The sequence below is a fragment of the Penicillium samsonianum genome (assembly GCF_028829775.1).
Source record: "Penicillium samsonianum strain IBT 33392 chromosome Unknown utg000010l_segment0_segment0, whole genome shotgun sequence".
NCBI lineage: Eukaryota > Fungi > Ascomycota > Eurotiomycetes > Eurotiales > Aspergillaceae > Penicillium > Penicillium samsonianum.
The window spans coordinates 832,363-1,062,106 of record NW_026643268.1 but is presented as its reverse complement, the minus strand read 5'-3'; the positions used below and the strand labels follow the sequence as shown (position 1 = coordinate 1,062,106).

Sequence of the window (229,744 nt, the reverse complement as noted above, 5' to 3'; positions counted from 1 at the left end):
TCCGGGCACATTCGGAAGTACGGTGTTGTAACACGCCGAAGCTTATTTGTATAGACCCCTGAGATCGTTCAGCCGATCTTGAGACCTACAATCAATCATCTGATTCTATTGGACATGTTCAGTACTAGCCAGTACACCAATTCCTCATCCTGACATATTTTACCCTGAATATCATGTGACACATGGTACCAGCCATACCATACAAAAGTGCATATTACAGTTAGTCATCTATGTCCGCCCAGATTGTTGAAAGCGCGGGTTTTGTCATTTTAGTTAGTTAGAGATTCCAATATATCTGATTTTGTCCATACGTTGTAATACAGCCAGATTTCTGTCATAAGCCGATACAATTTTCGGCCAAAAAGGTGTCAAAGCTTCCTCGAGAGTCTGTCACGACACCCTGTCGACCGGCTTCGCTTTCCCCACTTCTTCAAGTCCTATAGAAAACACTTGGATTTGGACGGGGCACCAGACACAGACTACCTTCCTCCATCCCAATCACCTTCGCCAGATCCATCTGACCGAAGTCCTTCCGTCGTCTCAAGTCTGCCTAGTGCCGCATCAAGCCTGGAACTTTTCGGTTTAGAAGCGCGTTCCCTCAGCCCCTCAGACCACGATTCCTCCGTTACTTCCAGTCTGCCCAACGACAGACCAAGTCCAGAAGTTCTCAGTTCAGAGGAGAGTCCACCTACACCATGACTGACATTGCGAAATTTGAGCAGTTTGGACTAAATGCATTCTACAATGGCATTCCAATACTTGATAATGCCAGTGACTGGTTTAAGTGGAATCAGAAGGTCAATGAGTTCATTCGGATATCTGCCGTTGCCGACGATGGAACGACTCCACCGATAGAGGAAGAAGAAGGACGGCAATGGACTCATCGCCAAAAGTTCTACTCTGCGATGATCACGGCAAAGCTGACACACAATGCGGCACAAAGGATCAGCGCCTTTGAGATCTCTCGAGTCCACGCACTCTTAAAGGCAGTTAAAGACAATTTCAAACCAGAGGGCACTGGCACATACGTTAACCTCCAGCGACGGTACATGTCCCTCGCAAGAGAGAAATGTGGAAGCGCTCAAGCCCTCGGAGCCGAGATCAGGAAGATCCATGCTGAGAAACTTCTCCTTGACCCTGACTGCGTGACCTCCGAGATTGAGCGAACATTCTTTTTCGTACACGCATTAGGTCCTGAGTATGAAAGCTTCCGTGATCATATATTTCGGCAAATGGACCTTGTTAATGAAAGAGATGCCAATGGTAACATCACGAAAGCGGCGCCCACGTTCGACTATATTGAGAACAAGGCAATTGAGGAAGAACATAGGAAGGGGCAATCGATACCTCCACGACTCCCTCGGGAGTGGGGACAGTCAATGTTCTGTGCAATGTACGAGGCAGAAGGAAATGGCTTGTGCTTGACAATGTCCTCTACGTCCCATCTGCACATGCAAACCTCATAACGGTGCTCCAGCTTCTCAAACGAGGAGCAAAAGTCGAATTCTCAAGCCAAAGTGCTAGTATTCGCAACAAGTCAAACGGAAAGAACCTATACACTGCCAGCCAATATCATGGAGTCTACGCACTTGATCTATGGACGAATCTCAGCTTTCCCTCCTACCATGTCGGTTCACAAATGGCTCTTTGGCATAATCGGCTGGCTCACCTGAGCGATGCGAACCTACATCGGCTTAAGAAGCAGGCCTTCGGCATCCGGGACATGGAACCACGTCAACCTTGCAACCCATGCCTCCAGGGACGAATGATTGAAAAGCCCCACAAACGCTCGGGACGAAGCAGACGAGGGGAACATGCAATGGAACTTCTCCATATTGATGTCGCAGGGCCATTTGACGAGGGCCTTGACGGCAGTCGCTATTGGCTCACCGTCGTCGACGACTTCACGGGGTGGATAGAGATTGTCACTATACCACGACGACAAGAATTTGTCATAGAGTCACTACGTTCCTTCCTCGATCATAACGAACGCCCTGAACGAAAATGTAGACGAATACGCCTCGACCGGATCCCTGAGCAAGTGGGAGAAGAGATGAAGTTCATACTGTTCTCACGGGCAATCCATGCCGAGGTCACGGGGGTTGATCAACACCAGCAGAATGGGGTTGCCGAGAGAGCCCATAAGACAATTTATGATCGGGTTGGACCCACGCTAGCACATGCGAGACTACCACCTAAATTCTGGCCAGAAATTGCTCGAACCGCAGCCTTCCTCTCCAACCGGTCGCCGTCATCAAAGCTCAACATGACTCCGTATCAAGCTTGGTACGGCGACAAACCTGACCTATCACGACTCAGAGTGATCGGATCCAGAGGGGAATACTTGATCCCACCAAAGCAGAGGAAGAAACTCACGGAGCCAAGAACAAGGCCATGCATCCTACTAGGCTATGAGGGAAATACCAACTACCGTATCTTACTGGAAGACGGACGAATTGTTGGGTCCCCAAACGCTGGATTTCATGAAGTCCTTACAGCTCCTTCCACACAGACTATAGAAGATGTGGGAGCCAGACGAGACGGCTCACCTGAGGCAACGGCTGCTGCCGCAGGGGGGAGTAAGACGGCGGGACTAATAAATCAACCGTCGGTAGGCATACGGCAAGCATCCGTGCCCGCCTCGGGGCGCCAATTGTCGATGGCACCACCAGAGCGAGCCCTACCTAAGTCGAGGAACGATATCTCGCACATACTGCCTCGGTCGAGTAACGATAACTCACGAGTGCTAACCCAGTCGAGTGACGAGGACTCGCAGACACCAGCGTCGTCTCAACCGAGTGACGATGACTCGCAGCCATCTGTTGCTGTACAGGGAGACAGGACCTTGTCGCCTACACGGAGTGACGATACCTTTGGACCATTTCTGGATGATTTCCAAGACGTTGTTCAAGGGAATGACTCACCACCCGGCGGCGACCAGCAACAAGACGACGCTCAACAAGGTCTAGTTCCAGGAGAATGGCAACGATATCCAGAACTCCAAATTGACCGCCCAGTTCACGAAGTGCGACAAGAAGCACTAGAACACCACCCTGAACTTAAAATTCGCGCTCCGCAGGTCACACTAGAGACTTCTAGTGACATCGAGGAAGAGCTTGCGTTAATGAATATACCTGAAGAGAACGTCATCCCAACGTTCTTAACAGTGGCTGCAAAGGAAACAGAACCTTTTGAACCAAAGACTCTGCATCAAGCGAAGAACGATGCAAGCTGGCTCGAATGGGAAAGAGCAATGCTTGATGAAGCGAACTCGCTCAACCAAAACAAAACATGGGAGCTCGTTGATCCTCCCAAAGATCGTCGGATCCCCAGTGGAAAATGGGTCTTCAAACTCAAACGGGGACCGCATGGCGAAGTCATCCGTCACAAAAGTCGATGGGTAGTGAGAGGCTTTACACAAGAAGAGGGTATCGACTATGACGAAACATTTGCCTCAGTTGTCAAACCAATGAGCTACAAAGCTCTATTCGCAATCGCGGCGGCCCTAGATCTAGAGATCGAGCAAATGGATGTCAAAACGGCATTCCTATACGGGTACATAGACTACGAGATCTACGTCGAACAGCCTCACCACATGACCGACGGCACATCTAGGGTCTGCAAACTTCGAAAGGCACTCTATGGCCTAAAACAAGCTCCTCGGATCTGGTACCAGACTCTTACAAATTTCCTACGGAATCTCGGCTTCGAGCCAATCAGCGCTGATCTTGGGATTTTCGTCCGGAGCAATATGTACATCGCGGTGTACGTCGATGACCTCCTGATCGTGGGGCCTAGCATTGCGGAGATAAAGAAGATCAAGCGGAGCCTCAGAAACCGTTTTCAAATGACAGATCTCGGACCGTGCAGCTACTATCTCGGGATGTCCGTCCAGCGAGACCGTCAAAACAGGATACTGTACCTAAGTCAAGAAGCGTATATTGACAAGGTCGCTCACCAGTTCGGAATCAGCAACGGCGCTCCCGTCAGCACACCGATAGAAACTTCACCACTTCCAGAGAATAGTCCAGGATACAGCTGTCCCCCAGATCAAAGGATCATCTACCAACACATTGTCGGATCTCTGATGTACATTATGCTTGGAACCAGGGGGGACGTCGCGTATGCCGTCTCTATGGCGAGCAGGTATCTAGCAAATCCTGGACCCCAACACATGAAACTGGCACGACGCATCCTGCGATATCTTAACGGCACAAAAGGCCTCAGACTCGCGTACAAGGGCCATCCCCAGATGCTGAAAGGCTTTACAGACGCAGACTGGGGTGGATGTCGCGACACTAGACGCTCAACAGCTGGATACCTCTTCAATATCGGAAGTGGAGCAATCAGTTGGCAATCAAAGCGCCAAAGCGTTGTTGCCCTCTCGACCTGTGAAGCTGAATTTCTAGGCCAGACACAAGCAACCAAAGAAGCAATCTGGTTGAGAAGGCTTCTCAATGAGTTGAACATGAGCCAAGGAAAAGCCGCAACGATTATTTGTGGTGACAACCAAGGAGCCATCGCCCTGTCCTCGAACCCGCAATACCATTCCCGCACGAAGCATATGGAAATCCAACGCAAGTGGCAAGGAGAGGTCCAAAACCTTGAAACAGTGGAGCTGAAATACATTTCAACTACTGAGCAAATTGCCGATGGGTTCACGAAGCCTCTTGCGCGAGAACGATTTGAATGCTTTCGCAGAGGGCTTGGCATTGAGTGATACCTCCCAACTGACGGATCTTGGGCAGAAACTAAGCCACACGGGTACCCTTTCCTTCTTTTCCTTTAAAGGTTTTTTGAAGGTTTTAACGGGGCCCTTCACACCCGTGATGAATGGTCGCTGACACCCTCGATGGTGGTTGCCATCGAGTGGGAGTGTTGAGTATCACGGTGGCTGTGTTGGGTATCATGGTGGCTGAACCTTATGGCAGGGATTGGGAACAGATATATATGAGGCACCCCGCCCCTGTAAAATAGAACACAACAAGTCAATCAATTATTTCAACACATATTAGCAAATATTCATGAATATTCATGAACAATCATATTCCTTTCGGATCCCTACCTAGTTATATGATTTGCTCTCGTGCCAAAAATGCAATATAGCAATTGTTCTTGACGATAGCTTTACAGTAACAAAGGAATACTTTTATTAAAGTCAAGTAGGATTTCTGAACCACCTTCTATCATGCGGATTCAAACCAAGCCAAGAATAGTCCATTACACCAAGTGGCGACGAATGGAAAATATTACCGAGATTTAAACTCCTGTCCAGGTAATATAAAATATTCCTGTACCACATCCTTTTGCTTCTACAATGACCCGCATGCATTATTGAGCTCCCGTATTGATTTCTGAAGGATCTACTTCGTCAGGGTATATTAGCCTGTCAACCAGGCAAGGGTATCAGTGCCACGCAGGATTTAAAGAAAAGAGGACGAATCGTTTCTGTAAACCAAGACTAAACCTTGGGGATCCCTTAAGAGGGGGGATCTCCCACGGTCCTAAATACAGTTGCGGATGCCCGCGGAGGTGACTAAGTAGTCATGATAGAGTCTATCTGAAAACGGTGACGGAACCTACTGGTTCCGCTAAGGAAGCTTTCCCTAGATCTGGGGGCCTGAGGCTCCCCGGTCTGATATCAAAACCTGGGCGAATCTGTAACAGATTGAAACAATTGGCAGAAACTAGGTTAAATGTGGCTCATGTGGTGCCCATGCTCACACCCTGGGATTTGGTGGCGAGGCCAGTTGGCGCAATGGTTTTGTGTTTGATCTCAGAGATATCTTGAGTCCCACAAAATGATCAGCTTTGTGCCAAACCCGAATAATAAAAGTAGCATCGACCTATTATCATGTTTCTTGATGTTGGTGGTACGTGAATAGAATAACTATTAAATGTGTCCCGGATATCCTACATCTCTGGGTCCCGGGCTTGTGTAACGCGACAGCTAATCAAGACGTCACCTGCGCAATAATATTCGTTCAGATATAGCTGCTCTCGGAGATTAGAACTTATAACGGGTTCTTACTTTCTAGCTTTGTCTCTATGTCATGGGCTGGGCTGGTCTAGAACTGAGTCTGTGATATCACCAGAAGTACAATGATTAAGTTCTGACGCACTGTATACTTCTGTCAGACAGTGTAGTGCGAAGACGTCAGTGTAATAGTGAGAGATGGGACATGCTGATACGTTATTCAGTGATACACTCCACTTCCGAGGCTTCCTATGGGATAGAGCTGTCATATATTCTCCACATGGATCTATGTATTTAATGGAGCAACCATTTCTATGTATCTCAGCATCTACGACTTCTTGTTGTTCATTTTCGAGACAATATAATACCTTAAGGCGGCCTTTCAGCATATCCCTTGTACTACACAGAACCAGCACAATACATCATGCCCGCTACACGAGGCAGAGATATGAACGGCCCATATGGTGGAATGGGCGGCGGCTACTACGATGAAGTGCATGGAGAACATAAAATCAAGAAGATTGATGCCTGGGGACGGAGCTATATGGGATACGATGTTCTGAACGGATTTCAGTTCACCTGGGATGACAACCATCAGGGCCACCTCATCGGTCACAAGAACGACAACATTTACAAAGGATTTGAGTTTAAGGATGGTGAAAAGATAAACAGCATGATTGCCTATGCTGGAGATGGTGAAGGCTATGTCAACGGCTTCAAATTCGATACAAACAAAGGCCGCCACTATTCGATTGGTGGAAAGGAGGGCAAAGTTAACCATCTTAACCACCTTGGGACTGGTGACTTGATTGGAGCGGAAGGCAGAGATAGTATTCACGGCTCTGGAGAAGTCGTGGATAGTATGGACATCTACTTCAAGACCTGAGGGCCTGTTATCTATTGGTGATGGCTCTGGTTTAACATGCTGTTATATTTTCAGTTTCTCACAGGCATGAAATGCCTTGGTGTGGGTTTTTCCTCGGTGTACACTATTTTCCCCATGCTGTCATGCGAATGCAAAGGCTACTAAATACACACTGTTGAAAATGCCGTAGCCTTCGTCGACCTCTCTGCAATGAAAGCTCCAGACCTGGCTATCAAACCTCCAGCCCCCATCTTATTTACCAACACCCACAACAGCCCAACAATGCCCCGCGACCGCCGCATCCAGGTCAGTGTCGCGCTTGTCTACTACCGTTCCCAAGTATTCCTGAGCCGCCATGCCTCGGGTCCCTATAAGTCGTACAATCCCTCCGAGTTTAATGACGAGGTGGAAGAAGTAGAGGGAGTGGGTAGGACTGATTGTTTGAGAATTTGCGCAGATTGAATTTTTGTCAAAAATCAGGCCTACATTCCTTAGCCGTGTGAACAATCGTGTCATGCTCTAAGACCTAAGAATTTCAGATGTATAAACTTGACAATACGTAGTACATAAAATTGATGGGCGATAAATATCCTAAGGATAGTAAGAAGTATATTTGGCGTGAGCGCTTGGTCAAGAGGATCGTATTCTCCAGGCTTCGTACGGTAGGAACCATGCAAAGGCCCTCATCCCTCATATGAGTGCCGGTGGCTCAATAAATTACTTGCGCTAATGTAGTGGGGCAGAGCAACAAGTGTCGTATGTTTGTTGGTGAAGGCGATTTCGAGAACGACTGTACACAAAGGAAACTAGCTATTCTAGCATCAAATGTCTTTTCACCCATCCACATTACAATTACGCTTCTCAGCCCAATACCGAATATCCCTGACGAATCGGCGGGCAATACCCCATTTCACACCCCGATTCTTGAAGTATTCAGGGTCCCTCAGTTCATCAATCTGGTCCAGGTCTAAACCGTCATCAAGAGCCACATCACACGCTTTTTGAAACTCGACCTTCCATGATGCACGCCCAACTTGTGATTGTTGCCAATCACAGTATGCTTGAACGTTGGCATCACGAAAGCCTGCTATATTTAGTCGCGAGGCACTGGCTGAAGAGGTGGACATTCCTTCCGAGGAGGGTGGCGATGATGGGATAGCCTGCTGCGTGGTCTGTGCGGGAAGGACGTTTGTAATGGTAATTGGTGGGTAGTTTGACTCCGATGCAAGACGATTATGACCCTTTTGCCTTTCAATCCGCCGCCTCTCGGCCCTATATATCTGGTCACGGATCATGCTGGGCACGTCTTCATGGGACTATAATCTCTTCCCACTTTGCACATATCTGACCAGGCTCAAATCTTCATTTCTGTAGAGTTTGTAGTGTTTCTTCCCGTAAGGGATTCATGCAAACATATCAAACAAGTGACAATCCTAGAGCTTCCAGCATGATTGGACAAATGCTTAGTTGCCTACGATCTTTATCAGGCTGCGCATTGAGGCTGCCAAAGATCCCCAGGATTGTACGAACTTTGCAGCCAGCCAGCCGCCTGTGCCATGTGCTATCGCCTTCAGAGTTTGGTAACGAGGTGTCAGTTGTATTAATATTATAGGTGAATACACTCTGCCATATTCTAGTGTTCTTGGTGCACGGAACAATGCAGGTCCCACTCAAAGAGTAAATCAAGAAGAATTCCCAATGTGGACCAGGATATCTCGGCATTAGGGTTCAAGATACAATCGAAGAGTTAGGTGATGACATCACTTTCGGGGCGTACTGTATCTATAAACATAATCTCATCAATTCTCAATGACTAGAGTATTTATCCTTGGAATAGAATCAATTCGTTTGCCAAATGAGCTGCTGCTGTCTATCTTTGAGAAAAGCCAGCCCGAAACAACCGTACCTATACCTACTGCCAACATAATTATACCGCTATAGTGACGAAAGAGCATATTTTCAAAATGGGTTCAATCTCGAGACCGGTGACACTGCCTATATTATTATTCTTAGTCTTACGAACATCTCTATTTCCAGCTGTAGCTTAGTACTGTAGCAGAGATAGCAAACAGTTGGCTCTCTGCATCAGGATTCAATGGTCTGTTCTGTGGCTATCCCGGTGCTACACATTTCCATCCTTTGCTACGCCACTTGGACTGCACAAGATCGAATAGTGTGGACGATCTAAGGGTAAATATAGATCCAGGACTGGCTGGTGTGTCGACTGAATTTTCTATTTTTGTAGAATAGTTTCTATGAAGGTGATATTTTCTTAACTTTACCTTTAATTAAAAAGAGATTTCAATTGTTATTCGCTCAAACAGCGTCAATGACAAAGGCCCTCGCCTCGGGGCTTGTACGCTATTTCTTAATTCCGTTGATTAAACTATCCAGAAGTCGAGGGTTATCACCAATCACATCAATAACGTATGATCGGTCAACATTGTGCTCTTCAAAACATATATCGTCTCCATCGGCGTCACATTGCATCATTTTAAATCTCGTCAAGTGGAATCGATCGCGGATTTCAGCCAGCAGTGTTTCCCACGAGCCTCCTGTCCTGCTGCTAATACCAACGATATCCAAAACAACTTCTCGAAGAGTACTTCGATGGTTGCCAATTATTTTTAACATATCTTCCGGTATACAATCAACACCAGCAAGCTTCAAGATCCGAAGACGGGGTGAATTTATGACTTGGCTGAGGGCATTGAAGCTCGGCTGCTCCACTCGGGTATCGAAATATAAGTCAAGGCATTCTAGTTGCGGAAAAAGCATAATGAAATCTCCGAGTGGCTTCGACCAAATTTGCGGCACATCTTCGTAACCGGGATCCAATATTAGCTGTAACATAGTGAGTGTAGCAGCCCATGGAACGTGTTCTAGGTAGGATGCGGGAAACAAGAGCAATTTGGGGTGCACGTGCGCTCGTTCGTTTCCATTAGTGATAGCAAAGGTTGTGATCGGAATTTCGCTCACAGTCACAGCGGCGAGAACGGTATAAACCGCTTTTATGAAGTAATTTTTACTGTAATTACTTTCTATACTCGAGGATGGATAGTGTCCAGTTTCTCTCTTGATAAAAGCAGCCCCCCAGGGCCGATTCCGATCATCAAGAAAAACACTCCGGCAATTGATCGTATTTCGAAGAATTTGGTTCAGATATGCCGTATCCAGATCCGTCGATTGAAAATGGTTTTGCTCATCAATGCGTATTTGATACTTTTTTCTTTTTTTAGCGCCCTGAGAATCGCTAGCACAATCCCAGTATGGTAAAGAATAGAGTTCATCATCAAGTCGACCTTGTCTTAAATGATCGCCAGATATTACCACAGTGTGGATCAAGGGGCCAAATAATGGATGGCGTGAAATATCTAGCAATGTCAAAAGGCTATGTTGACTTAGAAGATGAACTCTCCTCCGAAAGAAGCGATTGATGAAACTTCTAAGAGAACTGTCCCTCAAATATCGAGTGCTTAGTCGAAAATTGAAAAGATCGTCGCATTCAAGATGCTCGGCTGTGATTGTGACGAGTTCTGGGCTGAGCCAGTCGATACCTGCTGGCATAATCAACGTAGAGGAAGCGTTTCAGCAGCTGGAGTTGTGTTCTGGAGGTAGCCGCCAATGAGGGACCCAGAGGTTTTCAAACAAGCATTTGCCCAATATGGTGGCGGGTGGGAGATTTGAAGTGAACCAGGGGAATTTGGCCTTCACTGTGCTGCAGAACAAACTGTATTCCGGAATAGCTAGGTATTATATTTGCGCACAGGAGAAATTGTGTGCGCAGAAGTTGAAAAGGAGACCGAGATCAATTAAGCTGCGGCCGGGGAAAAATCTCTTTGATCTTTACAAGAGATCGTGCTTGCGAAGAACCAAACCAATAGCGGGGGAGGCAGGGAGAGTTGGAGGGACAAGGCCTGACTAGACACGTGACGTGTTCACTGATGTGGCTGGCCCTAATTGGTCAATATGACTTGTGAGGGATCAGGCTCAGCTTTTGTCCATAATTCATTAACCCCGCCCATTACCCTTCACAGAGGCTATGCAACGACAAAATATATGGGATTGCCCATGGACTGTTGTGAAGCGCTTTCGACAAAAAGAATACCTTGTGTATCAGGAACAGTCTGATGGCCCTTGAACTGCTCCCAAGAGCAGGAGCGCAAGGGGCAGACCCTACGCAATCCCTCAATGCAGCATTGGAGAATTTTCAGAATACATTGACAGAGGAGCAAAAACGAGAGTTCCAAAAAAGCACCACGACACCAGATATTGCGAGCGTCATAGAGTTTGTCGCAGAAATCGATGCTAGAAATAGCAGAATGAGGACGCCCATGGCTCCACGGCTATGTACCTTCTTAGACGCAGCGCAACAGTTCACCGGTATCGTGGACACATTTGTTAGCTCTAATCCGATAATCGCCGCCCTCGTCTGGGGAGGTGTAAAGACTGCTATATTGACGGCGAGCAATGTGGCCTCTTACTTTGACAAAGTCACGAGCATGATTATGCGCATCGGCAAATATTCTCCGACATATCAAAAGTTTGGCCTACTCTATCTCGGCTGTATTGGCCTTCAACGTGCCCTTTGTGATTTCTACGCCATCATCATTAATCTATGTGTCAAGATTATCGAAGTCTCCCGTCGAACCGCCCTCAAACAAATTCTTTCGTCGATACGAGGTCCCTTTGAATCCGAGTTTAAGCCATTCCTAGATCTGCTAGAAGAAGCTACACATAAGATAGACCTGGAGGTATCACTCGCATCAAAGCAAGCAGACCAGGAAGCGAAAAAGCTACTAGAATATGAAAGTCAACAGAATTCAGAATTCCGACCTTTGGCCCGAAAGTTCTACCAAAAATCACTGAAACAACAAGCCGAGGCAAGCGAGTGGCGAATGAAATTAAAAAGAAACGAAATGGCAAAATTGAAGACAAGCATTCGAAACAACCTTTCTCCTATCGACCATGACCGTCCTTGGAAGCAGGCCTTGAATCGACGGGTTCCAACCACGGCTGAGTGGCTTCGCAAGGAGTTGGTCTTTGATAAGTGGAAGGAAGATCCGCAAACCGCAATACTCTGGTGTCTAGGCACTATAGGCATGGGCAAGACAGTGCTTATGTCTAAGGTGGTGGATCAGTTACGGTTACGTGTGGCCCGCAAAAGCAATGAGATCTTATCCTACTACTTCTGTCGCGTCGACAATGAGACATCTTTATCTGCGAGGAGCATTTTTGGAAGTCTTGCTCGTCAAATCCTCAATACTCAGATTGAGCAAAGCGAATTTGAAACTCTACTCTCCTTACAGAAGACCACCCGGGGTCTTGGCACCACTGAGGTCGTTCAGTTCCTGTTATCTCATCTGGAGGCCGGTAAGGGTAAGAAGTACTATGTTATCCTGGACGGACTGGACGAATGTGACGACAAGCAGGTTCAAGCGGTGGCACAGGCTATAGTTGAGCTCTGCAGCAACTATATTGGCTTCAAAGTCCTCTGCGCGGGCCGACCTGGTCTTGAAAAACGGTTCAAATCGACCGTACCGCAGTATAGGATCATGGTGAATGAAAACAAGGTCAAGTCGGACATGTATCACTATATTATCAACACTTTGGATGAGTGTCTGGATGATGGGAGTTTGACTCTTGGGGATCCAACAATTATAACAGAGATACGCAACACTTTAAGGGACAAAGCTGACGGAATGTAAGTGTTAACGCCGCCTGATCGAAGGCTCCTTTGTCAGGATTAGATATACGGCTACGAAACTCTAAATGCATTGCTAACAGACTCAAAAAAACATAGGTTCCTTTGGGCAAGTCTTTGCATTGAAGAGCTTTGCGCACAGAATTGTGATCACGACATCCTGGAAGCACTGAAAAATCTTCCACATAGCTTGGCTGAGCTCTATGATCGAAAACTTCGTCGTGTTCGAGAGGGAAGGGCGGCCGGACAGGCAATGAAACTCCTACAATATTGCGGGGCAGTGAAGCGGCCATTAACAGTTATGGAATATCGAGAAGCCCTTAGTCTTTCCCTCGAGCAAAAGGCCCTTGACCGCGGAAAGGTACCGAACGACATGGATAGGATCATCAATGATTGTTACGGATTCACATTCGTTGATGAAGAGGAAGACACTATACACTATGTTCATCGTAGTGTGAGAGAATGTCTTTTTATCACGAACGGTCCACACACAGCGCAATTCGACACGGCGAGCGTCGACCGGCATCTTGGATTCCTTTGCATGACGTATCTGGATTTCACCAACTTCAAGCATCAGTTAACGAAAGTCAAGAATGGTTCCGGTACTCCTATCCAGCCTCTTCAGCTCGGTACTAGTACTCTACCCATCCGCTCTGCTAGGAGTGCTACCAGCCAGATGGCCCGAAAGCTTCTTTCCGGTCATATCCAGCTACAACATTTCAGCACTCGAGAGGTAGAGAGGACGGCGCAAGCAATATTTGAAGACGGAAGTTCTTCCAAACTGGAGCTGGAACTCCAAAAGAAAGAGTTTCAGTTTCTCAATTACGCCAGGGCTTACTGGCTCAATCATTTGACTGATTTGACTCCGGATATGAACAGTAATATGTGGGGATTGTTTTGCCGGTGCATAGAAGGCGATGATGTTCTTGCATACAGACCATGGGAGTCGGAGCAGCAGACCGACAGCAAGAGAAAGGGTATACCAGAGGCTATGCAATGGTTATTGACCCATGGACATTCCGCATTACTTTCATACTACGCAAAACATCAGTCTCGCCATTTGACGGAGAATGTGAAGGATGAGATCCTTCGCAGCGCTGACATTCACAATCGTTATCGATACACCGAGGCACTCGTCCGCCTTGACAATACCGACAACATCTTGAATCATGCATTGTTATATGCTGCGCTAGATGGATGCACTCGTTCCCTAGCAGTATTGCTCCAAGCAGGGGTTGACATCAAGACTCAAGTAAATAGCAGAACAGCTCTCCAAGCAGCAGCAGGAGAAGGTCACCTTGAAATGGTGCAGGCACTGCTAGCAGCAAAAGCAGATGTCAACGCATCTTCTACTAGTCAAACAGCCCTCCAAGCGGCCGCAAGTGGAGGTCACCTTGATGTGGTGCAAACACTTCTAGTAGCAAAAGCAGATGTCAACGCATCTGTTACTAGAGGTGGCCAGACAGCTCTCCAAGCGGCTGCAGGAGGAGGCCACCTTGACGTGGTGCAAACACTTCTAGCAGCAAAAGCAGATGTCAACGCATCTTCTACTAGTCAAACAGCTCTCCAAGCGGCTGCAGGAGGAGGCCACCTTGATGTGGTGCAAACACTTCTAGCAGCAAAAGCAGACGTCAACGCGCCTGCTAGCTATGATGGCCGGACAGCTCTCCAAGCGGCAGCAGAAGGAGGTCACCTTAAAGTGATACAGGCACTTCTAGCAGAAAAAGAAAATGTCAACGCATATCCCGCGACACATGCTGGTAAAACAGCTCTTCATGCGGCAGCAGGAAGAGGTTACCTTGAAGTGGTGAAGGCACTTCTACTAGCAAAAGCAGATGTCAACGCACTTGCTATTAAATTTGGTGGCCAGACAGCCCTCCAAGTGGCCGCACGAGAAGGCCACCTTGAGGTGGTGCAAACACTTCTAGCAGCAAAAGCAGACGTCAACGCACCTCCTTTTCAATTTGGTGGCCAAACAGCCCTCCAAGCGGCCGCAAGTGGAGGTCACCTTGACGTGGTGCAAACACTTCTAGCAGCAAAAGCAGATGTTAACGCATCTCCCGCTGAACGTGATGGCATAACAGCTCTCGAGGCAGCGCGAAAAGGAGGTCACACTGAGGTGGTGCAGGCGTTGCTAGCGGCAAGGCCGCCGCTGGATAGGATGTTCAAACAGGCCTAAGGAGGCCGCCTTGACGTGGAGACATTGAAATAGTCTGGCACGAAGGGATAACTTTGTATATTGACGGTGATTTGCTCGTGCAATGCAATGTCTCTTTTCCACTTGGTATAATTTCACCGTATAGTTTCAAATTGTCGGTAACGAGGTGTCAGGGATAGAGGATCAATCCAGCTTGCAAATTTGAGGGTTGGATTGAAAGACAGAGAGCTTGATATTATCATTCTGATATGTAGCAGAAATTCTAGTAAAGGCAACATTAATTGGCTGCGAGCAAACACAGGAAAGAAGCACCATTCGAGCAGCGCGGGGCTATGGGATGGACATGATTGATTCTAGCGAGTACAAGGGGTGGCACTTGGCGAAACAAGCCAACCACAGGTACAATCGAGCGTGGCTGTCCGCCACAAAGTCTCCAAAACACCATTTCAACGTCCGTTGAAGCACTTCAACCCTGATTGACGAGACGGTGACCGTGGCGAAAAACGGCTGATGTAGAGTGCAAGCGCGTTGAGCGATTTAATTGCAAATTCGATGATATGTAGGAATCATATCTTTGCGGCATTACCTCTTCTCAACAATCGATAAAAGTGTTTTCACCCCTCAACGTAAGAGTTCAACAGGAATGATTCCGCGAGTACACTCGAGGCTTGCATCTGTCAACCACAAAGTCTCCAAAACACCATTTCAACATCGTTTAAATCACTTCAACGCCTATCAACGAGACAGTGATTCTAAGTAAGTAAGTAAGTAATTTTCATCCGCGGATCTGTCAGGCGGTGAGGCCCGATTTGCCGGCAGGGAACTACAAGATAGCCGGGGCAACTATATCACATGATGATGACTATTTTCTCCACTGTTCCGAGGCTACCCCACACTACTTTTTGTCAGGATGAGGAATTGATGTACTGGCTAGTACTGAACGTGTCCAATAGAATCAGGTGATTGATTGAAGGTCTTAAGATCGGTTGAACGATCTCAGGGGACTATACAAATAAGCTTCGGCGTGTTACAACACCGTACTTCCGAATGTGCCCGGAATACCGTACAAATACTAGGGGGAATTGGGTGAACGATGAATAAGCCTGTCCCGAAGGGTCCTAGTGGTATTTGACCACTCCCTCAGTTCGTCACTTTTCCTCAATCTCAACCTCACCTCTAGCCATGCTCCACATACCACAGCTGATTGTCACATGAACAGCCCGGCGGCGTAGAGATGGCATTTATAGCCAAGGAAACAGGGCGGAAACCGCCATCCCCGTCTTTAGTCAATCGCTTTCATCCCTACGGAACCGAAGCTCGAAATGTCCAGCAAGTCACGCGGCAAGCCGCGAAGGTGGTCAGTGACGCAGGGGGGTAATCACTGTAGTACTGGTGGCCCAAAACTGGGGCAAGCGAGAGGATCTAAGATCCCAGGGTCACGAGTCTACTTTGCTACTGACTCGGTAGGTGGTCGGTAGGCTCCTGAATTGGCCGAGGAGCTTAGTTTGCATCATAAAGTTGACTGCTTTGACTGCTAATGATGGCTTCGAGAGCCATTCTTTCCAGGGGCCGTGGCCACCCTTGGTCCTACCTTCTCAGTCGAGTCCAAGGATTCGGTGACGGAGTTCGGTGAAACGGGGACAGGAGAAGAGGATGTGCTGCGTGTTCATGGTGCCCTGGTCACACGTGCACCGCGATGGGTTATCTTCGAGAGCCTGTTCCCTCCACTGCGGGAGAGTAGCGAGGTAAGCGGGGAGACCAATCTTACCGGTCTGCATATGTATCAGTACTGAGCTGGCTGCACGTCTCAGAGACTCGTGTATCGCGAAGATCTCTTTCGTGGGTTCATGGAAAAGTGCGCGGAGATGAGCGCCGCTGTGGCTTGACGCCCACTCGTCCTTCCACCGTTTCGCAGCTCGCTCGCGGAGCCTAGTGCGGCAGCCGGACAAGAGGATGACCGCCTCAGCGGGCCCGTATGTGCTTGCTGCAAGCTTTGCTAGAACGTCAGCGCGCTCGTTTCCATGTACTCCCATGTGACCGGGGATCCAGTGGATGCGGATGCGCCAGGCCGCTAGCCGTAGGTTCTCTATCTGGATGGTGATGTTGCGGAGAATCTGCTGCCCAGAGCTGCGTCGTGGATGGGAACATGCTTGGATGGCGGCCTGGTTGTCCGTGAATATGGTCATTGTGCGGGCCGGGGCTGTCGCAGTAGCGACGAGCTCTCTCACCAGGTCATCTTTAATCTCGCTGGGTGCGAGTAGGATGCCCTTGGGTTCAGCCGCGTAGACCGTATCCTGATCGTCAAGCCTGGCGGTTGCGTTCCCTTTGGATGTGACTGCCGAGGCGCCGACGCCCCCACCCTCTGTTTTGCTCCCATCTGTGTAGGCGATCGCCGAGTTCGGCCCGTAGAGAGGCGTCGCCAGAAGAATCAGATCATGTTCTTTGATGGCGGTGTCCTTATCTGGAGCTATCCGGGTCTCTGGCGGTTGCCACCACGGGGGAACCGCGAACGGCCGGATCAGCTCCAACCTATTGACTTCGATTCACTTGAACTTAAGATGTGTCTCCAGTCGTTTGAGTGGCGATGTCAGTCCGTATCGTCGTCCTTCGTCGCTTCGTCTAGCGAGTGTGGACATAAGAGGTGATGCGTGTATGCGAAGACAGGCCTCTTCCGCGAGGCGTTGTATGGCGATTGTTGCCGGTGGGACGAAGAGGCATACTTCCAGGGCGGGCCCGGCAGTCGTCCTGAAAGCGCCTGCGATATACTGGAGAACTTGCCGTTGCATCGACCGGAAGGTGCTATTTGCTCGGTCCTCGAACGATTTAGAGCCGTACGCTCCTTGTGTATACCACGCGGAGCAGGCGAATGAGATCTGAGGAAGTAGGACTGCTGTCCACATGCGGCGAAGGTGTAGGGTCGAGACCCCCCATGTCATCCCTACGATTGACCGTAGCGCGGCAATCAGCTGTGCAGCCTTCTTACGACACTGTGCAATTTGGCTTTCTCCTGTGAGGTGCTCATCCAGCATGATGCCGAGGTATTTGAGTGACGAGGTGGGCCTGACTTCAACGCCTTGGAGGGTGATGCTCTCGCCGGACGGCGGTCGACTTACCCTCCGAGCGCTCCAGCCTTTCTTCCACATGTGCATTAATCCGTACTTTGCGGGTGCGAAGCGCGAGGCATGGCGACTGGCCCAGGCATCTGCGACTTGATGCAGCCTCTCCAGGAGCTGACAGTTGTCTAACGCAGATTTACTCCACACCAGGATACAGATATCATCGATGTATCCGGTCACAAGAGCTTTTCCGGCAGCGGCAGCGTGAAGCTCGTCGATGAGGTCTGCATTGTAGAAGAGGTAGAGGATTGGTGATAGGGGTGAGCCCTGTGGGATACCCGTGGCCACCGGGTGTGTGCCCATCGAGCCTTCTTGTAGAACCAGCGTTGTTGAGCGGTCTCTCAGAAAGCTGAGGATCCACCGGACCATCTCCTTCGATTCCTCCGCTTCCTTAGGCAGTGGGCCAACCTCTCATGCGCCACATGATCGAACGCGCCGGTCACGTCAAGTGTGAGCAGTGTAGCGACGTGCTCATCCTGCCTCCAGGACTCGTACACTCGCTCTAAGAGGAAGTGGAGAGCATGATCGCATGACCTTCCGACTCTTCCACCGACGTGAGTATCTGGTAGGAGTGCGTGGGCCTCGACGAGGTAGCCCAGTCGAGTGGCGAGTACTGACTCGAGCGCTTAACCCAGCGTGCTCAGCAGAGTGCTCGGTCTGTAGGCCTTTGGTATGGTATAGTCCGATTTCCCAGGTTTCCTGAGAATGACAGTAGTGGACTCGCGGAAATGACTAGCGCAGTACCCTAGCCGCAGACATTCGTTGAACAGATGTGTCAGAAACATGATGTTTGGTATCTCGATAGCCTTCTTCAATGCAGCATTCGGGATCCCGTCTGGCCCCGGGGCCTTGTACGATGCAGATCTCTGTATAGCGTGCATGACTTCTTCGGAGGTGATTAGTGGTGCATTGACTGCAGCAGGGTAGTCGTATCCCTCGAGGTCTGATAAGTCCGCGGTGGGTGCAGGAGGGAATAGGACGTCGCGGAGGATTTATGCCTTCTCCTCTGCCGTCACATACTCCCTGTCCCCTGCACGCAATGTCGGAGTGTGGGTCGCGTCGCAGTGTGGGTCGCCCGCGGGGTAGTGTTCCTGGCCCATCTCGATAGCTTCCAGAAGTCGTCGATTGACTTGGTCGCTGCTTCTACTCGTTCCCGATGTGCTTCATTGGCGACCTTCGCACTCTGGCGGCCAAGTTCGTGGCGCATCTGTCGGAACCGCTCCTGGTCCTCATCGCTTCCGGTCTCTCTTGCCCATCGTCGTGCACGTTTGACCTGTCGTCTTAGATCTTCTAGCTTCTTCGTGTACGTGGGAAAGGAGTGTAGGGAGATATTCGAAGGAACTCCTTGACTTTCTGGTTCCACTGCGACCAGTCGTTGGCATTATCGAGAATTGGTATGGCATGGTAGAATGAGCTCAAGCCAATTTGTTCGAATTTAGCCGAATCCATCGTGCGAAGATCAGGGCTCTTCGGTGCTAAAGAATTCGGCACTTGACGAGCTACTTGAGCGAATTGAGTGGACAGAAGGAGTGTGGTTTGATGGTTCAGGAGATCGAGGCTCCAGACCAAATAGGTCTAAGCTCGAGGCCTCGCTCGGTTGACTAGAATTGATGGAGTGGGAATACTCCGACGAGCTTGGGGTAGGTGTATGCGATGGAGGGACGTATTCACTGTCGGGTAGGTCGTATGGCTTGAGATGGTTGCTATAAGATTCGAAGAAGTGAGGGAATCGGACGCGGTCAACCATATATCGTGGTTTTCGCTCTGCAAAGATTGTGGGTCTGTTTGGACGGAGATTGTATCGATTTGATTTAATGCCGTTAAAGGTCAAGGTTGCATGTCCAATCTCGGTGTTTGTTGAGTTGAGATGGCTCGGTCGCTGTTCCGGTTTGGAGAATTCAGATTGAGCTTGACGTTGGGAGTTGCGTCCTGTGATATGCCGGGATTTGGCAATGACAGGTGCCACAGCGAGCGCCCTGCGTGAGCGCTCTTTCGGAGGTAAACGCCTGTAGGCCGCACCGATTGCGTGTTGGGAAAGCAATGGAAAGTTCGCCTGTTGGATTTGCGAGAAGTTCCAATGGCGGATGCATCGAAAATAGCATACAAAATTGAGCTCCTCGTTAGTCCATTTATGTCCCTTACACGATCTTTTTGTCATAGATCAGAATGGCAGATTGCCCCTTTTTGGAGAAGATCCGGATTTCTTTTGGGGGAAAACGGGTGGATCAGCATGCTACAGAGGGCAGGTTGTTTTATGTATCTGTGTTGATATGATATGTCTGTAGCGGTGTGGTACGTCTGTGGCGGTGTGGTACGTCTGTTGTCTGTTGTGAAACATAGCTGTAGACTATGATTGGTCTGACGACTGTCTGTAGCGGTCTGGTGACTTCGTCAAATTTGGGAGGCGATTCCGCACAATTTGATTTCCTGTTGATCCTCAGAAAAAATGTCCTCTCCGTTGAATAACTAAATGAACAATTCCAGTTCAGTCAATACATGAAGCTTTCACTTGATGGGGAAACTTAGGAGTAGGAAGTATTGTCCAATTTGAGGTGAGCAGTGCCGGGCTCATAACCTGTTGATTGATAAGTGATGCTTCGGTATTCATGTTATTGAGGGGAGTTGATTGTGTGTTATTGTTGCATGTTGTCTAAGATACAAGTAGGCTGGTGAACAGGTATATATGTATGCACGTGATCCCAGCCTCATTATCATCTCAGTAACCGGGATATTTCAACACCACCACAACACACATCAACACCCTCGTCAACGTTCATCAACGTTCATCAACGACCATCAACGCTCATCAACACCCTCGTCAACACCCTCGCCAACGTTCATCAACGTTCATCAACGACCATCAACGACCATCAACGATCATCAACGCTCATCAACACACACCCTCATCAACACACACCCTCATCAACACACACCCTCATCAACACACACCCTCATCAACACACACCCTCATCAACACACACCCTCATCAACACACACCCTCATCAACACACACCCTCATCAACACACACCCTCATCAACACACACCCTCATCAACACACACCCTCATCAACACACACCCTCATCAACACTCGCGACTCACAAAAACACGCCTCTATTCGCTCTACGCCCTGATGGCAAATGCATCCTATTGCGGCGGGAAGACTAGCCGACCGCAAACCATGAAGACAGGAGGGTTGGGAACACGGCGGGCGATAACGAAGGTTGAATCTTGAACTTACGATTCCGATATTGGTTTGCTTCTATCTAGGGCTCATTTTATTTCTCCAATGATGATCCTTCGAAATACGAAATACATCATCAAGATGTTGCGCAGATCTTGGCTTCTTCGAGTACTCTTGAATACTCGAATACTGGTCCCTAGCACCACGGAGAGGTGCCTGCACATCGCTAGAGGCCTTGTTCACGCAGCAATCCCCTGCGAAGCATATTTGTTGACGCAGAGCTCGTCCTGCGAAGCACCTTTTTACGCTCGCGGGGCTCAGGGCAGCGAGGGAGCACATTTTTACACTCGCGGGGCTCGGGGCAGCGAGGGAGCACATGTCTTACATCGCTGGGCTCGGAGCAGCGACAGCCGTGGCCACGGAGACGCTCAAGCCCGTAAGCAAGAGGGACACCATGACACATCGGAGTGTGAGGACCGAAGTCCTGATTTTTTTTTGGCTGGGAATCCGGCTCCTTTTATAATTTTTCGGCTACGTCTCGACCAAGAAACCAGTTGCGCAGTTGGTAGCGAGAATCACTGTCTCGTTGATAGGCGTTGAAGCGAGTTAAACGTCGTTGCAATGGTCTTTGGAGACTTTGTGGCCTACAGGGTCAAGTTTCAACCTAGATTCATTCCTTTCAAAACCCTGCGTTGAGTGTGATTAACCACTTCATCAACTGTTGAAAAGACAGTGATACCGTAAAAAAATGATTCTCATATCATTGAAATTGCAACTAAATCGCTCAACGCGGTGGCACTCTACATCTGCCCGTTCTAGCCACGTTCACCGTCTCTTTCATGAAGGTTGAGGTGCTTCAACAGATGCCGCAATAATGGGTTAGAGACTCTGGCAGACAGTCACATTCGATTGTACCCGTGGTTGGCCATAAGACGTGCCTCCCATTGATCCCACTACAATCCTCTTTGCCTATTTCTAGCCTCGCGCTACTCGAACGGTACTTTTCTGTGTTGCTCGCAACCAACTGATGTTGCCTCCCCTAATACTTCTGCTAACTGTCGGTACAGACACTATGCACGTACTCCCAAATCCAGGGTATCCGTTGTTTTCCTTTGATAGAGAATCAAATTCTAGACCTTGTTGGAAACCTAGAATAAACCCGAGTCCAGTTTCCAGGACAATAAAGTGAGTTATTTTAGCTACCATGGTTCACGAGCTAGGTCCTCGTGATCGCCACCCACCTCGCGAGATTCCTCGCGAGATTGCAATGTCACATTTACGAGGCCCTGGACAAATAGCACCCAACGGACCAATCAAACACCGCGCGTGAATTTAGACAGACGCAGGTACGGTTCCGCGACGCAGATCCCAGGGACGACCCACGGGACAGTAGATCACGGAGGTTCTATTTGTGGCCCACAGAAGAAATCGGAAGGATCTGCAAGGGTCCAGACACGATCCACAAACCCAAACCCGACGGCCGTCAGTGCCTGATGGAACAGGACTTGTTGCTTAGGAGGTATTGCTGGGGCAGGAGGGTATTTGGAATATCACACAGAGTTTTGGCAACAGAGATCTGATCCGCGGTTCAGTTGCCCTCGCAAGAGAGTGATTGGTCCTCCGTAGAGTGGGAAGCTGCTGCTTTCTCTATCTGGCCTATGGAACGTTCTAGCAGCTATACCTTCTGTCCTGCACCTTCCTCGCAGAAAGTATACTCTCTTTGAGCCCGACCCATCCTCTCCCTATCTGCTCCAACTCGATGGCCAGTCTGCTAATTCTAGCAGATAGTTTTTGAAATCAATGTCAATTGTGTAAGAACAAGATCGTAGATTTAAACAAAGTCTCCGGTTTGTGCACTAGAGACCGAGAAATCGATTGGTCCGGGCCGACCCACAAAGTTTATTTCAAGCACCCAGTGCATCTTGACCATTACTCTGGCGACCGAGAATATTTACGAATAATGTTGTTTCCTTCTACAATATACTATACTTCGCCTGCGTGGGATCTTGGAGAGAGTACCCGATTTTCCCTCTGAATTCTCGGACTCTGGGACAGATTTAATCACGGGAATCCAACACGCCAGTGGAGCAGATGCCTATAGATAAGCTTTCGATTAAGTTCAAGCTTGAATCCTTCTGACAACCGATTTCTCTCACCGAGCGAGCGTTTCCATGGTTTTCAAAACTCTGTTGTCGATTTGATTCGGGATTCGACTACTGATCGACGGTCCCGCTCATGATTCCACGGTCTGTGTGAAACAATTTTTCCCCATGACTTGAATCTGCCAGTCTTGGGCTGACTCGGGAAAACCTTTGCTTCTCGTCAAACATGACTAGGGAGTGGATCGAAGATAAATCGTATGCCTCAGATTCTACTCTACGAGTCACTCTGCTTTCGACCCCGACCTAACCGAATCCATTTGAAAATGGAACCAAAGATATTACCTCGAGCTGACAAGAATTAAGTGAATTTTGTAATTTCCGGAGAGCCCCTTTGCTACCATGACCTGATCTCGTTCCGAGGACACTCATAGGTCTGTGAGTCTTTATACACTGCCCGCAGTATTTTCTAGACCGCATGGGACTCCGATGACATTCTCCTGGATTAGAGACAAGAAGAAAGAACGTGCATGTATAGCTGATCCATAACAGCACTGTAGACGGCTGTGTTTCAAGGGCACGAGAACATTGCTCTATTTCACAACGTTTGACATCTGGGAGGCCTCCAATGGTGTTAAAATTCCGAGGAAGGATGATTTCTCTTGTTTTTATAATTATATGGGGGAATATGTACAGCCACGACGAGATTCTTCATGCTGCCGCTTTCTTGCGGAGTCATCACAGGCGTTTGTTATAGTAATGTGCACCAGGACTAGTTATCGAGGTAGTTGACCACTGTTGCTTCGATCTCACGACGTAAACCCCATGACAACAAACTGCTACTAGCATGAGCGTTCTATTCACTGCTATTTAAGCTTCCTGGCTGCACAAACACGATGCACATAGTCCCACATCCAAGATGACGATCGAGTTTCGTTAGGCCAACACAGAATTGATACTCGCGTCGCGCGACCTGTGACAGAGGATCAGCTTGTAATGAGTAAATGATAACAAGTGATAACAGGAAATGTATTTCGTGCCTAGTCTGGAGCTTTCTGTTCGACTTGATCCATTGCTGTCGGTCTGGCTCGCCTCGGCCGTGAGGGTTGTTTCAAACCATTTGCCAATGTTACTTTTGGCAGAAATTCTGTTTGGGAGGGCCGCCAATGAAGCCCTACGGCCGGTTGATTGAAGAGCGCCTTCTGATTGTTTTTGATTGCCTCTATGATCAGAAGACCTGGCGCCAGTGCGACGGCACTTTCGCAGAACATGATACTTCTTCCCCCGTAGAGACTCAGCGCTTCGGGCCACCCGGTGTTCTTCATAATATGCGTCGGAGCGGGCTTTCCACGACAGCTCTCGATGGGCATCCAGCCAAGAGAGAAGATTTCTCTCCTCCCATTCCGGCCAGTTCATTGCGCTACGTTGGGACATGGTGATGCTCGGGAAGGTAGCAGAAGTGGTAAGAACGGATGAAGAAAACAGTACAAAGTGAACTAGAAAACGTTGGTTTGTTGAGTTTAAAGATCTTTTCAATACTCAGTCAACTACGAACACCCTACTGTGGCATTAAAAAAGACCATTGTTTAATTATGAGCCATGGCTCAGTCTGGTGAGCTGGTCTCAGACCCTCACCATTCGCCAGTCCAAATATGTCCTCATATTATTATTACACCCTTGGAAAGAAGGTGGCTGTTGAGCAGCGACGTTGAAACGAAAAATGCTGGGTGCCTTTCTTTCTTGGCTACACAGCATGGTTCTACCGCTTCGTTGGAACATGTTCTTCTAGGCCGGCTTTTTTCGTACAACATTCGTTGGCCTTCTTATCTATCGTTCAGATGAATTATCTGTCAACGTTGGTTTGACCGACAATGTGGAAGTTATGGGCAAAATATGAGGGTCTCAACGATGAAAGGTCTAAGATCATTTAGTGAGTGATGGCCTAAGATTCATTCTAAATAAAGCTCCGGGTGTGGAAAGTATGGGTGGGAATTGGTTGACCTTGCACCCCCATTGCAAGCAAGCAAGGCACTCAATTCCGGTTCCACGATACAAATATCTATTAAAGCCAGTGTGCCCTCTCCTTTTACTGTACACCCAACCAGAATCAGGAACACTCGCCATCTCCTCGTGACTAAAACGCAAGTATGGGTGGAATTCGAAAAGTGTCGCACACTCATCAACGACAAGACTTTCGGAGCAGATTGCAACGTGCATTGTCCTTGTCGTCCTCCGAGTCTGAGAAAACCAGCACTCTATCGGCATCTGAGGCAGGCGATACAACAGAGGACGAGGATTTGCGGGACGAAAACGACTGCTCTGACGATCAGGAAAACAGCAACTCAGCCGACGAGAGTGACGAGGCTCCACGGGAGCGGAGGAAGAAGTGTAGATATGGAAGGGACTTGGAAAAATCCGAACAGACTCAGCTCCCTGGAGACGGCAATGCGGTAGCTCTTGAATGTGTGGCGGAGTAAGTATCGACCTCATCACAGAATATGATTTCGGATTGCCTGCTGACAACATCCAAACTAAACACCCGAATGAAGTCAGTTGTGGATCGACCTCCGAGTGAAAACATAAAGCGCTAATCTTCTCTATAGGTCCATTGAGAGCTCATCATTTTCTAGCATTTGAATATCAACTAAGTATTAACGTTGTTCCTAATATACAGCCTAGTGCAGCCCTATCTGGAATCATTCACTCGACTAGTGACTCCCTAGTCCATATGGGTAGTTTGATATTGAAACTTCTACGTTCCAAAATTCCAAAAACAACCCTAATTTTAATCTAGGAAAGACCTTTGCCGAGGCACGAGGCCTGCAACACAAGTTGCACAGTCAACTGATGTTTTGAGACTATGCAAAATCGTTCTGGAACTTTCATCTCCTTGAATCTTTGCCAGTAGCTCAAAATTTTGATCAGCTTCTACAGCGGCTTTGCGTGAGGTATAGGCTGCTAGTCATCTTGAACCACAGAGACGTTAAGGTTTTGTCCAGACAAGCCGCAAAGGCAAAGACCACACACTTTTCGATATATCTCATCGAATCCTACAATCTTTTCCAAAATGCAGTGAATGAGACCGGTCATTTGAAATGGCTCTACACGTGGCTATGATAAGTGGTGATCACGAGCTTGTCAGATTCCTGTTGGAATCAAAGTACGTGGATATTTAGACCCGCGATCACAGTGTATGGACTGCATTGCTCTGTGCGGCATTGGGCGGGGATGGAAAAATGTTCAAAATGATGCTTGATCGTGATGCAAGAATTGCAGACAGAACTGTGGTGGAAGTACTGGCGTCTTGGAAGGATTTCCATACGGTCGACGGAGAGGGGCCCCTGGAAATAGCTACTCTCGCCGGAAACTGGGCTGCAGTGAATTTCATAAATGACCAAGTAAATGGGTGCGTCGAGACTCGCTCCGGAAACTCGAATATGGCCGTCGGTGTCGAGTCAGCATACCAGAAGGACTACGAAAGCGATCAGCTTCAGATCATACGGATCGTGGAGGTCACTATGCAATGGTCAGAATCTGGGCTTATATAATATAATAAATCGACTCGGAATGCAGGGAGACTCTAAAGATATATAACCGAAGCGATACATACACAAAGAGAAAAGAGGCTTATGTCAAACCCCTGTTTCCTGGGGCTCTCTGATCATCAATGCGAACTTCTGACTTCCCTCTCCACCACGCTCCGTGTAATCCAGCTGTATTTCCTCAACGATCTTCCACCCGTGCTTCAAATACGCTGGCACTCCTTCCATCGTAGCTTCCAGATATATCCGGGCGTTACTGGCGTCTGCTTTCTGGATACCCCATTTGAGAAACGCACTTCCTATTCCAATTCTTTGGTACTCTGGTAAGACGCATAGTAGTTCAAGGACTAGCAGTATTTTTAGCAGTCAATATCGTAAAATTTTATGTAGAGTGGCAAAATGGGTTGACGAACCAATATCAGTTTCCTTGAGATGTATGTTCCTACTACGCTTTATCATTTCCTCGTAGAACGTGTAGGTACCCTTGTTCAACTTTGGGGCATACGCCCACATATTCTGCATTTGCGCTTGCGCATCGTTGCTCAGACTTGTGTCCACGGCTCTTTCGAACTCGTAAATAGCTGGTATATTCCAGCGGCTGTATGCGATAATATCACCGGCTTCAGAGTCGACACCCGCTAGAATATGGCACTCGGATTTGGCGAAATACTCGAGGGAAGAGACTGTTTTGAATATGTGAACTGCGAATGGATCACATCCCTTGTATGTGCTGCGCATATAATTGGACGAGGGAAAAGAGCGAATTTCAATGCTCACGAGTGCACTCAGGTCAGATGCATTGGCGTACTTTATTTCAAAAGGCACAGATGGATCTGGCGCCATTTTCGATTGCAATTGCCGTGAGTATGAAGGTTCAATTCCAGTGCGATAATTTGAATGTGTACACTCAATGAGTCATTCATCGATTCCATGACGCATTACGGTATGATGACGATGACTCACGGAGCGGTGAAACTTAAATAGATCAGAGCATCCCGGATTTTTTTTTCTCCCCCAGAATCAAGTAGTAAGTGTTTGAGGTACCAACCTGCACGATAAGTCTTCGGACACGGGAATTGATAGGGGCACTCCCGTTTTAGGAAATGTAAGAACGTAAATCCCAAGCGAGCCGCTCCAAGGTCTCACCGCAAGAACGCCGTTCCAGCGTAGGACTCCTGTCAGTCGAAATAGGACTTACACAAGGTTCACCTTTATCACTTATCCTCTTCACGTTTTTCAACTATGATCTGGTCGATTAACCCGTTGGTTCCTATGATGGTTTATTAGCTTTCATGGACAATTATTTCCGCTGGTGGGTCTGCCGGTCGGCCGAAGAGAATCTAGCTAAGATCTAATCTAAAGATATATTGTGTATCGAAACATAGGCCCGGAGGATAGTTTCCAGCTTGGCGACCGAGCTCATTTCTATCACCAGAAACAGGAAAATATATTACAAGGCCAGATTGTTATGAATAGCAATATTACCAAATTATTAATAAGTATTAAACTCTTAGGATTGATCTTCAATCACAAACGGTAATAGAAATACTATATCTAGTAGATTGTCACAAAAGCCACTATGTTAAGGGGCCTATATATCATAGACTGAAGTCTGAGGTCTGGTTGACTAAGCAAGAATTCCGCAAGTTCACTGATTGTTCCAGTAATACCCCCGCGGTCCTCTCAGAAGAGGGGAAGGGATGATGATCTTGGAACGGAAGTAGAAGAAGGCGATGAGGATAGTGATCATGATGCTACTGCTGCTGCTGCTCCTTTTCCTGATAGTGAAGATGGTGATCTTCCTATAGATATAGTTTACTTGGTGAAAGTGGTACACAGCGAGCTTCTAAAAGAGTAAGAACACGCTCAAGACTTTTAGATGGATATGAGGTCCCAAAGCACTTTTAAAATAGTTATTTAATTAACAGATTATCATGATTTAACGATTCAGATCCTATATAGATATGTAAATAAAGCCTCAAGCCAGATTAACTAATATCATATAAAACAGTAGAATAGATTACAAGAAGAATCGTGCAAGTTATGCAAGTCACGAGCATTTCTATAATTGCTTTTTTTACAGCCCATGGGCGGTGAGGAAAATAGCCCGCCCGCCCATGGGCAGGCTAAACAAGCCCATGGCCCTTGCGAGGTCTATGTCGAAGCTGTTATATTGTGACGTCACCGTAGACCTTGCAACTCCCATGGACCCACTCCCATGAGAAAGTCCTTGGCGGTCAAAATCAATGCCAAGACCGAATATCACTACCTGTTTAGGTAAGTCTATTACCTAAATAGGCCTAGCGTAGTTTCATGGGAGTGATGGGACCAGGATATGGGACCAAAATTTTCTTAGTCCCATGGGAGTTGGCAAGGTCTAGTGACGTGGCAAGTAATTCTTGAAAAGAAAAAATCCGATTCTACAAAGTTATCAAAGCTAAAGAAGAGAAAAGGAAAGAACGGGAAACAGAAGAGGAAGACAATATCACCAGTCTTGCCTTAGGCCTTCCAGGCCTATCTTCTTTCCTTAGGCTCCAACTCGCATGACTTATACTAGACTTTATACCTCATCACAGAAATACCCTATATAGGATACTTTGCTTAGAGCCTAAAGGCGACGGAATATTATTTAGTTATGTGCCTATTTCTTGCTCGCGGAGGCCCCAAGTCTAATAGAGATGGAGGGGCTTAATAAGCTAGAAGTAATCAACCTAACTCTGTTACTGCTATAGCAGACCGAGCTAGTCTTAAAGACTGAGATTAAACAGGATAGTATTATTTCAATAGAACGGGCGGAGGCGGTACGGTCTAACTTAGATATTTTGGTATACTCTGATGTATCAGAATGCCAAGGTTGCTTAGCCGTAGTAGCTATGGTACTCTATAACTCGCTAGAAATACCAAGAAACTATAGGTGTAGGTCAGACCTATAGAAACAAGATCTATACCTGCCGCCGAACTAATCAGAATCCTATACAATATTAACATTATTAACAAGATCGCCCTCTAATATTAGAGGTCAACTAGTATATAGGTAAGATCTACCACCATCCTAACCAATAGTATATTGGTATCATAATCAATCTAGAGCTCTAGGAAAGATTCCGGGCAGCAAATCATTTACGCTATTCTATAGGCAGCCAGAAAAACAAGACGCATAGTATTGCAGTCAGGCTATAGTTAATACCTGGATATTGCAGAGCACCAAAGAATAGCACCGCAGACCAAAAAGCCAAATAAGCAGCTATACCTAGTAAATCCCGCCTATTTCCCCCCTCGCTACCACGCAAAAGGACCCACATCAAAAGAAAAATCCATACATAATAGGAGAAAAAATTGAAAGAGTCAAAGGAAGGCGGCCACCTTCGTAAGATCGACAACGCATTGCCGGCAAAATACACAAGGCGGCTCTACGGATCTCTGCCAAAAGAAATCGAGCGTATCTTCTAACACAACTGCGAACGGCACACTGCTAGTCACCAACATATGCAAAGGCCTTCCGCTTCCGCGATGACGACAGGTGCGTCCGCGGGGAACGGGAGAGTGTGATACACGTTCTGCTAGATTGCCCAGCGCTGCGAGAAGGTCGATGAAGCGTTTAGCAGTATATCAAACCGACTAAGGGGATCTGGAGAAGGAGGGAGAATCAAGCCTTGGAATAATGCTTCACGTGCTAAGATGGTGCAGGCTGTCCTGGGCTTCGCAGAGGCGTCCCAGCGATTTCGAAGCCGTGCGCCATGAGGGCAAAACATCAATAGGGGCAAATAGGCCACGGTAGACCCAGACGAGGCTCTAAGTTTGTTTAGGGAGTAGTAGACGACCAATATACGTACGTTGATATATCTAGTTGTGGTAGACTGCATATCGCTTTGCGAGTTGGTTTCTAAACCACAACCCACTAGGCTGGGTACGGATTCGTATTTTGGTTTAGTGGTTAAATCAACTATGCGAGGGGTCAGCGTAAATGAGCCGATCCATTCGTTCATTACTGTACTGTACTTTCGCTTCAGTTCGGGCTGTCGTTCTGGACTGGAGAATTCGAAGCTCACTTTCATTCGGTAAAAGTTCCTTTTGGTGCCCAACCCTGACAGGTATTTCCTTCTAGCTTTATGACATTTCGATATTCCCAGAAGGGAGAGCACATGCATTTGTCACCAGCTGCAGGCTGAGCAGGACAACGCAGTTTGCAAGAGAGTTTTGCAAGGGTCTCTGGGAGCAGGAGTATTGAGACACAGTGCTTATTTGTAGGAGAATTCGTACAGGAGCTGTGATATGGCAGGCACTGCTTGGGCCTATGTGCAGTAAACTGTTGCCCTTACTAATGCCATTGAGGAGAACGTACTCAACGAAGACTGCGTATATAAGGTAGTTCTTGAGAGCGCTTTCCACACCCTGATGGAGCTCATACTTAAGGCGATGCTTGAAGAGGACGACTAAAAATGGCACTATGTAGTTATAACGCCGGTCAGGGAGGGGATTTCCTTTGTTTAAGATGGGATAATTGAATTCCTCTTCATCTACAATTCTAAATTACCCTCCTGTGATGCTTTATGCATTCTTCTAGGAGACTGGGGTGCATTAGTTGGGTTGGACCTGAAGCATGTAAACAGGGGGATCTCGAGAACCCCGCGGACAAGATTGGTAGCCAGTAGGCACCGCGGGCGACATCAAGGCTCATGTGGAGATGGCTAGGAACGTATAGATGTCGCAGATGTAGGATTATGACGCCGATGGTTAGGGTTTTGGACCCGAGAAAGCCGCCCTCGCGAAGGGAGTGGGTCTTGAGGTCGTGCCAGTATCCGAGCAATTGATGTAATGCATTGCCGAGCGTTTAGTTTGCACGTAGAGAGGTGAGGTGGTGGAGATCCCGATATGGAGGGGAAATAGCCGTTCATGGCGTATTTCTAAGCAGTCGCCGAACTGAATGGCGTGGAGGACCGGGTTCAGGCTAAAACGATAGCAGAGATGGTCAGGGAGTCGTTCAAGTATGTTATGGGGTGATCGATATTTCATTGAGAACATGTGTATTGACGAGTCTCTTACGTTTGTTTATCATAAAGAGATGAATCAGGTTAACATGATTTGCGGTCTCCGCAATGAGCAGACCGGTAAAGCGAGATAATAACTCAGATAATAACTCAGAAGATATGTAAATACCGACTTAACTTGAATCCAATGGGGATGCCTGGCAGAAACTCCTCCGCAAGGCTCGATCGAGCATGGCCAATGGCTCACCGAACTAGATGTCGAAATTCAGAAGCGGGCACAATACATTATGAGTCCATATTTGACATTTGGTTAGACTCTTGCCTAAAGCCGAAGACCTGGACAATACGTTGGCCCATTCTGCTTCACATGCTCGACGGCATCTAGAAGATCACCCTCTAACGCGCTCTGCACACTGGGTGCACTTGGCGCATAACCCAAGAGAGATCTCGCCCGATCTGCGCGCACACGCGTGTTACAAGCCCAGGTGTACACTCCCATCGGCTCCCAGCTCGAGCCACCCCGCATCTCTCTCACAGTATCGACAGGCAAACTCTTCGGTTCGCTAGTAGGAATCAGGCCATGTGTGTGGAGGATCTTGCCAGCCTCCCGGGCCAGGTCGAGTTGTGACAGTTCTTGGCTGGTGGCGAAGTAGTACCCCTGTGTGACAATCAATATATCAGTTAAAGTCCCAGTACACTTTTATCTGGAGGACTAAGCTTGTCGCTTACCTCTTTCCCCCACACTGCATTTCCTCCCCCTGCAACAGCAGCTTCCACAAGTTTGAGGTATACGTTGGCAACATCGTCGACATGGATCCAGGACCTCCGATTCGCGCCCGTCAGCGCGTAGAAGGAATACCCCAGCTCGATGATATTCTCGCACATCTCTGGTATGAGCAGGCTGCGGGTGTTGCCGGGTCCCCTTCCCTGCCCGTAGATTCCTGACGGGCAGATGATAGCTGTCTTGAGTCTGTCGCCGTGCTGAGCGGCTGCCGCTTGCAAGATCTTGTCGGCCGGCCGGTGCAGGTAGTCATCGGGAAGACTTGTGATATTGTCGATATCGTCGACGTCGGACCAAACCTTAGGGTTGAGCACGGCGTAAGGTCCGTTTTGCCAGTCGGCGATGATGCCTGTGCCGGCGAGGCGGATTAGGAAACCGGGTCCGGGTTGAGAACGGCGGAGGAGACCAGCGATGTGGGCTTCGAGGCTCGGGAGGTGCTTCGGCTTCCCGCCATCTAAGAATATACATTTAGCGGGAGACATTGATTTTGAGGGAAGCGGGACTGGCCAGGTACTTACGAATGACGATGTCATTCTCAGCCGCGGTGTCGGCGATCAGCTGTGCGTCGTCGAAGGTACCGCGAACGATGCGAACGTTGGGATAGCGCGCGGCAAAATCGTCAGGGACGTTGCGCAGGAGCGCGGTGATGCTGTATTCCGGATGGCGCTTAACCAGAATGTCGAGAACAGTGCCGCCAACGTAGCCCGTGCCGGCAGTGCTGGAACAGTCAGGTCAACAATGCAATTTCATCGAAGGATCGAAAGACTTGAGTGCTTTGGCTTCCCGTACATAAAGATTTTGGCGCCCATTCTGCTGGCAAGATATGCAAGTAATAATAAAATCGGCCGAATTCCGTGCGTCAGTGACTGAGCCTAACGACTTAGAGTGCCTTGGAGTGTACATATATATACATTTTCATCATGCCTTGCACTGCCCACCCAAAACGTCTCGCTTACAGGTTACGTTAGTCTTCTTCCTCTTGCCTCGCTCATTGCCCCCCCTCTCCTTACACAGCCTTCTTTTTCATCCACATGGATGCGCCCTAGTAATGCGGAGCAAGCCGTCTTTTCCCTGGCTCGCTTAGCGCGTGGATGAAGTGAATGTGATACTACCCTGATCATGCATAAGTACAGTGGGATGGTATGATTTTGTATACCCGCCTCTGCAGTGGGCCCTAGTCTAGTAGTAGACAATTTGCATTTCGTAAGGGTTTCCATACCAGTCCAAAATCAATTCATTCGATCTGAACTCCTACTACTGTAATGTACTCCTACTATGTAGTATAATTTTACCCACTGACTCTGGGAATTAAATTTTCTCTCCCAAAAGTGGTTGTAGTCTGCGTTCATATTTAATCCCCTATCAAAATTTATGTATATATACTACCGACCATTCTATATAATTCTCCTATAGGGAAATACGAATTGAATCCTTTTCTTTATGGCATTATTTAAATTTAGGCCGAAGCTCTCCGTTTGTTGTTCAGTTTGTCTAGAAAAAAGCGATTTTTGCACCTGTATGGGTTTCCCATACGAAAAGAAAAATATTAATTGAACGAGACGGATCAGATGATCATTAGACTGAGGGCGGCCTGACTGTTGGGGCGCTGGTACCCTGTACTTTGTATTCTACCGAGTCCGGTTTTCTGCATTACAGTTTACGTGACGGGTCCTCTAGTATATAGTACGTGCTCTAACCTTGCATAATTAGCCTATGAGCAGGTTGCATCCTGAACACCAGTCTGGATTATTCTATATTTGCCTCAAGTGGTAGGACTTTGATTAGTTATACGATTTGCTTGGTGAATGTAGAAGTGGGATTACTACGAGATTAAAATGTGTAGAGGCCATTCTCTTTTGTCCTCTCCTGTGCCCTACTCGATTGTCTTTTTCCTGCTCCTGGAAAAGTTCCTCCATCTCTTTGCTAGCGGCCTTAGACTCTGAACTATTTTCTGTCCACTGCAGATACTCAGCTATGTGTGAAACAGCGAACTCCAGCCTTATCACCCTCAAACTTGCGGAAAGCAAAGGTAATAACTCAAACAAGATGGACCAACCAAGAGAGCTGAAATATTTCTATTGCAGCATCTATTCGATGTCATTGGAGAGTGAATCCAGCCCCAACGGGCACCAAGGCGCCATTCCGAACCTTCGATCTGTTATTGACCACAGAGTCTATTTGGCCGAAGCCCGAAACGCCGGGCGCACTCTTTACAAAGGATCTCGAAATATTCGAAGTATTCCACAGCAATGGAAATGCAACACGTATTCTAGGTGACTGCCTAGCTCAAGAATTTTTGTGCAGGTGTATTATCAATCACGTTGAGAATAAGGGCTCGTCATTGACAGCCCTGAAGCTCCTACTGCCAAACGTGGATGGGTACATTCTTCGCAAGGACCTGATTCAACGACGGTTCCTCGGATGTGATCTTCCATGCGAGATTGCGGAATTTATATCGCCCCGACAGCCCGTTTCGAAATTCGATGGAGCCACAGACGTGTTCTCTGCTGCTCTCCACCAAGCGTTGGGTGGCTTTCTTGCCCGCGATACGGGAGCGAACCAGCAACTTGCTGAATGTGCGTTGATGCAACTTGAGCTGGAAGCAACGCTTAGATTGTCCTTTCCATGGATAGTTGCGAATCCACTGCCACAATACCGTTTGGCCATAGTGGAAGGTCGTCCGCACCCCACTATATCTGCAGCGTCTGAAGGTCCCTATCGGGCTGCTTCCGCCCTAGGCGTGGAGGTGGTTGTTCTCGATTTCGACGGCCATTGGCTTCAAAACGCTAATAATCGGAATCTGTGCGGCGAATTCCTTGTCTGCGACATCGCCCCCGGCGACGAATTGCCGGATAGAATCGTCGCCGCGGTGTCCCGTAGCCGGGGTCCCATACACGGTATCATCACGTACTCCGACCGGCTTCTCGTTTCTACAGCCAAAGCAGCGCGACTTCTGGGTCTTTGGACTAATCACCCTCACTGTATCGAGGCCTGTTGCAATAAGTCCAAGTTACGTGCGCTTTCGCAACCTGACCAGCCTGTCTTATCCGCGAGGGATGTGGCCGACTTGCGGCACAAGCTCAATGCTTTGTCCACTCCACTGAGCTACCCATTGATTATCAAGCCGGATCGGGGCTCTTCATCCGAAGGAGTGATGCTGGTGCAGACTGAGCAGGAGTTGCTGGAAGCGATGCACAAGAACCACATAAATTTCCCGGACCGGGAGCACCTCATTGAGCCATATATTTCAGGACCTGAAGTTGACGCAAACTTTGTCCTGGTTGATGGCAGTATTGCGTTCAGTGAAATCAATGACGATTTTCCGTCTGGTGCTGACCTTGGTGCTGACCTGTCACAATCACCTTCCTTTGCCGAAACTTCGACCATAATGCCCTCAGGCCTTCCTACATCTGAATTAGCTTTGCTCAAATCAAAGTTAGCTGAGCGTCTCAAAAGCCAAGGTCTGAAGACAGGCATGTTCCACGTCGAGGCGCGCATGCAACATAGTCGTATGGCCTATGAGATGCAGGGCCAGGCCATGGAACTTAGTGAGCGACCTCTGTTGGGCTCTCAAGTGCCAAACGTTTTTCTCATTGAGATCAATCCGCGTACACCTGGACATCAGGAAACTTTTGCCGTCGAATACACCTACGGCATCGACTACTACGCACTGTACACTCTTCTTGCGCTGCGTCAGTTGCCTGACAGTCCCAGCAATGGGAATGTTCCGGATCCCGCACTCAATGCCTTGGAAACACTCATTTGTCCTCTTCCCGATGTCATTCAGTATCCCACAAATATCGTCTTTGTCCCCGTCTCGCGAGGTGGTACTTTTGCCGGAGCAAGGCCCATTCCAACTTCGCTCCTGGCACATATTCCACATTACCGGGTCCTGCTAAAGAGAGGAGAAACGATCCCAGACCCCCAACAATCTGGGCGGTGGCCATTTGTGGCATATTTCTTGGTAACAGCCAGTCTCATTGGCCAGCCAGGGCGGGAGCAAGTTCGGGCACTGGGCGAGTGTATTAGGCATGAGTTTCACTATGAAGTTCTCTGAGCTCCGAAATTTGAAAGTTATTCCTTAGTCACTCACCTTTAACCCATCTTTCGGGATTATGACAATCCTATGAAGCCTTTCTACAGTGTATTTGGTTATAATAAGCTCTTGCATCAGAATTGACTGCTATTTCTATGCCCATGTCTCCAAATCCGGACCTATTACAACGTTCGCTAGGGATGTCTGCAACACCCTTGTCAAGATTCGCTTTCCATTGCTAAGACTGCATCTTTCAAATATTCACATCATCAAGGCAATGTGGGGATGAGAGGATTGGTGTGCGAAATCTACCGACGCAATGTAATCGCACGAGGCGCAGCGGACAGCAGGAAGAAACCATATGTATGAAACTTGTCCTCTATGCTGTTTGGCCGCACGACACTGTGACCTCACCGCTAATTGGCTGGAGGAAACTGAAAGCACAGACACTACAAAGTGCATCCTGATGTCATCACCTGCTGTCACAGCGGTCCATGTCTCAGTTCTTGTTTTGTCGTTTCGTTCTCGCCAGCCACCCAACGGCATGGGTACTACCATAGAAAGCTTTACTGGTCTTGGAGATTCTGTTAACATAAAAGTGGACCCGGAGACCGCTGGCAAGGCTACAATTAAGGGGTGCGTTATGAAGCGCTGAATGCCAAAAGCACTATTGACCATGACTCGGGTGCATCGCAATTCATCCAGGTATTGTGCTTACGTCCTGGTAGTTAGGATACGCATTTGATGTAGACTATCTCGTACCAAACATACATTACACTGCTCGTGAATCACGAAACAGGCTTTACCAAGCGTGAGCCGTCGAGAACTTTGAATCTCACAGCCGCGATCACTCCCGACCTTTACCGCTAAATCCAACCAGTATCGAATAGGGTGCCTGACCCTAACCGGAACTTGCTACGTCGTGTTGATCAGCCATGGCTGGTGGCAATTAGTGGTAACTAGGGATACTACAATCGCCTTCGGGAACAAGTTCTATCTACTACGGCCTGTTGCCTTATCCCTACCCCTCACGCTGTGTAATCTGACCATCATGCAATGTAACCTGATCGGCTTTTACAAAAATGAATATCTCTTAGTACCCACATAGTACTAATCACAGCATGATCCTAGAGGAAGACGTGCTGATAACGCCTCCAACCGATTACGTGGCACTTCAGTACATTAACATCATGATCCGAAACGTACGCTACTTGTGCGCGCTCACGGCGGCTACATGGTATACTTTCCGCTAGGCAATGCGGTGCATGGGCATGAATACAGAAGTAACCAGTACAATGTACAACGCCACAGATCTGTATGTCCTTTGGAGGCTTACGGATGAAGTTGATCGATTGTCAGCTTATATTCCAAACCCTGCATCTCTCGCAGATGGAAAAACGTGGTGGGGATATGTTCATAAGAGGCCAATAGTTGCGTAGTATTCTTGACCCACTGCGCAATATCAGGTTTGATGGGGGCTTTACTACATCCAGCCTGAAATAAAATTGCATTGATACACTAATACCTAGCGCTATATCAAAAGCGCTCTAAACTACCCCCGGCGACCAAATACGCAATTCCTTCGCGGGAGAATTCCAAATAACCATGACAGGGCTTGGGGTTGAGTGGTTGGGTATTTCTAATCAAAGCAAGATTTGGTCTTCCATATGAGGAAAATCTGCTCGTTGGGTGATTCCACTGGGTCGTGATCATCTCCTCGGGCCATGTACTTGGTATAAATTCACATCAGTAGACGCATAATTTCTATATTCCTCGTTCGGAAATAGAATCGAAACCAATTAAGCCTCCGACACGATGGTGAATCTCATGTCCGCAGCTCAACTTCTTCCTGCAAGTTACCCTGCAGCTACATCCTACATCCCTTCGAACATGCGGGAACTAGTTGAAACATGGGTCAGCGCTTTCAACTTGTTACTTAGAAATGCGGACTACGGCTCACTCGAGAGTCTCTTTTTCGATGAGTCTTATTGGAGAGATCATCTCTTTCTCTCATGGGAGTTCCGCGCTGTGCGTGGCCCGCAAGGCATTCGCGATTTCCTCGATGAACACATGTTGCGCACGCGGCTCAAGGGGTTTGAGGTTTCCGGTGCTCCCAAATACACAAATATTGACAACAATGGCATGGTTGGCGGGATTGAAGCGGTTACCAAGGTCGCGAGCAACATTGGCCATGGCCAGGGTGTGATACGTCTCATGCAAGACGATCAAACCAAAGAATGGAAATGCTTCACTCTATTCACAACTTTACGAAGACTGCAGGGCTACCAAAGCCCCATTGAAAACGAAGCCGACCTTAATCAGCCACCCACGATGTCGCATGAGAGTCACAATCCGGCAGTACTTATTGTTGGTAAGTGAAGTTTGTCATCCAAGAAAACAGTAACTGAAAGTGCATTAAAAAAATAGGAGCAGGGCATACAGGGCTCATGATATCTGCTCGACTCAAAAGAATTGGCATTTTGTCGCTCATAGTGGAGAGAAATCGTCGGGTGGGCGACAACTGGCGGAATCGGTACCATCGGCTTCTTCTGCACGATCCTGTTTGGTGTACGTCCAAGTGTCTCAACCTGCGACGTCCGGTGGGTATTTCAACAGGCTTTGAATCTTCTAATGCTTTGCAGATAACACCATGCCATTTCTTCCGTTTCCAGATGATTGGCCCACTTTTTCATCTAAAGACGAATTTGGCGACTGGCTCGAATTCTATGCGTCTGAAATAGAACTCAACGTTTGGAACTCGGCGGCCGTGAAGAGTGCCATTTGGAAAGGGACTGGATGGCAAGTCGTCGTCGAGCGAAAATTTCCCGACGGACGGCAAGAACTATGTACGATGTACCCACGACATATCATCCAAGCCACCGGGCTTGCTAGTGAGGCCAGGGTATCTGAAGTTCCGGGAATGGGTTTGTTTGAAGGTCATCTCTGCCATTCATCGCAGTTCGACAGGGCGACACCTCCCGGCAGCGGCGGCGGTCACGCTGTCATTGTAGGGAGCTGTAGTTCTGCGCATGACATTGCGGTCGACTTCTACGAGAAGGGTTACTACGTTACCATGGTGCAGCGTTCCTCGACATGCGTCGATCCATCCGACTACAGCAAAGGAAAGGGGCTGTATACTGCAGATGGTCCGCCGGCCGAAGAGGCAGACTTGCTCACTCAGAGCGTACCTACTGCGGTGCTAAAGCGCAAGGAAATGGAACTGACGCAGAAGCTGCGGGATAGGCATGCGGGGGTGTTTACAGGACTGGAAAAGAGGGGGTTCGCGCTAAACTGGGGACCAGGGTCTTCCGGGTGAGTCAAAGTCGCATTGTGTGAAGAACCTACCAAATGACTCGATTTTGCTAAACGAGGTTGGTCACTAGGAGGAAGCTAATGTTTCTGGAGACCGGTGGGGGCTATTACATTGACTCTGGTGCTTCGCAGCACATCATCGATGGCAACATCGCCGTGAAGCAAGGAAGCGAGCCAGTGCGCATATACGACAAGGGCCTTGTGCTAGCGGACGGCACAGATCTGGCAGCAGATGTGGTTATTTTTGCAACAGGTTACGAGAGCATGAGCAAAACCACGCGTAAGATCTTTGGGGACCTGGTTGCCGATAGGTCAAATGCATTATGGGGCTTGACTCAAGAAGGGGAGTTGAAGTCTGTATGGAGACGATCAGGGCTTCCGGGATTCTGGGTGGCCGCGGGTAACATCGCACTTTCCCGGTATTACTCCGCCCTTCTCGCCCTGCAGATCCAGGCTATTGAGCAATGTATAATGCAATATGGCGACAATTGACCTGATTGGGACGATGTTGCATTGGTAGGAGCTTGTGGCCGTTTCAATATAATTATAGCTGCGGGGAAAACAAGTTTTTACCGTTTTCAGCCCTATTCGCAACCCCGCTTCGCATCCAGACTTTTTAGGCAGGTAGTATTTGATGAATAATTTTCGATGATTTATTTGTGTTTAGACACATAAAAGTGTACGCGCCTTCTCACGATGACAGATCTGCCAGAATATTTGCCACAGGATATATCACGCATTTGTGGTACTCATTTCATATTTCCTGTTGACCTCTACCCAGAATCAAGCATGTCTCAAACTACTCTCAATTTCAGCAGGCACAGCGAAGCCGCTGCACGGTAGGAATCATTTGGCCCCTTCAATGAATTAGATGATCTAACAATACACAAGACTTTATCTTCAACATTGGATGATCTTGGACCAGATTTCGTCACTTCTCGATCCAGCAATTCCCTTGGGAGGATCATTGAAAATAGCAGACATTGCGTGCGGGACTGGGTAAGCATATTTATACAAGCTTTCAAGGTCATGCTTGGCTGACCACGTCCAATCAGTATTTGGCTCTTGGATTTAGCGGAGGTCCTGCCACCAACGGCTGAACTCCATGGCTTCGACATTTCGTCCGCTCATTTCCCAACCAAGAGAGAACTTCCAGCAAATATCTTCCTAGACACGTTGGACGCCCTCGGCTCAGTGCCCGAACACCTCCACGGCCAATATGACGTAGTCCACTGCCGTGGGTTGATGCTCTACATCCAAGAGGGGGATCCTAGCCGACTCATTGCAAACTTGAGGTCAATGCTAAGTATGGCACCGCTCTATGACGCAAAAACACTAAAACTAACTATTGCTGAAGAACCGGGTGGATTCCTCCAGTGGGAAGAACTTGATGTTGTCAACATGTACATGCGGACTGACGATGCAAGCAAGAGATATCCAAACTGCGCGAAATACCTTGAGCATGGAAAGATATGGCTTGAAAGCGTTGGAATAAGAGGCAGGCAAGTGATTTAATTTTACTGTTCAAGGCTGTCAGATCAAGAACCCTAATCTCTAAAATAGCTGGGTCAGTGATATGGGCTCATTTTTGTCCCAACACAACATGGAAGTCGTGAAGGAGCGTCGCCAAGTTATTACGCCCCGTATGGAAAAGCCATGGACTACTATGCAAGTCATGGCGACCGGGGATTTCATCGAGAATGATATAATTCCAACCTGTGCTGTTGGAGATGGTGGGCTCTCCCCTGCAGAATGGTCGGAAATCTTGAGAGAGTTTCCACGAGAATGTCAGGAAGGTGCAAGAATTCTGCTAGATATTGTATGGATTGTAGCTACGAGGGGTCGTAGCCAATTGAAGTAAGGGATGAGAGGCTGTCCTCAAGTTCTGAATTTTCCGGAAAGAAGACTTTCTAGCATCCTCATCACACTCTCCATACCTGCTGTTACAAAATATATGGTTTCATGGTAAAGCGAGCTCAGTAATCCTTAGTTTGATTGTTTTCTTTTTCAACCCTATGGTTGACAACGTTGAAACGGAAGAGGTGCATGGTCAGGCTGAGGGTCTGGCGCATAGGTTAATCACTCCCAACAACTGGAAAGTGGATTCCAGTAGTTTGCGCAAGCAGCTGGCATGTATGAAGTTGCGTCTCCCCTTTCATAGTCTCTAAGCGGGGTTGGGTGAAATTAAGGCACCCAGCCGGCCTCTTCCCCCACCAGGGAAATACTCGATTTAGTGTTCCTTCGGAAGGCCAAATTTAGTAGTAATTATTTTGCAAATGCGCTCTGACCGCCACGGACTAGCGGCTCCACACACTAATCTTGTACAAGTATAGTGCGACAGTGTACGTATGCACTAGGCTAGCATTGCATTAGCCTATGTGCTTGCTACAGCCCTCAACATCATCCTAGACCATTTAGTACTTGCCAGGCCTTGTATTTATAATTGGTGCGTTGCAGTCATCATGATAACGATGATCCGTATATATGGCTGTAGGAGAGGGCCTGTGTGGCCGTCGATCTAATTGGGATAGACAATTTTCAGCGATTCGGACACATAAGCGGCTAGCTCATTGCTGTTATTTGCTAGTTCTGACAGAGCCCAGTATTTATGGAACTTAAACCCTTTCTCCACACTAGCTGTGATGGCATTTGCAGCAAAGCTAACGAGGATAGCACGTAAGTCGTTCCTCGGTTACACCAGTGGTGGTGGCAGTGGGGCCAGCCAGTGTTTCTAGATGACGAGGCGGCCAGTCAGAATGAGGCCCAACCGAGATTTCTACCTTATCATCGGGGATCCGCGGCGCACCAACACGTATTGATGACACGGAGATCAGGGGCGAGGGCCGTGAGCGCCCGAGGCGGCCCCGGCGTAGAGGTTCTGGGTTGACGAGAGTAGGATGTCCTCCTGAGGGACCTGGCCTTTTTCAATTCACGTAAAAGGACGTAATATATCGACCAATGGGATGCGTTCTCAAATCTGTAACAGTCTGTCTCATTGTTCGTCCTGTGTCGAGCTGACGAATAGCTGACCTAAGGGTGGATGACAAAGCTAATTCCATAATTTTATGACAACCTTGCTAGGTCGCATGACGGCAGTATCTTACCGCCTGTCCATTTGGGGACCAGCAACACAATACCCGGTCCTTGCCAAGTAACCCTACCCCCTTCGGGTGTTGGGTTACCACACCGTAATGTAAACTCTTGCTCAATGTAAATTTTACACCACCCACCATTTTTACTACCATTTTACATCCTACCAACGTGCCGGAAAAAAACCCAGATTTGGAGAATACCCTTGCAAATGCTCTCTCTGCATGGCATGCTCGAAAAAAACCAAAAATAAGCCCATTGGCGCGAGAATTCGACGTTCCTTACAATCTGTTGTATAACCGGGTTCACGGTCGGGGTTCTCGTTCGACGCGCCGTCCTACCAATTCGACATTAAATCCGGATCAAGAGCAAGCCCTAATTAGCTGGATCACTATATTAGATGATGCTTGCTCTCCACCAGCTGCTAGAATGGTAGAAGGGTGCGCTAATTCAATGATTCAACGCGCCAATGCGGAAGAAAACACGTCGCGTCCGCCGGTTGATAAAAACTGGGTATACCGGTTTTTAAAACGTATCCCACCTACCCATAACCTTCAGTTTATAAAACAAAAACCAAAGGAAAAGAAGAGGATGGAGGCTGAAAATATTGGCTATCTTACTACTTGGTACCAGCGCTTAAACCAGTATATCGAAAGCAACAAATTAAGCCAGCGGGATATCTACAACTTCGACGAAACTGGCTTCCAAATTGGCCAAGGAAAGCCTCAAAAAGTCGTTTCAAAAAGCCAGACTCTATTTTCACCAAATGGAGGTATTGCTGAGGGTATTACCGGCATTGAATGTATTGCTGCCGATGGCTGGAAGATGGCACCTTGGTTCCTAGTTAGGGGTAAATTCCATATGGAGAATTGGTATAAAGATACCAACCTTCCGGAGGATTATACCCTAGTAACTACACCATGTGGGTATACTACAGATCAAACTGCAGTTCAATGGCTTCGCGCTTTTCATCTAGCAACTAAGGATCGTACTACTCGGGGTAGTAAACGCCTTTTGTTAATGGATAACCATGGATCCCACCGTACTCCAGAATTCATCAATTTTGCAGCGGAGAATAGCATTATCCCCTATTGCTTTATACCCCATACGACGCATATCTGCCAGCCGCTAGATAGCAAGCCTTTTCTTGCTTTAAAGCATTGCTACCAGTCTAATAACAACGCTGTTGTTCAATGGGGTGGATCGGTGGACCGAAAAGCGGATTTTTTTCGAGAAATTGTATCTGTTCGCAATGCTCTCACCACCCGAGTAATTAAGTCGGGATTTGCTAATTGTGGCATTTCCCCATTTAACTATGAAAAGGTGCTTAATCCGCTTGAAAAAGTTATGGATTACGGGGATGATCTAGTTGTCTTTGGTGAAGACGACGGATCAGAGGTTGATTTTCCTAGCTCTATTACCAATTCACCACCCCGTGGAATCTCTCGTACAAACGAGAGTACGCGTAAATTGGAGGCAGATATCGAATTGCTAGATAGCGAGCTTTATGCATCTATTCAGCACCGAGCAAAGCTACTATGCCGGAGTGCGCGAATTTCAGCGGAGCTAGCTACGCAGCTTGCTAAGGACAATACCACCCTGTTACGCCATAAAGTCCACCGAGATGCCCGTATTACCAAGCGCCAGATCAACCTAGGGGGCCCCCTTACTGCTGGTGATGCCAATCGAATTATCCGGGCGCGAGAATCGAAAGAGCAGGTGCAAGAAGAGAGGCGGTTGAAAAAGCGGATTTCGAAGCCATTAACTACGGAGGATACACCAACCCCAGCACCCCGTTTTATTCCATGGATTCCACCAATGGATGATATATCTACTATTTGAGTATTTGTTAGGATTTTTTTTAGATTTTTATAGGCGTTGTACGTTGAGAAAAATACAAAAATATTTCATGCGTTCTTTAAAATTACATTGAGCAAGAGTTTACATTACGGTGTGGTAACCCAACACCCGAAGGGGGTAGGGTTACTTGGCAAGGACCGGGTACCACCCATTTCAGCAAATTTCTCTCCTCATACTGAGTTTCCTTCGTCATAGCTAGTACTAGTAAAAATTGCTATCTATCTTCATTAACTGAGTTTTGTAACATTAAACTCGGTATTGCACTTGCCCAGCCAATAATACAGGAGGAAGTGTGAGCTGCAAGTGAGATGTATTTGTCGGACTACAGAGGTGCATTACGTGGTGGAGACAGGGTAATTTACCCCGAAAATCATGTGATCAGTGGTACTCGACATACCATACAAAAGTGCATATTACAGTTAGTCAGCTATGTCCGCTCAGATTGTTGAAATAGCGGGTTTTGTCATTTTAGAGTTAACAGAGTCTTCCATATCTGCCATTTTTACCATACGTTTTGGTACGCCTGATTTCTGTCAGTATTTACTAAACTATTCATAGCTCTTATTTGTCACACGCCCCTCTAGAAGGTTAAAGGACCAAATCTGCAAGCTGTTCCACAAATGCCTCTGGTGCATATTTTGTGCTGGTACATTCCAAGTCCTGGCGCGACGAAACACCCGACAGAACAAGCAGTGTGCCTAGCATCTGCTCTACGCCGAACCTAATATCTGTGTCAATTCCATCGCCCACCACGCAGGTACGGCTCCTGTCAAGATCTCCGTGCCGCGCCAAGATCGCATCCATCATGTAAGGTCCTGGCTTGCCCATCAGAAGCGGCTGGACATCGGAAGCCCGGGAGACGGCAGCGGCAACAGAGCCGGCGGCAGGGAAGACGGTATCAAAGATAGGGAACGTGGCATCCGTGTTAGTTGCTAGGAATGTTGCGCCGTTGCGGATGTAGGTCACTGCTTGGCAGAGCTTGAGATAGTTCAATTGCAAGTCCACTCCCACCACGACAGCGCACACGCCGCTCGATAGTGTGGAACTAGCAGCAAGATCCTTGAAGTCTTCAAGTGTTATGTTGCGCTGAAATGCTGGGTCGGTTCCCCCAAAGTGCCTGATGCCAGCAGCGCTAAGTTCGTTCTCAATGCCCTCACTGCCGAGGATGAAGACTTCATCCCGAGGTGGGGCAGGCTGCTGAACTTGTGAGAGGTAGATGGCGGTAATATAAGCCGAGGTAAAGACGTCGTCTATGTGAATGGGTATTCCGAACTTTTCGAATCGTCGGCAGAAATTTGCACGCGACTCGGTCGAGTTGTTAGTGATAAAGATGATCATTTTACCTGTATTGAGACGTAAGAATGGCAATGCTTCCCAGAATGGGAGTTGAGCAATATTACCTTGCTTTCGTAAAGACTTTATGGCCTCTGCAGCACCCGGGAGTAGCTCCTCGCCAGACCATATGACACCTAAGGGCAAGTCAGACCGCGCGTGCTTGTTTGATAAACCGCTGATATGGGTCATTACCATCGCAATCTAGGAGAAATATCTGGCTTGATGTTTAACTTGAAATTCCTTTCTAGCTTTTCTTTGGCAGTGGGATAGCAAGGGGGGAGAGATTCTCACATCATATCGGTTAAGAAACGCTTGTAGTTGTATGTTATTTCTGGTTAAACATACAGGACGCATCGTGGCGTGGGTCTAGATCATAGATTGCTAGAGCTAGACTTCAGACTCAGACGAAGCAAAGAGAGGTGATCGTATGGACCTATCTGAAGAGAGTAGAGATAAAGAATCTTACAAGAAAATCAACATATTAGAAGGTCTGGGCGGTCTGGGCTGACTAGGCTGCAGAATCTCCTGCCAGCATAAATTCGTCACTAAAGGATAGTAAGAGAAAACAAGATATTATTAGGAGGTGTTCAAATGCCACTTCGAGTGAGGGGTTAGCCCGGAAAAGAAAGGTTACATCCGTGTCGGGTTGGTGGAATTTCCGCCTTTGAACAAGCTTCCGCATATCAACCTCCCAACACTGTCGAGCGGTATTACCATGCACATACCATGCACACGTGAGACTGCACAATACTCGTTTGAGCCAAGTAATTTATCCATCACCACTTCCCTAGACGGTATCTGAAGGTGTCGGTCAAGAAGGATCAAGCTTGGGAAATGGCCTCAGAACACCGTAACAACGGAACGCCGGGACAGACGAACGGCGAAAAGCATGCACTGGCAGATACGGCTGATGGTGTTGAATTTGACGAGCATGGCGGTATCTCACAAGCCGCCCTCAGCGAGTCGAGCGCTGTAAAAATGCGACGTCTTGTCGTGTTACTAGGTAGCCTCTGGGTCAGTAGCTCTCACCAAGCCTGTCGCAAGCGTACTAACAGCTGAAAGCTCGGGACTCTGCTCATGGCACTCGGTATGTCATCATCGCCATACGCATCGGTAATGAAACCTCTCCCACTGACTCCTAACTGGAAACACTAAGATGAAACCATGATCGCTACAATTGCGACGCCTATTGCCAGCTCTCTATCGGCGACATCAAGCTTTTCATGGATCACAACAGCCTATGTCATCGGCAGCACCGTGTCACAGGCTATTAGTGGTCACCTGGCCAACGAATACGGGCGCCGCAAGGCTCTTGCCGTCAATTATTTTCTCTTTTCTTTGGGTACACTATTCTGCGGTCTAGCGACGACGCATCTGCCGCTGTTCTTGGTGGGCCGCGCCTTACAGGGTATTGGCGGCGGCACCATTGCCTCAATTACATCAGTCGTCGAGACGGATCTTATTCCTGCCCACCAACGCGCCCTCATTGAGGGCCTTGGCTCTATGCTCTATGGCGTTTGTATGGCCATCGGGGGGGTATATGGTGCTGCCATCAATGCCGCTATCGGATGGCGGTGGGCCTTCTTGATCCAGGTCCCTATCATCGTCCTAGATGGTACCGTCGTCTTCTGGTACGTCAAGATTTCAGACCAACGCGCAAACACAAGTGCCCACCGGCGCCTCGACGTCGTTGGCATTACCACCTTGATTGCCACAATTGTGCTGTTGCAGTTCGGACTCAACCACGGAAGCGCCACCTTCTCCTGGGCCGACGTCGGCACCATCGCCCCTTTGTGCTTTGTCGTACCCTTCTTCTCCCTGTTTTTATATAGCGCATACCGTACCGAGAGCCCCGTGGTGCCGATAAGGGCTTTGATGCAACGCAGTGTCGGCTTCATCCAGATTACTACCTTTTTTAGCACAGGCTGTTTCGTTAGTTCTATGTTCTATGTGCCTCTCTACCTTCAGGTCCTTGGCCTCTCTGCTTTTGAGGCTTCCCTTCGACTTATCCCTTTGGCAGTTGCCTTCGGGGCCTGTTCTGGAGCTGCTGGTTATCTTGTTGTTCGTTTACGACGATACTATCACCTGAACATTCTTATGTTATCCATTGCTACAGTGGGCTACGGTCTCCTCTGCTCGCTGGGTCCAGGCTCGTCTTCCTGGAAACCATACCTGTTCCTTGGCATCATCGGTGTTGGCGTTGGAGGAACTTACGTTACAAATCTTATGGGAATTCTGACGTCTGTGTCTGAGGAAAACTTGGCAACAGTTCAGAGCGCTTCTTGGGCAGTTCGATCCATTGGTGTGGTTATTGGTTTGACGGTATCATCGGCCATACTCCAAACTACTTTGCACCAAAAGCTGGAAGCAGTTGGTATGAAGGTCCAACTAGACAACATCACCGGCCTGGATACTGTGCCACTCTCCGAAGAACAGAACGGATTTGTTATTCAAGCGTACATGAGTGCCCTTCGATATGTTTTCTATTTTCTTCTGGCGCAGGGACTGGTGTCCATCCTCCCTAGCCTCTTTATTGAGAATAGGAAGATTCCAAAGATTGAAGACTCCAGCTAAAAGGGGGTATGCCATATTTGCGAGTTCTTTTGACAAACATCTACTGGCGATTTGGAACCGCAAAATACTCTGCAAAAGGAGGAAAAGTCGGTACATTCGAAATCTGAAGTCACACTCTCCTTGAATTGTTTGGTTGTTCTCCCATTTCGTAGATTCATCGGTTGCCAGGTAGTAGATGATAGAAGACAAAGTTCTTTGGCTGAGGTGCTCGTTCTGGCAGATGCGCCGATGGTGATATTGGCAGCCATGAGACGGAGTGATGATCCAGCCTTCGCAAAATAATGTGGGACGAATCACAAGTCTGTATCAATGAAAATCAGTTACAGCTTACGCATTCGAACACAGAAATACTGTGACATACTCAAATAGGCTGAGTTCACAAAAATGGCGTCGGAGAAGCACTCGTCAGCAGTGACGTATACGGAGTGCAAAGGATATGAGCATTTAATCGAAGAACTTACACGAATCGATTCTGAACGCAATTCGAAGACGATTATCCAGCGGTTCGAGCGGTAAATTCGGTGGCAAATTCCACAAAGCTAGAGATTGCGAGGAAAAGCAGGATTATTGGTAGTCACCCCGCTCACTAAACTAGAACCGGAAAAAGGTATACCTTGCCTAGGTAGTATTCAACGAAACTAGCTAGTTATTAATTCCTACCCAGGCGCCGACTCATCGATCTCATCCAGCTAGCCTAACCCCACTCCGGACGACCTCCGGACCGGTCCGGTCCATTGTAGCGCTTCGCCATCAGGCCCCCAGTATAGCCAACACCGACACCAAGCTCGACGATACGTTTGGCGATCACCGCCTATGATCTGCATGGCGCCTTATCTGGTATAATTACGAATTACGCAAGGCGAAATGGAGAGAGTAACGCCCGAGTATAGGCGATCAAGGACTAGAGCCGCATCCAAGGAGAGGAAGCGGCTCGGCCCGTGCAGATCCAATAGTCCACGACGATGCAACCTAACAAACCAACCCACAGAAACAACGGTCCTGATAGGCGGACAGTCACTTCTTATAACAGAAAACAGTAGACTGGTAAAATCATTTGATTGGAGGGATAAGGAGGGAGAGGGGAAAGTGGAGTTGCAGAATACGGACTTATGGTCCGGATTTGCCTCGTCTCACTCTCCCAAATGATGACTAAATACATGTGATTTGTAACCAGCCCGGATCAACCCGTGACGATATGTCGACGAAAGAGGGGCGTCATTTTACTAGTGCGCCCGAGGAATTCAGCACCCCCATCTGCCTGATGATCCTAAGGCTCTCAACCACCTTACTAAGCTCAACCCCTATTTATTCTGCACTTTCTATAGTATATAAAAATCATTTTACAGTGGTCCTCAACTTACTGCGGCCCGCCCAATTAATGATCTGCGCTAAGGTCTTGGCAGTGGGGCCAGAAAAGAGTGATTGATTGTGTATCGATCAAGCCGATTTCGAGAATGACTGTAGCAGAACTAGGACTCAACCTAGAGGTAGCATCGGACTGTACCGCCCTTCGATCACTGTACCGTAGAGTGACTTTGACATGGAACACTTGACGCGCGACATTGATCGAGCGAACATGTCGGGACGGGCCGAGACACGAACCCCTGAACCGCCCGACCGCAACGAACACGAAAATTCTCCACCGCGATTGTTGAGACCGAGACGCTCCACCAGACCGCCTAACAATTATGCCCAGGATCAAGAACTCGATATCGAGCAAAGCAACGCGCGTTCCCAACGGAAGAAGAAGACCCAGGGCAAGCCAGTAGCCCAACGTGAAGTGATAACATCGGAATCATCAACAGAGAGCGAGGACCCGAACGCCTCGGAACTGTTAAAGGAACTCGTCAAACTCAGGAAGGAGACCAGACCTCGAGACGAATTGCACAAGGAAGAACTTCAGAAAGTCAAAGAAGAATTTACCGCCGCCCTCGCAGAAGTTCGACACGAGCTACAAAGCCTGACAGATAGACCCCCGGCGAGCCGTGCAAAAACTCAATCAAAGTTGAAGATACCAAGATAGGCCATCAGAAGCTGAACACTCTCGCCAGGGAGCCGTTTGACTTGTCAACTTTGCAATCTAAGCCCTGTGCTATTACTAAAGAATTCCTCTGCGCGAGGTGGCACCGGCAACGGCAGGCCAACTAAGTTGGCCAGCAGTGGTATGAAGCAGCCGTCCGCAACCAGGCGCGAGTACCATTTGACTCTAGGATCGCCTCTCAATCGATTATTATAAATCCGAGCCAGCGTCAGGCATCGTCAGCTTCCAGGCGACTCCCTGCGGAATCAGACAACAATGACCGATCACCACCTCACGGGCTCAGACAAGGCCCGCCGGTGCCCCTGTCAACCGGCCCCGAGCCAGTGCAATTTTCAGTCCTTGAGGACGCCCATCAGTCGTTCCTGAGACAGATTTAAAGCCTGTTCAAAGAGATGCAGCCGAGATAGCTGCTCACCGGTACGAAGCTGAAGATCGTCTTTCCTGTCGCTCGGATTGATGTTAGCCACCTGGAAGCTTTATTATTTTGACCTAGTTTCTCCTCATCGAGGGGTTTAGGTACGCACGAGGCCCATATGCGTCGATAGAGCCCCGCAGGTCGAGCCGCCTGAAAAAAGCGAGTTTCGGACCATCGCTTTCGAGATCCGCTAGTTTCTCCAAAATTGTTGAAAACGCTCGGTCGCCAGCATATCTTTTTGGCCTGTGGATGGGCTTTATCCCTCTGGATTGAGATTTTACTCGGCTGCTGGTCCGTTGGGTTCTTTGGGGCATCCATCTCTCCACGGGCAAATAACCATTGTTGAACAATTTGCTTTCTACCTGGTGCTGGTCCCTCTTATAGACTACCATTTTGTAAACAGATGATCCCATATCCTTCCAGTGGTGGGACGAATCGTTCAACGCAATCGGAAATGTGACTGGTGTTGACGGCTGTTTGTTTTTAGCGAGCTGTTGGACATCTGTATCCCCATTTTGATTATGATTCTTAAATTGAACCAACCATCCTTGAGTAGCCAGACTTGGCATGCAGGAGTTAAAGGAAGGGTCATTAACGGCTGTTGAAAGTCCGTATAAATGTCGTATCAAGCTCTGGCGCTCATCACGCCATGTTTGAGACTGTGAGTGGCGATAACGCCTTGTCTTGAAGTAAAGCTCGCAGGTGTCTGATCACCGTTTACTCAACGGTTTTCCGTCTATCAACTCCCTATCATTGTCATCAAATCTATCAAGGCGTAATCTAACGTAGAAATTAGCAGGTTTCCGTTATACAACGCTGTCCGTGGGATGGGGAACATTAACTTGGCCACACTTTTCACTCTATAGGATGAAAGCGTGGCCGCAAGTTTGATACCACTGAGTCGATTCTGTTTACCTCGCCTAGCTAGCCAATACTCCGCGAATACTTCTAGCCGACATCCCATGCTTGCACCCAGACTAATTAAGCGTGGCATCCGGACAACACATCTATAGTGCTGTGTAGAACTTGGCGCTTGTACTTTTTTCTTCTGTTTGCAAAAGATGTCTGCAAATATGCTATTTACGGGTGGAAGTCCACACATAGAACAGCAAATCACACTATCCTCGCAAATAGGTGGAGAAAATAATCTGGCATTCTCAAATGGCATACAAATGCCTTGCCATGATCGCGCCGAACAAAGGCAATCGAAGATCCTGACCCTGTCGAGTGGGCTGGCATGGAATTTTACCAAAACCATGGGGGGCTAGCTAGTTGTCAGGCCTTGCCTCACTCGGGGCCAAAGCACCAAGGCGGTTGTGGCGGTCACTATCATGGGCAAACAGGTTGCTCGATTGATCCAGGTTCCATCCATTACGGATCGCGACCTGTGGTTTGTTGGCTCGGATGTCTTCCTACCTCAGTGTCATTCAACCACCTCCTGCTAGGGCCACCTCTTGGCGACTTTGACTATACGCCGAGTTTCTTCAAAACTTGCCTTTTCCCAAGCCAAGTGAACATCAACGCTCCCTACCCACAGCCGCTTGAGGAACTGCGGCACAACAGCCAGAATGATGTTGCTAGACCATGCCAAGCCTTCGGACAGCCTGGCAATGTATTATATAGCTCGCAGGATCCGGCCAATTTGAGCCCTGGAGGTTCCCAAACCAACATCCCTCGACGGCAGTTCGAATGCGACGTTCGGGGATGTGAGAGTCATTTCAAACTTCAAAAGACCCTTAATCGTCACCTGGCAAGCCATTCAGGGGAGAGGCCTCATGTTTGCTGGGTACCTGGCTGCCAACGCCGCTTCTTGCGTCGCGATAACCTCAAAGCCCACTATACAACACACGGGAAACGTAGGGGCCACAATCGATATGTGGCTACCCTGGATAAGACAGCACCTGTCTATAACCCTGAATTCTGTGGGCAGCTAACGCCCGAAGGATGGGCACTGGACTACGTTGGCCAAGATTGACCCTAGTGCTTGAGATGTACGATGGTGCTAAAGTGTCAGCTTTTCTATTATCATGGACGAGAAACAACAGGATAGGCTTGGATACAGTTGAAATTTGTTTCACTCTAGGGCTGTTCTTTTTCGTGCTACGAACCTACGGATCCCTCAACCACAGCATACTAGTAACCCCCTATCCGATTTTCTACGAACCGATTCGACATGTGTAGCATTCAGATGAGCAGAGTCAATACAAATAATGCTTACCGAGTTCAAAGCTATTCACATCGTTTGGTAGTCGCAATATCATATAAATCACCATGGAGACCGAGGCCAGCGTGGTCCAGGGTCTCGGATAAAGAATATAGAGGGGTTAAAGAGCAATACCCCAACAGCTGGGCTACGACGAAGCCGACAATGTAATTGTGGCTGCAGATCGCCCACTATCGGTTGTTATCGTGTAATATATACTAGCCACGAATAGCTTTCTGCGAATGGCGGAGCTAGTGACCAGTTGGAGAGATTCCTGATGTGCAAGACAGAATTTACGAGTAGGTCGTCTGATTCGCCGGCTGAGTCCCAGTCTGACGGTATAGAGCGGCCTTGTATGGCCAATTCACCGATAGGTCACTTCTTCAAGGAATATACCAACTTTCAGGTGGATAGTCCTAGGGTGGTGTAGCAAGCTGGCCCCGTGTGGGCGACCAGGGGACACAGTTCATTGTACAAGCTCGATGCGCTTGGAGGAGCTATGCCAGACACGGCTTAAGCCACTCGGGGATCCAGATGTAGATCTTCTGCGTAGGCAATAATCGTCAATATTTGAGAAGAAATAGGTTATATAGCAGTACAACCAGCTCTAGCACTCATGAGATACTGGAAGAGTACGTTAGGGATCAGCGAGCCCTCTTGAGACCGGTGGCAGGCAAGGCATTCTTTTCGGGGCTTAGCAGTGAATAGACGCTGGGTAAGGCCGCTAAGTCAGCGTGTGTCGGACCGTTCTTTGTACTAAACCTTCCATCGATCGTGACAAAGTTCTGTCCAGTGTACATGTCGGCCCGATGTTTTGGACGGGGATACGGGTACAGATAAGCCCGGTCAGATGGCAAATGCATTTGAGGGTTTACGCTGGAGATGTAGCAGTACGGACCGCTGTGCCCATTGTGTGTGACCCGTGAGGAATATGACTCTCACCATGGTTATCCAGGTCTTGACAGCTTAAAACTGTAAGAGTACCATCTGTTATTTCATACCACATTCTTTTGGCCCGAGGGCTATTATTTCCCTCAATAGAACATCAACTCAAGTCATTTTAATCGCCGTTGACCCCCGGGGAGATGGTGAGGTGGTGAGGTGGTGAGGTGGTGAGGTGGAGAGGTGGTGAAGAGAGAAAGTACCGCCGCAGAGCTCAAGGAGTGCATTGGTTTGAAAAAGGTTATCTGTAATTTTACCGTTAGATACGTAAACGTTTGCGGGCAAGAAGAATAACATTTGGATTTTTCCGATATCTATTTGCGTCGTCTCCTAAAGACCAGCGATGGTCTTAGACGAGGCTCATGCAACCACTAGTGGATTTTCGTTGGGTTTGGTGACGGGGTGCCAACGGTTCACGGCTGTTGATGCATCTAACGCATTCGAGAACTTAGCATCTGGCTATAAATCCCCCCTAGTTCCCCCTAGTTTGTCCTGACCTTTTGTAATCAGAGAGAAATCTGCTCAGCCTCCAGCTTTCCATCCCTCCCAACCCTCGTTAAATCGCTACTTTATACACCTCTGTATTTTTTCTACAGCGGCTTCGACAGCGAGTTTTCGACGGATATGAATGACTCGGCCAAAAATGGTCTGTATCCGTTCCCTCGATAGCTATTTTGTCCTAACATTATTACACTACGTTTTGGATCCGCCCTTTACGCTATCTAGCATGAATGTTCTGGCATACCGATACCGCCTCCCTGTCTCGCAGTGACCCTGATGATCCGCGGCAGGTTCTTAACAAAGTTGACCTTGCAGGGTTTGAAACTCAAGGGTCTTCCACGACCGAATGCGATTTTTACCCCAATCTCGACAGACTGTCCGGCTTCAAGCGGACGGGTCCAAATCCTCTGTCCATCTCTACTCAAGCTAGCGACATTTCCTCTTAATACCAGCGTTAAGTTTTCCCGCAAGAGGCGCACTGGATAGGGTATGTGTTGTGATATGAGGCTGGTGCAGATCAGGAACAAACCTGCACCATCGGAATTAGCTCCCGAGGTGTCTAGATGAAGAAGCAAGTCGATTGGAAATTAACTTGGAGCTTATGCTGTATATATAGCCTCATATATTCCATCTGGAAGATAAATGAATATCATCCCTCTGAACTACAACAGTATGGTTAGCACGGTTTTATCGGACATTTGGCGAGACTATAGGAGAGAAACTGTTCTTCCCGCCTTGGGTTGAAACGGCCTCGGGGAATCTTTGTCAGGCACGCGGGCAGCTACTAGACATAATCCCCTGGCACGATGTTGGTGCAACATAGGGGTTAGCTTCCGCTTGCCCCTTACGGCCTCTTATGGAACCTCTACAATATTCGAGTCAATCGATCCTTCCTCCGCTAGCTACGCTGGAGAAGTCTGTATTCGACTAATATTGTGACAGACAGATGCTGAAGCCCAGCGAAACATGTGACCGACAATCACAATGATGACGGAATCGGCATTACAGATGTCCCGTCTGCGTCCGACGCACTTGGCTGATTATGTCTACCAAAGATGGTAATATGACCTAATGTGAGCCTCGTGAGATCAGTTCGCCATGTTCGGCGAAACACTGTCTATAGCATATTTGACCACAAAGCGGCGCTCATCAATCTCCCACCCGCGCGGTACCTTCGCGGCAACTTGTGCACATGGCAGTAGGTTAGCTGGTTATTGGCTGGGTGGCTCTCCACAGGTGTCCGTCATTAGATATTTTGGATTACAAGCATAAACATTACAGCCATACACATAACTTCAAGTTCGCAGAGCTTCATTGGGAAGCACAAGTGAAACTGACACTAATGCAGAAGGTAGATGTCGGTCTTGACCCCGCCTAATCGAGTAGTTCTCGCGCGCTTTTCCGGTTCTGCTGAATGCCTGCGAGAATGTAAAACTCTGGATTCTGTGTCAATGACGGGTCAGTTGCATTCTGGGTGGTGCTATGTTGTCCTGCCTGGTACGACCTACGAGGATGCCTGATGATCTCTACTGAAGTTAACAGCTGCCAAAGGTGGGCATTAAGGAGCCGAAGTCACAGCTAAACTTGCCTTTGGCTTAGCCACAGCATGCGCAGGGCTCCGTGAGCCTGCCTAATATTTGTATGTTTTTATTCATTAAACGCAGTGTCCTCGTCCCCCTCTCGTAAAACCTTTCATTTCCCTGTCCTTTGTATCAATATGCCGCGATACCGAAAGACCAACGACTGTGATTTTAATCAACGCTATCCTCGCGTGAGCGCGGTAATACGCATTGTTCTGTATTTCTTGCGAGTACGTACGTTTATCCTCGAGGCCCACAATGCAATAGCCAAGAGCTTGACATGGTAATAATTCAGCCTTGCTTCCGTTGGGTGAAATCTGTGTCTATACCAGAGCCATCCGAAGGCGTTTTCGTTCTCGATGTTGTGGTTCAAACAACTTCCTCTTTGATGCTCTCGACTGCCTCTTTTTCAAACCAGGGTTCAGTGCCACGTCATGGAAGTCAATGATGAGAATCCGCTTCAACTCTGAATTCCATAGTAGATTTCCGTCATTGAGGTCGCCATGCACCACCCCGAGGGAGTGGATCTCTTCCCGAGATCGTCGAAGCTCACAATCAAGATCCACGGGAAGCTCCAATCTACTTATTTTCTCGCCGCCCCAAGCCATAAGCAGCATATGTCGAATCTCACCCGCCCCATGGAGGAAATAAGTCATAGCCAGGTCGATTGTTCCCAGGAAAACTGGTACGGCGGACCCTTGCGCTTTTTGGAGGATACGATATATCATTGCTTCATTAGACACCTCTTTCCAGAGTCGGTCGGTTGTCCCCTTTCCAATAACCGTGTAGCCATATCGGACACAAACAATCTTGAAAGGTGCCCCAGACGTCCACGCCCCACAATCTCCCAATGGGGTGCAATAATGATCCAGGTCTTTATTCAATTGTTGATTCAGCTGTTGGACTAAGCCCTCTTTTGTAATGGGATGCCGTTCGTCATTTCCACACTTTCTGTGCAGGTCCACATTTGGGCAATTGTCATCCAACAAGCCGTGCTGTTGAAGCCCAAGTAAGCATCGTTGTGTACAAAATTGCGCGGTATGTTGTCGATGGGCCCCACTTCGATCATTGCCAAAGCCTCTTGGCCTACTTGGCTGGTTAGGAGGGGAAGACGTGACTTTGCTGAGAGTCCGCTTTCGTCTAGCTTCAGGCGCCGTTTGATTTGAATCCGAATCATCGGAAGACTGATCTGGACCAGGGACGGCTTGCGACGGTGCACAACCAGATCGAAGCTGTGCACGGCCTTGTGGTGTGGGCGACGGCATGGGTGACGAAGGTAGCCATTCAGAACCAGTGCCTTCGGTACTAGTATGAGGAGATCCCGTATATTCTGAGCCAGGTGGGGCTTGCTGGAGCTCGTCATCAGGTATTCGGGACCGTACAAGTTCAAGACTAGTCTCCCAAGTATTCAGCTGACCCATTGCACTAGTCCGCCAAGCATGGTCGCGGATGGCTGAAAGAGAACTCATCAAAGAAAGACAAAGCACCCGAGCAACAGCTGTTCTTGGTTGTCGATAGCTGTCATCATCATTCCCATCAATTTCCATATTGGGCTCGCAAAGGAAGTAAAGTAGCGTGCCCGGGTCATCCTCAGGTATTCGGAGAAGGACCAGTGCAAGACCGATGGTCACATAGGAAATCTCAAGGCCCTCCCAAAGCATAACGTGATATTCCTGGGTGAGAACTGACCCAACAATCTGCTCGGCATTATATTTCAACTTCTCAGCTTCATCGGTAGGTATCTCTTTGCGTTGCACCACATCATCCCAGAAATCCAGCCTTGGCTGAAGACCCACGCGCAGATTTTCAACAGTCAGTTTATGAGGGGGCTTGTATTCCACCGTCATAAGCAGAGAATTTTTGTCGTCAGCTCGGTGGATACAGAACTGGTCGGGCCTTGGCCGGCATTGTGTTGACGATCGGTCTTCAACGTAGAGAGTGCCATCATTCTGAGCTGCGTCATCCTCTAGACTATTGGTATGGCTCTCAAACCATACGCCATCGCCAAGACGAAACCGTCGCCGGGCTTCAGGTATTCTGCAGAGTTCAGAAATTATATCTCGCACATGATTTTCAACGGCAAGTCTTTCATAAGTTTCAAGATCCCGTTCACTGCTCAGTGGACGATCCAACGAGTCGGCGACGCCTTCCAGACGCGCAACAGTCGAAAATAATTGGGGAGGGTGGTCACTCGTTGCTTGAAGGTAGCTGCAAACCGAGTCGTATATTTCCTGCTGTGCAGCGGCACAATGTGTCCATGGAAGAAGGCGAGCGGGGCAATACTTCCCTTGAGGGGCTGGGATCTTGCCCTTCGTAGAACGAGACGGAGTTCTAACGTGCAAGGGGCAGGAGAGCAAGTTATGGCAGGTTCGAAGATATTCTAGCAAAGAAGTCTTTCTAGTGAACTGCCTGTTTCGTTCTTCGGCTTGTCGTCTCTCTTCCTCAGCCTGTTGTCGTTCTTCCTCAGCCTGTCGTCGTTCTTCGTCAGCCTGTCGTCGCTCTTCCTCAGCCTGTCGTCGTTCTTCCTCAGCCTGTCTACGTAGCTTTGTTTCTCTTTCGAAAAGTTCTTTGTAATTGGGTGAGCTGCCTCGATCCATTGAGCTTTTCAAACAAAACGTATGGCAGCGTTGTTGCTTTCGGTTCGTTAACGTTGAAGTCGCGAGGGGGTTGGGCCCAGGTTCGGGAATCGGACAAACTGACGGACCGGGGCTTTCAAGTTACGAAATCTTGGCAGTCGAGGTTTACCGTACGCAATGCTGACAAATCCCAGTTAGCACTCGATCGTGGACTGTCTGCACCAAGTGAACAATCCAAAACTAACATACATCTCAGGCGACCTGTCTCACTTGTCTACGGCTGAAGTGACCAGGCAGAGTACTCGCTTTTCACCTGACGTCGCGAGGTTCACATCGTCAGACAGTGGTCATAATAGGCTCCGGAATGGCAGGCCTCGCTTCCGCATACCTTCTCAATGCAGACCCCTGTCGCCGATTTGAGGTGGAAGCATCCGAGAAGGTGAGTTCCTTATATCCGCTAGTTAACGTATTTCACTACCGAGTGGCGCACACTACTGAGAGACGCACCCCATCCAACTTATTAAATTCAAATCCATTTTTCTCAACTAAAACGCCATTAAAATAAATAAACTAAAATCATCATCTATCTGGACATACATATCTCCTATGGCCCTTGTTTTTGCATAGCTCGTATGTTGCTAATGCTCTCGTTCGCGGCTGTAAGTTTCCGTGATTTCGGCCCCACACCCGCGTTTTCTCCTACGCGTCAATTTAACCCACCCTTTTCAACTATCAACCATGGTTCCAAGAACACCTCTACGCCCTATTAATTCTAATAGGGCGCGCGGAACTGAGCTCTCTCCAAATCTACGGGGCAAAATCGTCGGTCAAGCCCAGGTAGGGTGCTCAATTGCATCAATTGCGCGTATCCATAATTTGGCGCATTCCACTATCACCTATACCCTCGAACAAGATGCTCTTCGAACTGAAGGAAAAACGATTTCTCGCCTCGGTCGCCCCCCTATTCTATCGGATAGTGATAAACGCTTGATTCTGCGTATTATTACGCGTGATCCCTTTATTCTCTACTCTGAAATCCGAGAGCAAAGTGGTTTAGCCGCTTCCGACGATACCCTCCTCCGAATACTAAAATCCTCGGGGTACGGACACTGGAAAGCCCGGAAAAGACCTTATTTAAAGCCTAAAGTGGCCGCACTACGTCTAGATTGGGCTTTACGGCACCGGAATTGGACGTGGGAAGAGTGGAAGCGTATTATTTGGTCCGATGAATGTTCGGTAGAGATTGGAAAAGGGAAGCGCGCACGTTGGGTCTTCCACCTAAACCACCGGAACGAAAAATGGAAAGAATACGTGGTCACTTATTCGAAATCAAAACAAATCTCAATTATGATTTGGGGAGCGATATTCGGTGGTAGTTGTTCTGATTTATATCAAATGAATCGCGATCCATTCTCCGCACGACAAGGCTTCTCTTCACAATCATATCTCGAAACCCTCGAAGAAAACCTACCTCAATTTTTTATGAATTCGGGGCGCATTTTTATGCATGACAACGCTCCAATTCATACAGTTAAAATCATTAAAGCGTGGTTGTGGGAGAATGCAATTCCTACTACTGACTGGCCGCCGTATTCGCCGGATTTGAACCCTATTGAACATGCCTGGGCGAAGCTAAAAGAAATGATCGATCGCCTCGATCCTGACCTGGATAAATTTGCAGGAACTAAAGAAGAATTAGTTGAGCATTTTCAACAATTAATTCATAAGGCATGGGGGGAGCTAGGTCAGGATTACTTTGATGGGTTGATTCGAAGCATGAATCGGAGGTGTGAGGCAGTAATTGCCGCTCAGGGGTGGTATACTAGATATTAAAAGCATGTAAATAGTATTACTAGATTCTCTATGGAAATGCGCATTTAAATATACTATTTTTATCGTATTAAATTAATATTAATGTATATAGGAATTAAATGAAATGTATGGGGTGGGAGATATATATTTGAGGTGGGAGCGGGATCACGGAAACTTTTGCGGTGTGGCTGTATAACCTCTTGAATCCCCTCAGAAATAAGCACAATCAATCATTTCTCTGAAATACAACAAGTCTCAGTAAATACCCGTTTAGTTCACAGCCCTTAAAGAAGGGCATCACCCAAGTCGAGCAATAATGCCAATTCATACCTCTCCCACTTCCTCAGTGTCACGGTTGGGACCTCCCTACGTGAAAAAGGTCCATATAGTTCAAAATACTCTCAGTCGTAGACGGCGTGTCACACGTAGAATCTCTTTTTCTGTTTGTTTTCGTAACTTGAATTCAGATTATTATGGCCTGGAGATTGGTTTGGCCATGTTAAGGCTTGAATTATGAAACCGGATAACAGTCTTGTAAATGAGGTTGTCATGGAACGGGGGAGTTCTTGCTCGAACTTGGGCGTCCATTCCACTCCTTAATCATGACGCGAACGCCTGAGCTCCCTTTTCTCGGATGGCCGTTGAACATATCACGCGCAATACGGACATCATCAATTGTAGTTTTGTACAGCTCCATCTCAAATTCTCTGAAAATTGTGGCGACTGCCAAAAGTATTTCAGCCTTCGCGAGACTAATGGACCGATGTTAGTGCACTGTACCATTGGAAGAAGGAACCAAGGAAATCACACATACGGAATGCCGATGCACTGCCTCGACCCTTTGCTAAAGGCGACCAGGTACTTTTCGAGATGTTTCCTTTGCGTTGGATCCATCCATCTTTCAGGGACAAATCTTTGCGAATCAGGGAAAATGTCTTCGTTATGGTGTATAAATAAGCTCGTCATACCGACCGGCACCTAAGCTTCGTGATAAGCGAGAGTTGACTTGAAATAATAAGTAGGAAAACAGAAGCAACTTACCCCAGGAGGAATGACCCAATCTTTATAACTCATAGGCAGATCTGGCGAGCTACGTTGAAGCCGCGTTGCAACAGCGTTTGTGATCCTACAAATCGGAATGAGCAACCAGATGCATCGACTATAGTGAAGGAACAGTTTTCATACCTGAGGCCCTCTAGCATAACAGAAGTCTAGTTCGATCAGCGACCAATTTCCATTGTAAAGTGCAGCTAAGGCATAGAAAACTTACCAGGTAAGGCATTGACTCATATTCCACCAAGGACGCCGTCCCATCGGGATCCAGGCGATTTAGTTCCTCGCGTAGTTTCTGAAGCTTTTTAGGATTATTCAGGAGGTGGAAGGTGATGGTGGCCAAATTCTTGGCAGTCGTTTCTCCACCAGCCACAACAACAGTGAAAACCTCTTGGCTTAAGCGATCAGCTGCTTTCTCTTCTGGTGGGAGCGTGCTTTCCAGAAAAGCATGAAATAATGTGCCTTTGGGCACACTTGCTCTATCGCCTTTGAAAATGCTGTCGGAGGTTTGGCTGTCAATGACCAAGCTAGCTAGGCGCATACTTTCAATTTTCTGGTCGATAACCGGCCCGATGTCGGGGTTGATGCTAACGACGAGCCATCGTGGGAGTAGCTCGAACAGACTTATCATCCAGCGAAATTGTTTGAATTGAATGCCTGCATGCACGATGGCCTGGATTGTTTTGGACCATTGTGGGCTGAAATCAGGGTCATCAAGATAGTGAAATGACTCTCCCATAGTGTATTCCACGACTACGTCTGTGGTGAAAGCATTAAACGCATGGTACACATGTAGTGGAGCATGTCTATCCTTCCAAGCGCGCATACCATTGCATAATTTGTCAACCATGCCCCGAAGCATTGGCTCCAGACGTCGGATTCGTTGCTGGGAAAAGAATGGATTCATTGGTTGACGCCGTATCCGATGAGACCGATAGTCGACTGAGCCGAATGCGGAAGCCGGTGCCCCAAACATCCCTGTCAAATGCAATGACTTATTTCGCGGGGCATCTCGAGAGTACAGTGTTTCATAATATTCAGGATCGTCAATGTGTAGCTCGTAAGGGCTGATTCGCACGATTGGGCCATATTTCCGATGCATCTCGGCGATTCGAAAGGTGTATTGACCTTCTAGGAACGAATCGTAGTAAAATTCATACCACATTGTGAGGGCGGCCAATTTGGGTCCCGGGAAGTGAGCAATAGGTGAAAGCCATAGCCGATATATAGCGAGCCAAAGCGCGTAGGCCGCCCCCGCAACACTTAGGGAGAGTGTTGCGTGCCACCACACCATGGTCAGCAGAGTAGCAAGCGGAAGAAAAGAATCTAGTACAGCCACCGAGGCAAAGAAGGAAAGAGGGAAAGAGGAAATTCATTCTTATTTGGTGGCCAACGCCCTTTTTATACGCTAGAGCTGTTCTCCACCCGGAAAGCTCTAGGACACATGAACGACTAGGACACAATGCATTACTTACCTATGATATTTCTAAAGTCCGCAGCGCATCTAAATAGGTGGATAAGGAACCCAAATCGTCCGAGCGCGGTATTTAGTAATGGAGATGTGTTTAGATCCTCAACTGCGCCAGTTTGGTTATGTTGAAGCTTACTCAAGTGGACTGAATTCACTAGCGCAGCTGCAGCCCGTCGCTTCGGGACGGGTCAACAATATTTCCCGCGACCCGTGAGTCCACATCTCCCATTAGGTTCAACCATAAGAAAAGGCAACTGGAACTAGCCTTAAGGTTGGTATTACTACTCCACTGCAGTTGTTGCCTTCCCCCATCTCATTTACACAATCTAGTTCAACATTAACTTCTTTTCACAGTGGCCTGCTCTTCTGCTCTCTGTGACGCAAGACACAGGTTTCTCCCCGCTTCACCCAGGGAACTTTATTTCGCTCACTAAAAGACCGCAGGCCAAAGCAAAGGATTCGAGCTCCGGCCCTGCTTTAAGTTTGCGCTCTAGCGCGTAAGCCGTATACGTACTTTTGTAGTCGGATCCGTGTTGGTTGGCCCGCGGCTCATTAAAAAAAAAACATCCAGCCTCGGACACTTGCTCTTCCAGGTTGTGACAGCGTAAGCGGCAGCAGCCAGCCGGGTTTAGATCGGCTGACAATCATATATCTGTCGCCCAGGGGAATGTGCTTCTGTTCCGCCAGCTAAGTTCTTATGCGTATTCGATTGGCCTCTCAGATCTGCTTCGTATAGATGATCCTTCGCATCCATCATTCAACTCGTGACCGGGAGTGTATTGTGCTGCATCCAGGAGACTCTCGTCATTGATTGAATGGCGGCAGGAGTCCTTCTGCCCCGCTTTTGACTGGCAAATGTGACGCTCGGGCCATCCCAAAACTGGTACTTTTGTGTCCCGGTTCGCCCGCTTTTCCCTACAACAGCTTTTTGGGGTTATTCGGCCCACATTTGAATTTTGTGTCTTCTACGTTCTCGATACTTATCTCCGCACCAGTAGTTGAAAATCGTGCTTTGACCATGGCCGACCAACCTATTGCTGTAGTTAGTATTGCTAGTTCTTTCTACAACATTAGAACCTGACGGAGTTATTTAAGGATTCGGATTTGTATGCTATTGACTGTACCTATTATCCCGATGATTGGCAATCGTAAGTGGTTCGTGCAGCAACTCTCCCAGGGCAGATATAAAGCTTACCTTTGGTTTCATCCAGGGAAACCACGTCCATCGGATCTTCGATTTACCGAGGTTTGATGGAAAATGGCAGACGGTAGGTATATCAAAAATGGCCAAACCAGAAGACTAATTGCAAACTCCAGGTACCAAACACTCCGGAACAAAAACTACATGTAAGCAGGCGAGTTGAGGACAAGCGTTCCATCGCGCGATCTCACGCATCGTTATAGCCTTCCTTCCGACGAACGACAATTCGAAGCGTACGAAGCTGGGTATGTCTTTGGTCCTCGCAGTGATCTGCATTACAGTATCCTCGCTAATGAACATAAGGCATCTTGTTGCTCTCATCATGGATTCGGAAAGGGAAAACCCATTCTTCCGATCTCCTATTGGTGACTCACCCCAGCATATTCTAGACATAGGAACTGGCCGGGGGACCTGGGCTATGTACGTGTGTTATCTTGTCATGCTTCTTATCGATATTCTTCCTACTGACTACATTAAGTGACGTTGCCGACATGTTTCCTAGCGGTTAGTTTCCACAAGCATTCTTCCACCTTTCATGCTCCTGACGGGCCACAGCAACCGTTCGTGGGGTCGATCTTTTTCCGCCACCGGTTTCCTGGATGCCCCCAAATTGCATTCTGGAGGTCGACGACGTGCAGCGGGATTGGACATGGCAAGGGTCATTTGATTTGATACATATGCGTATCATGATTGGGTCATTTGATGGAACAGAATGGGACAGCCTCTACCAGCAATGCTTTGAGTGAGCAGGAGTGATGACGCTAATTGATATCTGAAATGGCGTCTGACAGTTCGGCACTAGGAAACTTTGCCCGGGTGGGTGGATTGAGCAATTGGAGGTCAGTCCCATCATTGAGACTGATGATGGCAGCCTGCCCCCGGACAACATCCTGAATGACTGGGGTCCTAACATGCTGGGTTGCGGTGAGCGCGCCGGTCGGGGCTGCGACACCTTCGATACTATGGCCGGGAGAATTCGAAACGCGGGATTTGTCGATGTTCATGAGAAACTTTACAAATGGCCCATTGGGCCGTGGCCTAGAGACCAGAAACTGAAGGATGCAGGCACCGTTAATTTCCAGCACTGGGTTAATGGGATAGAGGGTTGGTGTATGTGGTTGCTCACCAAGTTTGGCCACCCGCAACCCTGGGACATAGATGAAGTCTATGTATATGTAGCCAGGCTGCGAAAAGAGCTTAATAATCCACGGTTTCATATATGGCATCAAGGGTAAGTGGTCAATTCTTCTGTCTCTCCCTTTGCATTTCTTCGACTGACGACACAGACGGAGAGTATGGGCGCGGAAGCCGATGCCAAGAGATGCGCCGGATAATCCAAAAATTCGTTCAACGAGACCATCATTCCAACCGTCACCTTGAGCATCGGTGGAGAAAATTCAACGCCATTTAACGCAATAAGTGGGAGGTAGAGAAATCGGGGTGTCATTGTTCCCGTGTTGAGCGGCTATTGCTAGAAGAAAGTGCGGATATCAACCCTCCTGGCCGCAATTAAGGAATGGCTTTTGCAAGGCGCCTCTTGGTAAAGAGAGAACCAAAAAAAAAACACCAAATACATACAAATCTGATCTAATTCTTCGCCACAGGCCCCTGATTCCAGCTACATTGTATCGTAAAATACGAAAGCATTCCTTGACAAGTTTTCACCTCATAATGAAGACTGTCGACGAAGGACTATTGTATTGGCCTATTGGCCTACTGGCTGCAGTGCTGCTCGTGCTGTTGTGCTGAATGACATGTTGATTTATGCCGTTGCGACAATTTGATTCCAGTCTTCAAAGACGAAAGATCGTCCTGTCCATTCTCATTTGTAGGGATTTTCTATTGAATATTAGTTTGCGGATGGAGAGTAGGAGGACTCTTCCGGGGACTTGCATCCCTCGTGTGCAAATTCCTCGTTGGCATCCTTGTCAACATTTCTGGTAGCTGGGATAGGGGAATAAGGGTAAGAGACGCTGTCCCGATGGAGATACACTTATCTGTCCAAATAGCGCGGTTGTCAGTCACTTAATAAGCGGTGGAAAGAGCGAAATCGCCGAAGTCAAAGTATTTCCATTCCTTCCGACTGTAAGGTAGCACACGTCAAGTAATTTACATTTTCTAGACCTTGTAATTTTGACCGAGTAAGCCTCTACGCCGCGGATTTCCGTACTTGCTCGAGAGGTTTCTCAATTCCAGACAATAGCTGGGGGAAGATATCAGTAGCTATTCGAAAGGAATATTATTCGTGAGTGTTTGCGAATATGAGTAAATAAAATGAACATGAACAAGAGGCTTAATTGCTGAAGTCGAGTTCAATCCCTACCTCCGCTAATATAATTGACAGGTAATCTCGAGCAGCCTTCGTCATTGGTCGAAAATAAAATATATTCGCCTTCCACCACTTCAGTACCCATTCTTCGTCTGGATCTCCAATCATATGGTGGGACCAACTCGTTGGTGGTGAGTCCAGCTACCTATCAATGTCCGATAAAAGCGTCCGCTGGGATGGCTATATTTTTCGAGAGATAGAATGAAACCTAGATAGTTCTTCGCCAATTCAACCATCGACAGTATCAGATTCACAAAATGGAACTGTATTCTTTATTGGGTGTCGTATTGCCAATCCTTCTGTCGTGATCATCTTTGAGGTCCGATAGAGTCCCTTCGTCGCAATGTAATGGGGTATCTGCCATTAAGGCGTAAACAGAGATGTGAGTGTTGATGAGTGTTGATGAGTTTTGTGGTGGGGGAATGGTCTGGTGGTGAAGGAGAGTGGTGGTCAACGTCTCACGGACGTAGCGCGGAGGTTTTCTTGCCAACTCACCCACATGATAGATGTACCAAATTGCGTTGTATCAATTCTGTGAGCCATTTCTCCTCCCCAGCCGACCACTTAGTGAAACTAGCATACACTATCAGGACTTTTTGACCGAATTGTTTAGGGAATCCGGGCTTCGGGTGATGATGATACCCAGCATATCATCGCTCTTATTCGGTCGGAATTGATGAAAGTGTAAGCGCTCTTTGGTGATTCAACGTTGGGTCGCTCACAGATGAGATGGTCAAAACAAGAAACATGAGCCTGTGTTGCTGATTGAATATCTCCCAATGAACCACAATACCTCAACTTTAGAGGGCCGTGAATAATTCGACAGTCAGCCAACGTTTTTCAACCGACTCAGCATCACTAATTCTCAACACGACTCTAGTCGTCTCTCTCGGTGGGCATCTAAAATGGCACCAAGAATGTCGCTGCAAATAGTCGCGGTAAAAAGAAGACATGGGTTTCAACAGGTCTCAATTAAGAGGCGTCCTTCAACGCTTGCTACCAAGCAGAGCACGTACGTAACAGAATGAGCCGAGAAGTCTATAAATATGTCCTCTCCCCCCGGTGATTTGCTCTACAATTTATTCACCTGACTCTGCAAAGTCGAGCAGGCTTGTGTCTGAGTCACTTGATAAGTCCTCTCCCCTTTGATCGAGTACTGGATCTCTAATGTACTGACATTTATAGAATACATCGTGGACCAGCAAGCCAGACAGTGCCTGTGAGAGATATGATCCCCACCAGATGCACTGTCATTCACGCCAGCCGATCAAAGAGACAAGACTTAGGCTGGCTGGTCCAAGTGTCTATGCGAAGAGGTCTCCGCCACAGCAGTAGACTCAGCTGATCTACTGTACAGACCCTGTGTGTATTCCCAAGAGAAAGCGCAAATATCCGCGTCGCAGGTATGTGAATCTTAGCCTGACTTGCATACTGATCCTGAAGACGATACGATTCCAATAGAACCGACATACGACCACAATGCACGAGCGCAAGGACCGCAACTCTTTGCCGTTCTTCGTCCCTAGGCTTGGCCACCAGAACATGTGAGTCATGGATTAGCTCGTCGATCTATAAGCTAATGAACGACAGTGAACATTGACATCGCACCAGAGGGCCCCGAGGATACAGCACCCCCACTAGAGTTCTGCACAAAGCCATGGCCTACACACCATTTCTGGTCCCGTTGCTTCAAAGCACACATCATACCTTAGGTGAAGAACGTAAACCAGAGGAGCGGGCCAATAACAGGTGAGGACATTTGATTGTGAGCTTTGCTGCATGGAAGCTTGAGACGTCCATTCTTCCTGATAATGTGAGTGATTTATCGCGCCTTTGGCTGCGCTATATAAGTTATTTGTGTAAAATCTTGTGCTCCAAAACACGAACACCATTACTGATTTCATGCCATTGTACATAGGAGCAGCCCATCGCCACTGTGAAACATCTTTTATAGCCGGATCGGAGATAAGAAGACCAAGGTGGCAGGCACTACGACGCGTGCTCCATCGCGTCTTCCGCCTCAACCTCACCGCCTTCACACCATGATGGTGTTCGCCGTCCCCATCGCGAGGTCTTATCCCATTACGACTGTACAATTTCTTGTTACAGGTGGGTTCGTCGCGCGCCTTTGGGGCTCAGAAGTTGCCCGGTGCATCCGGCGCGGCTTCTTCGAAGTGACAGCCGGAGAGTGCGACGAACTGGATACAACATCATGTCAACATGGCATGAATGGTGACTGCATTGCTGAAGACAATCGTAAGTGATCTCGTCGGTAAGATATGGCCACGAAGCTAATTGATTGTCTTGTCTCAAGCGAACATTCTGCGAACTCTATGAACAGGTAAGTCATAACCCCTCGTCCAAGTAGTTCAATCCTTGCTGACTCGGCTCATCCAACAAGAGGTCCCCTCATATTCCCGTAACTCGACTCGAATGCGAAGCGAGCAATCCTGTCTGCTCGAGCTTCCCTATACCGATGCGATCGCATGCTGTCTATCACTTCCACAGGACTACTGGTGGCATCGATGATGAGTCACTGTAAGGATCAGATCGTCTAACTCGGCGCTTCTCTCAGTCGACTCTGTGCATCAGTCATGTGCTGATGTGTCTACCCGATACAAAGCCCAAGCCACAATGGGCTTATACAACCGTGTGTCTCGGCATTTGAACACCGTGAAAGAATAGCTTCCTTGTGGATTGGGTTACCGGCATCCAATGGGGGTGAGCCATGCCTACGCAGACAGCCAGATGGTTAGCCAAGTCTGTGTGCAAGGAGAAGGTGAGGCAAAGGCCCCGTCATATCGAGCCCATAGATTAACATTGCCATATCAGCTACGAACTGGGAAAGGAGACGGTCTGGTCCCGAGTCACAGCCGAGGGAAATAAAAACCCACGAGCTACGAATCACCGACCTATACTGTCCCTGATCCTACTCCGCGTTGCTGAGCCGTTCGGCGTATTCGAGCGAAAACGGACGAGCGAAAATGAACCAATTGGACATACACGACGCTGCATCAAGGGCGCTGTCACAAAAGTTGTGGTGTCTTTGGACAGATTTTGGTCAACTTGATGCCTAGGAACGCCTCTCCATCCAAGCCGGAGCAACGCGTGCAAAGATCATTCGCCCTGGAAGTCACTGCAGCTGCAGGTCAGTCAAGCCGACGCGTGTACCATTTCTCGCTGAAATCGTCTTCTAACATATCGCGCGCAAGCAGCTTTTTCCAGGAAATGGCCAAATTTTACACGTCCCCTACGTCGACTGTCCTTGAGCATCAATTATTTGTCAGACACTGCGCTTTGAACGACATTTGGCATATCACTGTTCGGACAGGTTCACTGTGAAGGTGGGTTTATGTCTGTAAAAACACCACCCAGAACTATCCGGGTGTGGTACCTCTTTGACCATCTCCTATACCTTCACTGAAATCTCTACTCCTATTCAGCGCTCATGTGATTGCTTTCGGGGGGATAGGTTAGGCGCATGCCTGGTGCGATTACAAGTCAACTAAAGTACCAATTGCGATAATCTCTCCTCACGAAAGTTCGTCGTAAATGATGGCGGAGATGTAGTTACCAGATGTGGTCAAGATGGCGCTTTTTAGACCTCATCGGGCTTCAACCGTGTTCTCTCGGCAGCAGAGCATGCTTGATCGCATGAACTCGGGTACTACGCCCCAAACAATGGCCATTGCTCTGGGTGCAGTAGTGGATGTTGATAATGGGAGAGGACAGGCGATATCAATCGTAGTTGCTTACGGGATTATTCACGGGGTTGCGACGGCTCCCATGTAGAAGCAGCCAATCGGAAATTTTCGAGCCAAGCCCCTCAATTTCTTCGTTGTCTTTATTGGGAATCCACTTTGACTCGCGACTGTTGTGGATGTAGGCATTCTACAGCAGAGTAGGAGTAAGTGACTTGCAAGCCGCCTGAAGCGGCAAATTCGACTACGCGAGGAACAGTCTATCGCATCACCATAATTATCTGAGCAACAAAATGTATTTCGAGCGCTCCCCATTCAATGCTTCTTCTACACCTGGTAGGTCTGATCGTGGGTGTTTTGCCTAATTATAGCTTCACCGAGGGATATTGGTGTTTGCATTGGACCAGCTCGATCGAATTGGAGGCTGTGTGCGAACTTTACTGGGTAAACACCAGGGGACCACCGTAGCAAGTGATGCCAAATGGTGCAGAATGAAACAATGAAACTGTTATCTCTGTCATAGGTAGACTTCCGGACCGGCCCAAAAGCCCAACCCGACCCCAACCCGCAGATGGGCTATGGGCCGAAAACAATACAGACATGCCAATTCTTGGCATTTGCATAAAAAATGCAGATTTTCCCAGTATCAATTATCTGTGGAAACAGACACTCATTGTGAGAAGTTAGCTAGCTTTTGGTATGAAATTGAATCCTATAAACCTACAAATGACGAGTTCCACTGATGAAAGTGTCATACTTGAACGGGAAGATACACCTACTTCTGTCTATATGAAATATATATATCTATGTGCTGACGCTCACTAATCCTCTAAGTGCCAGAATAGTACAAAATCCTGGTCAAATTCGACTTTTTCTTGGTAATTGCTATTCAATCGGGTCTATAGTGTAGCCATTGTTTCCATGACTTTTATTACCAGGTCGTTGCCGTTGAACCTTGATATCTTGCTTCTTGGAGTGGTTGAACCCCCGGATTGGGCCAGGGAAAACGTCGGGCCGAGATCTGGGCTTATAGACTAGAACATGCATAAAAAACAGACATTAATCAGCAGGGTTATGAATGCCAATACCGTAGTTGTGTGCATAGAAATGGGCTTGGTTGGGCTTTGCTGAAGTCTAGTGACCATCACTCAACTTCACCGCCTGGCCATATACCACAATACACACATCAACACCCTCGTCCATACTATCGTCAACGCTCATCAACGTTCATCAACGTTTATCAACACCCATCAACGTTCATCAACATTCATCAACGACCATCAACGTTCATCAACGTTTATCAACACCCATCAACGTTCATCAACGTTCATCAACGACCATCAACGCTCATCAACGCCCGGTCAACACATCCACGACGCACCAAAATACTCACCGTTTTGTTCGCTCCACGCCCTGATGGCAGATACATTCTATTGCGGCGGGAAGACTAGCGGACCGCAAACCATGAAGACAGGAGGGTTGGGAATACGGCATTCGATAACGAAGGTTGAATCTTGAATTTACGATTCTGATATTGATTTGCTTCTATCTAGGGCTCATTTTATTTCTCTAATGATGATTTTGAACTACAAAATACATCATCAAGATGGTGTGCAGATCTTGGCTTCTTCGAGTACTCTTGAATACTCGAATACTGGTCCCTAGCACCACGGAGAGGTGCCTGCACATCGCTAGAGGCCTTGTTCACGCAGCAATCCCCTGCGAAGCATATTTGTTGACGCAGAGCTCGTCCTGCGAAGCACCTTTTTACGCTCGCGGGGCTCAGGGCAGCGAGGGAGCACATTTTTACACTCGCGGGGCTCGGGGCAACGAGGGAGCACATTTTTACACTCGCGGGGCTCGGGGCAGCGAGGGAGCACATTTTTACACTCGCGGGGCTCGGGGCAACGAGGGAGCACATTTTTACATCGCTGGGCTCGTGGCAGCGACAGCCGTGGTCACGGAACCTCCCAAGCCCGCAGGCAAAAGAGGGACACCATGACACATCGGAGTGTGAAGACCGAAGTCCTGATTTCTTTCGGCTGGGAACCTGGACCCTTTTATAATTTTTTGGCTACGTCTCTACCAAGGAACCAATTGCGCAGATGGTAGCGAGAAAAATTACTTCGTTGGTAGGCGTTGAAGCGATCGCAATGACGTTGAACTGATGTCTGGAGACTTTGTGGCCTACAGAGTCAAGTCTAGCCTGGACTCATTCCTCTCAAAATCGTACGTTGAGCGTGGTGAACCATTATCATCACCTGTTGAGAAGAAAGTAACGCCGCAAAAATATGATTCCTACATATCATTGAAATTGCAATCAAATCGCTCAACGCGCTTTACCTCTACACCAGATCATTCTGGTTATGGGCCACCGTCTCGTTGAAGAGGATTGAAATGTTTGACAACGCTGAAATAGTGTACCGGTTGTTGGCCTCAAGGAGTGCCTCCCATTGATCCCACTAGAATTTTGTCTATCTCCTAGCCCCGCACTGCTCGAACGGTACTTATTTTCTGTTGCTCGCGGCCAACTGATGTTGCCTTCACTGGAAGTTCTGCTACCTGGCGCCACAGACACTGCGAACCTACTCCCAAATCCAGGATGTTGGCTGTATTCTTTGACGGAGAATCAAAAAGTCTAGACCTTGTTGGAAAGCCCAGAATAGGAACCCGAGCCCAGTTTCCAGGACAACGAAGTGAATTATTTCAGCTACCATGGCTCACGAGCTAGGTTCTCGTGATCGCCACCCCCTCGCCAGATTGGAACGCTACTGTCACATTGATGAGACCCTGGACACAAATAGCACCCAACGGACCAATCAAACACCGCGCGTGAATTTAGACAGACGCAGGTACGGTTCCGCAATGCAGATCCCAGCGACGACCCACGGGACAGTAGATCAAGGAGGTTCTATTTGTGGCCTGGAGAAGAGATTGGAAGGGTTTGCAAAGGTCCAGACACGACCCACAAGCCTAGACTTGACGGGGCGTCAGCGTACGGATGGAACAGGTCTTTGTTGCTTGGGAGGTCGGTTGAGGCAGATGAGGCATTTGGAATATCACACACTTTTGGCAATAGAGATCCGAACCGCGGTCGTGTTCTCCTAGTTGCCCTCGCAAGAGAGTGATTGGTCCTCCGTCGAATGGCAAGTTGCTGTTTTGTCTATCTAGCCTAACGCGTTCTAGAAGCAATACATATTTTCCTGCATCAACCTTTCCCTTAATCAGTTTAACCTCTTCGAACTCGACACTTCCTCTCCCTATCTGCTCCAATTCGATCGCCAGTCTGACAACTCTAGTAGACAGCGTATGAAAATCTATGCTAATCTTCGACACAATGGCTTACGTAACCGGGTCCCCGCCTTTTGCACTGAAAGCCGAAAACCCGATTGGCTCACGAAAATGACAGGAGCTGGCATTGTGGGCCGGCCCATCTGCGGTCCCGAAAAGTCTATCTTCAAGCACCCGGCGCATCTTTACTATGACTCTAGCGATAGAGAAATTTACAATTTCAAACACGATTCTGGTCCTTTACAATACTGATATCTGAAAAGGTCTATATCGTGGTCAGTGTGCCCCAATATTTTCCTTCAATGCTCTTGAAATTGTGGGCACAGATTTAACCAACGCCAAAAAGTCAATGGAGCAAAAGCTTGTAATTAAGCTTTCCATGAAGATCATTTATAACAACCGCATTCTCTCACCGAGCGAGCGTTTCCATGGTTACTCGAAACTCAGTTGTCGAAATGATTTGGGGTTTTCGCTCCTGATTCCACGGTCTCTGTGAAGCTAGCTTTCTCCTATGACTTGAGTCGAACCTGCTAGTCTTGGGTTGACTCAGAAAAACTTTGCTTCTCGTCAAACCTGACTAGGGTGTGGATCGAAATCAAATCGTATGCCTCAGCCTCTACACTATGTATCATTCTACTTTCGATCCACCTTTCCAATCAAACACAATCAGACCTCTGTAAATTCAACCAGGCATATTTCCTAGGTTGATAAGAATCCAGACACTTCAGAAATTTCCAGGCAGCCCCTTTGCTACCGTGTCCTGATCTTGTCACGAGGACACTCATCCCGGTTCCATGGGTCTTTATATAGCCGTCTTACCAGCCCAACCTTACTCGGCTAATTACTGTACGTTGAAAGGAAACAGCAATGAATTCTCAGACCGAGTCCTACCGGCTATTGAATTATGTTACATCAAACAGACTTAGGTGGCAAATACTTTGTCTTCCGAAGTTCCTTACCCTAGAGTTGAAGGTCTTTCGTCACTGATTGGTCAAAATGTATTCCAAATTGAGCGACAGGTGCGGAAAGTATGGATGGAAGATAATGGACTTCGCAAATCCCGATCGCAAGCTCTGGTTTGGCGAACCTGACCCCACAATGTGGGAGTGGTATGGCTCACACTTTTTTATCATCACTCTAGACTCATATCTTTACAAAAATCAGGAGAAAAAAAATGGTTCGGGCCACATTTGACAACTATAACGGATTTAGGATTCCTTGGGTTGCTGGTTCGTGGCAGCGAGCTCATTACTATGGATGAACGCGAGATCGAACGCAAGGCGCAACGAGGGAGTTGCAAGGTTGTGGAGCACGCACGTTGTTGGTCTGGTGGACAAAGCGATAGCCTGTCAAATAAAACTTCAATTCAAAATATGGGTTACCTAGGCTGGGCATGATACGAAGTTCATGAATTGCGATGTGGAAATTCTGTCATAGAAATAGTAGACAAAGAAAACATGGAGTGAGATACCGTCAATTAACTATGCCCCGCCCTTCACATACTCTTGACCCACAACGTCTGTGAGTTGCAGTACGCCGTCAAGCCATTAAGACCACATTCCGTACCCATACCGCTTGCTTTGTGTCCACCGAATGGGGCTTCAGGCGTCACATCGAAGTGACTGTTGATCCACACGCTCCCGGCTTCGAGCTGATCCGCCATGCGTTTCGCCCGGGATAGGTCTTTACTCCACACTGATGCTCCCAGTCCAGTCTCAGCAGCGTTGGCGCGTGTCAGAACATCTTCCTCGTCGGTCCACTTCAAGATCGGCAGGATAGGAGCGAACGGCTCTTCCTGCACCACGCGCGATGTCTCGGGCGGGTTATCGATGATGGTGGGCGTGACGAAATAGCCACTGGAGTCGGTGATGGTGCCGCCCAGGACGGGCTTGAGGCCATCAGAGGCGATACTGCAGAGTAGATCATTGGCCTTGTCAAACTGCATGCTATTCTGGACTGGACCGAAGAAGACATCTGGCTCGGTACCTTCGCCCACCTTAAGGGCCTGGACGAACTGCACGAGCTTGTCCCGGAACTGGTCGTAGATCTTCTCGTGCACGTAGAGACGCTTGATCATCATGCAGATCTGGCTGGAGCAAAGAAAGGAGAGAATGGCCACCTGTGGAGTTAGTTAAGTGGACTCGGGTAGAGCGGGTTTGTTTACCTTGGGGATGACGGCGTCGATATCTATATCGTCGCAGATGATGGCTGGATCATTGCCACCAAGCTCGAGCGTCACTCGCTTCAGCGTCTTTGCACAGCTAGCCATCACCCGCCGACCAGTGGCTATGGAACCAGTGAAGCTAATCTTGTTGATGCCTGGATGCTCTGTGATCATGGGACCCAGGTCATCCCCACCGCTGAGGACCTGCATCACACCGGGGGGGAAGCAGCGGGCGGCAAGCTCACCCAGCTTGAGGCTGCAGTATGGGGTGTAGGGAGAGGCCTTTACGATGACCGCGTTACCAGTGTAGATCGCAGGGACGATCTTGCCAATCGCCAGAAGAACGGGGAAGTTCCAGGGCACAATGGCACCGGCCACTCCCATCGGGACATAGCGCTGGGTGATCTTCGCCTCTTCATTATCCTGCACCACTGTCTCCGGGATTTTGATGGCACTTAGGGCGAGACACCACTGGACTGCCTTTCCCACTTCCACGTGGGACTGATCCAGGGGCTTGCCTTGCTCCTGGGTCAATAGCGCCGCTAGAGCATCCTTATTCGCTTCGATCTGACCGGCGAAAGCCTTGATCGCAGCCCGACGTTTGTTGAAAGAGGTCTTGGACCACTGACGGAAGGCCTGGCGAGCAGCGGTCACGGCACGATCGAGGTCTTCGGCGGTGGAAACGGGCACCTCAGGGTTGGGCTGCCGGTTTGCAGGATTGGTCCCATGGCGGGTTTTTGCCGTGGAAGTCAACTCATTATTGATGACGTTGTTGAAGGTCTTCTACTGATTAGTGCCATTTTCCGGAGACCGGTTGCACCGACGTACCGTAATATTCAAAGCCATGGTTGCAGTCTGGGGGTGTCTTCGTCCAAAGCATATGAAGATATTGATCTAGTCAGGGTAAATGACCCCGGTAATAAACACTCCAGTGAACCAGGCCAGCCCCCAATTAGATCGACAAGCTGACCAGGATGACCTTGGTTGAAGATACAGTTCGGGGTTTTGCCTATCTCCGGCTCACGGCATACATGCCTTTAAATCCGGGCAAACAGCCACCAAAGTTTATGCGAATTAACTAATTTAGGAATCGCAATTCATTAATATGCCGTATGAGTCATTCTGCGTGGCACGCTTCCTTCCGTTCCGGGCCGGTCAGACTATCTCACTTTTATCCGCTCATCCGGGGCAATGCTAGAGCGACAGCAACCTGAGACAGGATATGCCTCGGCTCCGACTCCCGTGCCTTTCTGGCTAGGCAGTATGGCGGAATTGCAGGCAGCCACTGTTGCTAGACGAGATGCTCAGCCTGTCACAACCTCGGAACAATTACGTGGTACTGGAAGTCCCTTTTTGCCTTTCATGATACCCAGCTGATTAGCCTTTTGCAATAAAAGATAGCATTTACAGGCATGAATCTTTTGTAGTTGTCTGGTGTCTGAAGGGGAACCCAGATGCCAAGCTGGCCACAACAAAGTGGCTCTATGCCATAACTCGGAAGAAATCGCCGAAAGCGAGATCCCTGATAACGAGTGCAGCAAGACTTGAGCCCACCAAAGCTTGTTTTCATGTACTGGATATTTTGTGGGACGAAAAATGCGTGGGGTTAGGAGGATAAAAAGATCTGGGAAGAGTGCAGGGGAAACTAGCAGCTTCATGGATACTCACATTCCGGTGAGCTAAGCCCGAAGCCACGAGAATCGCAAGAGATAAGAGAATCAACTTAATTTGACCGTCTCAGCCGGTGGAGATCAGGTCGTATAGGAATTGGATATATGTGCGAGAAAGGGTTGGCGCTAAGGAGGACCATGTTGAAGGAGAGAGCTTGCGTCAGGACGTTGAGATGGGCGAGTCATTGAGGGTCTCTAACAGATCCCTACCCCGAAGAGCATCCTTCGAGTTTATCGAGCTATGAGTCGAAGTATGCAGTCTAAGCTATAAATAAGACGTCATGGGCAGAATCAATTTGAACTTAAATCGACAGCGATTCAGACTGTACATGTTTTGTATGTGTATATAGCTACGACACCCAAAACGCCAACCAGGTATCAACAGTCTGCACCAAGATTTCAGTTCTCATAATAGTTTATTTTCATAATAGCCAGATAATATCATAAATCAGATTACGCGTTGCATTCAGCCATTTACTTCAACTTTCAGACGACGCATTGTTGAGTCGATAGGTGGCATTGTTGCCGAAAAGATCGTCGAACGATATCCCCAGGTCCATGTTCATGTCCATCGTTTCATCCATGCCCATGCTGAAATCCGACAACCCATTGGGGTTTGGCATTTGTTGTCGCGTCGCGGATTCCGGAGCCATGTTGAAGTTGTTGTTGACTGTGTTGTTCGGGTTCGACTGGAGATTGTATCCGTGCCAAACGTTCTGGTTCGGTATCGAGACCAAGTCCGGAATGCTGAGTGGCTCGGTTGGGGTATGGCCCAGCAAGATTGGGGAGTGAATCCGTGACAAGCTTCGGGGATCAGAGGCGTGGAAATGGCTTGGCACTGATGACTTGATCGCCGAGGGATTTTCGACGGGGAAATACGGGATACTGTTAAAGTACAAGTTTGGGATAGTGACTCCAACGCTGGACAAGTCGCCTGGTGTAGTTGGTCCCATGCCTGTTGGCTGCGGTGTTGAGTCGAAAGGATATCCCGAGGAGGGCATTCCGTGGTCATGTTGGAAGTGGTCATCTTCCAATGTAGACATGAGCTGGGTGGATAAAGCGAATGGGTTGTCGGACGGGAGCATCATTGGCATAAGGTCTTGGAGCTTGGCCGGGTTGGTGAATTGCTTAGTCCATGCCAAGCTCGATGGCTCCTGGTTGGACAGAGACGGGTTCATGGAGCCTACTGAAGAGATCTGTTCTGGAGTCGACATGGTTTCCTTCAGTAGCTCGGGTATGTTTGAAATCCATGTTGGCTGGCTACTAATATCACTGGTCCGGTTGTTGGCGGCCTTTGTCTTGTACAGGCTTTGTTGCCAAGGATTCAAAGGATCGGGTGTGGAAGGCTGGGACATTACGGGCGTTGGGAAGGTGTTTGAACGATGTGGCAATATTTTCTCGAATGAAGCGTGGGTATGCTTAGGATCGGCAGCGCGGTTAGATTGCGCGGGTCGCTTGAGATTGACCGGCGTATTAGAGCTCTGGCTATTCCTCAATATCCCAGGCAAAGTCCTGAAGAGGCACTGCAGTCTAATCAGTCATGGTCATTCAAAATTTATCATGGGAAACACATACGTTTAAGCTCTGCAAACACCGGTCGGCAACCAAACTCTTCTTGGCCAAACCGGCCAAGGTGTTCTTGCCCTCCACGGCATCTTTCAGGGCACCATTTTTGGTCGTCGGTGAATGGGGGTTTTCAATTACAAAGAAGATCAAAGAAAGAATAGCAAAATAGGTCGTATACATGGTGAACCAGAACGGTCCATTAAGCAAGCCTCTCTTTTGCATGCCGGTCGTGATGTGAACGATGTTTCGAGAGACACTGACACAAGCCGCTGCGCAGGCATAGGATCGCTTATCCACGCTACGGGCTTGAGAACCACCGGAGACGTAGCGAAGGAAAGGACGGTACATGGCCATCTGCACATGGGCATAACTGATACGCAATAATTGCCTAACCCTAAGGAATGTTAGTCGAAATTCTTTAGGTACGACACGAGTACCGTTGGGACTGACCGTTCCAATTGGGGCGACACTTCTGTACCCGGCCGCAGAGCCGGAGGCAATTCCTCCATCCAATTTTGCAGATCCCGCTCAATCTCCCGGACTTTAGAATGGCTGACCATATATCGCTGGTCTGACTTGGAGCGATAGCGAGCATTCTTGGCGGGATAGATATATTTAACCACCTTCAGAATGATATTGGAAAGGCGTATGTGCGCATTGCACCCAGCCATTAGCGGTGTGTAGTGAGACGGCGGTTTCGTGATTCCCTCTGTGGTAATGAAATCCCAATCAACCTCCATCGGGTACTCCTGGTCAATGTCGTCGTCACTTAGCATTTGAGGGAGACCCAGGAGGGTGCTCACGTAAACATCCATATTGCGGACGACCCAAAATATGCGCTTCCGAAGTTCACGCTCAACAGGCTTGAAGTCTGCCGTGACGGTGCGATGGAGACCCAATCGCAGTGCTGAACGAAGCGCAATTCTCACGTAGGAATAACATGTGCTCAACTTGGTAGAAGATTGAAGGAAAAGCACCATGAAACAAATTGCTTGGAGAGAAAGCAAGTCACGGCAGTCAGTAACCTCCAGCAATTGTCGCCCAGCCTTGAAAAATTGGAACCTGTAAAAGGGGATGAGTTGTTGGCCATGATCAATGACAGATCAATAAGGAAACATACCCTTGGCCTATTGTGCCCTCGTAGCCAGAACAATCTAGGGTTCCGGCTCCATCATCAGAGAACAAGCACCCAACAGCAATGACGATATACAAAAGCGGCAGGAAGGAGTTCTCCTCGTCTGTGAATTGCTCCGGAGGGGTGTCGTAGATGCGCTCGAGACTTGCGAAAAACGAGGGCTCGTGCACAAATCTCATCAAGGAGCAGGCATGGTCAATCGCATTATGACACAATTGGCGAGCTATCCTTCGAGGAGGCAGTTCATGTGTATGAGGCAAGGTGGTAACCTGGGGCGATTCAGAAATGGACTTCGGGCTATCCAGCATATGCGCCGAAATCGAGGGCCTAATCTCTGCGGTGCCGAGCTGTTTGCGTAATCGACGAACAAAAGTCATTCCCGACGTGTGTCCATGATAATCAAAATGACCCTGGTCATCACGATCTAAGCAACCCGAGTTATCGACCATTGTCTCGAGTAATCCCTCATCTCCGGCTTCTGGCGCTGGGTCCGGTTGTACGCTCAACGGTTTGGCGCTTTCAGTCGCTTGCGTTTCCTTTTGAGCGGGGGTCCATCGCTGTTCTTTCGCGTACACGTCGAGTTGCGGGTCATCATGTTCGGCGTTGGGAAGCACTGTGCGGAGCAGGGCTTCGGCCTTGGATAGGCGATTTTCGAGGGCCGCGACATATTGCGGGGCAGGGTTTCGACGGCGTTTGGAGGGCTGGGCAGAGGAACATTCTACAGAATGACTGTTAGGCCACGAACGATTTCTTGCATTATCAAGCGCACAAAAGAGCCAGGCGTACGATAACTATGAACTGCGCAATGGGTGCACGGCTGCTTGCCGTCGCACTTGATCTTTTTCTGCGACACTCGTCACATGCCCGGCCAACTCGCCGCCTTTTCTGCATGGGCAGTGAATTAGGGCCTCCAGCAGGGGAGCCATCATGGTAAGAGGCGTCATAGGAGTGGTCAGCTTCATCATGCGAATACTTGACGTCATTCGGGGATGCAGGGTCATCCTCATTCTTGCCAGAATATGGCCTCGTTGTAGTCGCCATGATTGTTGATCTGATGGCCGCAGACTGCACGGATTTATGTAAGGAGGAATGTTGGGCTGGGCGGGCGATCCGGACTGAGTGACTATCACGGTTATTTCATGGATCGCCCTCCTTGCCGCGATATTTGTAAACAATACGAGTGAGTCAAAGCCGTTGAGAAGTCAATGACCTCTGCTGAACTGCCAACGGTGCGAAGCCAAAGGTTGACGCCACCGCGGTGCAGTATCAATATTTGTGTATTCATTACCCGACCAGATGGCCCAATATGAAATCTGCTGTTAATATATATTGTATACCTGCTAATAATTAAGTTAAAAAGCATGCCTCGAAACTCTAAATCTGCAGCGATACGGAAAAGGGATGGTATTTCTCATAGCGGTCTGGAATGACTGATTTCGGTTCCATTGAGTTGACGCAGCGATAATCCTGTTTGTCACATGAAATACGGAAATAGCGCGGGCATAGCGCGGAGATCGGGAATGGAATGACTAATTTCAATGCCATTGACTCGAGGATAGCTCTGTGTCTCCACATGGAGTGCGAAAATAGCTCGGAGATAGCGACTGAAATGGCCACTTTAATTCCATTGACTTAGCGAAGATAGCCATGTGTGTCGAAATGGAACAAAGAGATATCGTGCGGATATCGCGTCCTGCTCAGCTTAATAAACCTTCCTCGCCGGGGTGGCAACGTTCGAGAAGGGCCGAACCTTTCTATACGTTCTCCTCCGCTTTGGCGGCGGAGTTGCACCGCGTCCGGAGGCTCCATTCCGAGTAGGTGGCACGGTGGTCTGACCCATAGTTGTCGTGATAAAGATGGCATTTCGTGAGTAGGTAGGGTCTGTTCGTCACGGCTTGGTCCATAGTGGAGTTTCTCCCCGGGTGGCTCAGCGACCAGAAGGTCAGTTCGCTGGCGTCTTCGATATGAATCGAGGCTTCTCAGCAAACAAGGTACCGTGCTCCATGTACTGTCGTAGTTGGTATCCCTGTTGCTGCTCGTTGAGTCTCAGAACCTGGGCTAAACAAACAAGGAACTGCGCTCGAGGTGATTGTCCGTTATAACTGTTCTACTGTTCGAAACTATTATACAGCCAACGAAAGAATTGTGGGGGGGGGGGGTGCACTGAATATAGAACAGAATATCATGATTTAGAAAACGATTATGGAGCATAAACTGCATCAAAGTGGCCGGCGGCCCGTTTGTGACCACTACGCATGAAATGATTTCTATTTATACCACTCATTTATTTGCGTTCCTTTTGAAGTCACACAATAGCAAACTTTGATCTCGCTCTCAACTTCGCGCCGAAGGTCCAGAGGCCAAACATGCCAAAAATCCCAATCACACTTAAGCCACCTAAGACACTGACACCCTTAGCTACACCAAGATTGATGAACAGTGGTCTCGCGAACAAGATACTTCCACAAGCCAGGGCACTCCTCAAGAAGTCATTCGCAGCGAACAAAGACGCAGCGTATTGAGGGTACGAGAGAGGAACGTAGACAAAGATACACTGCATGATGATGAAGACGCTGGCAGCGTAGACAGTGATGCCGATGGTTGGCACGATCCAGTGGATGCTGGCGCGAGCGGTCCAGCCGAAGATGAAGAGCCCGATTGTAGGGCCAAAGCAGGCGAAGAGAGCAGGCACCAGGCGGGACTCCTGCGCGCGCAGACCGTGCGCAATGATATCGGGGATGAGTATGAACTGAAGGTACAGGCAGTAGATAGCAATGCCAATTAGGCAGGCAACGAGTACGCAGGTGAAGACGACACCAATCATGCCGAGCGAGAACCCATAGTAGACGGGATAAACTAGAGGAAACACCTCGAAGAAACTGTAGTAAATGCCGTAAACCAGAGCCATATACAGGTTCACGAATGCGATTGCTGGGTCCTTAATGGTAATCTCCATCGGCTTGATGATAGCATCCAGGAGGATAGCAGAAGGCCGGAGGTTTTCCTGGTCGATTTCACACTGTGCTTGGAGTCGCTTGTCGCCTGTTACTTTTCGCAGTCGGTGGGCACGACGCAGGAGGATGTTAGGGGTAGAGGTTTCAGGAAGGAGCATGAACATGGCGAGGAAGATGGGTCCGGCTACCAAGAGGATTTCCCACAGTGACCACCGCCATCCCATGGCGGGCACTGCAAATCCAGAGAGGAGGGGACCAATAGAGGGCCCACAGTATGCCGCCGAGACCCAAGCAGTACTACTTATCCGTAAGCCAATATTCTTTACTTGCCGAGAATCAATACTCACAGTGCATATGGTAGGTAGAGAAGAGAGTACATATCTTGCATCGTGGCTGGCCCGATTGCCAGGCAAGGACTCCCGAAGAACCCTTGGAGGAACCGCAGAACCAGAAGGCCAGCGAAGTTATCAACAAGCGCGGTGGGAAGGGAAAGGATAGTAAATAGCGCCATTGTTACGGCGTAGACTGGAGATCTCCCGATGACTGGAATCTCCGATAGAGGAGCCCAGAGCAGAGGCCCAATACCGTAGGCTAGGACATAGAGGGAAAGCGGGAGCGATGCGGCTGTTGGTCCAACATTGAACCTTTCCATCACGCCCTGCGCACTCGAGGTGTAGATCGCGGAGCCAGTGTAGACGACGAAGGTGTACAAGCAAATTATTAAGGAGACAATGAATCGTTTTGCGTTGGACCAGTTCTGAGGGTTTGCTGGATCATCAGTGGTATACCAATCCACGAGGACGTTGCCGTCGGCTGTCCTTTGTGGGGCAATTGGTCTCGTCTGTGTCCTTTCAAGGGCAAGAGTCGCTTCGATTTCCAATCGTTCTTCAGAGTAGGGGACAGTTTCTAGTCGACTCCTCGTCCGGCTAAGATGCAAACCTTCTAGATCATGATCGCGTAGGTGTTGTTGCTCGATGTTTTCCTCCTCGCGTTCAAGAGTCTCCGGAGGTGCAAATGTACTTTCGCTACTTGCTGGGTTCGATGGTGGTGTTTGTTCATTGGTGGGTTTCGTGGTAGCAACGGGTTCGCGCTCTTTTTCCGGCAAGTTGAGAACAGCATTGTATGTCGCTGGGAATTTGAAATCAGGAAACTCCTCAGGATAGAGCAGGACTGTATTGCGAGTGACCAATCGAATGAGTTGACCCAAAGGGGCTTCTCTCAAGATATCCCTCATGTCTATTAGATCCTTTCGCTATGTTTTGAAGATGATTGATAGCGAGAAGATGGAAGGATTATGTGAGACACGGAAAAGTCCAAGTCGAAGGAGGAAAATTGTTGAACTGAATGGGTATTATAATTCTTTTATAAGGAGAGGGCATCCTTCATCTCCCAGAGCTTACAAATACGATGTGACCTATAAACAGGATTTTAGTATTGCATTTGTGGGCTCATTTTAAGTCCATTGCTAAGCAAACTGTATGTATTGCAATTATTCTCCATATGGAAATCTAACAAGGCATCGGCTCATACGGCATATTAGTCGGTTGCAGTTAGTAGTTACTTCGTACGGACTTATACTATGGTGGTCGTTTGTCGGATTTAAGGGTATTGATGCCGTGAGCAGGAGATAAAAAAATGCCGAACTACTAAATCAACCATGGTCTTTCAGCGACTAGTAATTGAGTTTATTCCCTCAAAAAGCATGCCTCGAAACTCTAAATCTGCAGCGATACGGAAAAGGGATGGTATTTCTCATAGCGGTCTGGAATGACTGATTTCGGTTCCATTGAGTTGACGCAGCGATAATCCTGTTTGTCACATGAAATACGGAAATAGCGCGGGCATAGCGCGGAGATCGGGAATGGAATGACTAATTTCAATGCCATTGACTCGAGGATAGCTCTGTGTCTCCACATGGAGTGCGAAAATAGCTCGGAGATAGCGACTGAAATGGCCACTTTAATTCCATTGACTTAGCGAAGATAGCCATGTGTGTCGAAATGGAACAAAGAGATATCGTGCGGATATCGCGTCCCGCTCAGCTGAATAAACCTTCCTCGCCCGGGTGGCAACGTTCGAGAAGGGCCGATCATCAGATTGAACCACACTTTCCGTATGTTCTCCTCCCGGGGTGACATTGACTGTCATTACCGGAGTTTACCGGAGCTTAGAGACGAAGCGTCATACACATAATTATGTATAATGGAACTTGCCTAATTTTCAAAATATCTTAGAGCCCTAGAGTCGACCATTTTCAAGTACTTGACCCGCACCGGAAGCAAACATCTTATATCTCTGCTCTCCAACGAATATGTCTAGTTTCATCTCGACCGACCTTATTCTCGTCACCGGCGGGAATGGTTATGTTGCGCAACATGTGGTAGACCAGTTGCTACGCCAGCAAGGACAACCTCGCGTTCGCGCAACCGTGCGTTCCGAAGCATCGGCGAAACAGATCAAAGACTATTTCGCTCCAGATCTATCCTCGGGGCGTCTCTCCGTAGTGTTGGTACCAGACATTGTGGCGGAGGGCGCCTTTGACGAGGCTTTGAAAGGCGTTACCCATGTGGCTCATGTGGCCTCCCCTTTGGCTCTCGGTATTGACAATGTCGAGGCCGATCTGCTGAAGCCAGCCATAGAAGGAACAGTCGGGATTATTCGGGCAGCCGTGAAGTTCCCATCTGTTCGATCAATGGTAATCACTGGCTCGTTTCTATCGGCCTTTGACCCGGCCCATAGCCTCCGCCCCGGCTACACATACACGCCGGATGATTGGAATCCGATATCCTACAGCGAAGCAAGCTCCCAAGAGCTGGACTTGACGCGGTGGGAGCCAATCTGGCGGCCATTGATTACCTACATGGCATCTAAGAAACTTGCGGAGGAGGCTGTTTGGAAAGCGCGAGACACCATCAAGCCTCGGTTTGACATAAGCGTCGTCCTGCCAGCTTACATTGGTGGCCCATCTGTTCTGCCGTTACAACGAGGGACTCAGTCCGGTAGTCTCAGTGTGCAAGTCCTTTGGAAGGCTGTCACCGAAGAGTGCCTACCACCGGTTGACTATCCCTATTGGGTTGACGTGCGAGATGTCGCGAAAGTCCATGTCCAGGCGCTGCTCCATCCGGAGGCTGATGGGAAACGATTCATCCTTGCTACTCGGGGGGTAACATACTCTGACGTGAGTGAAGATCCATATTCGTCCTCTCCTGGTATATTCCGGATGCTGACTATAGATTTTGGTATTGTAGATTGCGGAGATCGCTCGAAAGCATTTTCCTCAGCTCCAACCGTCGACGGAGCAGCAGAGCGATGTAAGCGTAGAATTTACTGGGTCAAATTTATCTTGCTAACTAGCCTTATCTAGGTGCAATATTACCAAGTGGACTCCTCGAAAAGTCTCAGGATCCTGAACCTTGGCCCCTGGATCCCAGTTGAAAAAATGGTGGTTGACACAATAAGCCAGCTTTTGGATACCAGAGACACGAATTGAGTGGGATACGGGCAGAGCAGTGCCGTTTTCTTGGTGGGCATGAAATGTTGGACTACTATAGCGGATCTTAGACTGAAACTTGGGAAAATATTGGTCCTGGAATCTATTGTCAACTAAATTCTTTCAATTCAACTGTTCTCGACATATCCACCCATACTATTACACACAGGGTGAACAGTAAGGATGCTATCATTAGTCGAATGGATTACTTGTGTAGTTTATAACCGAGTATCCGTCCGCCAAGGATTACGAATCACGTGCGTGCCATGCTCCGAAGTCAAATTAAACTTCGGCAATTGCATGCGCTGGCGGGCCTTTCGGATACGCTACCGCATAATGACCTCATCACTTGCCGAACTGTAATCCCGTCGTGTTGCCCACCATAAACGTCATATATGGCAGCCCTGTTGCAGATTTGCTTCATAATTAATTTATATTCTCGTACTGTCCAATCACATCAATGAATATGCCCATAACTCAACGTGCCGTCGTTATCCAAGAGCCTAAATTGGCCAGACTAGTTCATGATCGTCGGATCCCGAAACTCCGTGATGATTATATTCTTGTCAAAACAATAGCTGTGGGTCTGAATCCTACTGATTGGAAGCAAATTGACTTATCGTGAAACAACCTGGGCCGTTACTTGGCTGTGATTATGCAGGAATTGTCGAAGAGGTGGGCTCCAAGGTTACGAAGCCACTCAAGATAGGGGGCAGAATATGTGGTATGGCACATGGTTCCAACGCGTTCCAACACGAAGGCGGTACCTTTGCCGAGCATATTGTGGTGAAGGGAGATATCCAGATCGGAATTTTGACAACATCAATTGCGAGCAGGCGGCTACTCTAGGTATTGGTATCGCGGCGGTCAGCCAGGGCTTGTACGAAGGACTGAGTCTGACGATACCAACCGACTCAGTAAAGACGGCAGAGCCAATATTGGTTTATGGTGGAAGTACTGCAACCGGTGCCTTGGGGATTCAGTTCGCTAATGGCCAGTAATTGGCGCTTTTTCGGATGGCGGGTTTTGTATGTCAAAGTGTGAGACTCCACGCGAAGGACTTTTAGGAACGTACCAAAGGCAAATGATTTTATCCAAATTGCCATGTATAACCTAATGTCTCGATACGTAGGGTTCTTAGTCTCTCAAGCATCCCGAACTTCAAAAGTCCCCTTTTAATTAACTCTCAACCAGTTGATCCACATGCCGATGTGCCGGAGCTCCTAAACAGATATTTTCCTGGTGATCTTCTTATCAGTCTTCGGCCCGGGCATACCTGAGTGCAGAGCTCGTCTACTTCAACGGCAGTTGTTACGTAGAATTCAACTCGCGACATAATCCCCTTAAAATAATGATATATTTGATGGATAAGGAAGTTTTGCAGCATCATCCGCCGTTGGCTTACTTATAGTTAAAATTCCTGGTAAAGATACTCGTGTCATTTGGTACATTCGGATACTGGAGAAAAGGACCAGTGTGTCAAGAGGACACGACAACCTTGCCGGCTGAGATGCCCTTCTTTTGAAGATCGAGGCCCTCTTGTATTTTTTCCAACCCTCCTATAATCACAATAGGATCTGGTTTGGCCTGCAAATGACTAGACAAGAGAGCGTCAGGCACATAATCTTGTCATACTGTCTCGCCAACCTCCACCTCGTCAGTTGAAATTGAAACAGCGAACACTAATCTTCAGTCAATAACGCATTTGGCAAATATTGGATGGATTGTGGTACCATTCTTATTGTGGACATGTTCGGGCAAAGAGATGTCCAAAGGAGGTAATGTACCAACGAGTGCCCCTCCGCCAAGCTTTTAGAGCAGTTGTCCGGCGATCGTGTAGCTTTTCTTGGAAATGACAGCATCAAATATGTCAACCAAGCCACTGCCATTTAGTTCAGCAGCGATGTCGTCAGCAACGCTGTTCTTGGTATGTTGTTGAGGAAATTCGGACTGAAGCAACAAGGGTTTTCACACTAAAAATGTACAAAGGCTAATGCCAAGCCGTACAGCGGATTGTTCATGTGCGACAGACCTAGGACCGAAATTGAGAGGAAGATATGTAAACTTTCGGTTTTCGACGGGACTAACATCTGAGAAGCATTGGATTGAGATCGATTGGCGAAAACATCCATCCGTTGTTCATGGAACTCTGCCTGATTCGATCGAAGAAAGCATATTTCTATCAGCTGGTTAAAAGCGGATCGGGCGGCTGCGGAAGATAATATGTTTTTTGGAGCAACATTTGCAGCTGCATCGTTGGAAAGATTCTCGGAGGCTATTGCACAGTTTGCAAAGGCAATGCGAACTAAATTTGGTCTATAACTTCGCCACCCGTTGGTATTCTGCACCATCGGGACATGGCTATATATACCGAAGGAAACTACTGAATAGGCTTACCAGGACACAGCTAAGCTAAAGAAAATATGAAAATATGTGTGGTCCAATTTCAGACGTCTGGAAGCTAAGACCCCGGAGGTCGACCACGCCAATAATTTCCAATGTATTCTGAATGCATCAACCAGTGGGAGCTTGGAAGCTCTTAAATGATCTTGTGGGTGGACGGGTCTAGGTTTCCATGTCAATCGTATTTTAACAGTCCCAATGTTTTCTTCGCCGCAGACGTATACTTCGTATGTGGCGGTCGTCAACAAATATGCGATATAGCCTGTCTTCTGTTGAAATAATCGGTTATATATTCGTCCTCACCTTCGAATATCGCAACGCAGCCTGAGCTGGGCAATGAGAAAATAACGAGGGTCGAGGGACTGCTATAAGGTGAAGATGTCCCGGTAGGCCGAGATCATGACTTTCGTAATTCAACCTTTCCGGTCTGTCTCCATTGAATGATGACGACGGGATATCTCTTAATTCCAGACATGATGGGCTCTTTGCCGAAGTTTCACAGGTTCCCTACAGAGTGTGTTGAATAATACTTACAAAAGATGTTCCCATTGTGTTGAAGAGTCATTAACAGCAAGAACGTGGCCAAGTCGGCTAAGTAAAGTTTATATACAGTACTGTACTTAATCTCCAACAATACATTCATTTTGCATGGCTTAAACTCCATCCTTCAAAATTATAAACTTGCCCTTCTCAACATTCTCAACATCATTGAACTTGGTGATATCCAATCATCGGACAGTATACCCTCCATCGATGAGGATGTCCGCCCCAGTGGTATAAGAACTGGCATCACTGACGAGGTAAACAAACGCCCCCTTCAACTCCTTAGGGTCCGCTTGTCGGCCCATCGGAATCATGCTATTCCAAGCATCCAGAAGGTCATCCCCAATGCCTCCAGCCAAGCCAGTATCAATGTATCCTGGTGAGATGCTATTGACCCTCGCAAAGCCACGCCACTCGTTAGCCAGAATTTTGGCCAAGTGAACGCAACCTGCCTTAGCAACATTATAGCTTGCGAATTCAACTGGCATAGTGGCGATATGCCCACCGATGCTGGCATTGATGACGAAGGAGCCATAGCCCTGTTCTCGAAAGTAGGGCCCGATGACTTGGGCACAATATGCCGTGCCGTTAAGGTTGATATTGATGATTCTGTCCCAGTCTTCCTTTGAAGCATCAAGCATGGTACTGTGATGGACAGCCCCGGCATTTGCAATGAAAGCGTCGACTTGGCCAAACTCCCGGATCACATCTTTAACGAGCTGCTCGACGCTGCCAAAGTTGGAGATATCGCAGTGGTATGCTTTGGCTTTGACATTGTAGTTGCTCGACAGTTCAATAATATTGGCGTCGGCTTCGTCCTTTCGCGAGGTGTAGGTAATAGCAACGTTGGCGCCCATCTCTGCGCAGCCGCGGGCTGCCTCGATGCCGATTCCCTGAGGGCCTGCGGCGCCGGTGATGATAACAACCCTATCTTTCAGGCTGAGAAGGTCAAGAAGACGGTTGGCGGGGGGAACGTTAAGAGGCATGATGATGGCTTGCTTCTTCTTGCGGTAGGTATCCTAGGTGTCGCAAGGTAGTGCGTTTACTCTTTTATACCTTCCAAAGTATTTATATCCCGGATCAAACGGGGATAACAGCATCTTTGGGTAATTAGATTCCGTTATATCCGGTAACGCCATGTTTAATGCGATGCCGGAGTTTAGACGACGTCACCGCGTAAATCCGAGCTCCAATCAGAGTATATCGTCGACGGATACATAAACCTCGACCTCTTTTGGTAAACTTGAATATGTGGGGCTAAGCATATAGGTGCTGTAGTTAGTGGCGGACAAGGAATGCTGTTAATCTAGCAGTTGGACTGGGAATCTTTGGTAGTGAATTCTGAGTATTCCTTCTGATATCTTCTCACCGCATTGATCACGAGTTGTAAAGACCCCTTTGGATTATTTTCAATTACCAACTGGGGTCCGGAGATAGACATGCCCCATGCCTGCGAGCGGCCACTAGATCTCTTATGCAATAGACCGAATTCTTGCCAGTGCACAATCGACAATCCTGGACTTCTAACATTTCTGACATAGTTCAATGCCGCCGATAATACACTTTACCTTTGAGATTCTGGGGATATTTGTCACGGCTGAAATGATTGAATTTTCCCAGTCTTAGTCGGGCGTGTATAGTCTTGGGGAGGAGGAGGAGATTGGGGTATTTCGGCTTTTTCTGGTTTGCACCTCGGCCCCTAGGATACCAAACGAGGGGCAATGGAACCCGAGAGTGGCCGCATACTTTATTTAACAACGATCCTCACTACGTGAATTGGCAAGCAGTAGTTGGCCTTCAATTTTATTTGGGCGTGGTATCTCTGAAGATTGCCGGCATGGAACCCTTGATTTCAAAACTGTTCTAGTGTTTGACTTTCGGCTAAACCACGATTCAATTTCCTTTCGCCTCAAAGTACCGGTGCTACAGATGCAGTTAATCTCAGTAATGGAGAATAAGGGTGATGATGATGAAAGTCACTTTGGCGATCTTGTTACTCAATTAATTTGGCAGGTAGACCTGAGATTGCATCATGTCTAGCCAATTAATTGTAAGATCTACACTTCTACACCCGGTAACTTAATTTGCAGTAGATACCATTAGGCACACAGTGTATGCACATGTTTTGGCGAATCAATGGAAGACAGTATTAGGATTTTACTGCTGTGGAAAGGGATGAAGGAAGGGAATAGAAGAGACATATGGCCTATGTGGTCAGATCTGGATCAATTAAGGTCGGAACTGTATCTGGCCTCAGATGCCCTCCCTGTTGTTCCAATCTCGTTTGCTGCTCAAATTCATGTTGCGAAGAAGGGAGAAAAAACCCGCCGTTTCGGCTTTTGAATTCTGCGTAAATCGACCACAGTGTGCTGTCGAATTAGGATGGTGCTTCGTTACTCAAACATAGAACGAGTTGCTGATGCAATCAGGTAAAGGGCCAATCCAAGAGGCTCGAAAGGTCTTACTGCGATGCCATTCGCTCAATCAAGATACCCTAGCTCGAGCATTAGGTTTCTAGAGCATTTGAATCTTCCACATTTTCAAAATCAAAAGAAAGAGACACGATCTCTAGATTCTGAAGGAGATTTTCCTCAATGTTGAAGCCTCAAGGTGAAGATCCCTCATATTTTTTTTCCATTTCGCAATCCGGATTTAATTTAAAACAACGTCCCAATAAGAGACCTCAATGGCGTATTCTTGCTCTGGCCGACACCAAATTACCAAGGGGATATTTGTATCTTTCCTATGAGAATAATTTCTATGGTAAACGCATACAGGATTGTTCTCCTTACCGCTAGCTGAGGGCCTGTGATAGTTAACTATTTCGGAGCGGTTGCCCATTAATATTGATATATCTTGGCATTGGGATTGGCTAATCGATAAGAGTGTAGGTGGTGGCTCCAGTTTCGGGACGTACTGTACTTCATTTCCAGGTGGGACAAATGGACCGGTGGTCGGTTCATGTAGCAGAGCTGTTAGACATTTTCCACGCCACCGGTTTAGTGTTCAAGATCGCCAATCACCATCTTAGAACGGTAAACAGTGGAACAACGACCGCAATGATCCTGTGTGACAGCAAATCAGCCTTGCAGGCAGTTCAAAACGCGGGAAACAAATTTGGGCAACGGGTCACTTGCAGTCGGTTTGAAGAGTGTTCGTTAATCTCCCAGGCGCCCCTCCGAATAACTCATCATTGCCAGAGCGGGTTGCGGTGTTATGCATTTTATTCCTCCTCACGTGCTGGCGAATATTTCCAACACAGGAGAACTACCACCAGCTCCCTGAGTGGCTGAAGTCACGTCCGGCACAGCTCCTTCAAGCACATCCAGCTTGGATGGACTGAATCCCTTGGCCGCTCATGCCGGACCGGCTTGCTACATCACTCCAGGAATACCCATTCGAAAGTTGGTGCATTCCCTTAATATTTGGTCTGTCTGTGGTTTGGCCATACGAAGTCACCGACTGTCTACTGTCATACGGGGACTCAGAGTACTCACTCACCAACCCTGTCTTTTTATGAGGAATCTCTCCAACTTGTCTCCAAGCCCGCTATTGGCGTAAAACTATCCGTGGCTGGTAGATAGAACACAACTTCAGCCAGTAACGGGTGAACTGCAACCACAATTACAATGTTGACTGCGTCTTAGCTTAGCTGTTGGGGTATCGCCCTTGAACCTACACGGATTGTTTGTCTGAGTCTCTGGGCCACGCTGACCTCGGCCCTCTTGGAATTGTAATATAGCATTGCGATCATCAAACGATGTGAACAGCGTTCATCCTGGTAAGCACTTGTTTGTATCGACTCTGCTCATCTCGATGTTAGATATCTTTGAATCGGCTCGAAGAGAATGCACTGGACGGTCACGGCGCCCTCAGGGCCCTCGGAATCCACATCTGGGGGTCACAATGGCCTCTGCTAACGGCCGCACTGGAATCCCCTTTAAATACTCGGCCCATTGCGTCCGTCGTAACCACGAGTTGGCCTCGTCAACCTCACCGGCTTGGATGACGGTGGGGTTAGTGCCCTAGGACTCGGTGAAACACCCCTCAAGCTGGCTCACTAAGGATTGAACAACATACTGGGGGCCGCTGGGGGTGCTACGGGGCTCGTACTATGGCCCAGGCCGTTGAATATGGATATAATGCGAATTGGTTCCACAGGAAAATAACCGCTAGCATATGGGACTACTCCTTGGAACGGGACACTGCCCACTGATGTTTCCGGTGCTAGCGGTTCTTAATATTCTGGACGCTCCGACAGATTTACATGTTGAGGCAAGTTTTGGCACCTGGGCTTGAATCTAACCCAATCGAAATTTTCCCAGATAGAGCTGACAGGAGAATTCACGGCCAGATTGTCTCCATTGCTTCTTAATCTCGGAACACTCATGCCCGGCGGCAAGTTGGGCCGCAAAGAGCCCCTGGTTTATTTCCGGGTTAATTCCGGGGCGTCCTCGTGCTCCCGGGATTCGTTCTCAGGGATCCGTTAAGGAGTACCCGGATCCTGTTCACCATTTCTCTTTCCTCTCCAATTTCCCTCTTCATTTTGTAAAGTGGTGCAAGATGTCTAGCGTGATTAACCAGACCGATGGGCGCGAAAGTGCAGGGTACGTGCCCCCCTATAAAATGCTCTGAGACATCACTTCCTACCCCTCCGGCTGCGGAAGTCTACCAGCTACCTGAGGTCATCCCAACCTCAACGTGTCCCATTGCTATTTTGAAGGATATTATCTTATCCAGATAATTGTCACAAATTTCTCCTGGACTCTTCTGCAGAGTTGTGCAAGCTTTTGCAGCTCAGAGAGCTTCCCGCTCAACCCCCAATTGCCGCGTCAAACGCAAATTCTTTCTCGAACGAAGCACTAACAGTGGTCAATGCATCCAGCACCATCAAACTTAAAGATGATACCATTATTGTGGTGCTAGGCGCCTCTGGTGATCTGGCGAAGAAGAAGACCGTTCGTTCCCCGCCTTCTAGGACGCTATCACACGTACTAACTATTTGGCAGTTCCCTGCACTCTTCGGCCTCGTATGTGCTATTTTTACTAATAAACCCAGCTCCAATCTACTGACAATATTCTATAGTTCCGCAGCAAGTTCCTCCCCAAGGATATTCAGATCGTCGGATATGCGCGGACAAAGATGGACCACGAGGAATTCCTCAAGCGCGTTCGCTTTTACATCAAGGTCCCCACAAAGGAGATTGAGAAGCAATTAAATCAATTTTGCAAGATGTGCACCTACGTTTCGGGCCAATACGACCAGGATGACTCCTTCATCAACCTGAACAAGCACCTCGAGGAGATCGAGCAGGTTCGCCAAGGAAAGGAGCAGAACCGTGTGTTCTACATTGCTCTGCCCCCCAGTGTTTTCATTACTGTGTCTGAGCAGCTCAAGCACAACTGCTACCCCAAGAGCGGTCTTGCCCGTATTATTGTGAGTGGAAGTTATGAGTCAAGACGAATTCATACTAATACAATTATCCGCAATAGGTCGAGAAGCCCTTCGGTAAGGACCTTCAGAGCTCACGCGACCTGCAGAAGGCTTTGGACCGCAACTGGAAGGAGGAGGAGATCTTCCGTATCGACCACTACCTCGGCAAGGAGATGGTTAAGAACATTTTGATCCTACGATTTGACAACGAGTTCTTCAACGCTACATGGAACCGTCACCACATCGACAACGTTCAGGTATGTGTGGAATGATTAGGTTTTAGATATGGGCTCTAATATCTGCCACAGATTACATTCAAGGAGCCATTCGGCACCGAGGGCCGTGATGGTTACTTCGATGAGTTCGGCATCATCCGTGATGTCATGCAGAACCGTAAATTTATGCCAATTTTGCCGATTAGATGCAGCAAATACTGACAATATGAAGACCTTTTGCAGGTCCTCACATTACTGGCTATGGAGTGCCCCATCTCCTTCTCTTCCGAAGATATCCGTGACGAGAAGGTCCGTGTTCTCCGCGCTATGGATGCCATCGAGCCCAAGAATGTCATTATCGGCCAGTACGGCCGCTCCCTCGATGGCAGCAAGCCCGGTTACCTGGAGCACAACATTGTGCCTAAGGAGTCCCGCTGCCCGACCTTTTGCGCGCTGGTTGCATATATTAAGAACGAGCGTTGGGACGGCGTTCCCTTCATCCTCAAGGCCGGTAAGGCTCTGAACGAGCAGAAGACCGAGGTCCGCATCCAGTTCAAGGACGTCACCTCCGGTATCTTCAAGGACATTCCCCGCAACGAGCTTGTCATCCGTGTCCAGCCCAACGAGTCCGTCTATATCAAGATGAACTCCAAGCTGCCCGGTCTGTCCATGCAGGCGGTGGTTACCGAGCTGGACTTGACCTACCGCTGCCGGTTCTCCGACCTCAAGATCTCTGAGGCTTATGAGTCTTTGATCCTGGACGCCTTCAAGGGTGACCACTCCAACTTCGTCCGTGACGATGAGTTGGATGCCAGCTGGCGCCTCTTCACTCCTCTCCTGCACTACCTGGATGACAACAAGGAGATCATCCCCATGCAATATCCCTACGGTAAGCCTATCAACGACAATTCAGATTTGAAATAACTAATTATTTTACTAGGCTCCAGTGGACCCGCTGTCCTCGATGATTTCACTGCCTCATACGGCTACAAGTTCAGTGACGCCGCTGGTTACTAGTGGCCCGTCACGACCTCGGGCCCCAACCGGCTGTAATTCTTCAGGGTATAGTTGTTTACGACGATTATGGGAAGCGGATTGGGATACGCAGGAATTAAAATCGAATCGCGGTACCTCATACCCGAGTCGGGTTTTCCATTCCAAAATCTATCTCGTGCGCAATACCCTCAAGCTGGCCGTCTGGTGCCCGGCGCAGCGGACATGGCTGCCAATGTCGATCTGGACAATTCGCATCTGCTGCCAAGAAACGTATGCCAGCGCTGGCAACGGGCTATGTAGATACTTGGTCGCTGGCAGAGGGGAGCATTCTTCGTAGACAAGGCAACGGGCAGGGAAGGGATGTGAGCGGGGGGCGGGACCCCGATCGATCGATTGAGAGAGAAGTAAAGGTAGATCTACCGTTAGTCGAAAAACCATTGCTCTAACAAATTGCTTTGCCTGCAATTTCTGGTCTTACCAGCGAGAGCTGGGTCATATCCGCAGCTGCCTTCGAGCTCCCAGTGAAGCGCCATACTCTTCGTCCGAATCGCTCGTTGCGCTGACGAGTAGCATGAAGGGCAAAGAATGGCTTTTACGGCGCGATAGCTCCAGTCTGCTGCTCGAACGTTTCGATGCCACACATGGTTTTCTCACACGTCGGCGCTGCTTCAGACAGTTATTCGCACGCTTTTCGACATCTGACCACGGGAGATGGTAGCGACGCTTCATGGTCACGAGCTTTTCAGTCTTTGCATTCGTGGGCTACTGGACTGGGCATGTACGCCAATTGTGTCGATACTGCGGCTCAGCGGCATCTCACGAGCCCAGCAAGGCTGGGCGCGACAGGGTCTGTAATCTTTCGGACTGGCGCAGTTGATAATGGTCTGTTGCGGTCCATGTCCCTCAATGGTACTTGAAACTTGAATGGGGTAAGATCACCACAGCCAAGCTCAAGAATTAGTATTACCGTGAGCGTTGGCTCGAAGATGTGGAAGGAGGTAGAACATCTACTGTTGGGTGGGTCAGGGAGGGTGGGTCATTAATGCAAAGTGACAAGTTGAAATGGTTTACAGCCCAGTACAATTGGGATTCTGTCGGGCAAATTAGCATAGTGTAAGGGATATCTCTCGTAAATGGCTCGATTTTCAAAATCGGGCGAAGAGGCAAGTAAAAGATAGTATGTCCTGGACTGAGACGTCCGGGTCGCGTTAGTAACGCGCCTGGTCGGGATTCACGTGAAGGATGTTGCCTCCGCTGACTGACCATATTAGACCAGAGTTCCTTGGTGTTCGGTTGCAACTGGATAGGGCTGGCAATGGCCTTGACCCTGAATCTCAGTCATGTGTCATGATCTACGCGGTCGCATGGACGTGATCCCCGTAGGTTGATATTAGACCAACCTCCTCTGCAAACCGCCCTGGCGTTGTTTTCAAGAAAGAAAACATCACTCCATTATCACGTCGAATGGCCAGAAGTGAAACTAGATATCGTGGAGTGATACCACAGACTTAAATGCAATACCACTGGGATTGGCAGCGGTTCTCTCATTTAGCTTGCCCACGAAAGGTAAAGTTTCTAGGTAAAGCTCGACAGCGTCTGGGGACAGGCCTTGGCTGCTGGTTTGCTACTTGAGAACGCCTCAAATTTTATTTCCCCTAACATTCGCGAAGACTTTCCGCTTCCGTGACGACAACTTGTGCGTCTGCGGCCACCGAGAAAACGTGACTCATGAATTACACACTGTATCTAAACAGTTCCCGACCAGCAATTTGATTTGCTTTTATCGACTCACTGACTAAAGGAGAAGTTTTGCCAAAAAATGTATTTTACCAAGGAAGAACCCGACCATCATACCGACTTGAGCCTCCTTTGGATTCCCATGACGGAACCAAGGCACTGAAGAATTTACCGTTATCAACTTTAGTAACGCTCAAGACTCGATTCAGGAGACACTCAGCAGATTCCTTGGGATCCAAGTCTGCCGCTTCGGAGCCCATCTCGGTTCGAGCCCACTAGAGAGAATCTTGTCAGCATTGTTTTGTCCAGTAGGCTTGCTAGATATCCGTCTTACACCAGCGCAGATACTGAAAACAGTGAAACCATCCTTCTCCAGATAAGCAGCGTATTGTGCGGTCATCATGTTTAACGCAGCTTTGGAAATCTTGTATGCAGGTGTCGGCTGGAACATGTAGTCCTTTAGATGGGTGATAGATGCCATCGCGGAGGACCTGACGGGGAATCTTGTCAATACCCGCAGCTATTTTCGCCGTAGGAATACTACCTACACGTTGACAATCGTCTTTTTCTTTCCCTTGCGTAGAATCGGGAGAAGCGCCCTGGAAACAAGATGTACACTGTTCACGTTGATTTCCCAGTGCTCCTTGAGATTGTTCCTGCGCCACCAATGAATTAGCATGTTCCTTAATCGGCATAACACAGTTACCCGTACATAGCTTCCGCCCCCAATTCAGAGTTTGGAGAGTATTGCATAATGCCGGCGTTGTTGATCAAGACATCCAGGCCGTGCGGGAGGATCTGAGCTACCTCAACAGCAAACTTTTCCACACTCTCTTCCTCGGTGATCTGCACGACCAGGAGTCTCACACGACCTCCGGATTCGGCAATAAGCCTTTCCAGGGCATCGCTGGACTTTCGGACCGCGGCAATGACGACGCTGACCTCGGATGCAGGCTTCGAGGCGAGGATGGTGGCCATCCACAGGCCAAGGCCTCGGTTGGCACCGGTGATCAGGAATGAAGTCATCTTCTTGGGCATATCTGTGTTTCCCAGGGAAAATGTGGCAAGTATTAGATTTTGAAATAGTCGCTTGACTCAATCAGCGGAATTGTAAGCTCCTTTTCGGTTTGGAGGAGGCTTGCTGGAGTCCGCTCTTTCCGTGATAGAATTTAATACCTCCGACCGAAGTGCAACTTCGATGCGATGGTAAGCTGGATGAATTTCTAATCAAGTGCATATCTGACAAATCACTAGAATTTCGTCTCGGAGCGCGATCCTTAAATCCGGTGGTCTACAGTTTCCCTCTGCGCTGGTTGAAGGACGTCTGACAAATCACTGTTGGAGTACCTGTTTTTGATGGTATTATTCTGTCATCCTGATAGGCATTACTCATGCATTAGGGTTGTGACCCACACAACTCCACAATAATATACAATCAATATACACATGCTACAAGACAAAACTAAAGCGAGGGTAGGAAAAAAAGTCCATGATTTCTAGGGATGAAATTGTAGGCGCATTTCAGTGGTTCAACGTTGAGTCGCTCACAGATGAGGTGATCAGAACAAGAAATATGAGCCTGTCATTGCGGATTGAATATATCCCACAAAGCCTCAATTTAAGAGGACCGTGAAGGATTCAGCAGTGAGCCAACGTTTCTTGACCGACTCAGCATCCCTTTTTCTCAACACCATCCTTACTCGTCTCTCTCGCTGAGCATCTAAAGTGTTCAAAAATGTCGCTGCAAATGGTTGCGGTAAAAAGAAGACATGGGTTTCAACAGCCCTCAATAAGGAGAGATGTCCTCAACGCTTCCTACCAAGCTTGTAAGTGACAGAAGCCGAGAAGTCTATAAATACGTCCTCTACCCCCGGCAATTTGCTCTACAATTTGATCACTTGACTACGCAAAGTCGAGTAGGCCTTGTGCCTGACGCACTTGATAAGTTCTCCCCTTTGATCGAGTAGTGGAATTTCTACTGTACTGACATTTATAGGATACATCGTGGACCAGCAAGTCAGACAGTGCATGTGAGAGATGTGATTCCCAGCAGATCCACTGTGTCATTCACGCCAGCCGGTCAAAAATACGAGATTTGGGTTAGCTGGTCAAAGTGTCTATGCGAAGATGTCTCCGCTATAGCAGCCGACTCAGCTGATATACTGTACAGCCCCTGTGTGTATTCCCATGGCAAAAGCGCGAATATCCACGTCGCAGGGATGTGAGTCTTAACATGGCCTGTCTGGTATTCTACTGATCCTGAAAACGATGCGATTCTAATAGAACCGAGGACATTCGACCAGAGCTCTTTGCCGTCTCTTCGTCCCTAGTCTTGGCCACCAGAACACGTGGGTCCCGGATTATCTCGCCGATCTACAAGCTAATGAATGACAATGAATAATTGACATCCCACCAGAGTGGCCCCCGCTGACACAGCATCCCCGTTAGTGCTCTGCACAAAGCCATGGCCTACACACCAGTCCTGGTCCCGTGGCTTCAGACCACGCAGCATACCCTAGGTGAAGTATATAAATCAAAGGAGCGGGCCAATAACAGAATGCGGACATCCGATTGCGAGCTTCGCTGCAAAGAAGATTGAGACGTCCATTCTTCCTGGCAATGTAAGTGATTTATCGCGCCTTCTGCTGCACTATATCCAGTTATTTGTGCAAATTTTTGTGCTCCAAAACACGAACACCATTACTGATTTTCATGCCATTGTACATAGGAGCAGCCCATCGCCATCCGTGAAACATCCTTGTGGGGAGTCCTTCTATCGCCGGATCGGAGATAAGACCAAGGTGGCACTACGACGCGTGCTCCATCGCGTCTGCCCTCGACCCCACCGCCTTCATACCATGAACGGCGGAGTGTATGAACCTCCGGCCGACCGCGTCGCGAAACGGACTTCCATGACGATTGTACAGTCCCTTCTCACAGGTGGGTTCGTCACGCGCCTTTGCCGTGTTCAGAAATTGTCCGGTACACCCAGCCCGGCTTGTTCCAAGCGACAGCCGGAGAGTGCGACGAACCTGGATACAACATGGCATAGACGGTGACTGCATTGCTGAAGAGAACTGTGAGTGAAATCTGGTTGTTAAGCTGATACGGTCAAGAGGCTAATTGATCGGCTCGTCTCCAGCTTACACTTTGCGAACTTTATCGTCAGGTAAGCTAGAACATTTTGTTGTGATATGAAGCTGGTGCAGATCAGGAACCAAGCCGCACCGTCGGAATTAACTCCGAGTTGTCCATATGGACGACCAAGTTGATTGGAAATCAACTTGGCTCATTGTTGTATATATAGGCCCATGTATCCCTCTGAGATAAAACAAGTCAATTCATACCTCTGAACAACAACACATTTCGCACAACTGGATCAAGCCTTGCTGACTCGGATCGTATAACAGCACACTCTCATTCCTGTCAATGGAGTCGTATGCAAAGCGAGCAAATTTCTTGTTTGCTCGAACTCTCCTATATCTATACGGTCGAATGCTCTGTCCCTCCACTATGACTACTGGTGGCATCTATGATGAGTCACCGTACGGTTTATATCGTCTACCTCGCTTCTTTCTCTTAGTCGACTCTGTGCATAAGGTCATGTGCTGATGTGTCTACCTGATACAAGGCCCAATTCCAATGAGCTTATACCCCTGTGTGTCTCTCGCCATTCAAATAGCGTGAAAAGACAGCCTCCTTGTGGCTTGGACTTTTGGCTTCCAGTGGGTGATCTTCATTGTTCTCGGTTGGCATCTGGCGTCGTCTTGCTAGATGGCCAGTGAGCCTTACCTTCTTAGACGGCCAGGTTGTTAGTCCAAGTTTGCGTGTAAGGAGAAGGTGAGGCGAAAGTACCGTCATTTCTAGCAGAACAAGTTAACATGACCATCTCAGCTTCGAATCGAGTGGATAAGACCGAGGATAGCCTAGCTAAAAATAGGGCTCATGACCCAAGAACCACCGTCTGATACAGTCCCACCTGACCCCTCTCCGCGTTACTGAGCTTGTCGACATATACGAGCGAGCTGGAACGAACCATTCACACATACACGGAGCTGCATGCTATCAGGAGTGTTTGTCTCCTCCCTATTGGACCGAAGGTTGGTAGATTTGATTCCTGAGCCTGCTTTTTTTCTGTCCAGGGCCGAGCACTATGTGCAAAGCCATCTACCTTGGATGTCACTGAAGCTGCAGGTTAGTCAAGCTATCGTGTATTCTTTGTCCATTGAGACCGTCTTCTAACATATCGCAATTGGCGGCGCAAGCAGGTTGTCAGCAAATCGCCAAATTCTCTACGTCCCCCGAGCCCACTGTTCTTTGAGCATCGATAATGTTTTTTTTTCAAACTTATCGCGTCCCGGACGATATCTGGCATATCAATGTACCTGAAGGGGAGCCGTGCAGAAGTCCCTAGCCATACTGGGCGGGCGTCCAGTCATCTCACATAATGCAAAATCCAGCAAGTATAACGCCCACCACAACCGACATCGGATCTCTTTGGATACGTGTGAAATGAATTCGCTCTCACTTCTGAGGTTGATTCCCGTGGTTATGGCAGACTGTGTTGCAGTACCACACAACCTCCAAGCTCTGAGAACAATCAGCATTTAAGCCAGTGTCAGGATATGAGCATGTACCTGTTGACATGGCCGATAGAGAAAAGGTAGGGCGAAGCGAGGCCTTCCACTTGCGCCTGTTGCAGGTTCGGATGGTCTAGCAACGCAGTATTCTCCATACTTATCTGCCAATCCCGTGAAAAATACACCATATTCTCGTTCTTATTCCGCCTATGCGGGCACTCTATAAGACAAGAACGCCTCGTAGGGATGGTGAATACCACATTCAACACTGCCATCCATCTTTGCCCGGCCGCGCATTCGGATTTCAGTGGACAGATCGAAACAGCTTCAAGAAAAGGATTTTTCCGATGAAGGGAAAGGAAGCGTGCTGCAGGGGAAGGTGTGTACCGTCGAAGATCGGGCACTGGAAGCCAAGCGGCAACTAATTAAAGCTGTCCATGAAAGTCTGAAGCGCTACAGAGACGAGCAACCAACCTGCGATAGATCTCGAGCGACAGTTGGAAGGGAAATTGGTGGATACTAAGGTGATGTGCACTCTAGAGCATATATTACAGGCTTTTGTAACTCCGGAGTTCATAATGGTCATTGACACCATGCTGACCTTGCCAGATGCCATTGTCGAGGCGGAGTATCAACATCGGATCAATGCGATTAATGCAGTTACTGCTTTCTGCGGGGTTGAATAAGGACGTTCCCACGCCTCGACCGACTAAATCATATCCCCGCCCCGCATCCGACGATATAACTTCTTGACATCCCGCAAAGCGACCTCGGCCCTTTGGAGGAGACATGACTGATAGTATCCTCCACCAAGTGATAGAATCCGTGCGGGCCAAGTCTAGAGAAGACCGACCCAGGATCTGCTTTCTCTGAGTCGGGAATCCTAAAGAATCCTAACCTTTCGTTGAAGAACCGAGTTGCAGAACATGTAATATGTGCGAGAATCAGTCTCTTCAGCAAAAATCAATACTTTTGAATCACGGGGAAAATGCCCACGGGACAGTTGTGCGAGGTCGCGCTCAGGAGAAGCTTGTGTTGCAGTTGAATAGTACGACATTTGTCGCTACAACATGCCCACACTAAAAAGCTTTGTCTGGCTCTGTTAGAGCTCATGGAATCGTCTCACATCTGCCCTTGCTCGCAGTCACATCTAATGTTATTTCTTTCCGCTTCTGATCCTTTATTTCATTGGTCTCCTCTTGGTATTATGTCGGCCGGAATCTGACTGGCATCTTGACTTGTAGGTTGCCATTTCACCTGGGTTTCAAAAAGGCAAAGTTCACAAGCTGTTTTCGGGATTTGGAATCACGTCCTTCCTTCTCGTCCGAATCAAGTAGCATACTTTGGCATATTACACAGACAAAGACCGTCTATTCCTTCACCAATCACGGGGTTATGGACAATTTGCGATCTGCGTTAGAAGTTCACTTCGATCATTGACTTGCAAGTAATTCCAAAGTCTCCCCATTGGACCTTGGTAGATTTTACAAATAGAACATAAGAACCCGTGGAAATTCGAAAATCCAGATGTTCAATTGATACCTTTTATCGTTTAATTATTCCGTTTACGTTCATAACTATCCCACCCTCGGCTTCCAAGGTTCTCCCCGATGGTAGAACAAGGACGGTCTCGAATATCTTGATCCAGAAACCAGTCGAGCAACAGGTTGCATGCGCACTTAAAAGCAGTACTGGTGGCTGTTACAACAGGGGGATTTCCGCCGTGTTGACATAGTCGATATTGTACCGGTGCCCCTCCACCCGAGGAATAGACGTGTTGAACAGCCGATCCCATACCCGGGTTTGTTTGCCGTAATTATGGCTGTTCTTCCAGCCCTTGCGATGATGAAGATCATGGTCCTCAATAACGAGCTCCATGTCGTACAACCTTAGCAGCCACGTCCAGGGATTCACCGCCGTGGCGATCATGCGCAAGCCGCTATGGCCCAGAATCTCCGTGAACATCACGTATTGCTGGCATATCCACCACTCGTAAAAGCCCATGGGAAATCCCATCAGCTTCATTGTGGCGTACGTGATGAGAGGTGTGCCGACAACGTCGATGAACTCTTGCACCGTGTCCGCATACGCGGTTAAGAGAGGGTTAGGGTGCTTGGTCAGGTGGTGGGTGCGGTGGAATTTCCAGAGGTGTTCCGTCTCGTGCGCGGAGCGGTGGAAGATATAGTACCAGAAGTCGAGCACGAGAGCATATATGCCGGTCTCGAAGATGAGCCATCCCCATCGGATCGATGACGGGCCTTCATTGGCGCGATAAGCGAGGATGACGGTGAACATTGGACGGAGCGCGATCACGGATATGAGTGTCTGCGCAGTCTTCCCGACACCCACGTCAGGTACACCGTCGCGAGCATGCTTGTCCCCGTCGAAGAATCCGATCTTGTGGCCGACGCGGCGGAGAACATGGGTTTCATGCACGGCAATGAATTCCAGGGCCAGACTGTAGAGAACAAATACCGCCAACGCCGAAGGGTGACCGAAGTAGCTGATGTAAAGTTGGTGAAGGACGAGTGGAAGACCAGCGTGGATAAGAACCCAACGATGGAACTGCAGCTCTGTCGCATAAGGAACCTTTTCCGTCTTCCGATGAACCGGGACTTCTTGATCAAGATCGAGATGGTGCACGTTCAGGACCTCGAGAAGCCAGTGGGCAGCATTCCACTGCGAGCGATCCCACGAACGCCAGGTGGACGTCATCGAGTCCTTTGGGTTACGCATTGGGGAAGCCATCATAAGTTGCAATATAGAAGAGTTATGGGCAAATGGATGTCAAGCACATCTTCCACCACTCGCACACCACCCGGTGAGTCTTATATCATATTCAAGTTTTGGAACACATGGGAAGGGTGGGTCATCTAGCCAACAAAAAAAAAGCTGGTTGGGAACCGAGGTGTGGGTACGCGGATCACTTCTCTAAACTTCCTTTTCAGTTATGTTGATCAGAGCATCTGATACCGAGGTGTGGTGGATTACGTTATCTGTCTTTTAACCCATCCCCCCCCCGGGGGCATTATTAGGGGCCTTATTACCCCAATGGTTATGCAGCCGCTCAAGGTGGGCTTGACATCTACGTTGTGAATCTGGTCATTTACCCCGCGGCAAAGAGCAACATCTTCGGTCGCTAGAGTTTTACAAAACTTAGCGACTGCTTTTTCAGCACAGGGAAGCAGTCATTAGTTTGCAGTTGAAAAAGGATACTCGGAGACGGAGTCACAATCACTCGACAAAGCTCTGGAAATTACGGACTTGGGACTGCCGAATATTCCGGACCAAGCCATGTTAGACGAGATGGCCGTGTTTACGCAGCGTAGAGGGGTATCACAACCCGCTACAAGGCTCTACTTCAATTTTGCCAGAACCAACATAATATTCTATAAAATTCTGCCACTGCCACCTATTCTGCCACCGTCATTGTCAATGACCTTCTGACCGCGCTGAGGCATCGATTCGGCTATGTCTAGCATCCAATATGGCACAGCTTCTTAGGCCTCTAGAACCATCTCTCGGACCTTCACCTTACGCATATCATAGGTGCCATGGAACTTAGAAATCATATATTTCATCCGATTCTAGATGTTTTCTATAGCAGTCGAGTCCGGCGGATCGGGTAGATAATCAGTAGAAGCCTAGGGCTTCAAAAGGAATAAATGAATGCGAATATGAATAAATCCATTTGTTGAGTATCACGGTGGTCAAATCATATGGCGGAGACTACCAGGAGATATGTAAATAGATGAGTCCCACCTCCGAAAAATGTGTGAACTTAACCCAATACAATCATTTTATCTCAACAAAGAGACTTATTCATATTCATATTATGCAATTCATATTATTCATATTCCTTTCGGAGCTCTAGGGGCCCAACCCATCTTCGTCTCCGTTAACGCGCGCAGAAAAACCATAGTTAAGTTAAACTCCATACGCTAGCACAGAAGCACCCTATTTGGAGTGCTCTGCTCCAAGCCCAAAGACGACGAATCGATCTTAGGTAGTTCGCCCGGTTCTCATTAAGGGAGGCCTTGAAGACATGAGCCTGGAGAGGCTGCGTGCGGGCGGTCTGGCGGTGTGATACTTCACCGCAGCCTCGCTGTTGATTCGCTATTCTATCAGGTAGTGGATATAGCTCAGCGGATCCTCGTTGTAGGCATTGCTCCCCCAAGCAGATAACTAAACTAGTGGAACAGTATGTTTCCACTGTCGGCTTGCGGAATCAGGCCTATCTTCGCGCACGATAAACGAACAGGGACTGCAGATGAATGGCGTAGAATACGGGCTGCCGATGTATCCGGCGATTGGTGCATATTGTAAGCTCTTTTCCTATGGTTCGAGGACTTAAGATCAAGAGATGTAGTTAATGTGATACAGACTGCCGCTCATATCTCGCGCAATCCAAGCCCTGAGAGGTTACCGAAAAGACCCAGAAAGCCTCGTGTGTGAATGGAAATTCAGCTTCCGCAGAGCGCCTGCTCCATCACTGCGCGAAGTCCTGATTGGCTGAGAATATGAGTCATCAAACGTGGGGTCTTGAAGTGTGTTTATAAAAGGCTCACTGGTCTCAAACCAAAAAAAGTTTTTTGCGGTCATTTCCCGGATGTGACTAAACCACAAACCATTCAAAATGCCGGAAAGCCAGGTTTCTTACCGTTATGCCCATATGGGGGACAATAAGGCCATTGCCAACTTAGGGGCGCGTGTTTTTACATCGGCCTTCGCACCACTGCTGCCTCTCAATGACCTGACAACCTATCTCTCCGAAGCATATTCGCCAAAAAGTATTGCTACCGACTTAAGAGACCCTTCTGTTACTTTTGTGGTAGCTATGAAGGACGAATCTCTTGTCGGGTTCCTCCAGCTCAGACGCGGTACGTCCGAGAGATGCATCGACAAGATGGAAAACAAGATTCAGTTGCAGCGGTTGTATGTCAGTGAAAGTTGCCAAGGGCTAGGGATCGGAAAGCGTCTGTTGGTGCGAGCAGAGAAGGAAGCGAGGGGTATGGGAGGCAAGAATATTTGGCTCGCATCATGGAAGCCAAATCTCAAAGCTGAACGCCTATATGAGAGCACTGGATACTTAAAGGCTGGGGAGATGGCATTCACGTTGGGAAATTCTAGGCTGGAAGATTGGGTCATGATCAAATCGATTTAAAGTATAGAAGCGACAATGCCTCAGGAATTGCTGAATATCTGTCATTCTAGAAGCAAGTATATCACTTGATAACTCATGCCTTAGATTGAACCTAGCAAGAATAATGGACACAAACAGAACAGAATTCACCCTTGGATCAATACCAGCTCCTCGTTACTAGCACTAGTTGGCTGCGAATCGTGCATGCACGCACTTGCGCTCAACCCTTCACAACTCGCATGATTAGCGCATCCTTTCAGCCAGACTGTTTGGTTTGTACGAAACTCAAAGCGCAGACGGAATACTCCATCCCCTTAGCAGCGATCAGTTTGATCCTTGTAATGATCCAGGAATAGGCTCCGGAAAATAGCGGACATAAGTATAATCCCCGAGACCCGAAAGAAATCTTTGACCTGAATTTGTCAAACGTTTGCAGCACGAGTAAGAGACTTTTTGCGTGGGAGATTTCCTGGCTGCAACGATTAAAGAAAGAGCGGACAGGTTAGTTATCCCTACGAAATGCATCGCTCGTGCTTTGTGGACTTTTCCATCTAAAAGTGTTGTGTCTGGTCTAGATATTCCGGACGGCAGCCACCATGTTTAAGATCACTCAGTAAGGGGACTTGCTGTTATAATTCGGAGGGATAAGATCCTTTCGCATCTTCCCCATCGTATCCAAATGATTCGGAGGAATGGCAAATCTGATCAGGGCACGCATATGTCTTCCTTTCCTTGAAACATCGGAAGCACCACGACACCTCGAGCGGTCGACCGTGGTCCGTCGGGCGCCACACTTCCTGAAAATCGGCCATATATGCAGATGTCAAACACGCTGATTGCACCGCCCAATCACCCGTCTGGTCTCTTGCCTGTCTTTGTACTTACCCTCGAGCCTGTTGGGCCCGTCGCGCTTGTATCCCTTGTAGCGACAGCGGTCGCTTGGGTTAGGCGAGCAAATCATCTGACGTATTGGACTTGGTATAGTCATCGAAGTCGGTGAATAGATTTCGCATCTGCACCGAGAATTCAGCGAGACTCGGAGTTTGGCTTGCTTCGATCGCTGATTTTTTGACAAAACGCAGGGACGAGGATCCGATGCCGTGGATATCCATTGCCATTGAAGGGTACGTATAGCTGACGGGCAATGGGTGAAAACAACGTGGAGGGAAAGCGAAGAAAGACTCGCGCAGAGAGAGGACTGCCCAGTTGAGTTCGCTAGGTATAAGTCGCTCAGCAGACAAGGTTCGTTTCGCGGGGAGGATGCTGGACGCTCGCTCGGGGTGAGCCGCTTGTCGTAAGGCAAGATGTCACATGGTGTCGATGCTAACTGCCTGCTCACCATGGCCAATCGATTGAAACATCAAGTGATGTCTCCGAGGACGTCCAGGTCGGGATTGGCGGCAAGTCATCCTGAGAGAGAGAACTCGTCTCCAACGGAACACAACCCACAAGGATGCTGTGTATCAGCTGAAAAGCGAATGAGGGATGCCGGATATCGAGCTTGGCGTGCTCACTCAACCCTGGTTGGCAGGATCTTCGACCTCCAATGCGGCTGGCCCAGGCAAGAGATCGATCGCGTCGCGCGGCAAAGGCGGCGAGGGTGTGCAAGACGCGTGCTGTACATGTCCGAGGGTGTGCACGATGTCCAGCAGACTTTGCCGATCTTACATCACTTGACAAGCGGCTCCTCAAAATACGTCAGTATGCTTCGGGGGATATGAGGCTATACTCACGATTCTTCATCTTCGCTTATGTTGACACCTTGCCCACGCACCTCACGGTGGCCAGCAGACTGCTGAGACAACACATAGATATCGCCCTTGGCTTGAATCGGCCAGCGAACCTCGATTACCATCGACCAACGAATGCTCTTCATTGCGACAGTATGCAAGGCCGTTCTAGATTTGTCCACCCTGCACGACAATATCGTGGCCGACGATCGGAGGCAAAGGTCCTGGACTAATGGCACTTGGAGGACGTACCTGATTGCCCACGAATGACCCTCATACGTGATAGCTGCAGCGGTGGCATGGAGATTCAGTTGACAAGCTGTGGTGGAGTTCACCTGTAGTCTTGTTGTTGGCACGCTGCCAGAGTTTCCGACTCATGAGAGACATCGGCGACGTGTGCGTAGATTTGAAAATGGAGGTATCCAGGAAATGGTTTTTGTAACTCGTATCGGGGGCATTCATCATAATCGGCCGCTCAGGGTTTCGCTCTGAGGCACGTTTTGCCAGATATTAGCTACTAGATCCGAGAACGGGTAGCCGGCTCACATGATATGGTGGCTAATAAACGATCTCGGCTAGCAATTGATGTTGGCCTGGTAGGCGATTGTGAATTGCTCGTTGCGCTCATCTGCAGCGGTTTAATGTATACAGACCGGGCTGATCGCGGCATCTGTCATCAGCATAGTATCAGGCCGGGTCAGGCGAAGAACAGACATACCTGCCACACAAACAGTCTCTTGCACTCCAAAAATCAAGAGAGTCAATCTAGTGGGGGTTGACATTGAATCAGCTCAGTTGGGCAATTGAGTAGAGGCGCGTTTTCGCACAGAAGACATGCTGAAGTCACTTAGGCCAGGCAAGAGATTTGCCTTCTTGATTAGCTGGCACGGGGTGACAGAAAAGCAACGCGTCAATCGCCTAATAGGAACTGGCTGACTTGGATGTTCATGGTATGTTCTATTCTCGTCAGTACCGAGAAGAGCACGGAAAAATCAAAGATGGAAGAACTTATCATGGGTCCGCTGGCAGGATATCATCTGATGGCTCGTTGGATTGAGAGGTTTTTCCTCGGTGTGACAAAGTTAGGCAGTGATTTAGTATGACAGGGGACTCGGGTGGCAGGCGGTATTTATAGACATCTCGGCCTGTCTTGTCACCCACCTGCTTCGTTTTGTACTAGTTTGGCCACGTCTGTTCGTGGCAATTGTTGAAAGGCACTGACTGGTGAGGATGCCTGCCCAAAGTGAGGCATGTTGGAACCTCTGCCTCAATAATCTCATGTTGCGCGACAATTCACTGCAGGTTCAGCTTACTCAGTTCTGGTTACTCAACGAGAAATACCTTTTACAGTCATACTAGGATAGTGATATCCAGCCTATGGAAACATCGTCGTTGAAGGAACGTTGATTGTCAGAGAAAATGTGTGCGAATTCATCAAACCTCAGTAAAAAAATACTGTCAACAAAGGCACCTACTGTAAAATTCCAAAGCTTCACCCCTCGCGATGATGCAGAATTTTTCCTTCTATTCTCGCTGAGTCGTCACCGACCGATCAATCAGAATGCAGCATTCTAGCTCTTCCACCGGCCCTTCCAATACGCCTTCTACTCGGCCTTCTATTATTGCCCTCGATACGAAGCTAACCCTACCTAAGCGGCCGAATAAGGGCATATCGGTGGCTCAGCGCAAATATTTACGGGACTTTCCATCCTAAAGCCCTCCACCTACCCATCGTGCATGTGTTGAATGGTTTCGTGATAAACTTGGCCGTATTATAGATCGGACTACTGTTTCGCGAGTCCTTTCATCTCGATATGACTATCTAGATCATGGTACTGCAAGTAATGTGACTCAGCAATCTTCTGCCCGTTGGCCAATATTAGATGAAGCCTTATTCGAATGACAAAACCGTCTTGTAGAACAAGGCCAATCAATCACCTGGCCTCTTATTCGGATGAAGGCTATACAGCTTTGGAAGCAAATCGATGCGTATAAGCACCTTCCACAGCCTATCTTTTCTGATGGCTGGCTTACTGGCTTTAAGAAGCGGTATTCAATATCATGGCATACCTTCCATGGCGAAGCGGCTTCTGTTCCTGAATCAATTCATTCACAGATGAAAGCTATCCAGACTATATGCGACCATTACGAGCCTGATAATATCTATAATATGGATGAAACAGGGCTTTTCTAGCGCCTTACGCCGAATGGTGGCCTTACAACTAAAGGTCAGGCTGGCCAGAAGAAGGATAAGGATAAAACACGTATTACCGTGGTGGCTGCATGTAATGCGACTGGCACAGACCGTCTACCCTTATGGGTAATAGGCAGTGCTCAGACACCGCGCGCATTGCGTGGAGTCAATATGGCCTCAATTGGCTGTGCTTGGAAGTAGAATGATACAGCATGGATGAGATCTGATATCATGGTACAATGGCTTCGTACATTTTACCTACGAATTGGTAGGCAAAGACGTACATTGTTGCTATTAGACAACTTCCCGGTTCATGTTGCAGCCGTACGAATAGCTCCACCCTCGCCCAATATCGAGGTGGTATTTTCTCTGCAAACGCCACGTCTATCTATCAGCCCTTGGATCAAGGTATCATCAATAATCTGAAGCATCATTACCGCAAGAAGTGGATGGTGTGGATGATAAATATGCTGGATAGGGGCATTGACCCACGTGCGCGGATGAATCTAAACCATGCCCTTCGCTGGCTTTGTACGGGCGTGGAAGGCTAGTGTATCAGATGATACTATTCGGAACTGCTTCCGCAAGAGTACGGTGCTTCATGATGGACAAACCCGGTACGATGAAACCCCACCGGCCACGCCGGTATATACGGAAGATTCTGAATTGAGGCCACTTTATAATGAGGTTTCTATAAAGCTGGTGAATCAAGCAGATGCGCAAGTAATCCTTCCGGATGAAGCATTCATCAACCCGCCGGGCGAGAATATAGATACTGGACCACTTGATTTATCTGATAACATTGTCAATGTTGGTGATGATAGCAATCCGTTGGCAGAGGAGGACGATATATATGGGCCACCACTACTTGATATTCCGACCAATACGCTTGTCAAGGGGCATCTAGATGATTTGTCTACATGGGCTTCAAACAGGGAAGGGGTATCAGAAGAGGATATGTCTTATATTGAGGCTTTGATGAAGCTACACGCAAGGCTACAGATAAATTGGAGGAAACAGAAGACACTGGAGGAGATGGGATTCAAACCTAAATAGGAAATCAGGGCTAGGACTAACTAGAAGTGTGAATATTATATAATCAATGCCCCACACATGAGAAGCTGCACACATTGGGGGTATGGATGGCCGGGGAGGGGGGGGGGTTGCTCACGAGAGTCGACTGTATATCGTGTGAGCTCGCAATAGTTACCAAAAATTGGTTAGTGACAACCAAGCCAGCTGCAGAGCCACAATACCCGAATAGGAAATTGGTCCTCTGGCTTTTGGACCAAACTCCTTTCTCCACCTAGGATGCATCGTCGACTTGCTCTTATCTCTCGTGATCGTCGATGCTCATGCACTAGAATCGCTAGTCATGGGCCTTTCTTTTGTAGTTCCTCAAGCGTTGTTGCTTAACGTTTTCTTTGGTATTGAAGCTTGGACAAACTTTCAAATAATATTGCTTGGCATGAACATGTGCATAAACGACTTTCTTGGCAATAATGCAACGAGAGATAATGATGGAAAAAAATCAACGTAAAATCAAATCTGGGTATAATTCGTCTACCTTTAGCAAAAGTAAGCAGGCACCATCAATTACCAGAGCAATTGAACAACACTTACAGTACCTCCTCCTTCGGCGAGGGGTTAGGGTAAATGGAATCATACATACAATACATACATGCATATATACATACACACAAACTCTCCCCCATAATTCCCGCCGCAGGTCTCTCCGATTGAAACAATCCCACAGAGCTTGGGTCACAGTTTTTCGGTCACCGCAGATGCACCGTTCATTGTCTTGAAAGCAGTAGGCCTTCGCATATGTGGATAGCCAGCAATGCCCCGTGCGTAACTGCGTTGCTTTTACATACCACGTGCTCTATAATAACTATTTCGGACCAGCTACTATGCTTGTATAGCCTTCATAACAACATTGATGCTTCGAAGCAGCCGCGAGTTAACTCCTGGCGCTGTAACGGAATCACTGACTGGGGAGTGAGCGCTTCTCCATAAAGTTCGCACAGCTCAACTCCACATGATATCCCGCAATCGTTGCTTCTCCTCCTCACCACCAAATATGGCATCAATTCCCTGTCGTGCGAGGTTGCAAAGCTGCGTTCGGTTGACGTTGAAGTAACGTGCAACAAGGCGGTACTCTTCTGAAAGCGGGCTGCCAAAGACGCCAACATCATCGGTCTGCGCATATGCTCCGTTAGTCTTCTCTACTTTGTCGATTTGCCCTCTGGCTGGAATAAAGAATCTGAAGTTGGTGGTAACTCACGGCTAGCGATATCTTTGGCCCATGGACTCCTATCCAGTGCTTAAAGTGATGCCCTTCGAAGCCGCCACTTACCATACCTGCCTGGACATTGCAGCTGAGACACAGCTCGAGACACAAACCCCTCTGAGCAATCTCCATCTTCGACTCGTCATCCTTCCAGATGACGTGCCCCAATCTACCTGGGTTCCATCCAAGTAAGGTCTTCAGCTCTTCGCGCGAGCTACTTGCCTTTGCCTCGGCAAAATGCACCGTTACACCGAGTCCTTCGCTCGATGCCTTCTCAAATACGGGCGTGAAAAGGGCGACTTCTCCTCCCGGGCGGGCCGAAGGGTCGCCGCAGAGATCCAAACCGACCACACCGTGACCTTCGATACGTAGACGCGTCGCCAGCTCGAGGGTAGCCTCGGCGGATTCCAGAGTCTGCCGTCGGTCAATAGAAAGTACCAGACGTGTGTGCATACTCTCCGCGTGTCCCACCTCAAAGGCGGCGATTGTGTCAAGCAGTAACCTGACATAGGCCTCGGCTGAAAGATGGGCCGTTGCTCGAGGTGTGGTCCGCAGTTCGAGGTAAACGACGCCGTCTGCGAGGAAATGCTCTAACACGGATGCTGTAGCGTAGCGAATGGAGCATTCATCCGTGAGAAGGTTATATATATAGCTGCTGAAGAGCGGGAAAAAGCTATATATGCAATATTACCACTGCCCAGTTGTTGAAGCCACAAATGGATGTCAAAGACTGGAAAGAGGGTGTTTGGAGCTCACCTCTCTACACTAAAATCGTACTTGTCCTGCGGCATAACTGTCAGAGGGTCGTCCAGCAATGTCTCTCCGATTTCCTTTTTCCGATGCCATATCTCATGCAAGACACGGCGAGAGATGCTGCCAGTGAGATGAGCGTGTAGCTGCAATTTCAGTCAGTGCTCGATTACAAAGACAAGTTCCGACAACTGGCTCATGGATATAAATCACAAAGGGGCCATAACTCACCTCAATTTTGGGGAGAGCAACGAAATCCATCATAACATCCTTATCTGTCATATCCTGACGTGTCAAGAATGTACCACGGAGTGAATTGTGAGTGGAACTGTACTGACGGTCTTACCCCGCATTGCTTCTCGTGACACTGTACTTTATCCCTAACCTGAATCTTATTACGTGATTTGATCTTCCAACCACGTGTAATTCGCATATTACTATCTTTAGTCAGCCTGTAAATTCAAGCAAACCTTACCTTGATCGAAGTCAGGGAAAGAATCTGCCACTGGCTGTCTTCGACGCGGTCGCCTGTTTCGGGCGACAATTGCCAAGACCGAGGTTGCGTTTCACTTAATTGTACCGGCAAACGCGGCTGTATTGCGGTACCATAAAAAACGAGAATTCGAATTTCTGATTCTCGAAGAGCACCGATCATCGTTTATACAGCACAGCAGGAATTTTATAGAATGTGCGAAGATTTCTCTGCTCCCCCAGGTAGTCGTATCCTTGCCACTGGAAGCATTGCCACGAACTTTGTGGATACCCCTTTGCAACTTGGATACAATGTTCGCGGAACAGTTCGAACGCCGAAAGATTATCTGGAGAGGCTTTCTAAGGAGAGGTACGGAAAGGAGAGGTTCGAGACTGCTCTAGTACCGGCCATCGAGGATCAACGCATATTCGACCATGTTGTGATATGAGGCTGGTGCAGATCAGGAACCAAGCCGCACCGTCGGAATTAGCTCCGAAGTGTCTATACAGACGACCAAGTTGATTGGAAATCAACTTGGCTAATTGTTGTATATATAGGCTCATGTATCCCTCTGAAATAAAAAGTCAATTCACACCTCTGAACTACAACAGACCAGATCCTCGAGAACGTGTCCGGCATCATCCGCATTGTAGGAAATGAGACCCTTCGGAGCTGACCGTGTGACTGACAGGCATCGGACACGACGATGCGGACTGACCTCAACAGTGTGGTTCCCAAAGTAGTTGCAAGCACCCTGAACCAGCATCAAGCGGGCCGTCTTGACGTTGTCTTCTACGGTCCCGCTGATCCCCACCCCGAACGAAAAACGCCGGATCGACGCTGGTCAGCCTACCTCCCTTTCTCCTTCCACAAGTCTTCATTGAATGTTCATGCGGATATACTGAAATGACCACACTCTGGCTCGAATCAGACACCTGGAATAATTGTGTGCATCCGGATAAAATGCCATTCACTGTATACGCCGCTCTCAAAACGGAAGGTGGAAGGTCTGCGTGGAGGTGGTTTCAGGACAACCAACCCACCGAGGATGGACATTGCACCCAGTGTCGTCGCAAGCTTCGAAACCATTGACCAGCCTCTAGTACCAGCTGAAGAGCGGACACGCAGTGATAGGAACGCATTACCAGACCTGCGCACAAATATGAATCATTCAACGACTCCTGGAAAGGCAAGCTATAGCCCCAGGAACCGCTCCTGAGGTTCCAGGAATTGGTAAGACTGTCAACAGGAACATGACTTTGGTTCCCCGAGGTGGAGGTACAAGACCCCAGAAGCTATTTTGGGCTTCCTGGGCGCTACTTGGCTCCTGGAAGCGGCTTCTTTGCCCCCAGAAACCGCACTGAAGCCCCTGGGAGCTACCTTGCTCCCAGGGCCAAGCCATCATTTCCAGGGCTGATAGAGCTTGATCCTGGAAACCTCAAAAGCATTTATAGGAGCTGTGTATCCCAGGAACCTAATCTACTCCTGGGATCTTCACTCTACGTTCCTGAATGAACACGAAATTGGTTTGGGGAACGCATTGCCTGGATCTGGGAGCTTTTGCACTCCCAGGGCCGTATTTCTGAATCCTAGAAACAATCTTCTGCCTCCCAGAGTACGGTACTAACTTATCTCCAGACCTATGCACAAATCCGAGTCACTTTATTATTCCCAGATGCCTAGCCTATGGTTTTAGGAACCGGACTCACGGCTCCAGGAATTAATAAGCTATCAACAGGAATATGACGTTGATTCCCCGAGGTACAGGGATAAGGTCCCAGAAGCTACGTTGGCTTTCCTAGGGGCTAAGTGGTTTCTGGACGCGGCTTGCATACTCCCAAAAACCGACTCGGAGCCCCCGGGAGCAACAGAGCTCCTAGGGCAAAGAGGTGTGTTCCTAATGCTGTTAGAGCTGTCAACAGGAACGTGAATGCTTTGATTCCAATCAGGAAAATCAATTGGTAAATTATCTTAGCAACTCTACATCAAAGTCCATTACTTTGCATGACCCTACCTGTCGCACCTCTCTCATCTTTTTGGACTCCACCTTTCTCCCTCATTCTTCGAAAATATTCGTAAAAAAGAAATTGTCATTATAGTCAATGTGCTTCCACGTGTACTCATACGTGCTAAGAGCTGTTCCTTCGTTTTGCAGCGATTCCAACAAATCTGTCAATCCGAATAAGCATTCTGCTTCAAGGCCTCATCAATATACCACCTCATTTGAAACGAATCTACGAAGCGTTGGATTATGGTGAGGAATCTCAACGGTGATCCTCAAAGAGACTACTTCTTGACACTACGGCTTTGGTTACACTGGTTAATAGGATCCAGGTTGAAGCTAAAGCAAATGGTTTCAGAGAGATAGACAAAGCCAATGTGTTGACTACGAGTACGATATAAGGCTTGGCTATTGGTCTGCCTACATAATAACTCATCCCACAGTTGGAGCCCCGCACGTCCACAGACATGCAGCACTTTTTGGTCAAAGCAGATCCAACTATTTCCTTTCCCCAGGTCCGACCAAGTTGAGAGCATCTAGTGATTGCCTGCCACCGAAGCAATAGATTTCAGGTCGCAGCGAAGCCTTGGATCCTTCAGGAGCTCGTTTGCGACTTGAAGATGCCCCTTTGAATCAGCGTGCCATATCGCAGTCTTTCCCGACTTGTCCACAGCATTGGGATCCGTTCGCGAATCCTCCAAGATGAGCTTCACGAGGTGTAGATCTCGGTCTCCGGAACCAGCCGCCGCTGACAGGGCAGTTTCACCATCTTTGTTGTTTCGACAGTTGATGTCCACTCGGTTGCCCTGCTGCAGCAGGAGATCAACCACCCTAGTTCTACCACACTTCGTAGCAAGCCAAAGTGGGGAATCTTCGTCCGGGCCCATTGCATTACATCGAAGATCGTCCCTCCGAAGCAGCAGCTTCACCATAGCAACATTGCCGTCGCGTGCAGCGTGGCCAAGGGGTGTCCAGCGGAAATCTCCGGGAATGTTTGGGTCTAACTCGGGGTTTTCGACAAGTCGTTCCACAAGCGAATAGCTCTGTCTGGCCACGGCATGAAAGAGAGGCGTGGTAGATAGATCGCTCTTCCAACCGACAGCATTGAGATCCACACCAGTCTCAGCTAGCAGTCGGAAGGAGATGTCATCATGCCCCAGTCGAGTAGACCACCAGAGGGGTGTGTTCCCGTCCATATCTTTGCAGTTGATATCGATGCCCGGGTTGGCTAAAAGCAAATTCACGACAGAAAGGTGATTTCGCTTGGTAGCAACATGAAGAGCAGTAGACCCTGAAGGATCTTGTGCCTGCAAATCAATGTTCTGCTGTTCAAGAAGCAGTTCCACGGCTGCCAAACGCCCCTGATCTGCCGCCTGATGTAAAGGAGTGTGTCCACACCGGTTGGCGGCAATGACATTCGCACCAAATTCGAGTAGCAGATCTATCAATTGCGAACGTCCATATTCAGCGGCCAGACACAGTGGCAGCTCGGCACCGTTAATATCTATATCGTTCAGAAATGTTGTCGTGGAATAATGTGCTCTCAGATGCTTCAACAGGAGTCGTGTGATCGAAGCATTGTTTCGCATAATTGCACAGTTGAGCGGTGTGACTCGATCGCGATCCGCCGCCAGTGCATCTTGTCCGCTCTTCAGCAGCAACTTGACATCTGCCACATTGCATTTGGAGACGGCATGCCAAAGAGCTGTTCGATTGTAGGAGTCGCGAAGCTCGAATCTCGCTGGAGTTACTAGATTGCTTGTCTAAACATCAATGGGTCAGTCGTTGACTGCAAGACGATTCGATAGAAGGGAGAATGCTACCATGATTGCATTGACAGATTGAAAGACACCTGGGATATGAGGCTCTGATGGCTGTGAAGTACTGAAAGATAGCAAGTAAAATGACGGATATAGCCTTCTTTAAATATGTACTTGGTCATGCCCTCCATGATTTGGACCTCGTCATTGATGCAAGGGATTGCTATCTCCTGGGATAGCCGATCGGAATCCTAGGAGCGAGATTCTTGTATGTGAAGGTCTCACGAATACATAGTGGATAGTGTCTCGGGATGAGCAATCGACATTAAGGACAGCTATAGTTGGCGCTAAATACAAGACGTAGCGCGAGGAATCAATAGAGAGAGGCTTCCTCGCGTTTAGGGGGACCTACATTTTGAACAAAAATGGGACACGCCGTGTCACACGGTCAAACAGCGATATGAGGTGCAAGACTATTCAGGTGCTCGCTCCACACCACATGCACCATGTGGGTCCCGCGCAGATCACATCTCCATCCGTTTCGTATGCTTCATGTATATCTTTGACAGGGGCTAGGTGCCTAGAAGCTGCTTCTTTGTTTCCAGAAACCTTTCCAAGGCCTCCGGGAGCGATAGAACTCCCAGGGCCAAGACCTGTGAGTCTAGCACAGATACTAACGCCGACAGGAACATGACTGATCCTTGATAGTGATAATGGATAGACTGACAAGCTACGTACGATTTGCTGGAGCTATTATACTTCCTCAGCCACCCTTTGGAAATCTTTACAAACACCAAGGTTGATGGATGTCTACACAGAGCAGATAGTTGGTCGACGGCCCCGCAAAACGTGTCCGATGTCTTGGAAGTAAATCGGCTCCTGGAATTACCCTAAGCTCTCAGGAGCTGTTCCTTAATGAAAACTTGCCTCATTTATTGTGGGATCGGATTGGTCGCTGCATATAGCCATATCAGTGCATCCTGTGGAAGAAATTTGACCCGGACGCGAGGTCGCGGGTGTAGAAACACATAAATACAGGTACCCCGTCCTACCCTTTGCATATTTTCTATCCGTAATATCGCCCGACCCATTTCTCCCACTGAGCGGTCTACCAGTCCTTGACACTAGAATCCAACGCCCTGTACCCTCATTTAACAATGTCGTTCGATTTTACTTCAAACAACCAATACGTCCAGGTGGGAGTCAACCACGGTAACATTTATACTTGTACCGACTCGATTTCAGTCACTGATTCGCAAGACACTCTGACATCCAATGTGGGCGGCGAAATCGATTCTGCCACTACAATAGCTCTGTTGCAGGTTCTGGTCAAAGCTCGAAGATTCCTTGGCGTGGTTCAGCACGCAGCGTCTCAGAATACCCAAATTCTTGGAGTTGTGGAGCGCCTGGGCAGCCTTCTTCTGGACATCAAAGAACTCCACCCTGAACAGTGGGGCTCTCTGGAAAACGGGGTTATAACTCCTGTCTTTTCACTCTTGTACTGCTGCATCATGGAATGCTACGAGCTCAGACCTACTCCGCTGGCAATCTCGTCTCTAGGCAATCAACTTGACGCCTGCAACTTGGCTCTTCAATGCGTGTATGGCGCAGCTATTATGTATGATTCAATTCAACTATCTGGTGTTTGCAGTTTGAATATTCTAACAAGATCGGTGTTCTAGGGATCATGATGACAGGAGATGGGTATGCTCACAGCAGCAGAAAGTTATGGAAGCCGTCGAGCAAATGGACAACAAAAGAGCCAAGTATTTGGATGAATTGAAGCAACCTGAGCCGGTCATATACCATTCTCAGGCGATTCTTGAGTTATTAAAGGAAAAACGGGAGCCAAATCGTGCGGCGAGATTTGAGGGCATGCGTGTGAGCTTCAGTGGAGAAAACCGTGGTATCCAAGCCGCTGAGTATCATGGAAGCATGGGACGCTTTACCTTTCCTCTCTAGATTTGAATCACCTTAGTGAGATTTTCATGTTTTGAAATGTATCTGGATGAGTCTATAGATATAAATTTGCTATTTATATGGACGGGCGTAGAAAGCACAAGCCCGACAAAATTTCACTTTCATTATGATCTCCACCTTGAAAGATAGAAATGCCAATAAACATGATATTAGACCCATATAGCCCTAGAAGATTATTGCTTCTAGAGACAGTGGTGGGCCGGCGTCTGTCTGGCACCGATTAGAGGGCGACTGGAGCGAACCACCGAGATAAAACCCCTGCAGGTCAAGCGAACTACGGAGCACGGGGAAGCACAAAATACTAACAACAGATACGTTCAAGCTAAGTAAAAATCTTCCTACTCGTTCACATTAGTAGGACAGTGATTTAATATAGCACCTGCGACCCTAGGAGCTTCAAAGCGGAGACCACGAAGCAGGCCCTAAAGCGCCTCGTAGGCGCAGCTAGGCTAGACGCAATCCGACCATTCCGAACTCACTGTTTATTTACTATAGTGAAGACTGGCAGCTTTCAGCGTCACCTTTTCATTTCTTAGTCTGAGATGGATTATGTACATCGTTTGGCCAAGTGGCACATCCAGGAAATAAAAAGTTGCCCAGCAATAGATGCGGCTCTGGCCCTTAGCGCATTTTGTTGGACTTGCGAGAGTATTCTTTGCTCTGCATCTTGACTAGCTTTCAAAACTTCACAAATCCTAGGAGCTAGCAACCAAGCACAAACAATGGTGGCGAAAACGAAGGCGTGGATTTCAACATGGCTCAATTAGGATAGGTAACCGTGCCCTTCATTTTCTGCTACTAATCAGATCTCCTATGTAACCGGACAAGCTTGGAAAACTCATCATAAATATCTCCAGCCCCTACGTCTTTGCTTGAGTGATAGCTTTCTAACCACCTAACAGTCGAGCAGGCCTTGTGTTCTAGGCAACTTGATATTTTCTTCCTCTTTAATTAAGTCCACTTTTCTAAATTTTGGCGAGCTTTTCATTGATCCTTGACCAAGTCCGTTGGAGGCCTTCTTCACGTCCTCTCGAGCTCTATCCCTCCACGCCCGATTGTCTTGATGAGGATGAAGCCCACTCCTGGCTGTTCAGACATTGACGCCGAGTTTGACCGCCTGAAGGCCGTCAGCGCAATTTCTCTCAATGCAAAACTTGTGGCCTTTGTCGAAAAAGCTCATTCAGCGATTCAGTCACGAGGATGTTTCAAGCAACGGGATTGCTACAAGAGATCTCTCCTTCATTACGCTGCCATGGGGAACTGTACAAACCTGCTTCTTTGCCTCCTGCAAAGCAAGTCAAATGTTGATTCTCGTGACCAGTGGGGGCGGACAGCACTCTCCTGGGCTGCCGAGTACGGCTCATTGGCTGTTGCGAGAATTCTACTGGAGCAAGGAGCCAACGTCAATGCATCGGATTATGAGGGTGGCACACCGTTGACATGGCTGATACACGCCGGCAACCCTGAAATGACAAACCTAGCGGCTACCGAGACTTACCTAAGAGAGAGGGGCGCGAAAGAAGTCAAATTGAGAGGCATCAAGTGGGTCTGGGTTTGCGTTTTGAGTTATTCTCGTTTACTCCGATACATTCGCCCGCGTATCTAAGGCCCCCGATGACATGGAGCAAATTGATTCTATACTATATCAATACGTATATCGGATGAGAGTCATATTTGGGGCAGCTGGAAAGCACTGCAGCGAGAGGTTGGCCATCTAATATCACAGACACTCTTGTTTTCTTTCTTTCGTGTGAATTCAGTCTTGTTGAAGGAGAAATAAAAAGCAAGCAAGTTGATTTGAGCACAATAAATATGCGGATGTAGTTTGTTAGTAAAAGCCCTAGTCTTGCCTGGCGATCCAAGACTGTAGGCTATGGGATACACGTACTCGTTTCCTCTTTAGCCCGTAAAGAGGCTGGTACATTCAACCCCGAAATGTCTACTAGAAGGCTTTGAGTTCAAGATTCTTTCCATTGACCATACTCTTGAGCGTATCAAGTAGCACCAGGTTTTGTAAACTTTTTTAGTATGACAAAGGCCCTGGCCGATGCTTGAAAGCAGGATAAGACGATATATTCGTTGTCTATTCCCTTCAGGCTAACTGGATATGACAGACAGGATGACATATGTCCTGGAGCTGCCTCCATGTACATACCAGAGACTATGCCACACTCTTTTTGAGGCATTCAGTCTATTTTAGAGCCAGTCTATGTTTTCGTGCTGAACCACAATGGTACAGACTCTATAACGCCTCCATCGCTCTTGGCATTCATCAAGTATACACTAGACTTCTCCGATGCGTTTTGAATCGGCTACTGTACAGATTTCAGTCAATACTATGCGCTTCTTGATATTCTACGGTGGCGTGCCTTCGTGGGCTCCGCGGTCCATTAAATTAGCTGCGCGATGTCTCATCACTTCGTCGGTGCTTCTTAGCGTTCTTTATCTTCTTCACCCACAACAGAACAGAGGTTGCTCTCTGCTTGCTAAGTCTGTCTTGTTGCAAGGCGTTCGTGTTTAATGGACTCGAAGAGCAGGGTATTCGACGAGTATTATGGAATATATGCAATGAAACATTTCCTTGTCAACCAGTAGGCAATCTTTCAGAGAGCCCATAGAGTAGCCCAAATTTATAGTAAACAAGGGATGCTTCATTTTATTGTAGCAGAATGCAATATTCTAAAGCTCTACTATAGAAAGCCCGCGGGAAAGACTTGGGTGATCTTCCTCTTGATCGAAGCCCGTGTAGCACCTTTCCTCGTTGCACCATTCCTTCTCAGATAATCTACGGTGGCTGCTTGGTTTGGGCCCCTACCCGCCTCTATCGACCACGACAACGGTGTTGTATACATATCGTCCATGGAATTTATGTCCACTCCGTTGTCCAGCAAAAGCTTGACCGCACGCAATGCACTGTATTGCGCGGCCCAGGAGAGAGGCGTCCGCTTGTTCTGATCGAGGTCATCCTTTGCTGACCCGTCTTGTAGGAGATAAAGAAGGAGCTCGGCACAGTCACCCATTGCAGCATAGTGAATGAGAGACCTTTTGAAAGGTCCTCGCAGGTTGTATATCCCTTTGTATTTGAGCGTTGCCTGTGCGTCCTGAAGAAACGTCATGACGTCTTCATCAAAGCATATCTCTTCGATACTTTCCAGGCGTTGAAATTCACCATCAATAACAGTCATGGAGCGGGGAGGAATTGTCATAGTGATTGTAGGTGCTCCGGGAAGGCCATGAAGAGAGAGAAGAGGGTTCCTTGCTCACCAAATGTGGAAAGATGAAGACTTGTAAAGATGTTGGGATCTTCCTCCTTATATAGTGAGTGTTGAAAGTATACATCCCTCACATGTGGGAGAACATGCTTGTATGGCAACGCTGATTGCATAGGCGATGGATATTGTCAATTTGCATCGTTATTTAATTTGCGTCCGCGAGGTAGGTGTTTGAATATTCAGCGATGGATCAAGTTACTGAGGGTTGGCAGACCGGATTCAAATTCAAAGGTAAAGTAAAAAAGGAGGAGACTAGGAAAACAATAAAATAAGGCTTATCCATCCTTTCGCTCGCTTTTCAGTGTGAGTATCAAGCCCGATGAACAACCTGACTGGTCCAATATCCAAGTTCCAGCATGGTCTGGATTCTGTACATCAGTGTCCGCCTCAACGCGGGTACAAAGTCGCGGACAGTTCTCGCCGCACTGGACATTAGTGGTGCTCAACAGTCGTGCCCGCTATTATTGGATGCTTTTGGACCGCGTATAAATGGTGAAACGTTGTCTAGTTACATCAAATTATGACCATTGGCGCACTGAAGAGTTGAGGCGAGATTTGCCGAATGTCTCTAGCAATAATTAGGCTTCCAGAATCTCATGCATTTTACTGATGGCCATTTGATTCTGAGGGCTGGTAGATTGTCAGAAGCTCAAGCGTTAATCAAATTCAGCGGAACGACTGACAATATATTTGCTCAAGACCCTTCCATAGTCACCTGCGAGGACTGGCAACTATTTTCAGAAGCCTTCCCTGTGGCCTCACCCCCAAGTTATTAGCGATTAAGTACTTTGTGACCATCAAATTGGCTGCGAGATGGCTACCCGCGCACTGCTACCGCCTATGCCAGATACCAAACAGAATCAGATACAGAGCGCTCATGAACCCAATGTTGAAAACCAGCAGAACCTCCAACGCCAGGACCATGGCGAATCTGGGCGACTCCATGGCACTCATTCCCCCGCAAAGATACTTGAACTCCCCACCGAGTTGCTGTATGATGTCCTAGATTATTTATCTACGGAGGATTTGGTCTCATTCGCGTTTTGTCGATGGGATCTGTTTCAGGCTCTGATTGGCTTCCTCGAAAGCAAGGCAAGACCATCACTACGAAACCTTGGTCATGTCGTCACATTGTTCGAGGGAAAATGGCCACAGAAATGGCTTCGAATCATCGTTCCGATCTGCGCCAGATCCGAACAGCCGATATTGAGAGATCTTGGGACACTTGTGGCGTTATTCGAAGATAGCCATTGGCCCAAAAAGCAGCTCCAAGATATCATCCTAGAATCAGCTAGACATGACCAGCCGGCCGTGCACAGTTGTGTTGAGCTTGGATTTGAAGAAGTGGCTTGTCGGTATTTGCGAAAAAGCCCTCACGCACTATTCGATACGAACATTCTCCACATGACAGCTTTACACATCTCTGTCCTCAAACGTGTTCAAAACGTTGTCCAGGAAATTGGAAGTATAGTTCAAAACATGCCTGAGTTTGATCGGGTGGAATTTGTCAATCGGCATGACGACATTCAAAACACTCCACTCGACTATGCTATCACGACCTCGTCTTCGACTATTGCAAATATGCTTATTAGCGCTGGGGCTAGAATCGACGATACAGATCGCCTAGGGTATACTCCGCTCATGAACGCGTGTCATCTTGGACGAGACGAAGTCGTCCACTGCCTGGTTGATCGCGGAGCTGACATACGAGCCACAAACAGCTTCAACCTCTCGGTCTTGGAATGTATAGTGATTGGTGCAAGCCAAACGAAGGAGGCACTGTTGCAGCGTATATGCCCCCATGCTACCCAGGTGCAACTGAACAGAGCACTTTGGCTCGCAGTCAATGACAAGAAAGAGCTTGTGGGTATTCTGCTCAGATTTGGCGCAGACGGCCAATACGCTGGTATCCTAGAAGAGGACGATTGGTACGATGCAGAAAGAAACGGGCATCCAAGATCAACCACACATAGACCGGTTGAAGCAAGCATACCATTGTCCCGACGTCATTTAAACCCAAGTATGGCCAGTGGTTTTATGTCGAGGGAACCGGATTTTCTCGCCGATTTGAACCCTATCATGCATAGTGAAGCCAGTACTGACGATGATGGGATCGTGGACGGCTTTGGGACTTTTCGGCGATCACCGATATTTATCTTCCGGTACGGTCCAGACTTTGCGGCTAAGTTCAGCGCAAAGTATGCAGACGGCCATGATATCAACGATAGAGAAAATGTTTCAAGTTTTGATGTTCGAATCACTCAACTGAGGGATTCCAACGACCGCGGAAGGCATTGGCGGTATTCAAAAGATAATGTTCTCGGAATTTGCGCAGTTGCATTCGAGGAGAGAAAATCCCCAGACAAAGTCTATAAGCTACGAAGAGGCGTCTGGGTTAAAATCAAGTGGAGAAATATCATGACGGTAGATCAGGGATTACTTCAAGGAAATTGTTCCTGGATACCCAGAGATGACTTTACTCGTTTGTGTGGCAGCAAGAATTTGGCAGAAAGCAAACTCAGGGAAGGCTGGAAGAGGCAGGAGGAACGCTACATCAACTGGAAACATAGAGATGAACCTCAAGCGCTCCATGCCAGACGATTGCCTGCCCCGTTTCCCTGGGACTTGACGTGAACGGCAGCTACCTCGGCCCCAGGTTGGTGACCAAAAGCAATACGGAGATTAAGCTTCACGAGTATTCGAACTGACAATTTTGTTATTCGTTGGTCGCGGCCAGGCTTTCAATTGCCCAAGGATCTAAGCGCCAATTATTGGTGGGCTGGTTTCGTTGTGAGGAGCAATCAAATTAGCGAGTCTTACTAGCGCTATGTTTCTAGTATATATGGTGGTAAAGGCAAATGAACATGGTTATACACACTAAGAGAGCTACAAGTAAATCAGAGTCCTTGTCAACCTCCCTACGCCAACGTGCCTGAGACAGTTGCTTTGTCTCGCATATCAGAACCGTAATGTAGGATCTGAATGAGGGCTGCTATAGAGGTCGACTCCCTGCTTGGTTCGGTATTAGGCTATCATTAGTGTGCAACTGTGATGGTCCGTGATGGTCCGTGATGGGGATGGGTGTCGACCAATCGCATCCTAACGCCCCTCTGTCAGAACTCGCAACAAGGCTAGCAGCGCTAAATTTCATAACTATGACTTGAAGGGTCGTCCATATGCGGTTTGCACAGGATCAATTGATCCGACATTTTCTCCTTTAGAGAGGGCGCGGCTTGTTGTAAATTAACGACAATCAATTTCTAACGTGTGCGCTGTTCTCGCAGGCTAGGCAGCTTGATAAATTCTAGCAGATTATTACTGGACAAAATTGATGACGCACGCTACTAGGTCACTATCGCTCCGCCTGAGAATCTTCTTCGGATGCTATTGATGAGCCACGTGACAGGCGGAAGCAGGAATGAGTCTTCGCCTTTATCCGCCAGATCCTGCTCCAGATCATCTGTCGGTGGGCTTTCCAAAATCACTGTGTCTGCCTGGCTGTTTTCGTCGTCCTCAGAGCGCTCGTCAACACTCATCTCGGCTGAACCCCACTCGTCATCGCTGATCGGTTCAGGCCTTTCTGCCTCTACTTCGAACTCCTCCCATTCTTCGTCACTTGCCGTGTCACGTTCCACTTGGCTGATCAGTTGCTTCCCTGATTCGGATCCCTCCGAGTACGCATACATCACCAGGTCTCGCATGGCCGACTCATCCAGAGATCCCCCACGAGTATAATATATATTTTGTGCAACGGTGAAAAGTCGTTCCGCGCCAGCTCCTGTAGCCGGAATGGAGAGTAGATCTCGAGCCAGCCGAGTGAGAACAGGCCATTCGCGTTGATGGTCTTTCCAGTAAGCGCTTGGCGAGATATTGACAACCCCTGTTGTGTGTCAGTAGTCAACGTACAAAATACTGAGCAGTTTTTCAGACCTTCGCGGAGATATTGATCAACTTCATCTTGCCCACTCCTTGAACTACCCACCAGACCAGCTAGTGGGTGCAGAAGCCGGTCGAGTCCCAACAACTGCGGAGAGCAAGACAGTCCATTCACGCAAGACAAGCTCGTGGGCATTTCCGGTCGGTACTGTAGGTGAAAGATCCTCAGGTACTCGATGTAGCGTTCGGAACGGCCCAAGCCTTGCGATGATGTGGCCTCGTCGAACGCGGACACCTTATATTGGGGAGCAACGAAAGTTCCAGGGCCATACATGACCCCAAAGTTTTGAAATGTCTTTTCGTAGACTTCTCCAAATTCCATCTTCATGATAAGCGACGCCTCAAGTAATTCGCGCTTCCACGGAGCTGATTTTCTTCTCAATATCTGGATTGACTCGTCGAGATGCTCCATTAGTATCTTGAACACGAAACAGACCTTGTGGACTGTCACCTCTTTCGAGGCCAGGAGGGCCGTAGTGAAATGGATGAACGGCATTGTCAGCTGCACAAGGTAGTCGACCTTGCGCCAATCCGTATTCGTTAATTTGTACGGACAATTCTCGCTCTCTTGGCAGTATTGGTCGATAAATCTTCGCAGTCTGCCGGCTCGCTTCAACATCAGAAAGACCGAGTTCCATCGGGTGTTCTCATCATCTAACGGCAAAAGACGAATCCGTGCAGGCTGGAGACATAAGAACTCGTCGCGCTTCCGAGGGGTCTCGTTGACAAATTTTGCAAATGATCGAATCTGCAAAATGCAAGGGTCAGATTTTTTTCTAGTCAAGAGGATGGAGAGCATTCACCTTTTCCAAAACATGCGTTATTTCGTTGCCATCTGATCGGTCGGTCCAACCATTGACGTGTGATATTGCTCGCACATTCTCAACCCTTTCCCCTTCTGGGGAGCTTGTGATGTTTTCGATATACCGCCGAAGACAGAGCTGAATGGCCTGCACTGTTCCAGGAACCCCAACAAAGCACTGCCAAGAGCTGATACCACCAGAAGAAGTGAGTTTCTCTTGTAATGATAGCACCAGTTTCTCGTCGACCCTATAGTCGATTGTCACGCTGAATATCCGACTAAGCAGCCCTTTATTCATGATCAGTCCAAGTATTTGATCACCGGGGTCAGTCCCTGTCTCGGGCCTGCAAAGTAGTTCGAATCCAAGCAGCACCTCTCGGTAGCTCCACTTTTTGTCAAAGTAATACGCAGTAATAGCCATGAAATCCTGCCCGAGTGGACTTTTCCAACAGCACAAAGCAAGCGATACTTTGGAATCGCCGGGCAGATCCTGCAGCTGTGACTCTTCGTAGGTGGTTACCATGTCGTGCATATGCTGGCGGAGTTGCTTTGATGAGGGAATATCCAAAACTTGAGGTCCGGCATAGACTAGATCCAACAATTCTCGGAATGTGGGTTCTTCCGTGAGCTCAAAAGAAAGGTTTGCAGACGTGATTGTCCGCAGAAGCTGATATTCGAGCTGTGCCTTGGTAAATCTGCTCCTCGTGGGCGAGAAGCTCGCACGGGCCGCCTGGATTGGGCCTGGTGTAACAGCAGAAAGGGACACCGTCTCCTTGCTTCTGCGACAAGAGTTGGATTTCAGGTGCTTACCCATTGTGCTTGTTCCATGGGATTTGTGATGTGGGTGATGTGGGTGATTAAGCGGCGTGAGGCAAGACCGGCAAACTACCTTGGGTCGACCAGACCTGAGCTCTGCCACCTGGTCAAAGTGCTTCCACACCTTGGAGGAACGCGATTCAACCGACCATCTGAATTTGTATTTTCCATTTTGGGTCAGCTGTTGTCCATAGTCGGTCTCCAGCCACCACGATAAAAATTCGTTCTCTTGGGCGGTGTCGAAGAGCACCCAATCTCGGCGGTCGGGTGCAAACCGCGTGAGTTTCGCCGTGGGGCTTCTGGGCCGGTCTTCCAGCATTACGACGCTTGAGGGGCCAGTGAATGGCTTTGAGTCGTAAATTAGGTTAGAATCCTTGACTGGCTCAGGCGATGACATACCGAAGGCTGCAGACCAGAGTGAAGAGACCACAGTGGCCAGCGAGGTGAGATGAGGCGAGTTGAAAAGAAGATTTACTTTTGCATTATGTTCGAATTTGAGAGGCCGGGCATGGCCTTGAGATGTAGGCGATGCGGTTTTAATAGGTTAATTTGATCTCCATGGGAGACCCGGGTGTGCCAGAAGCACTGCCATTGGGACCTGGTGTTTCGGAGATGTCGACGATCATGTCTTGACCCTCTGGAAGATGGCGGACCACATCATCATCAACTATGACTCGCATGTCTTTCTCATGGGTATGCATGATATTTGAGATTCGCATCGGATCGATGTGATATTTCTCAGAAATTTGCCTCACGAGGTCTCGAACAGTGCGTTCTGTCAAATAAATTGCACGGTAGTAGTCCTCTGAGCGCTTCGAATTTACAGTGAATCGAATATAAAAGCATGCAACTGCGAAGAGAATTAGCAAGGATAATAACGATCGGGTTGTGCTCGAAAAAAGCTTACTCGGCTTGGGAGGGCGTTCCGCCGGAGGTCGGTAGGTTGAGTCTACACCCATGGCCTCTATGAATCCTCTTGAGACCTGGTCGCCAGAAGGAATTCTCTGGATGGTGGTCGGGCGATCTTCTAATCTGAGTGCTTGGGTAGGCGGCGAATTCGAAGAAGAGGTATTGCTGTTGGGCGGCGAAGGCATCATTGACTCCAATTCACGTGTGCTTGAACGGCTCATATTCCCATACTGGGGGGAATCGCCATCACTTGATAGCCGAATGGGATATAGGTCGGGATCATCGATTTTTTCACCGCGCAAGCCGAAATTGCTCACTGCGCGAGTAGATGAGAACATATCTTGCATCATAGACAACTTGGCTTGAAGATCATCCTCCAAGGAGACTTTCTCTGGAGGAGCATCTTCCGAGTCTATCGACCAAGTTCGCTTGTGGCTCGAAGGCTTCATAGGATTGTCGGATCCCTTTGCGGTAGCAGAAACATTGTTTCCACGCTTGCGCTTCGCAAATCCACCACCCATTTCTGCCTGGGAGACTTGCTGCTTAAGTTTATCGATGGTCTTCTTGACATGCGCAACGTCATTGGACAGCTTCCGCTCAGCGCCGTGATCTCGGAAAAGCTTTACTTTGCAGTAAGACAGCTCTGTATCGCGCGATACACCTGTCTCCTCACCTGGAGATAAAAGCTCGGTTTTGGCGCACAGTCTGACAGGAATTCCCTTCACACCTTTTGAGTGGCTGAAATCCGTGGAAAGGAAATTGAACCGAACAGGAATGTTGCAATACGATACGCCGGTCGCTGGGTTGGCGGTCCACGTGACGCAGAAGCCGTCGACTGACATACTCTCGACTTGCACCCGTCGATTCCTGTGTGCATCACTGCCACCTTGTAATGGATCCACATATTCAACAGCTAATAATTTTCCGCCCCGTTGATGGGCTTCTGTGGTACCTCGGCCTTCCTTCCATAGTTGCCAACATGTTGACGGTTTCGTTCGTTGTTCTCGCTCTTCGAAGGAAACGCGGACAAATGTTCTATATCGAATCGGTTCGTGGTTGACCATTGGTGGGCTCATATCGATAACTGAGATATTGTATGCTTGGCCCTTATTGAGATAGGTTACAGGAATTTCACTCAGGTTCTTCACCATGGCGGTTGGTGCCCGTAGAGAAACATTGAAGCGGAATCTAGAATGTGATAGAACGCGGTTAGCATTGAACAGATATTCACTTTTTATCAAATCATTTAACTCACTGTTCGCCCTTGGCATAGGACATGTCACCACCAATTTGAGCCGAAAATTCCGTCGAGGCCGTCACGTTGGATGCTGTTTCGACATTTACATCATTTAGAGCAGAGTCATCGGGAGTATCATCCATGGCGTCATATCCGGTGTTGCGGTGCATGAATGCGCTTAGTGCATATGACGGTTGCTGTGTGTATTGGTTCACGTCATGGACTGGATTTATGAACTGCGGGTGGATGGGCTCAAAGCCATTGCTATGGTGGTTTTGTATAGCTGGCATGTCCGCCAGCGGGGTCATCAAGTGCATCCCTGTTGGAGTATGCAAATTGCCAGCCTTATTATGGAACACTGCACCCATTCCAGAAGAAGTTGCAGTATAAAAGCCTGAATGCTGGTTGACAAGAGGCATCATTGAATATGAAGCGGATTCCATCCATGAGGGCGTCAACCCCAGGTCTTGCATATTTCGGGGAGTGCGGACGTTGGTGATGGGGAACTTGAGATCATGATTCTCCATTTTCACATCGTTGTTCTCGGCCATTCTATGAGCAAGAAATGTTTTATCAGTTCTAATCCCTGCCTTTCCCCTGGATACATGATGTACATACCTTGGGGCTATCGAAGGTTCACCCCTCACATTGCGCGGGCTCTCGCTGCGCCGAGGGACAATATCTGAGAATGCTTGCTGGAAGCGACTGATGAACTCACCATCCGGCTTCTGGGCGTTGTTCCTGTTGAGCAGAAAGAATATAAAGTTAGAGATCAAACCATTATACTATTGATGGATTAAGCGTAAAAAACTCACCGGCTGTTGAACATTATTTATTTTATCAATGCTTCGCTTGACCCGGGAGAGTGAAGGCAAGAAACAAAATTTGGCCGGTAACACTGCCAGTAGGGTTGGATGGGATGTGCTGTCTGGTATTCGTTTCGAAACGTGGATTATCGAAATTGGGGAGCGTTCGGATCTCGTACTACGCAGTCTTGGAAAGTTTGAGATTGTGCGAAGCCTCAAGTGAAAGGGTCTATAAGGAATTTCCTGAAGGAATGCGCAAATAACTAGATCGGTGTTGAAATGAAGTACGCCAGAAACGGAAGATCGGACTAGTCAAAAGGGTGAAGGTAGATAAAGTATAAGTCCAAGACAATTTGCAAAAATAATAAAGGAGTATATTTCCTTCCAAGGTTTTTATAAGGGATTAGGAGAAACTATGTATAATTGTAGAGACGAGGGGTGAAAGGAGGGGAGATGACGATGTTATAAGGGAGGGGAGAATGGGAAGTAATAGTAAGGATGGCACGGTCAATGAAGCCCTCCAATGAAAGACATAAAAGAGATGCCCACAAAACCGTCACTGAGCCACAGTGGACTTTTAGCAAAAAAAGGGGGGCCATTGAATGTGGATGATATTAAGAGTCGTGATCAGGAGGAAAGCTTGTTGCCACCTGGGAGAAACTGATAAGGACAGGAAGAACAGGGGGGCCACTTTTGTGGTAAGAGGCGTTTTCTTTTTTCTTTTTTCTCTTTCTTTTTTCTTCAAAAAAATCTCCCGATATGGTCGAACTACGAATAAATTCTTCAAATATATTGGCCGAATAACTTGATTGGTAAACAAGCGAAATGAATTATGGAGAAAGATTTGAAAAAGGCAATTCCCGTGTTACCGAGAACCGTGCAGGTATAGTGGGGAAAACAAAAGCGAAAGCGAAATGTAAATTTACATACAATGTATGGAGAATTGTATCAGATTTCGATCCCTTGCGCTTTATTTTATATAACTCAACATAAGACGGAGTATACAACATACATATATATACATATGTTTATCTTGTTCTTCTTTTCATTCCGTTCAACCAGGGAACATTTCATATTCAGCATCGTGTCCATGCTATATGATATATAAGTTTTTCCAATGGAATCCATTGGCTGGACCGCGGGGATCTGTCACTTGAATCAGTTGGGTGTTGCCTAAAACATTTAATTTTATGTTGATGATCTCATCTTCGGTCTCTTGCGGCTCAAGGGGACCGACCCATGTATGGATGCTGTGGCTTAGTTGGTAAGTGGTTACTCTCATAGTGCATCGAAACTACGGCTACTAGTGTCTATTATATATTCCAATTATATAGTCCAAAGTTATAACTAAATTTACTTATCAACATGATTCAAACAGCCATCACTTGTGTGATTTATACTGGGGCGGTATGGAATGTAAGGCATGATGTGACGCCGACACAATAAAATACAGCCGCATACCATGTAAAAACAATGCCATTCAAACACAGCTCATTGCTGGAAGGACCACCCGCCAGTAATATTGCTCAATTTACCCTTGAATGATCGGCAGAGCACGTGCTGTAAATATATTTACCATAACTGGCTGGTAGGTACTTTATACATGGATACATGTACATTGAGCACAAGGGGTCTAAAGTTCAGATCGCCGACCTTGGCCCTTCTCTCAGTCGACTCTGTGCATCAGGTCATGTGCTGATGTGTCTACCCGATACAAAGCCCAAGCCACAATGGGCTTATACCACCGTGTGTCTCGGCATTCGAACACCGTGAAAGAATAGCCTCCTTGTGGATTGAATTTCTGGGGTCCAAGGGGTGATTCTCACTGTCCTCGGTTCGCATCTCGCGTCCTTTCAGTCCTGGAACTCCAAAAGACCCGAGGAATGCTGGTGGTTTTGTCTTGCTTCATGACAGGTGAGCCATAAATTCGCAGACGGCCAGATTGTTAGTCCAGGTCTGCGGGCAAGGAGAAGGTGAGGCAATAACGTTGGCCATATCAGCTACGAACCGAGAAAAGGGGACGGTCTGGTCCCGAGGCACAGCCAAGCCAACTAAAAACCCACAAGCTAAGAATCACCGACCGATACGGTCCTACCTGATCCTGACGAACTGAGGGAGTGGTCAAATACGACTAGGACCCTTTGGGACAGGCTTATTCATCGTTCACCCAATTCCCCTAGTATTTGTACGGTATTCCGGGCAGATTCGGAAGTACGGTGTTGTAACACGCCGAAGCTTATTTGTATAGACCCCTGAGATCGTTCAACCGACCTTGAACACACAATCAATCATCTGATTCTATTGGACATGTTCAGTACTAGCCAGTACATCAATTCCTCATCCTGACAGATCCTACTCCGCGCTGCTGAGCCGTTCGACGTATACGAGCGAGCGGGAAGGGACCAATCGGACATACCCGACGCTTCATCGAGGGCGGTGTCATAAATGCTGTGGTGTCTTTGGACAGATTCTGGTAGACTTGATGCCTAAGCACGCTTTTTTCTATCCAAGCCCGAGCAACATGTGCAAAGACCATTTGCCCCAGATGTCACTGCATCTGCAGGTTAGTCAAGCCGAACGCGTGTATCATTTTCTCACTGAAATCGTTTTCTAACATATCGCGCGCAAGCAGCTCCTTGCCAGGAAATTGCCGAGTTCTCTACATCCCCTACGTCGACTGTCCTTGAGCATCAAGTATATATTTGTCAAACTCACCGCGCCCTGGGCGACATTTGGCATATCACTGTTTAAGCAGATCCTTTGTGAAGGTGGCATTGATGTACGTAACAGCCCCACCAAGAGCCATCCTGCTGTGCGACCTCTTTGACTATCTACGACAACCTATACTGAAATTTCTACCCCTAATCAGCGCTCATGCCATGTTTGCCTTTGGAGGAATGGTTTAGGGCCATGCCTGCTGCGATTACAGGCCAACTAAAGTACCACTTGCGCGGATATGACCCCGCGACGGTCCGTCGTAAATGATGGCGGAGATTTCTTTACCAGGTCTGTTCAAGATGGCGCTTGCTAGACCCCGATCGGCTTTAACGGTGTGTTCTCGGTAGCACAGCATGCTTGATCGCATGAAGTCGGGTACTAGCCCCAAAAAACAATGGCCGTTGCTTTGAGCGCAATAGTGGATGCTGATAAATGGGAGATGGGCAGGCGATATAGATCGTAGTTACCGACGGGATTATTCACAAGGTTGCGGCGGCTCCCATATGTAGAAAAATCCGATCGGAGACCCTTGATTGCATGCCTGCATTCTGTCCAAGGCTCGCAATAACCTGGTTGTTTTGGTGGCAAAGCTACTTTCACTTGCGATCGCTCTAGAATGTAGGTATCCTAATGTAGAATGGGTTTGGGTGCATTGCAATCGCCGACTGAAGCGATAGATTTGACTGCGCAAGGAGCAGAGTCTATCGCATCAAGATGTTTATAGAGCCAACAAATTGTATTTCGAGCGGCTCCTCATCAAATGCTTCTACACCTGGTAGGTCTGAAGTTGAGGGTATTGCCTGATTATAGCTGAACCAATGGAGAGAAATCCGGTGTTTGCATTTGACCAGCTCAATCGAAATGGAGGCTGTATGCAAACTTCACTGAGTGATTAACAGGGGACAAGAAATGACGCAGAATTGAAACAATGAAATTGATACATCTGTCATGTGGGTGGGACTGCAAAGAAAGGGCTCGCGCTACGTCCGTGAGACGTTGCCCACCACGCACCCAGTATTTCAAAGGAGCTGGCTGGAAATCTGAAGAAACCATCCGGAACTTGATAGAAAGCGACGACCTTTGTAAAGAAAGTCCAACTGTAGCACGTCATTCCATTGGTATTAATTTCCCACCGTGTCTAGTGCCACTAGTTGACATGCATATCCGACCGTGTAATCGTCGTGGGAGAGAGGAGTCAGTCCTACTTGCTCGATGCTGTTCCATAATGAACTTTGTAACAATTGGATTATTGATGCAAAATGGCTGGTTGGTTAACTCGCAGGGAGTACAGGGAAAACAAAAATGTCATAAACCGCAGTTTGTGGAATGGAATGCCAGAGTTTGGTTAGGAGTGGGTGGGGGCTGAGAGGGGGAGGATGGACACAGATGAGTCATGAGTCAAGGCTAGTGAAGGCCCGTGCAGGACTGAGGGTTCCCGCAAAACAGAGAAGGCAGGCAAGAGGTTTTTTTTTACGTGACTTCTCCGTAATTTTCTTCTGATACAGCATCTAAATCGTTCATGAAGCCTCGATAAATGGAATGGCAAGATAAACTTTTCTCAGGATACCCAGCAAGGGCACAATTCTAACGAAGGGAGCCCATTTTCCCCTTAATTTGGCTTGATTGCATGATAACAACCTAATAGTGTCAACGCATTCAGAGCGCGAACATGAACGACCAAAATTCAATAGCCAGTTTCCATGAATGGGTATAGAGTGAATGTTGATAGGTAGCGTTCATTTATGGGCCACCTTAAGCCTTATTTGTCAAACCATTAGCCAGATGTATGACAACACACAGTTCCAAAACTACTGGTAGATTTGAAACCACAACAGTAAGAAAACTATTGGCAGGTTCTCTAGACACAGTTTCAAAACTACCTGCGATGGCCTACCTACAGCTTCCGTCAGAAATTCCTATTGGATGCTCTCCTGCACAGTCCTTTTGTAGCACGTAGCCCCATTGAAATATTTCAACACTAGGCTGAACGAGGATAGGGTTCAGGGGGTCATGGGCGACGTGAAAGGCGCCTAAAAACAATTATACCATCCCCCAACGCTTGTCAAACCCCAAAAAATATCAGGCCAACGTCTATCTGTTATTATTGCCAAAATGCTGGACAGACTCCCCCTAGAAATTTTGCAAATGGTTGTGCACCATGTAAGATCTTGAAACCCTTCGCAAGGTCTGACATATCTGACAGTTAACAGGTGCCAAGCACCAAGGACCTCGTGCTTTTGTCTGAGGTATCTAAACAGCTGCATCGGATCATTTTGCCCTTTCTCTGCGCCAAAGTGGTCATTTCAGTACCCGAGCATCACTTAGACCAGGTGACGATTAGTCCCATGAAAACCTATTTCAAGGAAGACGGATCCAGAGATACCTTCAATAGCCTTGAATTCTTGAAAAATGTGCAACTGGTCGCTCCATTAAATGACCTCAGAAGGAACAGGTGCTACCGGGGCGAAGTCCCACTCCTACCAGTCGAATATGATGACTCTCTCGGCGACGAGGAAGAATTTGACGTGTGGGAAGAAGAGAAAAACAGACGACGTCCTCATGACGTGATGATGACTAATCTTGCCAATGTCGTGAAAGAACTTCTCTCTCATATCCCAAAAAATACTTTGAGAGGCTTTTCGTATGCTCTTTGTCACCACTCGTTCAACACAATAACTGTCGTGCTAATAATCCATAGTTGGAATCTGGGATGCTGCGTTCCTGACCAAATCTTTGGTGAAGAAGGTTTTCTGAATTTCGACCAGAATGCAATCCAAGATCTGTCACTGACTACTGACGGGTCATGTCCAAGTCCGGAATGGGAGCATCTCGAGGGTCTCTCTGACCTCCGGCACCTGCGACGTTTGTCGTGGAAAGGTCTAAATCCCAATCATAGCCAAATACTTCTTCGTCACACCCTGATGGCGAATTGTGCACATCTCGAATGTCTAGAACTGGAGCCGATCGGGTGTGGAGAAGCTTACGTGCACGTTGAAGAAATCATTGGCGACACTGATGTACTTAGGGATGCATTCCATTTCAATAATCTCCGACATCTGTCTTTGACTAAAGTTGCGCTCGCTGCGCCATGTGCACGAATGGCAACTACATTTTGCATAGAGCAATTGCAGTCATTGAGATTGCGTGATTGTGACCAAACACTGGAGTTTCTTGAGGGACTTACGGAATCGTCTCTCATCATCAAACTACGGTCGTTTGAGGTTGCCATCGACGAGGAAGCGTATCTTCAAACTTATTACGAAGACAACAAACCACATCCGATCGAATCGTTCCTGCTGTCTTTTCAGGGCCTTGAAGAACTGTCGATTTCAATTTCAAACACGTTCCACCCGGTAAACCCTATCACTGACCCTATCTGCCACCATCGAGACACACTAAGACGGTTGGTATATCACGAAGAGGGGAATGAGGTTCACAGGGAAAGTGAAGGCCCGCTTGCATGGAAACTTTTCATCAACCGCATAGTTGAGGGAATGGATTTGGAGTGCATTGGATTCTTCTTGTCTCCTTCTCTTTTGGTACGGCTTGCTTTCCCTAGGTTACATTATATTGTTTGTCTATTCTAACACAGCCTTCTTTTCAGATACCGAGGCCTGAAAGAAGCATCGCGGCTCAAACAATTAAGCTTTTCCATTTTAGGGAACCTGGATGTGTGCCATACACCAACGCTCTGTTTGAGTTTGCGAACTGGGCATTTGGTCCACATGGTCTTCATAATCTCTTGGTCATTGCACATGGTGACTTTTCGCATGGTACTCGGTTTGAGCGGACTCAGATCCTTATGGGCCGTAATTGTGAGCAATCCAGCGGACATTTTCGGGTCATATCTCGCGATCAGCGCGACGAATGGCTCAATCGGATTGATGGCGCACATGAGATGTTGTGTGTCTGTCCACAGGAGGTTACCTTGGGCGTCGGGCGTAATTTGTGGGACATGGACATGGAGGTGAATTCGGACACGGAGGAGGATTCGGACATGGAGGAGGATTCAGACATGGAGGAGGATTCAGACATGGAGGAGGATTCAGACATGGAGGAGGATTCAGACATGGAGGTAGATTATGTCGAGATAGATACCGATAGTTCAAACTCGGATTAATAAAAAACAGTATTGTGTTTTTTTTGTTTGCCTTTGACTATAATACCGAACCTCAACATACGGCGATGTCGGAAATAATATTTTGCAACTCATCGCCTTCCCAGGCTGAATGGTCGTACCGGACTCAGTGGTCCTCTCGATGAGGACATGCGTTATGAGTGGACCCAACGATTACATTGCACCAGAGACACCTGCCACCTTGGGACTGAGAATGCTCAAAGATCAACAATCACATTATACCTCATATCTGTTGATTGATTTTAGCCTAATGCTCGCTAATTTTAGGATTTTATAGGAATTTTTAATTCCCAATCTGGCGACTAACTCTCCCGGAATCCAGAGCCCTTCAAGACGTCCGTTCTTCAAATTTTTACCTCCTGAAATTTGAGGTATGCTTGTGCTGTCGGAACGTGGTCGTTAGTTAGGACTAGTACGGGCATAGCCAATTGAGTACTTAAGAGAGTGTTTTCTATATGTCGAATACTAATATTGAATACATGGTGGAAACAAGGTATAATACCCATAAAATCATGTGACAACTGGTACCAAGCATACCATACAAAAGCCATGGCTCGTTTCATTTCTCAAGCATCCAGCCTCCCGACGTCAATCCCCTTCATAATCGGATGGTATGCCATGGTTACCGGCCAAGCCGTCGTACTCTACTCGCGTCTGAATCTCGTTGTCTCCGACGTGAGAAAGGTACGATGGGCCTATGGATGATCATTACCAACGCTTGCGTGCTACATATTCCGATGACCGTCCTTTTTTTCGGCCTCAGCAACGGCGACGCACGCTTCGCTCGCCCTGCCGCGATCTTCGACCGAATCCAATTGACGGGCTTCTGCATACAAGATTTCGTCATCTGCGGCATTTACATATACGAAGCAGTGCGTACATTGAAGTCTATCATTGAAGTCCGCGGTCGCGACGGCCGCAACGCGATCATCCATCTACTTTGTATCAATACCATTGTCGTCATCCTGAACGTTCTGCTCCTCCTCACGGAGTACAAGCTGCACTACATTCAAGTGAGCTTCAAGACGGTGGTGTACAGCATAAAGCTGAAATTGGAGGTCTCCGTGCTCAACCGCTTCCAGTCGCTGGTGAACGGTCCCCTCTCCCTCCGTCCGTATGGAACCGAGGAGCAGCGTCAGTCAAGCGATAAGAATCTCGTGGACATCAGTTTTCCAAGTTCAGTTGTTGCACCGGAGGTGACAGTGCAACCTGTAGTTGCCCAAACGGAGATACCACATCTTTCCTTGCGGCCAAGCTGCACCCACGGATACCACGGACCGCTACGCGAGTCGTCAAGCGAAAACATCAAATCGCCTGGAGACGCTTCTCCTACGCGATCACTCTCCGAGGGTCACCCAAGCACCTCTTCAACTGAATCCTCCGATTCCCTGCCTACGCTAGACCTGAGTCTATCGAGATTCTCGCTAAAGTTCGATGTCTAAGTAACGCGCCAAGGAAGAGCTGCTCGGCAGCGGAGCAGCGGGCTTGCGGCTTCATGGCGGGCAGCTATGATCGGGTACCGCTGGGCTAGCTAGCGACTGCTCGGCCACGACGCTTGACTTGGCAATAGTCTAGATGGTGTAATTGGTGAATATTCTTGGAGGGAATGCGACTCTGCGCTTTCTAACTGAATATGGTCGACATCGATATGTCGGCGCGATAGGTCAATGAAAGACTCGGAGACTAGGATATAATAAAAGGTAAATATAAAGGATAGTCAAAAAGGTACAAGGAATATGTCATTAAACAAGTCTTGTACTATTAGCACCAATATTTGCCGTCAAACAATGTTTGGCACAATCCCTTCCTGTTTCAGCCTACTGGAGGTATCCTGGTCAAGCAGCCAGGCCACGGCCCTGCAATTCTGTCTACTACGGGTACCCTGGGATATGGGAATGGGTACCAATAGGTTAAATAAAGACAGTTTTATATGGTTAGGCGTAGCGAATACCAAAATCTGAGGAGTACATACCACTGATTCCTAGAGCGTTTTTTTCTTTGAGACGGCGAATCCATTGCATGTCCCTTTAGTCAACATGATTTTCATATAAAACAATGCGATGGACTAATTTTACCATAAATCTTTGCAGCACATGTACATGAAGCATCAGAACTTGGTCGACGGAGGAATTGTAGCTGAGATGTCTAGAGAAACATGCGCTATCATGAGACCCATCCCGGCTCTCAGTCACTTCCCAAGTGAAGCTAGAGCACGACAGAAGTCCGTGAGAGTTTAAGCCTTTCCTCGGAGAGATAACAGAAAAACAGCTTTGGAAGCCGTCGAGGTTGCAAGGTTGTCGACGAAAACTTTCAGGAGGCGCCTTGTACGTAGAATCATCCAATTGAAGGTGAAACTTGTTGACAGAGTTCTACGGCTTGGACTCTGGGTCATCTAAAGACCTTTGGATTGGTGTAGGATGACAAGACCTCTTGGAATCAAGTTAATACCTTGCTTGCGGCGAAATGGATAATCCAGAGGAACTTACTAATTGGTTTTGGGAAAGAGGCCAATCTTTTGAGTTTGAAGTCAGAACGAAGATCTTCCCGGATTTTTTCATCCGAAGAACGAGATGGATGTCGGCATCGCATTCAGAGCAATACTCAGAGGCCTTTTTAAAAGGGTGTTTCTTCTCCTGCGCGCTTTTTGATTGACTGCGTCGGCTAGGTTAGTTTTCAGCCTTGGCTGAACGACCATATTGAGATTCTTTGCTGGTTCTGACCGACAGCGGACAAGCAGTAGGAGGATCAAATCAAGGAGGAATCGAACGGACAACTAATTTTTGAGATTGGTAGTAAGTTAGTGACTTGATAGATAAATGGTAGTCCATAGCGAGCCCTGCATTTGTGACAAAGGGAACTCAACACAATGGCAGTAGGTGGGTAGCGTTGGCATTGTTAGAGAAAGCCAGAGCATAAAATCCATCGTTGAACTCATGGCAGATCATACAAGAACTGGTGAATCGTCGCAACTCAGTTGAACGGGGACCTCCACTTCACTTTAGGCAATGTGAGAACCTTTTATTACAATGATGGGCTCACCACTTGTTCCAGTCAACCGGTACAACCACGCGTCTCAAAAACCAAATGTCGCCTTCTTATCTGCTGCGGCGCACTTTGAGCCGAAAGGACAGCAGAACTAGGCTGCACTGTGCTTTTGTGATGGACTCAAATATCCGCGGCAGGCTCATCAGTTCAGGCGTCCTTCCAATTCATGTGCGCAGCGGAGATATATAAAGGTGCTGCCAATCCTAATATACCCTTCAGCTACATGATACTGAAACCACCTTTCATCACAGAAGACTATCTCGCCTCCTGCTATGATACTCGCGAAATGGTGGCTGCTTGCAGGCAGCTGCATTTTCGCCAATCTATGCGCACTTGAGAATGACTTCTCCCGAGCCCTACAGACCTAGTAGGAAAAGACTTGATAACTTGCCACTTGCCTTGTCACTTGCCTCGCCACTTGCCTCGCCACTTGCTACAGATGGTAGTGACTTTCCTTGCAAAATATCACCAGGTGACTTTCACGTTCCAACAGAAGAAACCATTTATTGGACTGGGCACAACAATACCATCAAGCTCCTGGGCAGCAGGACCCATGGTGGAGGGTCTTGCCAGGTGAGCCTCACCAGTGATCGCGAGCTGACAAAGAGTTCGGAATGGAAAGTCATCAAGTCCTACGAAGGGGGATGCCCTGCAAAAGTACCCGGGAATCTTGATGGGAGTGCCGAGTCGGACCATTCTCTCCAACTCCACTTCGCGATCCCTAAGGGTATTGCACCCGGGAAATACACCTTGGCGTGGACATGGTTCAATCGTGTCGGCAATCGTGAGATGTATATGAACTGCGCACCCATCAGTGTGGCTAATGACTCAATGTCAAAATCGTCCGAAAACACGCCCAAACAATCGCTGGCTTTTCCTCCTATGTTCATCGCCAACGTGAATGGTTGCATTACCCGAGAAAATGTAGACATTCGCTTCCCCTGGCCTGGAAGCGTTGTTGAATATAATGGCGACAGCAAATATCGTCCGCAAGAAGGCGAACCGGTATGCACCGGAAATCCTACATTTGGTCCCATTCCAGTCACCGATACAGTCGACACCAGGGAGAATGATTCCACTACTGGAAGTTCCAACTCGATGTCCTGTTCGTGTGGCTGCCAGGGTGATTAAACTCGTATACATATCTGAACGTGAAATGGGGTCCTGCAGCCCTAAGGTACATATAATGGAGCGTTCAGACTCATCTGGCTCAATCAAGATTCCCTGCAAAGCGACAATCCCCACAAGTAACTACCGTCGTAATCCTAATCTACATTGTTCCACTTATCTTTATTGATTATTGAAAGTTGGTCTTGATATTCTAGTTCCAGCAAGGGACCGTGCGAAATTATGACAGTATTTTGCCCAGCTGGTATGTATGATCATGTCCAAAAAAGAAACAGAAGCACCGCAGTCCTTGTGTTACATACAGTAAAGTCTAATCCCAATAGGCGAAAAACGAACGTAACGAAACTGAAAATACTGGTGGCTCATATAAGTATCAATTGATTATAACAACAGGTCACAAGTTGAGTGTAGTCGAGGAGCTAGCCCGAATCTACTATAAGGGTTTCGGTTGAAAAAGCGTTTGTGAACTACCACCGGCGGAACCATGCTTCTTCATATATCAAACTACCGCTTCTGGCTTTCCTTATATACCAATCATATAGTGTCCGAACAGCAAAGATGAAATATAGGATCGCGAGATCTTTCTCGACTTGGTAGGCATCCAAGCAAAGAGCCAAGTGAAAACCAATGAGTTGGACCTTCAGCAACGAGCATAGTAAGATTTGATACCATGATAGGCAGTCTTGTTGGCTACCCTGACCAACAATTTCAACTCTCCTTCACATGAACCTCGTGTAAACATCTCATTCTGTCACATTAGCCGAGAACATGATGAGACGGAATGAACTTACCTGCAATATTTCCTCGACGGAGATACTTTCCAGTTGGCAAGGCAAGTTTTGAATCTCCGTTTCCCACTCGTAGGTACGATTCTTCAACATCAATTTGGTGACAACATCAGCTAGAGCGCATAATTTCATCGTCGCAGGATTCATTTCCGACTCTTTAATGTCGCAGCTATTCTCGACGCCCACTATTGAATGTTAGTTTTTTATCTATTTTCACCATATCAGCGGATACCTCACTAATCTTGACATCACCAGACTGCGTAAGCAGGATTGTTTCCTGGCCTAGGGTAGCGAGTGCTCTGCCGAGCCCGCGCAGATATTGGACTCCTTCTAATACCTATTCTAATTTAGTTTCGAGTGCACCTGCAAGGTGATTATATTTGACTCACCGGCTTGACAATTCCAACGAGTTCGTCGGTGGTGATCGAGCAGCTGGAGGCTAAAATGTGGCTGACTGACACCTCTGTTGGCTCCCAGATCAACGTGCACGATGCGTCATGATGGTAAACTTCGAGCAAGTTCAAGAAGCTTGGATGAGAAATTCCTTCCATCAGTTCTTAGAAACCTGTGGTGGGAGAGAACTGTTGTTCAAGTCGTTGGATATGCACCAATATTCCTCTTTTCGTCTTGTGTCGGGCAAATATCAAAGAGCGATCTTGCGATGATCCAGCAGCAGGCTCGAAAATATCCCATGGGTTCTGGTTCAGTTGTGGGATGCTTGCATTTGGGCCACCCGGGCGTGGCTTCGTTGAACCGGGGGCGATTGCGGCGGTGGTCATTGTCTGGATCGTCGAAGGTTGGATACCCGGAGAGGCAGTTGATTTTGAACTCAGCTGCTCATGACAGAAAGCCGATTCATCCAGCCACATAGTAGGGGGTCGGCTGGGTTTGACCTGATTGCCTTTCATAATGCTGTATGGGCTTTGCGGTGTCAAAAGGCACAGTGACGATTCTCAAGGGGACTAAGACTTTTTATAACTCCAAGGATTTCTTCAACGCATACTTTTCGTCCTCGCAACGACAGTCTCTCAATAGCGACATAATAACATTAGATCTTCGCGACTATGATGGTGAAATGCCGCAATTATAGCAGGTTACGGTGAACACCCTTTGATTTGGGCCTCCGTTACCGTTGGTTGATGCTTGAGAGATGCGGTACCGTCATCTTACATCAGAAGGTAGTCCATGATGTCCAATCTATCTCGACACGCCTACTTTCAGCATGTTATGAGGTTCTCTCCTTGAATCTCCATTTTTTCTTTTGCTAGGGGTTGCCTTAATTGAGGTCAAATCAACCAGAAATTGATCTGTCTCTTAGGGATATAGACGGATATCTTGAGCCGGCCCTATTTTGCTCTTTCTACACTATTTGCGGGGACATGCTGTAACACTTCCACTAGCTTCACGCTACAAGCCCCTTTATGCCTCATTCCGAAATCACTCACAGTTCTTCACTTCCTCGCACGGAGCAGCGCTCTGAACAAACACGAAAATCACCACGATAAAAAATGGGAATCAAAAAAAGGTTAATGGACTTGACTAGTCGCGGAGAAATTCGACGCACTCGGGCAATAAAGTGACTCAGTGGAGCCACCATAGCAAAGACCACACTGGCAATTCTAGGATCGATGCGACATGGGAGTTTCTTGGCTGTCAGTCAAATTCTTTCGTCCTCACCTACATAGTATGGGGAGGTAGATCTTCCATTTTAGAAAAGTCACCGATGATAGTATTGAATTTCAATGTTTTGAGGTGTAGACTACTCTGTGATGAAAATCCAGTAATATGGCATAAAGACTGGCAGTATGTTCCCAATTAGAAGCTGAGATTTAGCGACGAGAGCCTCATTGACTCTGAGCTCATGCGGAACCAATTCAGGATGAAAAGATTGATTGATTGATTGAAGAGAATAACCATGCGATCCAGGGTAGGTTGAAATACCCCTCAAATGTGCTGATTCTCGGTGGTTAGAACACCGGGATTGCCAATCTGACTTTATTTACCATACAACATTCAAAGAATATAGTGGGTTCTGGTGTAACCAATCCTTTTTTCAGATTATGTGACAAGGTATCCGTTTCTTCAATCGCAGCAACGATACTCACCGCTACGGCTCTATTCTGCAGAGGATGTTGAACAACTGAACATGCATCATAAACTTTCATCAGTCATTTTGATTGCTAGTAGGAGCAGATAGCATAAAGCCAGCCATCGAGTGGTCGATGACCATGCCACATTTCCAGATCCTTCAACCGGTATGGTAGGTTCGAGTCGTGTAGGGGCAGGAATGTGAGCTGCTGTGACAGCCTCCACCGTACTCCCAGTTGGCAGCGTGAATGTTGGAATTATCAAAGTTAACGGCACGGCGGCATTGTTCCAGGCGAGCGTTGCGGTTGTCTTCACGCTTTGAGCGGTCGCCATTTTGTCTCCGACACATGGGCCGGTAATAGTGTGGCTCGTAATCATATCACATGCAAAGCCCTCGATACTTGAAATCATCAGCTTATAAACATAGCAATGTAGTAGATTTGATCAAGCTAACTTACTGGTTTCGTGCCTGAGGCACTGGTCTCGAAGTCTCGATAGCTGTTAAAACTTTAGTAGGCATGACATTGAACCAGGTTAGATTTTATCCACCTATCCGAAGACACGGGCTTCCTGGCTATGTCCTGCCCACACTATTAGAGATGTCGCGAGGGAATGTGGTTTGTGTAGTATCAAGCTCTTACCGTAACCACAGGCAAAACCAGACTAGTATCCAAAGGGTAGCGTGTTTCGGGTGACCAGTGTGAAGGATGTAGGACTCCAAGGTATTCGAACAGAAAGGAGGGGCTCACAAAGGTGGTTGGCTTCATATATATGTTTTTTTTATAAGTCACTGTTATAATGATGCCCTAGCCTCTATACTAAATTGCGGGAGGCACTAGGATCACCAAATTACTCGAAAACATCAACCTTAGCTGATAAGTAGCTTCAACTGTATTCACATCATGCGCCATAGTATCAACGGTTAGCCAAATCGTTTAGCCGCATAAGTTTTCTCACCAATGTCATTTCGGTTAGACCTCGTCGAGGGCTTCTAGGGGTTACAGGATTTGTTGCGCTCATTAAGTACTATTGTTTAGAGCTTAGTCTGCTCGCACCATACCACTCTGTCAGAACAAGCTAAAACTGTATGGACTAGTATGCGTTTAGGACGAATGAGATCAAGCGGAACCAATTCAGGATAAAAAGAATGATTGATTAATTAGAAAACATGCGGTCGAGGGCAGGTTGAAATACCCTCGGAAAGTGACCATACTCGGTGGTTATTATACCGAGATTGCCATTTGAAATAGTTTACCATACAAAACATAAGGAAATGTGGGTTCCTGGGTAACCAATCGCTTGCTAGTGGTAAGATACCACTCCATGCTCTTGTAGCATGTGTATGATAGTTGTATTGTTATAGAGTTCTGTGGGTCATGACCCAGTATTATAGATACAGGTCTAACCCTAATGCATGAGTAGTGCGTATCAGGGTGACAGGACAATACCATCAGTACAGGGGATCCAACACTCCCACTCAGCCTGACTACGCGCTACTCGTCAAATAGACAGGATCTCCCACTCGTAGTCTGGCTTCCCTTGCGAGCCTCATTAAAAACCTTGATCGTGTGAAAAACATCTCTCATCGAGAGTAAAATCACCGGTCTCAGGACAAAAAGAGTGCTCGCCCTCAGGCAAATCCTTTCCGTAGGCCCATTGATGAAATATGTTTCTCATGCAGTTCACGAGGAAGGGCCTTGGTCAGAATATCTGCCGTCATTTCACTTGTACGAATGTATTCAAGTCGAAGAATGCCGTTGGAAAGTGCTTCTCGTGTGATATGGTATCTGATGTCGATGTGTTTTGATCGAGGGGAAATGTCTTGGCCTGACTGTGCTGTTGTGATCGCACTTTGGTTGTCGGCATAAAGGGTCGTTGGATGAGTCGGATGGCAGTCCGGATGAATATCTGCAATCAAGCGACGAAGATAGCTTGTTTCATAGGTCGCATTTGCCATTGCGATGTATTCGGCTTGATGAGTGGATCGAGCAATAAGTGATTGTTGTTTCGATTGCCAATGAACGCAGGCGCCGTTGAGGAGGAACACATATCCACTTGTCGATCTTCGATTGTCCACGTCCGCAGCGAAGTCGGAATCGGTGTAACCGTACAGCTCGGTGTCTCTTCCGCCGTAGACTAGACCCATTTCGCTTGTGTATTTAACATATCGCAGAGCATGCTTTGCAGCTTCCATGTGCTTGGTAGTTGGCTTTGCATTGAATTTAGAGAGACGTGACAGCGTGAATGCAAGATCTGGACGAGTTGCCGTCATGAGATACATGAGACCTCCCACTATGGCTTGGTACTGTTTTGTGTCGTCGTGTTCTAGAAGCTTGTCGTGGTCCCGAGCTTCATGAAGATCGGTTTTGATGGAGAGTGGTGTCATGATGCCGTGACTGCTTGACATGTTGAAACGCTCCAATAGCTTGTCAATATAACGCTTTTGATGAATTCGAATTCGATGAGGATCTCGTTCGATCTGCATGCCCAGAAAGAGGGACACTTTTCCAAGGTCTTTCATGTGATACAGTTTCATGAGATCCTGTTTGATCTGCGAGACGTGTTCTTGTGGACCAGCAAGAAGAATGTCATCAACGTAGAGAAGTAAAATGCACTGAACGTGCGTGGAAACATAAATGTTGGGATCCTCGGTCGACCGACGGAATCCAAGAGTCATCAGCTTCTTGTGTATATCAGAGTACCATTCATAAGGGGATTGTTTCAAACCGTAGAGCGTCCGACGCAGACGCAGAGCTTTTTCAGCTTCAATTTCCATGCCTTCTGGCGGCTCCATGTATATCTCCTCTGACAAGTGAGGATTCAAGAAAGCAGTGATCACGTCAAGCTGCTCTATCTCCCACTGAAACCAGGCAGCGAGGGCCAACAGGAGCCTCACGGATGTCAACCTTGCAACAGGTGCGTATGTCTCTCGATAATGTATTCCATATTCTTGCTCAAAGCCTTTTGCAACCAGGCGAGCTTTATAATGCATGTCCCCTTGCGCATTGTACTTTGTCTTGAACACCCATTTGCAGCCAATCGCAGTCTTATCCAAGGGCAAGGGGATAATTTCATATGTTTGATTCTTTTGGTGCGCGGAAAACTCATCGCGTATGGCACGAGACCAATTGACGGGATCCACCTGCATCGCAGTGTGAAAATCCAGTGGATCGCCTGCTACGTCCACTCGGAGCCTACCAGCTGGCTTTTTCACTGAGCGCGGCTCCGCGCCGCCCTTAGATAGATCCTCCCTACTCCGCTGAGCGGCAAGAGCAGTTGCGCGTGGAGGTATGATGGGGTCATTTAAATGATAGTCATGTGGTGGCTCAATCCCACAGATCCTGAAATTCAGCAGTTCCGGTTCTTGTTCAATGACGTCAATGTGAAGGTTTCGGAAACTGGCTTGCACAATATTGGCCACAGCACGTGGACTTTCAACTTGCCAGGATGGATGGCATTGCAGGGTTTGAGATTCAACAGGGATTCCTGGAAATTGTTCTTCATCAAATATCACTTGACCAGAATTAAACGTTCGCTTTATTTCAATGTCATATACCTTCCAAACCTTTGTGGTGTTATGAATGTAGCCCATGAACAGGGATCTTCTTGTACGTGATTGCCACGTTGAACGCTTCGCGGGTGGAACAAGAACGTAGGCCAAGCAGCCAAAGGGCTTGAGATGATCATACCTAGGGGTCAAATTTGGGTAAAGGCCAATCAGCGGTACCTTACCATTGAATGCATGGGAGGGGGATAAATTGCGTGTGTACGTGGCAGTCGCCACCGCTTCGCCCCAGAATTCTTCGCGATTTTGCAGGTTCGCTCCTGCAAGCATAGTCCTCGCCATCTCTTTGAGTGTTCGAATTGTTCTTTCGCTCACGCCGTTCATGTGTGGAGTATTTGGAGGGCTGAATTCGTGTTGAATGCCTTCGCTGATCATATAGTCGTGCCAATACTGATTGGCAAATTCTCCAGTGCCGTTGTCAGTGCGGATTCTGCGCACGGTCGCACCGAACTGAGTCTTGATCCAGGTGTGATAGGCACGAAAGGCTTCAATGGTTTCGGTCATGCTTTTGCCCTTCAGAAAGTAGGTGTGGGTGTATCGTGAGAAATCGTCCACAAAAACAAGAAAGTATCGATATCCGCCTAAAGATGTAGGCAGCAAACCACTGAGGTCAGAGTGGATGAATTCAAATGGCTTCGTGGCTCTTTCTTGAGGGTTTCGGTTAAACACGGCGTGCTGCTTTCCAGCTATGCACGAGGCACATCGAGATGATTGTTTTGGCAGTTGGATTCGGGTAATCTTTGACACGTCTTTAAGGTTGAGGTGTCCAAGCCGTTGGTGCCAGATTGTGATCGGATGGTAATTGTTGAATTTGGCATTGAAAGCAGATGCGGGTAGGTTAAGTTGATAGAGATTCGATCGAATTTGGCTTGCGGTGGCAAGAAGCCTTCCGTCGCGTCGTATCTTGCATTGGCCACCAGCAAAGATGACTTCTAGTCCCATGTCGTCCAAGGCACGCACGGATATCAGGTTGGTGTTGAGCTGAGGTACCCACCAGACTTCCTTCAGATCAATGGAAGCCAAGTTTGTCCGAACGTGAAGGATGCCACTTCCGAGTGCTTTCACGTACGATCCGTCGCCAATCGTGACCTGACGTGGTTGGTGAAATCGTTTGAAGTGCGTGAGGTTCGACTTTGTGTGAGTCATTGTATGACTGGCTCCAGAATCGAGTATCCATTCATTTGTGGATGATGTACCATGGCTTGCCATATGAGCAAACCCGTCTTCCATATAGTTCGTATCGGATCGGGATGGTGGTTGAGTTGGGTTTGCTGATGTAGTCGCTCCATCCTCTGCCGTGTAATTTGTGCCGCGAGGTATTCGGGATAGCCGTGCTTGGTTTTGTTTGTCTTCCTCTTCACGTCGTTGAAGTTCCCAGCACTTTGACTTAGTGTGACCTCTTCGTCCACAGTGGTAGCAGTATACCGTCTGCCGAGGATTTTCGACTCGATGTTCTCGACGGTATGACTCAGAGGGTCTGTATCGATAACCTCTTCCTCGTCGTAATTGGAATGGTCTTCGAGGCCGGGTTTGAGTAATTAGGGCTGATCCAGAGCCATTCGCAGCTCCGACCGGTAATTGATTTTCAAAGTCGAGGAGTTGCTGTAGAGCAGTCTGGTAGTCGAGATTGGGAATTCGTTGAATGTGAGAGACTGTGATTTCGAAACGTTTGGGAAGTGTACTGAGCAATTTGGCAATTCTCTCTAGATCGGACAGCTCTGATCCAGTTCCGATCAGGCGTTGGTTGTAGGTATCGAGACGAGCGGACCATGTTTGAATCGTGTCGTTTTCTTTGAATGTTTCGCTCCCAAGTTGTTGCCGTACAGCCCAGATATTGTAGTTGTTTCTTCCTCCTAGTCGCCGTTCCAGTTCCAGCCACATGGCTCGGGGGTCTCGACGGACAGCTGCGACGATGCTGTGGAAGTCGCTGTGGACATGATTCCAGATCCATTGTATCGCCTTTTCTCGAGCTTGTCGGTAGTCTTTGACATTCTGGCTATAGTTTGTGACTTCGGCTGCTCGTGTTGTGGAGGGGACTTCTGGAACAGGCTCGGTGCCTTCGACGATGCCTAGTGCGCCCAGGCCGGTGAGTTGAACTTCGGCGTCCAATCTCCAAGAATGATAGTTCGTTCGAATGAGTTTTGGATGTCCTGATTCACTATCCATGATGAGCAAAGAGGGCTCATAACCTCTTGTAGCATGTGTATGATAGTTGTATTGTTATAGAGTTCTGTGGGTCATGACCCAGTATTATAGATACAGGTCTAACCCTAATGCATGAGTAGTGCGTATCAGGGTGACAGGACAATACCATCAGTACAGGGGATCCAACACATGCTCTGACATGAATCAATACATACACGACGCTGAAACAGCGGCGCTGTCACAAAATTTGTGGTGTCTTTAGACAGTTTTGGTGTTCTTGATTCCTTAGCACGCTTTTTTCTATCCAAGCCGGAGCAACACGTGCAAAGGCCATTGATCCTGGATGTCGCTTGCAGGTTAGTGAAGCCGAACGTCTGGATCACTTTCTGACTGATCTCCTCGTCTAAGATATCACGCGCAAGCGGCTTTTTCCAGGAAATGGCCGAGCTCTCTACGTCTCCTACGTCGCCTGAAATTTCTATGGCGCAGAATTGAAACAATGAAACTGATATCTCTGTCATGTAGACTTCCGCACCGGCCCAAAAGCTCAAGGCCCAACCCGACCCCAACCCGCAGATGGGCATGATTTTGGGCCCGGTCCTCGAGCCTACCGATAGGCCATGGGCCGAAAACAATACAAACATGCCAATTCTTGGCATTTGCATAAGTAACGCAGATTTTCCAGTATCTTTAAGTATTCCAATCACCACTTAACCCCCCATTGACTTGATGCGTGTCAGAGCGGAATCGCAATATGAGAAATTGCACCCTTGTGTGAAGCTTGAGCGAGACCCTACACCAACCAACCTTGAACTGGTTCTCTGACAATTGACTAAATCGACTGATTGATGAGACTGATGGGATTCACTAATAAGATCGATTGATAAGATATCAAGTGAGGTTAAACTATCTACAAGCTAATATTGCTGTCTCTTTATAGTAGTCGCGTAATTTCGCATGGCTAGCCTCGAGAGAGCTAAAGCACCTGTTTCTTCCAACTAATACGCTTCCGTTGTAACTGTATCTTTGATCGTTCAATATGTTCAAAGAGTCTGTTATAGATTAGGAAGACAAGATGCGATGTCACGTCTCGAGTCTTGGAAAGGTCGAGAGTATATGATGGTTAGCCACAATATTTAATGTGTCATTGCACTCAGTTTACTAGTGGTGGTTTAAGATCGGATTTGGCATGTGGATGGGCTTTATCCCTCTGGATTGAGATTTCACTCGGCTGCTGGTCCGTTGAGTTCTTTGGGGCATCCATCTATCCACGGGCAAATAACCATTGTTGAACAATTTGCTTTCTACCTGGTGCTGGTCCCTCTTATATACTACCATTTTGTAAACAGATGATTCCATATCCTTCCGGTGGTGGGACGAATCGTTCAACGCAATCGGAAATGTGACTGGTGTTGACGGCTGTTTGTTTTTGGCGAACTGTTGGACATCCCTATCTCCATTTTGATAATAATTCTTGTATTGATTCAACCATATTTGAGTAGCCAGACTTGGTATGCAGGAGTTGAAGGAAGGGTCATTAACGGTTGTTGAAAGTCCGTATAAATGTCGTTTCAAGTTCTGGCGCTCGTCACGCCTTGTTTGAGATTGTGGGCGGCGATAACGCCCCGTGTTGAACTAAACCTCGCAGATGCCTGGTCACTGTTTAATCAATGGGCTTTCCGTCTATCAACTCCCTATATTTGTCAACAAATCTATCAAGGAGTAATCTAACGCAAAAATAGCAGGTTTCCGTTATTCAACGCTGTCCGTGGGATGGGGAACATTAACTTGGCGACACTATTCACTCTATGGGATGAAAGCGTGGCCGCAAGTTTGATACCACTGAGTCGATTATGTTTACCTCGCCTAGCTAGCCAATACTCCTCGAATACTTCTAGCCGACATCCCATGCTTGCACCCAGACTGATTAAGCGTGGCATCCGGACAACACATCTATAGTGCTGTGTAGAACTTGCCGCTTGTTACTTTCTTCTTCTGTTGCAAAAAAATGTCTGCAAATATGGTATTTACGGGTGGAAGTCCACACATAGAACAGCAAATCACACTATCCTCGCAAATAGGTGGAGAAAATAATCTGGCATTCTCAAATGGCATACAAATACCTTGCCATGATCGCGCCGAACAAAAGGCAATCGAAGATCCTGACCCTGTCGAGTGGGCTGGCATGGAATTTTACCAAAACCATGGGGGGCTAGCTAGTTGTCAGGCCTTGCCTCACTCGGGGCCAAAGCACCAAGGCGGTTGTGGCGGTCACTATCATGGGCAAACAGGTTGCTCGATTGATCCAGGTTCCATCCATTACGGATCGCGACCTGTGGTTTGTTGGCTCGGATGTCTTCCTACCTCAGTGTCATTCAACCACCTCCTGCTAGGGCCACCTCTTGGCGACTTTGACTATACGCCGAGTTTCTTCAAAACTTGCCTTTTCCCAAGCCAAGTGAACATCAACGCTCCCTACCCACAGCCGCTTGAGGAACTGCGGCACAACAGCCAGAATGATGTTGCTGGACCATGCCAAGCCTTCGGACAGCCTGGCAATCTATTGTATAGCTCGCAGGATCGTCCAATTTGAGCCTTGGAGGTTCCCAAACCAACATCCCTCAACGACAGTTCAAATGCGACGTTCGGGGATGTGAGAGTCATTTCAAACTTCAGAAGACCCTTAATCGTCACCTGGCAAGCCATTCAGGGGAGAGGCCTCATGTTTGCTGGGTACCTAGCTGCCAACGCGGCTTCTTGCGTCGCGATAACCTCAAAGCCCACTATACAACACACGGGAAACGTAGGGGCCGCAATCGATATGTGGCTACCCTGGATAAGACAGCACCTGTCTATAACCCTGAATTCTGTGGGCAGCTAACGCCTGAAGGATGGCCACTGGACTACGTTGGCCAAGATTGACCCTAGTGTTTGAGATGTATGATGGTGCTAAAGTGTCAACTTTTCTATTATCATGGACGAGAAACAACAGGATAGGCTTGGATACAGTTGAAATTTGTTTCACTCTAGGGCTGTTCTTTTTCGTGCTACGAACCTACGGATCCCTCAACCACAGCATACTAGTAACCCCCTATCCGATTTTCTACGAACCGATTCGACATGTGTAGCATTCAGATGAGCAGAGCCAATACAAATAATGCTTACCGAGTTCAAAGCTATTCACATCGTTTGGTAGTCGCAATATCATATGAATCACCATGGAGAACGAGGCCAGCGTGGTCCAGGGTCTCGGATAAAGAATATAGAGGTTAAAGAGCAATACCCAACAGCTGGGCTACGACGAAGCCGACAATGTAATTGTGGCTGCAGGTCACCCACTATCGGTTGTTATCGTGTAATATATACTAGCCACGAATAGCTTTCTGCGAATGGCGGAGCTAGTGACCAGTTGGAGAGATTCCTGATGTGCAAGACAGAATTTACGAGTAGGTCGTCTGATTCGCCGGCTGAGTCCCAGTCTGACGGTATAGAGCGGCCTTGTATGGCCAATTCACCGATAGGTCACTTCTTCAAGGAATATACCAACTTTCAGGTAGATAGTCCTAGGGTGGTGTAGCAAGCTGGCCCCGTGTGGGCGACCAGGGGACACAGTTCATTGTACAAGCTCGATGCGCTTGGAGGAGCTATGCCAGACACGGCTTAAGCCACTCGGGGATCTAGATGTAGATCTTCTGCGTAGGCAATAATCGTCAATATTTGAGAAGAAATAGGTTATATAGCAGTACAACCAGCTCTAGCACTCATGAGATACTGGAAGAGTACGTTAGGAATCAGCGAGCCCTCTTGAGACCGGTGGCAGGCAAGGCATTCTTTTCGGGGCTTAGCAGTGAATAGACGCTGGGTAAGGCCGCTAAGTCAGCGTGTGTCGGACCGTTCTTTGTACTAAACCTTCCATCGATCGTGACAAAGTTCTGTCCAGTGTACATGTCGGCCCGATGTTTTGGACGGGGATACGGGGTACAGATGGGCCCGGTCAGATGGCAAATGCATTTGAGGGTTTACCCTGGAGATGTAGCAGTACGGACCGCTGTGCCCATTGTGTGTGACCCGTGAGGAATATGACTCTCACCATGGTTATCCAGGTCTTGACAGCTTAAAACTGTAAGAGTACCATCTGTTATTTCATACCACATTCTTTTGGCTAACAAAACTACACCCTAATAAAAGCGAAAGAAGCGACAATCTCCCCAGGCTGGAGGCCAGTAGATTCCCTAATGATTTATAGCAATCTCGATTAATCTTCCCCACATCCTGAAACGAAGGCCATCCAAACGTCCGGATTGTCATGAACAGCGGGAAGAGGAAGAATTGCCCCTGTTAGAAAGAATCCTGAGCATTTTAGGTACTTTCAACTGCTTTTGTCTTTTTTGAATGAGAGGGCCGTCGTGTCTGAGAATGTTTATCTCAGTGGGTCAGATCATGACTACGGTGCGGTTCAGAGTCTCCAGGTAGGGGAAAGCCCCTGCCTGTAATCAAGGGTTTAGCAAATAAACGCTAAACCATAGGTGTCAGATTATACTCACTCCGACAAGAGCGACATGGGCAATATTGATCTGCGCATCCCCAGCAGGAATCAAGTTGGGAACTGTGATAGTGAAGTTCTGATAGGGAGGCTGGCTAGCCTCGTAGTACTGAGGATCGAAGTCCCCATGGTAAAGAATAGCACCCATAACCTCACCTGCAGGTCGACAAGCAGTGGATACGCAGGACGAAATTCCAATCATAACAGCAATCTCGGTAGAGCCTGTTAAGGAGTTCTAGTCGACATGTTAGAATAGTTAGACATTTGCAGTTTGAGTCTGTATTAGAGGCAACATACAGGACGCTTAACCTGGATGACCACGTTGCTGCCTTTGGTGAGGTTCTGACCAGCGGTAGGAAGGCCGATGATGGAATTCTGTGCTAAAGAGACACCAGCGAATGCGGCTAGGGAAACAATGGACTTCATGGTGGGAATAGAGTGTAAGACAATGTAGACGGAGTAATATATTGATCAGGGCTGGAGATGGGCAAAACTGCGATAAGAAGAGGCGAATCTACAGGGGGCACCTGTAAGATGCTTATCTCAGGAGGGCTTCAAAGACGGAGCGTGATTTTGCGAGCGTTGAATGTTATACCCGTACTGTGTTCATGATGAGTGTTGTCGTGATTCGCTAAAACTCCGTAAGACTTTTTGGAAGTGAGGGGCGTAAAACTGACCAGGTCATGTTCCCTAATAGTATTGTTATCTCAACGGCTAGAGCCCACAGCACGGGATTCACTAGGTTCCATTTCCTCGCCAAATTTTCCATAGATTTTCTTTTCGGCCGAGGGCTATTATTTCCCTCAATAGAACATCAACTCAAGTCATTTTAATCGCCGTTGACCCCCGGGGAGATGGTGAGGTGGTGAGGTGGTGAGGTGGTGAAGAGAGAAAGTACCGCCGCAGAGCTCAAGGAGTGCATTGGTTTGAAAAAGGTTATCTGTAATTTTACCGTTAGATACGTAAACGTTTGCGGGCAAGAAGAATAACATTTGGATTTTTCCGATATCTATTTGCGTCGTCTCCTAAAGACCAGCGATGGTCTTAGACGAGGCTCATGCAACCACTAGTGGATTTTCGTTGGGTTTGGTGACGGGGTGCCAACGGTTCACGGCCGTTGATGCATCTAACGCATTCGAGAACTTAGCATCTGGCTATAAATCCCCCCTAGTTTGTCCTGACCTTTTGTAATCAGAGAGAAATCTGCTCAGCCTCCAGCTTTCCATCCCTCCCAACCCTCGTTAAATCGCTACTTTATACACCTCTGTATTTTTTCTACAGCGGCTTCGACAGCGAGTTTTCGACGGATATGAATGACTCGGCCAAAAATGGTCTGTATCCGTTCCCTCGATAGCTATTTTGTCCTAACATTATTACACTACGTTTTGGATCCGCCCTTTACGCTATCTAGCATGAATGTTCTGGCATACCGATACCGCCTCCCTGTCTCGCAGTGACCCTGATGATCCGCGGCAGGTTCTTAACAAAGTTGACCTTGCAGGGTTTGAAACTCAAGGGTCTTCCACGACCGAATGCGATTTTTACCCCAATCTCGACAGACTGTCCGGCTTCAAGCGGACGGGTCCAAATCTTCTGTCCATCTCTACTCAAGCTAGCGACATTTCCTCTAGATACCAGCGTTAAGTTTTCCCGCAAGAGGCGCACTGGATAGGGTATGTGTTGTGATATGAGGCTGGTGCAGATCAGGAACAAACCTGCACCATCGGAATTAGCTCCCGATGTGTCTAGATGAAGAAGCAAGTCGATTGGAAATTAACTTGGAGCTTATGCTGTATATATAGCCTCATATATTCCATCTGGAAGATAAATGAATATCATCCCTCTGAACTACAACAGTATGGTTAGCACGGTTTTATCGGACATTTGGCGAGACTATAGGAGAGAAACTGTTCTTCCCGCCTTGGGTTGAAACGGCCTCAGGAATCTTTGTCAGGCACGCGGGCAGCTACTAGACATAATCCCCTGGCACGATGTTGGTGCAATATAGGGGTTAGCTTCCGCTTGCCCCTTACGGCCTCTTATGGAACCTCTACAATATTCGAGTCAATCGATCCTTCCTCCGCTAGCTACGCTGGAGAAGTCTGTATTCGACTAATATTGTGACAGACAGATGCTGAAGCCCAGCAAAACATGTGACCGACAATCACAATGATGACGGAATCGGCATTACAGATGTCCCGTCTGCGTCCGACGCACTTGGCTGATTCTGTCTACCAAAGATGGTAATATGACCTAATGTGAGCCTCGTGAGATCAGTTCGCCATGTTCGGCGAAACACTGTCTATAGCATATTTGACCACAAAGCGGCGCTCATCAATCTCCCACCCGCGCGGTACCTTCGCGGCAACTTGTGCACATGGCAGTAGGTTAGCTGGTTATTGGCTGGGTGGCTCTCCACAGGTGCCCGTCATTAGATATTTTGGATTATAAGCATAAACATTACAGCCATACACATAACTTCAAGTTCGCAGAGCTTCATTGGGAAGCACAAGTGAAACTGACACTAATGCAGAAGGTAGATGTCGGTCTTGACCCCGCCTAATCGAGTAGTTCTCGCGCGCTTTTCCGGTTCTGCTGAATGCCTGCGAGAATGTAAAACTCTGGATTCTGTGTCAATGACGGGTCAGTTGCATTCTGGGTGGTGCTATGTTGTCCTGCCTAGTACGACCTACGAGGATGCCTGATGATCTCTACTGAAGTTAACAGCTGCCAAAGGTGGGCATTAAGGAGCCGAAGTCACAGCTAAACTTGCCTTTGGCTTAGCCACAGCATGCGCAGGGCTCCGTGAGCCTGCCTAATATTTGTATGTTTTTATTCATTAAACGCAGTGTCCTCGTCCCCCTCTCGTAAAACCTTTCGTGATCTTTTCTGTTCAGGTGTTAAGTAACGGGAAGCGAGGTTTTCCATATATATCGATCCTCAACAGCGTAGGTCTCCCCAGCCCACTAGTATTAGGGATAAGTTGCCCTTACCTTCTAGATGATGCTCCAGAAATATATATCTGCTGCATCCCACACTCGATGGAGAAGTACGGGCGCACTAATTCTAGCGAAACAAAGATAACTATAAATTGCTTCCTTCCGACCGCACTAAATCGATGTATGGGAGTTTTGATCTTATGGCCTGAGCATTATGGACCAAAGTGGTTTCGGAAGCCACTGCAGACCAGTCACCAGAGGTCAAATGATTGCCGAACATAGCCGTGGACTTTATAACGTCGAGCAGTAATTTGGATGTAATTAAAGTTGTGTCGGGCGTCATTAGCGGGTGCATGTCCCGTGCCTCGTGGTACATGAGCTCCAGCCCAGAACGTATGACGTACTTGACACGTCCGCTTAGCTCCCTATTGCTTTTAAGAGCATCAAATACATAATTGCTCTCCCCTTGGCCCATGAAATTATAAGGTTTGTGGGACTTTTCGAGCTTGCCAGGTGATTGGGGTTCTGGATCGAGGCGCAGTTGAGGTTTATCGCCACTTGAAAACATGGCGACAAACACTAACAAACACACTCACTCTGAGGCTGGGATCATGAATGCCTTTTCAATTTTCTGTTTCGATATGATTTTATCAATCGGACTGAACAAATCAAAAGACAAAGTTTGATTTACAGAGGAAACAACGCTACATTCCAGCAAGTCCCAAGAGCGCCAGTGTGCCGGTATCAACGCTCACCTGTGTATTAACGTTTGGCCAATTCGGTATGTTCTCGTTTAGTTCTGCTAGCGCTTGGCTTACGTAGTAAATGTTTGTGGTCTTCCATATTGTAGCCTTGCTTCTACATGGGGCTCCCTGAGCATGAAATCCGGGATCGGGAAGATCATAATCGTGGCACCGCCTTTTACCACCACCTACCCGGTGTTGGTGGCCCCCACCGGATCCCATATTCTCACCGGATCCCAGATTTTCAATTTTGTATCAACTTCCTACCCATTTTATACCACCCCACGATGTCAGATCAAATTGAAGATATTGAAATGAGAACTCTACAGGCCGCAGAAGCCTATAAGAAAAGCAATAAGCCCAATTTAGCTAAATTGGCGCGGGAATTTGCGGTTCCAATTGATCGACTACGCGGTCGCGTTCACGGTCGGAAGTCCAATTCGACTATTGCTAGCCAAGGCAAGGCATTGAGTTTAATTCAAGAAAAAGCATTGATTTCTTGGATCCAAACCCTACGCCATTCATATACTACAAATAGCCCAGAGCGTATTGAGCGATCTGCAAACCAGCTTTTAAAGACTGCTGGTTCCGACCGGCAGGTTGGCCACAACTGGGTATACCGTTTCATCAAGCGCCTCCCACCAGACATCCCATATATTAGCCTAAAACCTACTGAAAAAGTAAGGTTTGAAAGCGAGAACTATGGTGAATTACTCCTTTGGTTTAATAGTCTTCGAAAGGTTATAGATCAATATGGTTTTCAAAAGAATGAGATCTTCAATTGGGATGAAACTGGCTACCAAATTGGCCAAGGAAAGCGTCAAAAGGTTATTGCTCCATGCGGTGCATATGCAAATCCTACCGGCGGTCAAAATGAGTCTATTACCGGCATTGAATGTATTGCTGCCGATGGTTGGGTTATGCTACCATGGTTCCTACCTAAGGGTAGTAACCATATAGCAGAGTGGTATAAAAATATCACTATCCCAGATTTTCGAATTAAGCCTACACCAAATGGCTGGATCAATAACGAAACTGCATTTCAATGGCTTTGTTCATTTCACGAAGCGTCAATTTCTCGTGTTAATAAAGGCAGGCCAAGGCTTCTTCTTATGGATAATCATGGTTCTCATACTACCATTGAATTTACTACCTTTTGTAAGGAGAAATTCATTATTCCATTTTACTTTCTACCCCATACAACACATCTCTGCCAGCCGCTAGATGGTCAAGCTTTTCAATGCTTAAAACATTACTTTCGTTCCGCCAATAACGAAGTTATGATGTGGGGTGGAAGTGTTACTAGAAAGGAAGACTTTTTCAGGATGATCCACGATATTCGGAAGAAAGCATTTACCAACCGGGTAATTCGATCTTCATTTGAATCTAGGGGTATTTACCCTTTCAATCCAGAGATTGTTCTTACTCCTTTACGCCGGGAAGATGAAGCAGAGGGTGGTATAATACGCATTATTACCCCCTCCCCCCCGCCTGAGATCCTAAGCTCAGTCACCAATTCGCCCCCAGATACCATTCCTCGGGTTAATAAGCTTAATGCTAAGCTTATTAAGCATCTCAAATCTCAAAATCAGCAAGCGAGACGGCATATCCAGCGTAGTATGGATGCAAATACACTTCTATCCCAACAGCTGGATCTAGTAAAGGCATCTTTAAAGAAGTCTCAATCCCACCAGAAAGCTAGAAATCAACCGAGAAGTAGGAAATCGATTCTTGGAGCTTCTAATTCAGTCCTATCTCCTATATCTGCAAATAGGATGATAGCAAAAAGGGATGAGGCTGATACTAAGAAGCTCCAGAGGAAGCATGCCAAGCAAGCCAAGGAATTGGAAGATGAACAGCAGGCCCAAAAGGCAAGGGATTTAGCTGAGGCTGAGCATGAAGCATCAATGGCGGCAAGAGATAGTAATAGTGGAAATTGGTATATAGATAGTCATGGTGGTTATTTGTAAATAGTGTGTTGAATGCATTTTTAATTGAAAATCTGGGATCCGGTGAGAATATGGGATCCGGTGGGGCCCACCAACACCGGGTAGGTGGTGGTAAAAGGCGGTGCCACGATTACTGGATATCCTGTCCAAATTCTCTTGGCATTTGTGCTGGCCTGCAAGCCTGTGAAGGCTGGCCCATGGACGACAGTTTTCTCAACCCTGAAAGGCTTCCTGGGCACAATTGCACAGCCCCCTACTAGAAGCATTATAAGTGAACAATAGCTTGATACATGAAACGGCTCCCTCTCATGGGAGGTGAATCATCTCTATTGATCAATCTACTAGAGGCATAACGGTCCTGCAAAATACAATTATGGTTTCTTCTCGTGACAATACGTATCAGCAGCCCTCAACCGATCTATCCTCTTTGGGGACAGACTCCGTTGATGAAGGAGCTATCGAGCCTAAAAATGCATCAGCACAAGGTGATCTGATACCAGTTCCCTGTCAGCGGTCGTCCTTATCGGCTTTATCACCTGCAGCGCCAACGGCACGTCTAGAACAAATCAATCCAAACCATGCCCCGTCTTCATCTCACTCACTTGATGATGCGAGCGAAAAGCATGATACACTCCTACCGGTGCTCCCTCAAGCCTTACATCGGTCTTCGCCATCGATTGATGACGATACCCTGCGTCCGCGCTCGCAGTCGATCGCATCTACTGAGCGTTCAATGGCCCATTCCATGACTCTTTCGGATTTATATTCAGCTCAGACTTCCAAATTTTACTGTGATGACGTGTCGCTGTTAGAAGCGGTGACGCTGGATTCTCAGGATGATGCCGGTTTCCATGTTGACGAATGCCCTTTTGCTTTTTCACCTGGACAGCTCAACAAATTGCAAAATCCGAAGTCACTCGCAGCATTCTTCGTTGTTGGTGGGTTGGAAGGGCTAAGAAAAGGACTACGAACGGACCTTGATGCCGGTCTATCCGTCGACGAGGGTCGATTGGATGGTTTCATAGACCTTCAGCAAGCAATTTCACACATGTACGATGGGCCAACCTGTCTCGTTGAATCAAAACTAGACGGTAACCCAACAGGGGGAGTGGCTGCAACAACCAACAATACATCGAGTTTCGAGGACCGCATACGCATTTTTTCTGAGAACAAATTACCAGCTCGAAAGTCAGTTGGGGTTTTCAAGCTATTTTGGATAGCATATAACGATAAAATCATCATTCTCTTGACCATAGCCGCTGTCATCTCATTATCTTTAGGGATCTACGAATCGGTAGATGCCGGCACGGGCGTGGAGTGGGTGGAAGGGGTTGCCATTTGCGTGGCAATCTTAATTGTGACTGTCGTCACAGCTGCTAATGACTGGCAAAAGGAGAAACAGTTTGCAAAACTCAATAAACGAGTAAGTTAATTGGCTTGTCTTTAGGTTATGTTGGTTATCTGATTTTCCAATCAGAACAACGACCGCGATGTCAAAGCTATTCGCTCCGGAAAGTCGGTAATGATATCGATATATGATATTATGGTGGGCGACGTGCTACACCTTGAGCCTGGTGACTCTATTCCAGCTGACGGGGTCTTGATATCGGGGTATGCTGTTAAATGCGACGAATCGTCAGTCACCGGCGAATCAGATCAGGTAAAGAAGACGAATGGACATAGGGTATGGCGGTGTATCACTGAAGGCCGTGCCAATAAAACGCTTGACCCATTTTTGGTTTCTGGCAGCAAAGTACTGGAAGGCGTGGGGACCTATCTGGTGACTGGTGTTGGACCCTTCTCCACGTACGGTCGACTCATGCTATCTTTACAAGTCTCGAACGATCCAACACCGCTCCAGGTCAAACTCGGCCATCTGGCCAATTGGATCGGATATTTGGGATCAGCGTAAGGATTGAACTTTCTGTATATGAAAGGAAGGTGCTCACAATGAACCATAGTGCCGCTATCATTCTCTTTCTTGTCCTAGTGTTTCAGTTCATCGCCGATCTTCCCAATCACCCTGATCAGACCTCAACTGTCAAGGGTCAGCATTTTGTCGACATTTTAATCGTGGCGGTCACCGTTATTGTTGTCGCAGTACCAGGCAAGTACCTAGTCACGGAATTTAAGCTTTCCTTGTTTCTCATATCTTTTTAATTCTCATAGAGGGCCTTCCCCTCGCCGTGACACTCGCTTTGGCTTTTGCCACGACTCGCATGGTCAAGGAGAACAATCTGGTTCGCGTTTTACGAGCCTGCGAAACAATGGGAAATGCTACGGTGATATGCTCTGACAAGACAGGAACCTTGACCCAAAACAAGATGACCGTTGTCGCCGGTGTGTGGGGTTTAGATCACAGCTTCAGCCGAATGCCGGAGGATGAGGCTAACTCGGTGAATATCGCATCCGCTTTTCAACAAATTACAGATCCGGCTCGAGATCTTATACTGAAGAGTATTGCCCTCAATTCTACCGCCTTCGAGGAAGGAGCGGGCGGGCAGCAAGAGTTCATCGGAAGCAAGACTGAAGTTGCCCTTCTCCAGTTAGCCTATGACTATTTGGGTATGGACCTTACACTAGAGCGTGAATCCGCCAAGACTACTACTGTCCAACTTTTTCCATTCGACTCGACCCGAAAATTCATGGGTCTCGTTTACCGGCTTCCTGGAGGAGAGTACCGTTTTCTTGTGAAGGGGGCCCCTGAGCTCATGATCGATGCGTGTTCTACGCAAATTACAGGAATAGCTTCTGCTAGCAACGGACTCCAAACGGAATCCCTCTCCGACGCTAAGCGAGATCAAATCCTTCAGATCATCAATCAATTCGCTACTGCGTCCCTTCGAACCATCGGGTTCGTATATAAGGACTACTTTGCCTGGCCTCCCACAGGGGCGGAGAAGATGGAAGATGATCCCTCTTTAGCCGGTTTTGACGATGCCTTCCGAGACATGACATGGGTTGGGGTGGTGGGTATTCAGGATCCCCTCCGGCCTGAGGTTCCTCCAGCGATTCGCAGATGCCATTCTGCGGGTGTCCAAGTAAAAATGGTGACTGGTGACAACATTGCAACTGCTGTCGCCATTGCGTCATCTTGCGGTATCAAAACGGACGGCCTAGTCATGGAAGGTCACCAATTTCGACATCTATCGGTTGAGCAACTAGATCGGGTGATTCCACGCCTACAGGTCCTAGCCCGTTCTTCGCCAGAGGATAAGCGTCTCTTGGTAGAACGTCTCAAGAATCTTGGCGAAACAGTCGCTGTAACGGGCGACGGCACAAATGACGGGCCTGCATTGCGAACCGCGGACGTCGGATTTTCTATGGGTATTGCCGGTACTGAGGTAGCTAAAGAAGCTAGCTCAATCATTCTCCTCGATGATAATTTTCGATCCATTGTTACGGCGATCGCCTGGGGACGGACGGTCAATGACGCCGTCGCCAAGTTTCTTCAATTCCAAATCACTGTTAACATCACGGCCGTTATTCTGACATTCGTGTCGTCAATCTACAGCGATTCGAACAACCCCGTGCTGAATGCGGTGCAGTTGCTCTGGGTCAATCTCATCATGGATACGTTTGCTGCTCTAGCCTTGTAAATATTAGGCCCTTCTACGATGGCATATCTACTATCCTGCTAACGAATCATGGAATCTAGAGCCACCGACGGCCCCACACCAGAAATTCTAGATCGAAAACCCGTGCCGAAAAGTGCCCCACTCTTCACGATGAACATGTGGAAGATGATTCTCGGGCAAACAGTCTATAAACTTGCCGTAATCTTTATGCTATACTTTGCTGGGGATCAAATTTTGAGCCCACAGCTTGACAGCAACAACCTAGAGCTTCGGGCCAAGCAACTTTCGACCGTTGTTTTTAACACATTCGTTTGGATGCAGATTTTCAATGAATTCAATTGCCGCCGCCTCGACAATAAGTTCAATGTCTTCGAGGGTATGTTGAAGAATTATTGGTTTCTAGGTATCAACGCCGTCATTGTGGGCGGACAAATTATGATTATATTCATTGGCGGTCAGGCATTTCGCGTTACTCGTATCAATGGCGTTTTGTGGGTTGTCTGTCTCATTTGTGCCGTGGGCTGTATGCCGTGGGCTATGATTCTTCGCCTGATTCCCGACGACCACTTTGCTCTCGTTTTCAATGCTGTCACCAGTAGCTTTGCTTTCCTCTTGCGGCCATTTGTCAAAATATTTCAAGCTTTTGGCAGAAGCTTCAAAGCTTGCATTTGGGCTCTTACCCGTTTTACTCGGCGGGTTTTGTCTCGACGAGTTTCAAAGCATGGTGATGATCAAAGGGCTGGGGATTCAACAACTCACCAGCCCCAGGAAAAACAAAGCCCTCATTCGATGCAGCAGAGGCAACAGAATACCCCTGCTCACACTCAGACGCAACTACAAAGATCGGTACCCTCGATTACAATAACGACTTGCCCTTAACTCTCCGGGGGTCTAGCACGGCGCTGAAGTTATCCAGAATCTTTCAATAGTCAGCGTTGTTATTCAAATAAATTGTGAACTGTCTACTACAACGTGTTCATTGGTCAGGTGACCCTGTAGGTAACATGAGAGAATTACATTTGACTGAATTTGAACTTGGATACATACAAATACTCATTGGGAACATGTATATATACACATACATCGACTGATAATACTCAAAATCGCCATCTCGTCTTACAGACCTCATTCTCTAGGGGTCAGATTGAGGCAGTGGGAGCTTGCATTCCGAAGCCTGTGCTAAATGTATCCCCAGCTATCCCTGTTTTAGACTTGACACTAAGAGCCCCGCTTAATTTAGGTTCTACGCTAGGGGGTTTACTTTGAATAAATTTACGACAATCATCCCACAAGCCTTAAGTATCTATCTACATCGTTGCTACCGTTGAATACCAGCCAACAGCAGAATGCAGCTTTCTTCTTTTTTTTCCTTTCTATTTCTTTTTTTTAAGCAGGGGTTTTACGGTCATGGTATTAATTCTTTAGATGTATACCCTGTATGGTACGTTCTGACTCGGTAAGTCTTGGTATTCAATTTAGTATATCTGATCTGATCGTGTGACTGGAGGACACCATTGAGGTATTAACTGTGCATAAGCCACATGCTGGCAGGTTACCACCAGCGAATCCCTACTTTTTTATTGTTTTTGCTTACATATTCCCGAATCATAGATAGATAGATAGATAGATACTCGGTCCTTGCCAAGTAACCCCACCCCCTTCGGGTGTTGGGTTACCACACCGTAATATAAACTCTTGCTCAATGTAAATTTTAAAGAACGCATAAAATATTTTTGTATTTTTCTCAACGTACAACGCCTATAAAAATCCCAAAAAAATCCCAACAAATACTCAAATAGTAGACACATCATCTATTGGTGGAATCCATGGATTAAAACGGGGTGCTGGAGTTGGTGTATCCTCCGTATTTAATGGCTTCGAAATCCGCTTTTTCAACCGCCTCTCTTCTTGCACCTGCTCTTTCGATTCCCGCGCCCGGATAATTCGATTGGCATCACCATCAGTAAGGGGGCCCCTAGGTTGATCTGGCGCTTGATAATACGGGCATCTCGGTGGACTTTATGGCGTAAAAGGGTGGTATTGTCCTTAGCAAGCTGCGTAGCTAGCTCCGCTGAAATTCGCGTACTCCGGCATAGTAGCTTTTCTCGGTGTTGAATAGCTGCATAAAGCTCGCTATCTAGCAATTCGATATCTGCCTCCGATTTACGCGTACTCTCGTTTGTACGAGAGATTCCACGGGGTGGTGAATTGGTAATAGAGCTGGGAAAATCAACCTCTGATCCGTCATCTTTACTAAAGATAACTAGATCATCCCCGTAATCCACGTATTTTTCAAGCGGACTAAGCACCTTTTTATAGTTAAATGGGGAAATGCCACAATTAGCAAATCCCGACTTAATTACTCGGGTGGTGAGAGCATTGCGAACAGATACAATTTCTCGAAAAAAATCCGCTTTTCGATCCACCGATCCACCCCATTGAACAACAGCGTTGTTATGAGACTGGTAGTAATGCTTTAAAGCAAGAAAAGGCTTGCTATCTAGCGGCTGGCAGATATGCGTCGTATGGGGTATAAAGCAATAGGGGATAATGCTATTCTCCGCTGCAAAATTGATAAATTCTGGGGTACGGTGGGATCCATGGTTATCCATTAACAAAAGGCGTTTACTACCCCGAGTAGTACGATCCTTAGTTGCTAGATGAAAAGCGCGAAGCTATTGAACTGCAGTTTGATCTGTAGTATACCTATATGGTGTAGTTACTAGGGTATAATCCTCCGGAAGGTTGGTATCTTTATACCAATTCTCCATATGGAATTACCCCTAACTAGGAACCAAGGTGCTATCTTCCAACCATCGGCAGCAATACATTCAATGCCGGTAATACCCTCAGCAATACCTCCATTTGGTGAAAATAGAGTCTGGCTTTTTGAAACGACTTTTTGAGGCTTTCCTTGGCCAATTTGGAAGCCAGTTTCGTCGAAGTTATAGATATCCCGCGGGTATAATTTGTTGCTTTCGATATACTGGTTTAAGCGCTGGTACCAAGCAGTAAGATAACCAATATTTTTAGCCTCCATTCTCTTCTTTTCCTTTGGTTTTTGTTTTGTAAAATGAAGGTTATGGGTAGGTGGGATACGTTTTAAAAACCGGTATACCCAGTTTTTGTCAACCGGCGGACGCGACGTGTTTTCTTCCGCATTGGCGCGTAGAATCATTGAATTAGCACACCCTTCTACCATTCTAGCAGTTGGTGGAGAGCAAGCATCATCTAATATAGTGATCCAGCTAATTAGGGCTCGCTCTTGATCCAGATTTAATGTCGAATTGGTAGGACGGCGCGTCGAACGAGAACCCCGACCGTGAACCCGGTCATACAACAGATTGTAAGGAACGCCGAATTCTCGCGCCAATGGGGCCATTTTTGGTTTTTTTTGGAGCATACCATGCAGAGAGAGCATTTGCAAGGGGATTCTCCAAATCTGGGGTTTTTTCTGGCATGTTGGTAGGATGTAAAATGATAGTAAAAATGGTGGGTGGTATAAATTTTACATTGAGCAAGAGTTTATATTACGGTGTGGTAACCCAACACCCAAAGGGGGTGGGGTTACTTGGCAAGGACCGGGGTAACTAGTTAGTTATCGCTTGTCCTTTAACTAATCAAATGACATTACCTAATCTTCTCTTCAGGTGTGGCTGTCGCAGGGTGCGAGGAACCGTTCGATGCTTTGCATCCTACGACAGACCACGATTTCTCCCAATAGACTTACAACCCTAGGACCCGACAAATCGTGGTCTTCCCACGATAGACGTGATCCGACGATTATAGCATTAATGTCCCGGTGAATACCCGCACAGTTTTGAGGGGCAGTCTCAGCTACGTGCGCCGTTTTAGTGTCCACTCATCATTTAAGTACACTCCATTCTACCATTACCAGTACCACTTCCTCCACTAGGCTTGGTGCAAACGTTGAGAATTCCAATCAAAAACTGAACCCGGTTCGTTAGCTTCGGGTTACCGACGCAACATTCTCGGTATCGCAGCACAGTGTTTGGTCCTTGCATGAGCTTCCCACTATAGAGCTGGTCAAAGGCGTTGAAATAAAGAACTTGATGCAGGAACGTGACGAAATTGCGTACAGTTTGCACATCCAACTCCATTATCAACGGTCTTCCCCAGGACTTTGACAGGAATTAGAAACTGGAAGCCTTTCAGCGTCTGGTTGTGGGGTTTGAAGCTGCAAAATTGTTGATTATATACTGAATGTCAACCGGGTTGAACAGCTAACTTACATCCGGATCTAGCCTGCAGGGTTTGGCAAATACTCAGCTACATCTCTCGCCGACAGAAATTTGGGGAAAGTCAGCTGATCGATAAAAAAGAGGTTAGTATAGAACTAATCGTGTATCGCCCCTGTTCTGAAAATTTGAGAGACCAGGTTCTCAAAGCTAGCTTCATCTCCGTTGACTGGGTTTCCTCTGCCTCGAAGATACTCCTCCAAATTCCGCCAAGACTTGATAGCCCCAAGTGGTCGCTCGTATATGGGACCACATTTTGTATAGACTCTGGGCCTCTATATGAGGGATTTTAAGAGGCGCTGCGACGAAATTCACGCTTCTGGAACCCAAAAGAAGTGGGGCACTACGTACTGAAGCGTGGTTCAACTGTGGAGAAGAACACCATTAAAGACGCATGTCTGCGGGCAGCGAGTCTAGGAAGACTGGAGAATTCCTGTAAATGACCAGAGTAAGGGGGTACTAGCTGTGAAGGATGATTCAGAATTCTAAGCCACGCTATATGTTGAAGTCGACCAAAAATGTTGCATATCGCAGGAAAACGTTATCGCACGCAAAGTGATGACGCCACAGATTATTCCGCAGAATTGCGGGGACATAGGCGAAATCGTACCGTGTAAGTTTCTCTCTTATGAACTAAAAAATGTTCTGACACTAGTAGGCTCACCTAGACAATGATAGCACCATGTGACTGAGTGCCTATCCTGCCCGTCGAAGCAATAATTATCTAGTGAGGTATGGTTATGAGAGTATGTCCAATAGGGGCAATCCCTAAGATCCACCGGATTGACCCACTTCAAAGTAAGTTCAACCAATCAACTATATAGGTGGAATTAAAGTTGCTAGTGGGTGGTACGTACTGATTAGGCTTGGGCCAGAGCCAAGCGAATGTATATTCGGCAAGATTCGCCACTATCGCGTAGAACCTACCATTGTCTCCCGGCCATTTCTTGAACGGGGGATCTTGTAAGGCATAGACACAGTTTAAAAATACGGAGAATCCCCCTTCTAAGTAGGTTCCTGTCTCATACATACCATATTGTCAGCTTGTCAGTTTGTCAGCTTGTTATGCCTTAATACTTGGTTTCGGCTGCACTTTCAACTACTTCGTTCTTAGAGAGTGATCTCTAGAACCGGGGTCAATTGTCAACTGCATGGCACTATATCGCTCTACCATCCTTCGGGAGATGGATACAGAATTAGTCTATAACCTTCTTGCACGAGACGAGGCTGAATCTCCTCCGCCCTGTACCACAGGGAACGAATACGATGGCCGGATGGGACTGCGTATTTCATCTATATTTGTGATATTGGTTGGTTCGATTTTCGGCGCGATCTTCCCCGTTGTTGCAAAACGATTTGGAGGTTCAAAATGGGTCTTTTTTATCACTAAATACTTCGGATCTGGTGTTATTATGGCTACCGCCTTTATTCACCTCCTTGGTCCAGCTGAGGAGGCTTTAAGAAACACCTGTTTGACTGGTCCTATCACAGAATATGGCTGGGTTGAAGGCATAATTCTTATGACTATTCTCGTCATGTTTTTTGTGGAGCTGATGGTCATGCGATACGCACGGTTTGGCCAAAACGATCAGCTCGATGCTGAGAATCCCATACATTCACACTTTGATAACGATGAGGATGCCACTACTAATGAGAGAAATCGAGTGGTACCGGGATATGATAACTTAGAACGATCCCGGCGGCATCAAGATCCTAAAATGTCCGAAAAAATGGAAGTGTACATGGCTCAGCTGACTTCTATCTTCATTTTGGAATTCGGTATTGTCTTTCACTCTGTGTTTATCGGTTTGACTCTCGCCGTATCTGGCGAGGAGTTCACAATCCTCTACATCGTCATCGTCTTCCACCAAACTTTTGAAGGGCTAGGTTTGGGTTCCCGCCTTGCTACCCTTCCTTGGCCGCGATCAAAAACCCTGACACCGTATATTCTGGGGGCCATTTATGGGGTTTCCACTCCTATTGCTATTGCCATTGGCTTGGGTGTGCGTAAAACTTATCCACCAAACGGCCGAACAACGCTGATCGTCAATGGTGTTTTCGACTCAATATCTGGAGGAATCCTCATTTACGTCAGTCTTGTCGAGCTTATGGCACATGAGTTCATGTTCACCCCTTCTATGCGAAGAGCTCCTATTCAAACGGTTCTGTCAGCACTTCTTTTGCTCTCCAGCGGAGCGGCGCTCATGGCATTGCTTGGAAAGTGGGCATAGGTCGTGCTCCAAGCTCCTAGTTCAGGTCAGAATACTAGGTAACACCGCTAATATTTAAGTTGTATGTGTTAACTGCACGCAATGTTATCAAGTTCCTGCATCAAACTCTTTTATTTTGGCGGTGCTAACTGCGCTATAATAGGTAGCATGTGGAACACTCAAACCCTATGCTGCGATATCGAGAGTGTGATTCGCGAACATTGCGCCGGTGAAGTGAAGCTAACCGGGGTTCAGTTTTTGATTGACATCCTTAACGATTGCTCCAAGCCTAGTGGAGGAAGTGGCGGTGGTGGATGGTCATAACGAAGTTGGGAATAGATTATTTTGAAATACCCCAGAAACTGTGGCGATGAATCTCTCATTACCGTGATAACTGCAGTATACTTCTTCTATACTTAGGCCTGCGTGCCAAAAATGGCCTCTGGCGCTCTCTTCTTTTCTTCCAACCACATTGATACACCATTCGAGGAAAAGTATGGAATCCTTGATCGGGATCCTTTTCATAATAGCCCCAGCTACGTTTGATAAAGCCTTTTAGCTCAGCGAAAAAATCTTCAATAGGGTTCAAGTCCGGTTAGTAGGGTGGCAGATAAACCAACTTTACTCCCGCGTCGGCACACATCTGTGCAAGATTCTCAGAATGATGAAACGACGCATTGTCCATTACTAGAACGGATCTAGGCTCTGGCCATCTTCCGCAGTGCCGAAGAAGCCCAGCGATAAAGTCCTCAAATATAGTGGCGTCAATTGAGCCGCGAAAAACACGAGAGAGGACAATTCCATCTTGGGCATACGCGGGCAGTATCTGGTATCTTTGGTCGCGGTGAAACTGGGACACTTGTACGGGAGCCTTGCCAATTGGTGACCAGCCTGTCCATCTAAACTCGGCCCGTTTGTCACAGCCTGATTCATCGACGTATCCTAGATGATACGACTGAAAGTCCGATAAATTGTGCGAATAATATTCTCGCAATTCAGCGTTTTGTTCTCGAGCTATTTGTCGAGCTTTCTTTTTGGACCAACCGTTGGAGACAAGAGACCTCCGAATACTGAGGTTGTTGCTAGCGTCTGGAATTCATCCCAGAGAAAGACGGCCATGTCATCTAGATAAAGGCCGGGTTTTTCGAGCAAGTGGTTGCCCAGTGCTTCTAACATTGATGGCGTCAAAGTCGGTCTCCAGCCGATCCTATTTGCGGGAGCGTGGACGCTTCCAAATTGACGCAAGTTTTTGCAAATGTTTTTGATCGTTCGCTCGCTGCATTCAGCTTCTTCGGCAATCCGAGACGTGGTAAGCAACTGGCTCTGTATCATATCACGAATAAATTGGAGCTTTGAAGGGGGTAGGTATAACCGGGTTGTGACAAAGGATACGGAACAAAACTTGGCTCTGCCACCCAGTTCGTATTGGGAAAAGATAAACGAGAAAGCCGGAAGTCTTTTACGTCGGAAAATAGTCCGCGACCGACGCGTGAGACCAGACGATACTACTGTTGTCGTATCTGTAAAGGACCGTTCCCAACGAGATCTGACCAAGCGTTTTGAGAGCACTGATATTGATTGGACAACGGTGGAGCAGCAGCAGCTGGCGTGGGCCCACTTGTACCATCGTGGCAAGAAGCTTTTACTCCAGATATCTATTAACTACATTGAGGATAGTGGGGCTTTTTCGTCTGGGAGCGATAAATGAGGAAAGTCATCGACCACTAAGAGGAGGCTAGCGGACCGAGACGCTTGGATTGACGCCGAGCAATCATCTGGCCAATATCCTGTATGGCGGGATGTGTATCGTGTCATAGATGTCCCGGACCCCCATGTCGCCACGAAGGGCAATACTGCTGGTAAGATCCGGAAGGAAAAAAACACTACAGACTGAAAACACACCATATGAACGCCCTTATCAAATATGTGGAGCAAGGGGGAGACCTCGAGACCCATGACGACATCCCCGACAGTGTTCGCGGCCAGCTTTATGCCGAGGAAAATCAGCGACTTGAAAAAAAGAAGAAAACCTCGGACAATTCTTCGATCGGCTCAATGTGTCCTCCGATCAATATCAACAATTTCCTCCCAGCTGGATCGTCTCAACAGTCGATGCCTTCTCCTCTTGCTAATGAAGCTTCGCGTGCTAAGTCTGCCTGTGCTGAACCAATCATCGTTCACGGGCAACTTGATGTAGCCGTGGAGGAATATACCGAATGGCAGCAGTCACGGGTGAGCAATGAGAGTTTCAAAGATAATATCAGCAAAGCACGCGATGTGACCCTCGAGAACTGCCTCGATCTCATGCAGATTTATGAGGATCAAGACCCGGAATTCTTCGTCAAGCGTGGTGTGAAAGTAGGTGCTGCTCGGCGGTTCGTACGCGACATCGGCCATTAGGCGAATCGACGTGGAGAAAACACTCGCCAAGAAACGATGATAATTTAGTTTATACAAGATACAATGAATAGAGAAGAGCCCACACTGGCATACAGCAGTGTTCGAAATCAGTTTCACCACTTTGATCGCCTTGATCCTTTTCCGAACCCTTCTTCGAAACACGCTAGTGCATTTGGCTTGTATCATGATGCCGAAATGTTTTGTATGGTGATATCACATGAACGGTAGTTTGGTTAAATACTCAAAATACCCATACGGTCGTTATGAGACTTGATAGCGATACCTCTTTGCCTGTCCCTTCTCGCTACCCAGATTGACTCTACCGTCATCAGCACCTTGACTCCAACCTTACGTCCCCAAACTCGCGCCGTAGCTCTTTCCTATTAAGCTTGGTATGATCCACTGGATCGTCTTCGAAGCCGCTGAATGTATTATGCGCCGCCAGTCAGCATTATTCCCAGAGCCGCCCCAGAACAATTGGCATTGGTGGGGATCATGACGGACAGAAACCACATATAGGCTCAGTTTTAGACCAAAACTTCACCGACAATGATCTACAGAGACGAAAAAACGACTCATAATATTTAAGAGATCTACCAGGAGATCTTAGGGTCAATAATGACCTCATTAAACATAAGGATAGGATCCAGATTCTTCAGCTTGCCTTTCGAACGCTAATCACATGACCTGATTTTTTATGGTTATCCCGGTAATTGCAGGTCTGTTCCGGGATCGAATGGTACAGATACAAACACGTAAACTGCTGGAGAATCCGTGCTCACATGTACTTCTACATCTCCAAAAATAGACCACTCCCACGATCTCCTTGCACTCACGCTTGCCAACTCAAGCGCCAGCGAAAAGTAACCGCATATCTGCTCTTTATCCATCTTACGGTCCTACTGACAGACAATTTTCTGATGCTGATAATTTGTGCGGCTTGGGGTTACAAGAGGGTGTTGAAAAGCATTGCTGCCGAGCAAATGTAATAATGTCTGGATCTTGGCTAGGGAAATTTGCCGCAGATCCCAAACCAATCATGCATGGGAGCTATAGAAATACTTCTTCATCGGTGAGAATGTAGATGATAAATCCCGTGAACCCTTCACATGGTCTTCTCTGCGACTGCTTCCACCAGCAAGTCGTGATTGGTATCAAGTCAGCCGTTGTCACTCGTGAAATGACGGTGCTCTTTGCCTAGATCTTCGACCAGCGCAAAAGCACCGCAGCAGCAATGACTGGCAACACGCTCACCAACTCTCCCAGCCCCGCAAATTCTGGAGGAATTCTCGCATTGACAAAAGCACCCGCAGCGAGAAGGACTGCAAAGGTGTTATATACGAAGCTCCATGCAAAATTGAACCTGATGCGGTTGACGGACTTCCGACTGGCATTCATCATAATGGGGATGCCAGCCAGAGAAGGTCGCATGAGAACCACATCCACGGCGGATTGCGCGACATCCGTCCCTTCGTTCATGTGAACGCCGATCGTAGCCTGCGCGAGAGCAACGGCATCGTTCGTGCCGTCACCGCAGAAAACAACAACCGGTTCCTTGCGATCTGTGCCAGTACCGAGGAGCTTCTGGATGTAGTCCTTCTTGTCAGCGGGAGAGCTTCGAGAACGCACATTATCGCCAGGAATACCAAGCTTGGACGCTGAAATCTGAACAGCTCCGTCATCGTCGCCAGAAACCACATGTGTTGTGATACAAGGCAAGTGCACATCAGGAATAAAAGCCGCAACATCGGAAATAATTCCTGCACTGTCTATATGAAGAACCAAATTGATTTATAATCAATTTGGACATCACGCTGTATATATATATCCTCTTGTATCTCATCAGAAAGCATAATGAATCAACTTTCCTCTGAATCACAACAGTTACACGATAACAACCGATAGTGAGTGATCTGCAGCCACAATTACATTGTTGGCTTCGTCGTAGCCCAGCTGTTGGGGTATTGCTCTTTAACCTCTATATTCTTTATCCGAGACCCTGGACCACGCTGGCCTCGGTCTCCATGGTGATTTATATGATATTGCGACTACCAAACGATGTGAATAGCTTTGAACTCGGTAAGCATTATTTGTATTGACTCTGCTCATCTGAATGTTACACATGTCGAATCAGTTCGTAGAAAATCGGAAATCGGATAAGGGGTTACTAGTATGCTGTAGTTGAGGGATTCTTAGGTTCGTAGCACGAAAAAGAACAGCCCTAGAGTGAAACAAATTTCAACTGTATCCAAGCCTATCCTGTTGTTTCTCGTCCATGATAATAGAAAAGTTGACACTTTAGCGCCATCGTACATCTCAAGCACTAGGGTCAATCTTGGCCAACATAGTCCAGTGGCCATCCTTCGGGCGTTAGCTGCCCACAGAATTCAGGGTTATAGACAGGTGCTGTCTTATCCAGGGTAGCAACATATCGATTGCGGCCCCTACGTTTCCCGTGTGTTGTATAGTGGGCTTTGAGGTTATCGCGACGCAAGAAGCCGCGTTGGCAGCCAGGTACCCAGCAAACATGAGGCCTCTCCCCTGAATGGCTTGCCAGGTGACAATTAAGGGTCTTTTGAAGTTTGAAATGACTCTAACATCCCCGAACGTCGCATTTGAACTGCTGCCGAGGGATGTTGGTTTGGGAACCTCCGTATTAAATTTAACGGATCTTGCGAGCTATATAATACAATGCCAGGCTGTCTGAAGGCTTGGCATGGTCCAGCAACATCTTTCTGGCTGTCGTGCCGCAGTTCCTCAAGCGGCTGTGGGTAGGGAGAGTTGATGTTCACTTGGTTTGGGAAAAGGCAAGTTTTGAAGAAACTCGGCGTATAGTCAAAGTCGCCAGGAGGTGGCCCTAGCAGGAGGTGGTTGAATGACACTGAGGTAGGCAGACATCCGAGCCAACAGACCACAGGTCGCGATCCGTAATGGATGGAACCTGGATCAATCGAGCAACCTGTTTGCCCATGATAGTGACCGCCACAACCGCCTTGGTGCTTTGGCACCGAGTGACGCAACGCCTGACAACTAGCTAGCCCCCCATGGTTTTGGTAAAATTCCATGCCAGCCCACTCGACAGGGCCAGGATCTTCGATTGCCTTTTGTTCGGCGCGGTCATGGCAAGGCATTTGGATGCCATTTGAGAATGCCAGATTATTTTCTCCACCTATTTGCGAGGATAGTGTGATTTGCTGTTCTATGTGTGTGGACTTCCACCCGTAAATACCATTTTTCGCAAACAGAAGAAGAAAGTAACAAATGGCAAGTTCTACACAGCACTATAGATGTGTTGTGCCGATGCCACGCTTAATTAGTCTGGGTGCAAGCATAGGATGCCGGCTAGAAGTATTCGCGGAGTATTGGCTAGCTAGGTGAGGTAAACAGAATCGACTCAGTGGTAGCAAATTTTGCGGCCACGCTTTCATCCTATAGAGTGAAAAGTGTCGCCAAGTTAATGTTCCCCATCCCACGGACAGCGTTGAATAACGGAAACCTGCTATTTTTTGCGTTATATTACGGCTTGATAGATTTGTTGACAAAGATAGGGAGTTGATATACGGAAAGCCGTTGATTAAACAGTGATCAGACATCTGCGAGGTTTAGTTCAACACGGGGCGTTATCGCCGCCCACAATCTCAAAAAAGGCGTGACGAGTGCCAGAACTTGATACGACATTTATACGGACTTTCAACAACCGTTAATGACCCTTCCTTCAACTCCTGCATACCATGTCTGGCTACTTAAGGATGGTTGATTTAATACAAGAATTATTATCAAAATGGAGATAGGGATGTCCAACAGTTCGCCAAAAACAAACAGCCGTCAACACCAGTCACATTTCCGATTGCGTTGAACGATTCGTCCCACCACCGTAAGGATCTGGAATTATCTGTTCACAAAAGGGTAGTCTATAAGAGAGACCAGCACTAGATAGGAAAGCAAATTGTTTAACATTGGTTATTTACCCGTGGAGAAGATGGATGCCTCAAAGAACCTAACGGACCAGCAGCCGAGTGGAATCTCAATTCAGAGGGATAAAGCCCATCCACAGGCCACATCCGATCTTGAACCACCACTGGTAAGCTGAGTGCAATGACACATTAAATATTGTGGCTGACCATCACCATTCTCTCGCGCGGCAGGAAGCAAACCAGAAAGATGTGCTGGCGACCGAGCGCTTTCAACCCATTTCGGAGAAACTAGCGTATCTCGAACGCGATGATCCGAAACTCGCCTTTCAGGCGGCTCGACCTGCGGGGCTGTATCGACGCATATGGGCCTCTTTCGTGCCTAAACATCTCGATGAGGAGAAACTAGGTCAAAATAGTAAAGCTTCCAGGGGGGCTAGCATCAATCCGAGCGACGGGAAAGACGGTCTTCAGCTTCGTCCCGATGAGCAGCTATCTTGACTGCATCTCTTTGAACAGGCTTCAAAACTGTCTCAGGAATGACTGATGGGCGTTCTCAAGGACTGGAATCAGTGCTCGAAAGGTTTACAACCACTTTCAAACTAGTTGGGCTGCATTCACTTGTAATTTGACTGGAGATTAAGTACAAAAGATGACGGATCCAGGTATAGCGTCGGGGGCAGCACAGCTAGCGGAGAAAGTGTCGAGTGACTCGAATATGACAGTGCTTCCAGACGAGGCAACAATGACAATTGGAAGCAGGGTGCCATCGCTCCAACAGCAGCTCGGGAGATCACCCAGGTTCAAGTTCCACCTGGGTTCAAGTGCCACCCGGGTTGTGAGGGTCTCACGTATACATAGAGGTGGATAGTGTTTCAAGATTAACAATCAATATTAAGAACAACTATAGTTGACTCTAGATACAAGACGTAGCGCGAGGAAGCAGAAGGAACAGGCTTCCTCGCGTTCAGGGGAACCCATATGCACCATGTGGGTCCCGCAGATCATTTCTCCAAACATCCTGTATGCTTCATGTATATCCCTGACACTCCCGGGGGCGTCCGAGTCGGTTTTTGGGAGTATGCAGCAAGCCGCGTCCAGAAACCACTTAGCCCCTAGGAAACCCAACGTAGCTTCTGGGACCTTATCCCTGTACCTCGGGGAATCAACGTCATATTCCTGTTGATAGCTTATTAATTCCTGGAGCCTTGATTCCGGTTCCTAAAACCATAGGCTAGGCATCTGGGAATAATAAAGTGACTCAGATTTGTGCATAGGTCTGGAGAAGGTGTTTTGTGAGTTAGTACCCTACGCTGGGAGGCAGAAGATTGATTCTAGGATTCAGAAATACGGCCCTGGGAGTGCAAAAGCTCCCAGATCCAGGCAATGCGTTCCCCAAACCAATTTCGTGTTCATTCAGGAACGTAGAGTGAAGATCCCAGGAGTAGATTAGTTTCCTGGGATACACAGCTCCTATAAATGCTTTTGAGGTTTCCAGGATCAAGCTCTATCAGCCCTGGAAATGATGGCTTGGCCCTGGGAGCAAGGTAGCTCCCAGGGGCTTCAGTGCGGTTTCTGGGGGCAAAGAAGCCGCTTTCAGGAGCCAAGTAGCCCCCAGGAAGCCCAAAATAGCTTCTGGGGTCTTGTACCTCCACCTCGGGGAACCAAAGTCATGTTCCTGTTGACAGTCTTATCAACTCCCGGAACCTCAGGTGCGGTTCCTGGGGCTATAGCTTGCCTTTCCAGGAGTCGTTGAATGACTCATATTTGTGCGCAGGTCTGGTAAGGGTATCTTGTGAGGGCTTTCCGCCACCTCAGAAAGCAGAATAATGAGTCCAGGATCCAAAAGTAAGGGCCCCAGGAGCACGGCAGCTCCCAGATCTAGCCATTGTATTCCCAGAGCCAGTTTGTAACCAGTCAGGATCGTAGAGTGGATTCCCAGGGGTAGACCTCAAATTCCTAGAAACAGGAACTGGTGCTAGGAGCTAAAGAGAAGTTCCTAGGGAATAAACAGCTTCTATAATATCCCTTGGCGTCTCCAGGATCAGTGTTGTAATTCCCAGAGTCGAATTAACAATGATTGACGATTAAATAGATGAGCTGGTTCTAATACGTCGCGAGACAGTATGGATAGAATTGTCGAGGCTCGCCGACGCGTGAGCTGTGTTTTCTGCCAACAACGTCCGTCTTTGCGCTCCACAAGGCTCAGCTGAACTCGCTGCCGGCATTTACTTTAGCCGCCGCCGTTAGGTATGTGCGCTTTTATCTACCGGCGCTCGGTTTTCGAGCTAAAAAATATTTGAAATGAAGCAGGCTTCGAATAGCATTTCAAGGTACATTGACATCTAGCACTTGCAAATATGAACTGATCGCGTAGTGTTCTGTGGGGTTTGACGTTCAGAATTTAATTTATTTGGTTGCTAAGCTTGCTCCAAAACTCCATATCACCAGGATATGGAGTCACGTGTGATTGACAGCCGCTTCGCTAATTTCCCATTTCCGTCGCGCGTTTGCTGTAAATTGTAATCACCTACGCTGATTGGAATTCAGTCGTGCCGACCGGCGAAGCGATGCAGAGGTAGAAGAATCTCGCGGTAGGTGAACCCCTGCTAGTCTGGCTGAGCGACGGGGCCCACTCTGCTCGATTGATACCCCTAGGGATTCCACTGACCCCCGATGCGGTTGACTCTGACTCGGGTGGTTTCGTGCTGGACTCCTGACGATGACAGGCTCTCTATCGGTTGATGATTCGCTTGCCGAGTGGACAGACTTTGTTTCGGTATCTGCCAAGGGGACTCGGAGTGGACGAATCAATGCGTCTAGAGTTCCTTCGTTTCGGCTGCATTCATTAGTATCCCGGCATTATAGAATTGAGATCATCCATACTTACCACGCGCAGCATGATATGCCAAATCCTGTACGTCGGTTTTCCAACCACTCTTCCGCGCAGGACAGATGGGAAAGCGCTCGGCACTGGTCGCAGCGTAGGATCACGCACTCGTGGGCTTGTTCCTCATCTTCGGCCAAACAAAACACACAGTGGATGTTTTCGAGCTCTTCACTCAAGCTGAGACTCCGGAGCGTCAAGTCTTGGACACCCGCCCAGATATTAGTGACCGACGTCAGGATAGCTGGTCGAGCTGGCGAAACGTGCCATGGAACACTGTTGGTCCGCAGCATTTCGGCAGTGACAAAGGGATTGATTGATTGCACCGGCTCGGAGCTGGCTGAGAGGGGCACCGGCAGGTCTTGTCTGAGCCCGTGAGTTGGTGAACGGTCAGTGTTGTCTGATGCCGGGCGTCGCCTGGAGGCTGGCGATGTCTGACGCTGGCCCGGATTTATAACAACCGATTGAGAGGCAATTCTAGAGTCATATGGTACTCGCGCCTGGTTGCGGACGGCTGCTTCATACCACTGCTGGCCAACCTCATCGGCCTGTCGTTGCCTATGCCACCTTGCACAGAGGAATTATTTGGCAATAGCACAGAGCTTCGATTGCAAATTTGACAGGTCAAACGGCTCTCTGGCGACAGTGTTCAGCTTTTGATGGCCTATCTTGGTGTCTTCAAGTTTGATCGAGTTTTTGCATGGAGCGCCTTTTTTCGTCATCCCGCAACAGAAGCCAGGACCGCCATTGGGGCTGACTTCTATCTCACAAATAAGAAACGGATTCCAAGGCAGCATGGCGGACATCGAGGTGGTGTACAAAGGCAGAAAATGCTTCGGATGGGAATTGGTGTTGGACAATCTCCGCAGCGTTCCCTCGCCAGCTTTATATGCCATCATCATGGGATCTGTACTTACATCACGTCATGGCTGCTGACGTGGAACTTCTCTCTTGGAACAATCGAAACGTCGAAGAATGCACTGTGATGCAGTATGTACCGCTATACCGCTATACCGCTGATCAGTGGGCTGCAAGAAGGATGTCTCATTCTGAATCACTCTTTGCATTCGGTGGGCTGTGCATTTGGACCATGAATTTGCGGAATGGCATGGCTGGCAAATTGCAAGTTGCCTAGGGGCATTTCAAGGGCGTGTTGGGTCATAAGCTTCAAGACCGAAGGCTCTGGATACGACATGTGGTATGTTCGCGCTTAAAGTGGGTCTCCTAGGCTCTATTGCTACACTGCTATATGAATTATTTGCCGGTTTCTCGGATCTTGAGGCCCAGTTGTAAGGGCAAAGTCGCGTATACATCCCAGTGAACCCAGATGCCATGTGAGTCCCGCATATCGTATCTCCACTCATTGTGTATGCCTTGCGTGTATCCCTAACAAATGTGACTAGAGCTCCCAGGAAACAATCACCGCTTTCCAGGAACAAGATGAGAAGTGTTGGGAACTAGCTAAGTCAAACCTCTTCTGCGCGAGCATGTAATGGCGAAAGAGCAAGATGAAAAGCCCACTATGTGCTTTCTGAAGCGTATATATATTGTGCTCTCCCTACATGATCACAGATACCAGGTCAACAATCTATATCTTCTCCAGCAGATTACATGCAAACCTCGCGATTGACCCGAGACGCTTTTACATTTACATCTTCATCATGTCCTGGAATCCTGCTCATCTCCAATGGGAATTGGGCCAAGTATTGGGCGATCCCTTGCACCGTGAGCGGTGCATATGGGTAGGAGATGACGGGAATCACTGTCAAAATACTGTGCCGCTTGACTCCCGGATAAATGGAGTATTGTGCTTTCAGCTGTCCCTGAACCCCCCTTTCGCGTATCCATCAGCGCAGGGATTTTCATTGGCTGCAAAGCAATTATTTTGCTTTGAGTGCAGGCGCCACCGCTGTCGGCCAAAAGTGTGGGCCAGCCGATTTTTGAATTTGTTGGATGTGCGCCGAGATCAAGCCAAAGATGTCACGATTTACTCGGAATCTCATGATTCGGCTTTATTGGTACATCAATGGCCAACCAGCATGTCCTACAATGTCGCCACAGCCGTGCGCCCCAAAGAGGGCGTATCAGAAACCGAAAGGGACCGCCTGGCAAAGAAGCAAAACTAGTGACAAACTCCTAGGTGCATTTAGGTTGGCCCGAGCCGTGAAAATCGAGGATCCGGACTTCTCCAGACCACAAGCGGCTTCAATTGTGCTGTCTGTTACATGCCTCCAGCACAAACCATGGAATTCACGAATAACGCAAGTTGGTTACTCATCCAGGCAGTGTGTGATCCCTCAACTTCCCTCACGAGTTTCGCACGGAATGGCTACCCGAAGGCTCTGTGTTCTTGCACGACCGACCCGACCAGCCCGTTGCTCGCATTTCAGGTTGTGGAACTGGAAATGAGTTTAGTTCCAGTCTGCTTTGTGAATGTTCACGGTAGTGGATCGAAACTGATCGAGGTGCCTTTCGTCTCATTTTTATGATCTATTATCTTCATTGGAGACACCTCTGGGGACGGGGCGGCAGATCGTCGTGTGCGTTCCAATTCAGAAGCGGCGGCAGGTACATGTATCTCTGGGAGAGACTTTGATCGACTGATACTGAGAAAGGCATCTTTGAATTCATGAAGCTTTCGCTTAAGCCTTTGAAATCTCGAAAAGGAAGATTATCTCATATCTCAAAGTCAACGTGCTCGTGGTACGTGGAAGGAGGACGGCAGGTTTGAGGAGATCGGTGGGATCTAGGAAATAACAATAATATCCGGAGGCCTATTCAAAACAAAATGATATGATAACACTCATCAAACGTTTTTGGTGCAGTCACTAAGAAGAAAGATTGGTAGCCTAGAAGAGCTAGTGAAATCTACTTCTGGTAGGTCCGTATCAAAATGCGAGATTGGCTGTTACCAACGTCAATGGGTATCAATATTATGCTCAAACGCAATATATCTGGTTTTCTTGGCTTCAAATGTTTTGCAGTCAAGTTAATGTCACGGTTAAGTTTCAACGAGCTCTACTTGATGTCTAGCATTCAATGCGTCAGAAGTACACTTGCAAACTACCTTCCGTTAGGAAATAGGTTCGGTAACGATATTTTTCAACGTTTAAAGTTTTGTTCATTTTCGTATATCGGTGAGTAATTCGGGGTGAGCAGCTGGGGAGATCGAGCATCAGCAGTTGAGCTAACTGTTCACTGGCTTTTCAAAAGTGCGGTCGATCCTAGGCGAGGAAGCATTGGTAGAAATGACAGCAGCCTCGGCGTGACTTGTCAGCTATAAATGACCCTCGAGCACAATTTCTGATCCAATCCATCTTGATGACCAAAATGGACCATCCCACTTCGCCTTCCCCAATTGATCGGCCAGCCAAGAGACAGTGCCGAGTATCCCAAGCTCCAGAGGATGAACCCAAGTTGGAAAACCATCCAGAGCAAGCCTCAAACGGCACAACCATCGAACCCGAGGTCGGTCATACCCCCTCGGCAGGAAATGAAAAAAAGCCACTAATACTGAATAGATTCCAGTGAGAACACGAGATACCCTTACAGCGGAGTTCATGAAAGTAGTAAACCTCAATGACTCCCTCGCTACACCAGTCCTCAAATTGCTCGACTTGTACTTTTGCCTATGGGAATGCTACGTCGTTAAATCGGCCCAGAAAATACGACTCGAGGAGGAGCAGCGACAGCTTCAAGCGTCAAATGAGTGGCTAGCAAGCGACAGCGACAACCTTCTACAGCTCTGTGATGAAAAAGCATCAGTATTGTGGGACCGCAGACGAGCGGTTCAGGCTCTTTGTAATGGTGTTGTTTCAGCCTTGGAAGCGGCGATCTTCAAGCCTACTCTGTCGATGAGCCTGAGCCTTGATAAAGTCTCCATGTGGTAGAGCGTTTATGGGCATGAAGAATGACATTTGGATTTTCCTCTATCTATTTGCGCTATCTCCTTAGGATTAGCGCTAATTTTAGATAAGGTCTATACTGTTGGTGAACGTTAGTTGGGTTTGGTGACGGGTGCCAACGATGCACGGCTGTTGATACATCCAACGCATTCGATAACTTAGCATCTGGCTATGAATTCCCCCTGGTTTGTCCTGACCTTGTGTAATCAGAGTGAAGTAAAATATCTGCTCAGCCTCCAGCTTTCCATCTCTCTCAACCCTCGTTAAACTTCTATTTTATACACTTCTGTATTTCTTTCCTACAGCAGCTTCGACAGCGAGCTTTCGACGGATATGAATGACTCGGGCAAAGATGGTCTGTACCCGTTACCTCAATGGTGTTTTGTGCTTACAATAGTAGACTACGATTTGGATCTCGACCTTCACGCTATCTGGCATGAATCCTCTGGCATACCGACACCGCCTCCCTGTCTCGCCACTGATCCCGATGATCCGCGGCAGATTCTTAACAAAGTCGACCCCGCAGGAGATGAAGCTCAGGGGTCTTCCTTGATCGAATGCCATCTTTACCCCAATCGCGACAGTCTGTCCGGCTTCAAGTGGATGGGTCCAGATCCTTTATTCATCTCTACTCAGGCTGGCGACATTTTCCTCTACATGTCAGCGCTCCTTTTCCCTAAAGACGTGCACTGGATAGAATTTCGATTTGTGCAATTTGACCGGGTATCTGGTGAGACTATAGGAGAGGATCTGTTCTTCCTGCCGCGGGTTGAAACGGCCCTGGGGAATCTCTGTCGGGTACGCAGGCAGTTGCTAGAAACAATCACCTGGCATGCTGTTGGTTCAACAGGCACTAGCTTCCGACTGTCCCTTTGGCCTCGTATGAAATCCCTACCATATTCGAGTCTCTCGACATATTCTCCGCTGACTGCGCTGCCCCCAACGCTATCCCTGGATCCAACGTTTTTTGTGCATAATATATCGCGTAATTACAGGTGATACCAGAACATGCAGAATAGTTCGTGAACACTTTTCAATGAATAAGTGGGAAACAAATCGGCAGGTGTTCTATACGCTTCTATTATGAATACTCAGTCATAAACATAGAACCTGCTTCCTATGCGGTAATTCCCCTTGATTTGCAACGTCTATTGTAATATCTCTGTGTCTAAAAATGGGACAAGACAGTCCTGAATAAACAATCCCTCACCCTCCTCTTGCGCTGTCCGGTAACCCTGTCAGATTCAGTCTCGAAGGGTAGTTCCAGTCATCAAGTATGCTAGTCAGTCGTTCCCGAGAATATTCCAGTGCCTGCTCGAAAAAGCGCAGCCGGGACAGCTGCTTGTCGTGGCGAATCTGAAGACCGTTCATCTCTTTTCTCAGGTGCGTACCAGCCTCCTTTAAGTTCTGAATGCTCTGCTCTAGTCTCTCGCCATCTATGTGCTTGGACACGCACGACTCCCATAGGCGTCGATAGAGTCCGACAAGTCGAGCCGCAGGAAAGGCGAACTTAGGATCGTCACGTTCGAGGTCTGCTAGCACCTTCAAGATGGGTTGAAAGGGCTCAGCCGCCAGCGTGTGTCTTGTGTCTGCTTCCTGTTGCAAAGGGGAGGGCTGCAATGGTCAGCAAAAGCGTTTGAAGCCGAATCGTTTCACTTACCAATGGGACATAGTCAGAACTTTCCTGTGATACATCTTTCTTACTCAGGGTTGGCAACTCGCTGTGCTGCTGATCTCCAATTTCCTGGTCTGTCGAGCTGTATTGTGCATCCATGTTGTCCGCAGGAGAAAGTCACGGGTCTGAAAAATACCATTTCCATCGATATTTGTGTCTCTTATAGACTATGCAAACGCCGGTGACTATGTACGGGTTTCTATACTGTTAATTGATGCGGTCGGACTTTAACTAGGACTTGGTTGCTTTTCGGCGGGCTGTTGACAGTGTATTCAGATAGGGATAGCGATCAACCAGTCGGTCGGGGAGACCGATCAAGTCTCACGATGTTGAGGGTCAGATATGATACCTATGAACGCTCATTGAGGAGATATATATTTCAATCAGACACCTCTTTCACTTTCGTTGAAAGTCTAAGAAATCTGACAAATAGAACATTGTAGAACTTATCATCATCAAAAAAAGAAGTTCAGAAGAGAAAACTAAAAAAATAAAAGTTCAATGTATCTATGTCATGATCACAAGTTCGAAAATTGAATTTTGACAACTATGGCCAGACTTCAACGGGTTGACCGACCGTGACCTCGCTTTCCGTAGTCGGGACGGACATATCCACAGCTCAACACAACCAACACAGCACTAAAGTCATGATTTCTGGGGATGAAATTGAAGGCGCTTTTCGGTGATTTGACGTTGAGTCACACACAGATGAGGTGATCAGAACACGAAATATGAGCCTGTCATTGCGGATTGCATATCTCCCACAAAGCCTCGATTTAAGAGGGCCGCGAAGGATTCGGCAGTGAGCCAACGTTTCTTGACCGACTCAGCATCCCTTTTTCTCAACACCACTCTCACTCGTCTCTCTCGCTGAGCATCTGGGGGCATCAAAGATGTCGCTGCAAATAGTTGCGGTAAAAAGAAGACGTGGGTTTGTTTCAACAGGCTTCCATTAAAAGAGGTGTTCCTCAACGCTTTCTACCAAGCAGAGCACTTACGCAAAAGAAGGAGCCGAGAAGTCTATAAATACGTCCTCTACCCCAGCAATTTGCTCTACAATTCAATCACTTGACTATGCAAGGTCGAGCAGGCTTGTGTCTGAGTCACTTGATAAGTCCTCCCCCATTGACCCAGTACTGAAATTTCCACTGTACTGACATTTATAGAATACATCGTGGACCGGCAAGTCAGACAGTGTCTGTGAGAGATGTGATTCTCAGCAGATCCACTGTACCATCCATGCCCGACCAAAGAGACGTGATTTGGGTTAGCTGGTCAAAGCATATGTTCTTCGCGCACATCTCTCTCCACCATAGCAGCCAATCGAGGTGATCCACTGTCCCGCCCCTGGATGCCTCTCCGATCCAAAAGAGCGACTCTTCAAGCAGGAATGTGAATTTCAGCCCGATCTTGTCTGAAACTGGACTAACATCAAAGATGATGCCCAACACCCAGATCCGTACATTCCGAATACTATACACGAGGGCAAGAACCACGGATCTCTTTTACGTTTCTTCGTCCCTGGTCTTGACCATCAGAACGTGTGACTCATAGGATGCCTCTCCAACCTACAAGCTAATAATGAGCAGGAAACCGTTGGGAGGGCACCAGAGTGAGTCCGAACCAGCACCACCAAGAGGGGTGCAGGCGTTAGTGAGCATGATGGTCGGCATATCTCTCGTATAAAGAAGAAGTCCTGGGAATGGAAACTGGGCACTGTGATCTGGCTGGAGCAACAAGTCATGAGCTTGAAGTCGGAGGTTTACGGGGCCAGTTGATTTAGTCCGGGAGTGAATCGCGGCAAAGACATAAATCCGCTGAGATCTTCCCAGAGCAAAATTCTCGATACGGATCCGGTTGATCGGGTGTCGGATGGCGTTTAATTTGACAGTGACAGTGGCATTTTCCAAGATTGGATCTACAAGTGAGGGGATGGATTTGGAATTCAGGAGGGTAATATCGTCCTCGGTCAATGCTACTTGCCTCATGCGCGTCAAGAACTCATGAAACGAAGGATCTTCGCATTGTCTTATTTGCTCATCGAGAATGATGACATGTTCAAACCTACGCAGATCTGCCGGCCGGCGGCGTCCTCATCAACTCCATGCCTTGGTTCTTTCCATAATGGTGGGCCGCGAACAGGAGAGAACTGGAAGAAATCGCCCATAAGAATCACGATAGGAAGGCCGCCAAAGAGGTCGGGAGAGGATCTCGGCAGTGACCGAGCGACTTTGCATTGATTGTTGATCACGCTTAGCATTCTTAAATCCATCATGCTCATTTCGTCAATAACCAAGATAGTCTTTTGCGCCCGTAGCCTTCTAACGCGGGTGCCGATGGCTGCTTTATAGGAAATATTGATGCCAAGAGAAGTATGATAGGTGTTACCTCCTAAATTGTCTGCTGCAGCCCCCGTGGGGGCGGTCGGGATGATCTCGTGCTTCCGACCAAGAATATCCAGAGCGGCTTCGATGGCCTTAGGTATCTGGGTCTTACCCGTGCCACCTTCTCCCGTAATGCAGAGGAGAAGTTGCTTGCGCCTTGATGGATCACAGTAATGATCAGCCCACATGATAATTTCGGTTAGTAACTTCCGCACCACGAGCGATTGCTTCATATTCAGTAGGATATCTGTGCAGATCAGCGTCAACACTGAATCTGGCGTTGGATTTTCGAGGAGAGCAAGCCGTGCTGGTGTATCACCAGACATGCTTGCGTTTGTCAATACGGGTTGTAGCATGCCATCTTCATCTGCTAGATCAAAGTCATGCAGTTGCGCGGTAGCAGGTTCAGACGGGCCGCCGTCCTGAAATGGTTTCTTATGGTTGGCAAGGCGGCTTTCTCAGTCCCGTAGGAATGTGGGTGGGACAAACTTTAAATCCAAGGAGTGATCGGATCGGAGAGAATGAGTACTGGCAGGAAGCGGGTTTATCCGTGCGGAGTTGTGTGCTCGGCAGAAAGTTGCCAGGATCGCTGTTCTCTTCGCAGCTATAAAACAGTCTCGGCCTCAGGTCTTGCTTACAGTATTATAGGCGGCAATCAAAGTCTCCGCCGTGAATCTTTCATCCTCAGGAGGTACGAAACAATCGTTATCCTGTGCGTCTATCCGCTCAAGGTCGGCCGAATCTATGTGATCAACATGGCGGTCGAACAGCTCGGCGGGGTTGTTCATAGAGTGTCGTAATCTAGCGTCTATCTGGCAATCGTCCTTTGATTTCCGGAGAAGCTCGATATTTGCGGCAAATTCTTGGATATGTGGCGCAAGCGTGGGTTTGACCGACGACCAGATGTGTGACAAAACATTGGTTTCGGGAGGCTCAAAAAGACACATATCGCGTAGTTTGTCCCAGGGAACAAAAAGGCCGAGAAGTATCTCCGCAAGATCATTCGCAATGGCATCGGTCATCGGATGCCCTCCACGGATGGAGTCTTCTGCCGTTTGATACTGTGTGAGTTGGCCACTGAATGGGACTATGGCTATCTGGGACGGTAAGCGGGCGACATGCTGGACACAGGCACTACGTCTCGGGTGGCGCGGGTGAAAGTCAAAGTGATCAGGATGATTCCTTCGCTTGCTTCCTATTTGGACCAGCATGCAGTACTCAAAGAATGAGAAGGCGGCAAGGTCGGCTCCACGCCATTTATAATTGTCGAACAAACTTACTGGAGCTGTATCCCCAGCTTGGAATGTACAGGGCTCGTCGGCAGTTCCAGCGGAATCATCAGCATCTGTACTGGAACCACGTCGAAGATCACGTACGTACTGCCACATGTTGACACGGACGAATCTGGTGTTGACAGTGTAGTAGTTAGGAAGATGGAGCAGGGTACTGGCGACCTGAACACCGCTCACTTTCCGGTCGTGCGCCAGACTATCGAAGCAACGGAGCGCGAAATTATCCATATTCCTTTCCCGAAGCCGCAGATCAGTGGCGGTTGATGGGTCAGCGACTTTTGCCTTTTCGATTGCTTGCTTCAAGAATACTCCTTTCGCTACCATCTGCCATGGAGACACATCGTCTTTAGTGGCGTAGTTGGCGATGTAGTAGACTAGAGCCAACGATTTCGAGACGGTCGGGATCCAAGAGATGTCGTGATTTGGACGGAGACAGCTGGCAATGGTGGGATTCCACGGATTTATCTAGGGATGATTCCGAGCTAAGTGAATCACCCCGAGATCGTCGATTTTGGACGATGGAACGATTTCACGGGGCATCCCAAAGCGACACGTGCTTTTAGACCGGTCTGTCGGGCGGTACTTGAAACACGTGGCGAAGTGCCTTTTGGAGTGCAATTGTTTAGACCGAGCAATGTTGCTATCATTAAATAGTCCAAGGTGGAAATCATGATCTGATTCTGGGTCGGAAGCAGAGGGGCCCATTGGCGCAAGATTGACTTTCGGATCAACGGGAGTACTCTCATCTACGCTCTGGATGATGACACTTTCGAGGCAGTGGAGAACGCGCGTAGCAAAGTCGGCGTCGGCAAGGACGCCGCTTCGCAGATTAGCAAATGAGAGGTTGCCTTTGAGCCACACCATTGCGTGTAAATGCAACATCCCTCTGCCATTGATCTCAACCACGCCATAATGATTTGAAACATCTCCGAGAATTCCAGTGCGATCGCGCCCGCTAGCGAACAAACCCTCCAAAACAGCGGTACAAACACTATGGAAAAATGAGGCAACCGCCCCTGGGTTGGACGTAGCGGTCGCATCTCGAATAACGGAATTCGAGGCGGACAAGATATCGTCGGAATACTCAATACCAGCCAAGATGATGACAAGTGGACTTCGTAAATCTGAGGGATTGATGGTAATCCAAAAGCAGGCATTCCAAAACAGACGATGAGACCTCGGATTTCAGAACGCATTCTCAATTTCTGAGCGAAAGACCCAGGAACCCACATGGCAATTGCTTTCATAACATGTAGCAGACGGGAAACCGGTGGATCTTTGACTTCATGAAGGTTTTCTAGATCGCGAAGCGCAGCACGAAGCCGATCCTCTGTAAGAGAAGAAATATCGCCAGTGGTTGATGACCAGTGCCGACGTTGAAGAACCAACTTATTCCCGAGTGAAGATTTTCGAATCTGTAGCACATCGTATATCAGATACATAAAGGTTCTGTGGCGCGCGAATCTGCTCTAGTCAGAAACGAAAGCTCACAAATGAGTAGCAGCCAGTGACTCATACCTCCTGCTGTGGTGCTTCAGTGCCCACTCCGCAAATGAAGATAAAAAGACGTCCAAAGGGCGTTCGTCCAGATGACCTCCAATGCCCAGCGAAAACAAAGTTGGAAAGGCACCAGTAAAGTACGCTGCATCATGCCAATGGTCTACAAGGGTTGCCTGGCCCCGGATTCTGTAAGAAAGGCTAGGTATTTGCTGCTGGCCATGTGTAAGTGTATGTTGGATGGATGATGCGGGAGGGTTTGCAACTATGTCCAACAAGGCTTTCAAGAGGCGCCTCTCGGGGCTCTGACGTTCACCGTTAATACCGGTGGAAACAGACCCAGTCACCAGTGGCGCATTTATACCCATCTCCCAGTCAGTATCTTGTGCGGCCTGGAAATCATTTTCGTGGTTACTAGCATCCAAATGAACCGAGTAGCCCTCTCGTTCCAGGCTATCTGGCACATCCACAGAAATGATCTTCTCTTCAAGTTCGGCTGGAATGAAGTCGTCATCCCACGTGTCGATCACTTGAGGGTTGACGATAACATTGTGATAAACATGATTATGTCGTGTTAGATATTGGAGAGCCCTAAGTACCCTATGCTTTCGTACCAGCAAAAATGGAGATAAATCCGCGTAGGTGGCGGGCTGTTTTCCCAACCAAAACACCCTAATCACATAATGCAACATTAATGCTGGGCTCGGAAGAATTTCAAGAAGTGGCTCTGGGTCCTGCGGGATGACGATGAAGTGGCCGCGCAGAGCACGATGGGATACCGGTGACGTGTGGCCCCCAGGGCGCAACTTCAAAATTATTCCGAGGGGATGGCACCTAGCAATAAGACACTCCTCGACTGGGGTAAGGCCTTCAAGCGCCGACGGATAATTTTGACACATTGTCATGTTCACACGGTTCAACGCAGAAAATCTCGGAACAGAATTTTGAGATAGAGACTTGAGGCAGGTCAAACATATATCCCACTCGTCGTCATGTTTGCCACATTAGTCAAGGTGGGCAGCTAGCGGCTCAAGCAAAGGGTCGCTGTCCTCCATTTCAACAATTTCGGAAACAGGTACAAATCTTCCGGATGATGAGCACACACCTTGCTTTGCGGCATTTTCTATATGTTTTTGATATCGGGCGATGCAAGCTCTTATTTGAGCTTCAGTTAGCACCGGTGGAAAAGTCGCAGAGGCTGAATGTCTCGATTCAAGATCATCGCGCAGCAACTTTAGAGCTTTATCGATAATGTAGGCAAAGTCAGCATCGGTGTCCTGCATGTGTCTTTTGGGTTGTGGAAGCGTTCGAGACGGGCCCGAGCTCTTCGTCGGGGTGGCAGATTGGACCGAGCCAGGTAGGTAAGGAATCGATCGTTGGCTGTGGGGATCCGTTTCCGGGAAACCATTGATCGAAGCTCCTAGAGTATAGTGAGACCGGGAGGTTGGAGACACCCCATCCCGAACTAAACAATCTATTGGAACGGTAGCCGGATTGGGCACAAGTGGTGCGTCATCTTCCGAGACTGTGGGTTACACGGTCTCGTAATCGTATCCAGAGTCGGTCTTGGAGCAAGAAGGCGAGGAGGTGATGAAACACATTGCCCGTAAGGACTGGAGCGGATCCCGGAGATTATTTCAGGTGGGGATGCTGGGAGAGTTGGTGGCAGTACGGCAGACGGGATGCCAGGTTCGACGAAGGTGGAATGGACGTTTGACGGGGTAAAATAGGAAGGGGGAGGAAAGTGAGGATAGGGCCGGGCCAGTTGGGATGGTAGCGCCGGGGTTGGTAAAAAACCAGTAGCTACGAAGTCATCATTGTGACGACTTGGCAAATCGTACGAGGGAGGGGGGAAAGGACATGGACGTGAGACTGATGGGGTGGGTGGAAGACATGTAAGAGGCGGGGAATCGGGATGTACAAGAGCAGTTGTAGAAACACGAAGCGGTGTATCTGGACACGTCATCAGCGCACTACCAATCCGAGGGAGAAACTATGAGGTACAGTATATAAATTGAAAACATCTAGTAAGATCGTGGGATCTATAGATAAGTGGCGGGCGCACGGGATGATGCGTTGCATCATCTCGCTTTTCTGTGAAGTCGCCTTGGCCTAACTACGGATATATTTTCACGGCATTAGGATGCTTCACCATTTCTGATAAATCGCGTTATATCACTGCTAGAGTCTCTATCATCTACATTCGAAATCAAATTACTGCCGTCTTTGGTACACAAAGGGCCCTTTCCGGTGACAAAAAACAGAGGGACGGATGGTGTTTTGACCTTCACGTATTATATTCCCATTGCCTCAAGCTGTGCAATTAGCTGGGGTGGTGTCACATCCTCAGGTGATGGCCGCAAGGGGGGGGGGAATCAAAGGATGACGCTGATGCCGAGCTATATGCAGTAACTTAGTGTTTCTTTACTTTAAAGTCCAAGATTCTGAGACATGGCACTATTGCCCAAGCCACATCAGAATCTACCGAGAAAGGCGTGGTCTTACCTGCTAGAATGTCATGGACAGTTTGACTTCTTATAATAGCATGTGGGGGTATATAATGGGCAATAAGATACTCCCTAGCAACACTCGCTTGGGCTGCTTCTGGAATCGACAACGAAAGTGCATCAACAATCTCCTCGGCGCGGAAGATAAAAAAGCCGTGAAGAGCCGCCGTATTAATCTGAAGGAGAGTGCAGTTTCTGCTGCCAAAACGGGTATGCCTTTCCAGCATCCAATTTCCAGCATGTCTTCTCTGAGAAAAGAGCGAGATATAAATGCTCCTATAGCCAGGGTCCCAGCTCAAATGCTGCTCTACTGCGTCGCCAAACTCTTGGAGAGTATCGTCTTCTTCCTGTTCGTCCCCTTCACCATCATATAACGTAACCGTATCATCTGCCTCGAGCCCCTCATATGTCAAAGGTCGTCATAGAATCCTCATATTGGACTCTATAGAGAGTACTAGGGACATCGGCTAGATGGAGGCTAAATGTATTCATTAGTATATGCCAATTGATGAGAGGCGTCCTTCATACCGATCAGTTACACGAGAGAACGCTTACCGAGCAGGTATACTTTGCGGTACGGCACGAATTGGAGAATGAAGAGAAGTCCCAAAAACCTGGCGCCTTGATCACTCTAAAGGATAGCACCTCCTCGAGCCGAGGGCAATCTCAATATATTTCTTTTACCGCAGGGTTTCATCAAGTTTGGGGGTATTCAATGTCAATGCATTGCGGCCCAACCCCGCTTCCAATTCATTAGCAAACACGCAGTGCAAACGAATGGCAAGCCAATAAAAATACAACATTATGAAAGTGCGTAGCAAGAGCATGCATGCAACCAGCGTGCGTGACCAACAAATAAGCTGTAAGTCGATGAACGCTAGGGTTAGGGGTTCAGCTGATAGGGTTGTGAGTGAAATAAGCCAGTAAATCACAATATGAAACGCTAACACTAAACCACGATGATGAATGCTTGAGCAGCAATCAAAAGTGGGCGTGGAAAGAGGAAATAGCGAACCAGAGGATAGAAGTGGGTCAATGTAGCGAATGAGGATCCAGAATTTGGGTAACAACAGCATAATAAATAAAGTTTGAGAACAGGGGTGTTCACTAGTAACTATACATGAGTCATTGTTATATTACCGTAATTTCCCGTAGAAATATTTCATGCCAACAGACCAAACAGGAGAAATCCTAGAAATCTGGTGAGAGCCTCTTCCGCTCCTTACGTTATAGTCTCCTCGGCAAGGGCATCCTTCGCCTCCTCCTATTACATTTCAGCGTCATCTGAAGCTGAGCCCTAGTTTTCATCAAGCGCAGGGCAAGGCGGTGCCACGCTCCGCAGCCGGAGGAATGAGCCATCCACTCACAACCGAGTGGATAATTCTGTGCACTTTAGTCGCATATGAATGGTCGGGGCAGTTAGTGATGTAGGTGGGCCCGCCCTTGTTCCTGGACAGGATAACCGTGCCAAGCCCAGCAACACCGGGTAGTGTGTTGGTGGGCTTGGCACGGTTATCTGCCACTGTGGTGTCCCACCGATCGTGCACACCGCAGGGGCCCATCCCTCGACTGTTTCGTTCTTTGCTCTCCAGCCAGATCACTTCAGCCTACCCACATACCAATCTATCCTTCAGTTAATCTGCCTTGTGCAGAAATATCGCCCAAATACGCCGCCTCATTGGCCCCACCCTCAACTCATTCTCATATTTTATATTGGGACAGACATCGCGTACTCTGCTCACTGTATCAACTGGTAGTTCGGAGATGGACGGCGAGTATGGCTCTCACTAGTGGTCTTTTGACTCTTACTCTGGACGATACGGGCACGCCTGTCTGCAAGCCTTTTGTCACAACACCTCTGAGAGACGAGGGAACGGCACTAGCAGAACCCAACCGGAGCTCGAATTCTACGGACGAGAAGAAGATGGAGACGCCGCAGAAATGCACAGGTTTCGACGCCTCCTTGAGTCGAATTTATCGTTATCATCCGGTCCCTACCTTGATTCTTGATGAGGATTGGTGCATCGTGGAAGTTTCAGACAGTCATTGTACCTTCTCGGGTCAATCTAGGGATGAACTGGTAGGCACTTGCGCCTGCGACGTTCCGGTCTACATCATTCCTGCGCCGGACACTTCTACTTTATATGGAGCGCTACGTGCAGCTATCAGCTCGAAAGAGGTTCAAATCATTCAGGGTATACACGCCAAAAGCAAAAATTCGATATATCAGCTTCGCATAACGCCAATCTTCGAAAAATCATCATTGATCTTTGTCGTATTGGAGGCACAAGACACTTCAAAAGATCACTGGGTCGCGACTGATGAACAGCACACCTACATGAACGAAACTTACAAAATATTGGTCGATGCTGTGAAAGATTACGCCATCTTTATGCTCGACACTCGGGGCAACATCACCACGTGGAATCCTGGCGCCGCGATATTGAAGGGATACTCTTCCTCGGAAATCATCGGCAAGCACTTCTCCATTTTCTATAGTCCTGAGGACCGTGATATAGAAAAGCCAGGTAGATGTCTAGCACGGGCTTTACAGGAGGGAAGGATGGAAGATGAAGGCTGGCGATATCGACAAGATGGATCGCGTTTTTGGGCCAACGTGATGATCACGCCCATTCACCAATTTGGTCGTCACGTTGGCTTTGTCAAGGTCACGCGTGACCTCACGGGACGGAAGGCTGCTGAGACACGCATGATCGCAGCCTTCGAGGAGTCAGCGAAGATGAAGACGGATTTCTTGGCAAATATGAGCCATGAGATACGGAACCCCATGAACGGTATGCAGCTTGCGCTCGCGATGATCAAGGACACCGATCTTACCGACCAGCAACTTGAATACGCTTCGATCATTGAGGACTCGACATCGATCTTGCTCCAGATTATCAACGACATCCTCGACTACTCGAAGCTGTCATCTGGGTCTTTTTCTCTTCACTCCGACGTCGTGGATATCAAGGGCATTCTTGATGCTGTCATGCGCAACTGCAGGTCTCTCTTGAAACCCGGAGTTGAGCTGGATTGTTCGATCCCACCGGACTTCCCTAAAGCTGTGCGTGGTGATACTTTACGGTATCGCCAGGTGGTTCAGAATATGCTTGGGAACGCAGTGAAATTTACGGAGACGGGCTATATTCGGCTCTCTACTACTTTCTCTCTCGTCGAATCTGACCCGCAGGCATACATGGTTACAACAGAGTTTGCGGACACTGGAGTTGGAATTCCTGATTTTGCTCTCAATACTCTCTTCACACCTTTTACGCAATTTACCGATTCCGCAGCCCAGAAGTACCAAGGCACTGGCCTTGGTCTTTCGATTTGCAAAACTTTAGCTGAGCTTATGGACGGTACGGTGGGCTACAGGCCTGGTCCACAAAGCAAAGGCAGTGTGTTCTGGTTCACAGCCAGAATGGGTCGCATAGACATAGGCTATTCAAACAAGCAGCCTGCCATGCCTTCAATCGATGATGCGAAGGACCTCTTGAATAGAGTGCGGGAGATTGCGCCGCGCAAGCGTATTTTACTTGTCGAGGATAACCTTGTCAACCATATGGTAATGCTCAAGCTTCTTCAAAGCCTTGGTTTCAAGCGCATCGATGTTGCCTGGGACGGGGCGGAGGCCGTTCGACAAGTCAAGCAAACGACTTTGTCCTACAATGTGGTTCTCATGGACATCAGCATGCCGGTGCTAGATGGTTTGGAAGCGACATCGCAAATCAGAGGCATGGGCATTGACGTGCCTATCGTTGCCCTTACAGCAAATGCGCTAAAGGGAGATATGGAGACGTATCTTGCTAAGGGGATGAATGATTATATCGGAAAACCGATCCACCGCGAACAGTTGTTGCAGGTTCTCTGGAAATGGATGGGGACCTGACAGGCCCTTTAAACAGAATGTTAAATACAGTACAGTCGGATCGGTCTTCTCGTCCATCAAGCATCCTCTGTGACAGAATACTTTCCTGTTCTCCCTTTCCCGTTCGGGCCAGGCCTGGAGGAAGGAAAAGTATGATCGTCCACCTACTTGAAACAAGTACCCAGATTGCCTCGACAGAGATATCTCGACCACATCTGGAGCTGCTTTTCAATGGCAATCTTGTTGAAGCGCTTGGTCATATTACGCTGGGATTGATCGTTGAGTGGCACAAGAATCGCAGTGTCATTAGCTTAGCCCTTATCCCGTCGTTGCGGGGTTTTTGTCGAAGATGAACCTACAACCACATCTGATAGAGTCCCCCTGATCCCTCTTCCTCTCCGCATTGCTGAGCTTGTCGACACAAACGAGCGAGCGGGAACAAATCATTCGGACATACACGGAGCTGTATGCTATCAAAAATGTTTGTCTCGTCCCTGTTGGACCGAAGGTTGTTTGGTTTGATTCCGAAGCCTGCGTTTTTCTATCCAAGCCCGAGCACTATGTGCAAGCCCATATACATTGAATGTCACTGCAGCTGGAGGTCAGTCAAGCTATCCAATATCATTTGTCCATGGAGACCGTCTTCTAACATATCGCAATTGGCGGCGCAAGCAGGTCTTGCCAGCAAATCACCGACTTCTCTACCTCCCGAGCTCACTGTCCTTTGAGCATCGATGATGTTTCCGCAAACTCATCGCGTCCGGACGATCTCTGGCATATCACTGTTCGCCTAATTCACAGAAGGTGGGTACGATTATTGTAACAGCACCACAAGAGCCCTCGGGTTGTAGGACCTCTTGGACTCTCCCGTACAGTCTATACTGAAATTTCTACCCCTAATAAGCGCTCACGTCATATTTGCTTTGGAAGGATGGTTTAGGTGCATGCCTGCGACGACTACACGTAGATCAGATTAACCCTGTGCGAATATCATCCGGTCCTGAACGGCGATCGTAGAGATATATTTTTTCCAGGTCTGGTTTCAGATGGCTTATGTTGAACCCCGATCGGACTTCAATCGTGCTATATCAGCAGCGGAGCATGCTGTGTCGCATGGCTCAGGAATACGTCCACAGAAAGTAACGATCGTTTCTTCATCGCTGTAGTGGACATTCTACGAGAGCTTGGGTGGACTATGAATCGTAATTACTGACGGGAAATTCTTCACAAAGTTGCGACGGCTCCTACATGTAGAAGGAGCTGATCGGATATTCTTGAGCCAAAGCTTCCCAATGACACGTTGAACACGAGGGAAAGCTACTCTCACTCTCGCAATCGCTCTATGATGTAGGTATTCTAGTGTAGAAAAGGTTCAAGTGACTAGCAATAGTCATCGCAAGCAATTTCTTTGACGACGCAAGAAACAGAGCCTATCGCATAATCATCTTGAATTGAGCCCACGATTCGGATTTTCGAGACACATCACATGGCTCTACACCCGAAGGTCTGATCTTGTGCGTACAGTATATTGCGTGATCATAGATGAGCAATGTGTGAATCAGATCATCTCAACTGAGTTGGAGGCTGTACGTCAAGGTGTGACCAACAGGGATCAAAATTGCCTTGCGGAATCAAAAAAATGCAATTGAAGTTTCTATGATGTGGGTGACATGGCAAGAAACCGCGCTGCCTCCATGAGACGTTGACCACCCCTCTCTTCACCGCCCGACCATTCGCTACAACAGTAATGTTTCGCTACACACATTTCACCACATCGACACCAACACTGATCAACACATCAACACTCATCAACACTGTTGGTTGATAAGTAATGCTTCGGTGTTCATATTATTGATGGGAGTTGATTGTGTGTTGTTGTATGTTAATTACAGGTAGGCTAGTAGACAGGTATATATGTATGCACGTGATCGCAGCCCCCTTGATCATCTCAGTGAACGGGATATTCAACAAACACATCAACACCAACACTCATCAACACCAACTCTCACCAACACCAACTCTCACCAACACCAACTCTCACCAACACCAACTCTCACCAACACCAACTCTCACCAACACCAACTCTCACCAACACCAACTCTCACCAACACCAACTCTCACCAACACCAACTCTCACCAACACCAACTCTCACCAACACCAACTCTCACCAACACCAACTCTCACCAACACCAACTCTCACCAACACCAACTCTCACCAACACCAACTCTCACCAACACCAACTCTCACCAACTCTCACCAACATGTTTGCTCTACGCCTGAACGAAGGGTGCCAATTTCACTACGGCGAGGGGACTATCGGACCGCAAACTATCAGTACAGAACATTTGGGACGCCCCCTTTGATAACAATGACACTTTATTTGTTATTTTATAATTTTGGTATTGAATTTCGGATGATCTATCTAGGGCTCATTCTATCTATCCGATGATGATCCTTCGGGATAAGAAACAGAATATGAGGAGGTTGGGCAGGTCTTTGCTTCTTCGAATACTGTTGAATACTCGAATACTGGTCCCTAACACCACGAAGAGGTGCCTGCACGTCGCTAGGCCTTGTTGTCGCAGCAATCCTACGGGATAGTCTTGTTATCGCAGCACCTTTTTCTCGCAGCATTCCCCTGCGAAGCACACTTCGTATCGCAGAGAAGCGAGGGTGAGACAGAGACTGCACAAAATAAAAGGGACCAGCAACACTGAGAGGGCGCAAGTGTGAGCGTTTTTGACTGTTCAAACGACGAAAATATTGACGTATTGGTTCATCTACAATTCGCAATCTTCGGATTTTTACAATCGGACAAATGATGATGGACAATTTCATTAACACGCAACCTTCGCCGAAGCGATAATCCGATATGTAGCTGGTTGTGCGCTAAACTACAATCCTATACTTGAGGCTAATCGATCAAACCGTTTACGCAATCGCCTCGCGTCCAGTATAACCTTTCATTTGTGGCTTCAACAACCAAACTGCCTTCCAAGATCACATGGTGACATGTGTGAGGGATAGTGGATCCTAAATTTTGACCGTCTGGGGAGAATGCCACTAATGTAAATCGATTGGTGTGGCAATGAAGCAACTGTCGCTCTGTCTGTATTCGTATCCCGAGCCTGTTTATGTTCTCATATGAGCCTGAGGCTAAGGTCTGGCCGAGAAATGCACACCGCACAAGGGCGAGATCATACGTATGATCACTTTTCGAAGACCTTTCGAGTCTTAATTGCAGTCATTCTCGAATTCGGGCCGTATTTAATCGAGGGATACAATATAATGCATTTAGAAGGTGGAGTATCTTTGCGGCGTAATAATACACAGATTGTATGAGAATCCCTCCGGATTGCATGGGAACCCAGAGTGGACCTGTGCAAATCATTTGGAGCGGCGGCGTTTGTTTCCTGATTTCTTCTCAGGCTGGACAGCATGCAAATCTTGGCTCCTGGAAGATATCTCATTTTCATTCCTATGAAAAACACTATGATTCTTTACTCACCTATTTCAAGTTACACTGATTTCTCGATACATATTGTTAACGTTTCATGCATCGAAATGATACCAGAAATGTTAAATTACCTTTATTCACATCCGCCTTGGCGTCATGAGACTTCTCGTCTTTCTTGTCAGCGAAGGCATCCTTTGCAGCGCTTTCTCGGGTACCGAAGCCAGCATCAGAGTCGTTTGCGACGTTCTTGTTGGTCTCCTTGGAGGCCTCGGCTCCAGTGCCCTGGACAGTCTCCTTGGCGTAGTTGGCGGCGTTCTTAAGTAACTATGTGTTAGTGCTTGATATAGCGAAGACATTATCACGAGATATTCGCAAACCTTAGCAGTCTCCATGATGGCTGTGGTGTTATGGAAATAATTGCGTTGAGAAATTTGAGAAGACAAGGCCATCTTATGATCAACGAAAGGGCCGTTTGTGGCAAAGAACTCTTACATCACTGCACAAACATGTGACAGTGACCAGATGGTCGGAGCAAACGTTGCGAGACACAAATTATGTCACTATTAAATGACAGGCATTGGGAATCCGATGAGCGTTTTTGCCATCGCATCCATGACTTAAGCCCAAAACCTGGTTGTTCAATAAGAATAGTGAGCAGTGTCATTTCCGCCTCCACCTTATCAGTAATGTTCCAAGTTCTTGGAAGGGACTGCCCACCTGTTGGACGATATGTAACAACATGAATGGTAATGTATGCTCTCTCCGTATATGATTAAATATGAATTATTCATATATTCATGAATAGTCATATTCCTTTCGGAGCCCTACAGTGAATAGTTACCTCAACTGCTGAAGTTGGATCCCACCTGCTGTTCACCTCAAGTTACTCAATTATATGCGGAAGTGAACACGGACTAAGCCTCGAAACAAGATATTGTAAGCACTATCTCCTAATGGTAGTCTGCAAGTGTACTTTTAATTTATTGGATGGTATACTTCAAATAGAGCTCCTTGAACTCTCGCCGTGTTATTATTATGACTGCGCATCATTCGAAGCACGGAGGTGTATATAATTTGATTCCGAGTATTGATATCAACTGACGTTGAAAGCAGCTAATCTCGCATCGTATCATGAGAGCTACCTGAAGTGGATGTCGCTAGCTCTTACATACCACCAATCCTTCTCCTTGGCGACCGCACCAAAAACGTTTGACGAGTGTTGTCTTCCATCCTGCTTCGAATGGCACACCGAATATGATCGTTCATTCCTAGATCCAGCGATCCTTGAACTAACAGAGTGAGAAACTAAGGGAGAACCTGCAATGTCATTGGTGGACCACACCGGGCTAAGGTTTTTCGCGTTCTTGATTAGCTAGTTGATCCAGGGTTTCGGGTTTACTAATTATCCGCAGCCATGTGGTTACCGCAGGGACGGGCAGACACCTCCACGGGTGCTTGGGACGAGGATTCAAGCGGTATGCAGGTGCACTGCTAAGATCATGAACACCCTGGATGAGACCGTGATGTGAGAGGAGGAAATGGAGGTAACAGTGAGCTACAGATAAAATCAAACGACTATTGAAATCTGTTGTAATTCAGAGAAATTCAGGCATGATGTGTAGGAAATGGCGCATGCGAGGCGATTTATTTATTCTCTTTACATTTTGGTGCACGGAATATGATTGAAAGCAAGGCGATAGGGGAATCTGGGGTCATTGCCACATGTAAGAGGCGGCAAGGGGCGGGTAGCTGCGGGAAGAGAAGTGACACCTTAATTGAGAAAAGCAATGGGATGAAATATTATAGTTATAGCCCTCATGTTCGATATTTTCGGTGGGCTGGGCTCTTAAATAGATGCTGCTGTATGCTGGATGGGAGTCACTGCACCATTTTTCACCTGTTCAGTCGACTGATACACTAGATGGATGGGTGGATGAGTCCTTGGCCCTATTCAAATCAGTTCTCGAATATCTCTATATGTATTATTCAGAGGGACCCCCAAAATTTGGAGAAGAATTAGGTAGTGTGTTGGTGGGCTTGGCACGGTTAACGGAATCTCAGACAAAAATGGCAACACCATCCATCGAGGTGATTATGTCGTTACACAAATTCGCGGCGGAACGCATGAAGGGAAAGATAGACTAAATAAATTTTCGGGCCACCCGGTTGAATGACGACTTAAAATAGTTGTTTGCCCAGCCAGTAATTGACCCAGTTAACTACCACAGCTCTATCTTTCGCTGCCGCATCGGAGGGGCTTTGGCAAAATTATAGAAAAACTATGACGAAGTTTGTGTCGGTCTTCTGCAGAAGCTTTTCCAGTCTCAATTCGACCCGAGGATCTACTGAAAGAACGAAATACGATCACAGATGTGACGGTCGACTTTTCAAGGTTAGACGAGGATATTGTGCAAGGTATACATTTAAGAAAAAGACACATTGACGATAGTCAAGATACACGCGAGCGCCTTTTTGAGCGATATCCGAAGCTATCTGGAGCCGAATTGGACACAGACTAGCCAAATCTGTAGAGAACAAGGACGGATGTAATTTCACTTCCCTCACCATCCCGCATATTTCAGGCTTTGTCGGATCAAACAGCTGGCCTATAAATAATGCAAAAAATGCTCAAATGGGTCCAGCATGACGGCAAGAGAAATCCTGGCAAGTTAACTAGACCTTGCCAAGTCCAACTGACCCACCGATGGACATCTCCAAAACCGGTCCATAGGCGGGTTTGGATACCACGAGGGCATCCAGTGGGCGGGTGGAGGGGCCCCCGTCCGCCAACGGGCGCGATCGATCCATCATATCGTTGCACGCGATAATCGGCTAATGAAACTTTTGTCACACAATCAAACTGCTTAACCCCCTGTGGGACGGAAACTTTCCTGTCAGACTTGTCCGACCCCCATCGATTCGCAGATATCAAAATGGAGCGTAGAACAGGGTTTATCTTGAATCTTGCTCTCATCCTGTGTTATGCTATCACCCTTGGCGAGTATGACGTCATCGATTTTCGTAGACCCTTGACTTGATAAACATTATAGGTGGCACAACAATATGTTGCTTAGTTTTAGGATTGACCACGGATTATTCGACGGATTGATCCTATTGCAATCTGGCACATTCACTATCTGTCATCGGAAGTTCAAAGACATTTTCAAGCCAAAGTCTGTTGCTGCAATATATTGAACGCCGGACCCGAATATGAAGGCGGACAGAGCCATGAACAACTGTACCACAAAGAGATCAGTATCTCAGCGACGACGAAGCTCGGTTAGCGAATCAGAATGGACCAAAATTCGTGAACGAAACCGCATTGCTGCAGACAAGTGCCGCCAAAAGAAGAAGAGAGAACACCAACAAATTGAGCGCCGACTAAGCGATGAAATTGAAAAGAAAGAAATACTTTTAGCCCAGCTGAACTGTCTACTAGAAGAGGTCTGGGACCTCAAAAACATGGTGTTTCAACACGCTGGGTGCGAAAATCAACAAATCGATCTACAACTCGCCAGGATGATGCGGAATGTCTTGAACGACCCCAGCAAGGGCGCTCCACCAATCCATGAGGCAGACTCACTGCCGGCGCTTTCATCTGTAACATTTTCGGATGATTCAGCTGGTAGTGATCTGCATCCCGATGCGATCAACACTGATTCAATCGATGAAAATGATTGGACGCTCTTTCCCAGTATCCCCGATGGTCTTTTGACCCCCAATTTGGACGTATATCCTGATTCCATGTTTGACAACTTTTTGAATGTGGCAGATGTATATGCGTAGGGCAGCATCTCGTCTATGTTCTTTTTGCAATCGCTGCGGCGTCGGTTTTGCTTTGGTCACTGGTATGATAAAAAGAGGTTTCACCTTTCGCCTGCGACAGTTTTCACATGTTTGAGCTACGCGGCGATAAGCAACGGGGGTTTGTGTTTACGACTCGCGGAAATGGGATTTCGCATCCGGCAATTGCGCCGCGTCATCAACTTGCAGCTCGTAGAGGATTTTGAACCTTCGGAAGGATAGGTCGAAGGGTCGGACGAACAACACTGCGAGTGAAAACGGCACGAAGTTGGTCTGAAACTCGTTCCAATCGACATTGAGGGCACCATTGAAACGCAACGCAAGCTGGAGGTAACATAGCTAACGATCTGGGCGATGAGACGGTTGAGGTGATCATATCCATGGTGAAGGATGTCTAGATTGCGCATACAGATATCGTCAATAGACTCGTCGACGAGAGAAGAGCATTCGGAGCTTTCACAGTGTTGTGTGTGGAGAGCACATCAATGTAGGTTCACCACGGCAATAGTCACGCGGGGAGATGGGTAGACAGGGAACTCTAGCTTTGATTTCTTTGTCACACTCGACAGAAAGACGCTCCAGCAACTGTATCGAAGTTACAAGCTCTCAAACAAAATTACGTTATCGTACTGTTTACTTGAACCCCGTTGATCCAGTTACAGTAGTAGTAGTAGTAGTAGTAATAGATTTCATTTACCCCGACCCCTCGCAAAGTTGGATTCTAAACCAAAACCCACTAGGCTGGGTACAGATTCGTATGTTAGTCTAGTTGGGAAATCAACTTCGACGAGGGGTCAGGGTAAATGAAATCATCATCATCATCATCTGTAGGTTTAGTAAGTTCGCGGATGTTATGGAGCTTGGACAGATGCTACGCTGTAGATTTTTAAGATTGCGTGAATGTCCACAGGGGGAAGAGTCTAATGGCTATTCTTCCAGGCCGTATGGGTACCAGAATTGCGGTCGAGTCCGAAGAGGCTACCCACGGGACGTATTTCGGTTTCCTGCGAGCCCACAGTCGTCCTGCATTGTATTGATCATCATCAACAATCTCGCTAATGGTTGAGCGGGCCGGTCAAAAATTGTCCAGACCATCCAATCACCACGATGGATCGTAAAGATTCATCTGATTGGTTTTGGAACCAACGATCAACTCAACCCTTCTCACCAGGGCTTTTAGCCAATACCTGTTTGTTGGGAGCCGTCTCGGTAGATCACCTTGCAGCCAATCTTTATTACTTGCGGCGTCTACTTGTGGAGACAGACGAAAACCGGAAAAATGTGTATTAAGGTTCTGGCCGTTAGAGATCATGAATTACCCCACAAGGTCTTTTTCATGTCTATGAACGGGATTTCTTTCCACTGACTCTTCTGCCACGCAACTATGTCATCATTAGGTCTATGCATGAGACACAAGAGGGTGAATTTAATTATAATTTGTTGAAAGCAAGATATCATAAGGATCTCGGTGCGTCATAATAAAACCTTGTCCAATAACTTTATAGCGTTTCCAACGTCAATTGTTTCATGTGACTCATGTTGCGGCAGGGTGCCAAGCCCAGGTTCTTGCTGCCCACTGAAAGCCAAACCATGATATGGACTGGATTTCGGTTTGGCGCATATTTCGCCCCCGCTCGCTTGGGTGGTAACAATGATGTATGTGCTGAGCCTTGGCTGGTTCCATCCAAAATCCAGGGTGTTGTTGTAAAAAGTCATTGCACCTAAATCTGAAAATATCTTTCGATACCTTTGAACATGACATTCACCATGCCTGAAGACATCACCACCGCAGTTGAACTACTGGATAATATAGGAGCCACCGTCAATACGATCGCAATTAATCTTGGAGCCAATAGACTCGACAGGAGGAGCTTTCGGAAATATCTTTGCGATTACGCTGACCGCGCTGCGTCCGATGGCCAACTCATTAATGCTTCGAGGAAAGACACCCCTCAATGTGCCAACCGTGGCTTGCTTCTGGCCTACGCCCATATGGAGATGATATGCTGGCTTGCAAAAAACAACTATACCATCTTATCTACGTCCGTCAAATGGTACAGCTGGAGGAAAGGGAAGGCGGTATTTCGCGGCAAAATGCCCATTTAATAAGGCAATTGCAAAATATCAAGAAAATAGCAGACCAGGTATACGCAGAGATCGACGCAAAAAACGTAAGCATTTCCTTCTATTTTTTGGATATAACCTAACATACGGGAAGATCCCGGTCTTACAAGATTCTGTGAAATACCGCAAAGTCTCAGTGCGTCCGCCAATTGATCCTCAACCGGGTGTGTAAATACCCTTTCCTTTGAACAATGAAATTCGCGTTCCTAAGTTTGATTCTGGTTATAGGAATGGACGACCTCGTTCATCGGGCCGCCCTTGCACGGAAGCAGCTCTCCCAGTGATCAAAGACCTCGCGGAGCTTCGCACTTGACCTTCTAGATTTAAAGAAATAACACAAAAACGTCACACTCTTTGAGATACTGGATATATTTTCCAATATGTACTACAAACAATTTCCTTTGTCACGCTGAGAAATGATAGTTGGTTATGTGTACAAGCCTGTGATCACACGGGCGCCATAGTACAGCTAATATACGGTCTCATGATACACCTTATGGTGACAGAATATAAACCTTATATCACCCTAAGCTCGAACCAATAATTATGTCTAGAATGAGCCCGTATCCGAAAGCAACAATTCTCACGGCACATTCACATCTTATTGTGGTACTTCCGGGGCTTTAGGCGTCAAAGGGTAACTGCAAGGTCTAGTGCACCAGCAAGGCCCAGGAAATTATCAGCAGTCATAGCAGGGCCTCCACCAGGTTGCGTTGGCACCGAAGGTGAAGATGAAGTGGATGTGGCAGTAGCAGTGGCGGAAGAGCTGGAGAAGTGAACCAACCACTTTCCGGGCTGTGTGTGTGTCAGAAGCGATCGTTGTTGTAGTTCATAGGTATAAATTAATTGTTTTCTCAGAGGGAGACACGAGGCTATATATATATACACAGTGAAGGCATCTACTTGCATCATGTATTTCTTCCACGCAGAAAGAACTGGAAGCTTCTTGATCTGCAACAGCCTCATATCACAACAATCGTCGCACCTTTCGTCGATACCCATTCTTGAATGCTCCTAAGAGGTTGGTGTACCAGGCTGGTGCAGTCTGGCTGTTCCTCGCGATGGGGACAGAAAGTCTGAACACAGGATCCTGCCAGGTGGAAGGGGCCTACACGGTTTGTTCACCGCTATTTATCGCTTCTGAAACCCACGTTGACATCAAGTAAATAGATTCAAGAACGAGGTCAATTGCAAGCTCGCCGGATGCAACAGCCAAAGCTGTAGCGCCGAGGAAGATACTACGGGCCGTATATTGCATGATGGCTGTGAGAGGAGTGTGCTATAGGAATGCATATGGCAACCAAAGGCTGACAGGAATCGATAGCCGGCTTATGATGGATATGTTCATTTACCCTGACCCCTCATCGAAGTTGTAACCCTGGATTGAGGTACAAGTGTGATCATAGTATCCTAGAGGCTACGCAACATAGGTGGCCCCAGTGACTTATTCAAAGCAATATGCACCACCAAATAAGAAGAAATAGAAGGCGTCCTTGTCGCTAGGTGCAGGTGCAGCTCTGGGAAAAAGCAACGCAAAATCTGCCGGTGCACCTCCATCTCTACAGAGACATGGATAGGACATGGTGTTTCTAGTTTTTTTTTTCAAAGCTTTCGATTGCATTAGATTGTTGGATTTCCCCTTTCAAGCATTCGTGGCTATCACGGGCTAAATTTTCTTTGTATCTAATTCTCTAAAGTAAGTGATTGCGAACTGGGGGACCGAAAGATACTTTCGAAGTTAAATAAGCTATGCAGTCTCCTATAGGTCACCATCTTGTCTTGTTTGTAATGTTTCGAATCTATTAGATATCTTACTATGGTGACAACCTGTGGTCGACGTACATCAATCTGTGCGGACATGATGATGACTAACTGGTAATATGCACTTTTGCATGGTATACCGCATACATGCGGTCACTTGATATTCGGGTTTAATACCCTATATCAACTAGATATTGCAACCTAGTCCCTGACATTTACGTCAATATTTCTTCCACAGCTGAACACCGATCGACGCCAACCTTTGTTTCCTATTTTTACTGTTGTTATAGGATGGCGGTGGTGTTGCCGAAGATTATTTCATGAGCTATCTGTCTGCGTATGATGCAAGACCGGTTGGATATCGTTCTATGAGACCTGATACTGCATAGTGGCGTTCGCCGACTCCTTCTGTTGCTGTATCTAGCAGAGCTCTTTTACAAGCCTCTAGTTCTCAACCAAGGCTTTGTCTTTTGCTGTGATAGCCTGCTGTAGTTTCGAAGTCTCCTGAGTCTTTTCGGCACGCAGACGCTCCATTAACTGAGAGTCATGGACCCTTTCTTCCTCTCTCTCCCCAAGAGCCAGTTGAGACTCTTTTTGAATCTGGCCCATCACATCCAAACATTTTCGATGGGTAGCTTCATGATGTTTTTTCCGGGCGCTTTTCGCCATGGAAGATCCCTGGAAGCCAGCGTCAACAAGGTGGGCATAATGAAATTAATAATGATATGAAGTATAAGAGTTCAACAAGATTCGAGCAAGCGAAGGGGACACAGTGATCAGCATACCTGCCCTTTGTGCAGCTTCACTACCGTCTTGAGAGGGTTACGGTTTGCCTTTGACGTAGAGACCGTCGGCCGAGCAGAACAAGGCGAAGCGGCACACGATCTCCCAGCACGTGATTGTGCTTTGACAGCACCATGACCTGCCCCACTCTGAGAGGGCTTGGGGTTATTTGCTATCCTGAAATTTTCCGTTCGGGGGATGATTGTTGGTTTAGAGAGACGTCGGGAAAATTGAAGAAAATGATTGATCGCAGTCGCCTTCTGGGGAGTTGCCATTTTACAGTTTTAGGTAGACACCAAAGTAATAGCCCCGAAGCGAGGTGCAAACTCTATTTCACCTCTGCTAAGCAGCTGTGCCGGCATCAGCATCATGAGAAAAGAAAAACAAGTACCCATTTACACACCGGGCCCCCATGGGGCACTAGTGCGAAAGCGCACAAGCTGCAGTTTGATTGTGGAGGAAGTGATTGACCGCCCCGCACAGGGATCTACGTTTAGGTATGGTATTCAGTGGTGTCAGTAACTGCCTGAGTCGAAGAATCTGAGCCGCTCCTGTACACGAGAAAGGCTATGGTGGATGTAATGCAGTTGTAATATTGCCATTGAAATGCGACTTCCACTATTTACGTTCTTCTGGCAGTTACAAGCATTTTCAAAAGTTGTGTCATGAAAACTACGTGATTCGCTCTTTATTGGAAAAGCAAAAACAAACCAGAGATCATGTTAGGGCCTGTAGAGGGCCTGTATAGGGCTTTGTTCCAGTGGAATTGGGATTGACCATTGCCACTGTCGCGCTACAATGTCTTTCTCAAAGCTCACCAGGGTTCTACAACTGACAATGAAAAGTCTAGACCACATCGAAAATCCAATTAATAAAGGTGGTTGACTGAAAATCTTAGCATCGGGAAGGCGCAAGCTGGGCTCGAGGGGCTCTCCAAAGTAGTAACCAGGCTCCTCTACAAACAGATAGTTCTCGAGGTACTCATCGATGATAGCTAGAGGAAATGAGCGCTTGTATTCCTAGGGGAAGACTTTGCTAAAGACGGCCTTCTTGCCAGTTACCTTGGTGAATGTGTCCACGATCTCCTCGGGGCCGTAGTACTTGACAGTGGCCAAAATTCGCTTGTCCTTCAACTGGTCGCGGTGTTTTTTGGCAGCTTTCACGAAGAGACCTAGAGGATACATCAGTTTATTCAAAGGAACGGGGGTTCAATAGAGGCCGTACCTGTATCTTGGGAAGCATCGAACAGAGGGAACCGTGCTTGCTTTCCAACTGGGTAGAAGAGTTGGTACGACCCATCCTGAGCACGGTTGAGAATCTGGGTGAAGTTGCTCATGTAGTAACCTAGAAGAACGAAGCTGCATTCGACGCCCGAAGCACGAATATGCTTCTCAACGTTTGCCTTGCTGTCGAAATGAGGAACATGGCTGAGGCGGCCCTTGGTCTCCTCCGCGACATGGTGGAGAGACGAGAATATCAGGTTGGAAACACCAACGGCCTTGCAGAGATTGGCGACATTCTTGCCTTCGGAGAACTCGACTTCAGGGTTCTTAATCTCCCAGTAGTTGGTGACGAGGAAGACAGTGTGGGATCCCTTCAACATCTTCGTGAGGGAACCTATGGAGTACAGATCGGCCTGTTTTGGATGCTAGCCTCTAGCCATGGTGATTCTTCCCAGACGATGAGCAAGGAAGTGAAAAGAGTAAAGAAGAAAACGATGGAAACTTAATCTTACCAAGATGTACGAACCATGGTTGTCACCCAACTGACCGTCCACGGACTCAAAGAACCATTATGATAGCCCATTGTTGGCAACAGTCGGAGTCTCGCCTGGTATCAACAGGTTTTGGGATGGAACATCTACACCGCGATTAGCCAGGTCCTGTGCCGATTTCTTGCTAATGTTGCGGGTGATACCCCGGACCTTGAATTCCTTCGATAGTTAAGTTTCGGCGAGAATGGCGTCGATAACGGAGCTACCCTGGCTGCTGGTGGCGCCGAAATTGGTGAGTACCTTAGACATAGAGGATCGATGGATTTGATTTGGAGAACAGAGAGATTTGGCCGCTATGAGGCCGAATAATGTAGTCAGTGTAGTTTGAAGGTATACATCGCAGGTTGTCGAAGAATCGAGAAAGATTTATAGTTTCAATGCTTAAACCCCAATATTAAATTTGGCCACAGTCGAATGAGGCTCGCGAGCAAAAACATTGTGAGTGAATCAGCTCGGTGTCAGTTTGTACCCAACCACGCTCCCCTTAGTAAATTACGGTAGGATGAGTTGGTCAATCGGGATTCTAGCCGTCCGGGAGATTAGCAATATCATAAATCCTGAGATGATTCGACATTTGATTGGCCTGGAATGTTCCGTGATTGCCCCGATCACCGAGCCACTGCCTAAGTGAGGTATTACGTTGCTATGTCAGTATATATGGTGCCTTAGGCGACGACATGACAGCTTTGGATCCTTAAAGTCAGGACAGGCACATCAATTCTAGTAGATGAAGGCGGAGTACCTCGGTAGTGGCCAATTAAAAACATTTGTAGAGATCAACATATCACTGATCCATATCATACATTGTTGTACCCAGTATTTCTGTCAGTATAGGCAAGCAAGCCAAATCCGACGGTCCACTCAACCTACTCCAAATCCGCACAGGATTTGGGATACTGTAGGGCATGCTTGATCCGGCTGATGAGCTTCTCGCCATCCACCTCGAACACATAGTTCACCTCCCGGATACCCTGAGGCGCAAGTGCCTTCTGGTACACATGGATGTTTCCATAGCTGGGGCTGCCATACGATGTGTCCACATCCAGATATACTTGAAAACGTTAGTCATAATCCATGGCACTTTGAATCTACCTTCCACATGACATACCTGAAGTCTGGTTGACAGAGATAGAAGGGTCGACCATCAGCGCAGCAGCTGTTTCATCCCAGAAAGGCAATGACAGGTCGTAATACTTATAGAAGAGCTCGCTGTATGGGTTTGGAACCGAATGAACTTCTTCCAAGAACTCCTTGGTCGGGAAGACCTGGTTGGCAACATTTCCGGCGATGGTGATATTGGGGAAATCCGCCGTCAGGGCTATCTTAGAAGCTTCCGGGTCGATCATGAGATTGATCTATATTGTCAGGAGTCAACACCATCATAGGATCATTCGAAGAATACTAACGTCAGACTGGTGATTTGCCAGCATGATACTTCCAGTGGCCTGAAGCATGTTCAGGTCGACATACCCACCCATAATCACAAGATCCTTGGCAAGTGACGCAAACTGCGGGTCCATACGCACAGCAAGCGCAATATTGGTCAAGGCGCCGGCCGAGTAAATGGATACCTGGCCGGGATACTTGTGCACCATCTCGACCATGAAGTTAGCCGCCGAGGTGGAGTTTTCCGGTCGGCCCTTGGGGAAGCCTTCCTTGAAAGCCTCCTTGACTATGCGGTCCGGATCGCCAGAGGTGGGATCATTGCCCTCAGCCTCCAGAGTCTTATTCTCGGGCGCAAAAGCACCTTCCCAGGGCAGTTTGCCATGGATCATCTCCCATGCTCGGAAGCGGTGGGGGGTATTGATCAGCGGCCATGTCGCACCTGGATAGACTGGAATGCAGCTGAGATTCCCGGCCTCTAAGGTTGCCACTGCGTGCAAAGCGCCTTGTGGCTGCCAGCTGTTGGCGGTATCTAAAAATTCCGCTTAGTGAAAAATTGCGCCAATGCAGTATAATTTAGATACCCACCTGAGGCCAAGCCTAGGATTTCCACATCGCCATCAAGAGCAACCAAATAAGGTACAAAGCCCACTGTATACCAATCATTGTCCATGATGGCATAGTGCTTATCCGTCCGCCCCAGCGCAAGCGAGCCCGTGACGAAAGTAAGCATTGAGCTGCAGAGCAGCGGAACCGAGGTCGACCAATGCATTGCAGGGATGAAGCGTAGTCTTGCTGGATTGAAAAAGGGAGTATACAATCCAGTATGCAGAGCAGAATCGATTTCAAATCAATAACCCCCTTCACCCACCGAAGCCTTTATACCTTTAGATTCCATCTTAATCCCAGACTTCCCCAGAGTCTGTTACCCAGTTGTAGTCATCAATCAGCATGGACCCCACCAACTTAGGGACGCAGTGGCTACGGTTTTCCAGAATGGACATTGTGTCTGGACCACCCCACATTTTCACTGCAGATTTAATGTCGGTTTAGGGCCGAGTGGGACCGGTTAAGCCCTAGCGCAGTTGGGCTAAGCCATTCAGGGTCCCAACCCTCTCCGCGTTTCCCCTACACATTCCCATGAATAGGTCGATAGCCGGGTTAAGTTTAAATGGAAACATATTGGTTCGCTATTACTCCTTTCTCCGCCTTGGGGTACCACATCGAGGTGGCCCGATATCGTCGTGCTTCGCTATTTATTCCGACTAGCTTAATTCCGATCACTGACGATTGATCTGTGGTTTCCAAAATACGAAGGATTGTTCATGTGCCGAGTATCTGGCGTCTTTCGACCACCGACAAACGGAATCAGAGGGTCGGAGAAATCGACACTCGGAACTGCAGATGACGGTATACTCTAGAATTTAAAGGACGAGGTACCTCTGACGGGCCATCATGGCCCTCTGATGAAGACTGTAGTCCGTTCATAGAGAAATCGGCATTGCTTTGAGACGCGTCTAGCACTCGGCCCTTTTTATTTGGAAGTTGCGGCTCAAGTCATCCACAAACTATGCGCTATTCGAGATTGAATTACTGTGATGGTGCTATAACCCTCCCAACGACCATAATCCCGAGCGAGGTGGCACGAATTGTCCTGTACTCATCACCTACATCAACAAGTCAGTCAATATAAAGAAATCAAGATCAGTGGCTCCGATGTGCGGTCAACTGCCGAAACGGGCGATGATTCAGGTCCGTCGTGGAGCTAACCCAAATCGGGAGAGTCGAGCCGAAACGCGAGGGGAAAACCGTGGAGGAACCCGACCGCTAAACCTTTTCGAGCGGTTCATAGCCTACAATCCCAGAACGGTTAATGTTTGAATCTACAAGCTAGTAGATGAGATCATAAAACATGAAACACAATATGATGATATTATAGAAGCTATAGAGCTATAAAAGAGGAAGGAAAGGTAGATTTTAAGAGTCTACTACTATGGACACAGTCGTGTTGTGGTCCCTAGCGGGCTCCAGGGCCTAATATATATACGACCTTTGCGCCAACGCCCCTCTGCGAGAGCGTAAACCGCAGACTTAGAGGTTGCACTACCGCCAATGACCAATGCAGGGTGAGTTGTCAGATGACTTTTGATTTTGGGATCTGCATTGAGGAGTGCTCGCTCTATTCCGATCCAGTCTGTATTTGTTCCAATATAAATCATAAACAGATTGAGCACCACCTATATTAACCTGTCGCTTCGACTTTTTAGTTTCCCGGCGATTTTTGTAGTCTAAAATTTTGACATTGTCGCTGGCGTACTGAGCGCCCGCTTCCGCCAGAGTAAGACCACCCTGTAAAATAGGGTCTAATTGACGCCACATCTTTGATGAAAATGACTCAATTTAGGCCCTTTTATCTTGAATTTAACGATTCGCGACCGGAGCTTTTCCACAGTTTTAATTGGCGAACTATGTACTGAGCTTGACTGGGGAGGAGGGTCATCGCCGTCGAAGATTTGAAGAACTGGATTAGTTGGAAGCTCTGGTTCCCACCCCATTTTTATAAGGCCTTTTTTGGAATTAACAGTGTAGATTCCACATTCATCGAAGCCATGCTACCGGTCACACACCCAGACCCGTATGAATTCGGCCGCTGTTAACGAGCACGACCTACATTGAGCCCACGTCCATGTACTTGGCGAAGGTCGATTGTTGGGACGAGAATATTCCTTGACCACTCGAACATGTAAGGCATGCAGCGCCACTCCTCGTAGTCAACACATTGGCTTTGTCTATCTCTCTGAAAACCATTTGCTTTAGATTCAACCTGGATCCTATTAACCAGTGCAACCAAAGCCGTAGTGCCAAGAAGTAGTCTCTTTGAGGATCACCGTTGAGATTCCTCACCATAATCCAGCGCTTGTAGATTCGTTTCAAATGAGGTGGTATATTGATGAGGCCTTGAAGCAGAATGCTTATTCGGATTGACAGATTTGTTGGAATCGCTGCAAAACGAAGGAACAGCTCTTAGCACGTATGAGTACACGTGGAAGCACACTGACTATAATGACAATTTGCTTTTTTACGAATAAAGACAATCGCAAAATCCGATGATTATTTTTCGAAGAATGAGGGAGGTAGGTGGAGTCCAAAAAGATGAGAGAGGTGCGACAGATAGGGTCATGCAAAATAATGGACTTTGATGTAGAGTTGCTAAGATAATTTACCAATTGATTTTCCTGATTGGAATCAAAGCATTCACGTTCCTGTTGACAGCTCTAACAGCATTAGGAACACACCTCTTTGCCCTAGGAGCTCTGTTGCTCCCGGGGGCTCCGAGTCGGTTTTTGGGAGTATGCAAGCCGCGTCCAGAAACAACTTAGCCCCTAGGAAACCCAACGTAGCTTCTGGGACCTTATCCCTGTACCTCGGGGAATCAACGTCATATTCCTGTTGATAGCGTATTAATTCCTGGAGCCTTGAGTCCGGTTCCTAAAACCATAGGCTAGGCATCTGGGAATAATAAAGTGACTCGGATTTGTGCATAGGTCTGGAGAAGGTGTTTTGTGAGTTAGTACCCTACGCTGGGAGGCAGAAGATTGATTCTAGGATTCAGAAATACGGCCCTAGGAGTGCAACGGCTCCCGGGTCCAGGCAATGCGTTCCCCAAACCAATTTCGTGTTCATTCAGGAACGTAGAGTGAAGATCCCAGGAGTAGATTAGTTTCCTGGGATAAGGAAGTAGCTCCAGGAGCTAAAGAGTAGTTCCCAGGGGATACACAGCTCCTATAAATGCTTTTGAGGTTTCCAGGATCAAGCTCTATCAGCCCTGGAAATGACGGCTTGGCCCTGGGAGCAAGGTAGCTCCCAGGGGCTTCAGTGCGGTTTCTGGGGGCAAAGAAGCCGCTTCTAGGAGCCAAGTAGCCCCCAGGAAGCCCAGATAGCTTCTGGGGTCTTGTACCTCCACCTCGGGAACCAAAGTCATGTTCCTGTTGACAGTCTTATCAACTCCTGGAACCTCAGGTGCGGTTCCTGGGCCTATAGCTTGCCTTTCCAGGAGTGGTTGAATGACTCATATTTGTGCGCAGGTCTGGTAAAGGTATCTTGTGAGGGCTTTCCGCCACCTCAGAAAGCAGAATAATGAGACCAGGATCCAAAAGTAGGGCCCCAGGAGCACGGCAGCTCCCAGATCTAGCCATTGTATTCCCAGAGCCAGTTCGTAACCAGTCAGGATCGTAGAGTGGATTCCCAGGGGTAGACCTCAAATTCCTAGAAACAGGAACTGGTGCCAGGAGCTAAAGAAAAGTTCCCAGGGAATACACAGCTTCTATAATTGCTCTTGGCGTTTCCAGGATTAATATGTTTATACCTAGAGTCAAATTAACAATGTTTGGCGATTAATATAGACGAGCTGGTTTAATACGTCGTGAGGCAGTATGGATAGAATTGTCGAGGCTCTCCTGCCGACCCGCGAGCTGTGTTTTCTGCCAACAACGTCCGTCTTCGCGCTCCACAAGGCTCAGCTGAACTCGCCGTCGGCATTTACTTTGGCCGCCGCCGTTAGTATGTGCGCTTTTATCTACCGGCACTCGGTTATGAGCTTAGACATAGTTATCTAAGATGAAGAAAACTTCCAGTAGCATTTTAGCCTCATCAGCATCTAGCACTTGCAACTATGAAACGGTCGCGTAGTGCTCTGTGGGGCTAACGATCAGGATTTTATTCATTTGGTTGCTAAGCTTGCTCCAAAACTTCATATCACGGCTTATGCTCTGTTGCTGGTCCGAATGCCGGGTGTCTGGTCACGTGCTGTCACGTGTGATTGACAGTCGCTTCACTAATTCGCCATTTTCATCAAACAGTGATCACCTACGCTGATTGGAATTCAGTTGTGCCGACCGGCGAAGCGATGCGGAGGTAGAAGAATCTCGCGGTAGGTGAGCCCCTGCTAGTCTGGCTGAGCGACGGGGCCCACTCTGCTCGATTGATACCCCTAGGGATTCCACTGACCCCCGACGCGGTTGACTCTGACTCGGGTCGTTTCGTGCTGGACTCCTGACGATGACAGGCTCTCTATCGGTTGGTGATTCGCTTGCCGAGTGGACAGAGTTTGTTTCGGTATCTGCCAAGGGGACTCGGAGTGGACGAATCAATGCGTCTAGAGTTCCTTCGTTTCGGCTGCATTCATCAGCATCCCGGCATTACAGAATTGAGATCATTCATACTTACCACGCGCAGCATGATATGCCAAATCCTGTACGTCGGTTTTCCAACCACTCTTCCGCGCAGGACAGATGGGAAAGCGCTCGGCACTGGTCGCAGCGCAGGATTACGCACTCGTGGGCTTGTTCCTCATCTTCGGCCAAACAAAACACACAGTGGATATTTTCGAGCTCTTCACTCAAGCTGAGACTCCGGATAGTCAAGTCTTGGACACCCGCCCAGATATTAGTGACCGACGTCAGGATAGCTGGTCGAGCCGGCGAAACGTGCCATGGAACACTGTTGGTCCGCAGCATTTCGGCAGTGACAAAGGGATTGATTGATTGCACCGGCTCGGAGCTGGTTGAGAGGGGCACCGGCGGGTCTTGTCTGAGCCCGTGAGGTGGTGAACGGTCAGTGTTGTCTGATGCAGGGCGTCGTCTGGAGGCTGGCGATGTCTGACGCTGGCTCGGATGCACAATGGATGGAGATGTAACTCTAGAGTCATGTGGCACTCGCGCCTGGTTGCGGACAGCTGCTTCATACCACTGCTGGCCAACTTGTTCGGCCTGCCGTTGCCGGTGCCATCTCGCGCAGAGGAATTCTTTGGCAATAGCGCAGAGCTTAGGTTGCAAAGTTGACAAGTTGAACGGCTCTCTGGCGAGAGTGTTCAGCTTTTGATGGCCTATCTTGGTGTCTTCAAGTTTGATCGAGTTTTTGCACGGAGCGCCTTTTTTCGTCATCCCGCAACAGAAGCCAGGACCGCCATTGGGGCTGACTTCTATCTCACAAACAAGAGACGGATTCCAAGGCAGCATGGTGGACATTGAGGTGGTGGACAAAGGCAGAAAATGCTTCGGAAGGGAATTGGTGCTGGACAATCTCTACAGCGTTCCCTCGCCAGCTTTATATGCCATCGCCATAATCTCCTTACCTACGTGGCTGCGTGGCTGCTGGCATGGGACGCCTTCCTTGAAACACTCGATACGTCGAATAATGTATTCGGATGCATTATGCACAGGTATAGGCCGATCAGTGGCCTGCGAGAAGGGATAGAATTCCAGATCACTGCTGCCCAAATCAGCTACACTTGTGGCTGTAGATTGCGACGACCATGCATTGGCAAAAGGATTGGCTATAGTTGTTGGTAGCATAGTCGGCAAAATTGCGAGTTGCCTCTATACATTTCGAAGTGCGTGCAGGTAGTGATTTGCTCCAACGCTCATGCGCTAGATGCGAGAAGTGGGTACTAAGATAAATTCGGTCCCCCGGGGCCCTTGACACACTACCAGGAACAACTTTGGCGTTCCCAGGAGCTGACTCCAGAGATTCTCCAACGCCACCAAAACATTGTTATCAAGGCTTTGATGCTGCCGTGTGGTTGCTACGCATCTCAGCAGAGTGACAGGCTACACTCCTAGCTGACCACGGGGTTTAGCCGAGGCGAGTATATAATGGCCTCCCATATCCAACTTTCACACATCTCACCTCACCGTCATCTACATTTCGTTTGCTTCCTAGCTCCAACCTGCTGTCCAATCATGGTCTGTTTCAATACGTTCTTACTGAATATACCGACGAGCTAACAAATCACAGCCAAACCTCATATCCCTGCCCAACGAGCTTTTGCTGTGGATTGTGTCGCATTTGGACGGCAGTGCATTATTTGCCCTCGCGAAATCATGCAAAAACCTTCATTTTAGACTGCAACCCAGCATCTGGAAATACAACATCAAATTTCAGAATAGCAATCTGTTGCACCTGGCCGTCAAATACGACAACGTTGGTCTTGCGGAGGTTTTGCTCCAGCACAATGCCAACATCAATGCATTTTACCGAGGCAAAACTCCTTTAATGAGGGCGCTAAAATACTCTTCCGCTGCTGTGCGTGAACTCTTGCTCAATCGTCGAGACCTAGACATCAACATCCAAAATCAAGCGCGCGACAGCGCCCTGTCGTATGCCATCCACTATGGAAATTTCTCCACCGTCAAGAGCATCCTAGAACAACCCAGCGTCAGAGTGGACGTCAAACACAAACACGGCCGAACGGCGCTCCACCTAGCAGTCTTCGCAGGCAGAATAGGGTTCGTGCATCTGCTACTTTCTAGTGGCAGCGACTCTGATCTACAGGATGACTCAGGCCACTCGCCATGGGACTGGGCACGTCGCTTCAACAGGCCCATGATGGAAATGATTTTTTCAAACGATCCGAAGTCCGAGGTATTTCTTGGTACTCAATCATCACAGGATGCTGAGCTACGTCTTCACCAAGCAGTATCCTATGGGTCGGTAGATGCTGTCAAACGGCTTCTCGGACAAAAGGGTCTGGATTTAGATATTCAGAACCGGAAAGGCTATACGCCGCTCCATCTCGCCATTCAATGCAAACGCCTAGAAATGGTCAATTTGCTCCTAAGTCACCCCCGTGTCAACGTGAGCTGCACAGACAAAGATGGAAATACGCCACTTTGGATGTCTACTTACTCGTCATGCGACGAGATAACCGAAAGGCTGTTGGCCGAGAAAGACATGAACGTTAATTTTGTTGGAGGCCGTGGGAGATTCGAGACGCCGTCCACCTCTCTACACCACGCCGCGACCAGGCTGGATACCGTGATACTACGACAGCTGCTTGCAGTGCCAGGGATCGACCCAAATCTCTGCGTTGCAGGCCACTCTCCAATTTCCGTTGCCGCATATCACGGACGCATGAACACGGTTGCTTGTCTGTTGGGTATAGAGGGCGTGGAGATCAATGGAAGGGATTTAATAGATCCGCCGATTTGTCGAGCGGTTGCACATGGCCATCTCGATGTGGTAAGACTTTTAGTGCAGCAAGGCGCACGTCTGAACATCAATGAAAGCACGATCGCATGTCACGACACTGCTCTCTGCCTTGCTGCCCGTGACGGTGACTTGGAGATGGTCCAGGCACTATTACGCCATGGCCAAATTGATGTCAACCTCCGGAATGAATGGTTTGAGGATCCATTGATGTTGGCAGTCAAGGGTGGACATGTCTCGGTTGTTGATGCACTTGTGGCAAATCCCAGGCTCAAATACTTCAGTTTGAAGAGATCGCTAGATCTAGCAAGAGACGATTGCATCCAGAGGGCCATTCGAAGCAGAATGGAAGAAGACAACACTCAAACATTGTTGAAGCGGTCTCCGAGGAGAAGGTTTGGTGGTCTGTAAGAGCTGGTGACATCTACTTCAGGTAGCTCTCGTAATGCAATGCGAGATGGCTGTTTTCAGCGTCTGTTGACATCAAAACTCGGAATCAAATTATCTACACCTCCACGATTCGGATAGTTTGCAGTCACAATAACGTCACAGTAAAGCTTCAACGATTTTAAATTATTGTATAACCATCTATGCATCAGAAGTCCACTTGCAGACTACCACTATGAGATGGTTTATGCAATGGTTTGTTTCAATGCTTCATTTGTGATTTATTCTCGCATATAATTGAGTAGCTTGTGGTGAGCAGCAGGTGAGATCGAGTGTCAACAGTTGAATGAACTTTCCACTGACGCTTTCAATGTGCGGTCTATTCCCAGGCCGGGAGGACAATGGTGGATACCAATAGACTCGGTGCGGCGTTTGTCAGTCTATAAATCCCTCTCCAGCACGATAACCCAACCAACATCTTATGACCAAACTGACCAAAAATGGACTATCCCACGTTGCCTTCCTCAATTGACCGGCCAGCCAAGAGACAGCGTCAGGTATCGCAGGATGCAGAAGATCAGTCCAAGTTAGAAACCCATCCACGGCAATATTTAAACGGCACAGCCATCGAAGCCAAGGTCGGTCATATCCTCTTCGGCAGGAAACGAACAAAAACACTAATACTGCGCAGAGTCCAGTGACACCCCGTGCCCTTACGGTGGAGTTTATGAAACTTTTACACTACAATGACACTCTCGCTACACCAGCCCTCAAGCTGCTTGACTTGTACTTTTCCCTATGGGAATGCTATGTCATCAAATCTGCCGAGAAAATGCGACTTGAGGATGAGCAGCGACAGCTTCTTGAATCAAATGAGTGGCTAGCAAGCGACAGCGACATCCTTCTGCAGCTCTGCGATGAACAGACAATGGAGTTGCGTGATCGGAAGCTTGCGGTTCAGGCCCTTTGTAACGGTGTGGTTTCAGCCTTGCAAGCGAGTGATCCCCAATCCTATCATGTTGATGGGCCTTGATGAGGTCTCAGTGTTGTTGAGCGCTCGTGGGCGACAATAACATTTGGGTAGCTCTGCCATCTATTTGCGTTCTCTACTCAATATTATCGCTGATCTTAGAGGAGGCCGATGCAACCGCTGGTGAAGTTTCGTTGGGTTTAGTTACGGGGTGTCAACGTTTCACGGCCGTTGATACATCCAGCGCTTAGTTTCAAGAACTTAGCATCTGGCCATAAAACCATTCTAATCTGTGTCGACCTTTCGTTATCGAAGATAAATACAATCCTTGCTCACCCTGCGGTATCTGTCCCTCCCAACCCCCGTTAAATCGCTACTTTATACACTTCTGTATTTTCCCTACAGCCTTCGACGGCCAGCCTTAGAACAGAAATGAACGAATTGGACAACAATGGTCTGTACCCGTTGCTTTCATAATTATTTGTGCTAACATTAGTAGACTACGATTTGGATCTCGACCTTCACGCAATCTGGCATGAATCCTCTGGCATACCGACACCGCCTCCCTGTCTCGCTACTGATCCCAATGATCTGTGGCAGGATTTCCTTGGCAAATTCGACCCTGCACGATGCGAAACTCCAGGGTCTTCCTTGATCGAATGCCTTTTCTACCCCAATATCGACAGTCTGTCAGGCTTCAAGTGGACAGGTCCAGATCCTCTGTCCATCTCTACTCAGGCTAGCGACATTTTCCTCCACATGTCAGCGCTCCTTTTCCCTAAAGAGGTGCACTGGATAGAATTTCGATTTGCACGATTCGACCGGACATTTGGTGAGACTATAGGAGAGGATCTGTTCTTCCTGCCGCGGGTTGAAACGGCCCTGGGGAATCTCTGTCGGGTACGCAGGCAGTTGCTAGACACAATCACCTGGCATGCTGTCCATGCAACAGGCACTAGCTTCCGACTGTTCCTTTGGCCTCGTATGGAATCTCTACCACATTCCAGTCACTTGACAATCCCTTCGCTAGCTGCGCTACCCACGACGGTATCCCTTGATCCGAGGTTTTTTGTGCATAACATACTGGGTAACTACAAGTGAGATTGGTCCATAACATGCGTTTTTCTCAATACTTTCCAGTGAGCATAAATTGAAGCGGAGGCTATTCCATGCACTAAATTTTACAAATACTTAGAAATAGAAGATGCTTTCCGAGCGGCATTTCTACTTGATTCGTAAAGTCAACTATAGTATTTCTATGCTGACAGAATAGGGCACATCGTCTCGAATAGACAGTCCTTTATCCTTCTCTTGCGTTATTCAAGGACCCTGCGAGATTGAGTCTGGAGGGGTGATTCCAGTCATCGAGTACCCTAACCAGCCTCTCCTGGGATAATTCCAATGCCTGTTCAAAAAAGCGCAGCCGAGATAGCTGCTTGTCATGGCGAAGCTGAAGACCGTCCCTCTTTTGTCTCAGGTGCGTACCAGCCTCCTTCAAGATCCGATTGCTCTGCTCTAGCTTCTGGCCATCGATGTGCTTGGACACGCACGACTCCCATAGCCGTCGATAGAGTCCGACAAGTCGAGCTGCCGGAAAGGCGAACTTGGGATCGTCGCGCTCGAGGTCTGCTAGAACCTGCAAGATCGGTTGAAATGGCTCGGTCGCCAGGGTGTGTCTTGTTTCTGCTTCCTGCTACGAAGGGGAGGGCTGCAATGGTCAGCAAAAGCATTTGAAGCTGAATTGTTTCACTTACCAATGGGGGGACATGATGAGAATTTTCCTGTGATTTGTCTTTCTCGCTAAGGATTGGCAATTCAAGGGGCTGCTGATCTCTTTCAATTTCCTGGCCTGTTGAGCTGTTTTGGGAGTCCATTGTGTCTGTAGGAGAAAATCAAGGTCTGGGCAGTACCGTTTTCGTCAGGCCTTTGTCACTTATGGGTTATGTACACGCAGATGGCTATGGACTGGGTTTTACAATCACCACTACGGTCAATTGAAGCAGTCAAATTCTGACTGGAGTTAATTTACTTTTCAGCGCGCTGTTGAAAGCAACTTTATCAAAGGGTAGTGATCAACAAGTCGGTCGCGTAAAATGATCAGGTCTCACAACGTTGAGTGCCAGATATGAACGCTCATTGGGATATATATTTTAATCGGACACCTCGTCCCCTTTTATTGAAAGTCTCAAAAATCCGATAAATGGAACATTGTAGAACTTGCAGTAATAAAAAAGAAGTGTAGAAGAGAAAATAAAATTGAAATAAAAATTTGATGTTTCTATGTTCTTGATCACAAGTCCGAAAATTGAGTGTTGACAACTATGGCCAAGCTTCAACGGGTTCAGCTCAACCCAACCAACACCACACTAACGCGAGGCTAGGGAAAAAAATTCATGACCTCTCGGATAAAATTGTAGGCGTTTTTCGGTGCTTCAACGTTGTAAAGCTCACAGATGAGGTATCAGAACAAGAAATATGAGCCTGTCATTGCGGATGGAATATCTATCTCCCACAAAACCTCAATTTAAGAGGGCCGTAAGGATTCAGCATTGAGCCAACGTTTCTTGGCCTACCCAGCATCCCTTTTTCTCAACACCACTATTACTCGTCTCTCTCGCTGAGGTAAAGGCATAAAAATTGTCGCTGCATGTCGCTGCATGTCGCTGCAAATAATTGCGGTAAAAAGAAGACATGGGTTTCAACAGGCCTCAATTAGGACAGGTGTCATTCAATGCTGCCTGCTTGTAACTGACAGAAGCCGAGAAGCCTATAAATACGTCCTCTACCCCCGGCAATTTGCTCTACATTTTATTCACTTGACTCTGCAAAATCGAGCAGGCTTGTGTCTGAGTCACCTGATAAGTTCTCTCCTTTGACCCAGAACCGAATTTCCACTGTACTGACATTTATAGAATACATCGTGGATTAGCAAGCCAGACAGTGCCTGTGAGAGATACAGGTATGATTCCCACCAGATGCACTGCCATTCACATCAGCCGGTTAAAGATACGAGCTTTGGATTAGCTGGTCAAGGTGTCTATGCGCAGATGCCTCCGCCACAGCAGTCGACTAGCTGATCTACTGTACAGCCACTGTGTGTGCTCCCAAGAGATAGGCGAATATCCGCGTCGCAGGTATGTCAACAGCAATGTATGAAGAGATGGCCAGCTTGAATAACGAGAACTCTCGCCGCTGCTCTCTTCCGTGAGTCACCTTGCTATGATGCTTTGAATATCAAATGGTCCTAACATAGTTTAAGTTCTTTCAAATCAACCACCAGCATGGGAGCCTCCGATGTGGGCGAAGAGCGCCGACTGCCTCCTCTTCCCCAGATTTTGCCTCTTCCTTCTCGCGGTCCTTTCAACCGTTCAACACAAAAGATGCCCTAGTTCCCACCACCCCTAGACCTCAGGACACCTTCCAATTCAAGTCACTTTGGGCAGCTGCCGATCATATCGTTGCTCCCCCTTCACCAGCCAACCCGGCCGAAAGTTCCTGACAAGAGGGCTTTGCCATGCAAAAGTCCGGTGCAGGAGACTGGCCCAATGACCTCTCTCAGAACGAAATCATGGCCCTTGTGGCCCCGCAAAAGCTCAACCGCAAAGCGTCGCAGGTATGTGAATCTTAGCCTGGCCTGTCTCACTGATCCTGAAGATGATGCGATTTCAATAGACCTGAGTACATTCGAACAAATGCACGAGCGCAAGGACCACAGCTCTTTGCCGTCTCTTTGTCCCAAGACTTGGCTACCAGAAAATGTGAGTCATGGATTGTCTCCCCGATCTGCAAGCTAATGATTGACAGTGAACCATTGACATCGCACCAGAGGGCCCGAGGATACAGCACCCCGTTAGTGCCAAATACAAAGCCATGGCCTACACACTATTCTTGGCCCCGACGCTTCAAACCACGCAACATACCCTAGTTGAAGAATATAAACCAGAGGAGCGGGCCAATAGCGGGTGCGAACATCCGAGTGCGAGCTTCGCTACATGGAAGCTTGAGACATCCATTCTTCCTTATAGTGTGAGTGACTTACCGCGTCCTCCGCTGCGCTACATCAGTTATTTGTGCAATTTCTTGTGCTCCAGAACATCAACACAATTGCTGATTTTCGTGCCGTTGTACATGAGGGCAGCCCATCGCCACCGTGAAACATCCCTGTTGGGAGTCCTATCGCCGGATCGGAGATAAGACTAGGTGGCACTACGACGCGTGCTCCATCGCGTCTTCGCCCTCACCGCCTTCACTCCATGAATGGCGGAGTCTCTGGTCGTCCGCATTGCGAAACATTCATCCATTACGACTATATGATTGCTTGTGCCTGGTGAGGTTGTCACGGCCTATGCTGCCCGAGAGAATGCGCGTTGCGCCACAGCCCGGCTTTTTTGGAGCAACGGCCGGAGAGTGCGACGGACCAGAATACAACATGGCATGAATCGTGTGCGTTGTTTTGCCGAAGAGGATTGTAAGTGATCTGTTTGGCAAGTTCATATGACCACGAAGCTTACTGATCGTCTCGTCTCAAGCGTACACAGCGTGCCCTCTGCAAACTCTATGAACAGGTAAGTCATAACAACTCGTCCAAGTGGTAAGCCTTGCTGACTCGTATCGTACAACAGGACGCCCTCATTTTCTCTGCTCGAGCTCCCCTATACCGATGCGATCGCATGCTGTCTATCATTTCCACATAACTACTGGTGGCATCGATGATGAGCCAATGTAAGGTCCAGATCGTCTCGGCCCTTCTCTCAGTCGACTCTGTGCATCAGTCATGTGCTGATGTGTCTACCCGATACAAAGCTCAAGCCACAATGGGCTTATACCACCGTGTCTCGGCATTCGAACACCGCGAAAGAATAGCCTCCTTGTGGATCAAATTCCTGACGTCCAATGGGTGATCGTCATTATCCTCGATTCGCATCTCACGTCTTTTGATGCCTGGCAGCTCGACAGGCACCGGGATGAGCTCATGTTTCAGTCTGGCCCATGGCGGACGAGTCCTACTTTCGCCGATGAGCAGGCTGTGAGTCTAAGTCTGCGTGCAAGGAGAAGGTGAGGCGGGACCCCATTATTTCGAGCCTACAGATGAACATTGACCATATCAGGTACGAGCCGATAAAAGGAGACGGTAGGGTGTCGAGTCATAGCCGAGCCAACTAGAGAGCACGAGCAAAGAGATGCCGTCCGATAGTTTCACCTGATCCTACTCCGCGTTGCTGAGCCGGTCGATGTATTCCAGCGGGTGGAGCTAACAAGCGGAAACGAACAAGTGAAAATGAATCAACCAGACATGCACGACGCTGCATCAAGAGCACCGTCAGAACTGTTGTGGTGTCTTTGGATATACGCTGGCTGGATCTGATGCCTAAGCACGCTTTTTTCTATCCAAGCCGGAGTAACGTGTGCAAAGACCATTTCCCCTGGATGTCCCTGCATCTGCAGGTTAGTCAACCCGAGCGCGTGTATCTATCACCGAAATCGTCTTCTGACATATCGCGTGCAAGCGGTTTTCTCAGGGAATGGCCGAGCTCTCTACGTCCCCTACGTCCCCTGTCCTTGGGCATCAAATATATTTTGTCAACCCTCACTGCGCCCTGGACGACATTTGGCATATCACTGTTCAAGCAGATCCTTTGTAAAGGTGAGTTGGATGTCTGCACAACTTTACTCGGAGCCATCCTCTGTGCGACCTCTCTGACTATCTATGACAGCCTATGCTAAATTTCTACCCCTAATCAGCATTCATGTGATTGCTTTCGGCGGGATTGGTTACGCGCATGTCTGCTGCGGCTCCAATCCAAGTAGATCGCATCACCAAAGTCCGTCATAAATGCTGGCGGAATCGTCTTTACCAGATCTGGTCAAGATGGCGCTTGCTAGACCCGATCGGGCTGCAAGCATGTTCTCTACACAGTGGAGTATGCTCGATCGCGTGAACTCGGGTACTATGCCCAAAAAGCAATGGCGATCGCTTTGGGTGCAGTAGTGGATGTTGATAATGGGAGAGGACAGGCGATATAAATCGTAGTTGCTTACGGGATTATGCACGGGGTTGCGACGGCTCCCATGTAGAAGCAGCCAATCGGAAATTTTCGAGCCAAGCCCCTCAATTTCTTCGCTGTCTTTATTGGGAATCCACTTTGACTCGCGACCGTTGTGGATGTAGGCATTCTACAGCAGAGTAGGAGTAGGTGACTTGCAAGCCGCCTGAAGCGGCAAATTCGACTACGCGAGGAACAGTCTATCGCATCACCATAATTATCTGGGCAACAAAATGTATTACGAGCGCTCCTCATTCAATGCTTCATCTACACCTGGTAGGTCTGATCGTGGGTGTTTTGCCTAATTATAGCTTCACCGAGGGATATTGGTGTTTGCATTGGACCAGCTCAATCGAATTGGAGGCTGTGTGCGAACTTTA

General features: G+C 47.9%; 60 protein-coding genes across 60 annotated transcripts; 31 read left to right on the top strand and 29 right to left on the bottom strand.

Moving 5' to 3' along the window:
* Positions 1-695: 695 nt before the first annotated feature.
* On the top strand, positions 696-1,216 carry N7471_013897 (uncharacterized protein; the record flags this gene model as incomplete). Its single annotated transcript, XM_057286615.1, has 2 exons — positions 696-1,178; positions 1,208-1,216. The coding sequence occupies 2 exons, from the start codon at positions 696-698 to the stop codon at positions 1,214-1,216; spliced, it is 492 nt and encodes a 163-aa protein (XP_057129094.1).
* A 5,185-nt stretch (positions 1,217-6,401) lies between these two features.
* On the top strand, positions 6,402-6,863 carry N7471_013896 (Mannose-binding lectin; the record flags this gene model as incomplete). Its single annotated transcript, XM_057286614.1, has 1 exon — positions 6,402-6,863. One exon carries the CDS (start codon positions 6,402-6,404, stop codon positions 6,861-6,863), a length of 462 nt encoding a protein of 153 aa, XP_057129093.1.
* Positions 6,864-7,124: 261 nt separating this feature from the next.
* On the top strand, positions 7,125-7,304 carry N7471_013895 (uncharacterized protein; the record flags this gene model as incomplete). Its single annotated transcript, XM_057286613.1, has 1 exon — positions 7,125-7,304. One exon carries the CDS (start codon positions 7,125-7,127, stop codon positions 7,302-7,304), a length of 180 nt encoding a protein of 59 aa, XP_057129092.1.
* A 371-nt stretch (positions 7,305-7,675) lies between these two features.
* On the bottom strand, positions 7,676-8,137 carry N7471_013894 (uncharacterized protein; the record flags this gene model as incomplete). The annotated part of the gene is made up of 1 exon (XM_057286612.1): positions 7,676-8,137. The coding sequence occupies one exon, from the start codon at positions 8,135-8,137 to the stop codon at positions 7,676-7,678; it is 462 nt and encodes a 153-aa protein (XP_057129091.1).
* Positions 8,138-10,972: 2,835 nt separating this feature from the next.
* On the top strand, positions 10,973-14,725 carry N7471_013893 (ankyrin repeat domain-containing protein; the record flags this gene model as incomplete). Its single annotated transcript, XM_057286611.1, has 2 exons — positions 10,973-12,546; positions 12,646-14,725. The coding sequence occupies 2 exons, from the start codon at positions 10,973-10,975 to the stop codon at positions 14,723-14,725; spliced, it is 3,654 nt and encodes a 1,217-aa protein (XP_057129090.1).
* Positions 14,726-16,299: 1,574 nt separating this feature from the next.
* Positions 16,300-19,269, bottom strand: N7471_013892 (reverse transcriptase; the record flags this gene model as incomplete). Its single annotated transcript, XM_057286610.1, has 6 exons — positions 16,300-17,233; positions 17,339-18,169; positions 18,229-18,322; positions 18,452-18,763; positions 18,841-19,093; positions 19,171-19,269. The coding sequence occupies 6 exons, from the start codon at positions 19,267-19,269 to the stop codon at positions 16,300-16,302; spliced, it is 2,523 nt and encodes an 840-aa protein (XP_057129089.1).
* A 10-nt stretch (positions 19,270-19,279) lies between these two features.
* N7471_013891 (uncharacterized protein) lies at positions 19,280-19,910 on the bottom strand (the record flags this gene model as incomplete). Its single annotated transcript, XM_057286609.1, is given in 2 exon segments — positions 19,280-19,826; positions 19,840-19,910. The coding sequence occupies 2 exon segments, from the start codon at positions 19,908-19,910 to the stop codon at positions 19,280-19,282; spliced, it is 618 nt and encodes a 205-aa protein (XP_057129088.1).
* Positions 19,911-26,196: 6,286 nt separating this feature from the next.
* Positions 26,197-26,649, top strand: N7471_013890 (uncharacterized protein; the record flags this gene model as incomplete). Its single annotated transcript, XM_057286608.1, has 2 exons — positions 26,197-26,261; positions 26,292-26,649. The coding sequence occupies 2 exons, from the start codon at positions 26,197-26,199 to the stop codon at positions 26,647-26,649; spliced, it is 423 nt and encodes a 140-aa protein (XP_057129087.1).
* An 84-nt stretch (positions 26,650-26,733) lies between these two features.
* N7471_013889 (GNAT family acetyltransferase) lies at positions 26,734-27,486 on the bottom strand (the record flags this gene model as incomplete). Its single annotated transcript, XM_057286607.1, has 2 exons — positions 26,734-26,990; positions 27,057-27,486. 2 exons carry the CDS (start codon positions 27,484-27,486, stop codon positions 26,734-26,736), a joined length of 687 nt encoding a protein of 228 aa, XP_057129086.1.
* A 4,467-nt stretch (positions 27,487-31,953) lies between these two features.
* N7471_013888 (NAD-dependent epimerase/dehydratase family protein) lies at positions 31,954-33,221 on the bottom strand (the record flags this gene model as incomplete). The annotated part of the gene is made up of 4 exons (XM_057286606.1): positions 31,954-32,289; positions 32,361-32,866; positions 32,931-33,130; positions 33,202-33,221. 4 exons carry the CDS (start codon positions 33,219-33,221, stop codon positions 31,954-31,956), a joined length of 1,062 nt encoding a protein of 353 aa, XP_057129085.1.
* Positions 33,222-34,386: 1,165 nt separating this feature from the next.
* Positions 34,387-36,469, top strand: N7471_013887 (glutathione synthetase ATP-binding domain-like protein; the record flags this gene model as incomplete). Its single annotated transcript, XM_057286605.1, has 2 exons — positions 34,387-34,441; positions 34,497-36,469. The coding sequence occupies 2 exons, from the start codon at positions 34,387-34,389 to the stop codon at positions 36,467-36,469; spliced, it is 2,028 nt and encodes a 675-aa protein (XP_057129084.1).
* Positions 36,470-38,263: 1,794 nt separating this feature from the next.
* N7471_013886 (FAD/NAD(P)-binding domain-containing protein) lies at positions 38,264-40,252 on the top strand (the record flags this gene model as incomplete). Its single annotated transcript, XM_057286604.1, has 4 exons — positions 38,264-38,806; positions 38,860-39,016; positions 39,091-39,760; positions 39,832-40,252. The coding sequence occupies 4 exons, from the start codon at positions 38,264-38,266 to the stop codon at positions 40,250-40,252; spliced, it is 1,791 nt and encodes a 596-aa protein (XP_057129083.1).
* A 297-nt stretch (positions 40,253-40,549) lies between these two features.
* On the top strand, positions 40,550-41,275 carry N7471_013885 (S-adenosyl-L-methionine-dependent methyltransferase; the record flags this gene model as incomplete). Its single annotated transcript, XM_057286603.1, has 2 exons — positions 40,550-40,599; positions 40,816-41,275. The coding sequence occupies 2 exons, from the start codon at positions 40,550-40,552 to the stop codon at positions 41,273-41,275; spliced, it is 510 nt and encodes a 169-aa protein (XP_057129082.1).
* A 2,922-nt stretch (positions 41,276-44,197) lies between these two features.
* Positions 44,198-44,692, top strand: N7471_013884 (uncharacterized protein; the record flags this gene model as incomplete). Its single annotated transcript, XM_057286602.1, has 1 exon — positions 44,198-44,692. The coding sequence occupies one exon, from the start codon at positions 44,198-44,200 to the stop codon at positions 44,690-44,692; it is 495 nt and encodes a 164-aa protein (XP_057129081.1).
* Positions 44,693-45,298: 606 nt separating this feature from the next.
* N7471_013883 (2-phosphoglycolate phosphatase) lies at positions 45,299-46,234 on the bottom strand (the record flags this gene model as incomplete). Its single annotated transcript, XM_057286601.1, has 1 exon — positions 45,299-46,234. The coding sequence occupies one exon, from the start codon at positions 46,232-46,234 to the stop codon at positions 45,299-45,301; it is 936 nt and encodes a 311-aa protein (XP_057129080.1).
* A 645-nt stretch (positions 46,235-46,879) lies between these two features.
* Positions 46,880-48,619, top strand: N7471_013882 (MFS general substrate transporter; the record flags this gene model as incomplete). Its single annotated transcript, XM_057286600.1, has 3 exons — positions 46,880-47,059; positions 47,108-47,132; positions 47,202-48,619. 3 exons carry the CDS (start codon positions 46,880-46,882, stop codon positions 48,617-48,619), a joined length of 1,623 nt encoding a protein of 540 aa, XP_057129079.1.
* A 1,576-nt stretch (positions 48,620-50,195) lies between these two features.
* N7471_013881 (uncharacterized protein) lies at positions 50,196-51,037 on the top strand (the record flags this gene model as incomplete). The annotated part of the gene is made up of 2 exons (XM_057286599.1): positions 50,196-50,558; positions 50,780-51,037. 2 exons carry the CDS (start codon positions 50,196-50,198, stop codon positions 51,035-51,037), a joined length of 621 nt encoding a protein of 206 aa, XP_057129078.1.
* Positions 51,038-52,406: 1,369 nt separating this feature from the next.
* N7471_013880 (uncharacterized protein) lies at positions 52,407-53,050 on the top strand (the record flags this gene model as incomplete). The annotated part of the gene is made up of 2 exons (XM_057286598.1): positions 52,407-52,497; positions 52,521-53,050. The coding sequence occupies 2 exons, from the start codon at positions 52,407-52,409 to the stop codon at positions 53,048-53,050; spliced, it is 621 nt and encodes a 206-aa protein (XP_057129077.1).
* A 3,574-nt stretch (positions 53,051-56,624) lies between these two features.
* Positions 56,625-58,898, bottom strand: N7471_013879 (uncharacterized protein; the record flags this gene model as incomplete). Its single annotated transcript, XM_057286597.1, has 1 exon — positions 56,625-58,898. One exon carries the CDS (start codon positions 58,896-58,898, stop codon positions 56,625-56,627), a length of 2,274 nt encoding a protein of 757 aa, XP_057129076.1.
* A 2,338-nt stretch (positions 58,899-61,236) lies between these two features.
* Positions 61,237-63,036, bottom strand: N7471_013878 (cytochrome P450; the record flags this gene model as incomplete). The annotated part of the gene is made up of 5 exons (XM_057286596.1): positions 61,237-61,441; positions 61,504-61,667; positions 61,731-61,815; positions 61,875-61,900; positions 61,960-63,036. The coding sequence occupies 5 exons, from the start codon at positions 63,034-63,036 to the stop codon at positions 61,237-61,239; spliced, it is 1,557 nt and encodes a 518-aa protein (XP_057129075.1).
* Positions 63,037-64,039: 1,003 nt separating this feature from the next.
* Positions 64,040-65,794, top strand: N7471_013877 (class I SAM-dependent methyltransferase; the record flags this gene model as incomplete). Its single annotated transcript, XM_057286595.1, has 9 exons — positions 64,040-64,255; positions 64,309-64,361; positions 64,425-64,481; positions 64,618-64,659; positions 64,718-64,834; positions 64,893-64,918; positions 64,970-65,156; positions 65,217-65,645; positions 65,701-65,794. Coding segments are annotated over 9 exons (1,221 nt in total), but the record flags the coding sequence as incomplete, so codon positions are not given.
* Positions 65,795-75,230: 9,436 nt separating this feature from the next.
* Positions 75,231-76,745, bottom strand: N7471_013876 (aldehyde dehydrogenase family protein; the record flags this gene model as incomplete). Its single annotated transcript, XM_057286594.1, has 3 exons — positions 75,231-75,854; positions 75,900-76,679; positions 76,728-76,745. The coding sequence occupies 3 exons, from the start codon at positions 76,743-76,745 to the stop codon at positions 75,231-75,233; spliced, it is 1,422 nt and encodes a 473-aa protein (XP_057129073.1).
* A 1,303-nt stretch (positions 76,746-78,048) lies between these two features.
* On the bottom strand, positions 78,049-81,311 carry N7471_013875 (fungal specific transcription factor domain-containing protein; the record flags this gene model as incomplete). Its single annotated transcript, XM_057286593.1, has 5 exons — positions 78,049-79,092; positions 79,145-79,529; positions 79,586-80,197; positions 80,256-80,971; positions 81,057-81,311. 5 exons carry the CDS (start codon positions 81,309-81,311, stop codon positions 78,049-78,051), a joined length of 3,012 nt encoding a protein of 1,003 aa, XP_057129072.1.
* A 1,264-nt stretch (positions 81,312-82,575) lies between these two features.
* Positions 82,576-84,458, bottom strand: N7471_013874 (MFS transporter; the record flags this gene model as incomplete). Its single annotated transcript, XM_057286592.1, has 2 exons — positions 82,576-83,521; positions 83,572-84,458. The coding sequence occupies 2 exons, from the start codon at positions 84,456-84,458 to the stop codon at positions 82,576-82,578; spliced, it is 1,833 nt and encodes a 610-aa protein (XP_057129071.1).
* A 1,077-nt stretch (positions 84,459-85,535) lies between these two features.
* Positions 85,536-86,714, top strand: N7471_013873 (SDR family oxidoreductase; the record flags this gene model as incomplete). Its single annotated transcript, XM_057286591.1, has 3 exons — positions 85,536-86,402; positions 86,473-86,535; positions 86,589-86,714. 3 exons carry the CDS (start codon positions 85,536-85,538, stop codon positions 86,712-86,714), a joined length of 1,056 nt encoding a protein of 351 aa, XP_057129070.1.
* Positions 86,715-87,180: 466 nt separating this feature from the next.
* Positions 87,181-87,715, top strand: N7471_013872 (uncharacterized protein; the record flags this gene model as incomplete). Its single annotated transcript, XM_057286590.1, has 2 exons — positions 87,181-87,335; positions 87,376-87,715. 2 exons carry the CDS (start codon positions 87,181-87,183, stop codon positions 87,713-87,715), a joined length of 495 nt encoding a protein of 164 aa, XP_057129069.1.
* A 2,130-nt stretch (positions 87,716-89,845) lies between these two features.
* Positions 89,846-90,646, bottom strand: N7471_013871 (L-xylulose reductase; the record flags this gene model as incomplete). The annotated part of the gene is made up of 1 exon (XM_057286589.1): positions 89,846-90,646. One exon carries the CDS (start codon positions 90,644-90,646, stop codon positions 89,846-89,848), a length of 801 nt encoding a protein of 266 aa, XP_057129068.1.
* A 3,577-nt stretch (positions 90,647-94,223) lies between these two features.
* Positions 94,224-96,326, top strand: N7471_013870 (glucose-6-phosphate dehydrogenase; the record flags this gene model as incomplete). The annotated part of the gene is made up of 8 exons (XM_057286588.1): positions 94,224-94,267; positions 94,462-94,618; positions 94,670-94,690; positions 94,747-95,097; positions 95,154-95,351; positions 95,403-95,487; positions 95,542-96,198; positions 96,250-96,326. 8 exons carry the CDS (start codon positions 94,224-94,226, stop codon positions 96,324-96,326), a joined length of 1,590 nt encoding a protein of 529 aa, XP_057129067.1.
* A 66-nt stretch (positions 96,327-96,392) lies between these two features.
* On the top strand, positions 96,393-96,605 carry N7471_013869 (uncharacterized protein; the record flags this gene model as incomplete). The annotated part of the gene is made up of 1 exon (XM_057286587.1): positions 96,393-96,605. One exon carries the CDS (start codon positions 96,393-96,395, stop codon positions 96,603-96,605), a length of 213 nt encoding a protein of 70 aa, XP_057129066.1.
* A 1,526-nt stretch (positions 96,606-98,131) lies between these two features.
* N7471_013868 (uncharacterized protein) lies at positions 98,132-99,080 on the bottom strand (the record flags this gene model as incomplete). The annotated part of the gene is made up of 4 exons (XM_057286586.1): positions 98,132-98,317; positions 98,377-98,533; positions 98,591-98,698; positions 98,755-99,080. The coding sequence occupies 4 exons, from the start codon at positions 99,078-99,080 to the stop codon at positions 98,132-98,134; spliced, it is 777 nt and encodes a 258-aa protein (XP_057129065.1).
* A 5,243-nt stretch (positions 99,081-104,323) lies between these two features.
* N7471_013867 (sterol desaturase family protein) lies at positions 104,324-105,370 on the bottom strand (the record flags this gene model as incomplete). The annotated part of the gene is made up of 1 exon (XM_057286585.1): positions 104,324-105,370. One exon carries the CDS (start codon positions 105,368-105,370, stop codon positions 104,324-104,326), a length of 1,047 nt encoding a protein of 348 aa, XP_057129064.1.
* A 1,888-nt stretch (positions 105,371-107,258) lies between these two features.
* N7471_013866 (GNAT family N-acetyltransferase) lies at positions 107,259-107,786 on the top strand (the record flags this gene model as incomplete). Its single annotated transcript, XM_057286584.1, has 1 exon — positions 107,259-107,786. The coding sequence occupies one exon, from the start codon at positions 107,259-107,261 to the stop codon at positions 107,784-107,786; it is 528 nt and encodes a 175-aa protein (XP_057129063.1).
* Positions 107,787-108,709: 923 nt separating this feature from the next.
* On the bottom strand, positions 108,710-109,641 carry N7471_013865 (uncharacterized protein; the record flags this gene model as incomplete). Its single annotated transcript, XM_057286583.1, has 3 exons — positions 108,710-109,028; positions 109,105-109,452; positions 109,499-109,641. 3 exons carry the CDS (start codon positions 109,639-109,641, stop codon positions 108,710-108,712), a joined length of 810 nt encoding a protein of 269 aa, XP_057129062.1.
* Positions 109,642-112,202: 2,561 nt separating this feature from the next.
* On the top strand, positions 112,203-112,745 carry N7471_013864 (uncharacterized protein; the record flags this gene model as incomplete). Its single annotated transcript, XM_057286582.1, has 1 exon — positions 112,203-112,745. One exon carries the CDS (start codon positions 112,203-112,205, stop codon positions 112,743-112,745), a length of 543 nt encoding a protein of 180 aa, XP_057129061.1.
* Positions 112,746-113,720: 975 nt separating this feature from the next.
* N7471_013863 (adenosine/AMP deaminase domain-containing protein) lies at positions 113,721-114,993 on the bottom strand (the record flags this gene model as incomplete). Its single annotated transcript, XM_057286581.1, has 4 exons — positions 113,721-113,891; positions 114,049-114,655; positions 114,739-114,878; positions 114,964-114,993. The coding sequence occupies 4 exons, from the start codon at positions 114,991-114,993 to the stop codon at positions 113,721-113,723; spliced, it is 948 nt and encodes a 315-aa protein (XP_057129060.1).
* Positions 114,994-115,910: 917 nt separating this feature from the next.
* Positions 115,911-116,114, top strand: N7471_013862 (uncharacterized protein; the record flags this gene model as incomplete). The annotated part of the gene is made up of 1 exon (XM_057286580.1): positions 115,911-116,114. One exon carries the CDS (start codon positions 115,911-115,913, stop codon positions 116,112-116,114), a length of 204 nt encoding a protein of 67 aa, XP_057129059.1.
* Positions 116,115-130,308: 14,194 nt separating this feature from the next.
* On the bottom strand, positions 130,309-132,747 carry N7471_013861 (grainyhead-like protein; the record flags this gene model as incomplete). Its single annotated transcript, XM_057286579.1, has 5 exons — positions 130,309-130,622; positions 130,680-131,869; positions 131,937-132,470; positions 132,537-132,659; positions 132,734-132,747. 5 exons carry the CDS (start codon positions 132,745-132,747, stop codon positions 130,309-130,311), a joined length of 2,175 nt encoding a protein of 724 aa, XP_057129058.1.
* Positions 132,748-132,761: 14 nt separating this feature from the next.
* Positions 132,762-132,947, top strand: N7471_013860 (uncharacterized protein; the record flags this gene model as incomplete). Its single annotated transcript, XM_057286578.1, has 1 exon — positions 132,762-132,947. One exon carries the CDS (start codon positions 132,762-132,764, stop codon positions 132,945-132,947), a length of 186 nt encoding a protein of 61 aa, XP_057129057.1.
* A 4,607-nt stretch (positions 132,948-137,554) lies between these two features.
* Positions 137,555-139,562, top strand: N7471_013859 (F-box protein; the record flags this gene model as incomplete). The annotated part of the gene is made up of 4 exons (XM_057286577.1): positions 137,555-137,602; positions 137,653-138,083; positions 138,141-138,981; positions 139,047-139,562. 4 exons carry the CDS (start codon positions 137,555-137,557, stop codon positions 139,560-139,562), a joined length of 1,836 nt encoding a protein of 611 aa, XP_057129056.1.
* Positions 139,563-146,692: 7,130 nt separating this feature from the next.
* On the bottom strand, positions 146,693-146,962 carry N7471_013858 (uncharacterized protein; the record flags this gene model as incomplete). Its single annotated transcript, XM_057286576.1, has 1 exon — positions 146,693-146,962. One exon carries the CDS (start codon positions 146,960-146,962, stop codon positions 146,693-146,695), a length of 270 nt encoding a protein of 89 aa, XP_057129055.1.
* Positions 146,963-154,347: 7,385 nt separating this feature from the next.
* N7471_013857 (uncharacterized protein) lies at positions 154,348-155,261 on the top strand (the record flags this gene model as incomplete). Its single annotated transcript, XM_057286575.1, has 2 exons — positions 154,348-154,921; positions 154,942-155,261. The coding sequence occupies 2 exons, from the start codon at positions 154,348-154,350 to the stop codon at positions 155,259-155,261; spliced, it is 894 nt and encodes a 297-aa protein (XP_057129054.1).
* A 1,511-nt stretch (positions 155,262-156,772) lies between these two features.
* On the bottom strand, positions 156,773-157,308 carry N7471_013856 (uncharacterized protein; the record flags this gene model as incomplete). The annotated part of the gene is made up of 3 exons (XM_057286574.1): positions 156,773-156,826; positions 156,884-157,117; positions 157,180-157,308. 3 exons carry the CDS (start codon positions 157,306-157,308, stop codon positions 156,773-156,775), a joined length of 417 nt encoding a protein of 138 aa, XP_057129053.1.
* Positions 157,309-159,966: 2,658 nt separating this feature from the next.
* On the bottom strand, positions 159,967-160,389 carry N7471_013855 (uncharacterized protein; the record flags this gene model as incomplete). Its single annotated transcript, XM_057286573.1, has 1 exon — positions 159,967-160,389. The coding sequence occupies one exon, from the start codon at positions 160,387-160,389 to the stop codon at positions 159,967-159,969; it is 423 nt and encodes a 140-aa protein (XP_057129052.1).
* A 2,497-nt stretch (positions 160,390-162,886) lies between these two features.
* N7471_013854 (uncharacterized protein) lies at positions 162,887-166,970 on the top strand (the record flags this gene model as incomplete). Its single annotated transcript, XM_057286572.1, has 5 exons — positions 162,887-163,936; positions 163,991-164,421; positions 164,475-164,620; positions 164,683-166,108; positions 166,172-166,970. 5 exons carry the CDS (start codon positions 162,887-162,889, stop codon positions 166,968-166,970), a joined length of 3,852 nt encoding a protein of 1,283 aa, XP_057129051.1.
* A 4,564-nt stretch (positions 166,971-171,534) lies between these two features.
* Positions 171,535-172,581, top strand: N7471_013853 (uncharacterized protein; the record flags this gene model as incomplete). The annotated part of the gene is made up of 1 exon (XM_057286571.1): positions 171,535-172,581. One exon carries the CDS (start codon positions 171,535-171,537, stop codon positions 172,579-172,581), a length of 1,047 nt encoding a protein of 348 aa, XP_057129050.1.
* A 3,576-nt stretch (positions 172,582-176,157) lies between these two features.
* On the bottom strand, positions 176,158-177,047 carry N7471_013852 (copper-transporting ATPase; the record flags this gene model as incomplete). The annotated part of the gene is made up of 2 exons (XM_057286570.1): positions 176,158-176,575; positions 177,013-177,047. The coding sequence occupies 2 exons, from the start codon at positions 177,045-177,047 to the stop codon at positions 176,158-176,160; spliced, it is 453 nt and encodes a 150-aa protein (XP_057129049.1).
* Positions 177,048-177,330: 283 nt separating this feature from the next.
* On the bottom strand, positions 177,331-178,241 carry N7471_013851 (uncharacterized protein; the record flags this gene model as incomplete). The annotated part of the gene is given in 2 exon segments (XM_057286569.1): positions 177,331-177,639; positions 177,651-178,241. Coding segments are annotated over 2 exon segments (900 nt in total), but the record flags the coding sequence as incomplete, so codon positions are not given.
* A 5,178-nt stretch (positions 178,242-183,419) lies between these two features.
* On the top strand, positions 183,420-183,884 carry N7471_013850 (uncharacterized protein; the record flags this gene model as incomplete). The annotated part of the gene is made up of 1 exon (XM_057286568.1): positions 183,420-183,884. The coding sequence occupies one exon, from the start codon at positions 183,420-183,422 to the stop codon at positions 183,882-183,884; it is 465 nt and encodes a 154-aa protein (XP_057129047.1).
* Positions 183,885-189,367: 5,483 nt separating this feature from the next.
* Positions 189,368-193,410, bottom strand: N7471_013849 (uncharacterized protein; the record flags this gene model as incomplete). The annotated part of the gene is made up of 5 exons (XM_057286567.1): positions 189,368-190,144; positions 190,361-191,479; positions 191,540-192,191; positions 192,245-192,478; positions 192,533-193,410. 5 exons carry the CDS (start codon positions 193,408-193,410, stop codon positions 189,368-189,370), a joined length of 3,660 nt encoding a protein of 1,219 aa, XP_057129046.1.
* Positions 193,411-195,071: 1,661 nt separating this feature from the next.
* On the top strand, positions 195,072-195,392 carry N7471_013848 (uncharacterized protein; the record flags this gene model as incomplete). Its single annotated transcript, XM_057286566.1, has 2 exons — positions 195,072-195,228; positions 195,301-195,392. The coding sequence occupies 2 exons, from the start codon at positions 195,072-195,074 to the stop codon at positions 195,390-195,392; spliced, it is 249 nt and encodes an 82-aa protein (XP_057129045.1).
* Positions 195,393-196,240: 848 nt separating this feature from the next.
* On the bottom strand, positions 196,241-196,580 carry N7471_013847 (uncharacterized protein; the record flags this gene model as incomplete). Its single annotated transcript, XM_057286565.1, has 2 exons — positions 196,241-196,282; positions 196,386-196,580. The coding sequence occupies 2 exons, from the start codon at positions 196,578-196,580 to the stop codon at positions 196,241-196,243; spliced, it is 237 nt and encodes a 78-aa protein (XP_057129044.1).
* A 215-nt stretch (positions 196,581-196,795) lies between these two features.
* Positions 196,796-198,910, top strand: N7471_013846 (uncharacterized protein; the record flags this gene model as incomplete). The annotated part of the gene is made up of 1 exon (XM_057286564.1): positions 196,796-198,910. The coding sequence occupies one exon, from the start codon at positions 196,796-196,798 to the stop codon at positions 198,908-198,910; it is 2,115 nt and encodes a 704-aa protein (XP_057129043.1).
* Positions 198,911-200,807: 1,897 nt separating this feature from the next.
* Positions 200,808-201,254, top strand: N7471_013845 (uncharacterized protein; the record flags this gene model as incomplete). The annotated part of the gene is made up of 1 exon (XM_057286563.1): positions 200,808-201,254. One exon carries the CDS (start codon positions 200,808-200,810, stop codon positions 201,252-201,254), a length of 447 nt encoding a protein of 148 aa, XP_057129042.1.
* A 1,181-nt stretch (positions 201,255-202,435) lies between these two features.
* On the bottom strand, positions 202,436-202,740 carry N7471_013844 (uncharacterized protein; the record flags this gene model as incomplete). The annotated part of the gene is made up of 2 exons (XM_057286562.1): positions 202,436-202,663; positions 202,726-202,740. 2 exons carry the CDS (start codon positions 202,738-202,740, stop codon positions 202,436-202,438), a joined length of 243 nt encoding a protein of 80 aa, XP_057129041.1.
* A 2,818-nt stretch (positions 202,741-205,558) lies between these two features.
* Positions 205,559-206,134, top strand: N7471_013843 (bZIP transcription factor; the record flags this gene model as incomplete). Its single annotated transcript, XM_057286561.1, has 1 exon — positions 205,559-206,134. One exon carries the CDS (start codon positions 205,559-205,561, stop codon positions 206,132-206,134), a length of 576 nt encoding a protein of 191 aa, XP_057129040.1.
* Positions 206,135-206,281: 147 nt separating this feature from the next.
* On the bottom strand, positions 206,282-206,559 carry N7471_013842 (uncharacterized protein; the record flags this gene model as incomplete). The annotated part of the gene is made up of 2 exons (XM_057286560.1): positions 206,282-206,476; positions 206,497-206,559. 2 exons carry the CDS (start codon positions 206,557-206,559, stop codon positions 206,282-206,284), a joined length of 258 nt encoding a protein of 85 aa, XP_057129039.1.
* Positions 206,560-207,919: 1,360 nt separating this feature from the next.
* Positions 207,920-208,258, top strand: N7471_013841 (uncharacterized protein; the record flags this gene model as incomplete). Its single annotated transcript, XM_057286559.1, has 1 exon — positions 207,920-208,258. The coding sequence occupies one exon, from the start codon at positions 207,920-207,922 to the stop codon at positions 208,256-208,258; it is 339 nt and encodes a 112-aa protein (XP_057129038.1).
* Positions 208,259-211,839: 3,581 nt separating this feature from the next.
* N7471_013840 (uncharacterized protein) lies at positions 211,840-212,423 on the bottom strand (the record flags this gene model as incomplete). Its single annotated transcript, XM_057286558.1, has 2 exons — positions 211,840-211,991; positions 212,045-212,423. 2 exons carry the CDS (start codon positions 212,421-212,423, stop codon positions 211,840-211,842), a joined length of 531 nt encoding a protein of 176 aa, XP_057129037.1.
* Positions 212,424-212,612: 189 nt separating this feature from the next.
* Positions 212,613-212,843, bottom strand: N7471_013839 (uncharacterized protein; the record flags this gene model as incomplete). Its single annotated transcript, XM_057286557.1, has 2 exons — positions 212,613-212,753; positions 212,793-212,843. The coding sequence occupies 2 exons, from the start codon at positions 212,841-212,843 to the stop codon at positions 212,613-212,615; spliced, it is 192 nt and encodes a 63-aa protein (XP_057129036.1).
* Positions 212,844-213,460: 617 nt separating this feature from the next.
* On the bottom strand, positions 213,461-214,749 carry N7471_013838 (uncharacterized protein; the record flags this gene model as incomplete). Its single annotated transcript, XM_057286556.1, has 4 exons — positions 213,461-213,645; positions 213,703-213,949; positions 214,001-214,509; positions 214,566-214,749. 4 exons carry the CDS (start codon positions 214,747-214,749, stop codon positions 213,461-213,463), a joined length of 1,125 nt encoding a protein of 374 aa, XP_057129035.1.
* Positions 214,750-229,744: the final 14,995 nt, after the last annotated feature.